This window comes from Callionymus lyra, chromosome 13 (genome assembly GCF_982586985.1).
Source record: "Callionymus lyra chromosome 13, fCalLyr1.hap1.1, whole genome shotgun sequence".
Taxonomy (NCBI): domain Eukaryota; kingdom Metazoa; phylum Chordata; class Actinopteri; order Syngnathiformes; family Callionymidae; genus Callionymus; species Callionymus lyra.
In genome coordinates, this window is record NC_141830.1 from 13170617 (window position 1) to 13457934 (window position 287318).

General features: G+C 38.9%; 18 protein-coding genes across 25 annotated transcripts; 9 read left to right on the forward strand and 9 right to left on the reverse strand.

The window, feature by feature from the left end:
- Positions 1 to 7445: 7445 nt before the first annotated feature.
- On the reverse strand, positions 7446 to 10232 carry LOC148067432 (uncharacterized). The gene is made up of 6 exons (XM_087806381.1): positions 10052 to 10232; positions 9802 to 9986; positions 9456 to 9712; positions 9065 to 9185; positions 7696 to 7831; positions 7446 to 7636 (listed from the first exon to the last, which is right to left on the reverse strand). The coding sequence occupies exons 1-6, from the start codon at positions 10230 to 10232 to the stop codon at positions 7446 to 7448; spliced, it is 1071 nt and encodes a 356-aa protein (XP_087662507.1).
- A 19288-nt stretch (positions 10233 to 29520) lies between these two features.
- Positions 29521 to 78769, forward strand: fynb (FYN proto-oncogene, Src family tyrosine kinase b). Of its 4 annotated transcripts, XM_087806543.1 has the most exons (14): positions 29521 to 29690; positions 40855 to 40923; positions 58301 to 58566; positions 63388 to 63484; positions 66586 to 66684; positions 68059 to 68162; positions 68272 to 68421; positions 71304 to 71468; positions 71666 to 71821; positions 73998 to 74177; positions 74328 to 74404; positions 75084 to 75237; positions 76105 to 76236; positions 77958 to 78769. In XM_087806543.1, the coding sequence occupies exons 3-14, from the start codon at positions 58311 to 58313 to the stop codon at positions 78164 to 78166; spliced, it is 1779 nt and encodes a 592-aa protein (XP_087662669.1). In that variant the 5' UTR covers positions 29521 to 29690; positions 40855 to 40923; positions 58301 to 58310; the 3' UTR covers positions 78167 to 78769. The 4 variants fall into 4 exon arrangements, with proteins under 4 accessions (XP_087662669.1, XP_087662665.1, XP_087662668.1 ...); XM_087806539.1 differs by lacking the exon at positions 71666 to 71821 and having other exon boundaries at positions 29551 to 29690; XM_087806542.1 differs by lacking the exon at positions 71304 to 71468 and having other exon boundaries at positions 29551 to 29690.
- A 1870-nt stretch (positions 78770 to 80639) lies between these two features.
- LOC148067434 (putative G protein-coupled receptor 139) lies at positions 80640 to 82481 on the forward strand. Its single transcript, XM_087806382.1, has 2 exons — positions 80640 to 80718; positions 81469 to 82481. The coding sequence occupies exons 1-2, from the start codon at positions 80640 to 80642 to the stop codon at positions 82479 to 82481; spliced, it is 1092 nt and encodes a 363-aa protein (XP_087662508.1).
- Positions 82482 to 83775: 1294 nt separating this feature from the next.
- On the forward strand, positions 83776 to 87074 carry LOC148067435 (uncharacterized). Of its 2 annotated transcripts, none has more exons than XM_087805633.1 (9): positions 83776 to 83881; positions 84128 to 84577; positions 85344 to 85482; positions 85567 to 85730; positions 85794 to 85882; positions 85948 to 86016; positions 86345 to 86449; positions 86505 to 86579; positions 86693 to 87074. In XM_087805633.1, the coding sequence occupies exons 2-9, from the start codon at positions 84148 to 84150 to the stop codon at positions 86837 to 86839; spliced, it is 1218 nt and encodes a 405-aa protein (XP_087661759.1). In that variant the 5' UTR covers positions 83776 to 83881; positions 84128 to 84147; the 3' UTR covers positions 86840 to 87074. The 2 variants fall into 2 exon arrangements, with proteins under 2 accessions (XP_087661759.1, XP_087661758.1); XM_087805632.1 differs by having other exon boundaries at positions 83878 to 84008.
- A 797-nt stretch (positions 87075 to 87871) lies between these two features.
- rev3l (REV3 like, DNA directed polymerase zeta catalytic subunit) lies at positions 87872 to 128561 on the forward strand. Its single transcript, XM_087806537.1, has 32 exons — positions 87872 to 88371; positions 101321 to 101510; positions 101582 to 101656; positions 101772 to 101932; positions 103807 to 103945; positions 104715 to 104809; positions 104885 to 104989; positions 105374 to 105458; positions 108004 to 108155; positions 108287 to 108409; positions 109166 to 109394; positions 109464 to 109606; positions 110648 to 114224; positions 115107 to 115912; positions 115976 to 116064; positions 116159 to 116281; positions 116506 to 116698; positions 116774 to 116885; positions 116956 to 117071; positions 118096 to 118214; positions 119066 to 119184; positions 120255 to 120396; positions 120480 to 120724; positions 120989 to 121097; positions 122543 to 122749; positions 122818 to 122927; positions 123107 to 123221; positions 124486 to 124623; positions 125643 to 125833; positions 126033 to 126279; positions 126897 to 127112; positions 127854 to 128561. The coding sequence occupies exons 1-32, from the start codon at positions 88233 to 88235 to the stop codon at positions 127992 to 127994; spliced, it is 8751 nt and encodes a 2916-aa protein (XP_087662663.1). The 5' UTR covers positions 87872 to 88232; the 3' UTR covers positions 127995 to 128561.
- A 119-nt stretch (positions 128562 to 128680) lies between these two features.
- Positions 128681 to 134389, reverse strand: slc60a2b (solute carrier family 60 member 2b). The gene is made up of 4 exons (XM_087806538.1): positions 133845 to 134389; positions 131201 to 131369; positions 131020 to 131136; positions 128681 to 130938 (listed from the first exon to the last, which is right to left on the reverse strand). The coding sequence occupies exons 1-4, from the start codon at positions 134103 to 134105 to the stop codon at positions 129698 to 129700; spliced, it is 1788 nt and encodes a 595-aa protein (XP_087662664.1). The 5' UTR covers positions 134106 to 134389; the 3' UTR covers positions 128681 to 129697.
- An 886-nt stretch (positions 134390 to 135275) lies between these two features.
- slc16a10 (solute carrier family 16 member 10) lies at positions 135276 to 155150 on the reverse strand. The gene is made up of 6 exons (XM_087805911.1): positions 154742 to 155150; positions 142634 to 142778; positions 141205 to 141634; positions 139661 to 139804; positions 139371 to 139599; positions 135276 to 138446 (listed from the first exon to the last, which is right to left on the reverse strand). The coding sequence occupies exons 1-6, from the start codon at positions 155043 to 155045 to the stop codon at positions 138220 to 138222; spliced, it is 1479 nt and encodes a 492-aa protein (XP_087662037.1). The 5' UTR covers positions 155046 to 155150; the 3' UTR covers positions 135276 to 138219.
- Positions 155151 to 156032: 882 nt separating this feature from the next.
- Positions 156033 to 160609, reverse strand: rpf2 (ribosome production factor 2 homolog). The gene is made up of 10 exons (XM_087805502.1): positions 160515 to 160609; positions 159771 to 159903; positions 159569 to 159606; positions 159026 to 159065; positions 158871 to 158952; positions 157533 to 157609; positions 157160 to 157259; positions 156994 to 157096; positions 156709 to 156853; positions 156033 to 156532 (listed from the first exon to the last, which is right to left on the reverse strand). The coding sequence occupies exons 1-10, from the start codon at positions 160535 to 160537 to the stop codon at positions 156347 to 156349; spliced, it is 927 nt and encodes a 308-aa protein (XP_087661628.1). The 5' UTR covers positions 160538 to 160609; the 3' UTR covers positions 156033 to 156346.
- Positions 160610 to 162840: 2231 nt separating this feature from the next.
- amd1 (adenosylmethionine decarboxylase 1) lies at positions 162841 to 168595 on the reverse strand. Of its 2 annotated transcripts, XM_087805863.1 has the most exons (9): positions 168276 to 168595; positions 165156 to 165242; positions 164809 to 164935; positions 164637 to 164739; positions 164466 to 164508; positions 164248 to 164392; positions 164073 to 164165; positions 163843 to 163998; positions 162841 to 163761 (listed from the first exon to the last, which is right to left on the reverse strand). In XM_087805863.1, exons 1-9 carry the CDS (start codon positions 168383 to 168385, stop codon positions 163618 to 163620), a joined length of 1008 nt encoding a protein of 335 aa, XP_087661989.1. In that variant the 5' UTR covers positions 168386 to 168595; the 3' UTR covers positions 162841 to 163617. The 2 variants fall into 2 exon arrangements, with proteins under 2 accessions (XP_087661989.1, XP_087661988.1); XM_087805862.1 differs by having other exon boundaries at positions 164637 to 164935.
- A 776-nt stretch (positions 168596 to 169371) lies between these two features.
- On the forward strand, positions 169372 to 204935 carry cdk19 (cyclin dependent kinase 19). Its single transcript, XM_087805857.1, has 13 exons — positions 169372 to 169656; positions 171594 to 171669; positions 185396 to 185506; positions 185697 to 185837; positions 195395 to 195452; positions 196277 to 196408; positions 197097 to 197240; positions 197812 to 197881; positions 197949 to 198021; positions 198173 to 198270; positions 198565 to 198643; positions 200513 to 200746; positions 201957 to 204935. Exons 1-13 carry the CDS (start codon positions 169529 to 169531, stop codon positions 202080 to 202082), a joined length of 1470 nt encoding a protein of 489 aa, XP_087661983.1. The 5' UTR covers positions 169372 to 169528; the 3' UTR covers positions 202083 to 204935.
- Positions 204936 to 217293: 12358 nt separating this feature from the next.
- tab2 (TGF-beta activated kinase 1 (MAP3K7) binding protein 2) lies at positions 217294 to 247203 on the forward strand. 3 transcript variants are annotated; one of them, XM_087805405.1, is made up of 7 exons: positions 217294 to 217902; positions 236722 to 236912; positions 237265 to 238909; positions 241660 to 241820; positions 243117 to 243210; positions 244179 to 244259; positions 244959 to 247203. In XM_087805405.1, exons 2-7 carry the CDS (start codon positions 236811 to 236813, stop codon positions 245105 to 245107), a joined length of 2232 nt encoding a protein of 743 aa, XP_087661531.1. In that variant the 5' UTR covers positions 217294 to 217902; positions 236722 to 236810; the 3' UTR covers positions 245108 to 247203. The 3 variants fall into 3 exon arrangements, with proteins under 3 accessions (XP_087661531.1, XP_087661529.1, XP_087661530.1); XM_087805403.1 differs by having other exon boundaries at positions 217297 to 217902; positions 236726 to 236912; positions 244179 to 244274; XM_087805404.1 differs by having other exon boundaries at positions 217297 to 217901; positions 244179 to 244274.
- A 1113-nt stretch (positions 247204 to 248316) lies between these two features.
- Positions 248317 to 255487, reverse strand: LOC148067443 (endoribonuclease ZC3H12A-like). The gene is made up of 6 exons (XM_087805106.1): positions 255190 to 255487; positions 251268 to 251627; positions 250523 to 250662; positions 249806 to 250040; positions 249617 to 249723; positions 248317 to 249403 (listed from the first exon to the last, which is right to left on the reverse strand). Exons 2-6 carry the CDS (start codon positions 251558 to 251560, stop codon positions 248592 to 248594), a joined length of 1587 nt encoding a protein of 528 aa, XP_087661232.1. The 5' UTR covers positions 251561 to 251627; positions 255190 to 255487; the 3' UTR covers positions 248317 to 248591.
- Positions 255488 to 259179: 3692 nt separating this feature from the next.
- Positions 259180 to 265224, reverse strand: ppil4 (peptidylprolyl isomerase (cyclophilin)-like 4). Its single transcript, XM_087805107.1, has 13 exons — positions 265140 to 265224; positions 264753 to 264820; positions 264534 to 264598; positions 263671 to 263788; positions 263450 to 263592; positions 263294 to 263390; positions 263073 to 263189; positions 262884 to 263008; positions 262242 to 262308; positions 262039 to 262150; positions 261421 to 261514; positions 261209 to 261341; positions 259180 to 259706 (listed from the first exon to the last, which is right to left on the reverse strand). The coding sequence occupies exons 1-13, from the start codon at positions 265207 to 265209 to the stop codon at positions 259530 to 259532; spliced, it is 1386 nt and encodes a 461-aa protein (XP_087661233.1). The 5' UTR covers positions 265210 to 265224; the 3' UTR covers positions 259180 to 259529.
- A 48-nt stretch (positions 265225 to 265272) lies between these two features.
- On the forward strand, positions 265273 to 268300 carry ginm1 (glycoprotein integral membrane 1). The gene is made up of 8 exons (XM_087805109.1): positions 265273 to 265408; positions 265617 to 265673; positions 265735 to 265834; positions 265912 to 266057; positions 266253 to 266412; positions 266492 to 266688; positions 266876 to 267039; positions 267114 to 268300. Exons 1-8 carry the CDS (start codon positions 265325 to 265327, stop codon positions 267214 to 267216), a joined length of 1011 nt encoding a protein of 336 aa, XP_087661235.1. The 5' UTR covers positions 265273 to 265324; the 3' UTR covers positions 267217 to 268300.
- Positions 268301 to 269231: 931 nt separating this feature from the next.
- katna1 (katanin p60 (ATPase containing) subunit A 1) lies at positions 269232 to 273497 on the reverse strand. Its single transcript, XM_087805017.1, has 11 exons — positions 273407 to 273497; positions 272313 to 272478; positions 272115 to 272248; positions 271641 to 271833; positions 271412 to 271527; positions 271244 to 271349; positions 271024 to 271182; positions 270839 to 270965; positions 270641 to 270775; positions 270409 to 270535; positions 269232 to 269737 (listed from the first exon to the last, which is right to left on the reverse strand). Exons 2-11 carry the CDS (start codon positions 272469 to 272471, stop codon positions 269539 to 269541), a joined length of 1455 nt encoding a protein of 484 aa, XP_087661143.1. The 5' UTR covers positions 272472 to 272478; positions 273407 to 273497; the 3' UTR covers positions 269232 to 269538.
- A 301-nt stretch (positions 273498 to 273798) lies between these two features.
- Positions 273799 to 279208, forward strand: LOC148067447 (ribosomal protein uL30-like). Its single transcript, XM_087805021.1, has 4 exons — positions 273799 to 273831; positions 277214 to 277319; positions 277409 to 277941; positions 278016 to 279208. The coding sequence occupies exons 1-3, from the start codon at positions 273818 to 273820 to the stop codon at positions 277574 to 277576; spliced, it is 288 nt and encodes a 95-aa protein (XP_087661147.1). The 5' UTR covers positions 273799 to 273817; the 3' UTR covers positions 277577 to 277941; positions 278016 to 279208.
- Positions 279209 to 280153: 945 nt separating this feature from the next.
- Positions 280154 to 284165, reverse strand: LOC148067448 (katanin p60 ATPase-containing subunit A1-like). Its single transcript, XM_087805019.1, has 11 exons — positions 284128 to 284165; positions 283033 to 283198; positions 282834 to 282967; positions 282360 to 282552; positions 282131 to 282246; positions 281963 to 282068; positions 281743 to 281901; positions 281558 to 281684; positions 281360 to 281494; positions 281128 to 281254; positions 280154 to 280454 (listed from the first exon to the last, which is right to left on the reverse strand). Exons 2-11 carry the CDS (start codon positions 283189 to 283191, stop codon positions 280256 to 280258), a joined length of 1455 nt encoding a protein of 484 aa, XP_087661145.1. The 5' UTR covers positions 283192 to 283198; positions 284128 to 284165; the 3' UTR covers positions 280154 to 280255.
- A 354-nt stretch (positions 284166 to 284519) lies between these two features.
- On the forward strand, positions 284520 to 287201 carry rpl7l1 (ribosomal protein L7-like 1). The gene is made up of 6 exons (XM_087805020.1): positions 284520 to 284555; positions 285389 to 285494; positions 285585 to 285748; positions 286242 to 286379; positions 286461 to 286570; positions 286687 to 287201. The coding sequence occupies exons 1-6, from the start codon at positions 284542 to 284544 to the stop codon at positions 286893 to 286895; spliced, it is 741 nt and encodes a 246-aa protein (XP_087661146.1). The 5' UTR covers positions 284520 to 284541; the 3' UTR covers positions 286896 to 287201.
- The last annotated feature ends 117 nt before the right edge of the window (positions 287202 to 287318 follow it).

The window sequence follows — 287318 nt, forward strand, 5'->3', positions numbered from 1 at the left end:
CTGCAGAGTCGAGACGTAAAAAGTCCCTCATAATACAGTCTGTGTGACGGTGAAGGACGTGTTGTTATGCTAATCCAACGGTGGTGAGTGATGAATATTGAAAGCCTGATCATCAGAATTTGTTGAATACAAAAAACGAATTGGACCATAAATAATTGATGAAAACCACCTGCAGATAGAACCCCTTGGTTGGTGAAGCTTAAAATATGTGTCATACGTGCTAGCAGCCGCTCTGTCCAGGGATGTAGAGTTACCTCTTACATTAGATTATTTCATCGCTGTTTTTATTGTATATATTAAATCCTTTTCTATGGGCTCGTAGGCTGCTAAGGTACCTTTATGTTACCAAGTAATCGTATTTCTGCTACATTGACAGGAGTACCAAGGCGAGAGGTATGATCTAAACGTTGAAATATAAACGGTCCCGGAGAAAAAATAATTTTGGCAAATGACAGTAGAGATGATCACAGCCTTTTAAACCTAAACTAGGAACCTACTGGTTCATATGAATGTTTGATTCAACAGATATTAACGTAATTTAATGGACTCAGCCTTGCTGGCGCCACAAGGGTCTGTATTCACCGGGCTCTCTGGAAGACTGTTTAAAACTACATATGTAATAGAGAAAGAGTGAGAAGATACTTGTAAATTACAGGTTACACAAAATTCAAACTTCACTCATTTTTTACTCACCATAAAGTCGACTCAGGGTTGGGATTATTTTCATAGTAATCTGTTCTTTTTTAGAGTTGTAGACAAACATTTTTGTTCCTTTTAAGGTAGCAACTGCCCAGGGACGAACTTCCTTCAAAGAGACGCTTAAAAACATCCATATACCTCCGTACTGCTCGTCTGTAATTTCCCTCTTGTACTGTAGATGAGAAGAATTTTTCTGAATAAAATTAAACAAGTCTATATTTTACGCTGGTTTGTGGCAGGCGTTAAAAGTCTAACACTAAAATTCGGAAGTACTCCTAGATGTCTTTTTTTCGATGAAGTTCGTCCCCGGGCCCTCAGTTGCTTCATTAAAATAAAAATACATTTTTTTATTTTAACTCTAAAAAGGAACAGATTACTTTGAAAATAATCCCAACCCTTAGTCGACTTGAGGGTGAGTAGAAAATGATTGAGTTTGAATTCTGGGTAAACTATCACTTTAATATGAAAAAGTTGAAGCAATGCTGGAAAAAACCCACTCAGTATTAGGTCTTTCATTTCTATTCTGTATTTCAACCTTCAAGCATATTTTTACTATTGATAAGAAACTGACAAACAAAACCATGCAGAATGTAGATGGAAAAAATGGTGTGATTCAATCTTTTATTTTCATCATGCTTGAGGGGTTTACGCTGAACAATGCACTTCGTTTTCCTCCCCCAGTTTAAAACATACACAATAAAATTGATTAGCCTGCAATTTTCTCTGGATGTGAGTATGCATGAGTCCATCTATATCAGGTGATGGATTACTTCTCACCCTACACAGCTGCCTTAAACATGCATTTTTATCTTTGTGTTACAGAATCTACTCTGTGTCGCCCGATAGAGAAGTACAAAAAGCTCTTGTTGTGTTGTTGTGACATTCATCTAACGTGTGAGTTTATTTGACTCAGTCGTCTCAACACGCTTTGAAAAAACACACCAAGCAAGAAGGCGTAACAATTTGATTCCCCACTGCTTCTCAACAAGGCGAGCACCACCTGCCTGTTGAAACTAATGTAAAACTCTAGTTTATGTTAAAAATCCTGTGAAGGTCAAAAAGTTAGCAGCTGTTGCTCAGTGTGGTCGGATGTTCGGCTGTCGCTTGGAGGTTAGGAAGCTATTTTTCACTGGTATTTCGTCTGGTATATATGGTTTTATATTTTAGGATCAACTTATGTAAAAAACCCAACCCTCCTGACTCACTCACATGTTTCTAATGTTCAAGTCTTCCTCTCCAAGATGCAGTAAGTCCCTTATCATGACCATGTTTTGAACTTTTTACGTAATAAAGTTCTCCCCCGTCTGAAATCTCAGCGAATGAGAGGTTACGAGAGCAGAGTCCATTATGACGTAATAGTAGTGACAAACCTTGATGTTTGACCAATCATAGCAGAGTAGGTGTGGTTATGGTAAACAAGATTTAATCTCCAGTAAAACAGTGTTTCCAGTGAAGTTTGATTTTTAGGTAAACGATCACTTTAACATAAAGGTTATGAATGCAAAAGAGTCACTTTGAGTAAAAATTCACATAATCTTTCACATAATAACTTCATCATAGTTGAAAACTACTACATAACATTATTTTTGTTGTAAAAAAAAATCAAGTAAATACTGTATATGCCTTTAAAGCTCCCACTGGCCAAAAAAAATACCCTGGTGGCCAAATTTGGCACCTTGGCCTTGGGTTTGTGCTATGAGATGATGGATATTTCTATAAAAAGCAGAAAGTCACAGATGGAAAAGGAAGTTCTTCTCAAACTATTCCTCTGCCCTGGATGTCATCTGTTATTGCAGCTTGAAACATCAGAGCACATGGTTGCACGAGGCTCCAGGAGCAGTGAGCAGCGTGAGGCCGGGCACTGCAGTCGGAGCAAGGGTGCCTCACGACAAGAAGAACCCCGACTCATTAAATTCATGTTTTTGCGGTTCCAGTCATTAAAACTGAGCCCCAAGGGAAACATCTCCCGCAGAATAATGCCTCTATTAAATGAACATGAATTTTTATATATATATATTTTCTATGGACAAAATGAAGGGAAGGTCACGTTTCCCAGAGGCTGCAAATTAAAGAACTTTCTGAAATTGGCTTTTTTTTTCTATTTTTAAACCTCAAGACACAAACTACATTTTGACTTTTCTAAGAGGATTCATAAGTTCCCTTTTTTTTACTGAACAGTTTTTTTTTCTCTTTGTAAAAAGCAGCAGCTTTGAGACATAAAGAGATGACTCACGAGATTCCCGATCATTTTTTTCTGCTCTTCCTTTCAGGCATCATTGAGGTTTCCATTGTTTTCAATCATTTTCTTTCCTTTTTTTTCCAATAACAATAATTCAGAAGTTAGAAGTCAAACCCAGTGATCAATACTGTCAATTCAATAAGTTAATAATTAATTATCTATATATTTCAATAGGTTTTTTGAATATTAATCCACTTTGATTTTGACAATATAAAATGACCAGATGAGTTTAACACTTGTGATTTAATGTAACAAACTTTGAAATTACATTAAGAAGAAATAAATTATGCACCAAATTTTGAAGTAACTGAAGTAACAATTCTAGATGGCCTAAAGATCCTTTGAAATATGGGTTTATTCAATTGGACTTTTTTGTTTTAAGGCTATAGTGGTAACTAACACCCAGTGATTGAACAATTGATCTGTAATATAAAAGAGATTAAAGTCGTTTGGCAAGAAAGTAGTTCTATTGGTCTGTGAAGGTTGTCTTTTATCTTCACTCTGTGATCTCTGAGAAACGACCAATCTGGCTCACACAGGAAGGCTATTCGTCTTTTAAATTGTATCTGGAGATGCAGCAGGATTGTCCAGCTCTCTGACCTCCAAACGCGTTTTTATCTATTTATTCTAGTTTCAGATTGTTATTTTTATGAAACGACAACAAGAGAAAAATCTTCCCCTTCTCTTGTTGCCCTTGTTTCCCACTCCACCTCAACACCACGCTCCCTAATTGAATCCCGATATCAGAGACCTGCTCCTGATTGAGTTACATTGTGTACTGACACTTTTGAGCTCATGCCCCTCTGAGCGGCAAGATCTTGTCAGCAGGGAGAACCTCTAACTGACAAAGCTGTGAACAACTGTGTGTGTGTGTGTGTGTGTGTGTGTGTGTGTGTGTGTGTGTGGGGGGGGGGTGTGTGTGTGTGTGTGTGTGTGTGTGTGTGTGTGTGTGTGTGTGTGTGTGTGTGTGTGTGTGTGTGTGTGTGTGTGTGTGTGTGTGTGTGTGTGTGTGTGTGTGTGTGTGTGTGTGTGTGTGTGTGTGTGTGGGAGGAGAAGATGTGAAGTCACTGGTGTCTAACCGGGAGGTGAAAGTGATAAAGCGGTTTCCTCGGCTCTTTTGAGGAAGGCTTGAAAATGTTGAGAGTAAACATTTGAGTCCAAGCAAACTATTTGAATATATATTTAAAATGCTCTGTCAATTCAGATTTAAAAGTTTTTTATGGGCACCTTACAAAACAGAGGGATAATGTTGTTATCTTGTGTATTTTTGCTGTAAAATGGTTATAAAAGTTGTGTTGCAGCATTGGAATTGTATAACTATTTTTGTCATTACTTATCTAATGTGATATGAAGAGAGCAGATAAGTGATTAATAAAGTTACTTGAGTATAAATAAAAAGTAGTGATGGTCTGATGAAGCTTCATGAATCAATGTCATGTGGTTAAGAGGTCAGTTGTTCAAAACAAAGGAAAAGAGCGCAGAGACCGCCATCTAGTGGACTCTGAAAATAATGACACTCCTTCATGAAGCTTCATCAGACCATCAATACCAGAAATGAAGGAAGGAAAGGAAAATCCTTGTGCTCTTATATTCAAGTACTATTAGAGAAGATCCAATAAAAGTAGATGTCATATTATTAGTATATTTCTGCGTTTATACCTGCTGATGCAAAGTTTCTTTTTGACCCGGTTAAAAAAAAAGAAAGTTACAGATACTCTATTGAAAACAGCAGAGGGATCAATAACGTTTATCCATCCATCCATCCATCCATCCATCCATCCATCCATCCATCCATCTATCTATGTATTTAAATCGCTAAAATAAATATATTTCCATGTGATTGTGTTGACAAATTGTGAGTTAATTTTCATTTGTGAAATTAGCTCGTTGGCAGAGCTGCTGATTCATTTGTTCTGGTTGCCTGGTTGGATTCATTCCAGCCTGATGCAGTTTCTCCGATAGATTGTGAACGTTACATGGGATTCTACCGAGCGCTCCGGTTACCTCACAAAATCCACATACAGGGTGTGGTTGATATAATCTGAACTAAATTAATAGCAGCAGATTTTGTATTTGGTTATGTATCAAGTTCCTTTGGAGGCTGGAAAAGGACTAGCGCACATGAACAAAATGGATTATCATTTAAAGATTTCACAAATAAACTTTTTTATTTTTATATTTTAATAAACTTGACAACATGACCCTGTGACGAAAAATGTCGGGATTCGAAAAAACGCAAGTGTGTGTCAGAAAAAAGAGGAAAGTGATGGACTGCAGTGATGACGTGTTCACATGTTGGTGCGAAAACCTCAGTCTGCAGGAATGTACCACTGAGCGCCCATTTTTCCGAGATGTGTCATGAGTTAGAAAAACTTTCACAGATTCACAAAATGTTTTAGTCTCACTCTTGGAATTAGAAGCGACAGGAAGCACAAGGTGACTTTCACACAAGAAATCGAACAAAAATTGATTTTTTTTGTGGAAGAGAAGCCAGTTTATTCGATATTCAGAAAAGCGCTGAAACTTTCTTTTGTTAAACAACCTTTAACGAATCAGCAGGAGCCGTGTGGATCGGACATACTATTTGTGGTCGATAACAATTGTCTGTAATGATGGGTGTCTCGTTTTAAACGCACAAAAATGGTTGAAATGCCTCTTGGCTGTGTACAGAGCTGCTGTCAGCAAATAAGGAGAGAAACGCTGCAGCCTGCATCAGAGCCTGGTTATTATATTGTCCTTTGTCCGTCTCTTGTAATAGCAGGTTTAATGCAGGTGGAAATTATGGCGATTATCTTCCCCTGCTGAAGAAGAAGATCCTGCTGGTTCTTTGTCAAAGTGGGGAGACTTAGAAGGGAGGTCCATGAGAGTCACCTTGACAGATACAGACTGCAAATCATCTGCCCACCCACTTCAACATGAGCAGCTGTCCCTTTCTTAACACCGTTTCTCCTGGAATCCTCCCAAATAAAGTCAATAAATACGAGTTTGCAGTTCTGCATATGATTCTCGTCAGGGAAGCTGTGTGTAGGTGTGTGTGTACCATCTGTTGTGCTATTTAATGGCTTATCCAAAATTAGTTTGTGTGTGTTTGAGACTGTAGATTTAAAAAGGGAAATAAACTAATATAATTCCCAAAGGGATGATGGAATGGAACAACCATCTGTCTATGTTGTCGGAATACATACAAGTCTTTCGCCTGGATCATCAACGTCTGATGTTACAGCAGAGGGACGTGGAAGTTAACTTTTGGGTTTTTTTTTTACCTTCTGTGCCTTAACTTGCTTCTACTCCTTCACTCATTGTTGTGGATGTTCTTCAGCCAAAGACTTCTACTCAACATCCACTTCTGGAGGCATCTATCTGACTGAAGAATCTCTTTCATAAAGGTTCCTACTTTTTTCAGTGTCGTGTTTTTTGTTCGCTTTTATTTAGGCATCAGTTCTTGGTTCCAGTCCGCTGTGTCAGCTCGTCCTTATTCCTATGCTAGTAAAGTTGACCTCAGTATTCATCCTGTGTAAAGCTGCACTCTAACACCTTGACGCCTACAGATGTTTTAGTGATGTTACTGTGGTTTGTAATGAACCATTTCGGAAGCAAAACATAGAAAAAGGCTTTGGGTTGGTATTTAAAACAATTAAAACATAGGTATTGATACTTTTACTTTAAAATATGTGCCCAAGATTCTCTATCTTTTCATTCAAAGGCTTAAAATAGTTAATTTCTATTAATTTTGACAATTAAAATAAGAAAACTTTCATAAATGAAATGCTAAAATTGGCAATAAATGATGTTTACTTCATGTTTTAAAAGGAATGGATTTTTTGGGGTAAAAAAAAAAGGTGACGTTACCGCTGTGTAATGAACCATTTTGGAAGCAAAACTTAAAAAAGGCTTTGGATTGGTATTTAAAACATAGGTATTGATACTTTCACTTTGAAAAATGTGCCCAAGATTCTCTATTTTTGTCATTAAAAGACTTAAAATAGTTAATTTCTATTAACTTTGACATTGAACATGTTCATAAATGAAATACTAAAATTAGCAATAATTAATGTGTACATCATGTTTTAAAAGGAATGGATTTTTTGGTAAAAAACAACTGGCAAATATTACCTGGAAAATAATAATAAAAGGGATTCACGCCTGAGGTGACTATGGAAAAAGGTTACCCTAAGTAGATCCATGCATATATTGCATGTCAAACAAACTGAACTCCGAGATCAGCGACTGATAAAACGGAGCAGAAGAGTTAACCTGATAAACATTAAGTAACTCTGAGTAGTTCCACAAAAAGATCCTATAATTCACTGGAGCACAAAAAATCATTGTTAAACAGATGTTTTAAAAATGATTGTGTTTGTGTTCAGACACATACCGAGCATAAAGCTTCTATAGTTTGCCTAACGTTATAAGTACAAACTACAGTCCTTGATTCTAATTTTGTGATTAAAACGAATATCTAGCAGCGTCGAATCAAACTTTCTGGTCACTGGACTTGGTCGTATTTTTAGGCCTGACAGAGCAGCTTCACACCGTAGAGGCTGCTTAAGCTCTTCCTCCGAAGCTCAGGAGGACTCGAGCACTTCAAAGCCTCTCGCGGTGACAGTGCAGCCTTGGTCTGTCGAATCCATCCAACAAAGGAACTGATGTTACAGTCGCACAACCACGGGTTGTCATGGAGATGCAACTTCTTCAGCTCTAAGAAAAGATCATTGGTGGAAATGAAAATAGCACTTTAGAGACTGAAAGGATCTCACGTGGTAGAAGAGCCAACGTCTTTCCCTCGATGGTCGTCAGTCGGTTTCCACTGAGGGCCAGTCGCGAGAGATTCGGGGTGTGTTTGAACAAGGCAGGAGACAGTCGTTCCAGTTCGTTGTTCCTCAGGTAGAGCTCCTGGTAAGAAACAGTAGCAGTGGCTGAATCATCAGGAACATGGGTTAAATTCACATTTAATACGATTTTAAGTGAGTTTGTAGAGATTAAATCAAGTTCTAATTCAACTGTGATTTGTGTATCGCTGGGATTCTTATATTGAGACGTTATTAACTGAGAAGCAGCAGTTGAAGGTGTGTTTGGAGTCACATTGTTTCTCTGGCTGCCTCAGGTTCCCCCAAATTTTCACCCTTGTGTTATCTCAGTATCAAATTAGAGATTAAATTAGAATTTGATTTAATCTCTGGATCAAGTTGAACGACCTCCCTCGTCTTCCATTGATACACATGCAGGGGTGGAGGTCGTTCACCTTCACCCAGAGACAACACAAGGGATACCACAAACACATTTGTTTTCAGGCCTTCGGGTTCACCTTGACCCTTAAATAAAACAATAGTTCACTGGTAAAATCTTGATGAGTGTAACTTGCTTCATGTGTCGCAATGTGTTGTTTGTGTCCACACTTGTGTTACGAACTTTCTGTCTTTGACCAATCACAACATATTGAACATTACTGAGATGACAATGTATGAATATCTTTCTGAGCAAATCAACATCCACAAAGCAGTTAAGATTATAGCTTAGTTGCTGATATACGATAAAGAGAATCACTACCTTAACTAATATAATGTGTAAAATGTATTTTTTGTACCTCCTTTTTTTGAGGTTTTTGACAAAACAACATACACTTTGAAAAATACAAACATTAAAAACACATCATAAAAGTAAGTATGTGTAAATAAATGTGTTGAAAAATTAAATAACTTGGATTTTTTTTTTAATTGTGTCTATATAAAGTCAGTTACATGTAACAAGCAAAAGCCTAAACTAAAACTAAACAGAAGACTGGTGGTGTCACTCTTTGTGGTGCAGAAGGAGCTCTGGTTCTTTCTTTCACATGAGTGTGTGTTGTGCAAACAGTTTGCGGAACATTTACACCACCTGCTGTTTCTATATAGGTAAAATAATTGCACGATAGTACAATTTTGTATCATGTATGAGTTCCAATGAGGGGCATTTGCACATGTTTTTCAAGTTTAAAATTAAGTGTTTGATTTACGCAGACACTGAGAATAATGCATCACTGAGTTGATTAAATAAAGGAGAGCAGAACAGCATGAGTCAGTAGGTGTGGACTTCCACCCCAGCTCTGCCACATCTTCGCTCACATCTCTGTAACCTCCAGTGAATTACCTGTAGCCGGCCAAGTCCATCAAAAGCTGTCGGGTTCAGCCCTGCAAGGAGGTTGTTATCAAGAACCAGCATCTCCAGAGAACGGAGAGGCTTGAGCGATCCAGCAGGAATGCTTTTCAGACTGTGAAGAGAGAGTAGATCTTTAAAACATGAGCCTGCTTGGAAGATACATTGAATTCAAGCTATTAAAACCGTATATTTGAATCACGCATAAAAACAAACAAAAACAATATTTTAAAATATGTAAAATCAATTAATTTAAATAGAAAATTGAAATAAATGTGTTGAATCACATTACAAGAAAGCATCCTACTATACACACACATGGCAAAACTACACAATTCAACGCATAAACAAACGCACAATCCTTCCAACCCAGAATTTGACGCACCTGTTGTTGTCCAGGTTGAGGAACATGAGCTGTCTGAGGCCAGAGAAGGCCTGAGGCGAGACACGTTGGATACGATTAAGCGAAAGATCCAAGACCTTCAGAGCGATCAGAGGTTTGAAGGCGTTGGGCGGAACCACCGTCAAGGCGTTTAGAGGAAGATCTAAATCCGACAGGTTCCTCATGCCAGCAAACATCTCGGGCTTGAGGGCTCCTATTTGGTTCTGACCCAGCATGAGGAAGCGAAGGTTCAGGAGGTCCTATAGATTAAAGATAGATGAGAAGTCACGTCATGATTTTTTCTTTTCACTCTCTGTAGCCAAGGAATCAGAGGATTATATCCCATTACCTGAAATCCCCTGGGTGGGAGGTTGGCGATGTGGTTGCCATAGAGATTAAGCAGCATCAGCGTCTTGGCAGAGGAAAAAGCCTGAGGGTGGATCGACCTGATCGCGTTATTTTCCAGGTTGATGGTTTCAATCTTTGGAAGGGATTTCAGACAATTGGCCCGGAGCTCCGTGATGCCGTTCTCACCTACAGTTGCAACAACACATTTGTTACCACGACACTATCCCCTGACAAATCAAGCGGGAACCCACCCAGTTTAATCATCCAGACATCCGAGGGAAGTTTGGTGGGAAAGACACGCAGCCCTTTTTTTTGACAATCAACCTCTGACCTGTCCGGGCCGGACTTTCTGGAGCATTTGCAGTCGCTGGGGCAGAAATCCACCGCAGCATGGACCGACAAGAGCATCACGAACAAAAGAACGTTTGCCATGTTGTCTGTGAAAGGAGAAGAATTTTTATATATTTTCTTTAGAGTTTTCTTCCTTATTTGTATTGTAGTTGTCTTTCTGAGGTTGATGGTGGGTTAAAAATCATCAGTCAGATTTATTCTTTTAGAAGAAAATCACTACTACAGTGCAAACATCCACCAAAAAAACAAACGTAGTACTACTAAGACAAAGTAATCAATAAACAATACACAATAAAAAAAATAAAGTCGAATCTTACTTTAAAAAAATATTTTTTTAATGCACTTTTGACACTTAAAATAAACAATAAAATCTAAGATTATTATTTTCGAAATAGCGTTTTTCTTGAAAATTGTGTTTTTTTTGTTGAAGAATGATATAAACACAATCTCACGGTGGAGATTAAAAATAATAAACATTACACTCACCTGAGCGAACTGTCATGTTCTTGGATTTTCTTTCTTTTAAAGGTAAACTTTATGTCCAATATATAAAACCTCACTCGCTGTGTGTTGCCTTCACCTCCTGGTTTTCATCTAAAAATCCTTTTGGTTCATTTTAGAGGTAAAAAAAAAAGAGATGGAAAACACCCACCTCGCTAAAAGCCACTCCACTATCAGAGCACTGGAGCTCTGTCACAAATAAGAACTTCTCCGGAATGAACCATCCACCACAGCAAACAGTGAAAGTGGAGTGTGAAACTCAAGGGATGAAATTTCCGCGATGTCACAGAGTCCAGTGAATTTTGGCAACCACAAATGATGGCAGCACTCCAGTAATGCAAGCCCAATATCAGAGCTGCCAGGCGTCACGCAATTGAACCCATTCTCACACCACCATCACACGTTTCCAACACTTATATGTACTCAATTAATTCTGTATTTGTTTTTTCATTGTTAAAAAGTTTGGTCGTTTGTGCTTAAATCTAACCACGTACGTCAACAACAGACTCACACAACCGTCGTACGTCAACAGGCTGAAGAGGATGGGTCTCAACTAAGGATGAGATGCTCAACAAATTATTGTCTTCTATTCTCTAAACAAAAAATCTTCTGTTCAAACCTTGAATGTTTTTGATTGAAAATAAATGTTTGTGAAAACTTCCTCCTCAATGTTGCATTGGTTTCTGCATAAATGTTCTTTATATCATAATATATCATATATACGTTTTTTTGTTTTTTTTTTAATTGTTGAAATAATGAAATAAACTTTTATCTTTAACATTTGTTTAAATAAAAATACTGAAAGTAGTACATGATGAAACATACAAAAATTGTATGTGTATGTATGTTGACCACACAACAATCAGGAAATATACACAAATTATGGGTAGATTAGACAACAAAAGAACCATACAATATACACAAATCATGTGTAGACAAGAACACACAACAATCACAATATACACAAATCATGTGTAGGCAAGAACACACAACAATCACAATATACACAAATCATGTGTAGGCAAGAACATTCAACAATCACACAATATACACAAATCATGTGTACACAAGAACACACAACAATCACACAATATACACAAATCATGTGTAGACAAGAACACACAACAATCACAATATACACAAATCATGTGTAGGCAAGAACATTCAACAATCACACAATAAACGTAAATTATTTGTAGACAAGAACACACAACAATCATACAATAAACAAAATCATGTTTAGACAAGAACATACAACAATCAGACAATATACACAACTCATGTGTAGACAAGAACACACAACAATCACACAATATACACAAATCATGTGTAGACAAGAACACACAACAATCACACAATAAACGCAAATTATTTGTAGACAAGAACACACAACAATCACACAATATACAGAAATAATCTTTAGACAAGACAACAAAACAAACTCACAATATACACAAATAATGTGTAGACAAAAACCACACAACAATCACACAATTAAAAAGAATAGCGTCAAGATAAGACCACACATGAATCACAACGTAACAAAACAAAACGTAACAAAACACAATGTAACAAAACACAGCGTAACAAAACACAACGTAAAAAAACACAGTGTGACGTGACACATCGTAACTTGACAAAACGTAATGAATCACAACGTAACAAAACAAAACATATACAAAAACTGTGTGTAGATAAGACCACACAGTAATTACACAATATACACAAATCATGTGTAGACAAGACCACACAACAATCACGCCATTTAGCAAATCATGTGTAAACAAGAACACACAATATACACAAATCATTTGTATACATAACAACCACACAATACACACACATCATGTATAGACATGACCACCCAACAATAACACTATATAAACAAATCATGTGTAGACAAGAACATACAACTATCACAAACCATGTGTATAACGAACATACAACAATCACCCAACTATCACAAATCATATGTAGACCGGAACACACAACATACGCAAATAATGTGCAGACAGGACCACACAACAATCACACTGTTGTCTTCTTCAGACTCACAAACCCAAGCATTGAGGGCAGCATGTAGAGGTATCTTGGTAGAGGAGGTCTGGGTGAAGGAGGGTCAAGTTCTCAGAGACACTGTAGACGAACAGAGACGACTGGACACTGGAGTGTGTAGTTAAGACAACTGACTGCTGCACCGTCAGTGTTTGTTCTCAGGTGTGATGTCAGCATCATCTTGGATGCAGTGACTTATTATAAGGGTTATGAAGCTACATTTTCACCTTTCATAGAAATGTCTTCCTGTGACAGAAACTTTTCAAATCGTGTTAATGAACACGGTCAGTGTGGCCTCATCCCTCGCCTTATGTCTCACACGCCAACAAATCATGAAAATAACAATAAAAAAAAAGATTTTTCAGATGGTCAACCTTTGAGCCTGAAAGTTCATCAGTATTGCTCTTTCTGTATTTACTCATGGTGAGTTCATTATGACCAGAACGATTACAAATATATCACAGTTACCATATAAAGTTGGGGGAAAAAACACAGTAGACTGTATTTATAATAGATTCTACAATTCAAAGCCCCAAAAACGTTGTGTTTCATTAGTTTTGTTTTGTTACGCTGTGTTTCATTATAATGTGTACGTTGTGTTTTGTTACGTTGTGTTTTGTTACGTTGTGTTTTGTTACGTTGTGTTTTGTTACGTTGTGTTTTGTTACATTGTGTTTTGTTACATTGTGTTTTGTTACGTTTTGTTTTGTTACGTTGTGATTCATTACGTTTGTCATGTTACACTGTGTCACGTCACACTGTGTTTTGTTACGCAGTGTTTTGTTACGCAGTGTGTTGGCACATTGTGTTTAGTTATACTGTGTTTCGTTACCTTGTTTATTGTTACTTTGCGTATCGTTACCTTGTGTTTTGTTACGTTGTGTTTTGTTACGTTGTTTTTCGTAACCTCATGTATCATTGCCTCATGTATCATTGCCTCGTGTATCATTACCTCGTGTATCATTACCTCGTGTATCATTACCTCGTGTATCATTACCTTGTGTATCATTACCTTGTGTATCATTACCTTGTGTATCATTACCTCATGTATCATTGCCTCATGTATCATTGCCTCGTGTATCATTACCTCGTGTATCATTACCTCGTGTATCATTACCTTGTGTATCATTACCTCGTGTATCATTACCTTGTGTATCATTACCTTGTGTATCATTACCTCATGTATCATTGCCTCATGTATCATTGCCTCGTGTATCATTACCTCGTGTATCATTACCTCGTGTATCATTACCTCGTGTATCATTACCTCGTGTATCATTACCTTGTGTATCATTACCTCGTGTATCATTACCTTGTGTATCATTACCTCGTGTATCATTACCTCATGTATCATTGCCTCGTGTATCATTACCTCGTGTATCATTACCTCGTGTATCATTACCTCGTGTATCATTACCTCGTGTATCATTACCTTGTGTATCATTACCTTGTGTATCATTACCTTGTGTATCATTACCTCATGTATCATTGCCTCGTGTATCATTACCTCGTGTATCATTACCTTGTGTATCATTACCTCGTGTATCATTACCTTGTGTATCATTACCTCATGTATCATTGCCTCGTGTATCATTACCTCGTGTATCATTACCTCGTGTATCATTACCTTGTGTATCATTACCTTGTGTATCATTACCTCATGTATCATTACCTCGTGTATCATTACCTTGTGTATCATTACCTTGTGTATCATTACCTCGTGTATCATTACCTTGTGTATCATTACCTCATGTATCATTGCCTCGTGTATCATTACCTCGTGTATCATTACCTCGTGTATCATTACCTTGTGTATCATTACCTTGTGTATCATTACCTTGTGTATCATTACCTTGTGTATCATTACCTCGTGTATCATTACCTCGTGTATCATTACCTCGTGTATCATTACCTCGTGTATCATTACCTCGTGTATCATTACCTTGTGTATCATTACCTTGTGTATCATTACCTTGTGTATCATTACCTCGTATATCATTACCTTGTGTATCATTACCTCGTGTATCATTACCTCGTGTATCATTACCTCGTGTATCATTACCTTGTGTATCATTACCTCATGTATCATTGCCTCGTGTATCATTACCTCGTGTATCATTACCTCGTGTATCATTACCTCGTGTATCATTACCTTGTGTATCATTACCTTGTGTATCATTGCCTCTTGTATCATTACCTCGTGTATCATTACCTTGTGTATCATTACCTCATGTATCATTGCCTCGTGTATCATTACCTCGTGTATCATTACCTCGTGTATCATTACCTTGTGTATCATTACCTCGTGTATCATTACCTTGTGTATCATTACCTTGTGTATCATTACCTCATGTATCATTGCCTCGTGTATCATTACCTCGTGTATCATTACCTCGTGTATCATTACCTTGTGTATCATTACCTCGTGTATCATTACCTTGTGTATCATTACCTTGTGTATCATTACCTCATGTATCATTGCCTCGTGTATCATTACCTCGTGTATCATTACCTCGTGTATCATTACCTTGTGTATCATTACCTCGTGTATCATTACCTTGTGTATCATTACCTTGTGTATCATTACCTCGTGTATCATTACCTTGTGTATCATTACCTCGTGTATCATTACCTCGTGTATCATTACCTCGTGTATCATTACCTTGTGTATCATTACCTCATGTATCATTGCCTCGTGTATCATTACCTCGTGTATCATTACCTCGTGTATCATTACCTTGTGTATCATTACCTTGTGTATCATTACCTTGTGTATCATTACCTCGTGTATCATTACCTTGTGTATCATTACCTTGTGTATCATTACCTTGTGTATCATTACCTTGTGTATCATTGCCTCGTGTATCATTACCTCGTGTATCATTACCTTGTGTATCATTACCTCGTGTATCATTACCTTGTGTATCATTACCTTGTGTATCATTACCTTGTGTATCATTACCTCGTGTATCATAACCTCGTGTATCATTACCTCGTGTATCATTACCTCGTGTATCATTACCTTGTGTATCATTACCTTGTGTATCATTACCTTGTGTATCATTACCTTGTGTATCATTACCTCGTGTATCATTACCTCGTGTATCATTACCTTGTGTATCATTACCTCGTGTATCATTACCTTGTGTATCATTACCTCGTGTATCATTACCTCGTGTATCATTACCTTGTGTATCATTACCTCGTGTATCATTACCTTGTGTATCATTACCTTGTGTATCATTACCTCGTGTATCATTACCTTGTGTATCATTACCTCGTGTATCATTACCTCGTGTATCATTACCTCGTGTATCATTACCTTGTGTATCATTACCTCATGTATCATTGCCTCGTGTATCATTACCTCGTGTATCATTACCTCGTGTATCATTACCTTGTGTATCATTACCTTGTGTATCATTACCTTGTGTATCATTACCTCGTGTATCATTACCTTGTGTATCATTACCTTGTGTATCATTACCTTGTGTATCATTACCTTGTGTATCATTGCCTCGTGTATCATTACCTCGTGTATCATTACCTTGTGTATCATTACCTCGTGTATCATTACCTCATGTATCATTGCCTCGTGTATCATTACCTCGTGTATCATTACCTCGTGTATCATTACCTTGTGTATCATTACCTCGTGTATCATTACCTTGTGTATCATTACCTTGTGTATCATTACCTCGTGTATCATTACCTTGTGTATCATTACCTCGTGTATCATTACCTCGTGTATCATTACCTCGTGTATCATTACCTTGTGTATCATTACCTCATGTATCATTGCCTCGTGTATCATTACCTCGTGTATCATTACCTCGTGTATCATTACCTTGTGTATCATTACCTTGTGTATCATTACCTTGTGTATCATTACCTCGTGTATCATTACCTTGTGTATCATTACCTTGTGTATCATTACCTTGTGTATCATTACCTTGTGTATCATTGCCTCGTGTATCATTACCTCGTGTATCATTACCTTGTGTATCATTACCTCGTGTATCATTACCTTGTGTATCATTACCTTGTGTATCATTACCTTGTGTATCATTACCTCGTGTATCATAACCTTGTGTATCATTACCTCGTGTATCATTACCTCGTGTATCATTACCTTGTGTATCATTACCTCGTGTATCATTACCTTGTGTATCATTACCTTGTGTATCATTACCTTGTGTATCATTACCTTGTGTATCATTACCTCGTGTATCATTACCTTGTGTATCATTACCTCGTGTATCATTACCTTGTGTATCATTACCTCGTGTATCATTACCTCGTGTATCATTACCTTGTGTATCATTACCTCGTGTATCATTACCTTGTGTATCATTACCTTGTGTATCATTACCTCGTGTATCATTACCTTGTGTATCATTACCTCGTGTATCATTACCTCGTGTATCATTACCTCGTGTATCATTACCTTGTGTATCATTACCTCATGTATCATTGCCTCGTGTATCATTACCTCGTGTATCATTACCTCGTGTATCATTACCTTGTGTATCATTACCTTGTGTATCATTACCTTGTGTATCATTACCTCGTGTATCATTACCTTGTGTATCATTACCTTGTGTATCATTACCTTGTGTATCATTACCTTGTGTATCATTGCCTCGTGTATCATTACCTCGTGTATCATTACCTTGTGTATCATTACCTCGTGTATCATTACCTTGTGTATCATTACCTTGTGTATCATTACCTTGTGTATCATTACCTCGTGTATCATAACCTTGTGTATTATTACCTTGTGTATCATTACCGTGTGTATCATTACCTTGTGTATCATTACCTTGTGTATCATTACCTTGTGTATCATTACCTCGTGTATCATTACCTTGTGTATCATTACCTTGTGTATCATTACCTTGTGTATCATTACCTTGTGTATCATTACCGTGTGTATCATTACCTTGTGTATCATTACCTTGTGTATCATTACCTTGTGTATACCTTGTGTATCATTGCCTCGTGTATCATTGCCTCGTGTATCATTGCCTCGTGTATCATTACCTCGTGTATCATTACCTTGTGTATCATTACCTTGTGTATCATTACCTTGTGTATCATTACCTTGTGTATCATAACCTTGTGTATCATAACCTCATGTATCATTACCTTGTGTATCATTACCTTGTGTATCATTACCTTGTGTATCATAACCTTGTGTATCATTACCTTGTGTATCATTACCTTGTGTATCATTACCTTGTGTGTAACAGAAGTAGTCTTGCTCCCTGGTATACTCAGGAAACACGTAAATTAAAACAGGTTTGTAGACGACTAGAGAAGAAATGGCGTTCATCAAAACATAATGAATTCTACCAGGACTGGCAGGATAAGTTAAAAATATACAAGGCATCTCTTCGGAAAGCCAGAGCCAGCTACTACTCATCACTTATAGAAGCAAATAAGAATAACCCCAAGTTCTTATTCAGTACTGTTGCCAGGCTGACACGGAGCCATCAGTCCATTGAGCAGTCCATCCCTCCTCATCTTAGTAGCAATGACTTTATGAAGTTTTTTAATGAAAAAATTGTAACTATTAGAGGAAAGATTCAAGACCTCCTAGATTCGTCTAATTCAACCAGTGCAGCCTCACCGGTCACAGACACTATGACTGATACATACTTTGACAAAGTCCACAACATGTCTTCTCGATCCTATTCCCACATGGCTACTTAAAGAACTGTTCCCCTTACTTAGCACTTTCATACTTGACATTATTAACCTGTCAATAACATCCGGCTATGTGCCTCAGATTTTTAAAGTTGCAGTAATAAAACCTCTGCTTAAAAAACCCACTCTCGATCCAGAGGTCCTCACTAACTACAGGCCTATCTCTAATCTAGTATTCATTTCAAAACTTCTGGAGAAAGTGGTAGCGAGTCAGCTCTGTGATTATCTCCAGGACAATGATCAATTTGAGGTGTTTCAGTCTGGTTTTAGGGAACACCACAGCACAGAGACCGCCCTGGTAAAAGTAAGTAACGACCTACTGATGGCCTCTGATCAGGGCCATGTTTCAGTTCTTGTTCTTCTAGATCTCAGTGCTGCATTTGACACTGTCGACCACCAAATCCTTCTACAGAGTCTAGAAAACCATTTAGGCATTCGTGGAACTGCTCTTAACTGGTTTAAATCTTACCTGTCGGATAGAACGCACTATGTACATGTCAACCACCTCTCATCGACACACACTAAGGTCAGCTATGGTGTCCCACAAGGTTCTGTTCTTGGTCCAATACTATTCACAATCTATATGCTCCCACTAGGGGACTTGATTAGAAGACACTCTATACATTTTCACTGTTATGCTGATGACACCCAACTTTACCTGTCCATGAAGCCAGATGAAAGAATTCAGCTAACACAATTACAGTACTGTATCACAGATATCAAGTCATGGATGACCAAAAACTTCCTCCTACTGAACTCGGAAAAGACTGAGGTTTTACTAGTTGGTCCGCAACATCTCAGACAATTATTAACTAATGATCTAGCTTTACAAAATGGACTTGCTCCTGCTACTAGCACCACTGTAAAGAATCTGGGTGTATGCTTTGACGAGGACTTATCATTTAACTCACACATAAAACAAATCTCACGGACAGCTTATTTCCACCTTCGTAACATTTCAAAAATTAGGCATTTCCTTCCTTTAGATGCTGCTGAGAAGCTCATCCATGCTTTTGTTACCTCCAGGCTGGACTATTGTAACTCTCTTCTGTCAGGCTGTTCTAAAAAGTCTCTCAGAACTCTTCAGCTCATTCAGAACTCTGCAGCTCGTGTCCTGACTAAGACTAAGAGGCGCTAACACATTTCCCCTGTACTGTCTTCCCTACATTGGCTTCCTGTAGAATTTAGAATACAATTTAAAATCCTTCTCCTAACCTATAAAGCCTTACATGGTCTAGCACCAACATACATTAAAGATTTAATCCAAACTTACCAACCCTCAAGGACCTTACGATCCCTAAACTCTGATCTACTAGTTATACCACAAATCTCTAAATGTAGATTCGGAGCCAGGGCCTTTAGTTTTCAAGCCCCTCTACTGTGGAACAAACTACCAGCTGTCCGGAGGGCAGACACCCTCTCTATGTTTAAAAATAATCTTAAAACCTTACTTTTCGATAAAGCCTATAATTAACTTGACTGTTTATCTCTAGCTGTCATAACTAACAAAACTGTTTATCTTAGCTGCTATAGGCTGAGAATGCTGGAGGAGTTTTAGTTTTAGTTTTAGACACCGAGCTCTGTATATCCTTCTTTTCTCGCCGGGGCCGTTCTGGCTTGGCCGGTTCGGGTGTGGGGGTCCGGCGGGTGGGGCCTGTGGGTGCCTTGGGCCTGGTGGTGGTCACCGCTGGTGCCGCGATGGCCCCGTGCGCCGGCAGGGGGGTGGCCCGCTCCCGGGGGGTTTTTGATGGTGCGTGGGGGCGGGTGCTGGCGGGGGTGGCTGGGGTGGTGGATGGGGGGTTGCGCTGGGGGTGGGTTGCTGGTCCCGCCGACAGGGTCGGGGGTGGGGCTGGGGCTGGCCGGGTGTTCTGGATGACCTTCCGGCCCCGATGGCTTCGCCTGGTCTGTGGTGGGGGGCCTGTCTTGGGGTGGGTGTCTGCTGCAGCGGTGGCCGTGGTCCTCTACCCGCCCTGTGTGGCATGTGCCGTGGTCGGGGGGTTTGTCGCCCTTGGACCTGGGGGTTCGTGGCCGGGCTGGTCGGTCTTTCGGGGGCTTCCCGGGTGGGTGGGGGCCGCATTGGGGGGTCGGCGGAGGCATTGGGCGGACCCATGTTACCGTAGTGACCATGTACCGCCCATGCAAGTGCTGCTGTCCCCCTGGGTGATGCATGGTGGGTGGGGGCGGTGGCTGGGGGTCAGTACGTGTGATGGGCGGGGCCTCGGCACCTTAGAGACCGTGGACTGCCCATCGAATACTGCTGGCCCCCCAAACTTCCCTCATGGGGAGGTGGGCTGCGGCTGTTGGGGACGGTCTACAGTTCAAAGACTGGGGGCCGTTCCCGGACGGCTGCGGCCCCATTGCCCCCGCCCTGCCCGCATAACCGTGGCTCCCCTGTGACCCGGGGGACCTGGGCCAGTGCCTGGCCATTGCTCCCCCGGGCTCATGCGGTGGCACTCAACCCGGCTACTGGCCGTGTCCGCAGGGTATTGGGGGGGGTTCCGCCGCCGCTGCTGTGGTGGGTCCCCATCTCCTTGACTCGGTCCCCTGCTATGGACTTGTTGGCAGCCTGACCGTCTGGGGGTCCTCCGTCGCCCGGCCTGGCCCCGGGGCCCTATCCCCTGACTGGTTCTTCTGGCTGCCCCGGTGCCTGCGCCTGGTGCCTCCCCCTCTCTGCTTCCTCGGTCGTCCTCGCCTGTGCTCGCCCTCTCGCGCCCCCGGTGGTGGTCTGCCTTCTCGCTGGTGTTTGGGGTCGGCTCTGGTGGTTATCTCGCCTGCCGGGTCCTGGTCTCCCGCGGGTTCCTGCCGCGGCTTGGGCCCCTGTGTCTGGATCTGCTGTGCTAGGTATGTGCCCTCTGGCCTGGCTATTTCATTTCATTACCTTGTGTATCATTACCTTGTGTATCATTACCTCGTGTATCATTACCTTGTGTATCATTACCTCGTGTATCATAACCTTGTGTATCATTACCTTGTGTATCATAACCTTGTATCACTACCTTGTGTATCATTACCTTGTGTATCATTACCTTGTGTATCATTACCTCGTGTATCATTACCTTGTGTATCATTACCTCGTGTATCATAACCTTGTGTATCATTACCTTGTGTATCATTACCTCGTGTATCATAACCTTGTGTATCATTACCTTGTGTATCATAACCTTGTATCACTACCTTGTGTATCATTACCTTGTGTATCATTACCTTGTGTATCATTACCTTGTGTATCATTACCTTGTGTATCATAACCTTGTATCATTACCTTGTGTATCATTACCTTGTGTATCATAACCTTGTGTATCATTACCTTGTGTATAATACCTTGTGTATCATTACCTTGTGTATCATTACCTTGTGTATCATTACCTTGTGTATCATAACCTTGTGTATCATTACCTTGTGTATCATTACCTTGTGTATCATTACCTTGTGTATCATTACCTTGTGTATCATAACCTTGTATCACTACTTTGTGTATCATTACCTTGTGTATCATTACCTTGTGTATCGTAACCTCGTGTATCGTAACCTCGTGTATTGTAACCTTGTGTTTCAATACATTTGTTTTGTTACATTTTGTGTGGTTTCCTTTTGCTTTCTTTTCTTTTTTTTCCATTATTTTTGGATTTCCTGACGACAGTAACACTTGCTTATTGGTCTGTGCAAAATTCTAGGCGGCGTAGGCATCATCAACTATGCATCTGTAAATTGCGAGTACAAAAACAACTGTCAGTTGTCTTTCAAAACATAGTTCAGTAAAAGAATGTTACATTTAAAACTACTCAGTCATGGCAACACTTCAAACTGCGCCTTGTTTTTTTAGAGTCTGCTGAAAACTAATTAAAAGTTCCATTCATCTGTATGCAAATAGGTTCCACGACCACAGAATGATGAAGTGTGAGTAATGAGAAAGGTAATTAAATACTAAGTACTGTGGCCACCAGACCTTGCTCTAAATAAAAAAAGACGCACTAAAAAAGTATTGAAATAGAAAATGTATTTGCTCAACTGAAATGTATCATGCTAGCTGATAGGATTAGCTGGTGAAATAAACCTGGAAAAAAATAGTTTGTTAAAATAGATCCACAGGGAATAGACCTTACTTCCTCACAAGTATTCCTGTTTTCAGTCCAATATTGCTAGAAAGACGGTCTTTTCAGGGTAATTCCATTTTATAAAGCCCTGAAAAATGTATTTTAATTGGATCAGACTGTCAACTACAGAAAATAATTTTGTCATTTTAACCAAGTTAATGCATGCAAAAGGTCCCTCATAAGTACCTTTTATATACTGTATATATATATATATATTTCCCAAATCGTCATTCAATTGATTATCAACATGGTGCCCTCAAAACTAACTTTAAAAGAATTGTTGATTTTTCTCTTTCTTTTTTTATCCTAATGTATCCCTAAACAACTGCTCTGTTTCTTTAAGTGACAACACAGACAGCCGATAAAACCCTTTCGAGGAGCCAAGGTCTCAAGTAGACAAGTTGATATGATGAGTTAGCTTTTTTGTTGAGGGAAAAAAACATCAAACAGTGTAAAGATCCTGCAGACAAGTTTTAACAGACCATGATGTGTTGATGAAGCTTCATGAAGCATTGTCATTACTTTCCACTAGAGTCCACTAGATGGCACACTTTTTTCCTTTGTTTTCTAATTAAAACATTTAGAACGAATGCAATCATTTTTGACTGAATGAATCATTTTTGACATGATGGCGCCACCTGCTGACCTCTTAATTACATGACACGGTTTCATGAAGCTTCATCAGAACATCACTACTAACAGCTCCAGGTGAGTTGTTGTAAAAGTAAACTCCGTCAGCGTCTTTTTTGGTTCGAATTCGTAGTGAAAATTTTGTGTGACACACCTCAGACCTCAGGATTATATTGGAAAGTAATATAGAGTTGAATAAGATTTGACATCCTTGGTAGGGAGACGGTAGAATGAAAACAATGCTCATGTTTTGACCTTTTTAAAGGATACCAGCCGACGGTTCCAGCATCCTCCTCGGTGGCAGTCACACCGATTGTTCCACAGGCACATCCATAGATTTGGCTGCATGTGGAATTGGGTCAAGACAGTAATTCCTTCTGAGAGAGGAGTGCAGAGGAGCTGCCAAAACATGTCACTCTCTATTACACAGCAATAAAAGGAGCGAGGCCTCAAAGGACGGAGATGCACTGACAGGGGCGGGAGGCAGAAACACAGAGAGGCGAGCCGACTGTAAGAAAACCAACATCGCAGAAGGGTGTAGATTTAGAGAGAGGAGAACAGGCCAGAGACGGAGTGGGAGGAATAAAACAGGATCAGAATCAAAGACGATACAGAGAAAGATTGACGAAGCATCGGAGATAAAGCAGCAGCACGTACGGCTGAGACAGAAAGCAAGAATGAATGGCGGGGGAGCAAATCTGAGCTCTGCAGTTTGGATTAAAGGAGCCGTGCTGGGAGGAAAAGGTATAGACAGCTGTGCTGACTGGTCGGATTCTTTGTCAAAGGGAGAAAGAAGCGCGTGAGACTTTATAAACTTGGCCGGCTCTCACAGATACAGGTGCTTTAGACCGGCTGTATTTATAACAGGGCCAGCTCCCTGCTAGACATTTGATTGGTTTAAAGTAAAGTAGCAGAAAGTTGTCAATACAACTTTTTCTCTTGGTTAAGACTTTACTTCACTGTTTTTTTTAGGCGAAGCTCTGAATGTTAGTGATGGTCTGATGAAGCTTCATGAAGCAGTGTCATTATTTCCAGAGTCCACTAGATGTCAGTCTTTGCACTATTTTGGTTATATTTGTTTTGAACAACTGTTCGAATGAAACATCACATCATTTTTAAAAATGAAATGAAAGTTCAACAGTGAAGCTCTTTCTGTATTTTCTCCCGGTGAGTTCATTATGAACAGAATGATTAGAAATAAATCACTGTTACCGTAAAACATTGTAGAGAAATAAGACAAGAAACCAAAACTACACATTGAGTGTTGACGATCAAACAACACAATGAAGAAAACCACAACAAACCACAAAATACTTCTGCAATAACATTAAAACAAAACAAAAATACATGAAATTGCATTGTGTAACATTGCAATGTAACATTATGATGTTTGTTGTGTTTTGTTACATTGTGTTTCGTCACGTTGTTTTCGTCAAGTTGTGTTTCGTTAGATTGTGTTTCATTAACGTTGTGTTGTGTTACATTGTGTTTCATTAGTGATGGTCTGATGAAGCTTCATGAAGCAGTGTGATTATTTTCAGAGTCCACTAGATGGCGGTCTCTGCAATATTTTCCTTTGTTTTGAACAACTGTTCTAGTGAAACATCACATCATTTTTAAACTGATGGCGCCACCTACTGACCTCTAAACAACATGACACTGCTTCATCAGACCATCACTACTGACCGTGTATTTTTATAATAATATATATAAGAGCTCTTGGCAAGATAATAGAAAATATGTCCAAGCCTTGTTCACATACATATATCCAGCTTGGGAAAAGCGCAGTGGTCAGTGGCTGGGGAAACCTCCATGCATGGAATGACTTTTATTGAATATTTATTTGTCACTCATAAAACCACGCACACTGTCCACATCAACAAGATTAATGTATCTGGGTGGTTTTCTGACATTGTTGTTCCAGCTCAGAAGCTTTTACTAAACACAAGGCACTTGTAAATCTCTGACCGATGGACGACAAACTAGCCCCGTACATTACAGATGGACATTTATTGCACTCAACAGGCTGGAGATAAACCGTAGAAAACACATTTAGACAAAGGTAATTTATTCAGAAATAGCACGCAGACGCGATGAATGACTGACTGAAGCCTCTCTGTAGTACCAATGTTGCTGCTTAGATTAATGCACCTGATCACCTTATAGAAGATCAGAGGTGGAAAAGGGTGAAGAAAGAAAAGCGTTAAACATTACTCTTTTGACTCGCTCACAAGTTTCAAATGTTGAAGTCTTCCTCTCCAAGATGCAGTAAGTCCCTCATCATGACCATGTTTTAATCTTAGTACTTTATAAAGTTCTCCCCAGTCAGAAATCTCGGCGAATGAAAGCTTACGGGAGCCGAGCCCATAGACATAATAATGGCTTCATTCCTCCTCCAGCCAACTGTAATCACGCCCTGCTTTGTTAATACAATGAGTCCCTTGAAGGTGGAAACTTCCAGGATTGATGACAATCAGTGACAAACCTTGGGGCTTGACCAATCACAGTAGAGTGGGTGTAGTTGTGGTAACCAAGATTAAATCTCTAGGGGAAAGATTTACTAAAAATACATTTTTCTTATAGTAGATATTTCAATGAAAAGAGAGTTTTGTACAAACAGACACCTACTGATGATACAATAGAGGTGCAAGATCAACTTAAGAGACACTTAAATCAGTACATTAGTTACCCTTATGAGAAGCACGGTGCGACATGACTTTTTTTCCCTCCTTCCTTTCATGAATCGTGTATTTTTAATGCCAACTTCCAAACTCCTGTATCTCAGTGGGTGTGAGACTGCAGTTGCTTTTGGTTGGCATGCATTCTCAATTGTCTGAAGCTTGTAAACAAATGCTCATGTGGCAGAACTGGGGACACAAGACTTGTTGTAATTCTTCCAACTCAGGAGCCATAAGAAACGTGTAATGTGTTAAAATGATTACAAATTCCAATCCATTTTTAATGGATTTCAATATTCAACATTTACTGTGTTGTTGAAGGAGCTGGGACAAGCTCCTGTCCCCGGCTATTATGTGTGTTGTGCAAGAGAGTTTTGGGGATGCTACTGCCGCCAATGAGCTCAATGTCCAACCATGTTTCAAATGCTAAAAAGGTAAATATTTACACAATGAAAAGGTTCAAGGCTTCTACAGTGGTACATTCTTTCCATGAGCTTCCATGTATAGTCGTTTTAGGATTAAAACCCCCAATATCTCAAATTTCATTGGTGATTATTTTAATTGAGTCTTGTTTTTGGAATAAAAAGTAGTAACATTCATATTTTGTGAGCATAATGTGATACATATATAGTTTGAAATTGTAGTTTTAGTCCAGAAGAAACGTTTCTGTAGCACATTTATGTGACATAACCCCTTCAGTGAAAAGAAACTCTAGAGTTTTACTGCCACCCTGATGGGAAAGAAATCGCTTTTGTAGTCAGGTAGCGATGAAACAGATGTTGAGTTGCCATCATGGCAAATAGGAGCAGTCGTTGGTTCAATACCAGCTGGTGGCTCAGTAACATCTCTTTGTTCGATGGCTCCCTTCTGGCAGATAACACACGTTATCAGTGCCTCCGTCAGCCTCGTTACCTCCAAGAACACAGATCCAGCAGAACTACATCAACATCGGTCATCGTGGTGTCGGTTTCCCTATGGATTAATGGCGCCATCTACTGTTATATTATGTGCACTTCTACTCCCAAAACTAGCTTTTAAAATATCTAGATAAGTGAAACTATCTTGGTGAAGTCCAATCATCACACTTTAATTGAGGTGTGGATTCGTATTTTCTCCTAATATATTGTTTAAAATTGTGATCTAAACACATTTCATGTGTATATAATTAAATCCAGTATTTTTTTGTATCCTGAACCAAAGATGTACTGGACATCACACATGCCTAATCTGCAGTGACATTCAAATATCTCTCTGTGGTGTAAATCATTGCTTTCACAAACTACAGATTTATTACATGAGCTTCACCAAAGGCCAGCTACAGCTGTGCAAGTATATGAGATCAACCTTGTCTCAAATTCAGTATATTGTGAATTTGTGACGAAATATATACATATATATTTTATATATATTCATAATCCTCAAGATGGAGAAAACCACAACTTTCTAGATTTAAGTAACATTTACGTCTTTGTTTATAGATCTCTAATAACATTAAAAACAAACATTTATTTTGTTAAAACTGTGGTAAATATACCCATTTACTCTCCTTTTTAAGGCTTACTTAAAACGTTCCACCTTCCCTTTAATCTCTCCTTTTCAAGCTCAAGGTGTATGTTCTTTAAGAACTACCATATAACCTTTACTTTTCATTTTTAATAAATCTTAACCTATTTGTGTAACTCTCGTATTTTAAGATATTGTCTTTTCTGTCATCATCAATATATACTAATTTTATTGAAATGTGATCTCTCTTTAATCGATTTTACAACATATATACTGCATTCAAGTCGTATATTTGCGACCTAAAAAGTAAATTGACAGCAATAAGATAATTATCTGAAGTTAATTTCTCGTTCTACCAAAAGTACAGAAACTGTAAAAAAGTCAGAATGTAGTGTACGTTTATTGTGAGGAAATATCCAGCTGAATTCATTTGAGCTCTGAAAAAGTGCAGTCCAAGTGCTGTGACTTGAGTGCAAAAAGTTAATTAAGAAGCTATCTCAGCTTCCCAAATTTCTGACTTCAAAGAGACACAGTTCCTCTTGTCAAAACCATTTTATTCCTCCTTATCTCTCTCTGAGTGTTCCCAGAGCTCGAACCTGAGTGTTTCTGAAGAAGCACATGCAGACTCTTCTTCTACTTTGTTTCTTTTTGAGTTATGTGTTATGCAAACATAAATACTTTTATTTCTTTTCATTGGATTCCAAAAATGAGTTTTACATCAAACGATACTGGTTTACATACCTCAGTGAATAACAGATGTAATGTAGAGGAGTTTAAATCCAACTAAGGTCATCAGTTTGGAAATATGCCAATAAACATTTACTAATTTCTGCTACTTTTTGTTGCTCATTATTTATTTGTATTAATAATATTATATACTTATATATGCTTACTTATATTTATACTTTAAAAAGCTTTAAAAACAATCTACTAGTAGTAGTAGTAGTAGTAGTAGTAGTAGTAGACATAATCGCAGTAGTAGATGTGATAGTAGTAGAGGTAGTAGTAGAAGTAAATGTAGAAGTAATAGTAGTAGAATTTGTAGTAGTAGTGGTAGAAGTAGAAGTAGAAGTAGAAGTAAAAGTAGAAGTAAAGGTAGAAGTAATAGTATTAGTTGTTTTAATATACATAGTAGTAGTAGTAGTAGTAGTAGCAGAAGTAGTAGTAGTAGTAGTAGTAGTAGTAGTAGTAGTAGTAGTAGTAGTAGTAGCAGAAGTAGTAGTAGTAGTAGTAGTAGTAGTAGAAGAAGTATAATTGGTAGTAATAGTAGTGGTACTGGAAGTAGTAGTAGTAGTAGAAGTAGTCTTAGAACATGTTTTCTGTTCCCAGTATGCATGTTTGAAAAACATATTGTGCTGGAAAGTAAATTAAAGGAAACATTCGAGTTCTTTATGATGCCATATGTTTTATTTATCTTAAGATAAGGAAAAAAATTGTTTTATTTTGTTTGTTATAGGTTCTTTAATCAACCTGGAGATGGCGCTATTTCTTCAAATAAAGATACAGTTATTCCAGCCGATTTAAAAAACTGTTCAATTATCTTTTTTTGGATGCATAAGTAAAATAGCATAAATGCAAAATATTAAAAATGTATCTTTGATAAAAATGCTACGCCATTTTCTAAATGCTTGTCCGAATCACCATTTATGCTTAAATTCCCTCAATAACTCACATTTTGCTCCTCATGCGTGTTTAAACACAACATATAAATATTATGTTTCCTAGAATCAGTTTGTCGAGGTCATGTTTACAAATGGACTGTCACGGCTGCCCCGCCCCTTCTCTTGCTACACTCTCCGCTGATTGGTCTAGATTACAGTCACTCAAGGCCGGTCGCGTTGTGTTGCCTTCCGTGTTTCTTAAGGTCCGTAGGATTTTTTTAATATTAGTGTAACCCATTTAAATGAACGCTCGCGAAAATACTGCGTTAATAACTTAATAATAATGTTAACTGTTCACACAACATTGTCTTAGTGTATGTGTTAGTTTAAAATATATCGACATGTCGGAAAGTAATGTTGAAGTAGCTTAATCCGCTATTCCACTTTTCTTCCGCTTTACTGATCTAAGGTTTTCTTTGCTTTTAATATTCTTGTAAATTAAATCATTCCAGAGGTTGAGATACATTTATTTCTTCCAAAAGTATTTAGTTTCGCTTTTATTTCCGCTCGGATCGGTTTCGGTGTTGTTATTTCCCACCGCCCGTGAAGTAGCCTGTAGTTCCACTGTGGCCCTGCAGCGCGGGCGCCATCACTCCGAGAGGTTCGAGTAGCAAGTCGACACACAACAGCCTCCGCCGCTGTCAAACAACATCCCCCAGAACTGGCCATGGACTATACCACCGTGGATCTATGAACGCGTGCTAACGGGTAAAGCAGCCTTTTCTCTCACGCTTCACTCGCGTTTCAGTCCAAACTCTGAATGAATTACTTTGATTTTTTCTTCTTCTTCTCTCCACGTATTTATGTTTGACGTCATCACTGCTACATCACTACTCTACTATGTTGACTGGGTGAGGCTTCTGTCGCAACCATCCATAGTTGAGGCGGGGTTTTTTTTACAAGAAGAGAAAAGGGAAACTAAACAGTAACTAGGAAAAAATGGCAGATAAAACGGTGTTGAATGTTGTGAGTTCCCAGTGTTCTTGTCGCATTGTGTTGTTTTTTATCAGCCCAACATTCTCCTCTTCCTCCTCCTCCGCATCAGCAGCCTCAGCACCAGTCGAGTCAAGGACACTCATGGCATCATCCTAACGTTTCTTAAAACCCTCTTGAGTTTGCTCAACTTCAAGTGCTTCATTCCATCACATCCATGACCAGGTAGACGCTTGTCAACCTGTCAGATCCACTGAAAAATGAATCATTTCATTTCATTTTTATCTGAAACTAATGAGGATTTACATGAAAACCTCATGACAGAAGGAAAATAATCACAATTCAATCATTAAAATGATCTTTAATCATCATTATTTGCTATTTTTGTAGGTAAAGCATATCAATAGACAGTTTGCCACCACAGTTAATAGTAATTCATTATAAAATAAACATTTCCATAGACAATGTTTAATATCTAAAAAAAAAAATTGTTAAAAATGATAATATTTGAATATTTGCATACTGCATCACAACTTTATGACTACGTTTGATCAATTTATAAAAACAAAGCTCTTTGTTATTGTTTTTTTGGTTATTGGTGAAGAATGTATTAATATTTATTACATTACTCTAAATAAAAACACAAAAAAAGAAGAAAAAAATGCCCACAAAAACAACACCCGATTAACATCACCATTAATCCATGAAAATCAAAGTTCGGTGCTGAAGCAATTCCGTCTTTTATTTATCTTTTAATTTGTATTGCTGTTGTTAGTTTTATTTGCCTGTAGTTATCATTGATAATCCAAAGCTACTCAAATGATGAACTATGATGTAAAAGTTTTTTTGTTTTTAAGTGAACTTTAGTCTTAAATTCTGCTCGGTTTTGCCCTTTTTTCGACCGAGCTGCAGGCCCAGAGTTCAAAGTGAAATCAGTTGCAGTATGTTAAAGTGGCTAAAATGTGTAATTAAATGTTGATTCAAAATGCAGCGAAAATCTTGAAAATCGACACCAATGAAGATGGCAGTGTTTAAGCTTTGCCATTAAACAGCCAGCTTGTTCGGTTAATCTTGAACAGAACTAGAACAGTGATACAGAAAGGAGGAAATTCAGTGAAAGACAGAATGATGGATGTTTTGTGCCTTAAAAAGAAATCAATCAATGAGCTGAAGGTGGACAAATGATGTGTTCATAAGCTTCACTCAAAGATGTTTCACGTTAAAATTGACCTTGAAGAATGAAAAGAAAAAAATATAAATATAAATATAAAAATGATATTAAGTTTAGACGTTTGTTTCCTGTTAAATAATGTCCAGTTTTGATTGATCCATTGATCCATTTTGTTGAGCTCACAAACCTTCTGATATTGTGCGTCTTCTTGCTGATCCTCAACAGGTAGATCCCTCTTTCAGAATAGTTCGTAAGTGATACTTGATCACCAAAGTGTGTCGTGTACAAGATGAATACAAAGGTCTCTGAGACTTAAATGCCATCAGATGTACCAGCAATTCACTTTAAAAGGTTTAATGAATGGGCATGATTGACATTTTCACAAACGCACTGTGATCTGTGAGTTCCAAAGCCTGTAACGTGCGCTGCCATTTAGACAGCCGTAAACAGCTTCTCAACCTTTTGCTTCTTGTTGAAAGGCTGCCAGATTTAATTCCCGGACTGTGGCGGGATCAGAGAGATGAGACTGTCGAACACACTCGTGAAACACTAAAGAAGAATTCCCAGGTGCCAACATACTGTGCGTCCCTGATGTTAATATTACACATTTAAAAATTGTTTCTTTGTGCGACAGTATAGTCATTCAAGATAAGAAAGGTCCATTATTTGACAGGATCCGAGGTGGGTTTCAATGGAAACTCTGTCATGCACGCGAGTTGAAGTAGAGCTGCTTATGCAGAGTGGGTGGTTCGCTCGTGCTGCACTGGAAACAGCTGAATGTCATCTATTGGTGAGGAGTGGGTGGATTTCATTGGCTCATCTGAACCCAAGCTCTGTTTGCATTCTGTCAGTACATGTGACCATGATTGAAAGGGATGCAAAATGACCATTTAGGGAAATGCCGTGCTCAAGGAAAAGGGGGGGTTAGGAAGATGGGATCCACCTTTGCTTGTCACGATCATTTGAATAAATGGCTGGTGTATGTATCCTGTTATATGCTAGTAATATGCTGGTCAATACATTCTCAGAGTCTAAATGACCTCCAGGTAATGAAGAAAATGTGACCTTGTGCGATGCATTTTTGAACAGCAAACCCTGGCCTCTGCAATCAATTCAAAAGAATAGACACCAGCCAGCCATCCATCCTGTCAGATCTGACCTTATTCTCGTGAAAACTGGCATTTTTGGTCCGTTTCATTTGACTTTGTTGAACTAACCCTTTAGTATACAGTTTGTACATCTACAACTTTATTGACCAGGTCCAGCTGAGTAGACCAGCCCACTACTAGTTAGCATTAAACCAATGTGCCACTTTTTTTCTGTGAATTAATTGTAAAATATTTCATTGGATCAGTCGGCTGTCTTTAAAAAAAATCTCTCGATTAAACCGGAAAAAAAGGTTCTGATTTCATCGACCCAGACAATTGTGTTCAGTTCATGAGAGTAAACTCAGGCACCTTGTTGAGTTAGTGGTCTTATCGTTTCATCATCATAACCTGCCTCCTAATACATTGAGAGAGGAGATCGTTGGCATCAGAAAAATGTAAATTTTTCCTTTAAGAGCCTTTGTGAAGAAAAATCATCCTTAAAATAACATGTTAATTGTTGAGTTTGTGTTACATTTTAACATCAAAATAAGAATTATTGAAATGTTTTTTCAAAATGCCCACATATAAGACTCGGATTTCTTCCAACACACAGGAAGCATGACTGAAACTTTGTCTGAAGACAAGATTTCGTGGCATAACCTCGTGAGAACAGCGGTTACGGTGACTCCAGGAGCCAAAACGCGTGAGAATCAGCTGTACCGCCTCCAGTAAATCCTTTAAGACGGCTCCAGTTGATGGCATGCATCTTCTGTGACCACTTAAATGTCAGCCCAGCTCGTATTTTCTCCCACAATTCTCACTTTATGGAGTCTAATATCCCGGCACACTTCAGACTACAGTGTTTAGCAAGCATCCATCAGGATGTTAACGTGCGAGTTCAAAGATGATCCATGGTTTCCACACACTGCCAAACAGCTGTGGACACTTTAAACAGCTTTGGTAACAAGTGGGAAGAATTGGCAGCATCCCAGCGGCACTCTCATCCTGTCCATACTGATCATACTTTGTGTAGCCTTCAAACCCTGTTACTCGGACAAATGCACAATAATAGACAATTTTATTGAAGAGTGAAGCAGATAAGACGGGGAATTAGTAGAATAAAAAAAATCTCTTTGAAAAGATTTGTTTCTCAGAAACGGGAGCGGCTCAGACACTGTGTTTTCTTAGAGAGACCTTGTGATATTAAGTGTTTTATTTACTGGGATTGTAATAACTGAGACAGGGGTCACCATCATGCTGCCCGTGGGCACCATGAAAGTGGCTCTTGGGCCTGTTCGGAAAGTATTTTGTGTTTAATAAATCATTTTATGAAGTTTGAAATCGTGGGTGATAACTGTTAAAAAAAACCAAGAACATCTTTGTTGAATATCGTCTAACTTTAAGGAGTATATTGTAAAGTTTGTAACCTTTGTTGCTTCCAAAATACTTCTGAATACTGTGTTTTGTTCAACTTATAATGGCCTTTTTCCATCGTCAAGCGATACCTACTGCTCTGAAGAGATCAGTCCAACAACATCTGCGTTCACGTGTGTCTAGTCCAGCTGCTCTTGAACGCCCCAAACCATCCAAATCTCTAATACACTTATCACACTTGTTTCTATTTTACGTGCAGTCTGAGTTTTCTGTGACGTCAACTCTTTTAACAAAGAAGGTATTGTTTCTAAAAAATAACTGCTGCTACATATCATGACAGCGTGATACCATGTCAGACGTTTGTTTTTTGCAGCCTGACCGAGACTAAATGTATTCCTCATGCTTTGTTAATGCAGTCTAATGTAAAGACTCTGCACGAGAGGCCCCCGGGTTGCGGCAGTTGCTGTATCGAGAGAGGAAATGCTGTCTGGAAGAGATGCTCACGTAAATGATCGTCTATGTTTACTTTAATCAGCCATAGTCGTTTTCATTGTGACCTTCATTTCCTGTCGGATTACATTCACACGCTAAAGGGAATTTCCTTTATCTCTGCTGTTGTTGTTTTTTTTTTTTATGAGCTTTCGTTACTTTATTTCCATTAAGCTCACAGTTTAATTAAGAATTATGTCAGTTCAACGTTGTACTCCACATACTATATTAAAGTTTGAATTACAGTGGTCCCTCGCTGTTACTGGTAATAATTTTTTACGTGTCAAACCTCGTAGATTGATTGTTAATATTAAATCCGTTGAAAATGTTTGGCCTTAAAAACAGGTTTTGATCTTTGGTTTAATTTATTAATATTGTATTTAATTTTTTTTATCTGCGAATGTTTGAAATTTGAGAGTATTTAAATTAGAGATAACTGAGAAAATGTAAATTAGTTAGGGGTTTTACGGCCTTAAAACATGTATGATAATTGTAAAACATAAAGCTGATTCCTTAGCCGATTTTGCCTATTGCGGGTTATTTGTAGAACGTATCCCCCACGATAAACGAGGAACCACTGTATTGAAGCGTACATCAAACCAAGAAAAAAGGTGGTTTCCTCAGTCTTGACGCTAATACGGAGGTATTCTTTAGTGTTTCCACACGCCTTGCATCACATATAAACGTTACGTACAACTGCAACATACAACATATTGTTTTTATCATAATACACTGACCTAAAAATGAGTCCAAACCAGAGGTCAGAAAAGCAGCCATTTATCTATCACTCATACGAAACCTGCTCTAAGCTTATTTTGTAAAACAATGTTGCTTTCACACATTTGTCTTTAGCAATAAACAGATGGTTTTTATACTGTTGCTTTCTTTTTCTTGGAAGCTACATCATATCCTGCTCATCACAGGTGTTTTTATAATGAGGAAACGGTGTCTATCTTCTGACCTCAACTAGCAGGTTGATTCTATCAATGCAACAATTCTATTTTAAATTTAAATTTCACAAACTTCAGGGCAACACAAAAATACATTTTTACAAGTTTAGTTTAGTCATAACATTTTTCTAACTTACTTTAAAATCTTGTTAAATGTTATTTCAAAGGTTAAATATATATTTAAACTGAGCTTTTAAGGCTTATGTTTGGACTCATTTTGGCTTTAAAACAAAGCTTAAAGTTAATATAAGTTTACATTTTTTGTAAAAATTTTGAGAAGCACTTTTCTTACAAACACTTTCACATTTGATTAAAGAAGTATTTGCTTATTTATTTGTTTTAAAAGCCAGAAAAAGTGTTATATCTTTAAAATAGACAATATATAGTTGTTCCTACAGTATCTCAATGTATCGCAATATATCGTATCGTCACACGTGTCGTGATATGTATCGTATCGTATCGAATCTTGCTAGTACACAGCCCTAGACAATAGCATACAGTCAACTCCAGCAGCTTTTAAAGCTGTGTTTGTTTATGCATAGTTAGGTTTCAATACAGATGGAAGTTTACAGTCATGTGGTCTGTAAATTCTGCAAATGCCAGAGTCGAGTACTCAGACAATACTACAAATATATCCTTTTTCTGATGGTATCACAATATATCGACTGCACTTTCAAACTGTTCTCAAGATTAAACTACACCATGTATGAATGGTCCTATATAACTTAAACAATTATTATTTATATTATCTTTTGAAAATGATTGTAGTTCATTGCCGAGGTGAGCAGTTTCTACTAAAATGTAGATTATTATTTATATTTCAAGTTTTCCTCAAAATATTAATTTTAAAATTTCTTTAAAAAATGTCTTGGAGAAGGAGGAAATGAGTGATGGAATATAAAATGTGACCTTTGCCATCAAAGCAAAATTCTTCATTGTTATACAAGCTAATAAAACTGTACTTTGTTTGAGAATGTTTTCATGTGTCACGTCTTGAGAACTCACGAGCTGGTGACTTGTAAATGGCACAGTTTTAACTGCTATATTCAATTGAAAGAAACGAATAATTGAATGAATAATTCATCATTTATGTGTTCGTAATAGTGGCCTGCATAACAACATGTTCGCATATAGGTGACGTATAGGAGACAAAGCTCTTTCTGTTCACACGATAATGTACCACAGATTTTTTCATGCATTATTAACATCATTTTCCATCCATGCCCACTGCCATTTCTATCTTACAAAGGCTGTATTCTGCAGCCGCGCCGGACTCGTGTTTTGCAGAGGATTTTGTGATATGCTTCAGTTTTAAATGAGAGTTTCATTCATGTGGTGGCAGTTAAATGAGCAGTTTGAAATCCACCGAGAAGCCCTTCCAAGGGTCTGTTAAAGCCGAGTCTCCTCAAATCAGCCGCCCGCCTGTCAGATGCACGGCGGAGGGTTGTTTTTCTGCACTGCTGATGCAGCTCCGAGATGCTGACAAAGTAGATGATTGCGTATGCAGGCTTTGAAGTCGTTTAGTACGCAGGACCAGAGACTTCCAGCAGGCTCCGGTAAAAGGCTCTGACGTTGCCCATGGGAAAGAAATAAAACCATGTTGGCACAGTCACCAGGATTCATCTTTTGGATTTGGTGTCACATGTTAATTGCCCTGACATCAGTTTTTTTTGTCTTTATTCATGGACCAAGTTATTTTTTTGGAAGCGGATGTCGACTCATTTTTCTGTTTTCAGAATAACTGATTCCTATTATAGTATAATATTATAATTGATTTTATACCAAATTAACTTACATTGGTCCTATTAATTGAGTTATTAGTAATATGAATAGTAGTGTTTACTGTGTACTTTTAAATAGGGTTGTGTATTGGCAAGAATCAAGATACAGGGACAACGATGTGATATATTGAAATATGTTGTATGTGATTTTTAAACAAAATATGTCCAAATATCAGCTTTTAAAGCTGATGGACTCGACTGTTTCCTCTTGTCCTCAGACATTGCCAGGATCTCGCAGGTTTTCTTTGTTCTTTTACGTACAGAGGACGTAATGACTGCCGCCATCTAGAGGCCAGAAGATTAACTGTAACAATAAAATAAATATTTGCATGTAAATTGTAAATAAATGAAAAAAAAACCCATATATTTATATATTTTAAACACAACTTATTGAAATATGAGCCATAAAGGAACTATGATAAAAAATAAAGTATGATTTGAAAGTCCCTTCCAAGAAATACAAATCTAAACAGTGCTGTTGAATATCGCTACAGTATCAAGAAAATAAATATCGCGATGAATCAATGTATCAAGTGAGAGTAAAGAATTTCATGTTAACTCACAGTTCTTTTGCCGCAGCCATCCCTTTGATATATAGATCTGTAAACCGGTCGGTAAACCTTACAGCCAATTGCCGGCAGATTGTCTTGGTCACGTGATGTACTTCTAGGTATTGAAACTTGGTGAAGCTTTGTTACGATACTCGATACTACCGAAGCATTTCGATTGGGGCCTCCAAATAACCGAAGTTCCATACCCAGCCCTAGTATTATGCAGCTTCCTCTATTTAGTCAGAACCTTTCAATGAAATATCACCAACTCTCTAATGCATACCGTTCTTCGCACATATAGCACTCCAGCAGTTTTAATTAAGAATATTGCTGCAGAATTCAGGATCATCAAACTGCAAGGTTGCGGCGAATCCTTGTAAAGGCTATAGCCTGCAGTCGTGTGCTTTCCAAATGCAGCTATTGCCCCACTTATCCATTTGAAAGCTGGCCCTGAGTTGAACTAGTGGGTAGCTGACGTCGGTTTTTATGTTAAATTATACAAAGCCTACTACGTGCCTGAATGCAGAGTCAAACAAGTTCATAACACGGACCTGATGTAGTGCTTTGATGATATGGCCTAAAAATAGAATCTTGTCATACTGTGTTACTTCTACCTTTACTTGCTTAATAGCTTTGGTGCAAACTTAACAAAAGGTACATTTTCTCAAAATTAAATCATCAGCAGTTACATAGGATCTGATTTTAATGAAGCAATAACTTTCTCAAAGGGATGTGATTTTTTTTGTACGGATGAATCCCAAACCATTTCTGTAACTTAGTGCTGTCAATACTTAACATTTTTTTTATTTAAAATTCTGACACCCATGTGCATTATGTTATTCACCACAAAAAATCCTAATTTGTGTTTACACCACGTTTCTGAATCTGACTCATTTTGTTTACAAAACACACAAACAAAAGTCCTATTAAGTCAGTTTATCATTTTTTCTTCCTGGAAACTTCATAAAGTCCTTTGAGCACTTTAATGATAATGGAAATTAATGCAAATGCCATCTCATACCAACTGCCATAAAGCACTAAAGTAGACCAACTGTGTTAATGTTTGATGAACATAACAGAAAAAGGAGATAACTATACATATGGTAACCTTTTAATGGATCTAGAAAATAAAAACTACCAGTCACATTGCAATACTTATATTCATTTTACTTTTTATTTATTCAAAAATCATCGTATGCATTACATTTAAGTGCATATCTGGAAGTGTGGGTGGTATTTGTTGTTTCAAAGCGTTGCCCCCGGATCAACGATATTCCTTTGAGAGCAAAAAGACGTAAAGCCTTGTTTTGTTTTCTTGATTCCTGGCTGCTCTTTATTCACACGGTGCTCCGGCCTCGTCGCCCACTGTCCCCGTCTGACAGCTCCGTGTCTGGCCTGTGCGGACCCTGCTGAGCGTCTGGCCGGCCCACCAGCCCACTCATCTGTCCTCGCAGCAGCTAGAACACTGAGCGCGTTTGTGCTTCTTCCGGTCATGTGTCAGCCTTGAATGACTTTACCCCGGAGCCCTTGAGCCATTACTTTTTATTGTGAAGCCCAGCGATAAAAAAAAAAAAAAAAAACAGGGATCGACTCTTCCTGCGGGTGCGAGCTTCAAACACTAAGAGCTCAGCCTGCTGCAAGTCTGTCGCCTCGACGCTCGTCGTCTGGCGTGAAGAGACTGAGACGGAAGCAGACATGTAGGGCGGCCAAGAGGCAATTTACTGATGCTAAAACAGACCTAAATCAAACGTTGGAACGGGTCAGCGAAAGTATTCGGAGACACACTTTTAATGGCTCAATTCCTAAAGTGGACCAGCTGTAACGTAGAGAAGCAGTTTTTACAACCGACCTTGAGAATCACTTCCTCTCTGCGGCTTATATATATGATACAGTATATAGGAGTATGAGAAAATGTATACACTTTTTTTTATAGTATATTTATTTTGCTGTATTTAATTTTTGGTTTATATTTTAATAAATCTGTATCCCCTATTCTCCATGATGTTTTCTGATTTTTTTGTCTACAGCAAATATTCACATAGTTTGGCCATTTTTTTGTTGCAATTAAACTTCTGGCCGATAGATGAAAGCAGTCATTACGTCTTCCGCAGCTAAAATAAAAATTTCATCCCGCAATATCCAGGAGATGACTGAGGATGAGAGGATACAGTCGACTCCAGAAGTTCTTAAAGCTGTTGTTTGGACATATTTTGTTTTTTAAAACAAATGAGAGCAGTTAAGACTTTGTGAGCAGTCATGTAGTCTGTAAAGAAAAAAGAGTCAAGTACTCAGACAATACTACGAATATATCCTTGTTCCTACAGTACTGCAATATCCTATCGTGTATCGTGCCATGGTATTGTGATATGTATCTTTTTGCCAACATTCTTTCCAATACACATCCCTATGTATAATAAATAATAAGCAAATATGTGTACAATTGAGCCCAATTTTACCCCAAATTCCCCTTTCTCTTTTCTATTTGCTCCCTTTTGCGATTAATCCTTTGAAGTCAGCAAGTTGTGACATTCCTTTGGAATAACAAATTCACCAAAGCAGGTTTAAATGGAAATACGTCGTTTTTAATAGTGTCTTAGTGGCAAAATGGATACAGTTTGTGTTCAGAGCATCGTTTCAGCTTTAATATAAGTTAAAGTAAGTGTTGAGGTTATGTAATATTTAATATGCCCTAGATACCTCACAAGAGCTGGCAGAGTCAAACCTAGGTAAGTCATTGTGACACGTGAATTAAAACTAGTAAGGGAGGTTTTGATGTCAAATCAGAAGCTAATGGGATCCAAGATTTTGGCAGGGGTGGCCTTATTTAATGGAGGGAAGCTGAACACGCCTGAACTCAGCATGAAGCTAAACCCATCATCAACCTTCTCCCCAAATGGTCCAGAAGTAATTTCCATGTCTTTCACAGTAACAACTTTGAAGATGGTGTGTGGCAGCTGCTGTGCAGTGGATCCGGGCTGTGGAGTTTCAATAGGTCTTATGATCGAAAGATATTGTATATTAAAAGTCATGTAGTCTATCCATCTGTGTATGTTTCCAACCCCTGATCAAATAATAACCTTATTTATGGACAATGACAGGGACTCAGCTTGTTGAATAAAGCTGAGGTGAGGAGTTTAACTACAACTGTCAATCTTTAAAATACAAATGTAATGCGTCTTCTTTTTCTTCTTCTATTCATCCTCATAATCCTTGTTTTGTTTTAATCTTTCTTGTTCTTCTTCTCCGTCCACTTGTCCTCATCCTATATCTTCTTTATATATCTTTATATATTCTCCTCTTGATATTCAGGAAATACCATCTTCTCTGTAACCTACAGCTAAGCTAAACGGCTAACAAACAAATTGAGTATAAATACAGAGAACTATATAATTTATTTTCAGCCTGAAAAGCAAAATCACTGGACAGATCTGCAACAATATACTTTTTTGAGAAAGCGTGTGGCACAAGTGGTTGAAATTCATGTTTTATTGAACGGCACGGTTGAATAATTGAATGACTCTCTCTGTCCCAGCAGGGCTTCTGTTTGGGCGACACACAAAGCAATGTGGAGGAAATAAAGATCCTGATACGCTGAAAACAAGAGGTACGACGGCTCACGCTCCTGTGGACTTGTGTTTACTCTCACATTTATGAGCACAAACACACCTGTGGATGAATTCACACGAGGTTGCTACACATGATACGTTCACTGCTCTCTTACATGCAGATTATAAATGCAGTATTTGTCTCATGTAGGGATGCACGATATTGGAAATATGTGCGATATTCAATATTGGTGTCTTAAAGTGCGATATCGATATTAATGCATGTGCAGCCGCAGGAAAGTGCGAGTGCTGTAGGGTAGTTCCAGGGGTTTAGAGAAAGAAAACAATGCGATATTACCCTTTAGTTGACGAAATGATCGGAGAAAAATATCACTTAGTCCCGCGGGACTTGTATCGGTTTGCGGCAAAACTGACAACAGAGAGGAGCCGCCGGCGCGTCACGATATCACCAAATCAATAATAAATTCCACTTCCTTGTACACGCACACATAACAGTTTATAAATGACCTGACGCAACTAAGCTAATTAGCATACAGCGAAGACGGACAGGTTTACACTTGTTTGGAAGTTTCCTGATCATATAAAAACAAAAAACTGAGACGAGATGAAAAGTACGTAAAATATATAGCAAAGAGGGTTGAAAGAGGTGAGTGACTCGATCACTCGTGTTTGAGTAGCGCTCATAAGTTAGACTTACTTCCCTGTATATACTGAGCCACGACAAGTCAATGTGCCGGCAAGACGTGTTGCCATAGCAACCGAGTCTAGCAAGCTGCGCTGCACAACTCACAGACAGACCGAGACGTAAACGACAACGAGACATAGAAGTACAAATTGACAACTTTAAAGAACGGAACACTGATTGGTCAAAGTGCGCATTTAATAAAGGCTTGATTTATACAATAAGAAATTATAAATTATCGCACATGTTTTCGATATGAATATCGCATATAAGCTTTATAACATCGTTTGGAAATATGGCTGATGAAAAGGTGATGAAATATAAGTGTTGTCAAGCCTAAAAAAAACTACTCGCTCGAAAATGAGTCGCTGGATTATGGGCTTTTCTAGTTTCTGACTTCATGCTGATGAAAGAAGACGAGTAATTTGCTAGTGAAGAATGTTTGCAATGCAATGCTACCGTTGGGTTAAAGAGCCTGACATCAGATGTGTTCTTCACAACTAGCAGCTGTGTGTATCACTGTTCATATCCCTTCAGCACGCTTTCACATTTCTTCGAATTCTCCCTTCTGGCTCAGTAATCCCATTGGAATTGTATAAATTCAAGTGTTGGTTGCTTTGAAAAAAATGTTTCTTTCATCTCTGTTTATGTCCAGCTGTGATCATAAAGACAAAGAAATAAAGTAAATTACCTACTACTAAGTTCAGCCTGCAGGGGATGATAAACAAATGAGAAGTTGGGTCAATAAAATCACAGGAAATACTGTCTAATTACTCACTACTGAGGGACCACAAGGGAAGCTTTCAAAGAAAGAAACGTACAAAAAGGTTCACACTGACAAAGTATTACAATAACTTATTTGTTAACAATAAAACTCTTGCCAGGTAGAAGTGAAAAAGAAAACAGATTAAAAAGTTAATCTCAGATGTAGTTAGCTTTATCCTGCTTTGTTATAGTGCCAGTATGTTTACTAGACAAAGTGTTAAACCGGCTTGAAACTAACTCATATCAATCATATCATCATACTGAAGAATCAACTCAGGCCGTCAAACTTGTTTATCGTTTTTTTATCATTTTATTGAGTTTATAGAATTTTATCCGATTTGCCCCCTGTTCTGGACCTCCCTCTCACCGGACATTTGCAACATTAACACACTGACTGTTTTTAAAACTCGCCTAAAGGCTCAACTTTTAAAACTCTGGCTTTTATACTTCACTGTATTGTAGTAGTTCCTTTAAAAAAAAAAAACAACGGTTGTTTTATAATCTGTCTGTATGGTGTCCTTGTGTTTTTTGAAAGGCGCCTTAGAACTAAAATGAATTATTATTATTATTAATTTAATGGTAATTTAACAAATAATCTTGCACAAAAGTCAGGAATTTAAATTCATAAATATATGGTATTACAAAAATTGATATTATAAAAATAAACGTGTGTAAATGATAATCCATGTTTAATTATATGTTCGTGGAGTAGAAGTAGTGGTGATAGAATACAGGGACTTTCAGGCACTATATGGTTAGTCCCAAATCTGCCTTCCTTGAATACAAATAGCTTTGCAGCTGGCACACAGCTATTGAGGAAAATACTTTTCAGTGGACTTCCCCTAAACACAAGGCTTTTCTACTAAACTGCTGAACATTTGCATTCAGTAAGTTGCCTTCATCGCAGCTGTGTTACTATTTCATTACGCATGCTCCACTTTCCTGCGTGGTTCTTTTATATTTGTAAATTACAGCTCGTGAAGGAGTCGAATCACACTTTACCACATGACTCAGCTCTTTAAGATGCAGCGTCTTGCTCACGTGGTTTGCCTCTCCGGGATGAACAAGAAGCTTTTCAGCGTGGAAGTAAGTCATCCTCTGCTGTAGGAAGGCAGGTCACAGTCTGGGTGGATGCCATTGTAGGCCGCTAGAAGAAGGAGTCACTGATTCCACTTCGATAGCTTCACACTCCTGTTCTCCTGCAGCCTTTCTATGAGCCTCTGCTGGTGATTATTCCGGGGATTAATATTCTATTCACAGTCACGAGACAAACACGTTCTTGTGTTTGCCTTTTGGTCTCATTGCAGTGCGACAGCACATAATTCAGCCTCTCCACCACCGCCTCCTCCCTGCATGTTATCTTCATCGTAATGAGGGCGCCATCCTGGGCTCCCCTGAAAAGTTAGCGTCGTGCTCAAACTGTGGCTTTTTTGGAGGGCTCTTCGCTCCCCCTAATGATATGGTTGCAGAGTGTGGGTGCTGCTACTGAACGTAGTTAAGCTGCAAGCCATTATATTGACACATGTGCTGGCTTTATTTGTAAATGCATCCTCAGTTATATAGTTGCAAAGATGGGTGTTCTCACAGAGGATGTGATGTCATAATGATATCTGTAAGTGTTAGTTTGTCATAATGAAACCTTGAACACGAACACCTTGCAGTGCATCTGCATCTTCCACTTTATTCAACTCATCAGTTATAATGTGCATTATATATACCGTAATGTAAATCAAGTGAGATTATTTGTATACAACTGCTAGCTTCTTTTGAACACATCGTGTTGTTGATATCGATCAGATACATCTGAAAATAGTGAAATATATTGATCAACTCAATGGAAAAGAAGACATGAATATTTAATTTAAAAAATGAAAGTCAAGTCATGAAAACAACAGCAAAAGTCATTTTTTGTGTAGCACAAAGTCGGTAATTTTCCTTTTTCTTTTGGCCAGATTTGCCCCATTTCTTTCTCTTCTTTATCTTTAGTGACAAAAGTGCTTTAGATTAAAATGATTAAAACCAGAAAAAATGGATTCCCTATTTATTTGAAGGCGTTTTTAATTAGTGTTAGTGGTAGTTTTTGTATTTGTGTAGACCAGTGTTTTTTACCATTTAAAATTGAAAACTGAGTGTTTAAGCTTTAATCAGAGCAGAAAACAAAATAAATACAACAACTAAAAGCTGTAGTTAATTAAAAAAAAAAATCTTTGTAGTTTTTTTAATGCAAGTATATTGAGCACCATACGGCTGAAAGGGGAAAACGTTGAACACAGACTTTTACTTTGCTGTTGTAAAAAGCGGAGGTGTGGAGTCACACGGGTGAAGCAACAGCAGGTGGATCTCTTTCTTGTTGTTTTGTTCACTTACTGCCCATCCTTTTGAGAGGTTAGACAGCCTTCTCATCAATAGCTGAACCGTCACATCTTCTGGTTTTATTCCCCCAATGCACTTATAATGAAGATTTGAATATAGAAGATGTTTAGTGCAGCCCTTTGACTGTATTTATGTGGCCCTCATGAGGCCAAAAATATAAATAACTACGATTTTATTTTTCGTCTTTTATTTCTTCTATTAATTTCTAGTCTCTAAATATTATTATAGGGTTTTTTGTTTTAGGACTTTTGTCTTCTGCTTCTTGAGTATTTATTGCTCCTCAAAAATATTAATGTGAATATAAAAAAAGGTTTGGAAAAATGTGCTTAATAAAATACAACAGTAATTGTAACATATTTAGTTTCATTTTATTACATGATTCAAACCTCCTTTTTTACATGTCTTCATCAGCATCACTCTCTTGGTCTCAGCTGTGGTTGTCTACACGTTGTTGATACAGCATGGTGTCTTGTACAGTCGATAATCACATTTTCCACCAGTCCTCCACATGTTGGAGCAGTTTCATTATAATGAGGGGATAAGGCAACAGGATGCGGCGAGGGGTTTGTGGCCATATGCCGACCCGGGTCCCGGCGGACTTAGCCGGCGGCTTAATGAGCAGCCCTTTAGGAATTACAGTCGTTTCAACTTCGGTGTTTTGACGGCTGCGCGCACGATTTACAGCCACTGACGTGTGGAGCAGGACGGACACCCATAGGGACTCTAACCAGTCATCTTGATATTAACACAGCAGTAAACTTGGACGGTCGGTTCTCCTTAGGACACTTTTCAACAATAAACCCAAACGGAAATAGCTTTGATTTTACACTTCCTCTTTTCTCATATAATTCAGCTGACTTTTTTCAATTTCAACCCCTACCTCCTTCATCACAACTACCCCTCTAGTGTAAGTCGAAAGGGATCAGAGACTTTCATGTTTCTTAAATTGGCAAAGTTCTTGCTTAAGCCCTTTTTTTATCATCCTGCTAGTGTTAAGAGGACCGATCACCACTCGCTTCCAGATCTAGTTTACCCCTTAGCCGTGAACCCAAACTAGGGGTCTGTATTGGCAAGAATCTGGCAATACAGGGGAAAAGATATGATACATTGAGATACTGCAGTAACAACAATATATTTGGTGTTGCAGAATTTACAGACCTGCATAACTCTTGACAAAGTTGTAACTGCTTTCATTTGTTTTGAAATCTAAATATGCACCAAAAGCTGCTGGTGTCAACTGTATCCTCTCATCCTCAGTCCTCTCTGGGTTTTTCAAGATCACATTGTTCTGGAGCTGCGGAGGATGTAATGGCTGCTGCCATCTAGAGGCTGAAGGACATCTATATATACATTTATATTTGCATGGTACTTAATAGTAAATAAGTAAAGAACGATTGTCTTTTGTGGTCTTTTAGGCTTTAAAAACTATGATTATAATAATATAAATAATATCACGATATATTTCCAGTTATAGATATATGAATGAACCATGAATAAACATCCCAATTCTGCGCAGACATAAAAAAAAGGAATCATCTGTGCACACTAGTTAGGAAATCATTAGAAAACGTTGGGGAACAGAATGTAGGGCACGACCTGACACGCTGACATCGATACTATCGAGAACATCAGTTTGTTAATCTCTCTCATACAGTGAAAGCAGCCGTGATGGAGGATGTAAACAGGTCATCCACTAATCCAGGAGGGAGTAACATCATTTCCTCAGAATCAGTAAGATAGATTGATAGCACTGGGAGAGCACTGAGACAGTGCATACCCCCTCCAAAGAGCCAAGATTAAAACTACAATTTTACAAACTATAGACCACAAATCATGTTACCTTGTGCTTTAAAATGGTCTAACTTTAAAACCTTATAAACATGCATGACCAGCATCAAATCTTCCAGACCATTCAGAAACACACTGGTACAGATAGTCACACACCTGAAATACACACTCCTCAGTGGCCTGTGTGTCTGGAGTCTGTCACACACTGACACACAAAAACAACAGATGTGCCTTTGCTTTCAGGGCACGTGTGAACCCGTGTGGACAGATGAAGTGATGTCACACTCACTCCCATTATTTTCACAGCTCTTGACTCACCCTGGCTACTGTGTCATTTCCTCCTTTCGCCACCAGCCTGGTTGTGATGGCGGAGCGTGGACCGATAGTGCTCACTGTTCTCAGGAATGTGGTAACCTAGCAACCACAGCAGGGAGTTTCACCGTGGTTTGGATGGCATGGATAGACCGGCGGTTTTCATACGTGTAGCGTTGGCAAAGCTACCTCAAAATGGTAATATATTATTTATTACTCACCACTCTCAATTCAGGAATCAGTTAAATTACAATAAAACAGACATTAATTGTAATAAATTACTGCTACTAACTAACTTTGTATTACTTTTGCATTAATTTCACAAAAATATTGTTTTGGTGTTTCAGCACAATACACTTGAATTATTCTTACAACTATGATGATTACATTTTTCTCTTTATTGTTAATTTTTGATAATTCATGTGTCAATTATTGTTAATTATTAAGTATTATTATTTAAAATTAGATACAAATTGTTTATTTTTGTATGTTCTTTTAATAATAAAAGTCCTCGAAACATACCCATGTGTCAGGCAATAGACAAGCTGTTGTGCTATATGCAATTTGTCGTCATAATCCTACACATGAATGTCAAAATACAGTTTTACTTGCACGTTTTATGAGGGAAAAGCTTTCAGCAGGGCAGTCTATTATGGGCTTGTACATGAGCCCTGGGTGTGGTTTAGTTTGACAAATAAATTTTTTTTAATGTCATTTTTTTTTTTAATTGTGCATTGTTGAAATTTCTGAGAATCAAATAAATCATTCTCTTATTGAACTATTGTTTGAAACAATTGCAATGCAAAAGTATTCGTGAGGTAAAGACACACAGTTGGAATCATACCAATAATAAGCATAATCGGTGCTTCCTGAGTTTTGGTTTTCGGCCTTTGTTACCTGATTTTCTGTTTCATCATTCCAATCATTTTATTTATTGTGCTTCCCCAATAATAATATAAAGCTCTGTGGCAGCTGACGCAAAAGAAGACCTGTGGTACCTCTATGGTCTGCTACTTCCTGCTCTGACAGGAAGTGAGAGTCTTTTACAGGAGGTCTTGATGTGGTTCCATGTTTTTAACATGGATGTTCAACTATATACTGTAACATTCAAAAATAAATGTCTTCACATATTTATGAGTTGTATTGGGAAGTGCAGAAACATATATATGTGTAATCTTGAATAACCAACACTGTTTTTTTTCTGTATCATGTTTTTTCTGAACTGAAGTTTCCAAAAAGGAAACTGCTGTCGCGTCAAGAAGCTGTGGCTCATCTGGAGTTCAGAGTGAAGTCTACATGTGGCTGATAAAACATGTATGTGTCGTGACGAGAAAAACATCACCGTTTGATTTGAGGACAGCAGTTCAAAGAAGGATGGAACCTTGGAGGAGAATGAGGGACGACAAGAACATGATACGTGTCCTAGTACCTACTCAAACCATGGCCCCGTGTGACTCTAGCCCAGTTACATTTGAGTCAGTCTCAAAGAAGGGGGGGAAGTATCCAGGCCCTATTTATAGTGAACGTTCAGCTAGAGAAAGACACATTGTCAGCGAAACTGCCCACATGCGAATGGAAGAAGTGAGTCCTATAACGGAATCTTAAAAACCCTGCAGCTTGTTTTGTTCTTACAGATGCAAGTTGAAACTTCATCAAGGGCGTCGTTCACCACTTCCTGCCGTCGTATATACCAAACCGTCTTCTGCTGCAACTTAAACTATATTTGCAGATGAAGTGAAGCAATCGTTTAACCCTCGTAAAACAGGGGGATAGCCAAGAAAAGTAAATGAAAAAATATATAATTTTACACATGATTTTCAAGTGTAAAATAATGGAATAAAACTAAAAAGAAGACAACTCAATTTGAGTATTAAGGGGCTTTTCTCAAGTTGACAGCACAGATATGTCTGTATAAAGCTGAAGTAATGCTTCAAAACTACAGTGCATGTGAACAACATAACAATAAAAAAGCTCTGCTTATATCCACATGTCCCTCTCCATAATAAATAGAGCGTCGATTGTAATCCTGTCAATCATAGGAAACTTGGCGGGGCCTTATGTGGCGTACTTGTGTCAGGGTTGTTTAATGTCATCGAAAGCAACAAAACACAATGGCTTGAGGAAGTAAAGCAGTGTGACAGAGATCACAATATGGTTTCATTATCCTTCAAATACTGCTCATACCAACTCGGTAAAAGTTGAAAAAGAAAAACTTGAAATGCTCATTGCGTTGGCTGAGGTCAGTGTAACAACATCAATGGCTGCTTTTTGTGTTCTGATGTACTACTTCTTACAGTCCTGCATTAGGATTGCAATTTTAGAAGTATAAATCAAAGTTCAAATATATTTTAAAGTCCATTTTAAATCCTAGATTTTTGTTTGTTTATTCATCTTTTCTTTATCGTTATCATCTTGTCCCAAATTTGACTGTGCTTTTCCAATTCTTTATATTTCTGTATTGTACATACTAGCTCCCTATAGATCCCTATTATTTCCTTCATTTAAAAATATTTTCCTAAATCGTATAAATATGCTTCTGGGTCTATCTTATCTGAATCTTCCATTGTCATGCTGCATATCAGTGGTCCAGGCCAGGCCAGGGTGTCGTATTCTGAAGAAAAAGACGTGACTTTCTCCAAAGTAGTATTCGATATTTGACATGTCAAGACCGTTTTCTGTCAATTTATCTATATAATAAGTAGTGAAGAAAAGAATAACAAACTCTTTGGGATCATCTTGTGGCAGAGAAACCAGGCCAGATTTACTGCTGACTCATCGAGATGATACTTACCATTAAGTTTAGCTGGTCGTAATATTTAATTTTTTGCTGTTATTGAACCGTGGTGCAGAAGAGGTTGAGGACCATCGCTGTAGATAACCTGGTTCTAAGAGTTGGCGTAACCCCTCCCACACACTGTGCCTGTGTTTTTATGAATAATTAAAGCAGGAATTGATGGCGCTAGAGTTGACTGCCAAGAATATATTTAATGCATGTGAGAGAGCATTTTTTCCATCTGTGAACAAATGCGTAACCCTTATTGGCGTAGACCTCACCAGCTTACAGGAAAATATCACACTTGTCAGGACTGCTCAAAGGGAACATTGCCTTCCTTGGTGTCCTCATTGATGAATGTTCTCAATGATGGTTCCATTTTTAATCTTCTTTCAGTGTTTGCCAGTTTCTCTCACCATTCCTTTCACTCCTTCATTCTGCACCACGCTCTACATCTACTCTTGGTACAGAAAGAGTTTCTACTCTTTCTTGCAGCTATGTTGTGTTTTGGGCTGATGATTTTCCAGAAATGCTACTTTCCTAAAGAAACTTTCCCAAGAGCTCCTCAAAGGAACATCCATCCATCTGTCCTGCAGGCCAGAAACCCTTGAGTTGTATCTAACCTTCTCTTCATTTTATCGATAAAGTTACCTCCAAGGTTACATGCATATAGCCCTGCAAGACTGCACAAGGATAAGTGCCGAGCAGATGATCTCGACAAGGACCCTGAGGGATAAGCTCTCATGGATCATGAACATTTTTTCAGACAAATCATCTTTTTGAAACTATTAAGAGAAACTTTTATAACGTTGCGACCTCAGACTACGACCTGGCATCAACCCCACTCTCATGTCTAAATGCCAAGCTTGCATGAAAAGAGCGACCCTGTTGACAAGCACTATAATCTGGTGTGACAGCACGCAGGGCAGGCCAAGGCCAGGCATTAATGCCGCGCTCTGAGAAACTGCATAGCCTCGCTAATCGCATACGCTCGGGCCTATGACCTCTGACTGCTCCAACTCTTGGTGAGGCCAGTGTCTGTTTTGTTCTTCACGAGTTTGTGGCGTCGATCCATGCTGCGGATGAATTCGGGGTCGTCTGTGACGATGGAATTACGTGCTCTGTGCAACGAAGTAATGGGGTACTTTTTGTGCACAAAACCATTGCCTTTTGTCTCGGGTCTTTTTATAGAGATAAACCAGTGATTCCCAACCACTCTGCCGCGGCACATAAGTACACTACTGACAAATCATTAGGTGTGCCCTGTAGAATTGTCATATTCCCTTGGAATGGTTCCCTTTTCTTTAGGTGCCAATTCCGACTCAATCCGATATCCAATATGCCGGCTGTAACTGAAAGGTTCCTGCACCAGCTTTGAGTATACACTGCGCCTGGAGCAATGAGTTGGTTGATGTTGACGACACAAAAATCCCACAGTGCATGCGTCAGGTTAGTTAAATAGAACGATGGTAACAGCAGGAATCGGCTCTAAACTTTGTTGATTTAGTTATTTATTGTATTCTTAAAACGTTTCTGGCAAAATGTATTCGTTGTCTGCAATTCTTCACTGTAAAAAATGTTTAGACAAGAAAAGGATATTGTGAATTGACTTATGGATGACTGAGAAAAGAGAAATACCATTAGGTTTGGTTTATACAATTCTTCAGGGAATGTAAACTGAATATTTAGACAAAACTTAGTTGGTACATAGATAGTGCACATATTTATTTTTACTATATATTGCATTTTGTGTTTTGATGGGCAAAAAAAGAATGACTGTATCATCTGGTATTACTGCCACAATGATAATTTTAAGTCTTGAAAATCCTCTGAGAACATACTCCACTGTGTTAAGTACATAAATCTTGTGTTCGATAATAGGAGGATTTCACTCAACAGTCAGCACTGCTCTCTCTGAGACTGCCATACCACAGCATTAACTCATTGTGTGATGTCATACTTTGGCATCGGCCACTTTATGCTTCATTACTGGCTCATCCGTCAGCTGAGTGGCAAACATCCAGTTATTCCAGGCAGGTGCTCAGCAAACTCTGCTTGTTTCCAGCACTTTCTCTTCAGTAGTTTGACGGCACGAAAACAGACTGTGTCTAGAAAGAGATCTTGAGCCAGACGGTTGGCTCAAGATCAAGGTAGACACATATTTATGCTGATGACTTATCAAGATTCCAGTTTTTTCAGATAAGTAACATACAATGTTAACAATCATACAGAGACTCCATAGATATATCCTAAGTCATTCCCGAGTACTTGACTCTGGTGTGGCAGAATTTATATTCCGCATGCCTCTTGACAAAGTTGTTACCGGTCTAACATTTGTTTTGAAACCAAAATATGTCCCAACATCGGCTCTTAAAGTTGCTGAAGTCGATTGTATCCTCTCGTCCTCAGTCATCTCGCATCTGACAATTTCATTGTTCCTGTAGCCAGGAGAACATAATGTCTGAAAGCCCCCAAAATATATATAAATCAAGCAAGTTTTTTGCCAAAAAACAACAAAAAAAAAACACATCTATATAGTGCTGTTGAATAAAGATGAATGATGATATCAAAGATATTGATCGAGTTTCACACCCCTAGAGGAGGAAAACTGATTTTGAAGTAAGTAACCAGAGATTAGACACAATATCATATCAGATTCTTAAGTCCGTTTACAGACAGTTTAGTCGATCCTCGACTGAAAAGAAAAAAAAAGTCAGGCCAATCTTAGAGTAACAACATTCAATCTCTCAGGCCAGGTAAAGTTCTCCTCTGTGACCAGCTAAACAGGTTTAGGTTAGGTTAGGTTTATAATTCTAAAGTAGTTTAAAAAGTCTGAAACTTAAGAGGACATAGGGCAATATGTAGCTGGTGTTCAGTCTTGAAGGACCCGTGCTAACATCTGGACTCTTGCATGAAACTTATTCATTGATTATTTGAAACTGGCTGAATCTCATGTTTTAAATTGCTCCACATAAACAGTTTAAGAATGATGGCTTGTCTCTATTTTGTTTTTTGTCTCTTTAGCTGATACTAGCCGTTAGAATCTGTTCTAACGGACACAATCTGTTATAATGTTAAACTTGATTAAACAGGCCTCTGGGCATCAATCCAGCAAATGTCAACTCTGCAATCCTGTTACCGAATGAAGGATTTTCAATTAGAACCAGTCGTTTAGTAATCTGATTGTCTGATTTATCTCTGTTTGCCATCACACTTGCCTGATAAAGGCCAAGATCAACGCTTACTGCTGACTTTAAAACACATGTTTTCCTATTGAGAGCCAACTTTCTGGCAGTCATTTTTAGTAAAGATTTGTCATCAGTGATGATATGTCAATTTTATTTGGAATTTCACTTAAAATATTCAATCAGGGTTTGAGAATTATCTCTGTCTGTGTGTAAATAACATGCATATTTGGTTGCAAGATATTTAGTTGCAGTCTAGGGCCCTGCAGCGCAGAGCAATTGTCAAGTAGCGATTTATATTGTCTATTAAAACATGGAGTGTAACACATAATTCTCATTTGTCTATCAAGGGAAAGTTATTCGTCGATGTATCTTTAAGATTCTGTCACCAATTCGTCAATCAGTTCTTTGCTTTTGAAAAATAACTGAGAAACTGGCAATACTTCCATGTAACACACACATTACTTTGGAGTCCCAGAGAATTTTGTCACAAAAAGTAGCACCTAAAACTAAGAAAAAGTAATGAAGAAAATCCCAGGGGAAATTCCATGTCAATCATCCTCCTTGTTTTTAAATTATCTTTAGAATATAATTCTTATTTGCATCTGTTGTGTATTTTTTGACATAAATCCTTGGCTTGTTTTGATTCATCCTAGCTATAGGTCCTTGTGGAAAACCTTAAAATGTATGAATACAAATCAAATTATATCTTATTAAGCAATAAAAACCTTTAACTACTAATAATACTAAAAAAATAATACAAGAATCATGTTCCTAATATTGACTACCGGTTATAATACTAGTGTTGGAAATTGAGCACTGCATGATTTTTAACCAAAGAAAGCGAGAGTGCTGAGTGGAGAGGTTCACCCTCAAGCTGCACCAGGTCCACGTGCCATCCCGGGTGAATAATTCATGTGAAGGATGTGCAGGGCTGGAGGTCTTTCATGGCGGTCGGCGGGGTTGGTGTGCCGTTGATGAAGTGTTGTTCAGGTGGCTTCGGCTGATTGGATACAAGGCGGTAGCACCTATGGGATGTTCGTCCATCGACGCCGTCTCTAAAGGGCTGAGGTTAACCACAGGAAGATCTCAGGAAAATCTTTCAATTTGTTGGTTGAGGAATGAATTGAAGGGTTGCATTGAATGTCGTCTTTAGAAACGCTTTTCATAATGTCGGTCTTTTCAGCAGGAGCTCAGACATGGTCAGAATTTATATTATTTATCTTCATTTCATTTAGAATAACGTTGAATAAAAAAAGTGGCTTTACAGGAGCTTTAAGTGGAATTCCACCATCTTCAAATTCATTAATTACATTTTAAAACCTTTATTTTTATTGCAGTTCTTCACATATTGTTTTCAGGAAAGGTTAAAGTCAAGGTCATTTAGACATTCTGAACCTACTCTACTGAATATATTAAGGAAAGTACTTGATTTGTACCCCTGCCAAGGAGGTTTTTATAATAATCTGCATTTATCAGTCTGGCAATAACATGAGTTACTCCACACTTTCAGAAAATTTGGATAATACAACAGAAGAGATAATTTTTAAGTCTTTTATAGTTCTGTCGGGTTTTAGGAAGGTTTCATCATTCACTTCTATGGCTTGTTGCTGCACATGCTTTTGCGTTCCTTAATTCATTCTTTCATTTTTTGTCACTTATTCCATAAAAAGGGTTGCGGGAAGCTATCCCAGCTTCTTTGGCCGAGAGGTGGGGGACACCCTGGACAGGACACCAGTCTGTTGCTGGGCACACAAAAACACACTCATACCTATGTACAATTTTCCTAAGTTCCCTATCAACCTCTGTATGTTTTTTTAATGAGGTAGGAAACCGGAGTGCCCGGAGTAAACCCACATAACAAGGGGAGAAAATCCAAATTCCACACAGATAGGCCGCAAATTGCCTCCTCCCAAACAGGAAGTGAACCTGCAACCTTCTTGCTATGAATGAAAAAATGTCTATCAGCGCCAGTTTTCTTGTGACTGTGGTTTTTGTATGGCGTGTTTACTTTTGAGGTGCACGGCCAGGACACGCGAGAGGCGTCACTCTGATTTATTTATAGAAGCTATACATTAATTTATGATTGGATGGATGAACATGATGCCGGGCTCATTAATTCTCCCACAAAACCTCATTCAAAAACTCAGTTCAGAATATGATGGTAACAAGAAATCCTCTAACAACGTTGTTCCTCGGAGGCCCATGGGTTCTGCTATCACTCTGGTGTCAGTCTGCTCTGCTTAGAATAGTTTCTGACTGTCATTATGTCAGTTTCTTCTCAGCAACTGCTTGTTTAGTAATTATCTCGGTGTAGAAGGAATGCACTTGTCAATTTGAGACTCTTCAAGAGTCTACTTTTATTTCCAGTCTGTGTATTTGCTTCTGCTCTTCCTCTTCTCCTTGCATTAACTTGGGGATAATACAAGAAAAGACGAGGAACGGAGAATTTATAGCACAATTGATTGATTGACAGAATACCAAATTTCAAAATAAGACGGATAAAAAAAAACGTATATTATATCGGTAAATGTATGTTAGTCGCAAAAAATAGGAAAAAAATATGTTGCAATTTAGGATTTGAGGATCAAAAAGAAAGAAAAAGTGAACCAGAGAAGCTTACGTCTATTTAAATAAGTTATATTTAGAGTTATACTGTTTAATAATACTTTCTTATTAAAATAATTCGAAAAAATATCTTACTGTGACCTAATGTGACACTTATCTGTATTAAAAAAAGTCCTTATATTGTGTCAAATATAATAAAACTGGTGGAAGAACAGTATACATAATAATATGGACTAAAGAGTCCATTTTTAACTGTTTATCTCTCAGAGGGAAAACCTCTGTGCTATAAATAGACTTAATTTTCCAACGTTTACAATGTGCAGTCTGTAATCTAGGACTTTAATTCAAACCATGTGCAAAAACGGCAACATTCCTCCACCACGGCAGCAAGTCTCGATAAGTGAGTCGTTTGTTTTTTGAGGGTATATTTATCTCTTTACTGACACACGGCCAGATTGCGATGGATGGGCAACATTCAATCTGAGGAACAAGGATAACGTGTTGCATTTATTGCATTCTTGCACGCGATAAACAATCTTCACCTGGTTTTAGTTTCTGTGTTCAATGATAAAAACCCTCTTGTTTGATTTCTTTTGGACTCTGAAAGTTCCTGTGTAAGCAATAGCAGAATTCAATTCTTTCACAAGCACTTTGTCATTTATTGAACTATTGAATTAATTGTTTCAGACCATATGGGACCAAACTCAAATAGAACATGAACCAAAAAAATGTGTTGGACGTTGAGTGTCACACTCAGGTTGTTTGTTTTCTAGAGCTAGATGTCAAGGGAGTTAAGGTTTGAGGTTCGAGGCCACTTTCCTGGAAGGAAAAACCGCTCTGTCATGTCAAGGTTGAGATCAAGTAATCTACAAAGACTTCCTTAGGCCTTGACAATGGAAGTGAAAGTATAAGTTCTATATTACCGGTGGAGAAACACTGGTATGTTAATTACTGTTGACAGTATGAACAGAAGCCAAAAGGATAAAGATTCCCTGTCGTTGTGGAGGCACAAGAACACAGACTTTATGTCTTCTTGGTGCATCATTATGATGTCTTCTATAGGGCTGTGTATTGGCAAGAATCTGGCGATACGAATCACAGTAAAGTGGAAAGAATACGTTTTATTGTGATACTATATTAACTACGATTAAAATTATATGTATATGGTTTAAAAACCACAAAAATCTATACACTGCTATAGAATTTCGATACAGTTTTGTGGGGAAAAAAAACCCCACTTCTAATTAATAACTTAATTAATAACTTCTAATTGATTTTTTTAAGGGCTGGTAAAAAACACAATTGTAGAAATTACATTAATTACAAGAGTCCTGCATGCCTCCCTCTATTAGGGATGTCACAATTACTGATATAAGATGTTTTCTTTATTTTGAATTTCTTTTGAAGCCAAAATTTCCTCAATGCTGACTTAAAGTGATAATTTTTTTTAAATTGGATCATCTTGTCGCAGCAACGGGACGTTTGATTGACACGCGTGTCCACCAGCATAGTCATATTTGACGTCATTCAGAACACATTGTCAAATAATCGTCATTCCTGCTCATTATAATGATTTATCAACTGTAAGGGAAATTGTTAAAACCATTTCAGTTTGCTTGATAACTCAATACAAAGTCCAGGAGGAAGCATTTTTTTTTTTGTTTTTTTTTAAACTCCTTATAATGGTGTGATGAACTGAATTGTCTTCTACCGCCATAACCTAAAAATAATCCTACTTGTTGAAGATGAATGTGGGAATCCAATATCGGGTCAGTCGTATATCACACTAACATAAACACCGTCTTCATATGCATCTGCTGGAAGCAGCACTTCCTGCTCTCACTTTTCCTGGAGCACATTCTGAGCATAACAGTTTTGAGCGGCGTCCAGACACGTGGGAGGCAGGTGAAGTGTCGGTCTGTGATGGCTCCGCAGCATGATAGAGGCGGCAGCATCCAGCAGCAACCCTGCCCCCCCCACCAGCCATCAGCCTGACGATCCACGGGGGGGGATGTTGACACCTTGTTTGTGTGAGTCAGTCGGGGACCAAACAGGGTGTAGAAAAGGCCTCAGCATTCCAGGCTTAAAATAAAATAAAAAAAACAGTTGGTTAGAATGGAAACAGTAAAAATGTTTTGGATCCTTCCGCTGTTTTTTTATTCTATGTATAAGGTAGTTGAGTTATAATTGGACTAACCTACACTAACATGTATTGCTAATTGGTTATTTGTCGTGCAGCAGAATAGTGATCTTATCAGGACTTGTTACAACTGTATGAAAGTAGATCATTGTCATTAGAATATTGAATAATTGGGGAATTTAAATTGTTTTTCATTCAATAATTGATTTAAATAATGTATATTGAAAACTTAAATGTGTAGTTTTTTTAATGATTTAATTAATGAAATCTAATATTTTTGAAAGAAAAGGATTTTTCACATTTATATATATTTAATGCCCATTCATTTATTTTCAAAATTCCTACCCACAAGCCTGTCCCAGTTACTTCGGGCGTAAGGCAGGGGACACCCTGAACAGGACTCCAGTTTTTTTCACAGGGCACACAAACACACACAACCATTCACACGCACACACTCATACCTACCCACGATTCCACCAAGTTCTCAATCTACCTCTGTATGTTTTGGGACTGTGGGAGGAAAACGGAGTTCCCCGAGTAAAAGCCAGCAACACGGGGAGAAGATACAAACTTCACACAGGAAGTTCACAAGTTGAATTTAATTATTTAAAAATGTATTTCAATGCTTGAGTGTTACTTTTAACCATTCAATATTTTGATGATGCTGTTCTACTTCCATACATCAGGGGACATTTATCTAGTAATTATCAGCTACTGATGATATGAATAAATAACCAATACCTGCAAATATATTTGTACATATCCAGTGACTCTTTGGTCAACAAAAGCATGACTTTGCTAACTGTGGCTCCTACTTTGTCCCCCACAGACCTTAGATAATGGGCTGTGTGCAATGCAAAGACAAGGAAGCAACTAAACTCACCGATGACCGGGACACCAGCATCTCCCATGGAGCAGCAGCAGCAGCCTACCGTTACGGGGTGGACCCCACGCCGCAGCACTATCCCAACTTCGGGGTCGCAGCCATCCCCAACTACAACAACTTCCACGCGCCAGTTGGGCAGGGGATGGCCGTCTTCGGCGGAGTCAGCACTTCTTCTCACACGGGGACCCTGAGGACACGCGGAGGGACAGGTAAAGTAAATCAGTTCAGATTATCGGATGTAAAGTCGAAGAAAAAAAACGTCTTTTTTCAGTTATTAGACTATTGTCGTCTGCTTTTGTCATTTTTTTGTATTTATTGCACCGCAAAAAGCTATAAGGGAATATAAAAAAAGGTGCTTTTATATATGTTTTAAATAGGGGGTTCTATACAATACCATTAATATAACATAATTGTATGGCTTGATTTAATACTTGTTTTTAATACTTTTATATTTTTGCTTCATGGCCCACAGCCATTGTATACAAGTTAATTGCCCACCACTTTAAAACCATGTGACCAAGGAGCAGGCATAATTGTTTTTCATAAACTCTACTTCACACCACAGTTGCAACCAAGAATTAAAGGCTTGTCGCAAAAAAAAAAAAAAAAATCTGTGGACCATACAGAACTATGAAAACAGGCCAAGATTTCAGAGAAAACTGGTCGAAATAACAAGTAAACAGTCTTACTTCTATACTGATACTGATAAATATCATTATAACAATGTTCATATTTTACCCTCTTGGTTAGGGATGGGTCACTAATTGTTCTCAGGGGTCACATTAAAAACTGTGGGAGCGAAGAGCACAAATTTAATGAGAAGACAAAAATGGGAAAAGTGGAAAAAGAAATATAAGATCAAATAAACTGTGCCACTAATTTATTTATCAACCATAGAATTTTTTATAGAAAATTAAATATATATGATCTCAATATAAATTCACCTTATTCTAAGGGGAAATATAATAATAATAAAGGAAAATAGTCCTAAAGAAAGAACTTAAAACAAGCTGTATTTAAGGTTAATACAATAATAATCACCAAATCTTTCACTATAATCCTGCATTTTTCTCACTGATCAGTTCTACTCCGACATCATGAGGGCCCGCGTGTGGCCCCTGGGCCTGCTCTAGGTTCATTATGATTTGTGTGTTTTGTGGTTAAAACATGAGAGCCTGAAGAAAGGGACTTCCCAATTCAAAACAGCTTTACACAACCACACCTCTCACTGTGAATAGTTCACCGCCTGACTGGTGATGAAGGTCACACGTCCACTTTCCATCTCTAGCCCGTGGAGAAAGTCCGGCAGGTCGAGCCGCACATTGTTTAGGAAGCAGGTTTTCCTTCTCAGGATTTCCTTTATGCCTGAGTGTGGGCAGCCGCTGCAGAGGAACTCAGCATTTCCACTCAGCCGCGCTCCTGTCTGGCAGTGTGTGGATTAATTTCTGCTCTGTATAATCCCAAATCCACATAGTGGCAGTGGAGCGGTGATGGCTTTAGCTTTTTTTTTTCTTAATTTTCTACTGGTGGCTGAGTTTAGGAAATAAGCTGTCATTTTCCTCTTATAACCCCGGCGGTAACACGTCAGCAGGTTTGCCTTCCAGTCACAGATCAGCTTGACGATCACACGTTTTATTGATCATCGGTTTTGCTGATGTAAGAGCCTGGAATGGATCCTCGCCGCACGTCCACAGCCTTGTATAACAAATACAAGACCATTAAAAACTGGTCGATGCTGCCGGTTACACTTTCGGTCGAACAAATGGAACATTTGGGTGTTAAAAAAGAAAACCTTTCTGCCATAAGCTGTGACTTGTGATCACATGAATATCAGATGCTCATTTTATCTGGAGCCCAAATCAACAGAAGCCTCTCACTGTTTTTAGGAGTTAATAGTGTATTTTTTAAAAGATGCTTGTTAAACAAATACATGTATAAGGGTTGAACAAATTTTGGGGGGAAAATCTAACTGGGATTAAATTTGTTTTACCAATATTGTGATTGTTATCCAGTATTTGATTTGCATTTTATTTTAAGAATCAACATATAATACACCTGGTTTATGACAAATAACTATAAATATAACAATATTTAGAGTGCTTCAATTTAAATAATTAGTTAAAAAAAAAAAAAGAATGTTTGTGCTAGAACCAAAGGAATATGTACACCATATTTTTTATTTTAAAATATTTCAAAGACACTTCGTCTAAAAGACTCAAAGCCATTTTAAACGTGCATTCTATTAAATCACAATGTTTATGCTGATTTTTTTTTTTAAATTTAAGAATTTAAGTCGGGGTTAAAAGGTGTTTTTTACAAAATTTTCAAACTGTTAAATAATAAATTATTGTACAGTAACATTAATCAAATATAAAAAGATAAAGGTCAGACAGTCAAAAGGTATACTTTTTATACATAGAAATTACTAATTATCTTCTCATAGTCCTTTAAAAACTTCAAACTATACCACGACTCTAATGATACGTTGTGCTTTTACCTCAAGCTGGACATCAATGGCTATTCATAGAACTGAAGACTTTTATACAACTTTTCTTTCATCTTCCTCTTTTCCTCCTCGAAACAGATCATTTATTCATTAATTTATTTCCTTTACTGCAAATCATAAAAAAATATATATATATATATATATCGAATATGGATCAAAGAGATGAAGGTAAAACATTGGAAAGACACCAAAGTTGCATTGAACTCCTCTCAGGCCTTAATAGGGTTGTGACATTGAAGGGAATTTAAAAAGAAAAGTCTTACCTCAGTCAGCACTGAGTACATTTTAAGGATTAGCGACAATGATTCGGGGGCAGATAACTCTCGGGGGGAAGAAGGTGATTTTAAGTTCTCTGTGCAAAGGTTATTATGTCGTCCTGACTAAACCCTTGAGCCAAAGTAAAACCCTGCTTTCATATTCTCCTCTAGATCCCTGACCTGACTCCTATATTTTAGGCCATTTTCCGCTCCCTGTGTTTGGAATGAATAATACAAACAAAATAACCACCTCGCCCTTGGGATGAATAAATCACATTGAAATGGTTTTTTGGTTGTTGGTGGTGAAGCGAGGCATGATGGGGAAAGAAAATAACGATGAAAGTTTTATCCCTTTTATCTGTTCAGGATTTGTCAAGTTGCTTTTACGGCAGTTTTTTTCCCCCTGATATGTGTCGACCCCAGAGGTTTGGAAGAACCGATCTGATGACACAAGACTCCTCTTAGTGAAAACTAAAGTCTTCTTTGACCCAAGGTCTGGTTTTATTGCAACCTACAGTTTTATTTATATGAAGAACAAGCTCTCCTCAACAAGCTCATTTTATAAGGACATAAAATAATGTATATTCCACAGTACACATTGGAATCCAGTAGGATCTGGAATCATACTAGTAGAGATTGGAATTCCAATATTCAGATCCCAATACAGAAGTATGATTCCAATCTCTCCTAGTAGAGATTGGAATCATACTTTGACAAATATTTACCTGTAATACATGTAATATTACCTGTACCCTGTTACTCTTATTGGAAGTATACGTCAAAGTACAGATTGGAATCCAGTAGAATCTGGAATCCCACAGATTGGAATTAGTAGGATTGGAATCCTACTACTGAAATGGGATCTGAATATTGGAATTCCAATCTGTGCTTGGAGGATTCCAGATTCTACTAGTGAATTCCAATCTCGACTAGGAGAGATTGGAATCCTACTACTGTATTGGGATCTGAATATTGGAATTCCAATCTTTCCTAGGACAAATTGGAATTCTACCAGGACAATCTTCAATTCTAATAGTAGAAATTTAGATGACATCAAAGTAATCAAACCCTAACCCATATCAATATGAAGATCTCAGGTCAGTAGCAGGATTCCAATCTGTACTAGTAGGATTCCAGATCCAACTGGATTCCTATCTGTACTATGACATATACATTGTTTTGGCCCATTGCGTGATTTACAGTGTTTGACACCACTTACCTTCGTATATCAAAGTTCCTCTTGAACTATTACTTACTACTATTAATTATTAATTATTAAGATTATTAAGATTCTTCTCGGTTCATTATCTGCTCAGACTGACATTTATGTTCTTAGACTTAGCACTTTTTTACCTCTTTCACTTTAGACTTAGTTAACCCTTGTGTTATCTAAGGGTCAAGGTGACCCAAAGGCCCAAAGACAAAATATAATTGTTCGTCTTTGTGTTTCTTTTTGGGTCATGATGAACAACCTCCCTGGCTTCCATAAGTACATTCGTATTCAGGCCTTCGAGTGACCTTGACCATGAGATAACACAAGGGTTTATAGTCAAGGAGATTGACCTCAGGTGATTATAATCCAGTGCAAGTAGTATCATGTGTGGATGTGTTGCTAATATTGTGGTTGTGAAAAATGTGTTTAAATCAAATGATTTCCTATTACTGCTTTTTAGCAAAGTTTGTGCAAGTTCAGCCTGATCCAGGAATTAGTGGGTCACCAGCATCTGGCTTGAAAGAGGGAGGGTTAATGGAATTGAGTTTGGGCGAAGTTGCTTTATCAAAGTTTTTAACTCCGACATTCTCCACACTTAACTTCTCTGACTGCACTTTTGGAAGAGATGTTTTGTAGAACAGTAGCAATGACCTTTTTGCTGGAAGCTTTCAGCTTAATAAATTGAGGTTCCTCCAGACGCAGAGACTTTGACACCACTGCAGAAAACTGGAAGAAAAAAGAGGAATAAAAGTTTCAAAACACATTTGAAAAATCACGCAGGATGACACCGAGAGCTTTCATCTAATCCAATACGGGTTAAAAATTCAGAGATTATATTAATCTGTACGTTTTAGATCCATAATATGATACAGATATTTAAAAAAGCAAGTATGTAGAGAATAGAATGTCAGGGTTTGGCATCTACATGTGAAAAAAAAAAAGAAATTCTGGAAGAATAAGACTTTAAACAGGAGGTTTTTTCCCACCATCTTTGAGTTTACTGACAACATGTATAAAGCTAAAGACATGCTATCTAACCTACTTCTCTTTGCAGGGGTCACCCTCTTTGTGGCACTTTATGATTACGAGGCGCGAACAGAAGACGACCTCAGCTTCAGGAAAGGAGAGAGATTCCAGATCATCAACAGCACGTGAGTCAACAACTCCTATAGATTCTTCCAGATCCAGGTATGTATTCAGAAAGAGCTCTGCCTTTCAGCGCTTCGTTTTCACTCCCAGCAGTCCAGCAGCGCCTAAAATAAACTTGAAATCTATAAAAATCATCTTCAGTTACGACCGACCTGGCCAGGCCCGATGCTGAATTATGCCTCGAGTGAGCCAGAGTTTGGCAGCTTCTTTTACAGGCTTCTAAGAAAAGGCTGTTTCTTAGACGGAGCGCAAGTTTATTTCAAGTTCACACAGGGTGGAGTGTGGCGTCCACAAGCAGAGGAGAGAGTGGTGTTCCTTCCTTTGAACAGGAAATTCCACCCTGTCAGCCCAACTCTCTTGACCATCTACCATGTGTGCAGAAGAATAGGAACAAAGTCTTCTTTTATTTATTTTTAATTGAATCAAGACACTGAATTGAATAAGACACGTTCTTTCTCATCCAATTAGATGATTTAACGGATCATTCAAGATTCAAGGATGAATCTTTTGATCATATATTGATATTCCAGAGCAGAATCGCACAAGAGAATAGGGTTGATTTATAGTTTTTAATGAGATTCATCCTTCTGTCTTCTCTCTCTCTCACATACATAAGCACAACTCATACTTCCAATGGGTCTTGCTGAGACAGACATACATCATCTGTGAGAAAATAATCCAGGACTGGTTCAGCTATGTTTCCGCAAGAAAATATATAATGTTCAGTGAAAAGTATGAAAAAGCGTCAGAAGGAATTTGTGCTCTACTTTCTGCTGCTTTTCATTTTTTCATCTTGTTGATCAGATAAAAATTGTTTGGCTTTAGTTGGAAAATTGACCAAAATATTCTATGATTCTAATTGTGTTGCTGTATAACTTTTTAATTTCGCAACAAACAAATAAATAGAATTGAAATCAGAGAATGTTTAAGATAATAAACGAAAGTGAGCTTTATCAACAATAAAAAAAGAGTGAGTACACATACTTTAAATTTAATAAAAAGTACATATTTGTCCTGAATTTATCAATATCATTTGGTAGTTTTTTAGTAAAGTTGTAATTTTGTTTTTTTCTTTCCCTTCACCTCATCAGAATAAATAAGGGATAAGATTGTATCCTCGCTACACTGTCCTGTTTTAAACTCTTGCCTCAGAAATATCTGAGCTGCACTTTAAAGTTTGTGATCTGAAAAACTAATGAGCAGCCTCGACATCTAAGAGAGTCCTCTCACTTTTTAGAAGTCTTGACTGATCAGAGTCCGCCCACAGCTTTCTGTTTGAATCCAATCATTTCTCCCACCCACAGTGACCCCTGCTGTCCAACTATCGGTACAGACAATCTACATCAGATCATTGTCCTGTTTCCTACAGTAGATACAAGCTTCCATTCATCTGTGGAGCTTTTATAATGAAACATGGCTTGTGTATAAGGAGAAACACTTTGTTCAGACACATCTTTGATTATTCTGAGCTCTACACGGACACATAATCTGCTCATCCATCCCCGACTACCTTCTGTCCCTGCGTGACTCCCTCTGAGCAGTTCCACACCATCAAAAGTCCCGTTCAGTCAGCGGGAATAAAGACCCGAAGACACGTTAAACATGCATGGAAGAGAGGAGGCTGGTGGAGCTGAAGGGAACGGAGGGATGGTCTCATCAGATCAGTGGGGGGTGAAGAGAGAGGCACAGAACCACTGAGACACCACTAGCAGAACTAATGGCAATATGGGGCGTCCTGGAAGAGAGATGGTCCGATCTTTCTCCACTTTCATGCCCTTTTAGTCAGAAATAAGCGATTATATTAGGCAGTGTAGGGAGTAACACTCTGTTAGGTAATGTGTTATTAAGTAGGGGTGTGAGAAAATATCGATATAACCATATATCGCAATATTTTTCCCCAATACTGTATCAATATTAAATAGCACTATATCGCTTGTTTTTTTCGATACAGTTTTATTTCTTATTTTTAAGTATTGAGTGACTAAATATATTGTCTTAAAATAAAAATGAGCTCACTTAGTAGTACACCATTATTTTTAATTTCGAGGACACAGGTTCATATCTGGTCTCCGCATTTTAATTGAAAGTTTTTTTTAATCTTTTTTATTTATCAACAGTGTCTTTGTGTGTATTTATTAATGAATAGAAAGTGTTTCTGATGTCCTGGTGCAGAGCACAGGTTGTTAATAGTTTTCCCTAAATGTTTAAAATCATTGGTTTATTTTGTTTATTATATTGCATAGTATATGTTTGCACTTCTATACAAGGGCCGTAATAAACATTATTATTATTCATCATTAGGTGTCAAAGTGTGGATTTCTACATGAAATTAAAAACGTTTAGACCACTTGTTTCAACTGCACACTCTTTGATAAATATTACTTACTTTTTCACGTCACACTGGCATCAGACTGTACTTTTTTATGCAGTATTTGGTTGTAATCTGTAATACACCCTCCTTGATTAAGATGTATTTATTTGTATTTGTAACTTAAAGTCACTCAGTTATTTTTGAAATTACTAATTTAACGTAACTTGCCCAACACTTTTAATTATTGATGGTCTGATGAAGCTTCATGAAACAGTGTCATGTTGTTTAGAGGTCAGTAGGTGGCGCCATCCATTAAAAAATGATGATGTTTCATTAGAACAATTGTTGAAAACAAATGAAAATAGTGCAAAGACCGCCATCTAGTGGACACTGGAAAATAATGACACTGTTTCATGAAGCTTCAGACCCCACCAGACCATCACTGCTGTTAATAGGTCATAACAGAGGGAAAGTGAACGGGTGAACGTGTTTTTCTTTGCTCCAGAACACGTTTTTGAAGTGGAAATACCATTTAGAAGCTGTTCAGTTGTTTCATTTTCAGACACTATTTCAAATGACTTGATTGATGATTTGATGTGTTGATCTTCTTCATCCTGGCTCACTTTGTTTCCACACATCTTTATTTAAGGGGTGACTCTAAGGTTAAAGAAACTCTCTCTGTGTACTTTATTAAAGACTACAGACTGGAGCTTCGCTTTGATGTGTTCAGCAGGCTTGTAGCAGATCATTTGGAATTAGTCGTTTTTAATGTTATTTGTTGGCTCTTCCCAGCGAGGGCGACTGGTGGGACGCTCGCTCGCTCACCACCGGTGGAAGCGGATACATCCCCAGTAATTACGTGGCTCCGGTCGACTCCATCCAGGCCGAAGAGTAAGTGTGTTCGTGAGCTCGTGGGTCTCTGATGCTCTCGCAGAAGACTCTGTGGGTTTTTTAATCCGAAAACCTTCTTTGAAGCAGTTCATCATAGCCAGATGTGGCAGATGTGTACAGTTAGTGGAGTGAAAACGACGGGAGGAAGCCAGTTAGACGTTTATTCCGCCTGTCAAAAATAAAACAGTCAAAGATGTCAAATTTGGAAACTCCTAAAACACAAGAGGTCACGACATCCAACTTTAATTACACACATAAGTACATTTAAGACGACTTGGAAAAAGAAATACGTTTTTAATTAACTTTAGCATTTTTCTTTTCTATGTACGTTTTTTTTTTCTTATCATTGACCTAATCGTTATTTCAACTCTTTAACGAACCAGTTAAAGCAATAATGCAGGCAAATAGAGCGAATGACAGTATAGAGTCAGCTTAATAGACAACATTATTTTAAATGTAATTCTTGACTACAGGAGGGTCATTTTAAATAATCAGGATTTTTATTGTAAAGTGTGTGAGCCACACACATGAATGAACAAATTCATAATTTAGCTTCATTTGAACATCACTACCCATTAACTTGAAGCCTTAAATAATATATGACTTAACGATTATAATAATTAATAAATAAAAATGCATTAAAATATATTGGTAAATGGGAAAAAATAAACCATGAAACCACTGAGATGAAATACCTCTGACAAGTATTCTGCATGATTCCTGCTCTATATTAATTCTTTAAATGCATGTCAAAGATGCTTTATTAGTGCTTTATATCGTTTGAATTGTTATTTCAATTATAGTCTAATTCATATGAGCTATTTGCAAATCCTTCAAAAGATTTAAGGATCCAGATGATAACTTACAACCACCAAAAAGATTTAAATCGTTATTTTTTAGGTTAGAGAAAATAAACACCTTCCAATAAAAATGATTATTTTAAATGTATTTTGTTAGACACATATCTTTTTTTTTAGGTAATGAGGGCAGGTATATGAAGGGTACGTATTTAATTCAAAATGGACATATTTAAACAAAGGTTTAAGGGTAAAAGAGAGTAAATCTTAAGTGAATTTTCACTCCAAAGTCAGTTAATATTTCCCTATGTATTCCTTAATAAACTAAACTGACGCATAAAAAAATAAATCAAGTTAAATATTGATGGTTGTAAAAGGTGATTAATCTACATAATTTAGTGAAAATGTGTTTCAATTGAAAGTGTTATCTTGTAACATAAAACAGTGAACTCTGCTGAAATACAATGGTGTGTGTTTTGTGCGTCACACATGTTCATGTTTGGTTGTAAGTTCGTGGGTAGAATAAATGGATGGACATGTTATTTCCTTCAACACCTCTTCTTTATTCTAATTGCAGCTGGTACTTCGGTAAACTGGGCAGGAAGGATGCAGAGCGACAGCTGCTGTCCACTGGCAACCCTCGGGGCACTTACCTCATCCGTGAGAGTGAAACCACAAAGGGTACGATCTTTACAGTCGCTCTCTCTCTGTGAGTGACGGTCCTGTCACTGATGTTTACATCATCTATAGAATTTATTTTCCTCTTGAACGTTCCAATCCCTCCTCACAGGTGCCTTCTCCTTGTCCATACGGGACTGGGACGATGTCAAAGGTGACCATGTGAAGCATTATAAGATCCGAAAACTGGACAGCGGCGGCTACTACATCACCACCAGAGCGCAGTTTGAAACCCTGCAGCAGTTGGTTCAGCACTACTCAGGTACTGAAGTGTGGATTTGTTTAGAGCACATGATGATTATATGAAATGTTATAGCCACTTCAAAACTAAAAAGGTAAATATTAGGGCTGGGTATGTTGGCTAGATTTCTTATAGCGATTTGATTTTGATCAATAAGGTTCTGAATCCTTTATTTCAATTAGATTCAGAATCTGCTCTTAAAGTTTTTATGTATTTTTAACTGCGTATTGTTCTGTCGTTTAAGCACCTTGTGGCCCAGCCCTGTAAAAGGCGCTACAAATAAATCTTACTTACTTACTCGAATATTGAAAATGGATTAATTTTGTTTCAATGGACTCTATTTTTCTCCTCAGTTTAAACAACCGTTCTACTTAATGCATGCTCTGCCCTCTACAGGCTGTCGCTACAGGTTGCCTCGGTAGGTGTTGCATTGCGATAGCCTGTAGACGGCAGAGCACACGTTCGTAGACACAACTATAACTAGGGTTTTTTTTGTTTTTGTAAAATAAATCCCCCCTAAAAAAGACAAAACCTTATTGTCTGAAAGGGTTTTCTGTTAATATATTAAATTTCACACTTTCAAACATCCTGGAAATAATAATTGAAATTATAAAATGATATTTAAATCATTTTTTTATTTACCCAGCCCTACGAAGTATATCAATTTACGATGCATATTCTTGATGTACTGTTACATTTGCTCGGATTCATTTTACTGCCTCTCTGTCTCCCTGGCTTCCTCTCAACAGGATGTTTCTTTCCCGTCACGCTCCAGTTGGTGCATCGACATATCTACGTGGATGTTTTAGCTCAAAAATCAACACCATGGATTTTCTCTGAGCGTGTCATGGAACATTAATCACCCTCTTTTCTCTAGATGGTGTTGGGAGCGGAAAACGTCTTTCGCTAACAATCTTTCCTTTCAGGGCTTTTTTTGCGAAAAAGCCACTTGCTTCACTTGCTCTGTTTGCTTCGATTCTCTTTTCAGAGTTTAGAACGTTGTTTTAAAAAGTCGTCGACAAACTTTTTTTAATGATCTTTAGTGGAAGTTCTATAAGAAGTTATTTCAAAATACACAAATAATTGATTTTTATCTTACAGTTAATTATCAAAAAGACGAGTTAAGCAATAAAGGTAAAAAACTATTTAACTGATATACACAAAAATTATATACACAATTTCACACTTTTTTATTAATTATCTCTAAATATATATATATATATATATATATATATATATATATTATATAACGTCTTTGTTTTAATATATTTTCTGTTTTAATTTTTCTTTTATCTAAATGAACTGAAAGAAGAATCCAAAACGTTTCTGTTTTCTTTTTATCTTTTCCTTTGAACTGATAAACTCAGGCTATCGTGAAGTAACTGATATGGAAAATGTAACTGACAGAACATTTTGATCAATTCTTTCTTCATGAAATCTAAACAAATCCAGGTGACCTGTATATAATTGTAGTCTCAAATACAGTTTAAGTGTGTTTATCATCACATCTTTGTTTGGACACAGTTTGACGCCGTGTCAGTATTCATCCATTAGATGGCGCTGGATTGATCCTTCATACGCGACAAGGCACTAGAAGAGTTATTTTACAACCACAAAAACATTGGAGCATAAAGGTTTGCGGTGGCTATTGATCGATCATGTAAGCTGCTGCACCTCCATGAGTGTGTTTTTTATGTCCGCAAACACTCCACCTATCGACTGGTTTTATGAGCAAAAACCTAAGCTGTAGATTTGACGGTGGAGTCGCGAGTTAAATCGCTCGGACTGCACCATCATCAGCCCTTTATCACATGTCGACCGCGTAGTGCAAACATATTATCGCGATGAGTGATGAAACCAGTTCGAACGCAACACCGGCCCGATCAAGGCAAAGGCAAACACGAGGGCCACGTAAAACGTAGGATGTTTGATTTGACGGCCAGAGTGTCATCAGCTAAAGTGGCGAGCTCGTCGAAATGGAAAACACTTTCGTTGCACTCTGCAGTTACGTGTCGCTAACGCCCGCGGTTGCATCACAACCGACTCTGAATGGAAAGTTCCCAGAAGAGGGTTGGCGGGTGTCTTTACTTTAAGTCATCATCGTAAAGCGCGTCGGTCGTGTGTTTGCTCTTTACGACGAGGAGGCTTGTGTTTCACCGGGATGTACTCGCCATCCACGACCGAGACTTAGCAACAAGTGGAACGTTACCCTGGGATGACTTCTGCAGAGCTCAGCGGAGTTAGCGAGGGTTGTGTCTGCGGCTTTTAACTTTAGAAATAAGTGTTCAAATAAACGTAAATGTGTTTTATTGCCGATTTTGTCATGGCTGAGTTCACTCAGAGGGAGCGAGATGTCAGGAAGTGTGTATAAATTGATCAAGAAATTTAGTAATAAGGTAAAGTTTTTTTCATTTAGGAAACTAGTTAGTCGGTCTCACTATAAAGTCAGTCACACATGCTACAGCAGCAATTTTTTTTTAAAGGAAACCTGGATATTTTACTGCAATTTGCAAGAGAACAGAAAAATATATTTGTTGGAGTGAAAGTTTGTTAATGTAGCTATTAGTAATATTTAAAGAGCATCATCTCTTCATTTCATTCTAGAGTTCTCGTTTTCTACATTGAAAAAAACTGTATATTTTTATTATCTAAAACGGACAAAAACAAAATTAAAATGAACTATATTTACCAAAATTCAAATCCTACAAGGTAAATAATATCAGTAGAATCTTAAACACTTGTAGGAAGATGAAATGATTTCCATCCTCACTCAGTCATCGGTTGTTTGTTTCTAAGTGACCTTCTCCACTCGCTCTCGTCCTCCTCTTGACCTCCTCCAGCTTCCGTAACTGTTGCTCTTTCTCTGCCCCCCTTTTGTTTTTTCTGCCTCGCCGGGGGTTCAGAGCGAGCTGCAGGCCTTTGCTGTCGCTTGGTGGTCCCGTGCCACAAGGGGATGCCCCGTCTGGCCGACCTGTCGGTCAAAACCAAAGACGTGTGGGAGATCCCGCGGGAGTCGCTGCAGCTCATCAAACGTCTGGGGAACGGGCAATTTGGGGAGGTTTGGATGGGTACGGAATCGAAAACCGCCGCCGGGAGCGACGAGGAGGCGTGATGGAGGTCGCTCAGAGCCAGCAGAGACACCAGAGTCATGAGAAATATTGTGAGACTTTAAGGTCTTCAGGTGACTCTGCCCTCTGGAGGTGGCCTCGTCATACGTCCTCACTGCATGTGTAGTTAACTGTTCCTCACCTTCCCTCCCATGTAGAGCATGCCGATGGTTTGTGCTTTAACTTAACGGGCGAGTGTTTGAACTACCTCCCCGACACCGTGGGCTTGAGTCACGATGCCTGGGAGATCAGCAGAAACACACTTGATTTGGAAGTAAAGCTGGGGACGGGATGTTTTGCCGAAGTGTTCTATGGTAAGAAAAATAAAATGTCACCAGAGCAACAGTAGGGTAACATTATTCTACACCTTTTATACACTGTGGCCTCAATTCTCAGATTCCAAAAAACTCAATTTAAGACTTAATCTGAGCAGCTGGACTTGGTTTTCGGTCCTTAAGTCCAGATGCCCTTGAGCTGACCTCCTTGGATGGTGCTCAGAGCGTGTGATCTTTCCAGCTCCGGGCACAGCTTTAAACCCTTAAGAGGTGATTTTTTTCAAATCGTGTTTTCCTCCATGTGGAAGATTGGAAAACATCAGGGGCCTCATGTTCAGAGAAGTTTGTGGATTTTTCTACTAAAAACAGTCCAACACCCAAATCCAGAAAATGGTGCACATACAGAAATATTCAGATACAAACATTTTCCTTTGTTCATCACAATCAACGTGGAATTGATCGCAGACTTGTTCGTCCCTTTAAAAAACCTTTGAATAATCGTACAGAAAACTCCCAGTTATTTATTTTGTATTATATTATTCAAGACTTGTCGCACTTTTAGGACTTTTATGGATGTTTTCTCTTCTTTTATTTATCCTTTTTGGTTAGGATTTCCCCCCTTAAAATGAGTCAAATGTACATGAAAGTAACTGCATAACGTGGCATCTCAAGAAATTTGATTTCATACATCTGAATTAAAGTCGTATAGAAGTTATATACTTCCAAAAAACGTTGGTTTGAAGCCATACAAGTCAGGGATGAATCCATTTCTGTGATCTAGATGCTGATCCTCATCACTGTCTTTGTCTGATCACCAATCCTTTAACTAGTGATGGTCTGATAAATCTTCATGAAGCAGTGTCGTTATTTTCAGAGCCCACTAGATGGCGGTCTCTGCACTATTTTCCTTTGTTTCGAACCATTCTAATGAAACATTACATCATTTTTAAACTGATAGCGCCACCTACTGACCTCTAAACAACATGACACTGTTTTATGAAGCTTCATGATCACTAGTTTTAATTTTCATGAAATCCCTTTTGCAACCATTTAAAAAATAAATAAACCTAAATTTAACTTTGATTTAATTAAATTAGTAAGTAATTGTATGTGCCTAACCATTAAAAACACATTCATAAGACATTAGATTGCATTTATCTGAGATCTATTATGTTTTGTAATCATTTATAACGATGTCTATAAAACATAATGTAACTACGACGACTTAAAGAGCCTTAAGTTATGTGACGTATGCATCGTCATGTCTTAAGAATGTGGTCGTCATTCACAACATGTAAAGATGGAGTCCCTGATGCTGAGAAACAAATTGAATCAACATCAGCTCATGAATCTTGTTCTGATGAACCATCTGCGACATTTCAATATTCGGTCAAATCCCTTACAATTAACTTCCTGGAGATTTGGGAATATCGATCTTTTCCCCGCAGCAGCTGCTTCAGTCCAGCGTCCAAGATGGTCTGAGCAGTTGTTTTGTTTTTTTTCACGAGCGCTCTGTGATTTATGAGCCGCTGCTTTAGTCGACCAACATTCAGGTCTCACACTCCTGCAGCTGGCGCTCGGCCACAAATAGATTTCGTTAATCATCCCTTGCTGTTGTGTCGTGGATTCTAATACTGGCCTTAAAAGACCCCCCTCACCCGCCCCCCTGTTAACCTGGTCATGTGTGCGTCACCACTAGGGATGGGTATTGTTTCGGCATAACTATAATAGCTATAGTATTTCTACATTTTTTATTTAATTCAATTTATAAATATTTTCTTACAGTTGTGCTTTCAAAGACTTTGTTGGATTCTTCAGAATTAGTTTGGGGATATTTAGTGCCATTTAAACTGACTGAAAGTATTATTTTTGGAGTTTACTTTGTACTACTAAACTTATTATTGATCTGGAAATATTTTTTTTTTCTTTTGAATCAGAATTTATTTGATATTTATTCAGTATTTTGTGGAGGTTAAATTGTGTTTAAGGGGGTTTTCCTGGCAAATGCAGGAAGATATTCTTACTTCTCTCATTTTAAATGTGAAGAAATTGAAGAAATTTAAAACAAAATGAAGCAGATAAATCTTAAAGTCAGAGCCAGAAGAATCGATACCCATCCCTTAATCACCACAACCCTCCTGCATGATCTAACCGTTTTTTTTCCCGTTGATCGGAAAACCCTCATCTAACGTCTTTCAAAATGATTCCAACAAAGGCACGTGGAACGGAACCACCAAAGTGGCGGTGAAGACGCTGAAGCCTGGAACCATGTCCCCCGAGTCCTTCCTGGAGGAGGCTCAGATCATGAAGAAGCTCAGACACGACAAGCTGGTCCAGCTCTACGCCGTCGTCTCCGAGGAGCCCATCTACATCGTCACGGAGTACATGGGCAAAGGTAGCATCATTGTTTTTTTTTTGTTTTTTTTAACCGAGCCTGAGCTATTTTGTATGTGAGAGGTTGTCTGGACTGGTCTTCTTTCCAGGGTGTCCCCCATCTCGCTATCCAACCCCCGCGTCAACTTTATTTTTTATGTCTTTGTTTTAGGAAGTCTTTTGGACTTTTTGAAAGACGGAGAAGGACGAGCGCTGAAGCTGCCAAATCTTGTGGACATGGCAGCACAGGTACGACGTTTGAGCTTGAGATCAATCTATTAAAAGAATAATAATAATAAAAAATCGATGAATAAAGGATTTGTAAAACACAATTAACATGAGTAGAAACCGAAAAACATAAACTTATTTAATAAATATATTTTACATTTCAATTAAAAACTTTTGAAATTTAATCTGGAACAGCACTGAGATGACTTATACCTCTGCCAAGGAGCTTAGTTCATATGACTACAAGAAAAAAAAAAGAACAATCAATTATAAAAATTATATATATATATTATATCAAAATAGACATTCCAGGAATTTAACCTTTACCCAAAAAGTGTCTTAATAAACGTAGTCCTCAGTGAACTTTGTCAATTTCCGATGAACAATCAGTACGCATTTTGTCAATACAGTCACAGAAATGTATTTAGTAAAGTGATTTAAACATATGCTCTGTTTTATAAGGTGTTATTACTGGGTTAAAATAAGTAAATAATAAAACATTTCTGAATCCAGATGGTACCACAGATAACCACCGAAACTGAATTAGAAGGAAATCATCATTTTTGAGTTATTTAACTATAGAAACATTTGCAGTTATAAACGTATTCTCAACTAAATCTGTTGAAGACAAAACACGTTGACGAAATCGTGACTAATCGTGGTTTGAGGAGTTGATGCAGCTGCTCTCTCTCGCCTGTAGGTGGCAGCAGGGATGGCCTACATCGAGCGCATGAACTACATCCACAGAGACCTGCGGTCGGCCAACATCCTGGTCGGAGACAACCTGGTCTGCAAGATCGCGGACTTCGGTCTGGCTCGACTCATCGAGGACAACGAGTACACGGCTCGACAAGGTGACGCCATCGTTAGACACACTCCTAGAACAGGATAGTTGAAGTGTCTTTAAATATGTAGTGTACTTTTCAAAATAGATAGATAAACTTTTATTTACCGACTAGAAAACTATTAAGTAGATTGCTTGTGGCCTAAGGTTTCGGGTTCAATCCCCGCAGGTTAGAATGTAAGCATCAAATGTAAAATAAATCAGGAATTTGAAGGAAATAATTGAGACAATAATTTGATATTGTGGAGATTTACTCACAACAAAAGACACAAAGAGAAAATGAATGTTAATCCAAACATAGCTTACGCAACAATCAATATAGCAATTAGTCTAGAATTAGCTTAGCAACTTAGCAAGTCCAATTTAGCAATTAGCCTAATATTAGTTTAGCAATTTAGTAAATCCAAGTTAGCATTTAGCTTAGCATTATTTACTATTCTTAATACAAAATAAAGTTTGTGCTTCAATCACTAACATATTTACCCTCAAAGTGTGCTTCAGCATTAGCATGCTATTTAGCATGTAGCAGCTCATTTTTAAATTTGTATTCTTACCTTTTTATTTTTCCTCACTTCTCATCATTTTTACTTCCTTCCCCCCTTTCCCTTTTGTTTTATTTTATTTCACTTTTTTTTACAAAGTTAAAGCCTTTTCAGTGTTTTTTATTAATGGTAAAATATATACACTGAGAAAAAAGATTGTCATAAGAAAAACTGTGATTCAGAATAAAGTATGACATTCGCATTGAAATTATAGCAACACATACAGTTACTAAGACAGAATGACATTATAATTAATGAGACATTAAATGAAAGAAAATTATGAAAATTCAAAACAAATCAAAGTTAAATTTGGTGTTTTTAATCGTCTCCTGCAGGAGCCAAATTCCCCATCAAGTGGACGGCCCCGGAGGCGGCGCTGTACGGGAAGTTCACCATCAAGTCGGACGTCTGGTCGTTTGGCATCTTGCTCACAGAGCTGGTCACCAAAGGTCGAGTGCCTTATCCAGGTGAGCGTTGTTACTGACATGAGGTCAGCCATCTGAATATATAGAGTTTTCGGGCTTTTGATCGGCCGATACATATTTACAGTAAAAACGCCAGCCAGTGCGGTGACGACAGCGTAAACGAAACTTCCTGTCAAAACCTGAGTCGGCCTTTCTCACTGCTGCCGTGACGACCAGCTGTGTGTTGTTTATGCGAAGGAAAGACTCTTTGACGCTCGAGTAGCTGCGCTTTCCAGGGCTGCGTAAAGAGATAAGCGAGATTTAATTAGTGCGAGTCGCCCGAGGGACGACCTGAGATACCGAGAGAGGAGATGCCGAGCGCTGAGGCGGAGATCCTGGCTGGGAGGACACATGTTGGTCCAGATGTTTGGACGAGCCGGTAGTGTTTTTAGTCTCCTGTAGATTCTGCACAGCTTGTGGCGCAGAAGAGAGTTGCTACTTTAGCTTAGTTAGCGTAGCTAAACATGGCAATAGAGCTTTGGAATAAAGTTTTCTTCTTCGGTAAAATGAGCTAAGATTTGTTAGTCATTGGTTTATGTTAGTCATTTGTTTTCCACACGAACATTTCTAATTGTTCACCATGTAAAACTTCCTGTAAACATGTATATATTTTTGCCGTAAATGACAACAAAAATGTATTTTGTTTTGTGTCGCGCTTTCAGTTTGACAATCATAGATCTCAGATTTCTTCTCGAGGACATGGACTACGATCCCACAAAATAGCTTGAAAATATAATGAATAATAATGAATAATAAAATACCATTTTAGCGTCATGTGAGATTTTCAAAGAATGACGCTTGTTATGAAGGTTGAGGACATTATTCTCATAAATAATTTAAATCAACATAAAAAAAGGCAAAAAATTAGTTTGAATCTCACTCCTTTTTATTTCCTGAAACTTGTCAGCCCTGACATTGACAGTGTGCGCACGTCAATGGTTACTGAATAAGCATCGAAGCTTATCTTTCACAAATAAATCCAAATGTAGCCAAAGAAATAAATCTATTCATAGGAAAAGGAATGTTACAAAACTGCTTTAAAAGTCAATCTAGATGTTTCCTTTTTTACAGGAAATTTTTCTATTTTTCTATTAAATGTAAATGTTTTAGGTGGTTGAATGATTGACATTAGCACCGGTTCTTCATCACGCCCATTATCATAAACTGTTTTAGACAAGCTCCTTCCCAGGTGCAAAACAAATAGACTCAAGGACCAATTTATTCCTCGGGCTATTAAATTGTACAATTCTGAGTTTGGGGGCAGGAGTGGAGTAAAAGTATAATGATGTTCTATTCTATGTTAATCTTTGTATCCTTTGTCTTTGTTATTTTTCTTTGATCTATGTTCTTTATCATTATCTTTAGGCTTAGATTGTATCATCTTGTTATTTCTCTTTACTTCTCTTTGTTCTTGTTCTTATTTTATTTTGATATTTTCTTATGAAAAATTGCTGTATTTGCTGTGGATAATTTGGAAAAAAAAAACAATTTCAATCAATATCAATAAAGTTCTACCTTCCTACCTAAACATTGTCATTACTTAGTAATGGGTCTGTTTTGAAAAATAGAACGGAACGTATACATTTAAAGTAAAGTATAATACGTGAATTTACAACAATTATAAGTAACAAAAAAGTTGATTTGATAGTTAAAGATTTATCAGCTTCGACTTTAAATGTCGAGCCTCTCATAATAAGCTGTATAAATGTTGATCCTGTGTCCAGGCATGAACAACCGGGAGGTCCTGGAGCAGGTGGAGAGGGGCTACAGGATGCCGTGCCCCCAGGACTGCCCGATCTCCCTGCACGAGCTCATGCTGCAGTGCTGGAAGAGAGACGCCGAGGAGCGACCCACCTTCGAGTACCTGCAGGCCTTCTTGGAAGACTACTTCACAGCCACCGAGCCTCAGTACCAGCCCGGGGACAACCTCTAAACCTCCTTCCTGCTCCTCTCCCTCACACCCCCAGGGGCTCATCTGGGGCAGGAAAACAAAAACAAAAAAAAACTCTTTTGAATTTAGAAATCTGTACAGTTTAAGCTTCTTCACCACCTGCTGTGAAGACGTGAAGGAGGAAGAGGAGGGATGTGGTGGTGCATTCAAATACCTGTATTCAATGTAAATAAGAAAAAAGGCTTGTTTTAATTTCCCTGTTTCAGTTTGAGATTTTTATTTTTTTTTCCCTGCACAAGAATAATAATAATAATGCAGAAGAAGCCGAGCAACCGGAGCAGGCGTCTTTTATTTTTCATTCCTCCCCGAGTCATGATCACTCTTTTTTTATTTTGTCGCTGTAACCAGGGTGTGTACATGACTTCCTCCTCCCTGGTTCGAGCTAGAGCTTAAATCAGGAAAGAACTTGGCTGACATTTTACTGACAATAGTCGTGTATGTCTTGTTTGACCTCGAAAGACTTGAGATCACATTCCTCTTTTCATCTCATCCGCCATTTTATTTTTTAACCTGTTTTTTTTTTGAGGGGGGGGGGTCACTGCTTTGCTGTTTGGAATTCAGAAACAATAAATATTTTACACTCTTTCCAAGATACTTCATTTGTATCTATAATTGCTCTAGTTCATAGTCGCACACAGGGATAAGAACTTTTTGATGGTTTGAAGTAGAAAAGCACTGAGACGGCGCACACCTCCTCCAAAGGCCTAAATTCATGTGAGTGTATACAAACCAGAGGTAGAACAAGTTAGATTCACTCACTTAATTAACTTTTGCTCCTTTTAATCCCTGCGTTATCTCTCGATCAAGGTGACCCGAAAGGCCCGGGAACAAATGTGTTTGTGGTATCCCTTGTGTTGTCTCTGGGTCAAGGTGAATGACCTCCCTGGCTTCCATGAATACATATGCAGTGGCTCCAGAACACCAGGGACAACCCAAGGGACACACAGGGGTTGAGTAAAGATGGAGGATGATCCTGGTGCCTACAGGTGGTTTTGATGTTCCCGGGAACTGAGACTGGATCTCATGGCGGCGACAGGAAGCTAGAAGCGTCTCTTCCTGTTCCATAAATAAAAGTTCTCTTACTATGTCAGTGTATTTGTTGTAAACACCACTGTGGTAAAACAGCTATGAAGATGATATTTTAATGTTTGTTTATCATTTTCTAAATATTGTTATGGCTACACAATGGTGTGGTGGTCCTCAGTACCTGTAGTGGTAGTATATGTATATGACTGTATATACAGGAAACTTGTTTTTCATCCGACCTCTTCCTCTAAGCATCTGGGAAAGGTTCCAGCAACAAGAAACCCAGATAAGGGAATAGTTGGTAGAAATAGGGTGGGTATATATATATATATATCTATTTATATATATAATGTATCCTCTCATCCTTAGTCATCACCGGGATCTCGCTGGATTTTATTGTTCTTTTAGCTGATAAGAATGTAACTACTGCTGCCATTTGGTGGACGGAAGTTTAATTTTTATTTATTTTTTAAACAAATACTGCAATATTTGTATGGTAATTGAAAATTTAAAAAAATATATTACACACATGTTATTGAAATATAAACCACAATTGAAGTATGATTAGAATAAAATATTATTTTAGCCCAAGCCCAAAAGATTTTCTCGATACAGTGCCGTTGAATATCAGTGTATCGATATTTCCTTACACCCCTAGTTGAAATTGAATGAAAATCTTAAAGAGATAGTTCACCTAAAATTCATATTCTGCCCATTTTCTATTCACCCGCATGTTGACTAAGGGTTGGGATTGTTTTCAGAGTAATTCGCTATAGAAGCTAAGGTTCATCTTCGTCCAAAAAATAAGTTTAAAAACATCCAAATACCTCCATACTGCTCGCCTGTAACGTCCATTTTGTATTGAAGCCTTGAAAGTTTGTTTATAGCAGATTACTCTAAAAATACTCCCAACCCTCGGTCGACAGGGAGAAGTAAATGAGTGAAATAAGAATTTGGGTGAACAATCCCTTTAATACTTCTGTTTCTAAGTAATTGAGTTTTCATGATACGGTGTGGTTATTATCAAAGGCCACTTGATGGCGCTCTCTATTCTGTAATCTTCGATGTGTTATCGTTGGACTGAAGCACCTGGTGATGCTGGAAATGATTCCACTGTGTCATGAAACATCAACCCATCCCTAGTGGATGCTGCAGGTACTGACGGAGGAAGGAACTCGACAGGTGCGTAAGGATGTTTACTTTCGCTAGCATTAGGTTTATTCGTTTATTTTCTGGGTGAGTAAAGTGAGTTTGTGTTAAAGTCTTGTGTAAAAACGCCTGTTCACACACGTGAATCCACTCTGAGCAGGTGAGTCCGACACAACGTATGAGAGTCCTCATCCCTCCTTCCCTCCTTCCTCTCTCCTCCAGCAGCATCTGTCCGTCAGCTCTATCCATCATGTGAGGTGTCGCCCTCAGACCAGGAACCATGGAGGGAGCTCAGGTCAGCGTCCTCATCACCGTCCAGAAGATCTACTACCCACTGCTGTGTGTTCTGGGGATTCCAGGTGAGACTATTTTTTTCATCGTTCGTACTGATGGTCGTGGATTTTTTTGACAGTTGTCGATGTGATCTGAAATCTAAAACACTCAAAATATATAAATCTTAAGTGTTATAATGTGTTAATATTCCACTTACTTTACTCAAATATTAAAAGGTTTTACTGACATCATTTAATTCAACTTTCATCCCATTTGTGTTTATTTTTATTTCTTATAAATAACTTGTTTATCTATTTTTATATGTATTATTAGCAGCTCTAACTAATCAATACATTTGGATAAACACAAAGTGATAATAAAAGTATTTAGAAATTCAAAAGAAAAACATATGTTTAAATGAAAATGATTGTTTTTTTCTACATTTATTGCAGAATTCTGTCTGTTTCGCATATTTTTGTTATTAAATCTGTCAATATTTATATTTGATGTGTAACTTTTTTAAATACTCGTTTTTTAAGGTTAGATTGTGGTTTTTAATTGGTAACAGATTCTTGTTGCTTCTGTGAAAAGTATTTCTCCACTTTCATTGCACAGCATTATTTTAAACAATGTGTTGAACATGTTTGCTTTTTTTATAAAGTCTGAGTTACTGAGCAAAAAAAAAGTTTATTTCATTTTCCATCAGTGCTACGTGCATCTTTTTTTCAGACTGATCTACCGCCCCCGTGTGGCAGGAAATATACTAGCATCCTTTAAAAAACTGGCTACTTTAAATCCTGCTTTTATAGACTGTATTTGTGTTTCTGTCCCATCAGCAAACCTCTTCACCTTCTACATGATCTGCGTCCGTAAGTGCGGGATGTCCGACACGGCCATCATTTACCTGAGCTGCCTGGCCATCGTGGACACCTTCTACCTGGTGTGGGTGATCCTCATCGACCTGACCCTCACCTTCTGGCTGCGGCAGCCCTTCTGGCACGCCCACCCGTGGTGCAGCATCCTGGGCTTCCTCCAGTACGGCTCCCTCTACAGCTCCTCCTGGATCGTGGTGGTGTTCACCATCGAGCGCTACCTGGCCCTGCGCAGCACCGCCTCCAAGCAGGCCGAGGCCCGGGTCACAAAGCTGACCTGCGTGGCCATCGTCCTGGTGTCCCACCTGGTCTCCCTGCCCCTGGGCTGGATCAACGTGGTCATGCCGACCGACTTCGTGGTGGGCGGCGAGAACGTGACCCTGCCCAGGTGCCGGTATCGCTCGGCGACGTACTCCACGGTGATCGTGTGGATCACCACCTTCTTCTCCGGGGGGATCCCCATCGTGCTGGTCATGGTCTTCAACTACCTCATCGGGTTCAACCTGTGTCGCGCCAGCAACCTCTTCACCAAAGAAGACCGGCGGGTCATCCACGGACGCAGCACCCGGGGGATGCTGAAGAGGACCCTCCTGCTGTTGGGGACCATATCGGTTTCCTTCGTGGTGCTGAGTCTGCCGCGGTTCGTCACCTACTGCATCCTGAGGACCAAGTACAACACGGAGAACTTCAACAGGAACGACTACAGCATCCCCATCAACGTGGCGGGCGACCTCGCCAACATGCTGCAGAACCTCAACTCCACCACCAACTTCCTCTTGTACTGCATGGTCAGCAGGAGGTTTCGGACAGAGATCGTGAAGGCGCTGACCTGTAGGGAGAAGACGCAGGACATGGGATCCATCCTGACCCGAACTACCATGAAGGTCTTCTCCATAGCCGTCCATGAGACGCCGTCCAGTAGCTCCCTGACTGTGGAGCCAGCAGACAATCAACAGAGCCGTCAGAAACCAGAGTAATACACTAAATATGTTCCTTTGTTCCCTTTAAATACTGTTTTTATATTTAAATTCTTCAATTAAAAACATGAGAAAATGTTGTTTTTATCTTTTTTTTCAGAATGAGACACATTTTAGTCCATCAAACAACCCTTGCATTTTAAACCAATAATAAAAGATCAGCTATGAAGTTTTATAGTCTAAAGTTTAATAATAATAACTTCATTCATTACAAGAGAAAATGTGTATTTTCAGCTGTTCCTATTTTCAAGACAAGTTAGCAACTACAGCTAATAATTAGCCATGTGGCTAGCTTAGTGCAAACAAGCTCTAAATGAAAATAAATACATAGTTTAATTGTGTACAGGGTTTTATACTTAAGCTAATTCCTTATTAATAAATATAAATATAGCCAATAAAGCAAGCAAGTTCCTGTTTTCAAGACAAGTTAGCAGCTACAGCTAATCATTAGCCATGTGGCTAGCTTAGTGCAAATAAGCTCTAAATTAAAAATAAATACATAGTTTAATTGTGTACAGGGTTTTATACTTAAGCTAATTCCTTATTAATAAATATAAATATAGCCAATAAAGCAAGCAAGTTCCTGTTTTCAAGACAAGTTAGCAACTACAGCTAATCATTAGCCATGTGGCTAGCTTAGTGCAAATAAGCTCTAAATTAAAAATAAATACATAGTTTAATTTTGTACAGGGTTTTATACTTAAGCTAATTCCTTATTAATAAATATAAATATAGCCAATAAAGCAAGCAAGTTCCTGTTTTCAAGACAAGTTAGCAACTACAGCTAATCATTAGCCATGTGGCTAGCTTAGTGCAAATAAGCTCTAAATTAAAAATAAATACATAGTTTAATTGTGTACAGGGTTTTATACTAAAGCAAATTCTGTATTTACAAATATAAATGAAGCCGTTAAAGCAAGCTAGTTGCTAACAGTGAAGGAGAAGGTTAACATAACTAGTTTAACCCTGTATATTAAGGGAAGCTAATAGATCAATTAAAGATGAATCTTATTTTCTTCATGTTATATTAATAATTTACTTTTTTTTTTTTTAAAGGAGTAAATTTAAAACTCGTGTTTTTGTTGCCGTATAAAGATAATATATCGACGCTTCTTTACACAATAAAATGTACAACTGGTGCATAACTTAATTTACTTAAAATACACTTTTAAACACAGTGTGAACCGTTCATGATGCAGTTTAAAGTGCACAGGTGCACAGGTGAATGAGCTCAGGTGAATGAGCTCAGGTATGTGGGTCAGCTGATCGAGGGAGGACTTCATACCTTGGAATGTTTTGCATAACAACTTTGGAAAGAAAAAAAAAATTGTGGGATTACTTCCTGGTTCAGTCCAAACCGGTTTGAGTCCAGACAAGTCGATACAACAGCAGAGCAGCGGGTATGTGTTTGTATCTACTTGTTTCTCTGTGGTTCCTCGATAAAGACTCTGTGGTCTAGTTTAGATTAGAGATTATGTTCTCAACCTTTGTTCCACGTCTGTAATGAGTCAAACGCTTTTATATCAGGTTAGTGACTTTTGTGTTACTTCTGAGCTCAGTGTTTGCGACGATCATAACTTTTTCTTCAGTACTAAGTGGTTCCTCTGAAGATCTTCAACTCACTCTGGATTTTTTTTTTCCCCCAGACTCGACCCGAGGTCACGAAATGGATCATCTAGGTCCCTGTCCTCATCCCAGTGTTCCCGTGGAGGTGGACGAGAGGATCAGTCCGACCAGTTTTCAATGGGCTTCGTGTCAACGATGCATCATGGAGTCGAGGGCGGGTAGAGATCCAGTGCAGCATGGAAGTGCCGTTGAGGTCCGTTTCAAAGACCTTTCATGGGATCCCCGGTGTGATCCTGGACGTTTGAGCGGCGACCCATGGTCTCAGCCCCAGAATTATGTCTATGGTCCCCACTGTGACGGCAGAGCGCTGCGACCTCAGGCGGATGAATCTGTGTTTCCTCACACGAGCGGCGCCTCGAACCCACCTGATGGTGAAGAGGAGAGTCTGGATCGACCGTTCTCGCTGATCTCCGTTGACCTTCCACACCCGAACCCCTCTCTGTACGCAGCAGCCTGCAGCCCAGTTCTCAGTAAGTAGTACTCATACATCCTCACAGATTTGAGTTGAGTAGTACCAATAGTTGACCCCAGACCGGTCTCTCGTTGGGTGGAACTACCAGAGATAAGAGGCATATAAAAAAAAAGGTTGGCTTTGAACTTATCTAGGAAATTGTTCTGGAAGCACTTTTATAACATGTATTCCGTATGAATAATTTACGTTTATTTCATTTCATGGTCAAAAAGTATTACTTAAGATATCACATAGTTGTGTCCACAGTTATGGGCTGTAATCGCTTCTCTATCTTTTTTTATTTTTGTGGGAATAATTACAAGAATTAAATGATCACGAACCCAATTCTGAAATACATAGGAAGTTGATGCAAAGACTTCAAGGTCAGTGTGATATTGGTATCTCTTTCTGGTCCTCATGAAAAATATACATAAAATATACATTTGTTTCTGTGCATCTTTCAGCAAATGTTGGATGGATTGATATTGATATCTGGAGTTAAGTCTGGATTTGAAAAGGTTAAGAAAGAATTATGACTTTAAAACTAAGTCATCTTTTATTTGACTGAATGGACAAAAAATGTTTTTAACATTTGTTCCATACAATGTTTCAGAGAAGGTTGCCTCTGGCTTTGAAAAACTGGAAGTGTCAGGCTCACATTAGTTAGAATTTTTCCAGGTTCCAGTTTAATACAGGTCCGAGTCTTGGTAAAAAAAAAAAACAGTTTTTGCTAATTTTTGAATGGGCTGCCCTTATGTGACTTATACATATTATGGTCCATGCAGACCCTCATCCAGTGCACCGGGGTTTTCAAAGAAGGTCTGAGTTTCACATGCCAGCAACTCAACACCAACAAGATCATCCATATTATCCTGACGACTCCAGGATTCCACAGCAGACGCCTCAACCGTACCCTCAGCCTCGGTAACAGCAACGTTTCTGATTCTTCACATCATGAAGAAGTCAATAATGCTGCCACACATTCTGCTACACATATGACTTGTTAAGGTTCCTGCACCACAACAAGATGCCTTTTAAAAACGCTCCCCATCAAGTCAAGTCATCGGCGGTGGAGGTGATGCAGGAAAGGGGCGTCGGCCTCTCCATGAATCCACACGCAGGACCAATCACGAGAGAGACCAGGAAGACCATCAGCCTCCCAGAAGAGGCCAGTAAGTGTTTTCTCAGACAAACAAAAAAAAGGAATAAATAAGAGTGTTTTTTTATGGTGGCAGGGATTGTTTTCATCACATACTCTTCGGACACGGCAGCAGAAATGGTTCCTTTCACTAAATTCCTGAGCGACCAAGGATTCAAACCAGAGGTGAGATCCTGCATGTGGTTCATTACAAAAATATATATTTCTTCGACGTCTGACTTGTTTGGCAGAGCGACATGTTCGATTCTCCCATTCGACGGATGGGGATCAGCAAATGGATGGATCGCTTTTTGAATGACGTGAGAAAATTAACTTTTACACTATCATATAAACAGGTGATATTTTATTTAAAATCAGTTTTAAGACACATGTTTTGATGTTACTTTTTTGTTTAAACCCCATAAGCATGTCAAGTCACATGTTATGCTTTCTAAATGAAAAATATAATAATAAGTAGCAGTTAATGTGTTTAAATAATTCAAATATTCTTATTCATTTCTGTCCTTTTGTCTTCATCCAGCACACACACACTTTGAGTGCAATATCCAAGCAGTTTTTCCAGGATTGCATATTCATTTGTATTAAAGATTTTCTAAATTATCTACCTTTTTTCTTTTTCTTCCCCAGAAATCGGTCCTGATCCTCGTGGTCGTCAGTCCCGGGTACAAGCAGGACGTGGAGGGAATCAACGTCGACGAGCACGCCCTGCTCACCAAGTACATCCACAACCAGGTGACGTCAAGAAGAATCTCTGTTTAACTGATTCACTCAAACATTTCATCCTCAGATCCAGAACGAGTTCATCCAGCAAGGTTGCACAAACTTCCGTCTCGTGCCTGTTTTATTCCCAAACGCCACCAAGGTAAAATAAATAATCATTTAAATGGGATTAAATAAATAGATAATGCTTGTTAAAGTTTATTTCTGGATTGCTGGAAAGTGTCAATATATATTTTTTAAATCATTCTGTCACAGAGACACGTTCCAAACTGGCTGCAGAACACCAGGATCTACAGTTGGCCCCGGGACACTCAAGACCTGCTGCTGCGCCTGCTGAGAGAGGAACGTTACATCCTCCCCCAGAGAGGGGGAGACCTGACCCTCACTGTCCGCCCTCTCTGAGTATTTTGTGGACCAAAAAAAGTTGATCCCAAGAATTTCCATTTTCCTACCATTGGTCTTTTTTTGTGACCTCAGAACAATAAAAGTGTGTATCTGAATGAATGGAAATCATTCAGTCACCTCTTGATAGTTGTAATGAAGACATTTTTATTTGTTCAGGCTTTTCCTTGATTTTCTGGAACTCTTGTGTTGTTCTCAGTTTTATCTTGACCTTTAAAGTATATACTTTATTGAGTATTGTTTTGATTGTTTAAGCGCTTTGTGACCCTGGTCTGGAAAAGCGCTCTATAAATACAAATGACTTACTTACTTACATACTCTAACTCGTGTGATACTGTCTATTGGCCAGCAGGTGGCAGTATTGTTTAAAAAGAAACAAGTAAAGCACAAACGCCACATATGGAAATGAACAGAAATTGTGAGACGATTAATAAAAGAAAAGTCATTGACATGCAAAAGACGTTCTTTGCAAACAACTGTACCCTCATAAAACGGTTTTTAAATCAATAGATGTAATCTAAAAAATAATAATAATAGTAATAATTTGAGTGATAATAATATTTGGACCCCCTAATTTAATTGAATCATGTAACTGCTTTTGTAACCCCTTTTTCAAAGTAAAAGCAGAATACAACACAGGCAATACAGGATTGAGAGAGAGAGAGAGAGAGAGAGAGAGAGAGAGAGAGAGAGAGAGAGAGAGAGAGAGAGAGAGAGATGACTAAATTCAAGATTGTTTTATGCATAGCTTTCAAAACCAAGCATTAAAATATTGTTTTTTGGTTAAGTTATCGGAATTCAAATATAAACTGTATGTAAAAAAAAAAAGTTTTAAAAATAAAATGTGAAATTAGTGAACTTTTTAATAAACCAATGATTTAATTTGATTATTAAAAAAAAAAGGCAATGCTTAAAAAACTAAAAGTTTATATTTAAAGTCGACATGTGGCTTTTATTTTGAAGTCGTCGCCGGATGTCCTCGTGTTATGGGGGGGTTCGCTCGCTGGCTTCCCTTCTTCAGCTAACGCGGACTAGCCTGATATGGAAGCAGAACCGAGCCGCGGCTGCTCGGGGGTTCCGAGGCGTGATTTCCACAGATAACGCCATATCCCGGAAGACCCCGGCGCACGTCTTCCTGTCCTCCAGAGAACAGCACCAGGAGTGTCGGGGCAGAAGCCGCGGGACTGTCACGGTGACAACAACCACCAGATGGACGCCGGGACCAGAAGACTTGTCCGCCGTCGAGCGTAGCTGGACTCCAGAGTCGGACTGCGGCACGAGCTTTTTCCCTTTGGTCTCGGTTCCGAGGGTTGACAGCGTGTCCAGCGACTGTTAAAAACACTTCTCCTCCCCTGGACCGTACTGTTGTCTTTTTGGACCCGACGAGAGCGTCATGTTTTCGGTGCGGATCGTCACCGCGGACTACTACCTGGCGGTCCCGGTCCAGGACCTGGACGTCCGCTACTCCGAGTTCAGGGAGACCGCGGTGAAGAAAGTTCCGGTGGTTCGGATCTTTGGAGTGACGCCCGCAGGTCAGTCATGTGTGTTTACTTCCCCACGCTGGGCGTTATTACGGTAATATTGGGAGTGAAAAAAAATTCGATTTGTGTTTAAACGCAATGAGATCCAGTCGGTTCTGATCTGGCGCTTTTTTTTTTCTTCCCTCAGCGGAAGCTCGTCTTGTGTTTGTATCCGCTCAGAGAAAACCCCCTTAACTAAGATTTCACTTTTCTTTTTTTTTTTAAAATGCGCTTTTATTTGACGTAAACAACCTGCAGGCTCGACACACGTCACCTGTCAGGTCGTAGTTCAGGGTCAAAATACCTGGTGAAAAAATGTCTCAATGTTGACTTGATTTTTTTTTTTTTCCTGGACCTGGGAAGGAAAGCCTGGGCGCCTTCACTCATTGTCATGGAAACCACCGTGCACGAGCGCACATGCGTGTGGTAGATCTGTGCAGCATGTTCAAACAAAAGGCTTGGACGAGAAGAAAAAAAAATGTCACTTCTGTCTTATGTATGGACCTCAACAGAACATTTTGTGCAGATCCAAACTGAACCAGGGACATGTCAATCTCCCTACATTTAAAAAAAACAATAGTCTTATCACAACAATGGCTCTTTTCATTTACATTTTCTTTAGAACCTCAGACATTCTTTCTGGTTTCTCTTGTTGACAATGATCTGCAGGAGCTCCCGGTGAGGATTATGGGATTTGGTGCTGAGGAATGAAGGACAGTCGTCCAGGGTTAAGGTGTCATGTCTGGGTTTTTTAGGGGCTGTGTTGTGTGTGTTATACCTGCATGGTTGTGGGCAGCCATCGCACACACATACACACACACACACACACACACACACTGCGGTAGAATCATGTCTGTGCATGAATGCAGGGGGAACAATTTATCACCGAACGACAGAAGAGGATTCAACACAAAGGGAGTTGTCGATCTGAGTTGATAATAAATCTGAATAAAAACATCAATGCCAGGTTTTTTTCCCCTCATTTCCTCTCAGGTTTACTGATCTGATGGATTCAAATACATGTTTGGGGTGTTGTCGCCTCAAATGCTGTCACTAATTATAATCTGTTGCAATATGTATATATAATTTCATATTTTTTACCTCTGACAACACTTAAACCTATGATGAAAATGTACATTTTCATATTACTTTTTTCTTCACATACAGTTTGATATTGTAATTCCAATAATTCACTTAATACACTAATATTTTAACAACTATCCTCTGAGTAAAAACCCTTAAAATCTATTTCTAGGATGAATTTCAAGCGTACTTTTCATGCGACTTTCCCTTAAGTGACATCTGTATCTAATTTATCATAAACCTCTTATCTTGGAGTCGATCCCGAATGACGACTTCTTCACTTGGCAACACAAAGTCGTTCTCGATGTTGTCATCAAATTGTTGCTTCTTTCTTGGACCTAAGCTCGTAAAAAGAAGATGTTTCTATTTATTTCTTTGCGGTTTGAGTAACAGACCATAATGTTTGGGCGACGTTTTTTCTTGTCTCTTCTTTTGTCTTAAGGGTGGAGTCTTAGTGTGATTAGCTGTGTTTGTGTGTGTGTTCTTTTATCTCATCAGATTGTTTATCCTGGTGGCTGCAGTGTCTGTTCAGAGCCATGTGGTTCTGGCTCCGGTCCTCGTGGTCCTTGTCCTTTCCCGACCTAAGGCGTGCTCGCGTCTACCAATCAGCCCGGTGTAATCCGATGCCTTGCTTCCTGCTTTTCTTCACTCTTTTGTTTGCATCCAGAAGAGTGGTCAGCCTGCACATGATCCAGCACTGCTGCATACCTGCCTCTGAGGAAAAAAGGGAGGAAAATAAAACGAATGCTATTGTTGTCACGATCAGCACCGGGTTTTATAAATCATCTGCTTCGAAACTGTCCGAGGTCGTGACGGAAATATATCTTGCAACGCTTCTTTAACCTTTTAAGGTTTGACGGCGTCCACGAGCTGTGGAGCCCTCGCTCCTATTTTAGTGTCTTCGCTTCAACTGTTTACTCAGCGTTTCAGATAAGACCAGGAGAAAGAGGAGGGCATGACTGATCGAGGGGCGAGCCAAACCAGGGGCCTCCTCCTACCCCCCCCCCACACACTGCCCCCCAGGTTGAGCTCTCTTCAGGGGGAACCCCTTAATGCCATCTGAAGGAATTCCTTCAGTTCCGTGAATGGGATAATGTGGTGTTTCAAAAGAGTCTCCTGGCTCATTAGGTAGAGGGGTCATTGTGCTCCTCACTGTTTACTCTCCACCTCTTCTATCTGCTTCAGCGGTTCAATTATAAACTGCTGCCCCCTCTTTATTCTACGTCCTGTGTAGAACCGGCTCGTCCTGATGTGGACCCGGAGGATCTCAAGAGTGGCTCTAACTTGTTACGTCTGATCTTTTTTCCCCGGTTTGGGCTCGGTCCATTTCCTCCTTTTATGAATTTCTTCACGTTTGTTTTCTTTCATCTTTTAGATCTCAAAGAGGTTATTCAAGTGAAGATGTGTGCAGGCTCAGCAACATTCACTCATTAATGTGATTATTACTGTTAAGTCTGAGTGTTTAGAGATGTAGCGTTCAACCCTCACAGAAAGAGGAACACTCCTGGGCACTAATCCTAATCCTGTGACATTTTGGCCCCCCAAATTTGAGGCCCAGCTTCTTGTTCAAGATGAAAATCATTGAGGGATGGAGCTCCTGTTTCACTTGAAAACAACCCTCATTCCCGCTGTGAAGCAAAGGCCGACAATCTGAATAGAAACGTGGTTGTTCCTGTTAAAATAAGAAGCGTACCCCTCACTGAAACATATGTTGGTAGCTCCCATTTAACAAACATGTTTTTATCCTTTATTTTACTTTGAAATCCCTCAATTTATTTTTGCATTCAGTGTCTTAGACTTGACCTACTGTGGTGTCAAACTACACTCATGTTGTACGTGTCTCAATTACAACTTTTCCATTTCATTTTATTGTAAGTGTGCTGTCTCACTCTCACCGACTCTGAGTCAGTTGTAGTTGCAGCACGGGTTCATTGTGTAAAACTAAGGAGAATGCTAAGAAACGTACATTAATGTCGGGTTAACATAACAAGCCCCCAAACATAACCGAAACTAGCGCTCTGATAAGACAAACACAATTTACAGTTGTTGTAAAGTTATCATACTAATCTAGTATGAACACAAACTATAAATAAAGTCTAAACATACCGACGATGCTTTCTGCGCGACATGAAACAAGATCGCTGCTCGTTGCAGCATGTAAACAAGAACTAGAAGTTTGAACTTGACTAATTAAGAGGCACCTACGGGTCGCGGCGAGGGACAATTCCCCAAGGCGAACAAAACTCAAAACACTCAACATATATGCAACAAAGGGAAGGAACATGACAGCAATGCTGTGTCTCAAATCGCATACTAGCATACTCAAAGTTAGTATTTTTAGTGTGTAAGTGAGTCTCAATTCTTAGTATGCGAAATTTAGTGCGCCATGCACTAAATTGACGTACTAAAATGCCCACAAAACTGAGTATGGTTCGATGGACACTATCTACCCTAAACAGCCGCCATCTTAGTGACGTTGTAAACGGAAGTTACGTCATATATAAATGCATATATATGCATATACTTACAGGTGTATTTTCCGCAGCAGTAGGAGGATAAACACGTCTTCAGTGCTGATACCAGCTTAAATATCTCGTGAATATTTCGATTCTCATATTTTTTCTTTATTTCTTTTTCCAAACTTGCAAAACGTGCTGCCAGCAGGTGTCGCTAGTGTTCCTAGAGCTGGTTGAAATCATCGTTAAATAGAAGTAGAAGAAGAAGCTGGAGAATTTGCGTACTAGTTAGTATGTACACTATCCTGATGCATACTAACTTCTAGTATACTAAGAGAAGTATGCGATTTGAGACACAGCACAAGTGTGTACTATTAATTCCTATGACTTTGCCAAAAATGTCACTAGTTATTTTGTAAATATTAGTTTTTTTTAACTGTATATAAATCAAAGCAACAACCAAAGTGCATTTAGTGACTGAAATGTGCTATGAATCAAACAAATAATGTAATGTGAAGAAAATAATGTTGGGGGCCACACATTGTGCTTATTAACTAAAGTTTCTATTCATTTATTTTTCTTTAAGGATTAAGAAATACGGTGCAGGTCTTGTACGAAGTCTGTCTGAAGAAGTCTATAGTCCAAGTCATAGAAACCTTCCCCGTACTTGAGCTCCATGCAAGTGGTAGAAATAAGAGATGTCATGTCAAGATCTTTATTTCTTTTATTTTACTTTAAAGATGTTTATCTCCACCCACCCCCCCCCCCCTCCCCCCCATAGCAAAACTATCATCTTGAAAATGAACCATCCGTTTTACAACCAGGCTCAGAGCGAGATTCATTGTCATCTGTACAAAAAAAGGACTCCTTTGTTGGCACGTGGTGTCGGGTCAATCCAGGCTCTCCACTCTGTGTCGGTCCCTTCCCCGGGTTCTGGGCTATTGTGGTCACCGAGCAACAGAGAAGGGGAGTTGGTATTTTATGCTGAGACTCCCCACCTTGTGCTCCCCCGAGGCCCTTTTGCACTGCTGCAGGAAAACTCTGCAGTGCTTTCCGAAATGATTAAGAGCTTGTTTTGAAGGCATTAAAGAACTTTGCAGGCGAAGGGAAGCTCCAACGGGAGCTGGAGTGGAAGGAACGCTTTGATCCTAGGATGCATTCAGAGATGTGTTTGAATGCTTTAGAAATGAATTGAAAAAAACACTTAAAAAGTAAAGTGGAATGGCGCGTAAACTCCAACGACCTAAATGAATAGTTGCCTAGAGGTAAAGCGATGATGGTCATAATTTTATGCGTTTATTTATCATGATTATGTCATCGGATTTTTGCAGAGTCGTCGGCTTGTGTTGACGTTTTTTTGTGGTAGACACGCTGCATCTTGATTCAAAACTCTGCAGCGAGAATTCTGAGCCGCTCAAGTAGAAGAACTCACATTTCTCCGGTCCTTAAAACTCTTCACTGGCTTCCAGTTTCTTTCAGGATCAACTTTAAAATTCTGGTTCTAACTTTCAGATCTATTCATGGTCAGACTCCTCCTTACATCACTGATCTGATCCAGCCTTACACCCCAGCTCGGGCTCTGAGGTCTGTGGATCAGAATCTACTGATGGTTCCTGAACACGGTTCAGGACCAGAGGAGAGAAATCCTTCCAGACTGTTGCTCCTAAGCTTTGGAACGATCTTCCTCTCTCTTTGCGCTTGATGGATCTACTGACTCCTTCAAGAAACATCTTAAAACATTTCTATTTGTTCAGGCTTTTCCTTGATTTTCTAGAACTCCTGTTGCGTTATCAGTTTTATCTTGACCTTTAAAGTATATACTTTATTGAATATTGTTTTGATTGTTTAAGCGCTTTGTGACCCTGGTCTGGAAAAGCGCTATACAAATAAAAATTACTTACTTACTTACTATCTATACTGTGTCTTTATTGTAGCATTTGCCGTCAATGGTTGGGCTGTAGCACAGCCTGGGGTCAACAAATGTGTGGGTCAAAGAGAGGGACAGGATTTCAACTACGCTGTTAATCATTTGCTGTAACGGTCAATACAATTTCCCCCCAAAAAGCCAGAGTGATTTAAGCTTTGCTCTTATAGTTTTCTCACGATGAAAAGCCTTCCGTTTCATTCGAGGCAGTTTTAAGCAGGAGCGTCTTTTTAATCAATCTTTAATTCAATTGCAGTGGGACGTCGGTTCTTGGGCTTATTAAAAATGGGAGAGGGGGGGGAGGGGATATTCTAGAGTCCCGGGTCTAAAAATAGCTTTGGTTTGTCTGCATGCATGTTTTCATGCAGACAAGCGTGTCGAGTGGATGCCTAACGTAACATCGGGATCCTGTCTCTATTTTTAGAAGACACTGTCACTGCTTTAAAAACACACTCTCTCTCAGCAGCTGTCTCACATCTGTATTCATGCCCATGCGTCGCCGATGTCCAGCTGCAATTTAGTGAGCATGTATAGCTGCCCCAGTGATGGATTTAAAGTGGAGGGGAGGAGGGGGAGCGAGGACGGGGAGGGAGGGACTAGAAGGACCGATGCACCAGCCACGGCCGCCGCCGCCGCCGACCGAGCCTCGTGATGTGCGCTGGAGAGCCAGACATGCTGTGAATATCAAGTTTGATCAGAGCTGTGAAAAGGAGGGCAGCCAGTGCTCAGAAGTCTGCCTTGTTGTCTGCCGAGATTGTTCCCACTGATCGCGTCCAGGAGACATTTTCTGCCCAATTCTGCGTTTGGTTAAGGTTTCCATTCCCTCGACTGTATGATGGTATTGTCGTTTCATTTTAATCAACCTTGACAATGTCACAGATTGAAGCCTCCAGAGACTCTGCGGTCGCTGAGGCTGAACAAATGTACAAAAGCCTCGTCCAAAAGCATCAATCGATGGCATGTGTTGTACATTTTAGTGTAAACTAAAGAAACACATTTTCTAAGTGTGGCTCTATTTTACACCACCGTATATGTTGGTTAAAAGTTGATTTTATTGGAGCTCTACTTTTTCTTTACTTTATGCCTCAAAGTTTTTACAAGCACACATGCAGGCGAACATAAAACGGATTAAACCGAGTCCAAGCAAACCACAGCGAGTTTACATTATCCAGAATTAAAGCACATTTTACTGTAGAGAATTAAAACTGATCTGAGTATTTGATGAATATTGTTTGCTCTCATAATATATTGAATAACATGCAGCCGTTGTTGCTTATTAATGCATGGTATTGTGACTTACAACAGTCCGAAATTGTTGCAGTTTCAACGTAAATAGATTTTATTAGGGCCTCAGTCAGCTGCTGCTTTCATTTAAGGCAGTAAAACCAGGTGACTTGTTCACCAGTGCCGCCGGTCTCACCGTGGGAAAGCAGCGTTCTGTTCTGACACACGCACATATCAACCGTTGTAATTCTCTCCAAATAATCTTGTTGTGGATTCGTGTCAGCATTGACTTCAAATTTCCCTTTACATGTTAATCTCTGCGGAAACTTGAACAGATTATGTGACGACAAACTGCTGTGACCTGTTCTACACACTGTTGAAGAGCGGCAGGTATCGCTTCGATCCATCAATGAATCGGGATTAATCTGGCATTGTTTTTGTCGTCTCGAGATGAATATTTCCCTCTGAAGAAACATGTGTGTTTGTGTCTGCTCACATGCTGGGTTTGTTAGGACTTCCTCACACTGGTGACAGTTTGGTTCCCTCTGTTATCCAGCTTTCATCGCTGCCGATTTTACATTTCTCTCCACATTCCTTAGTTCCTCTCAGCATACTGTTTGAGTTGTGAGTCTACTGTTCCTCCCAGAAGACTGTTTCCTTTCACAGCGTCTCCTTCTCTTGCCCCGACAGACAAGTAGATGTACAGAGAGCTATTGTTGACAAGCAGACCAAGCTGAACCTTTGACCTCTTTCTAATGGTCTTATTGGAATTCCAGGTGTTTCTCCAACATATAGAAATCCTGCCAGTCAAACGAAAAGTTCACAGCAGATATGACGACAGTCCAAAACTCTCCTCAAAATTAAAGATCTTCCCTGCTCCTTCATTTGTATACAACACTACTGCGTCTGTTTAGCTCCTCCCTCTTTTCTCATGGTTTCTGAAGGGATCTCAATCGTGCACGTGAGCGTGCATGTCCCGGCCCGGCCCCTCGTCCTTCCCCCGGCAATGCTTGGCCTATATGGTCGGCTTGTGATGCTCTCCATATTTATGTGTGAAGTCCTGGAAAAGAGAGCGAGATTCCTTTTTCTTTTTTTTTTCCCTCTGCAAGCCTTCAACGAGAAGTTCAGTCAAGGTGAACATCCTGGTTCAATGAGTGCTTCTAGCCACTCCTCTCTCAGGCTGGCTGCTCCATCCTCCCTTTTCTTCTGTTGATTCCTTTAGATACTTTTTTTTTCTCTTCTGTGATGTACTTTCTTTTAATTGTGATGTTTGTTAAAGGGGTAATATCACCACTGCTTTACTGTCAACTTTTACTTAAATAATCGAATGTTTTTTGCATCTTTTCTGTATCTTTTCCAAGAAAACACGCCTGGCCTGTGTGTCACAAAGAATACATTCAAACGGTATTATATTAAACTCGAACATGATGGAAACATTGACATTTAGTGTTGTTGTTTCGACTATTGTAACAGTCACTCTTTAGCACACATCTAAATGTCATTTCCTTTCTTTCATTTGATAAACATTTTATTTAAACATGTTCAATATAAATTGAAATATGGACAAATGATTATTCAAAGAAATATTTGATTGACAGGAAATACTTCCAAAAAGGAAAAATAAGAATTTATTTAAACGCTAATAACTAAGCTTGTATTGGTAATCAATATTTTAAAATATTCTTTTAGGAAGTACAAAGTTAAGTTGTTAGTGAGTATATAGATTTCTATATGATCAGTTTCATAGTTTTGAGGGCCACCTAAATACAATTTAAGGTCAAAGATATGGCCCTTGAGCTGCACTTTTCCCAGTCCTGTGTCAGTGTTTGTTTTTTTTAAATATTATTTAAGCATTTTTCTTACTCTATGCAATTAAAAAACAAGTTAAAAAAAAATCTAATTTTAATAATAAATATTCCTCTATGTCTCTATTTATGTTGATAAAGGCTTCAGAAGGTTTTGAATTTCTCTCCACGCTGTTGATTTTTAATTAATACCAACCTCGTCTCTTCTCCTCCCTCCAGCGTCGTTCTTTATTAAACTGCCTCGCTCTTGTAAACTAAAACAGATGACGTCGCCGCACAGTCTGGTCTTCTTGTCCCTCTTTCTTTAGCGTCAGGGATGGCGTGGTGCTCTGAGAATAATGACATTGTGACGACCATCACAACTGAAAGGATCGTAAGATCATGTGAGGTAGAATTCACTGGTTCTTGTCTTTCCACTGGTTTGTGTAGTCGAGGGTCCAGAATGCCCAAGTGCGAAGTGTCGTATCATGATGATGATAATGGGTGGAATCTTGAGGTTCTAGCAGGACAACAGTAGCCAGGTTCAGGTGAATAAAACTGCAAAAGAATGCATCTACCAAGAACCATCGGGATATTATGTCTCCTGATTTAGACCATAACACAACCACTCGCTTGCAAAATAAAAGTTTTTTTTGGGAACACATGGACAAGACTTTTCATGGCCAGTGTCGACATACAGTTACAGACATACAAAAAAAGTTTCCTGGTCGACTCATTTTCAGCAAATAATGTCATGTTTTTGAGAAATTCCCAGGCTCCTATGATGACAAACAGCTGCCTGACTTTGACCCGATGGTGTTTCGGACTAACGGCAGGAAAAAAGAGGAAGCTAGGGAAAGGAGTCATTTGGCACACGGGCAGTCCTCCGACTAGTCACTCCTCCCCTCGTAGATAAAGTCAGTCCGTAGCCAAAGTCCTGCACACCGGGGTGGCCTCATTCACAAATCCTCCGACAGGAAGGTCAACAGGAAACCGCACATGTGCTCGGAGAGTGCAGCGAGAAATAATCCTCAGATTTCTGCCAGCGATCACAGAAACAAAGAGCCAAAGCAACACATTACATTCATGGCTTATTCTCATTCTTAATAGAGTAGTAGTGTTTTGACCCGTCAAACCTGTGGGTCTTTTAGCACATGACACACTCTGAACAATATCATGGTGTGTATCTCAATTATTATTTTGAAATGGAGCAAAGGTGAAGGATCAGTACTCCATAAGAACAACGGTTTATTTTATTGGAAAATTACAGCTCATTTTTGGACTTAACGAAATCCTCTCGAGGTCCAGATTAAACCCACATTTGACATGTTTGGGTTGAGGTTGACTCGCTGTTATGAATGCAGAAGGTACATGTGAACAAAAGAAGGTATACTATATACTCTGAAAAAGAAAACACTGTTTATTGTAGCCGCTCCTTTGAAAATACACTATGTTTACGTTTTCCTTTTTCTCCTTTTGTTCAATCCTGATATCTCCCTATCATTATCTTTTTTTACCCATTTTCTTTCCATTTTATTCAGCAGCACACACTCCCTTCATCTACTAAAGCGTTTGCTTAGCTGGCTGCCTAGCAACTGCAGCAAGAGTTGGTCTTGGCTGCTTCTGCTTTGCAATTTCTGGGAGGTAGAAAGATGAGTGCCATGGAGTACTGGGAGACTGACACGTGCACCCCTTAATAATGGAGTCTTTATGTTCCATATCCATGTTATACACGTTTTTATCGTTAAAAATGAAAGTATAAATACCATTTACTACAGTTCTTGGAATGTATGGCCGTCACTATTGGTCATGCAGAGACAAACTGTCACATATTTTTGTAAAGTGAAATTCTAGATTAGTGTATATCAGCCTTCTTTTATAAATGCCATGTTTTTTTAAACTGATTCGGTCCGTTTTATTTCACTGTCGGTGGTAACGTTGCAGCTGGTTTCTTACACATCTTCCTTTGTTTCAACCTGGCCTCGATCTAAGTGCTTCTGAATGGAAACGTGCTTCGTCTTTTGGTGCCAAGTTTCAATACCCATGTGAGCAAAACTTGATAATGTTTGGATTTCCTTAAAGAAAAACTAATAAATTCATTGAACATCACGTTTAACTGTGTTTCTTTTCACTTGAAATTATTTTATCTGTAAGAAAACGGCTTGTAGTGGAAATTTACTAAGGCTGAACAATTCCACAAGAGATTTTTTTTTACCATTTTCTTTATTTTTGGAAATAATCTTATAAAATGAAAACGAAAATAGTAATGCTCCAGAATCGGTAACAAAGTAAAGCGAATGGTCGATTCCTAATTTAAACAGACTTAATAAAAGCCAAAGTAAAAAATGAGTTTCTTGTCAGTTTCAGCTTTTATTTATAAACCGTCAGTGGTTTGCAGCAAAAGGTCAGGACACATCAATGTATCACTGATGTTGGTGAAGTTTGGTGAAAATAAAACATGTGTATTTTCTTCATAAACGAAAGAACAGTTTGGATTGGACGAAGTGTTTGCAGTGTGTGATGCAATGATGTACAGAAAGTGTTCTATTGAGGGCAACACCGTTACGTAGCGGCTCATTGTCTTTCATCACAACATGTCTCTCGTCTTCTATCGTCCAACCCCCTCCACCCCTCCACCCCGTCACCGCTCATTTGGCTTCTGGCCTCATATCTCGGCTCCAACATTCCGCCCCGGTTCACTGTTGGCTCACTGACAAGCTGCACCGGGGTCGCTGTCTCCCTCCATCAATGAGCACACTTCCAGTCAGGGTTGTGCGTAGAGAGGGCATGTGCGGACAAGTCTGGGCGACGCTGCCCGACACCGCCTCCCCCCGTCTGAACTGCTTGGATTTTAAGCAATCCTTTTCTTTCAAAGCGAGTGCAGTGGCCACTCGGAAGCATCAAAAGGCAACAAAAGAAAGAGGGTAAAACATTTCCAGCAGAGTTCACCTCACTTGACACCAGAGCATCTCCGTCCAACGGTGATGATGTCACACAGGGACTGCTATGAATACTGTATCTCGCCCGTTCTGCACCGACTGACCTCACTTTACCTCCTAATCCTCCGGCATCTGCATCGACGCTCAACCTTCCTGCGTCTCTATTTCGTTATTTAGCTAATGGACCACTTTAACACGGTGTGTCCGTCATGAATCAAAACATGACAGGCTTTTTGACGCACTCATCCGTCTGACTCGTACACTGCGTCTCAACCTAACCTGTCACAGAGTTTAATCGTTTAATAACTGGATTTTCACAGAAATGTTTTCTTTGTTTGTTCAGTGAGGACTCTTTACTTCTTGTGTCTGGTGTTATTTATTCCTCTGGCATGAGGATGATGTAATACAAAAACTGCACTTTGTCTTTGAATGTAGTTTTTGAAATGAAATCATAAATGTCCTGGTTTATCCGACAGTTGTTTACAGCAACGTCAAATACTGATATTGACATTTAAATTGTGTTGCATGAATGAATTTCGAGCCGACATTATTTTCCATACATAGATCTCTGATCAACTTTTTCAGCTGCAGATTTTTTTTCTCATTGAAAGGGGTTGGATGTTGTGAAACTACAAGATGGTAGTATTGTTCTACACTGTGATTAGTGGGTTGAAATTACAATAATAATAATCATGGTGCTGAGCGAAAATTGCCTCCACAACGAAATACAGATACCTGGTATAGACTGGGTTTTCTGTGTTCTGGGTTGACTTTGGTTGGTTCTTCAAATCAGTGTTTCTCAATTGTTCCGCCTCCCACCATCTTCCTTTAGTTATAGATGGGTTAAGACCCAAATCAACAGTATTTTTAAACAGTTGACAACATGTTTTTGACAGAGAAAACATTCAGTTTGTACCTTACATATATCAAAATATAATTTAAGGAACTGGTAATTAGCTACAGCTTTTTTTTTATGCTTTTTGAGTCACATTTAAAAACTGGCTCATCCACTGTGACTCTTGTTTGATAGTTTCCATATTTTGTAGTTCCCTTTAAAAATATATATTTGTCTTACTGTTGTCTTTTTTATTTTTGTTCATAAATCTTTCGGTTTGGTGTCCTTGTGTGTTTTCAAAGGCGCCTTATAAATAATTATTTTATTTTTCAAATTTTTGTAGACAAAATCACTTTTAGGTAAAATATTATTTGTTAAATAAGGTTGACTTATGAAGCTTCATGAAGCAGTGTCGTGTTGTTTAGAGGTCAGTAGGGGGCGCCATGAGTTTAAAAATGATGTGATGTTTCATTAGAACATTTGTTTAAAAACAAAGGGAAATAGTGCAGAGACCGCCATCTAGTGGACTCTGACAATAATGACACTGCTTCATGAAGCTTCATCAGACCATCACTAGTTTTGGGGTCCTGACCGACCATTTGAGAACCACTGGTTTAATCTTTACCTCGAGGATTATTTTAGTAAAAACCTCCTTTTTGTTAAATCTGTTTCTTAATGGATAACAATATAATAATTGTTTAAAATCTCATTTGCAGGCCAGAAAACATGTCTCCACCTCCATGGCGTGTTTCCCTACATTTATGTTCCCTACGACGGCCACGACCCGCAGCCGGAGCGCCACATGCGTCAGGTGGCCTTCAGCATCGACCGAGCGCTCAACGTGGCCATGGGGAATCCTTCATCCAATGTCCAGCACATCTTTAAGGTGGTGCTCGTCTCTGGCATGTAAGTCCAACCCAACCGATCGGATCCTGAACGTCACCATTTGTGTTGATGCATCCGTCGATCTCTCCCAGGCCTTTCTATGGTTACCACTGCAAGGAGAAGCACTTTATGAAGATCTACCTGTACAATCCTCAGATGGTCAAAAGGTGAGTCACTTTCAAAGAAGTGTGTTTACCATCCAACATCACCAAAATAATCATCCATTTAAGCCAGAAATGCTTGTATTATCTGAATCAGTCGTTCTGTATTTGTCTCTTGTAGGGTTTGTGAACTGTTGCAGAGCGGAGCTGTGATGAACAAGAGTTACCAGCCCCACGAGGGCCACATCCCCTACCTGCTGCAGCTCTTTATCGACTACAACCTTTACGGCATGAACATGATCAACCTGGGAGCAATCAAGTTCCGCAAGAGTCACAACAAAGGTAAAGGACGAGGCTTTCATTCAGGATCGTTGCTCGTTTTTCCGGGGGCTACTTTGGTGTAGCATCGGTCCCAATGTAACTCTTACTAAATGATTATTTTTGCATTATATTATTGTTATATTGCATGATACACTTACCCCTATTATTGCCACCAAGGGTGCAGTTTTCAGTTTTCGAGACAACTTGAACTTCTCTTGGCTTCTCTAAGCATACAATTGTTTTCAAGATCCCACCAGAACTTCTATGTAGAACCAAATGAACGTCTATCGTTTTAAGGTCATTAAAACATAAAATCAAGATCATAAAAAGTGTAACATTCCTTTGGAACCATTTCTTTGTGGAGAAGAGTTGATTTAATTGTGTGTAATGGACATCATATGCCAAACACTCATGCTTTCACACGCCCACTTTGTTCCATTCTTCCTCCACTTAATCCCATATCAAAGACCTTTTTATTCAGGCTTTCCTTTCAGAAAAGTTAAAACAGGTGTTGCGGCGTTTCACTGCTTTGTTGAGAGTAAATCTGGAGCCCCCTTTCCAGTGATTGCATCAGAGCTGAAGTGGATGAAACGAAGGAGTCTCTCTTTTGTTGGAGGAGAGTCAAGCATGAGGTTTAAAATAAAAAAATGGACTTTAATAAAAGTCTTGGGTGGATTTTCCTGCCCAGAATAGTCCAACTCTTTGAATGATGTAAGATTCATGTCAGGTCTATTTATAGTGAGGTGTGGAAAAAGGGGTGGACATAATCTAAGATTACCAGTGAGATTTGGACAAAAGGTTGCTTTTTTTCTATAAGGAATTCGAGATTTTGAGCCTAAGAAATACAAGAATGTTTTTTCTGGACCATGATTTAGTCGGATTTTGGCTGTAACTCCAGCATAACACAGACCTAATGTTGCTTCAGTTGGATCCTATTCCCCGCTTTGGATGATGTATTTATCGTTTTAATGTTATTATCCTGGTTATTTTGAAATGTTGTTTGCTTTACCTGACGGTGAATCTTATAGTTATTGCTGTTTTTATTGTACAGAACTTTTTTTTAATTTTTTTTATCTTGGTTTGCTTGTAGGTGCTTCATAAATACCATTGAGATGATATCAAACTATATCTTCAGTCGACAAGTCATTTAAGATGTGACCCACACTACCAATACATTTTCATTGTCTACGTTTATGGGCTGTTAAAAGCACGTCCACCACATCTACTGCTAATCCCATAAAGCACTGCAACATCTCGGGTCATTAAAATAGCTTTGTTAAAGTCATAGTTGACTCAAAATTCAAACTTAATCAAATTTATTTTATACTCATCCTAACGTTGATTTATGGTTGGGATTTTTTTTACTTTTTTTCTTTTTTTACTTTTTAGAGTTATAGGCGAAAATGTATGTTTATTTTAATGTAGCAACTGTAACTCGGTTGACTTCGTCTTCATCCTCGTCCAAAACGAAACAAAACATCCAAATACCTCCATATTGCTCGTCTGTAACACCTACCTTGTATTAAACCCTTGACATGAGGAATTGTTCCGGAAATAAATGAAACAAGTCTGTATTTTAAGTTTGTTTTTAGCTTGACGTTTAAATAATAATAAGCTATATAAACAGGAAGTACTGAGGAGCACCGTGGAAGTATTTGGATGTTTTTAAGTGTAATTTTCTAGGAAGATGAAGACGAAGACATTAAAATGAACAAACATTTTTGTCTATAACTCTAAAAAGGAACAGATTACTCTGAAAATAATCCCAAACCCTTAGCCCACATGAGGGTGAGTAGAAAATGAGTTTGAATTTTAATAAAATATCTATTTAAATCTTAATAAGATTTTACATTTCCAGTAATATGACTATGAAAGTTGTGTTTGTGCTCGTGCAGATGATGCCTCAGCAGCCCCCAACCAACAGAACCAGCAGCACCACAACCTCAGCCCACTCAAGACCCCGTCTACCTCCAAGCTCAACGACAGCACCCTGGGTGGCACATTCATCCGCTGGGAGGAGAATTCCATTCCCTGGTGAGAAAGCTTCATTATTCGTCAGACGTCTTTGATTCATGATTCGGTCCAAAACAAGCACATTTTTTCCAGCCACAAAGCAGCTTCATATTATATAACCAGTTGTGTCTCTTAGTTTGAGTTCTCATTTTGAACTTTATCTACAGTAAATACAGCTTTACTATGTGGAAAATGGTTTGTATAATTGAAACGTTTTTATTTGTGCAGAATTGTCCCTGATTTTCTGGGACTCCTCTGTTTGTCTTATGTCTCCTGGCCTTTTATAGTATATATTTTAACTGTTTATTGTTTATGATTGTTATTGCGCTTTGTGACCCTGGTCTAGAAAGCCGCTTTACAAATAACCATTACTTACTAACTTTTCCTTCTTATAATGCAAAATATAAATATGCCAAAATAATTTAAGTTGCATTTTTTAACACTAACTCTTTAGGAAAAGCCATTATTACACCTTCTTTACATCAGATTGACAGGAATGTCAACGGTGCATTCAACAACGTGGAGCAAATCTGATAGAAATATCAACTAAATACACGTATAATAAACAGAAAATTAGGTTTTTTTGTATAGCTAGAAAGGAAACATTATTAAGTGACACTTACAGAATATTGAGACTTTTTGTGGCGTTTTCAATTTATTTTCTGTGATTATTTCTCGATCATCCCGGCTTGTCCCAACTGTCTCCGAAACCCCTTTGTGTAACTCTGTATTTGTGTGAATGGTTCGCTCGATGTGTTCTGACAACGGTGTCGTCGTGTTCCGTCTGCAGCTCTCTGGTCCTGGACGATGTGGAGAAGCGAAGCACGTGTGAGCTTGAGGTCGACGCCGTCGCTGTCGACGTCCTCAACCGTCTGGAGATTGAGAGTAAGTCAACAAGGAGATGAAAGAGTAAAAGTGTTGTTTTTTATTACTAAATGTGTTTCTAATGTTTATCTTCAGATCAACTTGGCAGGAATCCTGGTCTTCAGGGTATTTGGGAAGACGAGAAGCAGAGGAGGAGAGAGCGGGACCAGCCTTCCCAGATAGAAACGCCAGAATCTCAAGGTGAATGTTGTGATGTTGAATTATAGATCATGGGTCGACCTGGTGGATAGAAACAACATTATTTATTAAACTCATTTTCATCGGTTCGTATTTATACTGGTTTGATGAGACAAGACTTTCTTAATTTGGTGAAACCAGAACAATTTGTGCTGCAATTTCACATTTTACTGCCAATTTTTTTTTTTTTTTTATCTCCTGAGCTGTTCCCATAAAATAACATCTGCTATGAAAGTCAGGATGATTTAATTAACTCGTTCATTTCATGTGGAGCCACAACTGAGCGGTTTTGTGTTAAAAAAGCTTCATTTTTGAACCACAGTTTCACTTCAATTAAGTGTTTGATGTTTTGATGTTTTGTTTGAAAATGATTTCTCTCTTTTCCAGAGCGAGAGTTTGTCGTTTCAACCGAGAGTGAGAAAATCTTCATGAAGAGATTCAAGGAATTGCTGAAGGAAAATGAGTTCGACCTGTGAGTTGTTTTAGTTTTTTTTCCCAAACACAATATGGAGTTTAAGTTGAAGGTCTGAGAGAATAATTCACATCTTCTCACTCTATTGCATGTGAGAATTGAAACTTGGAAACTGAGGTCAATGAGTTGACGCACTCGTCGGTTCTACTCCCTCCATGTACAGTGGAAAGTATTTCCTGTTATAAATAAGTACATTTGGCACGAGCGCCGTGTGCTTCTGCATCACATCCAGATGGCTTCGATTCATAACATCACATATCAGACAGGAACGGGGGTGAAGGGAGAGAAGGCAGTAACTTGCGGCCGTGTTGGCTTTACTAATGAACCCACATACTGAGTCGCTGTTCCTTTGTGGAATCTGGCAAGAACTTTTGACACTTGGAAAAGGAAATAAATATCTATCAGGTTTAGCTCAACAGCTGCGCCTGTTTAACATTAGCTTAGTTTGTGTTTAATCGTAAGTTATCAGCAAGAATTCTCTCGCGTCTCATTGTTAGTCAGTTTCAATACATGCTCGATCCATAGAATGACAAAGAAAAAGGTATTTAGTTGTGATACTGCAAGAAAACTACATTTCTAGATGAACAATAATCCATTTTGATAGATGTGATGGTTTCATGTCGGAGTTCAACAAAATTTTAAAGCGTCAGTCTTTGTTATGAATCTATTGACAACTTGAACCTAAAAAAAATGAATTTGGTACAATTTTTTGACTGCTTTTTATATTTATAGTCACGCAAACATTTTTAATTTTGTTAAAACATGTTTATTGATCATGTAGTAACTCCTGTGTGTATTGTGTGACTAACGGACAGAAAATAAAACATGTAAAAGTGTAGATAAAAGCTATTTAATAACCATTTTTTTCCTACCTTAATATGTGTACTAACCTTTAGTTGTACCAGGTGCTAAGAGAAGAAATGAAAGAAACTGCGGCTATAATTATTTTCTCTACAACAGTATGAAGCTACAGCGAGTGAAAGTTGTTATTAATTAACACCTATCCGTGGCATAATCACGTCCTGAATATTAAAAGTCGACGTCGGTGTGAGAGCAGGGGTGTGGCTCATGTCTGCAGTATTCTCTCGACGTCTGGCAGCTTCCATCCCTCGTCGCCGCTCCAGCCGTTAATGAGCGACTAATGAAGAGACGAGCAGACAGTCGCACGTGTCCTCTGACTCTCCGGAGCATCCAGCGTCCCAGCAGACGGGAATCTGAGCGACAATGAAGCTGCAGGAAAACCTCACTTCAATTTTTTTTTACCACTTCAAAGGCAGCATTAAAGTCACAATCAACGTCTCCAACCATTACTTTCTGACTTTTGATTTGCTCTCACTTGAAGTTCTGAGAGCAGCTCTTTAGATTTGGATTTCATTCCTCCATGGATTGTAATGGCCAAGACCAGGCTTTTTTTTTGCTTTTTTTTTTTCTCCAAATGTTTCTCGGCGATGTGCTAAAAAAATGGTTCCATTCGAGGCGACTGTCTGCCTGCGTCTCATTTCAATATTTAAGAGTCACTAAGTGAGAAGTTGCTAGGCGATGCAGAGCAGCAGCTTGAGTCAGAGCGCAGCGGGCACCTCGTAGCTGAGGGCGGTCTGGACGCTTGCAAAACCCACTTGGCTCTCTGCCCATTTCCATTCATATTTTCGCTCCCACACACACACACACACACACACAGACACACACACACGGCAATTGTACCCACACACACACCACAAAAACAAACTTGGGTTATTCTAGTACATGCATTTGGAGCTTCCTGTATATTGTCACAATATAAAATAAAATGCGTAATAATAAGGTTGTTTTCTTTAAAAAACAGTTTCCTGAAATGGACATGTCCGTGCTATCAGTATTTTGAATGATTTGATTTAAGCATCAATAATTTTATGTATAAAAAAGATTAATAACAATATTTGTTGTTGTTGGTATTTTTCAAAAAATGTATCAAAAAACAACAAATGCAACCTTTCAGTCCACAAATTAAATGTAATTATAAAAAAAATAATAGTTCAATTCTTATAAAAGAACCCATTTCAATTAAATTAACCAATCAAATAACTCTTCTCTCCCAAAACAAATGTGTTTGTGGTATCCCTTGTGTTGTCTCTGGGTCAAGGTGAACAACCTCCATCACTGTTTGTGTATTTATATGGGAGCCTGGTGGGTCGTTCACCTTGACCCAGAGACAACACAAGGGATACCACAAACCATTTTTTGTTTTTCTGGGTCACCTTGACCCAGAGATGACACAAGGGATACCACAAACACATTTGTTTTTCAGCCTCTGGGTCACCTTGACCCAGAGACAACACAAGGGTTAAATGTTAATTTCAGCCATTTGATATTCTGATGGCACTGATTTCAAATATTTTTACTTCAGTACTCTTCGAATTCAAATGTGATTTCTCTGTAGAATCAAACACTGTACCCTGAAATGGACATTTTACATTTCTTCATGCGGGGGATCTTGTGCTGTGTGGAATTATAATGGCAATAAAAAAAGTTTGGCACATAAATTAACAGCAACATGTTCTACTCTCAGGACGCCGGCTTCATCTGCAGGTGAAGGAGGCGACGCGGAGGAGCAGGAGGATGTGGCCGACGAGCTGACTCTACATTCTAACCTCTCGCTCCTGGACGAGCTGCCGTGCACCCCTGCTTCTGCCGTGGAGACGCACCAAGACTCTCAAGCAGGTAATTTCTCTCTGGTTAAAAATAATCACTTGGTAACCGAATGCGTCGACACATGAACTCTGTTGATGGCAAACGTCTTCTCTAGATGGTGCAGATGGTAACTGTGTCTCTGTGGCGATTCTCTTCTCCAGGCTCTGTGACGTCTAAAATAAAAGAAGACGCCGTTATTGATGAGGAGGCAATTTTGAGTCTTCTGGAGAACAGTCAGACCTTCTTGCAGCCCTCGCAGACGTCCAGCCACTCGCCTCTGTTGGGTAAGGAGGAGCTCATGGTCATATTAGACTATTAGAGACTATATTAGAATCCTGTTCATCTTTGTTTGAGCTGTAAGTTGCTGCTCACCTGGCTTCTGATGGGAAAACAATGAGAGGTTATAACAAAGTTGACGTTTTTAATCTTTCATTTTATTTATGCTCAGAAGTAGAAATATACATTAAAACTGAAAACATTCTGACAGATGAGAAATTTATATTATCATTTCTATTATATTATATTTATATTTAATTTTTCTAGATACGTCTATACCAGAATAATTCCATTCACATATTCAATAGATCAACTATAAATTGTCTCAGAGCTTTATATTGTTAGTTTAAATCATGTATCCTTTTAATTAAACTTTTTTGTGCCATTAAGGGTCTGCAGAATGGCTGCCTTGGTGCTTGGTTCTGTTTTTCTATTGCTTATTTAGTGTGTTATCTTATTTCATTCTTTTGTTCTGTACAGACTCCACAAAAATCCCATGTTGTGTTAATAAAACCGGCAATTCAAGTTTCTTATTCTGATTATATCATAGTATCTTGTTTGTCTTTAGCTCTTTTATGATTTATACTGATATATGAGTATATTCAAGTGAAGTATTCAAGTACTAAAATACAGCTTGGGGTCGGGCCTATTGAAAATGTTTAACCACATGTAGCTGGATGTTTTGGATGCTGGCTGTCACTCTCCTGAAGTTGTTGAAGGTTTCATTGATAAGTACAAGCCTGAATGTTTTGTTTTTCGTGTAGACGGAAGCCAAGACCAGGCCATCATCGATTTGCTGGTGGGCCTGCAGGACGATGATTTTTGCAGACGGCCTCTCGGGCAGCTCTCCCAGTCTCAGTCAAGTGCCAGGAGCTACCAGTGCAACAGCGATGAAGAGGAGGAGAGGCCAGAGTTGGACAAGGAGGAGGCGGAGCTGAGTGTTGTGATGTCACAGCACTGGGACGTGGAGGCCCCTGAGAGCTCCTCGAGAAGGTAAGTGACGTGATAAACCGTGGACGGTGACGACGTGCTCCGTGTGACCATCTCTCCTGTCGTCTGCAGGCAGTCTGTGAAGGAGGCTGCGGACTGCTTCAGCGACGAACAGCAGGATTCCTCTGATGAAGAGATGGACTGGAGCGGAAATAATTCACTGTTTGCTAATCTATCCATCCCTCAGTTTGACGGCGCTGCAGACGAGAGCAGCGGTGAGTCATCCCGTGCTAGGAGGGACTGACACTTGAGTCTTGATACCACCTACTTCATCTGCCTTGAAAATCAATTTCCAACAATGAGTGGCCCAAAGTACGATATGGGTCGTCAGGATCTAAATGAAGTCTTTCAGTTTCACCTTTCTGTAGTTTCATCTACTTACCAAGTTCACGATTTATTCTTCCAAAGCCACAAGACCAGTGTAGATGTCAACTAATGTGTTAATTTAAGTATGTCTTAAATAGATCTTGGACTCTATTGTACTTATCAGTATAACTTTTATTTATTGACATAATGTTTGTAAGCTCCGCCCACTGAAAATGTTGAGTTTTTCTGCAGATAAAACCTTAATTTACCATAACCACACCCACTCTGCTGTGATCGGTGAAGCATTAGGGTTTGCTACCGCGTGTCATCAATTCCAGAGGGACTTGTTGTATAAACAAAGCATGGTGTGATTACAGCTGGATGGAGGAGGAGTGAAGCCATCATTATGTCGTAATGGACTCCGCTTTCTTAACCTTTCGTTCGCCAAGATTTCGGACGGGTTGACATTAGTTTAAGTTTAAGTACAACTGTTATAAACTTAATCACATTTTTTGACTAGAACTAACTTTGCTGGACTGAGGATGTCACTAAATGTAGCTCTATTTGGCCAGATACGTGTCTTCATCTTAAATTAGGGCAGATATTTAATTTCTGTGTAGTTGTGATTTACTTGTATATCATTATTTATGTTATTTATGTTGGTTTTAAGATTTATAGTGGTGGTTCAAATCCAGGTTCATTCAATTGAAAGCTCAAATTGACCAGTGTTGACTGGAGGCATAAAAAAAAGGAAGATACACCAATATATCGGATAAATAAATCGTCAATATAATGTCTATTTTCAATTAGAAGAATAAAGTTATATCTCTCAATACTGTGATATTGTCCTTGAGGTGATATTCCTGCCAATACTCGCCCTTGTGTTGACCAAATCTTTATATTCATTCTCATTTGCGTTAAATGTGACTTCTTTCTTTTCTTGTCTCTAGATTCATCTCTGACCGACAGTGGCTCAAGAACTCAGTCTTCTCTCATTTTAACGGAAAAGATCATCATGAAAAGAAATCCGTTCCCTGGAGACACAGTCCACCTGGAGCCCTCGTCCTCGGCAAAGATCCTTCTGGAGTGCAAGCACCCAGATCCTAGGAAAGACACGGAACAGCCTCTGGACAAGCACTTTCAGTCGAAAAGCAGTCAGGACGGCAGCAGCGAATGTTCAACAGGTTTCAAAGTGAATAAAGAAATTCCTTACATTCCTCCGGTCAAACACCCAATCCCTTGCGAGATTTCCAGCCACCCGGAAGCATCGCCCATCTGCAGAGACACGGAGGATATTCAACCACTTTTCACCTACGACAAGAAGGCTTCTATTGCCTTAGGTGATGCCGACATTCAAAGTTTCTCCTTTAATAACAGTTTTGTCACCAAAAACCGGAAGAAGTATGGCAGCGTGAAGAATGTAGAAACCAATTGTTTGTCCATCCTGCAGAACCACAGGACTTTTTCTCTCTGTTACTCTGAGTTGAGGAACTGTTCAGCGGAGATGGAGCTCAGCCAAAAAGCCAGCAAAAGTCCCATCATGAGGAACATTTCCTCAGCCCCTGCAGCCATAGAGGAGGACGTCTTTCTTGACCCTCAGAAGGAGAAAATGGGTGAGGGAAGCGAGGAGGAAGATGTTGGTGAACTCAAAATCAGGTACGAAGACTATCAGGAAAACAAGACTGAGCGAACTATTGTAGCCCAACAGGAAGCACACTACAAGTTTTTCCCCAGCGTGATCCTCTCCAACTGCCTCAGTCGGAAAAAAACGAGTTGTAAAAAGCCTTTGGAAACTTGTCCAAAGCTGGAGCAGCCGCAGCTGCGCAGGTCCAAGTTGAAATGCAAAAAAAGGTTGGGCATGGTAGGCCCGAGAAAGACTGCGTTAGAAGACGACCCTGTAGACCAAATGGACAGCACCAGCTTCACACCAGCCACATCGCCATCGTCGGTTGATACTGAAATGTCTTCTGAGATCAAACAAGAGCGCGAGCCTGTCACAATTACAGATGACACAGTCCAAGAAATGCCCCTTGCAGATTTTGAGCCAAAAAGTGAAGCCACACCTGTAGACATCCAGACAAACCCGTCTCCAGATCCGCCAGAGATCAGCTCCAGCGGAGCTGAAGACAAAACGGAAGAAACTACAGAAAGTGTATCCTCATGTGCAAAGCCCTCAACACTCCCAGGTAGCAAATACACCTTGAGGACCAAGCGGAAAAGGATCCGGCATGGCGAGGAGGACGAGGAATCGGATGCCACCCATTCAAAAAACTCAACTGGTGAAAGAAAAGATAGAAACCCTCTCAATTCACAGGAACAGAAATTTCAGAAAAAGCGAAAGAAGGAACCGCCTATTATCATAAAGTATATCATTATAAACCGGTTTAAAGGGCAGAAAAATATGTTGGTGAGGATGGCGAAGATAAACGCAGCCGAGAAACGAGTATCGCTTACAGAAGAGAAAATGCAACACTACAACAAGATGGCCCCTCTTAAAGATTTTTGGCCCAAGGTGCGTGACTCCAGTACGCCCGAGTCTCCCGTTCAAGAGCCAAAGCCCAGAAAATACACTAAAAGAAGAGCCAAGCTTAATTTCAAGAAATATACCTCTTCCAAACCTCAAGGTCCCAACTTGGAGGGTACCGGAATGGTTAGGGGTTGTGGCAGAGGTTCCAAAAGACCCTCCCTCCCTCCACCTCGAGCGTGTTACTGTGACCTGGCTGAAGACCATGAAACAGAATACTCTGATGTTCTGGTTGAGCTGGGTTATCTATCGGACAGATCACTGAGCCCCATAGACTCCACTCCCCCACGCTGTTGGTCTCCTAGTGACCCCCCTGAGAGCTCGGAACAACTAATAAATCCCCTGAGCGACCCATGTCTAGGTGCGTCGCATCAAAACCTAAAGGCCAAAGGATCAAGAAGTAAAACATCGAAATCAAACAATTTTACAAAGAAAGGAAAAGAAAGAAAGCATGCTCACAAGCCTCCAGTGGAAACGACACCAGTGCTAAAGAAAGTTGCTATTCCAAGGCAGAGAAGGAAAAAGGTGAATACAGAAACCAACAATGGCACGAAAACGAAAAAGTATCGCAAAAAGAAAGAAGAAGGCAATACATTGGATAAGGACACATCAGTGCTTCTTTTTCCAGAAGATGGGTTGCCTTCGTCAGAAGAATTCTTCCCCTTTCAGCAGCCTCTCAGCTCAGATAGCAGTAGCAGTCCTAATAAAAACCTTTTGCAAGATTCACCAGTAGCTCAGGCCTCGGAACCAAAGCACGAAGACCTTGAAACCTCCATCATGGAGGTGAACCGTACCCCATCCCCTCCAGTGCAGTTGAATCAGAAAGGTTGCCAAACTGTTCCTCTAAAGCAAGAGACCTCTGCAGAGCCTAGCCAAGCGACTCCTCATTTATCTAGCCAGCTTGCCGATGACTCTAAAAGAAGTGTAGCTGACTCTCCAAAGAACGGTGAGATCGCCAGGTTGTCCGACCCCCCATGTAGTTTGGAGGTCCTGAAGAAGCTTCTAGAGAAAAGGCAGAAAAACCTTTCTCAAAAAGCAGATGGTCCATCTGTTGCTGTAGCTCAGGCGGCCAAACTCTTAGCTGTGAAACCCCTTAAATCTCGAAAACCTGCGTCAGCGACACCGCGCAGGCCCAGAGCACCCAAACCTTCCACGCCGAAGGAGAAAAAGCCCAGAAGCCGTAAGAACAATGTGAGCAGTGCCAAGCCAGGTCAGAGTGTCCAACAGGATCCCAACTTGTCGGATGATTGTCTCCGCTTCCATTCAGACCCAGACCTTGATGATTGTAATTTCATTGAAGACAGTCTGTCCCCGGACAACCAGCACAACTATTCCTTTGATATCAATGATATCGATCAGACCGAGTTCTCCAGCTCGTACGCCAGCAATCAGTTTGTGTTGACGGATAAGAATTTGCCCGTTAAGTTTCTCAGCGACATCAACCAGGAAGGTTTACCAACTCAGGAACTCAAGAATCATGGTGGACGAGAGGAGCCTCCGAAAGAAACGGTCAGCCCTGATCTCTACGACCGACCCGACAATGTAGATTCCAAACCAAACAACCTGACGTTCCTGGATTCTGATCGATTCAAAAACAGAGATTGGGGCTGCTCCTTCGGTAAGAGTCTCAGCCCCTTTCAGGACTTTCACTGTGAAGGGAAAGAGCTACTCTTCTCAGTCTTCGATCCTGTCCTGCCCTTACCGCTCAGCTCCGTGTCTTACGTGAGCCACGAAGGCTCGCCAACGGGCGACATTCTGGAAGGCATCGATGCTCTCACGTCCACCACTCCAAGCAGCTCTCCTCGGTCTATCAGTTCCCTGTCTCAGGTGAGGACCAGCCAGCTACTGAGAGGACCAGGATGTGGCATCCACGTTCTCAAGCCACTCATGTCGCCTCCAAGCAGGGAGGAGATCCTCAACTCTCTCTTGGACCTGGAGATATCCGAGACGACCTTCCAGGAGCCATTCTGCAGTGACCCATCCGATGCACCTGGGAAGCCAATGTGAGCATATAAGATGAACTAGTTGAAGTGAATCACTTTGATTAATCAAAATACAAGTTATAAGAGGATGTTGACAAATGTCTTGTCAGCTACAGTTTTTGTTTAATCAAAACCAAAGAAATTATAGTTATTGAATCATCAATTAAAACCTGAGTGTAAATATTTAATGATGGGACAAGAACCAGTTTCATCTTGGTGGTGATTCAAACTACCATCTGGATCTACCAATTAATTGAAGTTTCAACAAGTGTCTGTGGCCAAGAATGAGCTTCTGGACAAACAGTCACAACTCTTATCACCATCTCATTTTTCACTTGTTTAAATTAATATTTATTTAGCAACATCTATTTGAACATGAAGGATCAAAAATTGCATACGAGTTGCCATCACTCTAAACAACCAACTCGGTAACAATTACCTTAAGAGCACTCATAATGCTTTGCCGCCCAGCCAACAAATCAAACACTTTTGACATAGCAGCATGGATGTAGAATTTAAATTCAGCATTGTACCAGTCAATCAGCTGTGACTTCATAGAGCAGTGTGTAGCAAAGGAGTTGTTTTATTGGCACCATAAGTAAAGTGGGTGCGGCATTAAGTTCTTTGATGCGTCGAGTTTAACTGCTGTTTAAATATATGACTTAGTTTTATAAGTATAAACAAAGACAAGGAAATGTATTGTTTCTGGTTGCATTTTGCTATAATGTAATTAAATATGTAGTTCTGTGTGCAAAAAAAAAAAGGATCCACAATACAGCTGAAGGAGAACCGTAATATGGCGAGGGAACACTCAATATTAAGTGTTTATTTTAAGTTGTTAGTCTTTCTTTTTTTTTTAAAGTTTAATATGATTTTGATATTTTTCCTTCATGTTTCCTTCAGGGAGGTGGGAGGCAGGAAGCTAACTGTTAAAACAAAGCTGGTGAAGGAGCTACCGGAGTTTACTGGAGAGCTCTCTTTAGATGGCCTGCATTTGTGGAAGACGGCCTTCGCCGCGATGACCCACCCGGCCATTACATCTGCACCAACGTCCGTGAGAGCAGAGATCTCTGAGGCCTGCGAGCAGGAGGCAAAGCATGACCCCTCCTCACTCAACGACAAGAAAGTCATCCTCCTGCCGTGCAAAAATCCACCCAGCAGAGACCGGATACTTCTGTGGTTGGAGGCCAAGAAGCAGTACGAGATCTTAACCAGCAAAAGCAGAGGAGAACTTCTGAAGAGAGACGTGGTCGAGGAGGGTTTTGACTCTGCTGTGAAGAATGACCGTCTCGTAAGCGCCAGAGATCAGCGGAGAAAGAGACGCAGCCTTTCCTTGGTCATACCTCGCCTGAACATGGTAGACCCTCTGAGAACATCCAGCGCCGTCAGCCCAGTGCTGGAGAAGGACGACCTGGAGCAGAAGGAAGGCGATCCCTCTCCAGAGTCTCCCGAACTCCCTACCTGGCAACAGTCTACTATGAGTGACGCATCAGCAGCAGCGATGCTCAGCCCAAATAGATGCGAGGACTCTCCATCGTCGCCCCAAAACTCCCCTAATGGGGAACATCTAAGTCCGAATTTTCTTCAAGCTTGCAAAAAGAAGGAAGAGGCGATAAGCCCGGACCCTCTTCACAGCACTCCGTTTATAACGAGGCAGCAAAGAAGAAAGGAAGATCTGGAGCCAGTGTGCAGCACCCCAATATCTCAGGGTGAGTACAGGCATGTTGTTCAGTCGGGGACTCTCAAGGTTAACCTCTTTTATTGGTTGGTAGATGACCAAGTTTCTCAGAGACTCCAGCAGAGGAGGAGGAGAAGTCAAGCAGAGCCGCTGAGGAGAACGTTACTGACCACACAGATGAAGGTCTGAGTGCTTACCTCGTATAAACTACTAGTTTCTGCCCTAAATCTGATGTTAACATGAAAGTGTTTCTCATTCTCTTTATGCTTTTGCACAGAATCAGTTTGCTTCACATGTCCCAAAGAAAGAGAACTCTCAGATAGAAGGTCCCAGCATTGCCAACTCTTACGGCTTCAAAATCAGCATGCAGAACCTGCAGGAGGCTAAAGCTCTGCACGAGGTGAGCTGTCAATCATATTTGAGGTCAGGTTTTTTTTCTTAAGACAGGACAAGTCTGGTTCTTTTTCAAGAAATCTGAAGACCTGTTTGATAATTTTCTCACTTTCAACCTTATGTTATGTGATTTTTGAGATGAGGTGTAACTATGTTGTCCACCATAGATGCATGAAGTATCTACATCTATACGATAAGACAAACTCCATGTTGCTGTTGTCTGTCCTTCAGGTCCAGCATCTTACGCTCATGGGTATGGAGCTTCATGCAAGAACCAGACGTGACCTGGAACCCGACCCCGAGTTCGACCCCATATGTGCCTTATTCTACTGCCTCAGCTCGGATGCTCCTTTGCCAAACGTGGACGCTTGTCAGCTGACTGGAGCGATCGTGGTGGACGAACAGCACCAGAGCAGTGATGAAGGTCTGCTCCGTACGCTGGTCAAGAGTGGTGCAGTTTGGATTTATGGCTGCTGGATGACATGATTTCTCTTTCAAGGTGACAGAGGGAAAAGTCCGCTGCTGGTCAGATCGGGCGTCTCGGGATTGCAGGTGACTTATGCAGCTGATGAGAAGAAGATGTTTGAGGAGCTGGTGGCGCTGATGAGAAGGTCTGAGCAGCACACGCCCTACAAGTCACGTCTGTTATTCTTGTCATCACCTGTGTTTCTCCGTTTGAAGGTTCGATCCGGATATTCTTTTTGGGTACGAGATCCAGATGCACTCGTGGGGTTACCTCCTCCAGCGCTCTAAAGTCCTGGGTGTCGACCTCTGTCAGCAGCTTTCACGAGTCCCAGGTATGAGGAGCTTTAAAGATGCTTCACAAATCCCTTCTAGCCCTAGAGTCGTCACTCTCTGTGGTGCATTTTACTGATATTCTGTCATTGCATTTAACTATATTGCCAATGCTAAAACTATTACTCCAAGAGGCTTCGTAGTATTTCTCCCTGCAGCTATGAAGTATTACTACCAGAGGCTTCTTAGTATTACTCCCAGAGGCTTTGTAGTATTTCTCCCCGAGGCTCCGTAGTATTACTACCAGAGGCTGCGCAGTATTACTCCCAGATAAATTGTATTATTATTTCCCGCGGATCTATAGTATTACCTTAAAGGCTCCGTAGTATTTCTCACAACGGCTCCAAAGTATTACTCCCAGAGGCTTTGTACTATTACTCCCTACGGCTCTGTAGTATTACTCCTCGAGGCTCTGTAGTATTACTCCCTACGGCTCTGTAGTGTTTCTCACAACAGCTCTGTAGTATTTCTCACAACAGCTCTGTAGTATTTCTCACAACAGCACTGTAGTATTCCTTACAACAGCTCTGTAGTATTTCTTACAACGGCTCTGTAGAATTACTCACAGAGGCTCTATAGTATTACTCATCAAGGCTTCGTAGTGTTACTCCCTAAGGCTCTGTAATATTACTCCTCAAGGCTCTGTAATAGTACTCCTAGAAGTTCTGTAGTATTACTCCCTGAGGCTCCTTTCAATGGAGAATTACTACAAAGCCACACTGCCCTTAATGCTCATTATAATCTGGTGAGCCTTATAGTCCAAGAAATACTTTAAATAAGTATTCATCATTTAAACTAATACAGATTAAATTCTGAATGTTACTGTTTAAACTGCAGGACCTGAGTTCTGTTTCTCAAAGATAATCCAGGTCAAGAGACGGAACAGGTTTTCTTCTTCCACCCGAGCGTTCCAGCATCAGTGTCTGTTTTTGTATTCATGTTGTGTGAGAAGACCACGTGAATGAAAAGCCGGCGGCGTCTCCCGCCCTCGCTCTGATGGTGCGTCTGCTCCGTGTGTGTCCTCAGGTGACTCCAGAGAGAACCGCTTCGCATCAGAGAGGGACGAGTACGGATCCGACACCATGACGGAGATCAACTTCATCGGTCGTATCACGCTCAACCTGTGGAGGGTGATGAAGACTGAGGCAGGTGTTCCAGCATGACCTTGTCTGCCACTGATGACTCACTGGCTGTTTCACTTCCCTGTGCTGTCGTGTGCGAGGTTTTCTACCCGTTTTCTTCAAAGAAAATCAACCTTTTCTAGTCAAATATCATATTTGCCACATAGATAAAGATCAGAATGTCGGGGTGTCAGTCTACAGTTTATTAATTCATCTTTCAAGAAGCTAGAATATTAGAATTGTTTAACCTAAATTTCAAGATGCTACTTTTATGGGGGAAAATTTTCATCGGATTTCTGAGCCAAGAATAAGACGACAAATATCACAATACTAGTAAAATGTAGCTAATAAATTGTTTTTGCAGCTAGTTTCACGATCATTTATAACTTTTTAAGAGTTGAATAGATTTTTTTAATTTTTTATTTAAGATGGTTGTATTTTGTTATTTGCTTTATGAGAAGCACAAACTTAATGAACACGTATATATATATATATAGATATTTATTGAATATATATTGAATTATTTTCATGGTGGCCTATATTTCAGTGCGTCCGTATCGATCTGGCAAGTGTATTGATTACCTTTGGCCTCTCAGGACAATGTCATGCGTGGACTGCATACTCAATGTTCTCTGGTTTTGCATTAAACACAAAAGGCTGAAATCTTTATTCCCTTCGGTCTAATCTGTCTTTGCTTCTGAGGCATTGCAGCAGTTTTATAGTCCGGAACATTTCTTAATCTTCATCAATCATGGTTCGTTCCATCCAAAGGATGTCCATCCCGTTTTGTCTCCGGAATTCTTGTTTGTTTTATTTTTAGACTCTTCTGTCAGGAGGTCTGACGCTGATCCAACCTGTCACTCTCGTCCCCTCAGGTGACTCTGAACAACTACAGTTTTGAGAACGTGGCCTTCCATGTGCTGCATCAGCGCTTCCCGCTCTACAGTCGACGGACTCTCTCGGACTGGTTCGACCACAAGACTGACCTCTACAGGTGGGTTTGAAGCGCGTTGCCATTTTGTTTTACAAGGTCCTGTGAGATGAGCTCCTTGGCAGAGGTATGCACAGGCTCTGTGCTTTACTCGTAGATATCTTGTGTATTGGCAAGACTCGGACGTATCACGATACAGGAGAAAATATATGATGTTGTCAGGACAACGATATATTCAGTGGTGATGGTCTGATAAAGCTTTATGAAGCAGTGTCATATTGTTTAGAGGTCAGTAGGTGGCGCCATCAGTTTAAAAATAATGTGATGTTTCATTAGAACAGTTGTTCAAAACATAGGAAAATAGTGCAGAGGCCGCCATCTAGTGGACTCTGAAAAAATTATTATTAGCTATAACCTCTACATTTTTCGAGCTAAAACTGTATTTTATTTAAATTTCAGTATAAAACCACGAAAACATTTGATTTGAGAGCGATTCTTACGCTAAACTTGACGGTTCTTATATTTACCAATATAACACTATTTATATTTCAATGATAATAAACGTTGTTCTTTTTTACGTAAATCTAGCCAATCACGAAAGGCACCACACAATATCAACCAATCAGAAGCAACATAAGGCGAGTCTATCGATTAAAGTGTTTACTACTCACACAGACAGTTATCGCTAAACTTCACGGTTTATCTCAAATTGCCATTGAGAAGGAAATAAACTTCCGGCTTTCAAATTAAGAGCGCCATCGCAACGTTCCTTCTGCTTTGTAATCCTTTATTATCATCACGGTCATACTCGGCACTGTTTAAATCAATGTTTGAACCTTTTTTTTTTATTATTTAATAAATAGTTTGACGTATCTATTGATTGTTTAAAACTTATTTACCTTTAGATTGTCTGCCAACAAATACAATCGTAGGTTTGAGATTAAAATTGATTAAAAATCAATAATTATCTCAAGTTACGATCAATGACTGTCATAGATTTCTTCTGGAAGATGTAAACTATTCACTCAAAAATATCATAACATGCATCAAGTATTTTCAAATGTGAGACCAAGAGTCTTCGGTACCATGTGTGTAGCAGTGTCTTGGTGAGTGAATAATGGACTGGTGTTCAGGTGGAAGATGGTGGACCACTACGTGAGTCGGGTGCGGGGCAGCATGCAGCTCCTGCAGCAGAACGACATCGTCGGCAGAACCAGCGAGCTGGCTCGAGTCTTCGGGATCCAGTTCTATCACGTGCTGACTCGGGGCTCGCAGGTCAGATGGAGAATCCAAGACGTCTCCGAAACACTCCGTCCATGTGGGTCTGACGTTTAAAAACGACAATCATGTTTCCTCAGTACCGTGTGGAGTCCATGATGTTGCGCGTCGCCAAGCCGCTCAATTACATCCCTGTGACGCCCAGTGTCCAGCAGAGGGCCCAGCAGAGGGCGCCGCAGTGCCTCCCTCTCATCATGGAACCCGAGTCGCGGTTCTACAGCAACTCCGTGGTCGTCCTGGACTTCCAGTCTCTCTACCCGTCCATCGTCATCGCCTACAACTACTGTTACTCCACCTGTCTGGGTCACGTGGACAGCCTGGGAACGTAAGAACCTCCTCAGTGCTGCTGCTGGATCAGCCACGTGAGAGAATGTGTTCACAGCTCAGTGCAGGGAGAATTGCAAGTGGAAATATTTTTGCTATTTCTTCAGAGGGATTACTCTTGTTGCATAGCAACAGTCGGGGGGGCGGAGAGGGGGAAACGAGACTTTACCTCCATGACTGCATGATGAGGGGGAAGCTGCATGTTTCTGTTTTGCTGATCCTTCCATCGTCTGGTTCTGCTTCATTTTTTTTGTCTCCCTCTCAGGACGGACGAGTTCAAGTTCGGCTGCACCTCCTTACGCGTTCCTCCAGACCTCCTCTACCAGCTCCGGAATGACATCACGGTGTCGCCCAACGGCATCGCCTTCGTGAAGGTACGAAGACCTCAGATTCTCAACCGTCTCGGCTCGTGCTCCAGCTTTACGAGCGTGAACACCAGACACATCTGCAGAACACCTCCCTCCTCACCCTCAGCTCTGCCTCCCCTCAGTTATCCCTTTAATTCACTCCCCGGAGCTCGCGTACACATTACATAATGCAGCCTCACAATCAACACGTCTCAAATGAGGTTGTTATGAGTCGGAGCCGCTCAGTTGACACGACTGTAGGTCCTCTTAGGAAAGTGTAAGTGAAGCGTCTGTGTCAACATGTTCATTTGTGGTGTGTATTGGCAAGAATCTGGCGATACGTATCACGATACACGTGCAAACGATACGATATATTTATGATACTGTAGGAACAAGGTTATATTTGTAGTATTGTCGAGTACTTGACTCTGGTGTTCCAGAATTTACAGACCACATTAATTTGTTTTAAAAACTAAAATATGTCCAAAAAGCATCTTAAAAAGCTGCTGGAGTCGACTGGAGTCGACTGTATCCTCTCGTCCCCAGTCATCGTAAATACAAATACAAACTATATTGATGTGTAAACCGTAGTAGAGCAATGATAAAGACATGATTTGAAAGGCCCAAAAAGTTGTTTTTTTTCCCAAATTAATACAGTACTTGTAAGTAGTGATGGTTTGATGAAGCTCCATGAAGCAGTGTCAAGTTGTTTAGAGGTCAGTAGGTGGCGCTATCAGTTTAAAAATGAAGTGATGTTTCATTAGAAGTGAGTTGTTCAAAACGAAGGAAAATGGTGCAGAGACCGCCATCTAGTGGACTCTGAAAATAATGACACTGCTTCATCAGACCATCACTACTGGTAAGTATCAATGTCACAATACACAAGTAAGTAAGTAATTTATATTTATAGAGGGTGACAAAGTGCTTTAACAATAAAAAAAAATACTATATATAAATATATACTAAAAAGATCAAGCTAACACAGAGAAAAACACAGGTGTCCCAGAAAGTAGGAAGATAATTCCAAAGCTTAGGATCAACAGCCTGGAAGGATTTCTCTCTTCTGGTCCTGAACCGTGTTCAGGAACCATCAGTAGAATAATAGAGTAAGGAGGAGTCTGACCATGAATAGATCTGAAAGTAAGAACCAGAATTTTAAAATTGATCCTGAAAGAAACTAGAAGCCAGTGAAGAGTTTTAAGGTTCGCAGAAATGTGAGTTCTTCTACTAGAGCGGGTCAGAATTCTCGCTGCAGAGTTTTGTATTAACTGCAGGGGAGACACCTAGTACAAGTACCCACTTAGTTTCTTACACCCTGAATAAAGACTCTTGTTGTGTCAGACACTCACAAAAGTGACAAATGATGTTGTTAAAAGAAAAAGTGTGAGAGTTTGTTGTCAATTAAACCATCTCTGAAAATTTAGGGGAAAAAAGATTTTTTATTACTTTACTTGAATCACTCTTTCTTCCAGGCCTCGGTGCGGAAGGGAGTGGTTCCCAGCATGCTGGAGGAGATCCTGAACACCAGGATCATGGTGAAACAATCCATGAAGACCTACAAGCAGGACAAGGCTCTGACGAGGCTGCTTCACGCTCGCCAACTGGGACTCAAACTCATCGCCAACGTCACCTTCGGCTACACGGCGGCCAACTACTCCGGGAGGATGCCCAGCGTGGAGGTGCGAGTCGTCACCGGGTTCGCGGTGGAATGTTCTGGGGGGAGTGTAATGTTTGTCGCTGCGCTCAGGTCGGCGACAGCATCGTCCACAAGGCCCGAGAGACGCTGGAGCGAGCCATCAAGATGGTCAACGACACCAAGAAGTGGGGCGCACGGGTCGTGTACGGAGACACGGACAGGTGAGCGGCGTCAGATCTTGACGAACAAAGTGTGAGTCGAAGATGTGAAGTCGGAGAGAGTCTGTTAGCGGATGGAGGAGATTATTATCGGCTTGTTTTGTTGAGAAGAACATCATGAACCTCTTCAACATTTTGTGTGTGTGTGTGTGTGTGTGTCTTTTTGTGTGTGTGTTCCGCAGCTTGTTTGTTCTCTTGAAAGGAGCGACTAAGGAGCAGGCCTTCAAGATCGGCAACGAGATTGCCGAAGCTGTGACGGCAACCAACCCGAAGCCAGTCAAGCTGAAGTTTGAGAAGGTTTGCATCCAAACGTTTAGTCTCTTTCCCGCTATGTCAATTTTTTAAAGCTATAATCTGGCACGAGCAAAAGGTCATGTATATTCTCTCCTGTCACATGAATACTTATTAATGTGTATTTTTAATCATAGAAATGTGCATATTACAAATAATGTCATCTTCAAAATAAATGAAAGTTTGCGAGGCGGTACATTTCACCTGCAGCTAGCGCTGTTAGCCGCTAGGTGAGCTAGCATTTGTTCGCTTGGAAAAGTCCTTCAGTTGGAAAAGTTGTAACAATTTCTATCCATCATGTGTTACGAGGTTCTGAGATGGAATTTAATGAGTTTATTTAATGACCAAAAATGTAAGTAAATAAATTAAAATTTATGTTATGGGAAGTTTCCTGCTTCCGGCTCCTCCTCACATCAGTGATCTGATCCAGACTTACACCCCAGCTCAGGCTCTGAGGTCTGTGGATCAGAATCTACTGATGGTTCCTGAACACGGTTCAGGACCAGAGGAGAGAAATCCTTCCAGACTGTTGCTCCTAAGCTTTGGAACAATCTCTGTGTTTGATGATCTACTGACTCCTTCAAGAAACATCTTAAGACGTTTTTATTTGTTCAGGCTTTTCCTTGATTTTCTGGAACTCCTGTGTTGTTCTCAGTATTATATTGACCTTTAAAGTATATGTTTTATTGAATATTGTTTTAATTATTTAAGCGCTTTGTGACCCTGGCCTGGAAAAGCGCTATAGAAATAAAAATTACTTACTTACTTACTTACTGTGTAGCAACTGAAAGTGTCCGGGTCACTTCCTCCTTGATGACATCACATCCTGCAGTTGTAAATGGAATTTCCAAATATTTTTTATATGATTGAACGAAACTTCAAAGTTTTTTTTTCCTACCACACCTGCAACTTTTACCTTTGTCGGTCTAATCATTTTTCAAGATTCTGTCCCATTTGGTCACTTCCTGTTCCTAACGCTCTATGATTGGCTGACGTGCTGGTGTTAGCTTTTTATTTATCATCGCATCGAAGAGGTTTATAGGAAGTGAAGCCTGGAAAATTATTTGATGGATAAAGATTGTCTTTTGTAAAGTGTGGTTAAAAGAAATTCCCTCAAATTGTTGGATCAAGGGTTAGAAACATTCTCCTCACAACTGTTACTTATGTAATCTACCACAGTTTGAGTGACACCTATTAAGAAAACGGTGTCTTTGCAAAAGTGTGACGGGCATCAGTCATGATGTGAATCAAATGTTCTGATGCGTCTCAGGTGTACCTGCCCTGCGTGCTGCAGACGAAGAAGCGATACGTGGGCTACATGTACGAGAGTCTGGACCAGAAGGAGCCGGTGTTCGACGCCAAAGGCATCGAGACTGTGCGGCGTGACGGCTGCCCTGCTGTTTCCAAGGTAACGGCAACACTCGTCTCTTCTCTGCACTCTCTCTGGTTCACTCGCTCACACCGTCTGGGTCAGAGAGGTGGTGCTGTGAGTCCAGACAGAGACGACTCCATCAGTGGTTCATCAAGTGGATCAGATGTTGAATGGCTTGATTGAAAGTTAAAATGTCGACATTTTTATTTTACTCTTAGTTGAAATGTCGCTTTTATTTTGAGCTTTGATGTTTTTTTGAACAATTTAATTAATTTATATAAGTACATTTTGTTTTTTAAATAATTGTATTTAAGTTATCAATATTGACAAAATAATTTAATTTATTTTTAACTCTTAGAGTTTGATATTTTAATTCCCAAATACATTTTTAATTAAATTAAATATAAAAATAGGTATAATTGTGCTTCCATGATCAGCCAAAGGTTCAATAATATGTAGTGGCACTAGTATATTATACACTTTTGTAATGCATTAAAAAGGTATTACATCAAAAATATGTTATTAAGAACATTTATTTTTTAATTATAGGGTTTTTAATATCTAACTCCATTTAAAAAAAATCATTAAATTCTTTAAAACGAATTTAACCTTTCAATATAGAAATTATTGAATTAAAACAAATACAATCTTTCAATATATAGATTATTTAATTAAATTATTCAATAAAAACAAATACAATCTTTCAATATATAATTTATTGAATTAAAACAAATAGAATCTTTCAATATATAAATTATTTAATTAAATTATTTAAAAAAAACAAATACAATATTTCAATTTAGAAATTATTTAATTAAATTGTTCAATAAAACTAATAAAAATCTTTCAATATATAAATTATTTAATAAAATTATTCAACCAAAAAAAAAATCTTTAAAATAGAAATTATTAAATTAAATAATTAAAATAAAATATTTCAATATAGAAACGATTTAATTCTATTATTCAATAAAAAAATATGCTTGAAAAATTCAAAAAGTGATTCTGATGAACTTCCATAGATTCCTCCTTAAATCTCCCAAACGTCTCCTCAGATCCTGGAACGCTCCATCAAGCTCCTCTTTGAGACGCGTGACATCAGCCAGGTGAAGCAGTACGTGCAGCGTCAGTGCGTGAAGGTCCTGGAGGGCGGGGCCAGCATGCAGGACCTCACCTTCGCCAAAGAGTACCGCGGCAGCAGCTCGTACCGACCCGGCGCCTGCATCCCCGCCCTGGAGCTCACCAGGTACATGAAGACACGCCGGCTACTGTACTCGGGAATCCAATTACTGCGACCCCACGGTCGTGTGTGTACACTCCCTGACTCTGTTGCCTAGCAACAAGGCGTCGTAATGGATGTGGTAGATGAGATTCCAGCAGCGTGTGCGAGAGAAAAAAATGTTCGCCGCCTCCACGTTGAACGCTGCGTCTCTGAACCTTGGCAGGCGCATGATGGCGTACGACCGGCGTCTGGAGCCACGGGTGGGCGAGCGGGTGCCGTACGTGATCGTGTACGGCGTGCCGGGCGTGCCCCTCATCCAGCTGGTGCGGCGCCCCCTGGAGGCGCTGCAGGACCCCGGCCTGCGCCTCAACGCCACCTACTACATCACCAAGCAGATCCTGCCGCCGCTGGCGCGCCTGTTCCAGCTGATCGGCGTGGACGTGCTCGGCTGGTACCAGGAGCTGCCCCGGGTGAGATCCGCTCGTGGACCATGTGGTCGAACTAACACCCAGACATTTAGGCTTTGATGTATGTAGAACTCTAGGACTTTAAGGAACATCTTAAGACGTTTTTATTTGTTCAGGCTTTTCCTTGATTTTCTGGAACTCCTGTTGTGTTATCAGTTTTATCTTGACCTTTAAAGTATATACTTTATTGAGTATTGTTTAAGCGCTTTGTGACCCTGGTCTGGAAATGCACTATATAAATAAAAATTACTTACTTACTATGAGTGGAGATGGAACAGTACCCGTACTCGTGGATTCATCTCACTTTTCATTTTGTTTTTGATTTATTGTTTGAATTAAAAAAACTACTTTAATGTACAAGACTCTTCATTTTATTCTGATTCATTCGATAAATGCATTGATTTATTAAAAACAACTGATAATAAAATCTCTCTTAATGTTTTTAATGAGAATCACAAGTGTCACGTGGTTTCCTGTGAGCAGGGAGAACAAAAGGGAAAGTGTTGATGAGCTTTGAGCATAGATCACATACGCCCCCTGCTGGTCAAGCTGCGGTAGCGCTAAACATGCAAAAAATCGAATCATCTTCATCATCCGTTTATTTTTTTTTCTTGTCTCAGATCCAGAAGTCGTCCTGCTCTGCCGGACCAGGAGGCGACGAGACGGGCAGGAAGGGAACCATCTCCCAGTACTTCACGACGCTCCACTGCCCCGTGTGCGATGAGCTCACTCAGCTCGGGGTGTGTTCGCGCTGCCGGGCCGAACCCCAGCGCGTGGCCGTGACGCTGCACCAGGACATGAGGCGCTGGGAGAGTCGGCAGGAGCAGCTTCTGAAGGTGCAAGGACCAGCTCTCTGACGCCACCTTCTGTTTTAGTTAGAGGCTGGAGACAATATCCATACACCGATATATATATATGTCCATATTTTTATTTTGAAATCATATTTATTTTTATCATAGTTATTTTATAGTTCAGATCTCGATAATCATAAATAATAATTATGTTGTTGTTTTAAAATATAAATTTCATTTAGATTCAACATGCAAATATTCAAAGCGTTTGTTCATTCTTGTGTTGCCATTAAACTCCTGACCACTAGATGGCAGCAGTCATTACGACCTAAGATCAATGAAATCCTGCACGATTCCAACGATGACTGAGAACAAGAGGATACAGTTGACTCCAGCAGTTTTCAAACAAATTAAGTCGTGTGGTCTGTAAATTCTGCAGCACCAGAGTCAAGTACTCGACAATACTACACATATATATTTGCTTCATGAAGCAGTGTCATGTTGGTTAGAGGTCAGGAGGTGGCGCCATCACTTTAAAAATGATTTTCATTTGAACAGTTGTTCAAAACAAAGTAAAATAGGGCAGAGACCGCCATCTAGTGGACTCTGAAAATAATGACACTGCTTCATGAAGCTTCATCAGACCATCACTACTTATCTCCAGTAAATTCACTTCCTATAAAGAACCACGTTCAGGTCTCAGAATACTTGGTAGAACCAGAACCAGAACCAGAACCTGCTTTCTGACTCTTTGGATTCACACGTCTCTCCGGGTTTTGTCTCCAGATTTGTCGGAACTGCAGCGGCTGCGCGGAGCGTCAGGTTCCCTGCGTGTCCCTGGACTGTCCGGTTCTGTACAAGCTGTCCCAGGTCAACAGACAGCTGGCCAAGGCCCCGTACCTGCGTCAGCTGCTGGAGCAGTTCTGATGGGGGCCCGGGTCGTGACCCCGCTCCTTGTCTGTCTCTGTGTGTGTGTGTGTGTGTGTGTGACCTCCATCGTTGTGTATTCGTCTGAATGGTGCTTCGACTGAACCGGCCCCCGGTTCTTCACCTGTGTCGTTACTGTGTTTGTTCTGGCTCTGCAGGTCCCTAAAGGGCTCGTGTCTGATCTCATTGGCTGCCGTGCTCCCATCACTACATCAGGAACTCTACATTTCATGTTGTAAATATTCCGTCTGTCTCCCCCGTCGACGTCACGGATGCAATCCAACCTTTTTTTCACGTGTCTTTGGTTTGGAAGGATGTTTGGAGTTTGACACTAAAGACGGTGAGGACTGGAGCTGGAACTTGGGACTGATGCAATACTTTGTGATAATTTAAGACTTTGGACGCTCGTGTGTTTTATGCTGTTCCATCACAAAAAAAAGAAAAAGGAGATTCAAACTTTGGTTTTTCTCGACATCTGTGTAAAGAATGTAAAAAAAAAATGTTGAAGACGATCGTTGTTTTTATTGCTGTGGTGCAACTTTGAGATATTAAAACTGTTCCAATTGACTGGTTTAATGTCGACAATGGATCACAGTGATGACGTCACGTTACACAACCGGAAGTTAAATCGCTGACATCCTTTTTTTTAGCTACACTCGAGTGCAACATTTTTTTAACCTGTAAACCAGGCTGTACACATGTCTCGCCAGCAGAGGGCGTTAGTATAACACGTGAAACGGCAAACATTCAATCACAGCGTTCACGTTTAGAAAAAAAAAAGTTAAGGTAAACAGGAAGTGTCTGCAAAATATCTTCTCTGGGATTGACGAGGATTGTCATCAGAGTGAGATGACAACAGAGTCCACTTTTGTTAGATTCTTATCAAAAAATAACTTTTAGAATCTATCAGGTTACTAAAAAGCTCCATGAGTATTTAAATTTTATTTTGAAAACCGGAAACGTAACCCATTGCCAATTTCACTTGTTTGTTTGAGGATCTTTAAAACAATTTGGTCCCTTTTTTGTCGCAGAATTGGTGTGAATTTAAAGCACCGTTTTTGTGATTAAACTTAACATGTGTTAGCTTAAGTTGTTATCAGAAGCTAATAACAGTATTAACCGACATTAACATTGTAGCTGCTGGACTGAAATTTACATTTAATAATGATTATTTATCAAGAGTTCCTGGTTTGTTTTATCATTACTTAATTTGAGGAAAATATAAAACTTATATTGATAATATGTCAATTGACATTATGCAATTATTGTGTAAGCTAATAAAACATTTTTCTGCACAACATAAGGCAACAACTTCCAGGTCAGAACAGAGAGAGAAAGGTCACTTTGAGCTTGTTTTTTAAACTACCAAAATCCAACATGGCGGTAATGCTAGCTTAATGCTAGCCATTAACATTGATTTCAAATCTCAACACACATGGTGTGGACGACAGAGACGTTTACGATGAGCTCACACACGGGACATGAACCGTCTGGTGTTTCTGCAGTCGATGTACGAAGCTAAACATTCCAAAGGTTGTGGTTTGTATTTAACATACAACGATAAAATCAAGAGAAAAAGTCACGTAAAAAGTTCTTCCAAACGATGTAAAATTGCTTTGGATTTTCTGTATTCAAGGGACGTCGTCAACGGTTACGGTTTTTTTAGTTTCAAAATAACATTTAAACGGCGGCGGATGACAGGTTCAGTCGTTCTTCTCTCGGTCCAGCGCGAGTTTGCGGCGAGGAGAGTCTGAGAAGGAAACCATCGGCTGCACCAGCTGTGTGTCGGCCGGAGGCGACTGGACTTCGGGGGGAGACGCCGACGACTTGTTGGGCGAACTGATGGGACTCACCGCGTCGTCCATTTCGATGACCTCAAAGTCTGCGTCGTTCCACTGGTCGGCCTCGTTCCCCTCCTCCTCCTCCTCCTCCTCTTCCTCTTCGTCGTCATTGGCTCCAGAATCCAGCAGCGCCTGACGATACTCGCTGTCGTCGGCGTCGCGTCGGCTCCTGACGGGGGTCTTGAGGCTCAGGCCCCCCGGGGCGGCCAACTTGTACATGACGGGGAAGAGGATGGAGGTGAAGGTGGCGCACAGCAGCGAGAGCTGCATGAGCAGCGGCTGGTCGTGGATCCTCCCCAGCAGGAAGCCCAGGAAGGCGGGCAGGACCATCTCGCCGACCCCGGCTCCCACCACGAAGGCCGCCGCCGTGCGTCCCGTCACCGTGGTGTACTGCTCCAGCCAGGAGATGCCGCTGGGGAAGACGGTCGCCAAGGAGGCGCCGTAGACGCCCGTGAAGGCCCAGATCACGGCTTTCTCCCGGCTGAACAGGCAGAGCAGCGTGGTGGAGACGGTGGAGGTGACCAGGCTCAGCAGGATCATGGTGCCCGGGTACATGCAGGTGGCGAAGAAGATGGAGAGCCCTCGGAAGATGGCGAACGTGGCCCAGAACAACGAGTTGAGTCCGGCGGCTTGAGTCTCGTCCATGCCGGCTTCTTTCCCGAAGGTGAAGATGAAGGATCCGTACGCCACCTCGGAGCCCACGTAGGCGAAGAAGAAGAAGAAGAGCAGCACGACCAGCGCCGTGTGATGTTTGGCCAGCAGGGGCTTGGAGGGCGAGGAGCGGGCGGGGTCGCGGGAAGAGGTTCCTCGCAGCCACATGACGAAGAACTGCAGCGAGACGACGAAGATGAAGACGCCGATCACCACGTACGCCCACATGGACTTGAGGTCGCCGCCCCGCATGTAGCGGACGGTCATGTGGTCGGCGGGTCTCAGCGCCGACGAGTTGCCGAGCAGACTGGCGTTGACGTCGAGGGCCGACCCGAACAGAAGCTTGGCGATGATGGGCGAGACGAAGCCTCCGACCGCGAAGCTGAAGTGCAGCGCCTGCATGTAGGGTCCGGCCCGGTCGCCCCACGTTTTCAGGATCAGCACGTTCCCGCCTGCAGGAGTGACGGCAGGTTAAGAGGAAACTACTGCCTGCCAAACTACTCTAGAGGTTTGTGGAAACACAAAGATCGTACCGGTGTCCAGGACCCCCATTGAGACCCCGATGGTGGACATGAGAGCGGTCAGCACCAGAGCCTGCTGGCAGAAGGGTATAGCACACGTTCCCAACGCCGTGATGGCCAACGACAGCCCTGTGCGGAGAGCAAAGGCGTTAGAAGAAGGTTGAAGCAGAGATGACCTTTGACCCTCACTGACCTAGCAGCAGGTGGGGGTTCATGCAGTCGAACAGCATCCCCCCGACCAGCGACCCGCCGATGTACCCTCCTGACCGGCCCACGAAGATGTAGGAGATGTTGCTGATGTCCTTCTTCACGTTGAGGGCCAAGTCCCCAAACGTGGGACCCAGAACCGAGATGCTCATCCCCTGGAACACAGGAGCGAGGAACACGTTCAGACTCAAGACCGTTTGAGACAAAAAGTCAGGTTTTTGATTTCCTCAGAGTCTCATCTAAGCATCTCGGAACAAAAGCTGCTTGATGGTCAAGTTTGACGAGTCGTTGAGGACATGAAGCTGCAGCGACTCGAACTTTAAACACAGAATAAAAGAAGTCTTGGGGAAATTAATTGTTTTTTAAAGAATGACTCATTAAAAACTAACCCTAACCCTAAACAATTCTGTAATTTGAAAAAGGTTAAGTTGAGTTACTATGGTATAAACAACAAAACATTTTAACTAGATACAGTATATTATTCTAGATCAGTGATTGCACCCTGGTGGGTCGCGAAGGTATTGCAAGTGGGCCGCAAAATAGTTTCCAAAAATTGTATAATTTTTTTGAGGGTGGATGTAATTATATAAAAATACGTATAATAATGTTTTAAATGTTAAAACTCGTTAAGTTTAAAAGCATATTAAACATTTTCAAATATTCTTTACATTATATTGTTTTTTCTTCGAGTATGTGGTAACATGTTACAGTGACTGTGGAGCTTCCAAGATGTTTCTCCTTTTATTGATTTCAGTCCTTTATGTTCAATCTTCAATAAAAAAAAGTGCTCTGAGAACGCATTATAATGCGTATTTATGGGGTCAGAGGTCAGCCGCAAAGGTTTTTGAGACTTAAAAGTGGGCTTTTGTGGTTTGAAAAGGTTGGGGACCACTGTTCTATGTAATACACTGAATAGGGTTTTTGCTCTTTTGTGTGTGAAAAAGTTTAAAATAAATAAATAAAAACACAAGGAATTCCGAGTAAAATTCTTCAATTCATTCAAAATAAAAAGTTTTAAAAACAAACAAAGTGGGAAAAAGATGTTTTGTGTGTTTAATGTTACCAAAGTAGGTAAGAAAAGTCAACAGGAAAAAAAAAGCTGGTAATGAAAAAGTTAAAAAAAAACTAAAATGGTTTAGCTGCTAATGAAGTTAGGAAACAACAAATCCCCCAGAAAAAGTCTTTTAATATTGATTTTATGTCAGAGTGGTGGAAAAATGCTCAACAGCCAGTAAGACTAAAACATAATGGCTGCTTTTCCCGGATTAGATTTAGCGCTACGATCTTCTTTGGAGTGCTCTTAAGAACGCTGTGAAAGAAGGAAGTGTTTCCCCAGAGTCGCTCGTAGCTCAAGAAGATCTTTCACTAAGAAGGAAATGTAATACCCACTTAACAGCCTTCTTAGCGACATGAAGAGTGATCAACGTTTAAATTCTCCACTTTTACAAATAATGACCAATGAAGATAAAGAACAAGAAGTGTGTTTGGAACAAATAATCAAGTGTAACACACACACATTTTTATACCTGGTGGAAACGTAACGTAAGAGTTGTTGACAGTGTATATTTGAAGAGGCGTGTAAGTATACAGAAGGTGTATTTGACTTGAGGGCTACGATGATGTGCACAGTTAACATTTACCGACGTCCCTCTGAGATGTAGATCTTGCTCTTCTCGTTCGTCAGGTCCAGCGAGGGCACGAGCAGACGAATGAATGAATGAAACACATCTTGATTGACAAGAACGCGCGCGAGGAAGGAGGTCAGACTGGTCCGATATGTTTGCCACATAGCGAAGCAGATAACAGACGATCCACCGAGGTCACATGTGAGGTCACAATGTTTATTTGGCTACGACACGTGGATATTCAACACCAATTTATCGATTTAAAGATAAGAATATATATATATATATATATATATATATATATATATATATACACATGGAGTCTACTGACTCCTTCAAGAAACATCTTAAGACGTTTCTATTTGTTCAGGCTTTTCCTTGATTTTCTGGAACTCCTGTTGTGTTATCAGTTTTATCTTACCCTTTAAAGTATATACTTTATTGAATATTGTTTTGATTGTTTAAGCGCTTTGTGACCCTGGTCTGGAAAAGCGCTATACAAATAAAAATTACTTACTTACTTACATCTATATATATTTTTTTTTTTTTTTGGTTTTCAAATCATATTACATTTTTGTCATAGTTATTTGACGGTTTACATTTCAATTAAGTGTGTAAAATAAATATACTATAACTATAACTTGTCAAACTTGTAGTCAAGCTTCTTATTCAACCTTCTGAACCGGTTCTCAGGTTCAATACATCCTTGATAGTTTATATACCGTGTGGCTCATTGCATCAGGGCTTTATTGCAGGAATTATGGTTCTGTTGACCTAAAATAAACACGAGGAGAAATCAATCTTTAACTACGATAAGATGTGAATCTGAACTTTGTGCGTGTTTTTTTTTCATGATGAGAACGACTTGTTCTGGCTCCAAATATTACAAAACTTATATTGTCTTGTTAACATTGTCGAATGTTGAACTATTTAAAAAATAAATAAGAATATTTCCATTCAGAATAGTGTTTGTGTAAATGGTTAGTTAATGGGTGGTTTCCTCACCAGCCCCAGGAAGGACGCGCACAGCACCAGAGTGACCATCCAGCGACCGCAGCTTCCGCCCTCGCCTCGGACCCCCACCACCGCCTCCTCCATCTCCTCGCAGCCGGGTTTCGCTCTCCTCTTGGCGGCCTTCAGGACGCTCTTCAGCCCGCTCCCCGTCGCGTCCTGTCGCTTGTCAAACAGCGTGTCCTCCTCCTGCTCCTCGTCCTCCAGGCTGGCGAAGCGAACCTGCTTCTTCTTCCTGGCGGAGGACGACGCCATAGCTCGTCGAAATGAGCGGGTCGTGGGACAGCTCGCTGGCCGCCTGAGAGGACGCTCTCCCGGGGCAGCAGGTTCAGGTGAAGCCGCTCATGGTGGAAACAGCTGGTTGACGGAGGCAGAGACGTCACGGAGGCGCGTGTCAAATGTATTCCTTCTTTCTTCACCCCATTCCAACAGTTTGAATCCAGTTATTTTAGAGAAAACATTATTCTGAGTCTCTTTAACATCATTTTTAAATTAAATTAATCAACTAAATAGATGAAATAAATGGAATCACACGCTCACTTCCGTGTTGCCGAATGGCCTCCTTTGATAGGTCAGCTTCCGACCACGTGATCAATCTAGACGTCACGTACGCTGTACTGTTTTTATTTGTATTTATTTTATTAATCATTTTAATTAATATTATTTTTAAAATAATGTTGCTCACAACCATGGACAGTATCAGTGGACTTTGTTGTCTTATAATAGTCCATTTGAATCTAAGTGAAACAGGTGTGTACGTGACTAGTATATATTTAGTGAAATATATATTATTTTATTAAGTGAAATGTATAAAATCATTATTATTGACCTGCAATCTAGCAAGAACGACACATATCCAACCAATCTCTTGTTGTTCGTGTGTTTCCGTTGAATGTCTAAGAAAGCCTCGATATTAAAGAGTTTTTTTGTTTTTTTTTAATATAAACACTTCCCTCTAGTGTTTGAAAGCAAGGACTGCAGTTTCAGATCGTCGTACTTTAAATCCCCAAAACTTTTTCTGTTTAAAAAAAATAAAATGGTGACATTGTATATTTCTAATTTGTTGGGATGTTATCTTTGTAACCTAAATATAGATGTTGTTATTGAAGAAAGAGAAAGTTATTTGAAAATTAAATGTATATGTCATTCTCCAAAGTAAATAAAATACAATTTAATAAAATGGTATTCAAAAAGATGTTGAAGGGAGTAAATAAATATCCATACAATTCTACATTGAAATGATTTAAAATTTATACATTTTAAAATAATTAAAGAATAAAAAAGGAGAAAAATAACGAGGGGTCAACATACTACATGGAGTTAAAATCATTTAAATAAAGCCCACATTATTTCTTTAAGAAAAAAAAAGTGAGAGTCAAATAATTGTTCTCAGAAGTCTGGACAACACAAGAGTATTAAAGTAACTTTGATGCGATAATCATCTTTATTCTGTTTCACCAACACGGCAACACAGTCGTGCCTCGCTGGCGTCCACCAGACTTCCTAAAGTCCAGTTTTGAATTCAAACACGAGTCCGAAGGCAAAGATTGTCGACACAAATGAAAAAAGATCACTCCAGGAAAACACAACTGTGTGCAGAAAAAAGGCAACTATGAGAAAACTCACTATTAAAAAGTAATCAAAATGTAAACCAAAAACAACACCTACAAGTTCTAAATTATAACAATTATAATTAAAATATGAGAATTCATAACCACGGGATGGAACAAAATTTGGCTGAATTCTCATATTTCAACATACAGTTACATTTTCTTTATCGTTGAAACAATAACTCAATATTTCTTATAATGATACAAAGACAGTCAAACTCAAATAAAAGGATATAATAAAAGGATAAGTATTTATAAATATCAACACATTAAATCTAAATATGGAAATAACCAATTGACAAAAAGAAAATGGTATTTCATGCCATGCATGAGACATTTTAAAAATGTGTGTCAAATAAGTAAAACATCACTTTTCATACAGAGACATAAAAATGATTGGCAAAAAGAAAACAAAATCTTCATAACATTGAAGACAAAGACATATTAATGCAATGATGGTTTCCTAAACTAAACATCACACAGCTGGTTTTAACGTTTTCTTTTAGCTATTTTCACACAAGCTTTCAATCCAGACTCACATTTATTCTTAGTTCTGTAAAAATGTATCTGACTTCACTGATGAAAAAGTTACTTTGCTGATGTGTTAACATCCCTTTCAAAGTTTTTTTTTGATGTGTTTCATGTCAATTTTATTGCAAGTGAAATGTGTTTTAAGATAGCTAGCTGCTAGCTTGACAGGAACGCGTGGACAAGGCTAACTAGCATACGATCGCGTGAAAACCATTTCCATATACTCTGATAACCAGCTCTTTCATGAGTTTGTCTAAATCACACACAAAAAATCATGATACATTGTTACATTCTTAAAAGATTAAAATATTTCGACATAGCAAGCGTTCAAGCAACAAAAGCTTCAGGATATCTGTTATGTCTACAATTCCAGTCATAATAGTGAAATGTAGTGAAAGGAGAAAACTTTGACTCAAGCTCAGGTTGTGTTATGTTGGATTTGAGCGCTAACTAGCTTGGTATAGCAATTATAAGCTAAAATATAATAAGCATTCAAGCTAAGTGAGCATTTTTGTTTGGTACTAGCTGAAAATATTGTTTAAATTCATTTTCAAATCTGTGAAAAAACAATGCAACAAAGGAGGTAAGTTGTTTTTTTAACAAACAAAATGATTGCTTAGAGAAAACAGCTTGGAATAAAACAAGCCAATTTCGACTCAATGCTAGAAAGTATCTTAAGTACACACTTAATAACATTTACATTAGAGATATTTGAAAGCTTCAAGAACCAAAATTGAAATTTCCTTCTTATGGAATTTTTAAAAAATCACTTGACAGAGTAAATAAGTGTTGTAGTATCCATGGCATGTGCTTTGGTAAATCATCAAAACAACAAACAAAATAAAGTACTTGGACAATATTTTACATTCACCTTTCACTGGAGAATCGATCTATCTATCTATCTATCCATCTATCCATCTATCCATCTATCTATCTATCCATCTATCCATCTATCCATCTATCCATCTATCCATCCATCCATCTATCCATCTATCCATCTATCCATCTATCCATCCATCCATCTATCCATCTATCCATCTATCCATCCATCTATCCATCTATCCATCTATCATCCATCTATCCATCTATCCATCTATCATCCATCCATCCATCTATCCATCTATCCATCTATCCATCATCCCTTCACTTCTACTCTACCATGATAACGGCACTGGTCGACCTAAACAACGGTAACCAAAACAGAACGGACATAATATGAATGTTCTCTCTTGGCAAAGCTCCTCAAAATAATTAAGCCCCAAAATAATACTCGCAGAACACAACCCAGACAACGTCTGTTTCCACTGAAACACAATTAAAGTGCTTTTTGTCAAAATTAAAAAAAAAAAGTATTAACGTAAACTTTTTTCTTAAAGCTCTTTTTTTTTCTTTTTTTTTTAAATCAAATGTTTTGGACAAACTGTGTTTTTTTTCATTCTTTAAGCATCTTTCTTTGATAAACACATCCTCACTACTTTCTGCTCGTCAATGTGCTGTTTTGCTTTGAGAGATGATTTGGCAAAAGTAACACTTCTCTGTGCTTCATATGGTGTCACGGGTAGGATGGTGCCCGCATTATGTTGGATCCGAACCAAAGGTCAAGATTGTTTATCCGACCGATGGTGTGAGATGATCGCGTGACTGAAGGCTCCATGAAAGAGAAGAAAGGACGGAGTTCAGTGATGGACGGTCACGTAATGACAAGGTATTTTCACTCCGTGATCTCAACCTTAAACAGATTGCACAAAAAAAATCAATAGTTTTTCAAGGATTCTCTTGGTTCTGAGGTCCAGGCAACGTTCCCTGAGTGGAGGGAGCGTCCACCAGTGGTGAAGACGAGCAGGAACTGGTGTGAATCTCCAGCTCAACAAAAAAGGCACAAACGTGTCGCACAACTTCGCACTATTTCTCGAGGCAGCAGTGAAAGCTGATGTGGTTTTCCTGCTCCCGTCACAGAGCTGCTGGTTCTGGAGAATGTCGATGTTTCCAGAGGATCCAAGATCCCTTTTCGATGTCCTCACTACAAACTGCATAAAACATATTTTCCTGAAATTTCAAGTGTTGCCGTCCGTGCTGCGAGATAAGATTTAACATTCAGGTTCATCTCAAGACTGTTTTTTTTAAAACACTTTGGTATTTTCCTCCCACTGAAGACAGTGGTTACGCCAAATGTCCTCATGGCCCGGGTTGGACCCGGATTGTCTCTTTCACGCTGTCCAGCGGGGACACTAGAGGACCGACTCGCCGTTCTTGGGTGACTTCAAGTCGACCCGAGGATTCTCCAGCATGTTCTGGTTGACGCCCGGCTCGGCCTTCAGAGCCGCAGCCTTCTCCCTCCTCTTGCGTCTGGCCTCCACCCACGGGATCAGGCACAGCAGAGCCCCGCCCACCATCGGAGGGATCCCTGCCAGGTAGAAAGCCACGTCGTAGCTGCCCAGTCGGTCCCTGAGGAAGCCTGTGGCGGGAGAGCATTTTTTACACTTTATCACTTTCATTAAAGCTACTGACAGTATAAATGTATAAACAGTAACTCGTGTAATTAACTCTGAGCTCTTGAACGACAATTGAAAACATTTGATTTGGTTTTGAAGGCAGAACAAGAGCATTTTAATGGCGGGCATTGATGACAGGAGAAGTTACTAAATGCATGCAGCGATAGCAATGAGTTCACTGAGAGGGAGTGAGACAAACCGCAGTGTTGAAGTGTAAGTGTTTGAAGAAATGTTCGTTGAGTAAGAAACTGAGTCATGAAGTGATATTATTGAAGTCCAAGGGCAAATTGGAGGCCTTTTTTCTTTTTTTTCCATTTCTGAATCTCACTCTAACATCTAACATCTATCTATCTAACATCTCAAGACACTTTCATTTATGCAGGTTTTCTTTGATTTTCTTGAACTCCTGTGTTGGTCTCGCTGTTATCTTGACCTTTTAAGTATATATTTTATTGAGTATTGTTTTGATTGTTTAAGCGCTTTGTGACCCTGGTCTGGAAAAGGTTATATAAATATAAATGACTTACTTACTAACTATCAAAAAAGGAATATCACTGGCAGTTTTAGTTCGGGGAGTGTTTCAAGTCCTACCACACCAGCTGACAAATTAAAACTGATACTGTGTGTGAATAATAGAGTAACATTTTGTATCAGTTAATGTGTTGAATGCACCATCCATTTAATATATATATATATATATATACATATATACATATGTATATACACACAGTATATAACCCACATGTATCTGTTGCTTCTATTAATTTCAATGACTCTGACAAGGCTCACTAACTGCTCTGAAAGGATCTTTTAAATAAAATGTAATACTCATATTATGTTTTAATACTTCTAGTGCTGAAAGGGAGAATCATTCCCTCAGTGTTTACCTGCGATCGGGGGTCCAACCACCATCGGCACGGACATCAGGCCCAGAAGGAAACCGATAGCCTGTGAAACGTCATTGGCGCCGACCAGTTCGAAGGCGATGGGCGCCATGAGGCAGATGAAGCAGCCGTCAAAAATACCCATCAGCAGGCAAACGGCGATCAGTCCTCCGAAGATGTTGCACAGAGGAATCATCTGAGACATCAGGCCGATGACGAGGAAGGAGGCCACCTGGAGGAGGAGGATGAAGGTGAAGGGGCCGAAACGATGACCAGGCCACGCAGCATCTTACCTGCAGGTACACCTTGTTGACCCCCTTCACGTAATCCGCCACCACGCCGAAGATGAGACGGCCCACAAAGGACGTGATGCCGATGCACATGAGCAGCACTTCTTTGTTGGCGTCCTTGCCAAAACGCTCCTCCACGTACGTCATCTGTGGTGATTGAAATGAAAGTCAAATGTCAGGATTATTGTAGATATTAATGAAGTTATTATTATCATTATCTGCTGTTGCTGATACTGACAAGTCATTATTGAAGGCTACTAGAAGGCATCTTTAGCCCTGAACCAATATTTAAGAATAGCGCCACCTACTGATCTCTGAAAATGACTTCATAAAATGAAACACCATTATCTTATCTCACCATGAAATCTCATCAGCCCAATCACTACTGAGAGGAAAGTCAAAGTCCAAACAACACGCTCACTGTTTTCAAACTGTGGGAGAGACGCAGCTGATCTCTAGGGGGCGCAGTCTCAGTAGCAGACACTCGAGAAGTGTTAAGACAACAGCGCTGATCCAGGACCAGGAGTCAATGTTTTGTCTGCTCAAACAAACACATCACCTTCTGAGCTTTGACCACTAGGATTTCAACCCCAACATGTTTTTGTCAAAGTCCGCACAGAAGCTACACAAACATGTCATGAACGAAAGAAGATCAACAGATGGAAAAAATCCTGCAAAATAAAACGTCCGGGAATCAATTTGAGTCCCTTCTTAACTTTCACTGAACTCACACCTTTGTGGTAATATTTTTGGTATAAAATGTTCCTTTTTTTCACTTGATATGGACAAACAAAAACACGGCGGTAGAATGTCAGAGGAGCGTCTGACCAGTAGAGGGCGGTAGTATCACTAAGTGCTGCCATCATCACGTCAGAAAGTACAAACATTGGTCATGTCGAAACGATTCTTACATCATTTTACCCACTATAAAGCAACATGTTTTCAAGTAAACAAAAACATTTTCTATTTAATAATAATAATATCTAAAAGTTGATGACTGAGGATGAGAGGATACAGTCAATCCGGCAGCTTTTAAAGCTGATGTTTGGACAAATGAAAGCAGTTACGACTTAATCAGTCATGAAGTCTGTTCTGTGGCAATACTAAATATATATTATTGTCACTACAGTATCGCTTTATATTGTATTGTTGCCCCTGTATCGTGATACATATCGTATTGCCAGATTCTTGCCAATACGTTTAAAACACTTTTCTCTCGCGACATACTCTGCAGTTATTGCATCATCCAGCGCATCATCAATTTTTTTTTAGCGACATACTCTGCAGTTATTGCATCATCCAGCGCATCATCCATTTTTTTTAGCGACATACTCTGCAGTTATTGCAACTTAAATAACTGACAAACTGCATGTATTGAATATATTTAGTTGATCTAAAAATAATTGAGTGAAACTAACATCAAAATATTGTTTTAACCATTCAATGTTAGTCAAATAAAACTTTCTCCGTTTCTAGTTTCTTAATTTCATCAACGTTTCTTCTCCTTCAAAATAACTATTTTCTATCATGGATGAAGTCACACTCACCAGATGAACATAAGGCACAAAGTAGCCGTAAAGTGCTGCAGGTATTCCAAAGGCCCATATGCGATACCCCAAGGATTTCCAGATGTTGATGTTGAAGATCTTGTTCAGAGGAGGACAGACTCGGCCCGAGCGGGACTCTTTGGGTTTGGTCGGCAGCAGCGGCTTGTAGGTGAAGCCGGCCAGCATCAGCACGAACATGAGGACGCACAGCACGCGCATGGTGTTCTGGCGACCCACGTTCTTCAGCAGGTGCGACAGCACGAAGGGAAGCGTGATGGTGAAGACGCTGCTGCCGGCCGTCACGATGCCGTTGACCAGACCCAGGCGCTTGTTGAAGTAGTGGCCCAGGATGACCAGGCTCGGCTGGTAGGCGAACGAGCACCCGCAGGCGAACACGATGCCGTAGGTGAAGTACATAGGTCCGAGAGTGCTGCACAAAAAAAAACAAAAGACAACTTAAAAGTCAAGATTATATCCTGACTATTGAATAAAGAAATTCATTTTATTATGGATCACTCTTATAATTGAAAGTAATTTTGACAACATCCTTATTAATGATAATCTGCTGAGTCAGTTCCTCGTCAGTCACTCAAAACTTTGCACCTACAATGTGAGCTTTATGATCCGCTACTGCTGAGCATGCTTCCCTTTTACAACCGTCATAAAAGGATCTGGTGTCTGCGGGCGCTACAGAATAATGAGCATCGTTAAATGTTACTTTAATACCATTAATAAAAACTTACAACTAGAATCATGATCGCTTCACAGACAAAGAAAATATCAGAAGTAGTTCATGTTTTCAAACTGTAAGAGTTTTTGATTCACTCATTATAGTCGTGTTACACTTTTAATTTGGTTGTAAACTTAGGTTGGGTAGAACTTTATGGATCCCTCAGGAGGTCTCCTTCGGGAAATTGTTTTTTTCCAATTATCCACAGCAAATACAGCAATTTTTCATAAAAAATAATCAAAATAAAATAAGAACAAGAACAAAGAGAAATAAAGAGAAAGAACAAGATGATACAATCTAAGTCTAATGATAAAGATAAAGAACATAACTAACAAAACTTGACTGAAACACGAACGTTAAAGACTATCGTTACTTTGAATAAAATCATTTTTTTTAAACAAAAGTTAAGTCAGCAATATATAGTGATGGGTTCATGAATTGTATTGACTTAGCAGATCAGAGCCTGAGGCTATGATAAATAAATTATAATACAAAAAAATAATATAAAATGGTAAAAAAAATCTTGATTATTTTTTCTTTGTGTGTGACCCCGTAAGAAAATAAAAATGCCTCGCAGACTTGAACCAACCCTCAGACTGTGGTTAAGGACCACTACTATACAGGATATGACTAAGTATGACTAAATAACGACATCACATGCTTTTTAACTTGTGCAATCACACAAAAATGTATGCTTACGTGACAAAAGAGCTGGCCAGCAGGCCTATCAAGCCCACGGCCGCCCCGCCCACGGCCGTCACTCGGCAGCCCAGGATATCGGTGACCACGCTGACGATGGGAGAGCAGAAGAAGATCATGCCCATGGAGAGCGAGCCCACCCAGGCTGAAAGAGCAGACAGGAAAGTGTCAAAAACAAGACGTCACCATGAGAGGAAACAAAAAGCCGTTGGTCACGTAAACAAACGTAAATCTTACTGGGATGTTTACAATTGCATTGTGATGTTAAGAATCATGATAAGTCTTTCCTGTGCCTGTGAGTGATGATGATATCACACAGGAAGAATGAATCTAGACACAGGAAGGAGTGATGAGGATAAACCGACTCACAGGTCCAAACACCACAGAGATCGCCATTATTGATTGAACATTGTTATGTTCAAGTTTATTCTCTGAAGTGCAGTAAATCCATGGTGCAAAATGTAGCTAAAAACATCTGGTATTTTTTTTATTTTCTGTGATTTTTACATTTGTTCTGTGCTCCCTTTTATATTTAATCTTGTTCAAAAACCTTTCTTAGAGTAACTATTTTTTTTAAATCAATTTTATCTTGATTTAAAATCATTTAAATGTATGTAAATTGAGGTTTTATATCAAATATGCCATCATTTTCTCACCCATGCTCAATGATTTAAATGTTTTAAATTTATTTTAAAAAAAAGGATCAAGTACAAAAATGCTCAAAATTTAGTCATTATTTTCCTCACTCTAGCGAGAACAATTTTCTGTAAAATCACCAGCTTTGAAATAGAGGTGGGTCATTGGACAGTTTTCTGCTTACAAATGTGTTTTAAGGGGTTGAAGAGCACAATAACAGTGACAGGAAACATTTTATTGTCACCTGCTTGCTCAGCACTGTCTTGATAATCTAAATCAACTAGTCAGCCGCTCGGCAGATAAGATATATTTCTCCGTGCGAGACCTTGTGAAAAACCATGAGGTGAAGTCAGGATGTACTTGTAGACGAGCGAGTGTGCAGAGAGAAAAACACCTTTGACAAGTGACAGATGTTTTTCTCCTCTGAACAAAGGTTGAGAGTATCCTGTGAGAAAGACGTACAGCAGCTGGAGCCAAAATGTTTTTTGCTGTCGCTGTTCGGCTTGAGAAAGACGAGAGCAGCGGATCAGATGACGACAGTGTTGTTTCTGTATTTTCCTAATTCGTTTTTTTAAACTCTTGGAATTTAAAAACAGTGACAGTGTCACCATAATAAAGGGATTGTTCAATTCAGACCAAACAATAAAAATAAAACGTTGGTCTGAGATGACATTTCTTCGAGTTCCAGATAAAGTTTAGATTGTTACCGCTGCTAAGGAGGTCATGTCATGTTTATAAAACTAAAAAAAAGAGATTCAGTCAAATGTTCAGGAAATGCTGATAGTGGAGTTCCATCTGGATTTGGGGAAGTTTGTCTTCCTTTTGAAATCCTTGTGTATGATGCCACTACTTGGTGGTCTACAGTAGTCCCAAATCCTCTGGTTTTCAGCTTCAGTTGTAGAGGTGGATTTATTGAGTGGATTTGATTTTATGCCATTTTTATAAAGTCATGTTAAATTGAGCTGCTTGGCAGGGGTATTAGCTGTCAGTGCTGTTCTCGTTAAAACGTCTTGCAAGGATACATTTACTCATTGATAGTAACTATATTTCTGGAAGAATGCAAAACTCTTGTCTATTGTCAACAGTTAGTAAAAGTCCCTTAATGCACTGCAAAAGTTTAAGCTGATACACGACTAAACCACTTGTTCTGAGACACCTGTGTTGTTCTCGGTGTTATCTTGATCTTTTAAGTATATATTTTATTAAGTTTTGTTTTGATTTTTTAAGCCCTTTGTGATCCTGATCTGGAAAAGCGCTCTATAAATACAACTTACTTACTTACTTACTTGAACAAGACTTAGATAGTGTTCCACGGTTCTGAACCAGAACAAATGTGTGTTGCTACAAAGTGCACCAAATGGTTTCCTGACAGCTCCACTTCAGCGTGTGAATCGGTCATCGGACATTTGAAGCAGGTGGTTGGCAAGTTATTTATTAACCACAGTCAACAAGTGGAGCAGTTCTTACTGGACGTGGAAAAGCAAACCTCAGGTTCAACACAGAATGATCTCATCTTTACCTTCTATACATCTGTCCATGCTACAAGATCTGAGTCTGTAGTATCATTGGATCAAACGCTCCTTAACATTTATTTTATTTTTTCACATTATTAAACCACATGATGCGAAGCCAAAAAAACAACAAGGACATGCACAACATAAGTCAATATTGTGTTGAGAAATAATAATAGTAAGTAAGTAAGTAAGTAAGAAAGTAAGAATAAGTAAGAATTTGTAAAGCGCCTTTATAGACTAGGCTCACGAAGCACTTTAACAATCAAAACAATACACAGTTGTAATACTGCATCTACTGTATATTCAACAGGACTGTATTGATTAAATGATTGGCTTTCAAAACATATTTTATTTCTAAATTAGTTCTTTATGGTAATATATTTTAAATCTGTATAGATTTTCTATCAACAGTCATTTTTGTGTTGCATTATACTTCAAGACACTATTTGGCAGGAGTCATTACGTCCCCGCAGGTTGAGCAACAGTGAAATCCAAGAAGACCCAAGAGATGACTGAGGATGAGAGGATACAGTCAATCCGGCAGCTCTTAAAGCTGATGTTTGGACAAATGAAAGCAGTTACAACTTAATCAGTCATGAAGTCTGTTCTGTGGCAATACTGAATATATATTATTGTCACTACAGTATCGCTTTATATTGTATTGTTGCCCCTGTATCGTGATACATATGGTACTGCCAGATTCTTGCCAAAACGTTTAAAACACTTTTCTCTCGCGACATACTCTGCAGTTATTGCATCATCCAGCTCATTCTCGACAGAGCAGTTCTATAACAGACTCCGCTCTGGAATTATTAATCTGCCACTTTCATGTCTCTTCATATTCCCCCCTGAAGGGATTACTTAGAATTCCAATATCAATATTGGCAGGTAGAGCTTGAAATGGCATATGTATGTGTGTGGGTTTGGAGACTTGTTTTGTTGCATGGCCCCAAAGGTTAAAGCACATCCATAACTTCTATCATCTTTTGAGATATAATTCTGACTTCCCCTCCATGGAAGCTGCAGTCACATTCCATGTATACTTTCAATCCAGCAACCTCCTGTCGCATTCATTGTGCAACTTATATTTAAAAGAAACACTATTAAGAAGCACTGTCCATTTGATTTTTAAAAACATTTTTAACAAGAACTTCTATTGGTTTTGAATGATAACCATGTCTCAGTCTAATCATGACTTTTAAACAAATATTTGGAAGAGTCAAGAAATAAAAAGCCTGATTCAGATTGATTTTCCTAAAAGTTCCCTAATGTACTGCAGCAACAAAAGCTCTTATAACAGAATACTAATTCTCATACAAAATACATCCTTCAATAATGAAATAAGGATTCATTATTGAGATGGCATGAGGAAAAGACTGAGAGAATAAACACATCTATAAGTTGAACAGATAAAAATAATTTGGAGAACGATATGTTACAAATGCCTTTCCCTCGCATTTGAGGCCATATCTTGAATCTAAAGACACATAACAACCAGAGCAGAACCTTCAGCACCACAATCCATCTTACAACAGCTGGAAAGCATTTAGTCTGGAGTCCACTAGGGACGAACTAGTACACATAATTTTTCACATCTGGCCACTCAAAGCAGGAAGTGGAATCTGATCCAAGACACAGCAAAAAAAGGGGACATGCCACACCTGCTACAAATATGCTTATTTATAACTTGTGAGATAAAGAAGCCAAAGAACATGCGAGTTAAAATGTAAGCAGAACATATGGAAAGTATTAAAGGGGAGGTTTACTGAAGAGAAGCTCAGGGTGGTGATGCTGGCCGAGCCTTGATTGGAGGAACTAGAACCCTCCCACGATGACAAACGCTCCTTCTACGTCAGACTAAATGAATTCTCGTTGATTTATTGTTTAACGTCTGTGTTGAACTTATGCTTCATTACATTATGGTTGGTCTGGTGCAGAGAAACAAGCTCTTTCATCCAAAGACAACACATCGTTTCCAGCATGTAGAGTTGTATTACCTTAAGAATGTTGAATGTGTATTTCTTGCACAACCCTTTAAATACATAGCACTTATACAAACAAGTCTATAAATTTGAAATAAATCCTTATTTCAAATAACGTTTGACTAGTTTTCTCTTTAATACTGTCCAATATGTGGCTAGTTAATACAATGAGGACAATATTTTTCTATTAAGCTTAATGTGTTACTGTTAAGGTGAAACTGTGAAAGTAGTTGTCAAAGTTAGAGCCCAGTCAAGCTCAAACTATTTCACAACCATTTCAGAGAAGTATTGAAAGGCTCACAAGGTTAAGATCAATGCAAGTTTTTCATTGAATCAATAAAAAAAAAAAAAAGGTTTTACTATGTGTTGTTGATTTTTAAAAAGTAAACAAAAAACATTTTAGTAAATCATTATTTAGAGAAATGCCATAGAAATTCAAAGCCCAATCTTTTAACCGTTTAGCTTCATCGTAGTACTTATAAAAAAAAAAAATAGGATTATAACTTGATGTTTTGATGATCTAACCAAACACAAGAAGCCGCCTAAACCTGTCAATCAATCACCGTGACATCCCCCCCTTAAATCGGGGCTTTGTTGAAAGTTCCACCCCATGAGGTAATGGCCTGATGATGACTGTCATGTACAGGAGGACACAAGATTGGCCCGTCAGCTGCCTATGAAGCCCTGCTGTGTCCTCGACCTATTTACCCTTTAGATTTTATCTCTCCACAACCTTCAACCAAACACTCGTCATGTGCCAACATCAAACGCTCTGTCAATCATTGAACTGTTTCTGTGTGTGTATGTTTTAAGCATCTATGCTTACCCCCGTCAGCATCCCTTTTATTCCTATTGCATTAACGTAATTAAAAGGATTCCAGTGAAAAGCATCACCTTTTTTCTCAAGCAAATTAAAGTCAAAGAAAATTGTGGCTCACAAAAGTTAAGGGTTGACTTTTTTTTATACTGATGATATATACATATTCAGACTAAAATGGCTGCCTTGTTGCTGGCTTCTGTTTTTGTTTCTATTTCTTGTTTTGTGTGTTATTTTATTTCATTCTTAATTCTGTACTGTAACCACAAAAAAAATCTATGTTGCTATTACTTAAAGCTTTTGTTTTTCACATGTTTATTGTCTGCAAAAATATTAGGGTCAAAGGTTGTTTAACACATCCACAAACTTAACACAGAAGGTTCCATGGAAGGGATGCTACAGAATAAAAGTATACAAGATATTTAACTGTCATCTAGAAATAAAAAACAAGGAATAATGCCGCTTTTATAGGCGTCGGTTAATATGTAGTAAAGATTACAACTGTAATGAAAACACCTGAGTCATGATCACACATTTGGACTTTCAAACTCCAGCTCCATCTAATGGCATTATAGACAAATAAAAACATCCTCGGACAGCATGGCGGACCACGAGCAAGCCAACAAAAATATTTTCCCGTTTCAACCTGGAGTCAAGTGTTTCAGTCGTACATCTAGATGTGTAATATTAGAAGCGTGAAAATACAGCTTGAGGAAAGATCATCTCCTTGTTAAGTGTGCGTCTGCTGTGCTTCAAAAAGACTGGCTAACCACAGCTAGTGTTGCGAGAGGCCCACGAATAGCCTCATGTTGCATTCCCATTGGGAGGGAGCCATGCTCCACACATGTGTGATGGTCAACGACTCTGTGGGCTGGACGTCCCCGCCCCTACACAACAAACCATCATTGGCTAACCATGACTCCCAGTTAACTGCATTCATGTTCATTATCTTTGGCTCGCAAGAAGAATGTGTTGCCAAACATGGATTTGGGTGAATGTTTGTATATAAACCCACGTAGGCATTTGTGATGAAACAAGGCGGATCAATAGTGGAAAAAATTGAGCAAATGAGCCTAGAATTCTGAATTTGTCTGTTGATGTCATTCAATATTCTCAGTCACAGCCGTTCAGTCAGTCCAAAAGATGCATGTAGCTAGAGCTCCGGAATGAACAGAACATTGAGAAAAAAAATGTAAAAGCGTTTGCAAAAACTTGGATAGAATTCTAAATATGGAAAATATATCCTTCATCCAGCTTGTACTAGAGAATTGAAAAAGCTTAAGACTATAGTTATTGTGGTTTTTGTTTTATCCAGATTGAGGTTCAAAGAAAAACCTAGTTAGAATTAATGTTTTCTCTTCAAAGCAGCTCAGACAAGTTTGATCGTTGAAGCGGATTCATGTTGCAACACGCTTCAAGATATGTGTTCTCACCACAAAATAGCACAAAAACTTTGTGTCAAGTGTTGAACCCCCACAAATACACAAAGGATATTCTGTAAATCATTGTAAAGAGTGTGTGAATCTTCGTATAGAGATGACTGGGATTCAGTTAAGGGTTCTTGGGAGTGGAATTACAGAGAGCTGAGGGGAAGCTGCTGCGCTAAGATAACTGTTGACGTTTGAAAGTCAGGACATGGGGTTTAGTTCCTCTTTACAAACAGAACAAGTGTCTCAGGACCACACTGGGAAACACAACACCAAACACACACATGTTCCTCTGTAGATAATTACTGACTATGAAGAAAAGAGAATGAAAAGTAGCATTATTTTTATGCTGAGAAAGCCCGACAGTAGAGCAAGAATGCTTATATGTATCTTGTTATAAATCCTATACCTGTTGTTTATTTAGATCAACTTGCCAATTAAAATATTGTTTATGATAATCTAATAAAAATGGAGCTCAAATCTAATAAACTTCATTTCCAATAATTACACCTCATTGATCTGTATACCTATCTTTAGATCAGTTTACAAAGATATACATAATTACAATTACAATACAATTCATAATGTGATGCATTTTTTTATCCTTCACACAAACGTACAATAAAAAATGTAACTCGCCAAACCTCCAAAAACATCTGCTAGTCTTTCTTTTTTTTTTGCAGAGCTTTGTGTGCACTTGTATTGCACTTTTTGTGAAGCAGAACTAAAAACCACAACTAGACTTATAGCCTCAACACGGGCCTCATACACACAAAGAACCACGTTTACCCATTATATTGTCATTATCTGAGTCTTGAAATCATTTGATGAAGTTGCTATTTTTATTGTAGCTCCGTATAGTGAGTGGTACCCAACATAGTATTTTAATGTTTGGTCATTTATTATCTTTCACTTATTTCATAGTTGCGATTGAAATAAAACATAAGCAACATTTAAGCAAAATTAAAACTTTTTTTTTTGAGAAAAACATATAAAAATGTACCAGTTTATTCATCGTCAACAGCCTATAGTTCAGTTCAAAGTTTACATTTAAAAAATGAAGCCAGTTCCAGGGCCATCATAGAAGTGTTTAAACCATCATAGTCATTATGTCCCTTTGTGTGATAATAACTTCGTCCTCACTGTTGACAAGAAATCTGTAGGCAAATACTCCAGGGATATTTTGGTAGACCAGTGTTTGCAGTCTGGTGGGTAAAGGGAATACTTTGGCCACTTGGGAAATTCTTTGTGGCAAGGAAGGATGTTTACGCCGTCAATGTGGCACTAAATGTGTGGTTTAACACCCGAGTAAGAAATGAGCCACAAACAGGAAATGGGTTGTTATGTTATATTTTGTTGTTGGACAGTTTGGCTAATGCTTTTATTTTAAAAGCCACAAATATTTATTCTGGTCAGAAACTAGAAAAGCAGTAAGCCAAGGAGATACTTTCCCACAACTTCCCATTACAAAATAGGCTGTTTGATCGAGAAGCCAACCCTGTGGTAGTAAACACCAGGGATTCAAACACTGGGAAACCATCCCAAAATATAATGTAAGGTAAAACTTTATTGATCCCTCAGGAGGTCTCCTTTGGGAAATAGTTTTTTTCCAATAGCCACAGAAAATACAGCAATTTTTCATAAAAAATAAATCAAAATAAAATAATAATTTCTTGCCCCTGAATGATTCAAATAATTTCCACTGAAACACCACGTCATTAAAAACACCCTTTGCCTTACAGGCCGTTATTCTCCGTATGAGTAAGTAAGTAAGAAATGTATATTTATAGAGCTCTTTTCTAGAGTAGTCACAAATGAATTGCCAACTTTTTATCTGATTAACTGATTTGTCAAAAGCTCTATATCGAGACCGACCACTTCTAAAAAGTTTAAAAGGAAAATACGTTTAATTGTACAATAGTAGTATTAGGTTAGGTAGAACTTTATTGATCCCTCAGGAGGTCTCCTTCGGGAAATTGTTTTTTTTTCCAAATTATCCACAGCAAATACAGCAATTTTTCATAAAAAATAATCAAAATAAAATAAGAACAACAACAAAAAGAAATAAAGAGAAAGAACAAGATGATACAATCTAAGGCTAAAGATAAAGAACAAAGATCAAAGAAAAAGGATACAAAGACTAACATAGAACAGAACATTCAGATACTTTCCCTCCACTCCTGCCCCCGAACTCAGAATTGTACAATGTTCGTTAATATACAATTAAACATTTCGTCCCTACAGTCACCCAAAGTTGATGTATTTGTAAAGGATACAGTCGACTCCAGCGACTTTCTAAAGTTGATGTTTCGACATATTTCAAAACAAATGAAAGCAGTAACGACTTTGTCAAGAGTCATGTGGTCTGTAAATTCTGCAACACCAGAGTCAATACACAACATATTATGTAATACATCTGATATATAAAACAAAACCTTGATCAAAATTTAAAAAAGTGATATTGCTACAGCCTTGCTCTACAATAAGAAGTGAATTGGCTTCGTAACTAATAGCTACAAGTTATTCAAAGTGTAGTAGACACTTCTTTTGTCTGGATACAAACGTGAACACTGAAGGAGTGACGTGATGATTTACAAAGTTTAGGAAATTGTTGTGCTGTCTTCCTGGAAGGTGAAGAGTACAGTTGTGTTGCTGCTATCTTTCATAAACATATGTATCAAATGTCTGTTACGAACTGTGCTACACAAACATGTGATTAACACTCACAAAGAATGAACAATTCTTCAGCATCACACAATATCTCCTTCACGTGAAATATTAGAAAGTAGACATTTGTGTAAGGTGAGTGTGGAATTCCTATTGCAACTCATCAATCAATAGTTTTGCTCAAAAGCGTTCCGTTCTAATCCCATCAAGAACCTAGAGGGACGGATGGACTTTACGCCCACAGACACCATTGAGAAATCTCAATGTAGATAAGAACCCATCTAGCGAAACTACCAGGGTAAACTCTCTATCTTGGTGTGGATTGTCTGAGAAAAACGAATCAATCAAACGTGTGACAACAGACCTTTTGCTAACGGAAACAACACATTGATGACGCGGCGAGTGTCTGAGACATTTGCTGGAGGAACAACAGCTGAAAGACAGCTGGATATGTTGCTGGTTTCACTCCAGATTAGAGCAGAAGAGTGGAAACAGGTGATGAGGTTTATCTCTCCACCTCACACAGTAGTTTTACACAAAATTTGAACTAGACTTATGTGGACATTATAGGCTAAAATGAAAAAAAAGAGCAGCTGTTCAAAAGTGTTTTTGGTGGACAATCGAAAATGTATCAGCTCTTGAATTAGTAAGTAAGTAAGTAAAGGTTATTTGTAAAGCGCCTTTCTAGACCAGGGCCACAAAGCTTTAACAATCAAAAACAATACACAGTTAAAATTTAAAAGATCAAGACGCATAAGACAAACACAGTCCCAGAAAATCAGAGAAAAGCCTGCACGAATAAAAATGTCTTTAAAATTGATCCTAAAAGAAACTGGTAGCCAGTGAGGAGTTTTAAGGATCGGGGAAATGTGAGTTCTTCTACTAGAGAGAGTTTTGTATTGACTGCAGGCGAGACAGCTCCTTCTTGTTTGGACAAGATATTAAAGAAACATGGGCTATTTGTTTTTCTTCTTTGCATCACACATTCAAATTACTAATAGTTTTGTCAATAGTCAAAACATGTTCAATGTCTAAGTTGGGTATTCGATTTTTTACCAAAATTTGTCGACATTTAGAACGCATGTAGCTCAAATTCTTATATTAAATAGAAGTAGTCTGTTGTTTTCTGGTCTGTCATCAGTGAGCGGAGAAGCAGATGGAGTGCACTAATGCTCCTCCCATGATGCAACACTAATAAACTCAGGTACTCATTCATTCCTCGTGTTATTAGATTGTTTAATTCTGAGTTTGGGGGCAGGAGTGAAGAGAAAAGAGGATGATATTCTTTGTATCCTTTGTCTTATTTTCTTTTTTTTATTGATCTACATTCTTTATCTTTAGACTTTGATTTCATAATCTTGCACTTTCCTTTTATAGAAACGTTGTTCTTTTTCTTTTATGATCTATCGTCTGTGTAGTTTAGGAATCATTTCATGTGTAACAATATAATTACCATGTCGTTACATACCAACGTGTAAGAATTTATGTTTATTGTTCTTTAGAAGTTGTTTTTTAGCTGTATAGCTCAGAGTTTAGATTTAAGTTTATCCAATCTAATCTAAAGTTCACTTTTCAGTTTCTTGTTTCAACCGAGATCCATGCAAGCGTTGAAATGAAAGGAAAGTTCAACGAGGAGTTTGTCTTCACTAAACAGAACATCAACAGCAGAATGAGGATAAGATGTTGAATATACATGGACAAAATGAACAGCTTCTGTGAATTGTTCAATTTCTCGTTGGTTTAACGCTGAGGATTTCACAACAGAAAACGGTAGATGATTAATCCCAGAGGTTCAGAACTTTGGGCCTCTGATATGAAAACACAACATGGCGGCAACACTTATATTGTGTTTTAACAGAGTACCTCAGAAACTGTAGCGCTGTTACTTGTCACCGTTAAAAAGATCCAGGCGTGCGTAATCTAATGATGTCACCTGGAAGTTATTCAGGGGTTTTTTTCAGCAGTTCCAAGAAACACAAGATGAATAGATTACAAACACACTCTGGCTAAGGAATGATCCTCTTCATTCAAATTCACAATTATCCATGTATATTATCTAGCCTGTCCTTTATAACCATGGTTCCGGTCCCAAGTATGTTGCTTTGAATTCCGGTGTCGAAAAAAAACACAACTAACTCTGCTTATGAGGCAGACTTTTATTTTTCTTTTATAGCATTTTTTTTTAATAATAATGCTTTAATATGTGTGTTTTAGTGTTGAATGAATGGGACCTAAATGTTGAACTCACTTACAAAAACTTTTGTAAAACTGTAAAGAACATTTTTTACCAGTATAATACCAAGGTATTCATAATTAAAGTAAATGTGTGTACAAGCACACTTTTACTCTTTTTTTTTACTGATGTAATCTTGAGTTAAATAGTGACACTGGTTGCATCATCATAGTTGTAAAGTTGATATCAATTTCTAAAGGACATGAAAACTTACCTTGTAAAACAGAAAGAGCAAAGAAATAGTGTAATTAAGTAAGTAAGTAATTTTTATTTGTATAGCGCTTTTCCAGACCAGGGTCACAAAGCGCTTAAACAATCAAAACAATATTCAATAAAATATATACTTTAAAGGTCAAGATAAAACTGAGAACACAACAGGAGTTCCAGAAAATCAAGGAAAATTCTGAACAAATAAAAACGTCTTAAGATGTTTCTTGAGTGTTCCTTGTGATTGAATCATGGTCTCATGAACAAATTAGCATTAGCATTCTGTAGCATAACATAGATACTTATTAAACAAAATAAAACCTTTTAAGTTTACATTTTTTAATCATCTTGAATAATTTTGCAAACGTGTGCTTTATTGACTCAAAATTATGTAAGTGACTAAATTTATAGAAAGTCTTTATTTCTGTAAACTTACTAAACACCACATGCTAGCTGTTATTAGCTGTGTTGCTACATTCATTCATACAGTAAGTCAAACACACACACGTGTATTTGGTATATTTTCATTCCTCCTCAGACATTAAAACTTAAATTTAAATGCTGAATCTAAACTTAAATTCACCGGCAGGTATCTTCATGAAGTTCCCGCCCAAAAAAGACTCACCTGTCTTGAAGCGGAGGTCCTTGTCGTCCTCGGAGCCGAACTCCCTCAGGAGGTGCAGGAACAGGATCCCGTAGGCGTTCTGGATGCCGAACACCGAGCCGTTGCACCACATGGAGGCCAGCATGACCACCCAGCCCCAGCCTCCCTCCGGGTGCACGAACGGCACCTCCTTCTCCGGCTCCTTGGCGTCACCGTCCACCTTCTTCTCCTCCTCCAACACCACCGCCGGAGGAGGAGAAAGAGGTGCGCTCACCTCCTCCTGGACCGCGGCGCCCCCCTCTGACATGTCGCCCCCTTCTGTCATCCTGGTGCGTTCAAGGACCAGGACCCGAGGAATAAAGTGCTGACGGCGGAAGGTTAAAGTTAGACAGAGGTGGTGATGCGCGGCTCAGTGCTTGGATCCTTTCACCTTTCGCTGCACTGTCGCTTAAAGGCTCGCGCTGGCGGTATATAAATAGCGCAGCAATAAAAGGCGGGGCTTGGACCAGAGGTCGCAGCTGATTGGTCGATGACGTCCGCGTTACATTCATCGAAGGATAGTGAAATACAAGATGTATTATGTAAATGAAAAAAAGAGACGTGTGTGATTCACGATGGTTGTATATATTAATTTTCTTTTTTAACCTTGCGTGTCCCAGCTACCTGGGGCGGGAGCCTGTCATATACATATACACACGCACTCTATATCTTTAGACTTAGATTGTATCATCTTGTTCTTTCTCTTTATTTCTCTTTGTTCTTCTTATTTTATTTTGATTATTTTTTATGAAAAATTGCTGTATTTGCTGTGGATAATTTGGAAAAAAAAAAACAATTTCCCGAAGGAGACCTCCTGAGGGATCAATAAAGTTCTACCTAACCTAATACTACTATTGTACAATTAAACGTATTTTCCTTTTAAACTTTTTAGAAGTGGTCGGTCTCGATATAAAGCTTTGACAAATCAGTTATTTTAGGATAAAAAGTTGGCAATTCATAAGGTCCCTAATTTGTGACTTCTCTAGAAAAGAGCTCTATAAATATAAATTTCTTACTTACTTACTCATACGGAAAATAACGGCCTGTAAGGGAAAGGGTGTTTTTAATGACGTGGTGTTTCAGTGGAAATGCATTGAATCATTCTGGGGCAAGAAATAAAGAAATAATTATACTTCTAAGTTAAACTAGAAATAGCAGAACACATTTGTACCAGTAATGATGACTAAGTGATTTAAATTAGTTTTCATTTTTGCCAAAACATGTTTATTTATTCACAGTTAATTTGTTAATAAAATATGAAACATGACACCGATTCATTAAGATAAAAAATATTTTATTGCCAAACAAAAGTACAACAGGGGGTTTGTCGACAAAACCTTTACCTCCATTCTACACCAGCTTGTTTGCAAACCCCAGTGGAAGTTTGTAACGGCATCCAAGTATCACATGATCTGCACGTGGGATAAGAGAAAACGTTTGCCTTCCAGCCTCACACTCACACGACATAATAACATGTTGATGATTATGAATGTCTGTTGGCGCGAAGCAAGGATGAGATTCTTCAGATAAAAGGTCACTGATGCACGTAGATTCTAGAGGAGGGTCCCCCCGTCGCACGTGCACACTTCAAGCCTCTACTTTCGTCACTTTGGCCGGCTGTTCGTCTGGCTGGTCGGACACCACCTCTCCCCTCCTCTTCCTCAACCCCTTCATCTTCCTCGTCCGAAGCTTGGTCAGATCCTGCTTCTCCATGTGAACCCGGCCGAACTTCGTGCCAAAGGCGTCGTGTGATACGTTCTTCTTCTTTTTGGGCTGCGGGAAAAAAAAGGGAAGAGAAGATTGACGACTCGACAGTTTATGATACTCAACCTTTAAAACGCTGCCAATGTTGACGGAAAACTTCTTCTTGAGATATTGTGTTGGTTAAAGTAGGGGGTTGAGTGCGCCCTGAAACTTTTCTGACCAACAATTTGCAGTAAAAAATGTACCTTCAGGGCCTTGGGCTGTCTGTGTGCCAACTTGTACAAGTCCTCTGAGGCCAGGTGTGATCTTCTGATGACAAAGTCAAATGAAGGTCCGATTTCTTCCAGCTCGATGCGTGGTGTCCTACATCCAGACTTTTTTAACAGCGTCCTGCAAATACATCCCTTCTCAGTTTGTTTTTTGTAAAGCACACCTTGACCGTACCAAATTAAACACAACTTTAACCATCGATACATTGATATAAAGCTCAATACTTTGTTTTAAAACACATTGATACGCTCACTCAATACCTGTAGCTGCGCATGTATATCTTCCCATCCAGGGCAGTGAAGTGCAGAATATGTTCCAGACCGGCCAGACGCACAGCAGACACGGTCGGCCCTCTGAAAAAGTCTTCAGACAAGAGAAACATGGTCAACATGAGCAGGTGGTGGAAGAAGCGTCATCCTGACGTACCAACGAGGACGCTCTTGAGCCGCTTGTGCTCATTGTCTAGATCAAACGCTTCACCGGCAAACACGAGCATTGGTTTGGTACCCTCTGGGAACTTGCCCCCCTGGAAGGAATACAAACAAAGATCAAATATCCCTCGAGCTGAGAGAGGCAAACATCCAAGTACAAGAAGCATAAACACTTCCACCATTACGCAGATGAATTGAAACATTGACCCAAATATGTTTTTCCACATCATTAGAACAAACATGAGGTGGTTCTAGTGATGCTGGGATGTTGACTAGGTGTTGATATAGTAAATGAGTCACATGGAACCCAGCCCTGAATCATGTTGCTTTAAGAACAATAGTTCATGCTGGAAAATCCGAGATGTTACCTTAATGTCACTCAGGGAGACGGAATTTTCGATCCCAAGTTCTATCATGTCAAGCACGTGAAAGTCAAAGAGTCGACCTGTGAACAAAAAGCAATGATTAGCAATGATTTAACTTGACAATCTTGGTCAAGGTATTCAGGTAGTAGTTGATTGTGTTAATTATTGATCGACTATATGAGGATATATAACCTTAGGAAAGTAGAAAAATGTCCATCACTGCAATTTCCTCTATCGTTTATAAATTAAAGCAAATGTATCTAGTGGTTTCACAAGAAACAACAATTTGGTACCAATTCAGTACAAACATGCAAAAAGTACAGCTTGTTTCTGCACCATCAGTACCGAGTACACATGTCATTTGTTGACGGACACAATGAAGACAGTACACCTGTGTACACACTACACACTGAGGTGTCATCACTGAAAAGAACCTCCGTCGTCTTCAAAACAATGGCTTCTGCTATTTTCGAGGGAAAACAATACACTTCGTCTTATTGATAAATTACGGAGTCACATTTGGAAATACTTTTGATTCAAGGCTCAAAAATATGGCGCAACTATTAATCCTCAAAAACCAAGTCAGGATATCTTTTAAGTGTTTGGCGAAGTTTGAAGAGTTCAAGGTGAACACAATTAACGTGCACGTACTACAAAAGGTGCACGTTTCCCATTCTTTACATCGATGGTTGACTTTATGTGACGGATCCGGTCACGTAATGTAACATAATGAGATACTTCTTGAGAGTTGCTGAGCTCATTTTACTTAAAACAAATCTTCACATGTCCTTCATCCTTCACAGTATCGGTTGGATGACACCGACCAGAACCAAGAGAGTCTCACGCTGCAGTCAAGAGTCAAATAAGTTTTTGAAAGGCAAAGAAAAATGAGCCACATTCAGATAAAGATAAAATGTTGTTTAGTGCATTTTCTGAGTTTTTTTTAAAATGTTTTCTTTCTATACTTGAATTGCTCATCGCCACCGTTTGAATGTTTAGTAACTTCTGTTTGTTAGTTTTAAATTAATGAGACAAATGTTTAGGTTTTTTATTCTGCTTGAAAATTGCTCAACACCAATTTAATTTGAAGTACTTTCTGGTTCAGTTAATTATTTGCACATAAGAAATGGTATCATAGTTTAAAAAGATAGTACTTGTATTGGTATCCACTACTGAAATTTGGAAATAATAACGTAAATTCCCCAAAAAATGGGGTTGAAAATTAATCAGTTTGTTTACAAGTAAACCTCGTAAATCTATATCCTGATATGGAAATCGTACATATTGGGTTAAAAACTTTATTGTATATATATATACAGTATATTAACCGGGGGTGTTTACCAAATATGAGATTGTTGGGCCGCTTCTTGTTGTGGGAGCCGAACAGAAAGAGGGAGCAATCTGTTTTCTTTGAGAAGAATTCCTGGAAAAACAAGCAAAGTACAAGTCAGTAAAATGTATTGTGAAGCCGTCGTAAAGTCTTTGTGTGAACCAACCAGTGAAGTGGAGTCCTCAAATGGCCGGGTGATGTTTTTCCTAGAAAATAAAAGAGAACATGGAGTTTATAAGTGTCTTTTACTTTCTGAGTCAAATTGACAACTACATAATACATTTTTGATGCTAAACAGAAACATCTAATGTATCTTCTGAATTTTCTGATTTTAATGTAAAAACAAAACAAGTAGCCCTCGATGAGTACAAGAAGAACTTACAATTTATTTACAAGGTAAAATATTTACTCCACATACTAGACGGTATCGTCAACACAGTCTTTGTTGAAATGAAAGAAAATGTAGAAAAAAAACAAACGTGTACTAGTTTGCAGCATTGTTCTATCAATCAACCAATCAATCATTCAATCATTATATATAGAAATTAAGACATGCTTTAATTTTTTTTATATTTATAAATAAATCAGTATATCTTGGTGATGTGTACATTTATTTAAGTATGCTGGGAATTAAATAATTTGCCCATATGAAAATGTACATTTTTCTTCTCACTCATGAAATATTATATTAAAGTCAAAGGGTACTTACTTCTTGTACAGCACAGCATTTGGTTTCTTGAGAGAATACTGAAAAAAGACATTGAGTTATTGTACAGTGTTTTTTCTATTCATTCATATTTTTTAAGCAGTACTGCGATACTTTTTATCTGTTGACATATCTAGAAGCTTACAACGTTGTCAAAGAATAAAAAGACAGGCAGCTAATCAATAAATTAAAAAAAGCAACTTACGATGTCTTTCAGAGCCTGTGTGACAGTTTGACTGGTGTTCCCTCCCTTCATGATCATGGTACTCTTGCCATCTTCACTCAGTTTAGGAGCTCTGCTCTCCAAGAAACGCTTTGCACGTCTTGTCTTTGGTTTTCTGAAGAAGAAAACAATGTTAATCTTTATTTCTCTTTGTTCTTGTTCTTATTTTATTTTGATTTATGAATAATTGCTGTATTGCTGTGGCTAATTGGAAAAAAAACGATTTCCCGAAGGAGACCTCCTGAGGGATCAATAAAGTTCTACCTAACCTAATACACGTAAAAAATACGAGTACTAGTAGTAACAGTTGTAATACGTAGTACCTGGCATTGGTCCTTGTAACTTAACTTAAAATGAAAAAAAAAACACTCGTATGTATCCATAATATTCAAATCAAATAACATGCATGCATGCATGTATATATATATATATATATATATATATACAAACACACATTTAGAAAAAAAGACGACGTGACAATAATCTTGAATTAAAACAGGAGATTAATTAACCATTTGGATGACTTCAAATCTATGTTTGGATCATCATTATTGGTCCTGCATAGTGTTGTCATTTAAAATACATTTTTAAATGGAACAAATGTGAAAATTAAACTGGCAGCAGTTTTACTGACGAGATGATTTTACCAACAGCTGGGAATGAAGGCCGAAACAAAACATGCTTTTTAAACGCATAATTTACGAATAAACACGACGAGAAACTTACATTATATCGTCGGACTGCGTCATTTTTGTGATTTTCTCGGTGATTCCAACTCACGTTGCTCCACCACCATGTGAGGATTCAGACCGGAAGACAACACGATTCTTTTCTTCTTCGTTGCGCATGACGTACGTTCATACTGCCACCTAGCGGCAGCGTAACAACACGGTGCATTTTCTATCTATATACTGTTTATCGACATACAGTATATATAGTATTTAAAGGACTCAAGTACATTTTGATATTTTTCAAAGGTTTAAACCTCAGGGAGCATATAAGTAAAAGTAAATTCGTGGAAATGTTTAAATTTGCAACTTCGCTTCGTAATAGAGTGAAAGATTCAGTGGATCAAATAAATAATAATATAAATAGTGTTTTGTTAATAGTGGACACGGAGTAAAATGTAACATAAATGAATTCAAACACACTGACACGTAACTGTTGAACGTTTTATTTAAAATATTGCTGTTTAGCTCTTGCACAAAGTTTTACACTAGATGGCAGCAGACACTATAATATTTCAAATTGACTATTTAAAGAGGGGTATCTTCTCTTTTTTTTAATGCTCGTGGTTGGCATATACTACATCACAAATGAGAATAAATAGTAAATATATCAGGGAAAGGGGGGGATCTGGACTTCCCCTGAGTGCTGGTTTTCAAACTCAAAGCATACGTTTTCTACAGACCAGTTAATCTGGTTTGAGTGATATAGAAATGAAGTAACTTTGTTGTTAAATGGAAGAGTGAATAAGAAAATACTGTGAATAAAATAATATAGAGAGCAAAATACTGTACAGAGTATAGAGGATTCCCATGAGCATTGATCCTTATCGTCCAGTCTAGGTAAGAACGTGTAAATATTTGCACTCCTCCAGCAGCTCCCATCTATGGAATGTTTTTACTTTAGGTAGATCGACATAGATTTAAGATGTAGAGGTTTCATGTAGCAAGATGTGTTTTTGTGTTAAAGATATAAACCTTGATCGAAACTTTAATTATTCTAAAAGACAAGTTTGTAAATTCTCTGGTTTATTTTAGAGTGAATCCTTGATGTAATGTTTAACGGCAGTGAAAATGGGCTTTTGCAAACAAACTTTAATAGAAAAAATCATAAGAATAATCAGGCAAAGAATTTTGCACATATAAGCAGTTTATTTCAGCATTAAGCTCTGAGCACAGATATTTTTTAGCACATCTTGACCATTCATGAACAGCAAAAGAATTTAAACTGCAAAGTTCCTCCTTCTTCCAGTTACTGCATCCTCTTCCACACAGATGAGCTTCTGAACCATTTTAAACAGACAATGAAGACAAAAACAAGGATTGGTCCTCGGCAAAAATACAAATGCTCTGTAAAAGTATCGCGTTCACTGTAAATAAAAAATAGTCATGACCTATCAAAAGTGTTCAGACTGGTCCAAACGTAGCTGGCTTTAAATGTCAGATCAAAAAAAAAAAAAAAAAAAAGCAACAAAAGTTTGAAATGCGTTCCCTCAGGCATGAGTAGATTATTCAAGAACATGGATGGGTCCTCGAAATAATGTCATCACTCCAAATAAAGCCTACAAAGAAGGGAAGCTACTCATTCCTCAGAGTACACACTCCATTGAAGGTTTGAAGACAGAAGTGCACATGTGATAAATAATTTACCTGTGTTAGAACTGAGTGAAATCAGGGCCCCAAGCCTCAGCAGGGATGTTCAGTCATCACTTCATTCATTGATAGAAAAGGAGGTGAAGAAGCAGAGACTTACGGGGACCAGAGCGTCACTACACTGTCAAGCAGCACTTCACAAAGTAGTTACATGCACCAGTGTCAGAGGATCTCTCTGCTGCCTGGACAAAGGGCCATTGATGGGAACACAATAGACAACTAAAAACCACGGCGGTCGCTCAATTCGTTGTAAAAAAAAGATTCTGGGCAGCAGAAACTTATTAAAATGACCTTTTTTTTTTTTTTGCAGTAGCAAAGTGTGGAATGATCCGGGGTTCCCCCTGGCATGCTCAGACTGGTGGGCCTCTATTGTGCATTTACTGGTTTTTCAGTGTATGGGGCGGAAAGGGGCAGAGTGCATGGATATTATATGAGGAAAAAGGAAAATGCTTTGCCTTACTAAGCAGAAAAAGTCTGATTCATTATTTAGACCCCCATTCAGCAGCGGCTCAGTTCTGGGCCAGTGGACGGTCAGACTGGCGATGCCTGCAGGGATGGAACAAAGACTGGTCAGCCAACTCTCCAGGAGTTATACATTCAGCTAAAAATATTAATAAAGCCAGCAGTTCTCTAGAGACGTCTACATTCAGATTTTGAGGGGCTGGAAAAGGGGGTTTGCCTGGGTTTACATTCAGCCAAAAAAATGTCCATCTCTGAGAATCATGAATGTGACCAGAACCAGAAGCTTCATATAGAAGTAGCACACTTTAGAGAACACAAAAATAAAAAAAAATGTATAGACAAGTTATTTAGACAAATTGTTCGAATCAAACACTAGAAAACTTTATAGATTTGATGTCAATTCATCAACTTTTCTTGTTAAAAATTACAAAATTTTGTGTCATTAATCACCAATTATGTCATCTTGTACTTTCTTTTTATAGAAACTTTGTTCCTACTTTTATGAATTATCTGTATTGCTGCGTGTGCAAACAATTTAATCAAAAAATGTATCTAAATGCAGCTTTTAGAAGATAGAAAAACAACTTTAAAGAGGCCGACGGGTCGGAGCATGTCAGGGTCCCGGTCTAGTGCGGTCGGAAGCCTTGTCTGTGGGGGATGAGAGGGGAGACTTGAAGGAAGGGCCGGTTGTACTGGCCACAGGTGTGCAAACAGAGCGAGTTTAATTCTTCGACATGCACTTCAAGATCACGGCAAGAGTGAGCTAGGATACCGGAACAGAGGAAAGAGCTTTCATGCAGATGTTCTAAGTCACAGATACAACAATGCAAACAACTCAAACTGGAGGATAAACCAGGGCCCCCGCCGCATCTCGGAGAACGTGGACAGCAGATAAGGGAGGGTCGAGGGATGCTTTCTAACGTGGGGTGGCTACAAGAGCAGGGCCCTGCAGAGCCACCTTTTTTACGCCTCCTTCTCATCCTCAACTCTCAGCTCGTCTGGTTCTGCTGGCAGTTCTTGGAGTAGCTTGTAAAGACAAAATTGTAATCGTTGAATTGAGCCAGCTGGCGGTCCACGCGCTTGTAGCCGTCAAGCTTCTGGGCAGAAGAAAAGACAGAGCGACACTTTGAGCTCTGCAGGAGGAGAGGAAAACTATATTAGAGGGAGAGACTTTCAAACGACACTGGAAAAAAAAAAAAAAAAAGGACACATGCCTGATTGACAAACAGCGTAGTCACAAATTTCCCTGGCTTGAACACCTCGACAATCTTCCGAACAAGGTCGTCGTATGATGTCTGGGACAGGTTGGTTTCAAAACTGACGTAGGAGAACTCTGGCTCTGGGGTGATGTGGATAGTCCAGTAAGTTCCCTGTAGAGACGAACAAGGGTTTACATGGGAGGATTAATAACTGGACACTCGCATTATCCAGACGAGCAACTTACGTCAGTCTTCATTCCATTCATCGAGTATCCACACGGGTTGAACATGGTGGCGTCGATCACAGAACCTGGTATCAGGTCACGAATTCCACTCATCTGTTGAAAGAATGAAGCGAGGGCGAAAAGTCAACCAGGAGCGTTCATGAGAATTCCATCTAAAAAGAATCTAAGCGCTTACACGAGTGACATCACTTGCAGAAACACCATCTTTCATATAGAACTGGTCCATAATGGCTGGTTCAAGATCACTCATCAGAACTTCCAGCGTCTGATCCGCATGCTTGTTTTCCCAGTACTCAGGCAAGTCCAGAGTAAACAGGTACCTAATGAGAACACACTGGGATTAAAACCACATTTAAACATCAGGCAATCTTAGGCTTCGAAAAGCCTGCTCACCAGCAGTCAGAGTTCAAACGTCCCATACAGTAGGCAGCACCATCTGGAACCACAGTTTATGAGACCATTAGACTTCCACTCAGTAATTTAGTTTGATGTATAACCTTATAAATCCCAACAAAAAATATTTGGAACCACATATTAAAAAAAAAAAATATGATCTTGACATACTTGGGAAAATCTGGCCAAGAAAGTCCACTTCCTCTTGGAAGTTACGATGAGGGAACTCTTGATGAGTTGGCTTCATAAAGTTCTTGCGGGAGTAGAAGAAGTTCTGTAAAAAAACAAAAAATATGAATAACAGGACAATGGCGGGGATAAAGTGAGGTGTAAAGGTCGTTACCTCGATGGCATCAAAACCGCAGTACTCCCTGGCTAGTTCCAGCAGAGGCACCAGTGCTTGCAGTAAGAGGGTGGTTCCACATGTCTTCAAAATGAAACGTCTCTTGGAGACAAACATGCTACTCTCACTGTGAATCAAAAAAAGACAGGTAAGTATTTAACATGCAACACAGTTCATCACTTTACTGTAGATAGACTAGAGACTACGCAACACTAATGAACTCGGGTTCCGTCCGGTCAAGGAGGTTCACATGCCATTTATGGCAACAGGACTTAGACATGACTATCGTCTAATCCTGGCTGGCGTCTAATCACAGGAAATTAGAGTGTCGAGGATCCAACTCCTACCTGAGTATATAAGCTTCCTGCTTGTCAGTCTTTGTCACACTTATGATCAAACAATGCACATTCTCCAAAAGTTTGTCCCACTCAAACCTGAAAGAAAAAAGAGAAAAACGATAAATGTCTGCTTTAGAACCGTCGCAAAACAAATGAAAAATACACAATATTCTACATAAGAATGAAATAAAGATTGCACTGACAAGCTAAATGAATTGATGGATGATGTTGCAGCATTTTCAGACATTAGCAACATGAATTTGTGCACAGATTTGACAGACCTTCCATCTCACAATTCAACATTGCATACCATTGTAGATTCCCAGTAGATGTGAAAGAGACAAAGGATTCATTGTAAAGCCAGAGAGTCACCATATGGTTCTTCCAAGGTAGTACCCGAGTCTGAGCAAGGCATCTTTCTTACGATAAACATCTTGTTTTCCTTCTCGTTGCCCAATTGGTAATTACTGAGGAATCCATGCAATGATGATGTGATTAGAAGACGTTATTCATCATACATTTATTCATTATTAAGTTAGTGCCGAAGTCAAAATTATTGTAGCTATTAAGGTCGACCAGTGCTTCAGATTAGATGATAAAATTCTTGTCCAGACCATCATCGCATACAGGTTTATGCTTCAGTACTTTACTTGGTCAGTCACCAAGGGCAACGATAATCCTTCTCCAGATTACATTCCATGCCGTGATAATATTCAAAGTACTTCAAATCTTTAAAAAAGTAAGCATAATACAGGAAGTAGACCAAGATACACAATTCAGGGGATAACGTTTCCATTTTTTTTTTAAATCCATCCCAATGCTTCATGTGAAATGGACGAGTCCCTGACACAAGTTAACTGAAACCACGTGTTCGTTTGTTTCAATGAGCAGCATTACTGGTCCAGAACATTACTGGTCCAGAACTAATCGTTTCCCAAAGACATTTGGTTCAAGATTGCTACCATAGTTGGTGATCAAACAGTTCCCGTGACAATCATTGAGGGGGTAAAATATATAAATAAGATTTTTTGCGGGTCTAAAAGACAGCGATTCAAAACTGTGAGCGCGCTGCAGTCGTAGTGCTTCATACCAGAGCAAGGTTACAGGAGACTCGGGTCAGCTCTCATTTCAGTGTGAAATTAGCACCATGTGCTATTTTGGGAGCTTCAGCAGGATCCCATTTTCCTCAGTGCAATCTCCAAGAAAAGAACCAGATTAGACCAGCAGATAACACTATAGTGGTCGTCCATGTTTGATGACACAATTACACGCTTATATTAGGAGAGAATACTAGACTCTCGCTGGGCGACAGATTTGGAAGCTTCCAAAACTTGACAAACTCGTAAACCCAGCTCTTGTGAATCCATCATCAGATCCAACTGATAACAGACGTCAAGGACACATTGATGGTTTCACTCCATTTGTGAATGAGGTTCTCTCTGAAGTTGGTCAATATCCAAACCGTCTTATCCACTGGCAGTGGCGACTGAGCTCTTAATCAGGCCCGGTGACTAAAAAACTCCCAACTTAAGTTCCACCTCAACCAGTCTAGTCTCCTCCATTTGTTCACACACGTCTGCTTCCAGTTCATCGAGTAGAAAATGTGAGGTATGCGAGAAGCCGTCTGGTGGCGAGTAAAATATTGACAGGTTTCCAACAGTGAGAATTTATGACAGGCAGGAGAGGGGGGGGGGGGGAGGATGGATGATGGTTGCACCCAGCTGTTGTCATTGTAAATCATTATCCACTTGCACATGTCCAGTTTGTGCTGACCTCGAAGCTTAATTCATCAGAATCTATCTGGCCTTGCGTCGGTCCAAATGTACAAGTCAAAAAACACAAAGGACCGGATAAAAATAACCAGTTGTATGTACTCCAGATCATGGAGAACTTCTGCGAACTCTAAACTAACAAAGCCTATTAAGGAGAAGTTCAGTCTGATGCTGGCTGCAGGAAACCTTCTTCCTACTTCAGGTTCCTATACATTTCCCTTTGGATCCAGTCGTTCTTTTACATGCACTCCTGCAAATGGCAGTTGAGAAACCTTTTAACCAATCAGAATAACTGGGTGGGGAATCACGGCATGGCTGGAAAACGTGACCGGAACCACTTGTAGATTTTACACTATATATGCATTAAATCTTAACATGCAAATAAATATATATTCCTTGATGCTTTACACCGTGTTAAAGTAAACGTGTCATGTCATAAACTCGTTACAATTCTGACAGATCACATTGTTATTTTTTTGTTTTTATTTCACGCTTTAAACGCTGCATTAATAAAGAAAGACAAAGACTTTTTATGGGATCTTTAATAAAAGGCGCAGCATTTCTTTCTAACCCAGAGGTCGATCCCTGGGTTCCTGACAACTGGAGTAACACGCGGTGACGACAGACGACCACATGCTTCTGTCCTGGTCTAGGCCCACTGGGTTTAAGGGTGACGCAGGCGAATAGATGGATGACAGAAGACACTTTTAGAAACAAATCGAACCGCTTTCTATCCTTCAGTTCGCAGGATTTGTAGAAATTAAGCCGGAGTTCAACCGTCTGCCAGTCAAAAAAAACGAGAAAATCCCGCCAGAATGTAAGGTAAATAAAATGGAGAGAAAAAAAACGACATTGAATTAAAGATCACGGGTTAAGAACTTGATTTATTTGTCGTAAAAAAGGGAGAACATGGATTCTGAAAACAAACACCTTAGAATTATTAGCTTTAGCTATGAAGGAGTTGCTAATATTGTCAAACCGTGACATAAAATTCGAACCAAAAAAAAAACCGTAACCTCCAACAAAAATGGACAAAATGGTCAATGTCGCGTCGGAAAAGGTCGTCAGGAGAACCCTGAGAATGAATGACTCAGCTGGCGAATTCAACTCTTGAGGGGGGTGGCCATTTTCCAGTGACGGTGTTAGCTAGGTCGATGCTAGGTGGCTATGTTGGATGAATTAAACACAATAATGTCACCGAGAACATGGCGCTGCTACAACAGTGACAAGTCTAAGTGACGCGCACGACATCACGGCTGAAGAAACCACACATTAACGGAGAACCGAGACCAGCCATATGGCTTGTTGTTCGACCCCGGACTTGACACCTGATATATATATATATACGGCCACAAACCTTGGGATGGTTCGAAGGTCCCCGGTCCCTTTGGTCTCGTCCTGCCGAGAGAACCAGACCTCCAGCAACTTCTCGGTCCCCTCGAAGAAATGTGCACTGTTATCTTCCATGATGAGACAACAGACGCCCAACAAAAAGATCGCTTTAAACGTTGCCAGATGAAATAATCCTTCCTCGATCTGAAACAACTTAATGGAAGTGCTGTCCTTTTAAAACAGTCCAGGTGTTATTTTTTTTTAGTCTTGAGTTGCCGTCTTCCCTTTTTCAGAGAATACCGTTAGCTAATGCTAGCTAATGTCGCCAGCCATACTGCGTACAGCTCTGACTGGTAGGCGTGCGCGAGCGCTTTTATATACGCTTCTGCGACGCCTTGGCCAATAGGGAGGAAGCGTGTGGTCACGTGACATGAGAGCCCAGGGTAAATACGCATTTGACGTACAACTAAAAAGCTTTCTTTGGGGATCACGTGCTTACAATTATTATTGTAACTTTAGTTTAGATCTGTAGACTGTAGAATTCCATAATAACATAAATAGTGCATAACCGTTTAAATACAATATAAAAATAATAAACAATAAATGAGCATCGACAGAGACTAATAGTCGTGTTTATACTTCATACCTCATGTCACATATTGAGTAACATAATAAGTCATAATAATACATCTTCAAATTTGTATCACAATGATCATTTTCTGTTTGATCAAGATTCTGTTAAAAAGGGAATAATATATTTTGACTCCATTATACTCGTAAATAAATAAGACAAATTAAACATGAGTATTACGATGGATTTATAAGCAATTGGCGTGTATTACAAGTGTTATTTATTGACAAAAAAAATAAATAATTTATGGATTTAAAAAAGATAGTATGTTATAAATGTTGTCATTACTTTACGATTGCATCGTTTTTCAAAGCATGTCGTCTCAACCGCCAATGCCTGCATTTTTGAAGAACGTTCACGGGTACGCAAAGTGCAACAAACCGCAGAGAGAAACGCGGGTTGTAGTTCCACACAGCGGACGCCTCTGTTCACCTCCACGGAGGCGCCTGCGCACCAGGACTACACTACCCAGCGTTCCTTTCGCGCCAATTAGAAACGTCAACGAGCCAGTGAACATTAAGCGGAGCAGACCAAAATCCCAAACAAGGAAATGGTGGGGGAATAAAACCACCCGATTATTTAATTAATGCATGTAATAATTAATATTTTATTTTTATTGTAAATTAAGACGTATTTATGGGTTAAAAATGGATTACGACTTCAAAACAAAGCTGGCCGCCGAGCGGGAGCGAGTAGAGGATCTGTTCGAATATGAAGGTTGCAAAGTGGGTCGCGGTACCTACGGACACGTTTATAAAGCTAAGCGCAAAGACGGGTAAGACGACCGTGGACGCCGTTGTTTACATTGACGATCGTTCGCACGATGCATTTTTCCGAAGCCACACTTGGGCTTTGTGTTGAATGGGGCGCTAGATTTGAACCTCCCTGAAGCCACCGTGTGCGTGTGTGTTTTTGTTTTCATGAACGCACGCGCTCGCTCGCGGCCCCTCGCCTTCCCTCCAACACTAACAACAACACGACGGTATATTATTTGTCAGCTGTTCCTCATCGACGAGGCGGTTAAACAGTCACACGTAAAACAAAAAAAACGTCGCGCGATCGTTGGAATAATCTCCTCCATTTTCACTGTCAAACAGACTCTTAAGTATTATTGACGTGATCGCCGTCAGTCATGTGACAAAACACACGAGGTCTGTGTTGCTGAGATATATCTTCCCACGGCCGGGCTGTCATGACAACTGTTTTAGCTCTATCAGCCAAATTGGCAAAAATCCCAAAATGATAATAATACTTGGCAGAAGAAACTTTACTTATCGTGGGTATAGTCCAGTTATTCCCACTTTAAGATGTATTTGTTCACGTTTCAACAATTTTCTCATATTATTTCCATGGATATGAACTTCTCACAGCATCCCATAATGTCTAGTAATCTTTCTGGTAACTACATCCTTCCCCCTCCATTATTGGACGTATTGAGCAAATTGAGTTATTTGGCATTATTAGATATGGTCGACTGGTGATTGAGAGGCCAGTGCTTGACCTCTGGTTCACCTCTGTCACCGTGTTGATGCTTCGCTTCTAGAACAAAGGTCTACAACCTTTACTATAATAAAAGACCCAATAATCTCCCCACTGAACTTATTTGATAGATAGATAGATAGATAGATAGATAGATAGATAGATAGATAGATAGATAGATAGATAGATAGATAGATAGATAAAGAACACAAATCAAAGAAAAATAACAAAGACAAGATTAACATCATTTAGTAATATATACCAATGTAAAATTGTGTTCCATCATGTAAGTAAGTAATTTTTATTTGCATAGCGCTTTTCCAGACCAGGGTCACAAAGCGCTTAAACAATACTCAATAAAGTATATACTTTAAAGGTCAAGATAAAACTGATAACACAACGGGAGTTCCAGAAAATCAAGGAAAAGCCTGAACAAATAAAAACGTCTTAAGATGATAAGACCCAATAATCTCCCCACTGAATTAATTTGATAGATAGATCGATAGATAGATTGATAGATAGATAAAGAACACAAATCAAAGTAAATAACAAAGACAAGATTATCACCATTAAGTAATATATACAAATATAAAATTGTGTTCCATCATGTCCCTTAATTAAACTATAATCAATTTGATCATGAACTTAACACCAAGATGTTGTCTTCTTTTACAAGTGTCTTATTATTCAATGTCTCGGTTGATCAATATTAAAACATTGTGTATCTGTACACATGATCCGTATACATGGTTCTCTTCACATTTTTAGATCATTACCATCACAATAAGTCGATGAACGCCCCCTAATTATTCCACATTTGTCTGTGATTCAAAGAAGACTGGAGTGGGTTTGATCTCAGCACGAGAGGATGTTGTGTGAGCTTCTCAAACTGCGACTGAATACAACCGTTAGAAAGCATGTTTGATTTTTGTTTTATCTTAAATTCACATGTTAAAGTTGCCATCAGACTCCACAACAAGAACACACCAAGATAACTATTTAACTGCACCTCTTGTTATTTATGTAAATATGATTGTGTATATATTATATAGCGCAGATTTATCTTTTATTCTATTTAGATTTTCTTTCTCGTTTTTATTTCTGGGTGTTTTTATTTCTCTTGCTGTTGTTAAACCGAATTTCCCCTCGCGGGACTAATAAAGGTTTTCTGATTCTGATTCTGATTCTAAAGACGATGCAAAGGTCAATACAAGTTTTGCTTTTACTCTGCAGGGTGGATGAGAAAGAGTATGCACTAAAACAGATCGAAGGCACCGGAATATCGATGTCTGCCTGCAGAGAAATCGCTGTGAGTACATGTTTCTGATGGATGCAGTTATATAATATTATAATAATAATATTAAAGAAATAATGGTTAACTATTCTGTGGTGGCTCGGAACCAGTACCGATCTCATTCTGATCACTTTCAAAATAGTCACTTAATCCTCACTTTTCTTTTGTGTTTTACACAAAGTGTTCAGACTGTGACCTTCCTTGACACATTTAGTTCAAGGCCAGATTTAAGGAGAGGTAGGAAAGAATGTCGTCTCTGACAGGTCGCTTTGGTGTTATGCAAGCCACTGGTGTCCACTGACATAGATTGAAGGCTACTAATATCACCCGCATTTGGATCCTGCTTTAAGTAATATTGTATTATAGTTGCTTAAGTTTCATTATTCTACTCATAAGTAAACAATTCAATTGTGCTGTGTCTCAAATCGCATACTTCTTAGTATACTAGAAGTTAGTATGCATCAGGATAGTGTACATACTAACTAGTAAGCAGATTATCCACAGATAGTACGTCTCAAATCAAACACTGCTGCTACACACTAACCGGAATTAACAGCTTCTTCTTCTACTTCTATTTAACAATGTTTCAACCAGCTGTTTGAACACTATCGACACCTGCTGGCAGCACGTTTTGCAAGTGTGGAAAAATAAATTAAAAAAAAAGTATTCGGCCCCCTTGAACCTTTCAACATTTCGCCACATTTCAGGCTTCAAACATAAAGATATAAAATTTTAATTATTTGTCATGAATCAACAACAAGTGGGACACAATCGTGAAGTGGAACGAAATTTATTGGATAATTTAAACTTTTTTAACAAATAAAAAACTGAAAAGTGGGGCGTGCAATATTATTCGGCCCCTTTACTTTCAGTGCAGCAAACTCACTCCAGAAGTTCAGTGAGGATCTTTGAATGATCCAATGTTGTCCTAAATGACTGATGATGATAAATAGAATGCACCTGTGTGTAATCAAGTCTCCGTATAAATGCACCTGCTCTTTGATAGTCTCAGGGTTCTGTTTAAAGCGCAGAGAGAACCATGAAGACAAAGGAACACACCAGGCAGGTCCGAGATACTGTTGTGGAGAAGTTTAAAGCCGGATTTGGATAGGAAAAGATTTCCCAAGCTTTAAACATCTCAAGGAGCACTGTGCAAGCAATTATATTGAAATGGAAGGAGTATCAGACCACTGCAAATCTACCAAGACCCGGCCGTCCCTCCAAACTTTCATCTCAAACAAGGAGAAGACTGATCAGAGATGCAGCCAAGAGGCCCATGATCACTCTGGATGAACTGCAGATAACTACAGCTGAGGTGGGAGAGTCTGTCCATAGGACAACAATCAGTGGTGCACTGCACAAATCTGGCCTTTATGGAAGAGTGGCAAGAAGAAAGCCATTTCTCAAAGATATCCATAAAAAGTCTTGTTTAAAGTTTGCCACAAGCCACCTGGGAGACACACCAAACATGTGGAAGAAGGTGCTCTGGTCAGATGAAACCAAAATCGAACTTTTTGGCCACAATGCAAAACGATATGTTTGGCGTAAAAGCAACACAGCTCATCACCCTGAACACACCATCCCCACTGTCAAACATGGTGGTGGCAGCATCATGGTTTGTGCCTGCGTTTCTTCAGCAGGGACAGGGAAGATGGCTAAAATTGATGGGAAGATGGATGGAGCCAAATACAGGACCATTCTGGAAGAAAACCTGTTGGAGTCTGCAAAAGACCTGAGACTGGGACGGAGATTTATCTTCCAACAGGACAATGATCCAAAACATAAAGCCAAATCTACAATGGAATGGTTCACAAATAGACGTATCCAGGTGTTAGAATGGCCAAGTCAAAGTCCAGACCTGAATCCAATCGAGAATCTGTGGAAAGAGCTGAAGACTGCTGTTTGCAAGGAAGAATGGGCAAGAATTCCAGTCTCTCGATGTGCAAAACTGATAGAGACATACCCCAAGCGACTTGCAGCTGTAATTGCAGCAAAAGGTGGCCCTACAAAGTATTAGCGCAAGGGGGCCGAATAATATTGCACGCCCCACTTTTCAGTTTTTTATTTGTTAAAAAAGTTTAAATTATCCAATAAATTTCGTTCCACTTCACGATTGTGTCCCACTTGTTGTTGATTCATGACAAAAAATTAAAGATTTTATATCTTTATGTTTGAAGCCTGAAATGTGGCGAAATGTTGAAAGGTTCAAGGGGGCCGAATACTTTCGCAAGGCACTGTATATATATATATGACGTAACTTCTGTTTAAAACGTCATTAAGATGGCGGTCGTTTAGGGTGGTTAGTGTCCATCGAACCATACTCAGTTTTGTGGGCGTTTTATTACGTCAATTTAGTGTGCATGGCGCACTAAATTTCCCATACTAAGAATTGAGATGCACTTACGCACTAAAAATACTAACTTTGAGTACGCAAGTATGCGATTTGAGACACAGCATTGGTTTCTCTTGCCATTTCTAGATGCTACTTGTGATCCTGAGATGTTGAGTCTATACGAACAAGAGGGTTGAAATCAGTGATAAGAACTAGACAACGTAAGAGTCATTGGGTGTTGAAACAACTGGTTTTAGAAAGTGGCCGCAGGTGGGAAACGTCTTTGAAACCCTGGTTCGGTAACAACAGAAGAGTGACGTCAACACCTACTACTACGTCATTGTACATCAAGCCCAGAAACGATTGATCACAATAGTTCTTGAGACATTTTTGTCATGACGACAATACCCTTCATGTGTGCCAGGGGTGTGTCATTCCATTGCACATGTTTTGCTTTTTCACAACACATTTGGGTCACGACATTAAAATTCTTATTAATTTCCGCTGCAATGAAAATATCAGGGTTTGTGGTGTTAATTTTCTCCTGCATTCTTTTCCAGAATAATCAAATCAGACCATGACAGTCTTTCCCTGAGGCGAGCAGACAATAGAACAGCTGTTGTGTTTTGAGCCTTTGCATTTTTTATACTGAATGAACGGCAATAATGAACATTTGCACTCGATCCTACAGCTAAATTTACATCAGGGGTCACCGACTTTTTCTAATAAGGCTTGAACCCGTTGAACTCTCACTTCAGGAGCAACAAATGTCACATGGTTTATAATGTTTTATGGATGCTAAAAATGTGTTGGTTAATAGCTATAATCGTGTTGTAAATGTTCTATAAAAAATGAAAAACGATCTCACTAATATCAAAAAAGGTCAAATCAATCATCATAAGAGTATTCATTCACTCTTTTCTTTTTCAACAGGCCTCTAAATTAACATCAGGGCTGGATAAAAGCACATGTTCTTGGATAACTGAACCACGCCTGGTGGGCTCCTTGTTTTATGAAAAATCTCTATTAAGGTCCAACTGGATACTGTCAAAAGAGCTTTCTTTAACAAAAAAAAACATAATAGAGAATAAATAAAATAAATGTGAACATATTAAGGTAAGGGAGACAGAGATAACTAGTTTATGCTTTGTGATAAAACTTCACTCACATTGTGATGAAACTACTGGAATCGACAAGAATGAGTAACTTAATTTGAAAGCTTGGTTATGGGAACCTTCTAGTAACAAGCAATAACTTTCCTCAAGGAATAAAAAGCTAATATATTAAGCAGAACTGTATGGGAAAAATTGCAGCCAAGTCTTGAAGAAACAACTTGATAAGCACAGAGATGGCGCAAACCTCTGCCAAGGGAAAGAGCATAAAAATAGGTAGCATCTAAACCACTGCTAGTAACTGTTGCCGCTCTCCAGTACTCCTTGTGTCTCTGTGTGTCTTCAATACATTTAAAATAACGACACATTTTGTCACCATAGTCACATGACAGTTGGTTTGTATTCAAAATTTTCACATTTCTTCCCTTCAGTCCTGCCATACAAGTCACCTAACCTTCAAAATGCTAACAGAACCTCAATACATAAAGATGTATTTGAATGTTTTGGTTGGAAAAAGGTCAACACTCACCGAAAATAGTCTCCTTGGCAGAGGTAGTTATGTAGAAGCTATTTTTATCGAAGTATAATTTTGAAATCAGGCTTAAGACAATCCCGATGATGTGATCCTTGATGTGTTGGTTTCCTAGTTTCGTACCAAAGTTCATAAAACCAACACGGGTCAATGAGTCAGCATTTGTCTGAATTGTGTGACATCAAGCATGTTTCCATGTGCCATCAAAAAGGACAACAATGACGGCCATTCTCACAGTTCATCTTGTTTTCCATCTCTATTCACCCACTGAAACTTTTTCTCCATCATCATGTGGTGCCGGTGTTGCAAATCAGTCAGGGAAGATTCCTGATAAGACCCGATCAGTGTGAAAGCAGGTCTGATTACATCAGGGCATTTAGATGGGCCTGTATTTCCTCTGCTTATTTTTTAAATACATTAGTCACGCTTACAAGTCGCTGCTGCTGCTTTGATGTAAATACAGCAAATGTTTCCGTCGTATGAAAGTTATTCTGGTCACATTTTGGGAGTTTTTTTTGTGGGAGTAAACGTGAAACATATATATTGTATGGATCTGAAGAATCATGTTGGTCAGAACAGGATGAATGAAATATTGAATTAGTGTGAAGTGCAGCTGGGATTGTATACAGGATTCATTTAAACATACAATTTTTGTGTTATCAGTTTTATCTTGCCCTTAAAAGTATATACTTTATTGAATATTGTTTGATTGTTTAAGCGCTTTGTGACCCTGGTCTAGAAAAGCACTATACAAATAAAAATGACTTACTTACTTACTTACAATTTCCTAGGCTTGGTTTGACCTACATACTGAATATTTCTCAGGTTAACTGCGGGAAACAGTTAACTATACACTGCTATCGTACCATGTTGGTTAAGAAATTCACTTAGTTATTCAACAGGCTGTCTAGTATGTTTGTTATTTTAAGCTTTTTCTCGTATTCATTCTCTTCAGACACTAGATTTTCTTTTAATCAGACCTTCAGAATACAGTAAATACTGTATTCCTGTGTCCTTCATGTTTGCAACACTTGATCCTTCCTATTAAGTCAAGTGAACTTATTCTTATTGCGTGTTATTATCCTGCACTTCATGGAGCAGAATATCTTGGCGAAGTAACTGGCAAGTGTGGGATATGATAGAGAGAGGCTTGACACTTGAAACTCCACATTCTCACTGAGAGTTTTCGTGACATTTCATGTTGTTGTTTTTTTTTCAATCACTGATCTCATGCTTTTTAACAAACAAGTTGTTTGACAGGAGGGACACATTAAGGATATAGCAGTTGTGTGTCAACACAAAAGCGTTCAGATTTAAGGGCTCAGGGTGAAAAAATGTGAAGAAGAAAACAGGTTGTTTAGTTGTGGTGAACCAAAGACTGGAGGCCGAAGTGGAAACAGATGTTGTCTCTGCTCAAAAGGCTCTAGAAAGAGTTATTGTGTCACAGTTGCGAAATGTCTATCTTATGGTTTTATCTTTTATATGTTATTTAAATGCTCGGTTTTGTCAGTGACGCTGTCCCTAAGACAGGCGGGTGGAATGCTTCGCACTCTTCCTACAGAATAGCTCTGCTTGTTTCTAGTAGAAAACGCAGCCACAAGCAACTGGTTGAATAGAGAACTTGCCCAACAGAACAAAGGATTCTTTGTGCTTCAAAAACCACCTCACTTTAGCGAACCGAGCAGCTCAGCCTGTGACATGCTGCTCACTGGACGCAGGCCGTCTGTTTGGGCTGCAAAGTGTTTGGGATTTTTTTGCTACTTAATAGTCATGTTCTTTTTTTTTTTTTTTTTTTCCGTATTCCTTGCATATAATAAGTTTTAAAATCATTAGGAAAGTGAGCCATTTTTTTGGTCATTTTAAGCATAAAGAGAATCTTCACACAAAGATCAAGTTTCTTCGATGTTTTGAAGAATTAATTAAACATATTTTACCTATAAATGTTTTCAATTGTATCTTTTAAACGTCACTTTAAATGTAATTTTCTAAGTTGTGCTATTCATGTGCTAGCTCATGTATTGCATGTTTTGTAGTCTTGCCTCAACAAGCGGATGCCTTTTGAGTTATTTCAAATTTAACTTCAGCTTCACTGTAAGATCTTGCTAACCGCCAGCTATTGTTGTAGAATCTACAACTTTATTTTCCCTTAAATCTATCTTATTTTTGGTTTCCCGAGCTAAGCTGAACAACCACAGTGGGTCATGAGTTGGTCGGTTCCAACTAATCACAAATCTAAAGATTAAATCCCGTTATATGAGCACATTATTAGTTTTACATTTAGATTTAACGATACAAGTTAAAAACTAGGCACTTCTTCCAAACCTTTAAATAAACACCTGCCGATAGTTTGACCGTCTAAATCGCAATATTTCTTTGGACTACTGTCATTCATAAAAGGCTCACGGCACATAAGGATTCAATTTATGGCGACAGCTGGTGCCAGTTTTAAGCAGTTGTCATGTTCGCAAACATGTCGATCTGATGTAACAGCAGGTTTATTTCGAAATAGATACAAAAAACTAATAGAAGCCTCTTTGTAGAGTTTTTTTTAACAATGCAAATAAAGAGGCTTCTAAATCAATATTGCATTCATTTCATGCACAATTAAGTCAATTGGAAGTATCGCAGAGCGGACAGAGATCTGATTCAAGGCGGTTTAACGGGCGTGAAAAACGGGCAAGAGATATCAATCTAGCCCCCCTTTAACGTTAAAAACAGGAACCGTGTTGTGCACTCGGATTTCTCTGCGGTTAAGAACAGCAAATCAGAATGACCTCCTCCCTGTTTTCTTTTTTTTTGCAGTGTCCACGACACACATACGTCACTCCAGGTCTCTCTTATCTCTCTGGCAAAACTGTCGTCACTCACCTGTCGATTGTCGTACGGACGGTTTAGAAAGGAAACCTTTAGCTGTTCTTATTTGGCTCATTCAATGAAAGTATCGTCCACTAATTTTTTTTAAAAAAAAAACATAATGTACACAAATTGCATCATATGTTCAACTTAATATGTTTTCAATAATTATGTTCAATTTATTTTCACATTTTTTACTCGTATCTTACTTGGTCATTTATATTGCATGTTGTTTCTGTCGCTCTAATGCTAGGTTTTTGATGACTTTATATTTAATAAAATAAATCTTATCTACGGCATTTTTTCATTTCCTGAGTACTTTTGGTTTGGATTCCTGTCCTTTTTTGTGTCCTGGTTAGGCAAGTGTATTCTAGCGTGCCAAGCGCTCTGCAAACACCAGCATATTTTCGTTGCATTTGAGGAGGGTTGCCGGTAAAACGCTTCAACCGGAGGTTGCTAGGTGTCCGATAAGTCGCGCAGACATTTGCATAGGACCACTTATAGCACTTCGTCCATTTGTGAATATGCACAAGAAATGGAGGTCCTGCGATAATTTGGGTCGCATCTGTTTCTGATCTGGTTTGCTATTGTATAACTTGTGCACCCTTGATGCAGAAGCTTGTGGATTGTCAGTAATACGGTCCAGTCAGCAGTTTGAGAATGGCTGCTGCTGTGCAGAATGCTCTGGGTTGCCAGTGCCACTCTGTTTGTTCTGGAGGGGAAGTCTTGCCCGGCAGACAGAGCTCGAGTGTTCATCTCTAACCAGAGGCGGGCAGAGCATCCTGCCAGATTTATTGACCGACTGTTTTCCAGCTGCATCAGAGGAGGCAATAATCGGTTTCAGAAGTAGGACAATCCAAGGCTGTGTTGGTTTTAAAATGCTCTTTTACTCCATAATAATTCATTTTAATGACTTAATCCATTTAAACAAAACATTAGGGACAAAGGAAGGCGATCTGGTAGAAGCCCAGAGCTCGTCTTTATCAATGAATCCGAGATAACTTGACGTCTCAGGATGCCTCCCAGCTGAGGTGGTGAACCCACACTCGACAGTAGGATATGTTGTGGATAATGTTCTAGATATTGACCTTGGGAAGCTTCAAGAAGAGCTCAGAGATCTTTCTAAGAATAGAAGTAAAAATAAAAAAGATTATGCCTTCAGTACTATGCAATATGTTTTTCATTTTTTATTGAATAAAATGAGTATTTCTTATAACAAATGTCTAACATTTTATTTCTATTACAAAGACATTTCTTCATAGAATTACATTAGCTAAATTCCTGAGCTGACCATCACATTTCCAGATAATTTGACGTGTTCTTTTAGCTACTTTCTTTTGTAAACATGTCCATTTTGAGGTAAACAACAATGTTACAATGTAACACACCGTAACACATATAGATATTTTCATCTGTAGAATATAAATTGTATAAAATCGAATTCAGAATCAAAATAAGAAAACCTTTATTTCTAAAGCAGGAGTTTGTTGTGGTGGCATTATAGAATATAAAAAAAGGAAATAAGACAAATGGAAGGGATTCATAAAATACAATAAATTAAAATAAAATAAGAGACATTACAATAAAAAATTCACATAAATAAATGATTAATTAAAAAAAAAAATACATTTAATTAAACAATAATCATGATCCCGACAGCAATTCACTGACAAAGCTGTAATTCATCCATAATTAAAGTAAGGACATTTTCTGTACAAGAATGTTTTTTTAGTAAATATATGTATCACGACTCAAATGGATTGAATCCAATATAGTGTGATAAAAATAGTAAACTTTGCTTTTATACTTTTACTAAAACCATTAAACTTCATGTGGACATTATTATTCAGTGGAAAATGACACGTAAAATATTATCAAAATAAATGTATAAAAAAAAAATTTTTGAATGGGTTCATAATTTTAATGTTGTAAATCTGACTTCTGTTCTAGATGTTTCACTTCTTTCTTCTGGTGGAAGAGTTTTTTTTTTAGCTTTCATTAAAGTCATGACAGAGATTTTCAGGGTATTAAGACTTTTGTATTTTCTGAAGTCTCATCTGGAGTTTAAAAAGCAAGCTTCAAACTATTAAATGATTATCATCGTCCTGTACAAGAGCCTCTTACCATGTTTACTTCAGCCGCTCGAGACTGTTTATTTATTCTTGTTTCTCACTCAAATAGAATTGACCAACGTTGTTGTTATGAAAGCTTTCTTGTGTGTTTTTAATGTTGCTTAGACACAATGTGAAAGTTTTGTTTTTCACCTTAAAATATGTTTTTGATCCTTCTATTTATTACTTTAGATTTTTTATTTGCCTTTCATAAAGTCATGTCGGCCTCCCGTGATGATCCACGAGCTGAAGAAAAATTGGAGTTGCAACTAGGCTGTTTTAAATTGGTTTCCTGGCTTAGTCGTTGCAATTGGATTCTGTCCAGTGATTTCTTTGTCTCTAGGCCTTAAACAAAAACACGACCCATTTAGCCCGACCAAAGAACAAACAGCCTGTTCTTTTCTTCCTACTGCGTTAGTATTTCTGCCCTCAGTGATTCGTCTGCAAGTATTCTTGCTTAATAAGCCTTTCAACACATAATAGCCTGACCCGTCCATTCACAGCACGCCGTCCGTCGGGACACTTGTTGTAGAGTGACCCAAATAGTGCAGGAAAGTACATCACAAGACCAGTGCACGTGGAAATAGTGCTCACTAATGTTGGGGCAACCGAGAGGTGGCGTAGGATTATGTCTGACAGGGAAGGAGTATTTGAAAGAGAACATATTTGCTTCATGCGAAGCTTCTTCCTGTACTCTTATCTTTGCAGATACACAATGTCTGAAGTGAAATTCTCAACATTCCTTGTCGTCATTAGAAACTGACCTGTGTGAAAAAAAACGTGTTGTCACAAGTCGACTTTCTCGACTTTAAGTTGCCCCTCTGGTTCTACCAAAACAACCTTCCAGCTTGGTAAGATTTTTCTAGTCAAAATCATGAAACTTTCATAGTCCCCGATGAACAAAAACATGTCTCCAACTTTGAGCGAGTGGATGTTTGAAGCGATTCTTTAAAAGGTGTCTGAATCCACAAGTCAAAAGAATGATTCCGTGTTATGTTCCTTGTGGTTTGTAGAGGGTGTTGTCAGCTATGCTCCCTGAGTTCATTTGTAATGGGTGATAATGTCATTTTAATGACTCTTCTGCTGGTTTTATTGTGTAGTTCTTTCATAGGCAACGATAACAGCGTAATAAAGTATCATTACCATCAATTATATTTCAAGTAGAACGACATACCTAAACCTTTAGGTTGCCATCTTGTCCTTTACCTGACTTTAAATGACATCAGCTACAACATAAGTGTCGTCAAGTGCCATATTAAACCCGCCAATTTAATTTAACGTCATCCATAAGTTATTTTAATATATACTCTTAAAATTAAACACATCGCCCTTAAAATCCGGATCTCCCACAAAGCATCGGTGCATATAGTGACTGTCCAATATCCTTCCTGTTTGATGAGATGAACATTTTTCCAGTTCAAATCAAGATATTTTTAAAGTTCCTGATGAACAAAAACATGTCTCCAACTTTTACGGAGTTGATGATTGAAGCGATTCTGTAAATTATGTCTGAATCTAAAAGTCAAAACAAGCCGTCTGATTCCGTGTAGTTTTATCGTTTAGTCCTTTCATAGGCAACGATAACAACATAATAAAGTATAATTACCATGAACTATATTTCAGGATCCTCATAGAACGACATACCAAAACCTTGAGGTTGCCATTGTATCTTGTACTTTACCTGACTTTAAATGACATCAGTGACAACGCAAGTGTCGTCATAAGTGGCTTAATTAGATCCACCAATTTAATTTTATGTGTTGCATAAGAAATTAGGAAAGTGATGTCACAACACAATCTCGACTCTTGTAATCATTGCATTTTTGCCTCTCCTTTGGACTATTGTAACAGTTTATTTTTGTGTCTAAACAAGAAGGAGCTGTGTCGTCTGCAGTAAATACAAAACTCTGCAGCGAGAATTCTGACTCGCTCTAGTAGAAGAACTCACATTTCCCCGATCCTTAAAACTCTTCACTGGCTGCCAGTTCCTTTCAGGATCAACTTTAAAATTCTGGTTCTTACTTTCAGATCTATTTATGGTCAGACTCCTCCTTACATCACTGATCTGATCCAGCCTTACACCCCAGCTCGGGCTCTGAGGTCTGTGGATCAGAATCTACTGATGGTTCTTTAACACGGTTCTGGACCAGAGGAGAGAAAGACATTTCTATTTGTGCAGGCTTTTCACTGATTTTCTGGGACTCCTGTGTTTGTCTTATGTGTTTTGATCTTTGAAAGTATATATTTTAACTGTGTATTGTTTGTGATTTTTAAAGCTCTTTGTGACCCTGGTCTAGAAAGGCGCTTTACAAATGACTATTACTTACTTACTTGCTTACTATATAGTCATAAAATAAATACATCTGGATTTCCTACAAAGCATCGATGCATATAGGGACCTACAAATATCTCTTTACAAAACAACAACATAACAAATGGTGCTGGGAGGGTGCGCCATGATGGGCAACTTATGTTATTTTGTAGGGGTTTTTTTCTATCTTGAGTTATGAGCCGAAGTCAGAGGTGAAAGATATATATTTACGCCAAAATTAGAATCCTTTTATGGCATTCTGATGTAGATCTGGTCTGTGTGTTTATGTCATTACTTTCCTTCGGCAAAGACGCATTAATGCAGTGAACATGTTTGTATATCACCTGTGATCAGCGCAGGAAGGTGTGCTAGAGGTGTATTTCCAGTTTAGCCATGTTGACGCCTCCCTTTTAGTCACAAGGTAGATTTCGCCTTACGTTGAAGGTTTAGGCCATGATTTTTTGACCCAGTTTCCAGGCTCACTGCAAGTCTTACGGTCGTGCATTGGGTCGGTTTCGTTTCATTTTTAGTGAGGCCGAGCAGTGTCCGCTTCAGACGCATTGTAAACCAAACCGTGGGAAGGGGGAAAAAAAAAACACCTTGACCAGGATTTGTGTCACTGCGGTTGTTGAAATTGGAGTTGTTGCGTGACCTGGTTGTGAGACTGGTTAAGTATTTCCTCAAAGATAGCTGCAGTGTCCTTGAATTATTTAGAGCGTTTGAGAATATGTAAGGCGAGACATCACCATTCTGGTGTTTTTTTTCCAGAATTTCACTGGAGGCGCTCGTGTAGAAATGTGTCGCTTTGACTGAAATACAGAAGAATATTCTCATAACATTTCTACACGCTTGAACTAACATAGAGAAGAACATTGTGTTATCACTAGTGAACAACAGCACTAAGAGTTTTCCTCAAACATCGAGTAGAAGAAGTGATTTCTGTTTTTTTAATGCAACACTTTATTTACTTTATTTTCATGTAACAGTTGTTGGATTTTCTGTTCCAATCTAAAGTTGACTATGACATCACCAACGGTGCAAATCAATAATCCACAGCAGCAGCAGCAACAAAATGGCCGCACAGCAGGTGAGGATAAGTTAGTGTCGCTGTCGTGCAAATGAATAATTGACAAAGCGGAAAACGAGGAGGGGCCGTCGGCGCTCGAGCCCTCCTGAGTGCTTCACCCCTGACATGCCGGAAGAGACGGATTGATCGATTATGGATCGACAGCGAGCGGCCGAACTAAGACGTTTGTAAAAGAGAAAAAGCGAGGGATCGCGTCGTGTCGACTGTGCAGATGTTTCACCACGAGCGTCTGGAAGCTGAAGGCTGTCTGATCGAAAAAAGAGACACAATCTGTCAAATTCTTTCCTCTGGTTCTTTGAAGCTTAAAATCTCGTATCGATTCGATGTAGATTTTTTTTTTTGTAGTAGTAGAGATGCTTTTGTTCACAGATCATATCACATACCCTAAAAGTGGAGAGAGTCATAAAGTCTGTCTTTGTTGCTGGATGTCGATGGAACGAATGGGGAACGTCACAGTCACAGCTGTCAATCACTTATGACATAGCAACGTAGATGTAGAATTGAAATAGTTTCTTGATAGAGCAGTGTAGAGAGGCATCATGGGGGTTTACTGTACTTTACTTGTGGTTTACTGATCTTTACTTTCCGTTGTTGGCACTGTAAGTAAGGTGGTTCAGCTTGATGGATCTACTGACTCCTTCAAGAAACATCTTAAGACGTTTTTATTCATTCAGGCTTTTCCTTGATTTTCTGGAATTCCTGTTATGTTATCAGTTTTATCTTGACCTTTAAAGTATATACTTTATTGAATGTTGTTTTGATTGTTTAAGCGCTTTGTGACCCTGGTCTGGAAAAGCGCTATACAAATAAAAATTACTTACTTACTTACTTACTTACTTACCTCCCAGTGTTTATGTTGAAGAAGTTCAAATGAATCACCGATTCAGTAACAGTTTGACCAAAGACAAGGTTCCAGTCTGCAGCTTGCTACAATGTATTTAAATATGAAGGACTGAATACAAGACAATATCAAATTTGCCAGACAGCAAAACTTGCTGTGAAGGTTCTTGTTCATCCAGGTCATGGTTGTCCAAGTGACTCAACTGGACTATCTAGAGTCGTACGTCTCATCCGAGGAGTTTCTTCTTATGTTGATTTTATTAGAATAAAAAAAAGATGAAATTATTATTCTTTTTAATAACCTAAACCACTGGTAATGGGGCTGCAGCAAGTTTTATGGCTAATAATAATGTAAATTTATATTTTTTTAAAATCCAGATAATCTCACAATGAATGAATAATGACCAAAGTAAGGTTATATAAGTGTTAGAATTAATTCACTAACACAGATGATCAACATGATTATCTGATGATAAAATTGTGTTGCCTTCTTTATTGTTTTCATACATACGACCAGTGTATTCAACTTTCTAATAATCCTGACTTGTTTTGTTGTCTTGCAGCTGTTACGAGAGTTGAAACATACAAACGTGATCGCCCTGCAGAAAGTGTTCCTGTCCCACAGTGACCGAAAGGTGTGGCTCCTCTTCGACTACGCCGAGCACGACCTCTGGGTGAGTCGAGGTGTTTTAAGAGAACACAACAATGTGAGGAAATCTGTGTATCAGAATGAAACATGTTGCAAAGGGAATTCAGGAGCTCAATAAAAAAATATATACTCCTCAAGGGAAAATGGTGTAACAATGGAAGAATATTGAACAAAAGTCATTTAGATATAGAAAGTTAAGGCTCTTTGCTTCACAGCATATCATCAAGTTCCATCGCGCCTCCAAAGCCAACAAGAAACCCATGCAGCTGCCACGAGGAATGGTGAAGTCGCTCCTCTATCAGATCCTGGACGGCATCCATTACCTCCATGCCAACTGGGTTCTGCACAGAGATCTGGTGAGCTGCCGTCTTTACGTCATCGCCCCAGTTGAGAAAGTGACAGATTACAAAACATGCTTCTTATTCCAGCGCTATTCCATCGACCAAAAAGTTTTTGATTTATTTTTAAAGGACATATTATGGTCAAGAGTTTATGTGGAGCCTCTTTTCTTTGCAAAAGAATCAACAATGAACAATGGAATCAATCACTATTATAATTATCATGAGTTTCTCTAAAAGTTATTATATAGTAGTACACATTTTTGCATTGTTAACATACATTTACAATCATAGAATTTTCAGAATATATTAAATGTAATAAACCAATGTTCAACAATAATCAAACATTTTACAAGTTGAATTAATTTTCAACTGTAGTTAAACCATTTACAAATAATAATCAAACATTTTAAACTGTAAACAAATGTTTTTTTACTATAATCAAACAATTATCAACTATAATTAAATAATTTAGACTGTAATCAAACAATTTTCAACTGTTATCAAACTACTTTAAACTATAACCAAACAATTTTCAACTGTAATCAAACTATTCTAAACTATAATCAAAACAATTTTCAACAATGATCAAATAATTTTTAACTGTATTAAAAAAAAATGTAACTTTAATCAAACCATTTTCAACTGTCATCAAATATTTTTCAACTGTAATCAAACCATTTTCATCTATAATGAAACAATTTTAAACTATAATCAAATAATTTTCAACTACTGTTATAACGAAACAATTTTCAACAGTAATCAAACCATTTCAACTATAATCAAACAATTTTCGACTCTTATCAAACTATTTTAAAATATAACCAAACAATTTTCAACTATAATCAAACCATATTCAACTGTTATCAAACCATTTTCAACTGTTATCAAACTATTTTAAACTATAACCAAACAATTTTCAACTATAATCAAACCATTTTCCACTGTAACAGCACATTAATCCAGTTTATCCACTGATCTGCTCTCCCGACAGCATGATTTCAGTGAACAACTCTGTAAATGGTTTGTCCTGCACACGGTTTTACAGTCGTACTCGCTCCGTGATTCGACAGCCAAAGAACTGTTATTATTTCTCCGCAGGTGGTGTTTTGCCTGTTTGAGGTGTAATGTCTGCGAGATAATCGCTACTGTAAGTTTGATATCAGAAGGTCATTGTGACGTTGTTTCAGTCGGCTGGTTCCTGTGAGAGTATCCGAGCCTCACTTTTCCCACACTGGTCCAGCAGGACAGAGTTGATTCTCACTGGTCTGGAGTCAGACCGGAGACGGAGCACAGGGACGGCAAGAGGGCTGCATTCAATATGTTTTATTTTGACAGGAAATGGTAAATTAGTCAGTTCGAAGATAAGAAAACTGTCAAAAAAAAGGTTGCGTACTTATCAGTGTATCAAGTTGTGTAACCATTGTTAAATAATAAGCCATTTGAAACCCAGAATAAAAAGCAGATTAAGATCATATCTGGGTAAATTGTGTGTCAGTTGCATCATGGAGCCTCATTTCTGACGCTTGCTCATGAAAACGGTGACCCCTAAGAACAATATCAATGGACCGAAGAGTAAATATTGACAGAGAATATTCATTAGCTTGTGTGTTCACAAGACCGCAGCTTGACAGTCAAGTTTTACAGCAATAAACTCAAGGCTGGTTAATTATTTGGTCAAGATGTTTATTTTCTCTAACCATAATCAAACAAGAACGGCGTGAACATGTATTCATATCACTGATGATTGTAGTTTAGTGCGACTTAACTGCTCAACCTTGTTGTTGGACCCAAAAAAACCCCCACCTCTTTCCATTGAAACGCTTCTGTTGACATGTTCACGCTTCTTCCCTGAACATGTGCCGTGCAGCATTTTATGTTCGTTGTGATTGCGTAACATCGCCACACACAGGCCTGGCATGTGTGCTACATTATTTTTAGCAGGTCCTTGTTGACGGCTCGGATCTATCTTTAGGTTTGGAAGGGAGAAGAAAAAATGTTCAGCACTTTCTAATTAACCATATGTTAAAATATTACACGTATATTTTAAGGATCGTTTGTGTATAAAAAACAACTCTTAACATCATTTTCTCTACTTAAATCTTAGTCATTATTTTATTGTTGATTTGTTAATACGCTTATTGTCTTTTAGCACAATGGTCAATATTTAACGGATATGTATGATCCCAGAAATATATAAGTACTTTGTTTACCGGTTCCCGGGATCATCGCTCTGCAGTTCACCGGAGTCCACTTCTCTTTATCGACTCTTACATAATCCTGGTGATCCTGGATGGCGGCCGGACATCACGTTATGTAAAGCAGCAGGGATCAGGGTTACCTTCTGATCCGTCCGTCAGTGGCATTAACGGTGTCCACTTACAGGCTTTGTGTCCGAAGTGATGTCGCCGTGGGGTCGCCTGTAAAAAACGCAAGTCATCGGAATCGAGTTTATTTCGTCGGAGCGCTTGACCGATGATCAAATGATTACGGTTTAGTTGTGTTCGGGATCTGGATTTAATAATTCCTAATATGCGCTGCAGCTGTAAAAGAAATTGACTCCATGAAACACACTGTACAATCAAATCCCTAAAATAACATAACACTGTGTTTTTGTTGTTGTGTTATTGTTTACACTACAATGCCAGAATTTAATCGTCATATAAGGACTCCATAAGGCAAATCTAGGCAGTGTTGCCCGGGGCCGAGGAACGGCCCTTTGACTATATTGAGGTGGCCCTTGTGAGGTCAAAGATCATGTAAAAACTAACAATATTCTTTTGTTTTTATTTCAATAATTCATTTATAATCTCCAAACGTGACTATAGGGTTTTTTGTTTTTAGGTCTTTTGTCTTTATTGTTTGTATTTATTGGCCCTCAAATTAAAATTGTAATGGTATCTGGGAAAAATACACTTTTGCATGATATTTAAAAATAAATAAAAGGTATATAAAAATAATTATTTTAGCGTATTAAGCTTGATTTAATAATTTCTCACTTCTTTTTTGAGTTCTAAATTTGTGTTCGCCATTTAAATTTATATTGAAAAGACTTACCCGTGAGAAAATGTTACATGTGTAATCTTGAATCTTGAATTGGAAGTTGTTTTATTTACGTGATATGTTTGTTGTGGCCCTCAGCAGAGGCATGCTCTGTCTTAGTGCTTTTAGGGTTGTTGTTAATCATTTAAAAAATGTCATCATTGTGTCAGTTGTAAACCAGAGCTAAGTTGAAGATCAAAAATGCACGGAAGTGATTTGTTATGGTATACAGGCAGTACAGTGTATTAAAGAAGATGTTATCGATTTAAATCAGAAATGGGTAATGCAAGTTGTACTGCTGTATTTTTTTCTGACAGTCATAGTCTTGATCAAGGTTGGTGAAAAAGTTTAACCTCTGGAATTATTTGTTTTATGCCGTGACAGAATGAGATACTTTAATGACGTTATAGTGGTCATTTGAAATGTTAAAGGTGTGGTCTTAATACAAACAACGTTCTCTGTGTGTACTTCTACTGCTGTATTGTCACAACATCGATGCGTTGGTGTAAGTGTTTATCTACTAACACTGGTGGACGTGAGCTGTGGTGTGAACCATCGTCTGACTGTGAAAGGAATGCAGGGTCATTTTGGACAGGAATTTGAAATGCTCCAGTTTTCCAGGAGAAAAAAAAAAGCACTCCTTAGTAGAACTGTTCCCCTCATGTTCCCTCCTCCCAGGTTCAGACTTCACAAAGGTTCAGGCTCAAACAGTTGTGTGGCTGTACATTGAGGAAAACTCCTTGAGAGTGCACCTGTTAGCAGTAGGACTGTAAGAAAATATCTATATAGGGATACATTGCGATATTATTAGTCCCGATACTGTATCGATATTTTATTAATATTATTTTTTAACCTTTGAAATAACGTTTTATTTGAATTCAAAGTTATTTTATGGTTTATATTTCAATAGTATGTGTATGAAAAGACAACAATTGACACAAACGGCGTTTATTTACTGGTGTGCTGCAATTAAACCTCCGGCCACTAGTTGGCAACATATGTCTCTTCCTCCGTGCCAAAGTAAGGAAGGATACTCCAGACTCCAGCAGCTTTTAAAGCTGATGTTGCGACTCATTTTAAAACAAAGTTAAAGAATAAAACACTGACAGATACTGGATATTGCTTGTTGCTCCAGGTTGTTTAAGACTTTTAATTCACTTCATTGTTTATTGTTAATATATTTCTGTTCATATTTTGAGAAGCACTTTCACATTTGATAAGAGAAAGTATTTGCTCATTTATTTGCTGTAAAAGCCAGTTTGTTTCTTTAAAAGGAACCACATATCGTTGTTCCTACAGTATCGCAATATATCGCAATATATCGTATCATCGCACATGTGTCGTGATACGTAGCGTGTCGCCAGATTCTTGCCAATACACAGCCACAGTAAGCGGCCATTAAGGCTCTCCTAAATTCAATCCTACCTTCATTATCCCTTGGCGTCGAGCAGATTTCCTACTATTACAGAGTTATTGTGCCAGCGACACACAGCGACTCTTAACACAAAAGAGAACATTTCCTACAGTCTACTTCCTTTTTGGAGGGATGTTGACTTTCACTGTCTATAACAATAATAACACTGTTGGACTTATTTATTAAGTTGTGAATAAACCAGCACAGGGTAACTCAACACGGTGATGGCGTAGAGAATGTGGGTGGATCACATGACATTAAAAAAAGAGGTTAGAATGTTATCATGGATCCAGTCACTTGAATTATACCAGGGGCAGCCAATGAGATGACTTTCTTAGCACTGACTCACAGTAAAGTATGTATTCTCTCCTGATGACGGATTTTATTCTGTTTATTGATACTACACGGCTTTTCCTTGATTTTCTGGAACTTCTGTGTTGTTCTCAGTATTATCTTGATCTTTAAAGTATATACTTTTTTGAGTATTGTTTTGATTGTTAAAGCGCTTTGTGACCCTGGTCTGGAAAAGCGCTATATAAATAAATCTTACTTACTTACTTACTTACTTACTTACATCCAATATTTGTCCGCTTAATTTTTTTGAACTTTGAACTTCGTTTTGTTGTTACTTTGGCACGGAAGAAATGACGAATGTTGCCAACTAGTGGTTTGAGGTTTCATTGCAGCACACAAATAAATAAACACTGGGAATATTTGAGTGTTAATTGTACAATAAAAAATCAAATGATTATCTGTTATATCTGTATACACACACTATCAAAATATAAACCATAAAATAACTATGAATTAAAATAAAATGCTATTTCAAATGTAATTCTTATATTACATTCGAAACAACATTTATTTTAATTTATTATAAATACAGTGCTATTGAATATCGATACAGTATCGTGAATGAAAATATTGCGATTTATTTTCTTAAACCCCTAATAGTTAGTGTCTCATTAGTGCAATATTGGCTCGTGCGGTTATGCCAGGTACATCAACATACATTGTACATAAGGTAAAAGTATTCTCAATAATTCAAAGGGTTCATATTTCTGTAGAAGCTATAACATTTGGTTGTTTTCTTATCCGGTGAAAGATCATTGCAACCCCTTTTCTTGAGTAGTTTTCAGGGGCTTTGTTTGGCTCAACTTTTACAAAAAACATACAGAAAATAGAGCAAAAAAATATTTTCGTCTGGGCTTGCCTTCCGAACCGAGGGTGGTATGTACAGTTTGATGGTGATCCAGGATGAATTATGAGAGAAGTCATGAATCCTACCTTCATTATCCCTTGGGGTCTAGCAGACAAGATTGTTTCTTGGTGTTTTAATCTTGATCTTTATCTCTTTATTCTCATAATAATTGAACATTTTTGAGAGAGGTTGTTTGAGGTAGAGAGAAAACATTAACATTAATCAAACATCCCTAAACCAGGGGAGTTTGAAATACACTTAACTCAGCCTTTTTTCTTTGTATATTTTTTTTATTTTGACCTTTTAGCCACATCTACCTGAAGCAACTTGCAGTGTCAACTTAACATGAAAATCATTTTTATAAAGAAACCATCAGAGTACGATAAAGCATTTGGTTAAATTTTGGCATTTTGCAAGATAATAAAGGCAACAATAGAAGTAAGCCAACGACTGAGACACGGGGATTTTTTTTATTTTTTATTCCAGGAATACTCGCAGTAAAAATACATAAAATGTAATCAAACACACATGGTCTTTCCCATCGCGAATCCCTTGAGAAATGAAAAGAAAATACACACCCTACAAAAGCTGCGGTCGCCAGGGTTTATATTTAGTGATTTCTTAATGACCAGAGTTGACCATAAGAAAATGTTTCTGGGAAACAGAGTGAGTGGAATCACATTGATATTACACTCACCTTCCACGTGCAGCATCTGTGTGCGTCTATAAGCAGCCACGGGGATTTTTTTTTAAGGAAGAATTTGAAACTTGATAGTTCTGGATTCGATTCCCAGCCATTTCACCACAGTCTCCATTCACTCGGCGTGTCCATGTTGTTGATAAATCCACTGAGTCATAATTATTCAGAATTAGTTCCTTATCTTTCAACTTCCTAGGAAAGATTTCCTAATCATTTTACACCCCCCGAAGAGCAGAAAATCCATAACAGATCCCCAACCGGATGAAGATCCGTGAGAGAACTGAAGTGCCATTGTGTTGGCATTTTATAGCGAGGATTTCCCGCCTGTTGGGGCGACAAATGCTTCTCTAATGCAGGTGACGAGAAGGTCTCGGGCCAACAGAAACGTGCCGTGAGCCTTCATTTCAAAGTCCCCGTTGAGATGCTAGCTTCTGGCAAGGACAAAGTCACATTTCGCCGTCTGACCGCGGGGAAAAGTGTTGGTCGACTTCAGGGTTGTTACATAATCGTGTGCTCGTGTCGCACGGTATCAGCGGAGTCCATATGCTCTTTGCATTGCGCCGCAGCACGGCTCCCATCCCCCCCACGTGTCCATCCATTCTTTTACTTCCCCCTGTCCCACCGACCAACACCACCCAGCACTACGCCCCCTCTCTCTCCGTTGTTATGTAACCGGCTCATTGCCTTGCATGGCGAGCTGAGTCAAGATGCTGATCCAGCAGCTCCGCGGACCCCTGGGCTGGACTAATAGTCCGATCCAGGGGGGGTCGGGGGGGGATTCTTGGAATGATCAATGACTGCGGTGTTATGACATTGCAGCAATGAACCTTATGACAGTTTGCTGCTCTTTACCTGTTTATAGAAGCAATGCATTTGAATGTCGACTGAATTAGAGATATTTTTACATCCATATCTTCTGTTTCTTTTCTTTCTAATGGCCTCGTTGTCTTATTTTTCTTCTTTTTAAGTTCTACAACATTTAATCAATAATCAATTCGACCCTACACGCATCATATTGATTATGATAATATAAAGCATTTTAATAATAGTAATGGAACAGTATTGAATGTGGGAGAAGGCCTGTTTGATGGATGGATGGATGGATAGTAGGAGTGTGAGAAAATGTTCATACGATGATATATTGAGATGCTATATGGATATTCAAAATCATATTTTTATCTACTTCGTTAATGTTTTATATTTCAATAAAGTGTATGTAAAATTAAAAAAAAGAAAAAATTACAATTAACATGCTATTATCATGTTTAATTTGTTATGTTGCAATTCAACTTCCAGCCGTTAGGTGGCAGCAGACGTTTTTCTCAGCCGCTAGCGTGAGGAACATTGATACACGCGAAAACCCTGGCTGTGACTGGGGACAAGAGGATGCAGTCGACTCCAGCAGCTGTTGATGTTGACGTTTTGGTTTAAAAACAAATGACCTAATTTAATCTAGTTTATTTATAAATAAACCTAATGTTCCTGAAGGAGATCTCTTAAGGGATTAATAAAGTCTATCTATTCTAATCTATATTAAAGCAGTTACGACTTCGTCAAGAGTCATGCTCGTCTGTAAATTCTGCAACAAGTGAGTCAAGTACTCGGACGATACTACAAATATGTTGTTGCTCCTACAGTATCGCAATATATACCGTATTATTGCCCCTGTATCGTGATACGCTTCGTATCACCAGATTATTGCCAATAAACACCCCCAATAGATAGATATAACTTTATTGATTCATTGGGAAAACTCCTCTGGGAAATTATTAAAAAGCACTTTCACATCAAGGATCTTATTTAACATCACCTCATAAAAAAACAAACATTTAATTGTTATAAATTGTATTAACTCGCAGCAAGAAAACACAAAAAAGCTTCCATTATTAGCATTTGAACTCATGACTTTGAGGTTTCACGTCTATCAACGAAGTGTTTGGGGAATTTAGCTCTGCAGCATTCCTTGAATCTTAACTCCACCCGTTTTAGTATCGGATCAACAATTTCACCAAACGTAAACACATACAGCCGTGTATGTATGTAACTCAACTGACGATCGGATAAAGATCTAAGTATGGCCTTCAGCATGGACACATCTGGGTTCGATAGTTCAGACATTTAATTCAATATATTTAGGTAAATGTTAGAACACATCCGGAGGCGAATGAAAATTGTGCAGATCACGTCTACTCTCGTCTTCGTGCTTAAAGTAGACGGAGGGTCCCGCTGTGGGTGTGAAACGATAACTCTCTGGTGCTGTTTCTATAGCAACGAAATGTGTTTGTCAGTTGGATCCGTGTCCGCCGAGAGCAAGAGTTCACATTTGCAAACTGTTTTAATGACAACAGAATCTCTTCTTTTTTTTGTACCGCAGAAATTGTCGTCGTCGTCATGTGAGTCAATGAGTCATGATGAACTTTCTTCATATCGTTTTAGCAAAGAAATAACAGATAATGGATGAGCTGAGTGAGTTTTAAATTCTTAATCAATCATTCTCATAATTCTTTTTGGGGATTTCTTTTGGTTTCAATGTAAGTTGAAAAGCCACTGTTGCTTCCCTGAAGCTAACAAATATTTTTAAGCATATATTGCACCTAAACTTTTAGTGACATGACAAGATAAGAAAAAGATGGAAGACTTGCTTGTTCAACCGGCGACGGGAAATACAAACACAAGACAGTGTTTAAAGTAGTTTGCAGCTCTGTTTGTATTAGAGTTTTTACTTTATGTAGCTCTCTGTTTTTCTTCACTTAGAAGGATGATATGTTCCTTCATTTCATTCCATTGTAAAGTTCTATATTTCATTAAACATACAATTGTATGCTGTCAATTTCCAATGAAGGCTGTTTAAAAAAAACAAACACATTATTTCTTATTATTTTTTAAGTGGCCTTTAACCATTTTACTTCTTGAAAACTATGCAAAATAAATCCCAGTTTATCTAAGGTATGTTTCAGGGTTTTTCATGAGTGTTTGAATGAAGCAAATTGTTCATCAAAGCGGAGGAATCGATTTTGGCTTCTCTTGTTTTTCTTTTTTTCTTCACTTTATTTAGAATTTTGTGTCTGTTTTCCTTCAGGAAAATCAAATTCTTTCTTCATTTGACATTTGAAATATGCTGTTCTCTATCAAACCAGATGTGAATATATTGAGTTTTTTCCAATTTAATCTTGTTGTTCGTGCTACAGTTTTTAACTATTTGACTCTTTTGTGCACAGAAACCAGCCAACATCCTGGTGATGGGAGAAGGAGCAGAGAGAGGACGAGTTAAAATCGGTAACTTTACTTTTAAAATTACCCTTAACATCTAAAAAAAAAGCCTGTTCAGGAAGTTTGACCTGATTGACGGCTACTAACACCTCATGTGTCACAAACGGATGGCGGTCTCACATCAGTAATATTACATAAGTCAGCTGGTCTCAAGGTCTTCTGGAGGGTCACACTGCTCCACAAGACTTTATTTTTAAACACACCAGTGCTGAAGCTGTTGTTACCGTTCATCAGAACTGAACCTCGTGACCCCGGCTGGTGCTGTTTAGCATATAATAAGGTACTTCAGATTATGGTAACGTTTTTGTAGTGTTGTTGTTGTTGTTTTAGATTATCTTTTACATAGTATTTTATCAATTAAAAAACATATAAAACACAATAAAATATACAAAACAGGAAACAGTTTGCACGTCTTCTGTTGTCAACCGATACATCAATGCTGGTATGTAGGTACAGATGAAATTAAATCAAACTCTAAATTGAGGTTTTAAGGGTAATTTCACTGCATATAAATGAACAAAATGACAAACTTTGTAAATGTGGTGAAGACAGTATTTACTTCTGAGAAGACGTTAATTCACCACTAAAGGTAATAATAACGTTTTGAAGTCCGGGAGGAGTTGGAAGACGTAGATGCCGAGATGAAAATCTAGATTAAACAAACGAATAAATGTCCATATTTTTATCCATTAAGTTTGTGGCTCTTAAATTGCCAAAAAACCCTTCCAAAAAATCAAAAGAGAACCCCCTCTTATAGCAAAACACTTGAGCAGTTTGGACCTATTGAACTTTAAAGAAGGCTGTCCAACTGTAGTTTCTTTCTGCTGCAGCTGACATGGGATTCGCCCGGCTCTTTAACTCGCCACTAAAGCCCCTGGCGGACCTTGACCCAGTGGTGGTGACCTTCTGGTATAGAGCTCCTGAGCTGCTGCTGGGGGCGCGACACTACACGAAAGCTATCGGTGAGTCACGGAACAGACGTGTAGAGATAAAGGAAGGACTTTAGAGATCAGACATGTTGGCTTTTTATCGAGCGTTTTTTTAGTCACCGTACTATAATACTATAGTTCTCTTAGTTGATATACTATCACCATATTCGTTTATATATTGAAAATGTGTCTGTGAACAGTATATAATGTTATACAAATTGAGTTTAACTGAGTTTGGTGGTTAGTTGGTCGATAGATATATCTGTTAATATACTCTTTAAAATAATTATCTTTAAATAAATTATCCTGGTAATCAACTTTTCAAAGTTATAATTGAAGATTCTCAATCTGTTGGGATCTGTTTTTCTTTTCTCCAATATAGTCTTACTTGAACTTGAGACAACTTTGTTATGATAAGATTAAATAAAATTGAATTGATTGAAATTGTATTTTGGAATTCCAATCTGTACTTGTACAGATAGGATTCCAGTTTCTACTTGTGAATTCCAATTTATACTAGTACAGATTGGAATTCTATTACTGTATTGGGATCTGAATATTGGAATCTGTCTAGGACAAATGGGAATTCTACCGGGACAATCTCCAATTCTAATAAGATCAATTATATCAATTAATATTAAGCAGCAGGATTCCAATCTGTACTAGTAAAATGTGTCTATATATAAACACTGAGTTGTGCCTGTGCGTTTGTGTCGAGCAGATATCTGGGCCATCGGCTGCATTTTCGCAGAGCTGCTCACATCGGAGCCCATCTTCCACTGCCGCCAAGAAGACATCAAGACCAGTAACCCCTTCCACCACGACCAGCTGGACCGGATATTCAGCGTGATGGGGTTCCCAGCAGGTCTGTTCTGGCTCGTGGAACTTGAGTCGTGTGCGCCTCGAAGAGCCCTCGGGCAGAGGAGAGGTGTCACTCAAGATTCCTTCTCGCTTGAGTCACCGATCACTTCTAAATGTGTAGACGATTGACTTCACACCTGTCACTAATTCTTCATTACACACCTCTTCCGGCTTCTAAGGAGGTGTTGGTGTGTTGTTCGGTTTGATCAGTTTTTCAAACTGGTTCTTTTTAGAAGAAAATTGCTCTTGTACAAATCAGTGCTGTAACCCCTGTGTTATCTTAAGGTCAAGGTGATCCGGTGTCTCAAAAACAAAATGAGTTTGTGTTATCCCTGTGTCAAGGGTTAACCTTGACACAGGGATAACACAAGGGTTAAGTATAAATATCACAAGAATTCTCCAAAAACGTTGTTCTTTCTTTGTTAAAATAAAATGGATATTTTTTAACTTTTTGACAACTTTGAACATGTTTCCAATTGTAGAAATGTTCTTTATATTTCAGGCCTGTGTTTGTGAGACGGTATAAGAAACTTCTGTGTTTTATTAACAAATTAAAAAATGTTTCTACTGCACAGATAAAGACTGGGAAGACATTCGGAAAATGCCGGAATACCCAACACTGCAGAAAGATTTCCGGAGGACGACGTGGGTTATCACATCAACATGATTATGTAGTCAAAATAAAACTTATTTTTTCCTGTTCCTCCCTCAGGTATGCAAACAGCAGCCTCGTAAAATACATGGAGAAGCACAAAGTCAAACCGGACAGCAAGGTTTTTCTATTGGTAGGTTCTATTGGTTGTTTAGACAGAGCTGTGAACCTTTGACCGTCCCCCAGATCTTGATGTTGCCATCTGTGTCACACCTACTCCCACCAAAGTGGCATGAGATGCTTTAGAAAGTGTTAAATAAATCTTTCACTCGCTCTTCACCCAGCTCCAGAAGCTCCTCACGATGGACCCCACCAAGAGAATCACTTCAGAGCAGGCTCTCCAGGACCCCTACTTTCTTGAGGAGCCGCTGCCCACCACGGAGTGAGTTATAGTTATTTTTATTATTGATAAAAAGTGTGTTAATGGAATAGTGGATCATGTAAACAATGTTCAGCTGTTAGGGGTCATCACTATATTGTTACATTTCAAGGGGTAAATTTACCAAACCTGACTTTTAAATAGTTTATTTATTATTTTAGTTACACTTTAAAGTACTTCTTCTTCACCTTACTGTCTGTTTGTTTTCCAAAAGATATGCAGGTTGCAATCTTTTCGTACCTCAGATATCTGTCATCAGTAATATGGGTCACAGAGTTTATTTTTCTTGGCTTGCAGTGTGTTTGCCGGTTGCCAGATCCCGTACCCAAAACGAGAATTTCTCAATGAAGATGAGCCAGAGGAGAAAACGGAAAAGGTAATTATAGATGTGATTATATCATTTAGAATGTTCTGTATTGTATTATTACTTTTGGTTCATGTTTCGTTATTATTTATCTTAAAGCTGCAATGTGTGAAATACAAAACAATATGTTTGGCTCCTGCCAGTGTTAGAACAGTGCAACTACAATGTCATGAACACTTTGCTTTGTTGCCAAATACCACATGTGTATTTATTTATGTAATTTTAAAAAGCCTCTCAGTTTTTTAGCTTTATAAAAACAAGCAAGTCAAACAGCATAAGATAAATCAATAGATGAATCACCCCAGGTCATTCTATGCTGCTAAATAAATTGAAAATATGTAAATGTAATGTATTTAAAATCTATACAGGTAGGCTGAAGTAAAAAAAATAGATAACAGGTGTTCAAACTGGGAGAGCCGGATGACTCATGTTTGCTCAGGGAGTTGTCTCACAGACGCACAAAATGTCCAGGGAGCGCACATTCTTTTCCTCACATATTTCACAATAATTGTGTCTCATGAATTTTCGCATCTTCCCGATAAATCGCCGCTAATTAAAGTATGTGAAATGAAAACACCTCCTGCTCAGTCCAACACGACTCAGAAGCTAGTTACGCTCAGAAAACTAAAACGTTAAATAGGATTAAAATGATTAGATATGTCACTGATAAAGTGAATGATAAATTAATTGGTGAAATTGTAAACTAAAAAATTATATTAAAAACAGATCCTACTGGATTACTACTAGTACTAGCACAGAATTCCAATCTGTACTAGTAATTCCAATCTAAGTACAGATTGGAATTCCAAAATACAATTTCAATCAATTCAATTTAATTTAATTTAATCTTATCATAACGAAGTTGTCTCAAGTTTAAGTAAGACTATAAATGAACCTTAGCCTTGCTGATATATTTCTAAAGAAATGTATATAGAGTGGATACAATTTCGTAACCTATTTCATTTCCCTTCAAATGTAGCATGAATGCTATATTAGCTATTTAGCCCTAGCTAGCACTAGCTAGCACATTTTCGGACATTTAGATGGTTATTTGCTCTTAGGACTCGTCTTTAGAACATTCACAAAGACATCTAATGTAAATCATTTTTGCAAAACCAAATGAATAAATTATTCATTTAACAAATAAGTTATTAATAAATAATGAAAAATACAATAATTAGCCAAGAAACTAGCCTCTAGCCTGTGCTGTCCTTTCTAAGAAGTTGGTTATGAAAGTGTTATAAAGTTATCCATATCAAACATTGTATTCATGATGGGTTTTTTTTGGTTTTTTTACATTTCTAAAAATGTAATGTTTTTGTTTTCCACTTGTTATTTCCAGTAAATTTGCCAAATGGATGCAAATTGGGATTAAGTTGATGGGCTGGTAAAACACCGAGAGAGAATGCAAGACCGATTCAGGATTTGATAAGTCGTTAATTAAACCACCATTGATTAAAGTCTCCGTGACGGCCTTTTAGTCCGGGAGGAAGTTGGAGCACAGTTCTGAGAATCTGCTCGCAGCTGCCTCCCAAAAAAAAAAAAAAGCCACCTTATCTGAGCATTGGCCCGACCCGAGGTCAACCATGGCTCCGAGCACTTGGCTGAGTTCTCAAAATCCAATTGCTTTGATTTGTGAAGCAGATTTTTTCAATAAATCGTATTATCATGCTTATAGATGCAGCAGTGAACAAAACAAAGTTTTGATTCATCTGCTTTTATTCATTTCCTGAAATAATACGCGAGACGAATCACATTCTTCCTCTTCATGCTGGTAAATTAGGTCACAAATAATACAAAAAAAAAGGAAGAGGAAATGCATGGATAAAAATAGAGCAGAGTTGAATCATTAAATGATTTAAAATATGTCCGTGTTTGCAGACTCAACAGCACCAGCAGACGACGGGGCAGAATCAGGCCCAGAACCAGCAACAGAACACAGCCCAACAGGCCCAATCACAGCAGAGCTCGGCACAGACCAACGGTACCGGGGCCTCGGGGGCCAACACAGGCAGTGGGTTACAACACAGCCAAGACCAGGGCCCGCCGAACAAGAAACCTCGGATCGGGTCTGGAAACTCCTTGGGCACCGGCGTCCTACAGTCCGAGTACCAGGTGAGTTGACCAATGAAATGTGGTCGTCACGAAGCAAACAAAAGCCAAATTTACAATTAATACTTTGATCCAAAAAATGTATATACTTTTATCTGAAGTTTCTCTTAAATGTCCTACGTGTAGAACTTACCAGTTTTTCGGAATGTTCTGCAACAAATCTAGTTAGCATGACTATGACTATGACTGAAACTAATATATGAGAAAGATTTTAAAAATAAAAACTAGTAAAAGTGAAAAGGTCAAATTCCTTCAGATGGCTTCAGCAGATGCTAGTAAAATATGTTTCCATTAGATATTACATATGTATTACATACAAAATGAAAAAACGTGCCAAGATCCTTTGAGAAGTATTAATGATTATTAAACCTTAAGTCGTTATATATTTATTATATATTTTTATAATATTTATAATATCTTTATATACTTTTATGTATTAATATAATTTAAACAAAACTTACTTCATATTAGATGTTTAAATAGATGGATAGATAGATATAGATATATTTTCATTGATATTGCGAGGCCAACTTTCAACACACCTACTGCGACACTTGGATTACAACTCAACATTCCTCATCGGCCTTGTAAGGAAACTGATAGTAAATAGTTTTCTCTTCATTGGCGCCGTGCACATATCTGCAGCCAGAACCTTATCAGGCTAGCAAGGGTAACACTGCCCGGTGAGCTCAGTGTGATAAGGGTGAAGACTCTCACCACAGAGAGGCGATCAAAAGCCTTGTGTCACAATATTGGACATAGAGCTATAAATAGCTGGATGAGTGAGTGTGTGTGTAGCTGTGCCCATTGGTGCCCTACTTACCCCGTGGCACCTCCTCTTTATTGATTATTTCCCTCATGATTTATTGATGAGACATTTTAAGTTAGAGTTTCAGTCGTATTTTCTCTTATTTACCTCTTTTAAAATTGTGGCCTGTTCACGTCAATCGCTTGATAGGTTGTTTTTGTGTAGCTCAACTATAGCAAACATTTATTTACTCAATAATAATATTATTATAACTGAAATATTAGTCATTTTTCTTCCAACTCTTGGACCTTTCTGTCGAAACGCTTATTTGTTTTAATGAAACACTGCCGCCACGTGGCAGAGGAGGGCGTTGCCACGGCCAACGAATTTTCACAGTCGTATAGAAATGCATTTAAAGCACAGTTTAAACATGTGTCAATCGTGTTGTTTCTGTTTCCTCCGCAGCACTCCGGCTCCCGCCTCGGTTACCAAAGCAGCGTCCAAGGTTCCACTCAACCCCAGAGCACCTTGGGATACACGTCGTCTTCTCAACAGAGCTCGCAGTATTCCCACCAGACTCACCGTTACTGAGGCGCCCGTGGAGTCTCCTCTCCGGCTTTTTCCTTTCAGCCTCACAAAAAACTTCTGCCTGCTCCGGCCGGTGACTTTAATGTAAGATAAATGTGGAGGAATCCACGGCACTTAAGCAGGAATCATTGCAGCTCTCTATATATGAACACATATTTATATATATATATATATATATATAAATATATATAGCACCTTTTTTCTAACCCACTCTAGCTCTCAGCAGGATAGTTGATGTCACTGTACATATGACACCTAGTAGTCGGAGCAGCCCTTTATCTCGGAGCGTCAGTTTCCACCTTCGATATCACGAGTCACACAATCCTCCGCCGAGGAATAATGCAGGGAAAACATTCTCGTCGTTCCGTTTCTATATATATATCTGATCCCAGACTTCTGGATGCATCGCGCAGGAACTGCTCACTGACTTTGTAACGGCTCTGGTTTGTAAAACGGTGGATCTGTTCCTACAGCTGACACCGGGACGTTGGTGATAACAATGAGGTGCAAATGTGCGCATTCATGTCCATGGCAGCTACGAGTGGCGCCGCCCGACGTCAGTGTGTGTTGTTTTATGTTGTTGTTTTTTTTTACACCTGTGTGCACGTGTTTGTTTTCAAGCATGTCGATAGAATTGCACTGACGGATACCAGATCAGGAACATGACATGTACAGAGGACACTAAACTGCTCTCCTGTCAGTGACTTGATGGTAAAAATGATTCATTCATTTTGTTCTTTTATTGCCAAAACACTTTTAACTACACTCCGGGTGTTAGAAACCTGTTGCAATGTTTGCTTGAGGGTCATTTTCCTGTTTTATAATCCAGGAAACTTCAAAAAATCCCCTTAATACTTCAGCCGCGGTGACAACGAAAGCAATTGCCGTCTCTAACCCACTGCCGTAAAGCAGTTTGGGATTATCGTTAATAAATAATAGCCAGAGAATTCTCTGCCGCAAATAACTCACAGAAATGACTGAAATAATAATTCTATATCAAATGTTGCTTAAGGATGCTTTAACAAGCATTATGACCACCTGCTTAATGTTGGGTTGGAATTCAAGATGGCTGCCACCGTATAGGGGGCACTTTGTATGACCGGTGTCGGTCTCAACAGTATCAACCAGGCGGTCATAATGTTTTATAGGACTTTTTAATCCATCGTGTCATATTTTATTCCAAAGTCTCTCTAACTTCCTTCTAGAATTATATGACGTGTTGCTCAAATGTAATATTCTTGTCCTGATCCAATGACGTGGTTTGTTGACCTTCTGTTGTGTTCAGTGATGGTTTGGATTTTTCATGCAATCAAAGCCTTTTTACAAGAAAGATAAAATCATGTTTGGGTTCCGACCTCAGAAAGCACTCGGAGATCTTGACACGCCTTTAACTGGCTCACGGATCCAGAGGGTGATTTAGAACCTCACCAAATTCAATGACGTGTTCCTTGTCAACTTTTATATCATTAAAATCCATCACAAGATTATTTAAGGAAACGACACAGGCTATTAATAAACTGCTGCAGTGCATTATGCGATCCATAGTATAAGTTGTACATAATGAAATCAACCATAAATTATTAATTGTTAACCAAAAAAAGCAACAAAGCTTCAGCAGACAAGAGTTTACATCTATAGTCTCTGGCTCGGATCAAACGTTTCTTAACCCCTTGTGTCGTCTCCGGGTCACCTTGACCCGGAGACGACACCAATATGCAGCATCAACATGATTTCAACGACTAAAATGTAATGAGGATTCTATGCAAGACCATTCCAGAACAGAACGGACAGAGCTTCTGTTTGACAGAAACCCCAGACTGTACAGCTGCAGCATTTCAAAAGTGTTCGCTTCCATTAATTGTTGTGTAGAAGCTTGTGTACAATCATATTTATTGTCTCCCTCCATCTGTCCTCTGCCTTAACTATAGAAAAGGGACCTCAGTCTGGATGACATCTCTGCTGGTGTGAGTGTCTTCACGCCTCTTCCATGCCTCGGTTTTGTCTTTCACACTCGAGGTGTGATTCTCTCACATGAATGCAGATGATCCACGTTTTCATGTGTGTGGATGGTGCCTTTTTTTCAAGTTGTGTTTTCTTTTTTGGCTCTTTTTTCCATGACTATTGTAGCATATTGTTATCACGCGATGTGGAAGTCAGCAGCTAAACTATACGTGTACATTTGTGTATATAGAGAGTCATTTCATTCTGTGGCAACTGCAAAACTATCACTTTCTCTCGTGCGATGCTGTCGATGATGGACATTTACTCTCCAGGTGTTGACTTTTAATGCACTGTTTTTGCTCTAATATTTTATGGTGGTTTTTTTTTTAATGGTGTTTTTTTAATATATATATATATGTTTTGGCTCTAGACACTAAAGAGATATAGTGAAGATGTGTGCGCTGTACAGGAAGACACACATACTGTATTATTAGAACACGTCTGTATAGAACTCTCTGCACCTCACATTTCTGCTATTTTTGATAGTATTGCATGTGCCTGTCTCTCTATTTTTTTCAACAACTTTTGTCTCGACACAGACGCTCCACCTGCAGATCTGACAAGGTTTGGCCTCAAAAGCAGTTTTTCTTAAGGAAAAAGAGTTATAATGTGGTTTTACACAAGATTAAATTGGGCTTTTCTTAAATCTGATTCGCTGTATCAGCAGGATTATCTGCAGGTGGGCGCGTCTGTTTGAATATATCTATATTGTGTGTGAATGCATGTACACATGCATCATTTCTTTTGTATATTTTCAGTGTACACGAGGCCTAAATGTTTCGTCCTTTCATAGCATTTCTATTATAGTATATAAGCAGTGATAACTATGGAAAATAAAAACATTTATTCAACTGCTTTGAGAAAACGTTTCCTGATCCTTCTGTACAAATGACTGTTACACGAGAAAAGGTATTTATTTTATATCCTCGATTTAGAATTAAAAACTGTTTTTTTTGTCTCACTTCTCAATAACAAGGCCTAGTTTTTATTATTAACCACTAGATGCCGCTAAATTGTAACTTGTGGAAAAGAAACATCGGTGCACGATCAGTGAGTTCGGTCCACGCATGCGTGAGATGGAACCATTTTAGAAACGTCACTGTTTTGTTTTTTTTGTTTTTTTTGTCTTGTCAATTTACATCAAAGAATCAAATAATATGTTGTTTTTTTTAATGTTTAATTATATATTTGTACTTTTAATCTCACTTTACAAACTCAATTTAATCATATATTTATCGACTTCAAGATATTAAAATGTAATTTAGATCCTGAACAAGTGCTAAATTTTTTTTGTTTTTTTTAAGATCGCGAAAAATTGATAATAATGCAGATTTATTTATTGATATTTATTTTTACTGTCTGAAAGGGGTTAAATATTCATTGGCCATTTTTTCCCAAAGCTCCTCCTGCTCTTCCGGCTCAATACTGAGGTGATAATAACTGTTGACTCCACCCGGCACCACTAATATCAATATTTAACATGAAATTAAGTTATATTGAATGTGAGAGTTCCAAATAGTTCAGAATTATACTTTGCAATATCTTTATTTTCTTTTTTTAATTCCACTATTTTAACAGTTTACCTTTTGTCTACAGGGTCTTCAAGCAATCCGGCTTGTGTGGAGTTTCTAAATTCTCCCCATGCCTGCATGGGTTTACTCCAGGTACTCAGTTTCCTCCCAAGAACACAGAGAGGTCAATTGAGTACTCACTCACTTTTTCTTCAGCCCTACTTTCACAACAGTGCACAGGAAGTGGGCTCTGAGGAAATGTTGGTGCCCACCCCAGATCCAGGACCAGGCACCAGGAGAAGATATCACATTCCCACTCGTCTTGTGATCCTCGAGGAGTCAAACCTGTGCCTACATGACAACTCCTCTTTTACTACACGTCATAAACATGACACGGGTTCATTAATCACCCACTTTTTCAGAAGTCTGCAGGCCTTCAAGCACCAGGCAGGGACTCGGAAAAAAATTGAAAACTTGTCACTCAACAGGAAGTGACTGAGCGTTCGAGAGGAGGACGTCTCAACATTCCGAAGGATGCGTCAAGAATAATCCTCGCATTCTCGCCGCGGCCGCGTGGTTTGACGAGTGAAACCAGCGCAGACAAGCTGAGACTTGGCAGCGGCTGCAGCGGTTCTGGCTCAGGCCGGCGATGAGCCACTCGGTGTTACTGCCTCCACTTGACTGGATTTACGACCTGCAGGGACCGAGTGGGATTCTGTGAACATACGTTCCGGGACATACAATTCCTTCCGGGATACAAGCGGGGCACACTTTCAGATTGCGTGTCAAAGGTCAGCTGCCACGTGAACCGAAGCGATTGTTGTCTTCGTCTATATGACGATGCCGTGTCAGCGGCTTCATGTACGGTCCTGCAGCCTAAAGAACATGACCCGACTTGAAGTGATCACATGACGGACGGCTGAGAAAGTGCTGAGCATCGCTGAGGAAAACATAATAAATTGTAGATCCAACAGTCCCGGTCGGAAATGTACGCCTTCTCCAGACTTCACTGACGTGTTCCTGACCCTCCCTCTCTGGTCCTGTCTTCACAAACTCATTTGAGAGTTTGATCAAATTATGAAAAAGAAGCTTCAGGTGTCAAACTCAAGGCCCGTCAGGTCATCTGGTCTGTCGATGTTTGGCTCTAAATCAAAGTAAATGAATGTTCATGTTGCTATAATCACATCAGAGAGTACTTTCTACAGTTATTACATCCAAGGGAAACTCTAGGGCGGACTATGGATGGATGGATGGATGGATGGATGGATAGATGATGGATGGATGGATGGATGGATGGATGGTTGATAGATGGATAGATGAATAGGTGGATGGATAGATGGTTGATAGATGGATGACGGATGGATAGATTAATAGGTGGATGGATGGATGGATGGATGGATGGATGGATGGATGGATGGATGGATGGATAGATAGATGGTTGATAGATGGATGGTTGATAGATGGATGGTTGATAGATGGATAGATGAATGGATGTATGGATAGATAGATGGTTGATAGATGGATAGATGAATAGGTGGATGGATAGATGGTTGATAGATGGATGACGGATGGATAGATTAATAGATAGGTGGATGGATGGATGGATGGATGGATGGATGGATGGATGGATGGATGGATGGATGGATGGATGGATAGATAGATGATGGATGATGGATGGAGGGATGGATGGATAGATAATGGATGGATGGATGGATAGATAGATGGATCGATGGATGATAGATAGATTAATAGATGGATTGATGGATGGATAGATGGATGGATGGATGGATAGGTAGATAGATAGATAGATAGATAGATAGATAGATAGATAGATAGATAGATAGATAGATAGATAGATAGATAGATAGATGGATGGATGGATAGATGGTTGATAGATGGATGGATGGATGGATGATAGATAGATGGATGACGGATGGATAGATAGATGAATGGATGGATGGATGGATGGATTATTAGATCAACAGAGGGATGGATGGATGGGTAAATGAATAGATAGATAGATAAATAGATAGATAGATGGATTAATAAATGGATGGATGGATGGTATTCAGATGTATTTTAAATGAATGTCAGGAATCGACAGGAAGTATGAATCTAATATTGTCTTTGGTCACTGGATTCATCTTTTTAGCTTCAGTCCAAAGATTCGAATTCAATGGAAGGAATCCTTCCAAGGAGGAATGATAGACTATATATATATATATATACACACACACAGACACACACACACACAACTCCATACTACTCAGTTGATTAACTCTTAAAGTCTGAACTAAATTTCACGAGTCAAGGTAAAAAGTGCTGAGTAATGATTGTGAGTTGTTGTTAGCGGTCAGCACTGTACCAGCCTCCATTACTGTCCGTTGGCCGTCTCACCGCCCGGTGGGATTTCGGACGGATGTCTCACTGTCTCCTCCTACACACCATGAAGGGGAGTGTGTCTGGGAGTGTGCGGTCGTCAGGGTGTGTGTGTGTACGCTTTCAACTATATCCAGTGAAGGAGAAACTTGATATAAATACAGTATTAAATATTGTGTATACCTTAGCCCCCCGTGTGTTGTGTACTGAATGTTCTCATTTGAAAATGTATAGTTAGCGTCAGGTAGTAAGAGCAAGGTGTGCTTAAAATAATGACATTTAAAATACTTTGAATGCTACTTTGAGTATTTAAAACGTTAAGAAGAAAATGATCAAATCAAATGAATGATTAAGTCTCAGTGATATAATTAAATTGAATAAATGGGAATATTTGAGTATAAAAAAAAAGCTGAAAAGCAAACATTACACATTTTTTTGTAACCCTTGTGTTATCTCTGGGTCAAGGTGACCCAAAAGGCTCGAAAAAACAACGTGTTTGAGGTAGAGACAACACAAGGGATACCACAAACACATTTATTTCCATGTACATTTAGCGAGAAACGTAAGTAAATAAAAGTTGATATTCATGAGAGCAAAGACATGGGAATTAAATGATTAATCTAACAGTAATTATCTTGATTAAATGTTGTTTTTTTTAAAGATATATCTTGTTTTATAATACAAATAGTATATGTAGGCTTATGTTAAATGTGGGAAAACTACCAGAGAAAGGAGATGCAACCAGTTGGACGCGGTTCGGACGAGTGAGCAGAAATAATTTGATGTCAAATCGTGAAATGAATCTTGATCTGACTGAAGGAGTCGTCGAGTCGGTCTGACCTTCAGGAGAGCAGACCTGGACCTCTGCCACGTCAGCGTCGACTCCAGCGCAGCTTCCATCACAACAGATGATCCTCATTCATTACAATTCTCTCTTTCTGTGGAGCTGCAGTTGTGTCTCTGTGTGTGTGTGTGCATTCATCAGTTTGTGTATCGTTTCTATTCTGCAGCAGGACATCGACCCCAAGCATACAGTCAATGACCCCCACAGAGCCCTGGTCTCGACATCATGGAGTCTGTCTGGGATTACATGAAGAGACTTCAGAAACATCTACAGAAGATCTGTGGTTAGTTCTCCAAGATCTTTGGAACAACCTAGCAGACGAGTTCCTTCAAAAACTGTGTGCAAGTGAACCTGGAAGAACTGATGCTGTTTTGAAGGCACAGGTCTCACCAAATATTGATTTGATTGACATTTCTCTTCTGTTCATTCACTGCACTTTTGCACAGTAGTGTATGTGCTTGTGTCTGTATGTGCATGTGTGTACAGGTGTGTGTTTGTGTGTGTGTGTGTATATACGTGTATGTGCATGTGTGTATAGATGTGTGTTTGTGTGTGTGAGTATATATTTGTGTATGTGCATGTGTGTATAGGTGTGTGTTTTTGTGTGTGAGTGTATATATGTGTATGTGCATGTGTGTGTTTGTGTGTTGGGGTGTATATATGTGTACGTGCATGTGTGTATAGGTGTGTGTTTTTGTGTGTGAGTGTATATATGTGTATAGGTGTGTATTTGTGTGTGGGGTTGCATGTATGTTTCTGTGTTTCTGTGCATGTGTGTATAGGTGTGTGTTATTGTGTGTGAGTGTATATATGTGTATAGGTGTGTGTTTGTGTGTGGGGTTGCATGTATGTTTCTGTGTTTCTGTGCATGTAAGCATACATGTGTATATGTGTATGTGTTTTAATGTACTCTTGTGTGTGTGCATTTACAATTGTGTGCATTTCTGTGCATATCTGAGTGCGTGCAAATGCATTTGTGTGTGTGTGTGTATGTGCTTATGTTTGTCTTCATGTGGGTGTAGGTGTACAGTGTGTTAATGTGAGAGTTAGTGTGAGCCAAACATTTTCTCTCTCCTGTGAGATGCTCATGAAAGAGAATCTTGAGCTGACGTTGACTACTCTGATGTCTTTTTTGAAGGTCGTTGACCTCTTCAGAAGTTCGTCTGCTCGGCTCTGGAGAAGCTTACGTGGGATCCACCGATAAGAAGAAGAAGAAGAAGAAGAAGAAGAAGACAGAGGAAACTAACGAGTGAGTTGAATCTGCTGACCCCCGACAAGCTGCCTCAGACCGTGAGAAACAGGCCTCTTTCCACGCCAGAGATGTGGGCGGACGACCTTGTTTCGCCGACAAGTCCGTCCGCAGAGAGCAGCAGGTTTTTAGCTCTTTGTCTCACAATGTTGTTGTGCGTCGTCCTCCGTCTGAGACGAGAAGACAGAGCAGCTCAGATCACTCTCACCGCTCTCAACATTTAAAAAGACAAATGATCGCCAAGATAAGATAACAGACAGGCTTTGTTTGTGTTTATAAGTAAGTAAGTAAGTAATTTTTATTTATATAGCGCTTTTCCAGACCAGGGTCACAAAGGTTATTTCTTTAAAAACATGAAAAAAAAAAATAATAATAAATAACCTTTACTTATTATATTAAGTAAGTAAGTAAGTAAGTAAGTAATATTTATTTATATAGCGCTTTTCCAGACCAGGGTCACAAAGCGCTTTAACAATCAAAACAATACTCAAAAAAGTATATACTTTAAAGATCAAGATAATTTTCAACCAGATAATAAATATTAATAAATAAATTGAAAAGATCAAATTGTTCAATTATATGTATCACAATTAGTAATAGCAAAATAAAAGCTAAATATTTAAATTAAGCAAAAAGAATAAGTATTTTGTTAACTCGTCCATATTTAATGAATCCACACTAACATTTAAAACTAATACTTTAAAGGGCACCTTATGTGTTGATTTTAGTGTGTCTTAAATTGTTCTAGGACTTCTATTTTACTCATAAGTATGTTTCTTTTTGCACAAAACTCTCATTTAATAAAGATATTTACATTAGAAAATATGATTAAGCCCCGCCCACTTAAAATGCGCTGTTTTGACTGAGAGGAAGTCTCGTCCAAGCAACCACACCCACTCTGCCCTGATTGGTCACAAAAACACGAGTTGCATTCAAGGACTTACGTAAATTTTCAAACTCAGCCCTGAAACTCCCGTTTTGTACATTAAAAATGAATAATAAAAATAAGATTTGCTACTTATTTTACACATTAAAACATTATAACTCTCACCATGTTTACATAAATATTTATTTTGTTTCAAGATTAACATGTAGGTACTTAACTGATTTATGGCTTCTAGGGGAGGACATTTGCACCAGTGTGATGTCAGAATGTATAATTTAAACCTTAATCTCATTTGGCGAGATTTCCGACGGGAGAGAACTTTATTAAATAATAACTTCAAAACGGAGCAACGTCATGATGAATGACCTCCTGCATTTTGAAGAGGACGACTTGAATATTTACAACATGTGAATACGAGAGTTGGGTTTTCACATTAGGTGCCCTTTAAGAGAAAGATATGTGTTTTCTAATTCACCGAAAATGGAAAAAATAGTCAAACTTAATTAATTAAAACTGTGAATTGATAATTGTATGTCCGTTTGAGGATTTCAAATGTAAATTACATTATATTCAAATATAAATATACAACAAATGTTTAAAATGAAAAGGGTATCAGTCTGAGTCACTAGTGGATGACTGTAAAAAGGATCAAATATAAGACAATTGTTTAAGTGTTTTTATATTTTGGAGCATTATTGTGAGTCATAAATAAGAACAGTGCGCATAAATGTTGGGAAATTCTGCTGACTCACGAGACCACTCGTGGACCTCCACCAGCTCTGTGTGTATCAAGTCTTTGTTGAAGTGCTAAATGCTGTTTGGAGAGAAGAAGAGGCTCCTCTGTGTTCTGAAGGGGATTTCACAGTCATTTCTGACTCCGGGGGTCACCGCTCCCGCCAGATAACGGGCGTCCACAACTTGTGTTCGCGTGAGACGACAAATGTTTCCACCAAAGAAGAACAAATGTCTCGTCTCTTTAATTCTGTCACGTGACGGCGGCGCTGGTTCTGTGAGCGGGTTCATGCAGCCGTCGATGACGCCGGAACACCTGTTTGAGGCGTCAGGGTGAAAAAGTGGGAGTAGAAGTTGTGAGTTCTTACTGTGTCATGATCCTCTGCTGCCACTGGAGTCCTGTCCCAGAACAACCCCAGGTTGACTTCCCCATTCACAACAACATGAACTTGTGGAGAGACCCCGATAATATCTGAGTCTCTCACAGATGTCAACCTATATGTGAATAAAAACACACTTCAACAAGTGTTCACAATGTCATGAGCATTTACCCGCTTAAACAATCTAGTAGAAGTACTTTTACTCAGATTTAACGTAGCTATAAGTAGATTAACTCGCCTTACAATCAAGAATAAGTACTTTTACTCTGATTCAACTTAGCTACAAGTAGATTTACTCACATAAATAAATATTACTTACTTACTTACTACAAGTAGATTTACTCACCTAACAATAAAGTAGAAGTACTTTTACTCTGATTCAACTTAGCTACAAGTAGATTTACTCGCCTAACAATCAAGTAGAAGTACTTTTACTCTGATTCAACTTAGCTACAAGTAGATTTACTCGCCTAACAATCAAGTAGAAGTACTTTTACTCTGATTCAACTTAGTTACAAGTAGCTTTACTCGCCTTACAATCAACTCCTCACTTGGGGGGAGGAGGTTGCTTGGGGCTGGAGTCGGAGGGGAAGGAGTCTGACACTTCCACCTCTACAGTGGATTAACAACATTCTGACACTTTCATTTGCAATAACGTAAAGTCAAGTAAAGTTTATTTTATTTATTTCTATTTTGTTTATACTGTTGTTATATTCAGTTACTGTTTTGTTATTTAATGCTATCGTCCTCTTCTGTGTGCTTTTTGGTTTTTCTCTATTCCTTCTGTGCTACTGGAGAACAGAAATTTCCCTGAGTGTCATCTCAAAGGCATCAATAAAGTGCAGTCTAAGTCTAAGTCTAAGTCTAAGTAGAAGTACTTTTACTCTGATTCAACTAAGCTAGAAGTAGCTTTACTTGCCTTACAATCAAGTAGAAGTACTTTTACTCTGATTCAATTTAGCTACAAGTAGATTTACTGGCCTTACAATCAAGTAGAAGTACTTTTACTCTGATTCAACTTATCTACAAATATATGTACTGGCCTTACAATCAAGTATAAGTACTTTTATTCTGATTCAACTAAGCTAAAAGTAGCTTTACTCACCTTACAATCTAGTAGAAGTACTTTTAATTTAACTTAGCTATAAGTAGATTTACTCGCCTTACAATCTAGTAGAAGTACTAACTTAGCTATAAGTAGATTTACTGGCCTTACAATCAAGTAGAAGTACTTTTATTCTGATTCAACTAAGCTAAAAGTAGCTTTACTCACCTTACAATCTAGTAGAAGTACTTTTAATTTAACTTAGCTATAAGTAGATTTACTCGCCTTACAATCTATTAGAAGTACTAACTTAGCTATAAGTAGATTTACTGGCCTTACAATCAAGTAGAAGTACTTTTTCTCTGATTCAACTTAGCTATAAGTAGATTTACTCGGCTTACATTCAAGTAGAAGTTATTTTACTCTGATTAAACTTAGCTATAAGTAGTTTACTTGCCATACGATCAAGTAGAAGTACTTTTACTCTGATTCAACTTAGCTACAAATAGATTTACTGGCCTTACAATCTAGTAGAAGTACTTTACTCTGATTCAACTTAGCTACAAGTAGATTTGCTTGCCTTACAATCGAGTAGAAGTACTTTTACTCTGATTCAACTTAGCTAAAAATAGATGTACTCGCCTTACAATCAAGTAGAAGTACAATTACTCTGATTCAATTTACTACAAATAGAACTACTCACCTTACAATCAAGAAGAAGTACTTTTACTCTGATTCAACTTAGCTACAAATAGATGTACCTGCCTTACAATCAAGTAGAAGTACTTTTACTCTGATTCAATTTAGCTACAAATAGATGTACTCGCCTTAAAATCATGTAGAAGTACTTTTACTCTGATTCAACTTAGATACAAATAAATGTACTCGCCTTACAATAATGTAGAAGTACTTTTACTCTGATTCAACTTAGCTACAAGTAGATTTACTGGCCTTACAATCTAGTAGAAGTACTTTTACTCTGATTCAACTTAGCTATAAGTAGATTTACTGGCCTTACAATCAAGTAGAAGTACTTTTACTCTGATTCAATTTAGCAACAAGTAGATTTTCTTGCCTTACAATCGATTAGAAGTACTTTTACTCTGATTCAACTTAGCTACAAATAGATGTACTCGCCTTACAATCAAGTAGAAGTACAATTACTCTGATTCAATTTACTACAAATATAACTACTCACCTTAAAATCAAGAAGAAGTACTTTTACTCTGATTCAACTTAGCTACAAATAGATGTACTGGCCTTACAATCAAGTAGAAGTACTTTTACTCTGATTCAACTTAGCTACAAATAGATTTACTCCCCTTACAATCGAGTATAAGTACTTTTAATTTTATTTAACTTTGCTATACGTAGATTTACTCCCCTCAAAATAAAGTAGAAGTACTTTTACTCTGATTTAACCTAGAAACAAGTAGATTTACTGGCCTTACAATCGAGTAGAAGTACTTTTACTCTGATTCAATTTACTACAAATAGAACTACTCACCTTACAATCAAGAAGAAGTACTTTTACTCTGATTAAACTTAGCTACAAATAGATGTACTCACCTTACAATCAAGTAGAAGTACAATTACTCTGATTCAATTTACTACAAATAGAACTACTCACCTTACAATCAAGTAGAAGTACTTTTACTCTGATTCAACTTAGCTACAAAGAGATTTGCTCACCTTACAAATCTAGTAGAAGTACTTTTACTCTGATTCAACTTGGCTACAAATAGATGTACTCGCCTTACAATCATGCAGAAGTACTTTTACTCTGATTCAAATTAGCCTCAAAGAGATTTGCTCACCTTGCAATCAAGTAGAAGTACTTTTACTCTGATTCAACTTAGCTACAAATACATTTACTCGCCTTTCATCAAGTAGAAATACTTTTACTCTGATTCAACTTATGTACAAATACATTTACTCGCCTTTCATCAAGTAGAAGTACATTTACTCTGATTCAACTTAGGTACAAATACATTTACTCGCCTTTCATCAAGTAGAAGTAATTTTACTCTGATTCAGCTTAGGTACAAGTACAGCATTCATGGTTAATATACTTCTATGACCATGTTCTTAGTACCTTTGAATTTCGGCGACCTCCTCCAGGTCGTGGCTCAAGATTCTCCTCTTGGGCTCAAGTTCTGTTGACCCCTAACTAACAAACATGACCCTGAGGCTGAGATCAAGGTCATGAAGACAAGTTTAAAAACTGGTCAAACAATAGAGCCCAAAAATACATGTTTGAGAAAGATCTACGACATCTGATGTTCATGGACTTTTCCTTTTTTTATTTAATAAACAATGTGCCTGATTATGACCACACTATGAAGTGTAGTATTAGTGTAGTCAAACGTTAGTATAACCTAATACACAGTAAAGGTATTTGGATGATAAAATAATTACTCACTTCAGATATAGAGAAGAAAGGTTATTTAGCTCACAGCAAAATGCAGTCCATGTCAAGACCACAGTGGTCAAGCTATGTGTGTTTTGGAAGCTACCAAGGTTCTGTCCAAATATAGACGCTCACCTTATAGACCTGCCACCCAACACTGCAGCGCTGAAAGAAGAAGACGCCCCGTCATCTCATCCACTGCCGGCATGTCAGCAGCTTCCATCAAGGTTTTATGAATCCACTTCATCACTTAGCTTTGTATTTAGAATCAAATTGTTACAATATTAATGTGCACAGTAATGTTTACACGTTATTTAATATGAAAATAGCTTTAAATAGCTTTAGAATCCTAATCTTAAAATACATGTCAAACTCAATACTAAATTGGGCTTATTATTTTTATTTGAATTTTCGTTTTTAAGGGATTTTTATGACTCTGAAAATGTTAAAAATAAATCTTGAATTAACTTTTTTTCATGTTATTTTTTTTTTTTACATAGTTTGTCATCAAAAATGGTTTGTTTAATTCAATTTCAATGGTTTAGATTATCAGATATGCAGTTCAAGATATTTTTCTCTTCTTACTATAAATGTATGAATTTTTCTCATCATGTTAAGGATATTAACTTCAACCCCTCTTTCTTTTGGCTTGAAGGGTCAAGAGGACACTGAGGAGTAGACTCTACACTGTGTTAACTTTCCTTCTTTTTTAAAAAAAAATCTGGATGTAATTGCATTCAATATTTTGCAAGTAGAGTTAAATTATCAGTTATATAATAATATAAAGAATAATATTCTAAGGCAATGATTTTTAATAAAAAACGAATTTATCTCCCAAAAATAGGCATACATTGCCAGTTATAGCCAGCTAAATAAATATGAAAGGCACTGTGATTGACCTGGATTGAATTTTTACAACTGACCCACTCAAGTAGAAGAACTCACATTTCTCCGATCCTTAAAACTCTTCACTGGCTTCCAGTTTCTTTCAGGATCAACTTTAGATCCTTTAGATACTTTCAGATCTATTCATGGTCAGGCTCCTCCTTACATCAGTGATCTGATCCAGCCTTACACCGCAGCTCGGGCTCTGAGGTCTGTGGATCAGAATCTACTGATGGTTCCTCACACACAGTTCAGGACCAGAGGAGAGAAATCCTTCCAGGCTGTTGCTCCTAAGCTTTGGAACGATCTTCCTCTCTCTTGATGGATCTACTGACTCCTTCAAGAAACATCTTAAGACCTTTTTATTTGTTCAGGCTTTTCCTTGATTTTCTGGAACTCCTGTTGTGTTATCAGTTTTATCTTGACCTTAAAGTATATACTTTATTGAATATTGTTTTGATTGTTTAAGCGCTTTGTGACCCTGGTCTGGAAAAGCGCTATACAAATAAAAATTACTTACTTACTTACTATAGATTAATGGATGGATTAACAGATGGATGGATGGATGGATGGATGGATGGATGGATGGATGGATGGATGGATGGATGGATGGATTGATAGATGGTTGATGGATGGATGGATAGATTGATAGATGGTTGATGGATGGATGGATAATGTATGGATGGATGATAGATAGATTAATGGATAGATGGATGGTATTCGGATGTATTTCAAATGAATGTCAGGATCAACAGGAAGTTTGAATCTAATATTGCGCTTTGTGACCCTGGTCTAGAAAAGCGCTATACAAATAAAAATTACTTATTTACTTACTTACAATCCCACAGAAAAAGAAAACTCTAAATCCAGGTACCTTTGATTTAGCCTTCTTGCTCTGAGGGTCATGTAGTAACCACTTTATTACTTATATCATGATAATAATAATGTATAATTCTCGATTTAGTAACACGTGTTTTCTAATGAACCATTATGAGAGAACCAGCAACTCTTCTGTGCATTTAAAAAAAAAAAAAAGTGTGTATTCTTTGCTGTCATCTTCCCTCACCTCCCTCCTCAGCACCTTTTTGGAAAACTTTTAGAAAAGTCTTTCCTCTCGCGATAACAGCTGCAGCCGCCATATTCTGTCACAGTATTTTGATTCGTATGTGCTGGAAGTGAGGAAAAAGAGAAAAGTGGGGAGGGGGGGGCGAAGAAGCCGACCTGTCAAAAAGATAGCCCCGTGTCTGTGACAAAAAAAGGCCCGAGGATCGCGGTCTCTCTCTCTCTCTCTCGCTCTCTCGCTCTCTCTCGCCTAGACCTCTATTTCCAGGCCACGTAAGGCTTCGGAGGCCTCGGTGAAGCGGACTCTTCGTGTGGCGGGGAGTCGCTGCTCGAGTCTCGGCTTCATCTCTCGCAGCCACTCGGCCCTACCGGAGGATCCGGCGGCGGCGGCGGTCTCGGGTGTTCAGAAGGCGGCCCGGGGAGCGGCGGCGACGGGAAGGTAAAAGCTTAAAACACCCCTTTTTTTTCTTCTTCTAGTTCACTTTGAAACCGAAACGTCTTTTTTTTTTAAACTGTGGCTGTGTTTGTTCAGGAAAAATGGAGACAAGAAAAAGTTTTCACTAAAAGTTTTTGTCCACAGCTAATCGGCTAGCTCTGGGTTAGCTTGAGTTTGAAAGCTCTGCAAAGACGGCAAATAACCGGATAATAAAGTTAAAAACAATAACTAAACATTAGCGTACGAACCTCTTGAGTAAAGTTCGAGTGACTTTTCACATTTAAAGTCATTTTATCTAGAGTTTAAAGTGACAGACGCTACATGTTTTGTAGCCTGTGTTAGGCTAGTTTTTCCATTGAGTTTAAACGTCCGAACAGTAGTCGTGGATGGAAACGTTATATCACTAAAATATTTGCCAGGCATGGTAATGAAACTTGAATAAGCAAAGACCACTTGCTAACTTCACATCTCTTTGGTGTCTTAAGTTTAATTTTTTCGAACAGCAAAAGTGCCACTTTTAAAACTACACGAATCTGTTGAGCTGATATAAAAACTGTATTATTGCCTTTGGTTCATTGTTTTTATCCTACAGTTGTGTTTCTGAGGTTCAACTGTGACTTTTCCTCAAATGAATAGAAGCAGACAAAAGCTCTTGTGGTGGATATTTGTGTCACTTGAGGGTGTTTGACAGATGAGGGATCAGATGTTTGTGATTCGTGGAAGTTGTGCTTGACACAGATAACAACCATATCTCAGTCCGGTGCTGTTGTTGAGACAACATCACAAACCCTGAGACAACCTGACATTATCTGATGGTGAAGGGTTTTCTTTTTCGAGTAATGCTTTCAAGACACCGAAAACCGGAAGACGCAGGTTGCAACAGTTGACCTATTTACTCAAGCTTTGTTGTTGTGCCGTGTGATAGTCATAGTGTTGTTCTGTGAGTGTTCAAGGATTTCTCCGGCATGTCAGCACGTATGCAGTGACATTTTTTTGTATATCGTGTTCTATTCCTCTTTTATTAACTCCATTAGTTTGTATATTGTTGACCAACCTATGCAAGTTTTTGGGAATTGTTTTAGGGCTCAGTCTAATCATGATAAAAAAATAAATAAATCAAGAATTTCTAAATAAATATCAATATGTTGTTGTTTGAATTATTATGTATTTTATGTGCTTTATGTTACATCGTTAAATCTGTAAAATAAAAATCAATAAAAAAGTAAAAAAAATGTCGTGAATATGTTACAGTTAACCTACTTACTTCTACTACATTTTGCAAAAACTAGTCAGAATTTGGTGTAGTTAACAAAATTACCACTTACATTTTCTACCCTGATACACACAGTTTAATAGGGTTAAACTATGTTGATGTTTTTTCAGTAATTACCTCTCTATTCAAATATATTTAGCTTACCTGTAGAAAAAAAATCTTAATTCAATTTTTTAACTAACAACTGTTTTGCAGACAAAAAGTTTTTTCAGTAATTACCTCTCTATTCAAATATATTTAGCTTACCTGTAAAAAAAAAATCTGAATTCAATTTTTAACTGACTACATTTTATGGCATTTCATTTTTGAAAAAACAACAATTTGTTGAAGAAAAAACCCTTAACTTGCAAATAATTTGGTAAACACAGCTTTTTTTGTTGTTGTCATTCAATGGTTTTTACAAGCCAGGCTTCTGGTTTTACCCTCTTCCTCTGATCTCTTGCTCTTTAATCTGTGCTCAGCTGTTCAGAGACATTTGGAGTTTATTGACCACTCTCTGAAACATCACTGCTCCGTCTTCCTCAAGAGTCAAACCAGGAACCCATCACGGCTATAATCCTATCATTCATTGCATGATTTTTGCTTTTCTTTATATGTAGTCAACATTGTACCTCCTGACCAATAAGCTGCCATGACCAACTGTTTATAGGTGCAGACCTCTAACTTAAACCATGTGTGCATTTAGCTAGCCCAATATGTTGCTAGGAGGTCTTGCTGGTTTGCTAGTCTGTAGAGACTTTGCAACAATTGCTCTGAGCATCTGCGATGGGTCCTTAATCGGGATTTCATAAAGGATCAAGCAGTCATGCATGTGGCATGTTGCTAATTTACTGTGTTTTGGTCTTATGTAGTGTACGCTACCAGGATACATTGTACACTGTAAGTAGGTACACGGTTCACGTCTGAGTATTCATTCATATGGACAATAGAAAGACGAATATCACGAATAATATGATCACAAAAACCTGTTCGAAACCTTGTATTATAATTGACAATATGCTGTAGCTAACCAACGGGTCGTGTATTTTAAGAGGTATTATTCGAGGTGAAATTATTCCAAGCAAGTTTATTTGGATGTAGGACAGAAACGCTTGTTGTTGTTCGTGCTGTGTCCGAGAAACAATATTAGCTCCTGGTTCCAGGTCCGTGTCGGCGTCGCTTCTCCGTTAATGTTTCCGCGTCAACTTGAGAGAATGTTCTATCAACATGGCTTTTTTTTTTTACTGTACTTGAGCTGTCAGGTAGAAAACAAAGATTGCTCGAGGCTCCATCATTTGATGCCAACTTCTGCACGGTTTAGAAGAAGACTGTGCTTTTTAACCCTCCCCCACTGCAGGAAGAGAGGCTCTCATTGGAGCCCCCTCCCCCGTCCAGCTCCCCTGACTTCTCCGCTTTAAATGGAGTCCTACATTAGACATGGTGCTCTCTGTCCTGCTCGGTTCAAAGGTTACATCGCCTGCATCTTTGCTGACTTTTGCAAAGTTCACCACCAGTCCTGCTGTGTGCAACATGACTAATAACGGCAATCATTTAACAGGAACATTCATTACAAGCATCGTTTAATAAATTATATCACATTTTTTTATTGGTTGTGTTGTAAACAAAACCGGATTTTTTTTTTGTGGTGTCGGCACAGAATAAAAGAATGAAATTATATAACACACAAAATAAGCAATAGAAAAACAGAACCAATGTTTTTACCAGGTGGTTACTTTTATCATTTGGTGCTGTTATTATCATATAGTTTTTACGTCCTCCAAAACTGTGATACTACGCTTCTATTTTATTTTTTCTTAGTTATATATGGCTATTATTGTTAGGCTTCAAATTCGGTTCCATTTATTGTTAAAAAAAAGGCAATAAAACTGGATCTTGATAATATAAAGGCAACTGCTTGTTCTACATTGTGATGTTATGTCATTTTATTTGATCATACATCTACAGTTTTCAGAAAATTAATTTACTTGTATAACACTTAAAGAGGACGTAAACTATCCATAATGATGAAAGGGGATAAAATAACTCTTACTCATAACTAGTTTGAGAGTATTGCTGGCACAATTTTCAGCAAACTTGGAACATAATTTATAAATATCTGCTTAAAGTCACATTAGATCAATCATAAGACTGCTCAGAAGGTTTATAACTGCAGGGATTAGATTAAAAATGAAAAATAGAAACGGTCAAAAGTTGTTTTTATTCAACATTAACTATAGTTTTCATTATTTAATCATTATATAGTCTATGATTGTTTTTCTTTCAGTGTCATTGAAATGTTTTTCTGTAGTATTTCTCAACAACGCTCTTCCTGGTTGTTACGCACACACAGCCACTAAAAGACTTTGGTTCTCGGATAAAGGCAGTTTATGTTTTGTGATTCACATTCATGGGGGTGGAGAATTTACCACATTTTTATGGTGCCGTCTCATCCTGCTTCTGCTTTTTTAATTTAAGCTGTTCACTATAGAGTGTTGCATAGATTTTTATATTTGTTGTACTATTTTAAATCTTGCACCTGGAAGATACATGGAAGTGGAACAAACTGCTCAGTGTGAAATACATTTATAACGGGAAAGTTGTTTTTTCAAATGGTTCTGGATGTTGTTAATTAAGCAAAGAAGTGCAAGTTGATGGTAAATTGCTCGGCACATTAAGTAAAATACAGCAAATTTGATGATTCAAAGAATGCAAGACAAAATGGAAATCTTCTATTGCCTGATATTGTTACTTCTTACACAGAGAAATTATGACTTTATCTTGGCCTCTGTGGCAGTGTAACTGCAATAATTACTTTCTCGGGTAAATAGTACACCATTTACTAGAGTTGTCAGAATACCAAAATCCCACTAGTCGATACCAACATCAAGAATTTTTTTTTTATGCGTTTTGATATCGTGGACGTCTGTAATGAGTGTTACTAAAGTGTCTTGCTTGATCAAATAACAGAGCGTGTGTTTGTGACACAAGTCATAGCAAACTGAAATTCACTGACCTTGAACTCTCTAAACAAGTCAGGATGTCTATCAAGTGTTTGTTGGTCCAACGTGTTTCCCCCTTTGGTTTCCAAACTTCAGAGACACGTTTGAAGGTTTTTGAGGGTTAATAGTTGCTCCACATCATTCCGCCTCAAATCTAGAGTATTTTCAAATGCGACTTTGACTGACAATTGAAAAATAAGAAGTGTCTTGTTTCACTTGAATTAGCAGAAGCTGTTGTTTTGAAGATGGCAGAAGGTCTTCTTCGGCGCTCACAGAGCACGTATGCCTAGACTGTCCTCTGACGGTTCCAACAAAAACTTGTGTATTTACGGTACCAAAACAACCCTATATCTCATTATTTTTTGCTTGATTCGGTTCTTGTGACATCCCTACTATACACCAGTCCTATAAGTGCTGCCCGAGGACCACATGCCTTTTAACTGGACTTATGTGGCCCCCATTCGGTTAGAGTTAAAACTATTCATTTATCAATTTTTTCCTTCCTTTCATTTGTCTTTTTTTCATATCTCTGGACCATCAAAGTGAATTGAAAAACCTTATTTGAACAAGTTTATCTGTATAATCATCACATATTTTGTTCATAGTTCCTTTATTGATGCACTGCAATGTATATACAATTAAATAATATACAATTAAATAACTTTACCTTTTTTAAGTTTTCTTTTATCGTTTATCATTGAGAAAAAACAGTTTTGCCATCATATTTAGGCCTTTGTTCATAGTCACATGGTAACCACTATAATATTAATTTGATTCGATATTAATTAATTGGCCACCTATGCTATAAACTGTATAATACAGTCGGTAACCAAATGTTTAGGTGTTGCTGATAATCCACTAATGTACTAAAGAACCTCTTTAACTGAACTTCCTGTTTACTTACCAAACACACATTTCTTTAAGATGTTTTTTTTTGTTCAAGGATAATCTGCATGGATATTTCATTTATTAGAGATAAAACAGTGATTTGATAACTGATTCTCTAACACTTCACAGTGGACTGAGGCTCAAAATTGTAAAAGAAAGTTTGCTATTCAAGACATAACAACAGTTTTCTGCTTTTAAACAGAAGCCGCTGCGGCTGCTAGCAGAAAAGCAATCTAAAATTACCACTGTAGCTTCTCTTTGGTCCAAATACTGTTCATGTCAAATGATGCCCCCGAGTCAACAAGAAGAAAAGGACGATTCAGCAAATCTCAGAGCTTCTGCCAGAGAACTCAAAAGAATGCAGCCATTGCAAAAGATACAGACACGTTGTTATAGTTTCTGTGTGTGCATGTTACAGTAAAATGTTCAAGACGGCTACTGAGTTCAATGAATAAATGCCTTTTATCTAACCCAGATAAGGTTGCTGACTAAGTGCCGTAGTACTCGGGCTGTGTGAAGTATGAATTTGTAGCTTCAAATAGCTTTTTAAATTATAGGAACTCTTGCATTACCCATAATGACAGTGTGAACACGGTTCAAGGTTAATGAATCCCCTTGCACTTGTAAATCAAGCACTAACAAAGCAGATTAATTAAAGATTAGCTCCTCTTGCTAATGAAGTGTTTCTTAAGTTTCCGTTACAGAGGTCGGTCTGTGAAACGGGATAGTAGCAGAACCATCAATTAAGTGAATATAGTGGAGTTCCACGGCCAGCTCCCTTTGGATGTAGCATTTAAACTAATTGGAACCAGAAATCCAACAGGCATGTTTCTAGAGACGGCATTGCATTTATTCAGACACTTTATAAGTAAACTGTAAAAGTAGAATTTTAATTTCCATTATTTTTTTCCCTTTGGTGTTTCATTAGTTGAGATGCCTATTGGCATTCATTTAAATTGTCAATATAAATTACTGTTGATAAACATTAAGAAAATGAGGTTAGCTGTGATGTGTATATAATGTATACAGCAAATTTTTCTGAATGGCCAGATTTACAACATTGAGGGATTCATTCAAATTGAATGCCGCATTAATGACCCCTCAACCGTTTGCATCACTGACTCATCTCGTATCTGAACTTCTCTTCTTATTTTAACACACATCCCTTCAATTAAAGTATCTCTACATGGATTTAATATTTGGTGCATTTGACATAAGACATCTATATGCTTTAAGATGAATTTAAAGAGATTCTAAAATGATTGTCACTTTTTAGTTCTGTCAGAAAACGCAGCTTTGTTTTAAGCAATATAACATTTTGGCAAATTTGCACTGAGCACATAGAAGATGTTGTTTTTTAAGTATTCCACTGGTGCTGCTGCTGATATTTAAATCTTTAATTTTTGCTGCTTTAAAATGTATCATTTATTTTCTCACGGGGATTTAACTTAATCGGACAGATCTTACCAATGTTGAGGATATAAACTCTTCTTGGTGACAAACCTCGTGCCTGTTTGAGCAGAAGGCATGAAACCCAAAGTGAAAGGTAAAACGTGTTCTGGCTTTCTTTAATCCAGCTGCAATTCTCTCCATATGTGGCAAGCTTTTTTTTAAAAGACATAATTACACCTCGCTGCTGTAGTAATGTTTGAGTAACGAGTGGTTGTGTTGGCTAACAAAGAGGAAACTTGTTCATTGCAGTATACAGTAAACAAGGGATGTGAAGACATGATGTTAACACTTTTGTGTAGCGGATGAAATATTCTCCTTTTCTCCCCCTTCTACAGACCTTGCATGAATCTCAATTAAAATAATAATGTTTGGCTTGTGACCCAGTGATTCTATAAATTGTTAATAGTACTTAATATTACTGTAAAAGCTGTAAAAGGAGTATATAATTTTATTTAACTTTATCAAGGAATTAGCTTTAAGTGTAGCTCAACCATTATTGTTATTATGAACAAAGAGTGCGTTACAAAACACTGAACTTTGAATCATTTGTCTTCGCACACATGAAACCCACACACATCCTAATCCACTGTACATGAAACCCGCATACTCACATGTTCTACATTATATTTGCTTTAAGTGTGTACATTAAGTGTTTAAGGTTTTAATCAAAAGAATATGCTGGATTTTCTTTTTGTTGTTTCAGGCCAAGTTGAAGTTAAGGTGCCTTTTTAAAAGGCAAAAACAAAAACACATGACAGACACTAAACATGCCCCGCAACTGAGCAAGTACTAATGTATGTACTGTAGTGCGCTTTTGTCGTTGTCTAGTGTTACAACAAATGTCAAGCATACATTTGTAAACTAGTGCAGTGGGTCCTGGTTCTGTCCAGTCATCTGCAGAGTTCCGTGTTCATTCTTAATATTTCATTGTTTGCTTACCTGGCGTCAGACCTTCGAAGCCAGCCAGAGTTGTTGACATAGCCTCTCCTGGATAAATATTAAACATTCTTATGTTGAATCGGCTCAATGATAATCCATACTTTTATCTCCACAGAGAATTGTGATGCCAGGCATATTACGAATGACGAACATTCTTAACATTTGACTAATGTCTGTTATTGTTATTGTTGCTATAACTTCCTTTTAACCGTTCAGTTATATTATGAGTTTAGTTTGAGTCACTTTGTCTAGATTTAAGTTCTCCATTAATTGAATGCATAGAACTTGTCACATGGATACCCTTTTTTAAGGTTTAGTCTAATTGAAGTTTGCTAAAAATGAATTGTAAGTTGTGACCTAGTGAGCTAATACTGGTTTAAGTTGTCCTGCCTACTACACAACCCTACTTTGGGATATCAGGTGAAAAAGTACAAAATATAATTATGTGGTTTTAAAATTGTAATTAAAAGGTTTTCAAATTCACCTTTCACTATTTATTTAGTTTTTATTTAATTAATGTTTGATAACATTCAGCTTGATTTTTAATATTTGATAGACTTCAATTTTTTTTCTTGTCTTCTGGTAATAAACAGGTTTTCAGTGTAGTATTTTACTTGTTTTAGTTAATTTTACAACTTTGCTGCTGAACATCATAAAGATGTCTGGATTATGCTCTAATTCAATTGAATTGTCCGCGATCCATCATCTTCAGTTTTTGAAATATCTCTGAATGAAAGGACAGTTACATTTTTAAGGAACTTTATGTTCAATTCATCTCAGCTCTGCCACTTTTATTGGCCTTTTTCCCCCTTTATCCATGTTCTAGTGACACCTTTTCCCCTGTGGATTTCTGACCCCTCTGACCCTGCACAGAAAGTATCCATTTGGTGTCATACAGGGACTGCTCTGTCCTTCATCATCTCTCCAAAGGCCTGCACACAGTCTTTCATCTCTCAGCTTTTTGCTCTTGGTAATGATGGGGAAACACTTTGATCTGGCCTTCTATCAGTAACAGTCCAGGTCTTTGGCTCTCATGCTCCCTCTCTGTCTCTGAAAACATATTGTCAGGGTGTGGTGGACAACCAGTCCACCCGGCTGAAAAGTTCCTGTTTGTTGTGGTTAAGCTCTGCCAAGGGCAACTGCTTGTGTGGGTCATAATGAAATTCTTGTAGCAGTAGTGGTCTTTTAAATCACATCCTAGAATGACCCATGTTTTTGTCAAACATTTGCACACTCTTGAGTTTAAACACCTCATTTGACCGATTTGAAGGATGCCGTCTCAAAGAGTGAGTGGTGGCACAGAGAACACATCACAGCTGAGACTCATTCATGGGCCGGATCCACACACAAACTGTCTCTTTATAAATGGAAGTGAGGTTTTTTTTCCTCTTGTGTAGAAATCTTTTAACTTGTGATCCATATACATTTCTATGCAGAGATAGAAAAGGGACTTGTTAAGACAAAACTAACTGCAAATCATTCCTATCCAGGAGAAATTGATTAAAAGAAAAGTTGTATTATTGAGTACTTCGTCCTATAGAAAAGCACTCTCCAACATTTTTGGATGTAAATGTTGGTTTATAACTAGTATTATTATTATTAAGTATATACTGGCAACATAGTTTACTTGTGTACCAACTTTCATCAATGGCTTCATTATTGCAAAATTGCTGTTCTGGCAAGAAGAAGGGCAGAAAACTCACAAAAAGGCAGGTTTGGATATGCTACTTCGTTGGCTACTCGGGTTACTAACATTCAAATTTGAACTAAAATGGAAATACCTTGGCAGGCTGATATTAAAAGTTTCTGGCAAAGGTGAGTGAGAATGTTTTTTCTCCACCCAACTACTAATAAAGAGGCACTGCTTCACCATTGCCATTTTACTCGCATAAAACCTGTTTCACAATAACTGTGAAATTGCTTCTTACTCGATGCAACACAAACAGTTAACATAAGGTAGGAGTTGTTGTCAAAGGCTGCTCATAGGGTTTTCAGATTATTAATTCCATCCTTTCCTGCCTTTGTGCCATTCTAAATACAGACATATATACATCACAACCCAATGTACTGCACATGTTTGCAGAGGTTAAACTGACAAAATTTTTCTTTGGATTATCCTTTAAATAGCATAATGGCAGCAGCAGAGTAACGATAGAAAAACAAATGAAAAATTTGCCTATTATTAAAAGAGGTGGATCTGAAGTCTTGTTGGTTTAAATGTCAAGTAACGCTTTAAAACTTTAATTTTACTTACCTTAGGCAGATTACTGATCTGTATTATACACCTTGCTTTTTAGACAGCAAACATGGCTGCAGGTCTGTATTTCACTGAAAGTTAAATTATATTTTTATTATCATAAAAACAACAAAACCAACCAACAAGGTGAATTGTTAAAAAAAATTGCTTTTATAGTTATCTGCTATAACACTAATACATTTTGTTTTTATATTGTGAAAGTGAAGTTGAAAGCTGTGTAATTATAAAGTTTATATCAAAAGTTATTGGTGTTAAAATATCAGTTCGTCAATTTATGTTAAGTAGATCCTTTTAGCATGACTTGAATGTTTCAAGATGTTTTTTTTTATGCTGAATGGCATCTAAGCAGCAGAAGAGTCACGTGACTTGGCTGCTATTTGTCTTTTGGTTGGCCTCAAGGTGGGGAATGATACTCTGAACAGCTGCTGGAAGCATTTCCGGCTGAGGGCTAGCTTTGTTGCCAAGCACATGGAAGACCACGGGTGCAGAGAAGCAGATGAGCATCCATAATTTAAACTTTTTTATCCATTAATATAAACATCAGCCTCATCTTTGACAGACATTTTCTCATACGATTGTGCAAAATGAAGTATAATTTTATGCCGTGATTAGAGGAGCATTCAATAGCATGTCAATAAAATAACTAGACTTTAAGGTAACTTTTTAAGTGTAAAAATACTTACCAGAAACCATGGTCCACCGATAAAGAGTAGTAAAACATCTCAGTTTTGCAGTGTGACCTGAAACCCAGCATTGGAGTGAACTGGTGGAATGGGCTGACCGAACACAGAACCGCTGCTAATGTCCCGCTGTCTCTGGGCCTCAACGAGCATGATGACATACAGTAGGTGCGTTTTATAAGGCATCAAAGGGCGAAGATTTGGCCACTGCATACTTGGCATGTCATCGCTAAGCGCCTCAGAGCAAGTCATCTCATTGTGTTCAATTGGCCGTGTTGAGAGACGCCGCTGCCACCCAGGCCTGTAGTTGCTGTCAACTAAAGGCTCAACATGTTGGCTCTCAGTCCAGCGCTGTTTTATGAGGAAAATACTGGCGTTGGCATCCATGTAAGCTGTGAAAATGGGGTTACTGTGAGGTACATCCTATACACAATGGCTATAGTTGTATAGCCATATTGAAAGACCGATTACCTGGGTGCCAGGTTGCAAAGATTACATTTTCATTGGTTGCCATGTTAACCTTTTAATCGATACTGAAGTGTGCTTTCTGGTGTCTCAGCAAGATGGGCCTGGAAAGGCTTGAAAGATAAGGGACGAAGTGGCATGTTTACCAGCCACCTGGTTACTATTCAGTCAATCGTGTTGATGTTTAAATTGTTTTTTTCTTTACGGTATACAAATAAAAAAAAAATGTAACCACTCATATTCTGGAAATATGTCACGTTAGCGTGAATTGCTACAAAAAGTTTAATGATTTGATATTGATTTTTACTGGCCAAGTATATTCGTCTTGTTAATGGTTGTCAGGGTATTAACTGTATGCAATTGTCTTTATGGTATGTGTTTTGCTGCCCATCCTGGCCAGGTCTCTCTTGCAAAAGAGATTTTAATCTCAATGAGACTAACCTGAATAAATAAAGGGTAAATAAAGTGAAATGAATGGTTTCCCATCGTTCACAATGGGAAATCAAGTCTCTTTTTTGCATTTGTTTTAAAATATTTTGTTTGATCTTTGAAGTTTACTGCATCTTGTGTGGGACATTGTTATCTCAAAAATGTGTTGGTGTGATACTTCCTCTTGAGGCATGGCTTTGGAATGGGATTAATGTAAACTATGCTTGGTATTTTTTGCTCTGTATTTTGTTATCTCAAAGTGGGGTGAATTAAAAAAAGATATTGCTTCCTGCTTGTCTTTTTCACTGTTTTTAGGTTGTAAATACTTCATCATGATCATGAGGCAACCAAGGTTCTAGCTTATTAGGGTGCAAGCACAAGTCAGGTTCAGCATCTCAGATCAATGGTCCTTTTTTGAAAAAATAGTTCTGCAAAGCTAATGTTTTAAAGATAATTTGGAATCCATAGAAGATGATAATTCCATTCATCTCTTGTACCACTGTTTGTGGTTCTCCCCAATATATTGTGGTGTGTGGAACATGAACCAGCTGTGCTTTGAGGATCTGAAATTGTACTTCATGAAAAATGCTCTTGACGTGTTTTTGTAACAAGAACGAAATGACACATGTCTCGATTTTGAAATTTGCAACGCTTATTACAAGTTTTCTGTGGAAATTGAGAGACGCATAACTCACGTCATGTGAGTGAATTAATACCTATAGCCTATACACAACATGTATCAAATTCGGACAGAAATATTTTACTAAAATGTTGATCAGATGATAGCTTTATGTATTTTCTGATGCGAGTGAGGAAAGTTTGGTGGGTTAGGTTGGGCTATTAAAGTGTCAAGAGTCTCACTCAAAATGCAGGGTAGGATTTATTTATTCTTAAATTTGCATCCACAGGCACACAAGACCAGAATAAAACAACCCAAATACCAGTAAAAGCTATGCATAAAATGTTTTTTTTTTACCATTGGTAAGTGACTCATCACTGTGATCCTTTACCTACTAGTAATCGCCCTTTAAAAAAATGTATTTGGGCATTTTCTGCTGATATCTTTTCTGTTCAGCACATGGAGTCTTCTCTCTGAATAATATAGACCTCTGTCAATGTCTTTTTTGTCTTTTTGTATTATTATGTCAACTTGTGTATAAATAGGACACTGGCTGCAGGGATGCCTAAGCTAACAGCTAACCAGACCTACAAGCTATCTTTCATGCGAGGTACTCTGCTGTGTTGAACTTATAGATTATTCCATACTTGCTCTTCGCAAGCATTTGTTGGGGCTTGTCAACCGGCAATTAATGTTCCCAAAATGCTGGCAAAAAAACAGCATTGCTGTTGAGCGTAGAAACCGTCATGCCAGACGCTTGTTTTTTCCCCTTTAGCGTTTGCATCTCTGGAGAGAAGATCTGCTCCCACCCTCTTTTCTTTAATTCAGATAAACGCTAAATATTCCAAACAAAAAGATTAGTGGTTTTGGATAAGACACTTAAAGTCTGTGAGGGTTTCTATTTTGGTCTTGACATATAATGCCTGAGGAAAGAGAAGCAGGGTTTGCAGGGACTGTTTTCTTATATAGGTGCAATGTTGTAGTTTACATTACAATGTAATGTACTATTCCATCCAAACACCAAAGCAAAATATTAAAAATTCTACGCTGCCAATATTTCTAGATGCATATCTTTTTTGTCTCGTTGTTATCTCTGTCATTCCACAGAATTTGTGCTTTTTTAACTAAATATAAAAAATGCAGGTCGCCATGACATCGAAAGAGTCCCTCATGCTTGTTTCATTACTGGCAGCTCAGTGGTTTTAAACAAGCTTCTTGTGCGATCCTGTTTGTGTGCAGTTTAGACTTTTATCCGCTGAGACTTTGTGGATAAATTTGAATATAATTGTTTATTCATGCACAGTTTTTGTTTTTGCCTGTAAAGACTGAATTGGCTTTGGTTTCACTTAGATTTGAGACAACTTTGCTAAAACTATTGTTGTTGTTTTCAGATTTCACATGTAACAAATTAAATGTCAATACAATTGATATAGCTGTTTTTATTCTTGCAATCTCTCTGTAAATAGTCTTATTTTATTGTCTAATATTTTATTTTGTTTATATTTTAGTTAAAATGTATTTAAACTTTCCTTTAAAAAATATTGTTTATGGTATTTTAAGTATAACAAGTTATATTAAATCTAAAATAAAGTAATGGCTAGTGTGTTGTCTGTCAGCAACATTTGTAGTTTTACAGTTTAACCCTGACCTCATTAGGGACACATAAAAACAAATGGCCACGTGCAACCCATCGGCTACACTGTGCCCAGGGAGTTAAACAAGAAGATGAACCGGGATGTTCCCATTTATTAACAGGATGTTGCCTGGAACATATCAGTCTTCAACCAGCCCCAACACGAGTTAAGTAATGATGCATCTTGGGGCTGAACTCCAGTACTAGTTAAGTTGCTCTGCAGAAGCGGTTTTTGGAGATATTTTTCAATCCATTCTGTGCTAAATCTTCTGTTATCATCGTCGGTGAGAGGGTCTAGCATTATTATAACATTATTACTTACCCTAAAAAGAAGATTGTGTTCCGGATAAACTAAACTAAAGTCTTCACAGCTCTTTGATAACTCAGTCATTATTTATGGGTAAATGGGTCAAAAGTGGGTCAGAATGGCTTGAAGGGCTAAATCTGGCCAGTGGGCCATAAGTTGAAAAGCCGTTCTCTACCCAATGTCTGAGCTTTAAACTCTGATATAACAAGATCAATAATTTGTCTTTTGTCAGCAATACCACAGATCTGCATAAACTTAACAACAAATCGGTACAAATGTATAAACATTGGTTTTAAGGTTTTAAATTAAAATTCCTGCAGCCATTGTCCAGCTTTCTTCACTTATTTACTTCACAAAGATAACTGGTATTTAAAGAATAGTTATCATTAGTATCATATGCTAATGATTAAGTGATTGATAGTGGAATGAGAGATCAATAAAAAGGTGATTATGTCTCAGTAAAAGTGTCTCGCTTGCAAACGGCAACAGGTGAAGAAGGGAGTCAGGCTTTGTGATCGAAGGCACACATTTGTTGTAAGAAGCTGCTGAGCTCATCATGTTGTTGCCCACAGAAATTTAGTGTTGGAAGGAAGGGGGAGGAGAGGAAGACAAAAGTAGGAGGGGAGGCTGGAGTCTGCTTGTACTTGAACGTGCACACAGAATAACAAGCTGCTGCAAGTGACAGCTAAACCTACCCTTGTGAATGTGCTCTCGCTGCCCTCCCTGGATCCTGCACTGACACAACTAACAAGCTAGCATTAGCCCTTATGTACTGTGTTTGTACAAAACACAAACATTGCATTGACTGCGCAGGAGGGAGGTGCTCCTATGTGATTCCTAGACCTCCCAGTTTTCCCAACTTTCCTCTGGGAGGAGTTGGTCGACCTGGGGAACTGGTGCCCTTGCCTGCTTCCAATCAACAACCAGCTGCAGGCTGCGGTGCTGAAGAATTTTTGATTTCCTGCACACACACACCCACAACCACTACATACACACACACACACACACACACCTACACACACACAAACTCCTGTTTTCAAAGTGGGCAACTGAAAACTGAGCAGACTTTCTCTCACAGAGGATCCCGACTCTCTGTGCACACTGAGGCACGTTTGAGTACAATTTGGGTTCTTCAAATAAAATGAGGTTTGCTCTGTTCTGGAGATGTTTCCTGAAACAAAAGAACTCCCTCACACTGTTTGAAGCTCTGTGCAACCTTTTTTAGATCTGTAGTCTTACCTATATTCTGCTTGTTTTTCCAGCACAGGCCGTAGTGTTTTTGCTCAGTGGAGAAACGATTGTGTCGTTTTGACCTGCTTCAAGTTTCCATTGATGACACGGTCGCAGTTTATCTTGTGGTTTATGTTATTTGGACTTTAATAAGGTGGGAAAACACTTTGATTTCATTTGTGATCGCTCTAAAAGCTCTTTTGTTAAGACTTTTCTTTTACGTTAAGTTTCCAGGATTTCTACTAGATCATCTCAAGACGTTCAGTCCTTTGCATAACAACACATTGGACATTAAGGAATCAGAATAATTTCAATTCCTGACTTCCATATATTTAAGTTAACTGTCAATTAACTTAAACATATACTGTACTTCCTGTACTTCTAAAGATAGTCATCTAAATTTTTACGACTTAACAAGTCATTTTCTAGCTTCAAAATGAAAGAATACTGAAATAAAAGGTTTATAAATATAAGCATATGTATATAAGGTTTATCTAAAGGTGCTTTACAAATAACATTTACTTGCTTACTTACTATCTATCAATAAAGTTGTGGTTAATTTATTTGACGTAGAAAACCATTTTTAGTCTTAAAATCATATTCTATTCTTAGATTTTTGTTTCAAACATGAAAATCGGACTATATATTTTTGGGGGCTTTTGTAGTCATGACATTGTCAGCCAGTATTAAAGGCTGTTCAACTAGTGTTACAAGAATTCACCCACAATACTGATGCTGCTGTTACCTTTATTTGTTCTTTGGAATACATTATAAGTGTGCATCGATCAACAAGTGTCTGTCGTACAATTGTCATAGTTGTTGATGCCACACACTGTCATTGCTTTTTTTATTGTGAATACTGTGTACTGTACTTGTGTTTTTGTTCATTTGAAAAGTATTTTATGTTGGCACAACAAATATTAAGAAATACTAATTAGTATGTTAAATTAGTTTAATGATTTGTTGACCGATGCTAGGTCACGTCTAGTTCAGGCTTATGTTTTCAGGAGCCCAGTCAGCTGCTTTCTGTTCATTCCCAGACTGAACACGGTGTCCCTCGACCAAAACTGGTTCTCAGACTCCTGTCCTTGATAATAAAACAACATTTGTCAAACAGAGCTTACAGTAAATTCATCCGAACAGTTATTTATTCATCTCTCCAGAGTCTCCTAACAGCTGTCAAAGAGAGTCATCTTCACCATTTTAACCATTTAAAGATTCATTCTGAAATAAGTCACTCGTTTCCATTACTTAAATATGTTTTGTACAGCTAATTAGTTAGCTAGTACATTTTTGTGCATTAAGAAATTATTTTAAAGTTTTAATCAAACTTATAAAAGAAAACTTTTTGAGACACTTGACGCATGTGCAGAAGAATCTAGTCTTGGTTCTCGTGGTCCGACTGCTGACTTGCTGGGGCTTGTCATAATTTTCCGTTAATCAATCAGAACATCAGTCTGAAGTCAAGCCATGGGTGGTGATAGTAAAACAACTTGTTGTACAGTACTACTGAATCTACTATTCAAATGACTTGTTTATTCATTTTGTCTGTAGTTTTCGCGTCATAATAATTCGGGACAGAGTGTGTTGTGCTGATACTCAAAACAAAGTGACATCTGGACCAAACCGGTTCCATAATGGTTATGTTGCAGCAGCAGGAAATTTTTCTTTTTAAAGTATCATATTATGAATAATATTACAATAAACATATTGGCTGGTAGTGATACTTTGGTTATTCTGTGTCCATATAATAAATAATACATAAAGTATTTCACAGTGTTGATGTAGACTCGCACAAAAGCGGCTTCTCTGGAGGACTGGGTCTGATGCCAGAACCCCTCTCATCCACTGCCAATTAGTGGCTGTTATTTATTTAAACCAGCCTGACTGAGTCACAGCAGTCCGGAGCTGCAGTGTTGCATCTCTAAGCTGCTGAAGACATTTGTGCTCAAAGCTCACTGGACCATTCCAGGCATTTAAGCAATCTTTTTTTTTTTTGCAGAAAAACTGCTTAACCATTTTAAGATATTTGCAGCCAGTACAGCCTTTTTTCTTTGCAACCTCAGTTGTTATACAGCTTTTTTTGTTGACTGTTGGTCCACATGTATGCCTGTTTTAATTGGACCAGACGCTCTAAGGTGCTTTTGCTCCTTCAGGGTGAATGAGGCCATTGAATAAGCGGGGAAGGTCCAGAAACAAGTGGGCCGCTGTGGTTCAATGCTTTGGCACTCCACGCAAAATAAGCTTTTTTCTTCTGGCAGGTTCTGTTCAACTCGTGGGGAGATTGAAGACTTCTTACATCCTCTTTTTTATTGTTTTACTCTATGACATACATATAATATAATAAATATGGATAATATAATAAACATACTTGATTAGTTCTACAGCCAGTTTCTCGCCAGCCAAGTTGTTGACTTTCTTATATTTGGAAAATGCTTTTAAAATGTGTTGAGAGGTGTTTTCTGTCAGTTGAATTATGTCATAAATATTCTTCCATAACAAACTACTGCTTACCAACAGCTCAATTTCACCTGTTCGCTGTCTAGTATCTTCATGGTATGTACAGTATCTAAGCCAATTAGAAACTATGCTTATTTTAATCACCTTTATATAATCTAACAACGGCCAATGGATTAGGTAATCCTGGTTTCACTGGTAATGTCATCTGATTTGGCTGCCGTTTTTATTTGGTTCTAAAATTGAGTCCTTAGGTCTTTTTTTTTTTTTTTCCCAATGCATATGTAACTCTTGCTATCTTGATACTTTTGTAAAAACCTCTATTTATTTCTCTGTTATTTCTGTAATTTAATACATTGTGTGTCGTTTAACTTGATAAAGAACCTTTTCACATGAATTTTGATAGTTATTCATTAAAGAGTAAAAATTTGGAGAGATTACCAAAACAGTTGCAAAATTTGTCTTTATTTTAGCCATCGCTGTCGACAAGGTCTAACTCCTCCTTATGTTGTCAATGCCAGACTGATATTTTCAATAAAGACCCTTGTACAAGTACTAAACGGACACAGGGCAGATAAACACTTTTACACACAACAGTTTTACAGTTCTTGGTGACTGAACTGTTGTTGTTAAATGCCAGTGGGTTCAACATATTCAGTTATTTACCTCTGATCTAGATGTGTCTCAATGTTTTGAAAGGAATATCTTTCTGGCCCACAGGAAGCTGTTTTGAAAGATTGTGGTTTGACTAAACCTGTGGTTATCCAAAGACGTGACTGTGTACAATTGCACTTGAAATGCTCATGACTATTTGCTTTCCCAAGCATTCCTCCTTGTGTTTTTGGACCCCTGGCGTCGTGGCCTCGTGATAATGAAAGTAAATTGGCACCTTTCTGCTTTTTCGGAGCCACGCAGTACTGATGATAGTTGCTAGAACACAAATTGCTTAACAAAAATGCTCAACAGAGCACAAAAATAGCACAAAATTAAAACCGTTACATGTGCCTCAAATAAGAACAGCCTTCTTTAAATTTTTGTCACCAGATATTTTGAACAAGATCACCAACACTGAGCACCGAAAGCATGGTTGGGAGTCTTATTTGGAGAGTAATTAAAATTGACCCGGTTTCCTTCATCCACTTAAAATAACACAGAAACTTGAAGCTGTCAAGACTATCTTTTGAAAGATACTAAAAATAACTTTTTCTGTTTCAGGAAGATGTTCAAGATGATTGCCGTCTTCTGCCACGACTGACCCTGCGGCGTCTAACCAGAACAAGCGGTCCAAATCTGGCATCATACGAATGGCCCAGGGAAGCCAGAGAATTGACATTCAGGTTTTGCATGTCCTGCGCAAAAAGTTTCCTGAAGTCCCAGACGGTGTCGTCTCCCAGTGTGTTCTGCAGGTGAGCTGTTGTGAAACCTTATGGCAAACAAACAAAAACTCTTCATCTTACGCTGCAGACTTACACATTTCTTTGGTGATCAGACGTGTCAAAATATTTTCTTCCAGTGCAATGATTTTTTTATCATATGTATGTGGTAACCCCTTATTACATTTAATTGATTTATAAATGAGCAAGTATGTTTTTGGGAGATTCCAAAAACAAAACTGGCCTTTTTTTTAAAGTTTTTATTTTAGATTTTGAGAAAAGAGTCCTTAAAACTAAATGTAAGACATTTACACTCGATATCTCCTAACTGTTTGGAATTCTTTCTGTAACCGATTTGTTTATTTGTTTATTCTGTCCGTTTCAGAACAATAACAATTTGGACGCCTGCTGTGAATACTTGTCCCAGGTCAGCCCAGGTTACCTCTACAGCGAAGAAGGACATACAAGCTTTTCTGACGACACCAGCAATTCCAGGCTTCGTAATCACATGACACAGCTGAACCTAGGCCTGCAGTCTCAGAATGTGCACGTTGCCCCGGCGCGGGACGGCCTGAGGATGAACGGTAGCAGGACTTTGGCTCATAGCCTTAGTGACGGGCCCCTCCAGACTGGTCAGGCCCCAAAAAGTGACTTCTTTCAGCAGGAGCCCCAGTCAGCTCCTGTACAAGTGCCTTCAAGTCTCAATGTGTTTGGTGTAATGGAGCCCACACGTAAACCGCAACCTCCACAACACCTTGGACTTTACCCACTGGGTCATAAAGGAGCAGCGATGGGGTCTCAGCACACACCTCGCTTCAACCCCATAACAGTGACACTAGCTCCTCATATCCAGTCAGGACGCAACACCCCTACTTCTTTGCACATACATGGTGGAACGCAGTCGGGTCTGAACAGTCCACAAGGAAACTCTATCTACATCAGGCCCTACGTTAGCCAGTGTGGTACGACCCGACAGAGCCAGCAGCAAGGAGGCAGGGCCCAGTACAGTCCCACCTCCCAGCCCCAGCAGCAGATCTATCAGATCTCCCATCCTTCCTGGCCAGGTGCCCAGCAGGCCTCCTCCTCACATACCTCACAGCACCAGAGCCAGGGCCACCAGACCTCGCACGTCTACATGCCGATCAGCTCACCCACAAACTCCCAGGCACCCTCTTTCCTTCCTACTGGAAGCCAGGCCTCGTCCTCCGGTGTCTCATCCTGCTCCTCATCCTCCTCCTCGTCTGTAATGCCCACCTCCCTTTCGACCATCAGCCAGTACAACATCTCCACCGGCCCACGGAAGAACCAGATAGAGATCAAACTTGAATCTCCGCAAAGGAGCAACAACTCCACGGCGACCGCTGTGCTACGAACAGGCAGCGGGTCACGTTCCTCGTCCACCTCCTCATCCTGCCCTTCTTCTTCCTCTGCAGCTGTTCCCACCACCCCTCTCTCCATCGGAGGCCCGGGTCTCAACCTAAGCCAGCCGACTGTTTTCATCTCTGCCAGCCCTCCCACCGCTGCTACCGCCCCCTCCGAAGATGCTGTCATGGCGTCGGCTGGCTCTCGCCCCCATCCCAAGTTTTTCATTTCCGCTAATGCTTCTGGTGACGACGGTGTGGGTAGGAACCCTCACACATTCTTCATCTCAGCAAACCCCTCTTTGCCCTCGGGAGCCAGGAACCTCGGGGGACAGGTGAGCATGGGCCCCGCCTACATCCACCACCATCCTCCCAAGTCCCGCGCCTTGATGGGTGGAGGTACGGCGTCATCTCCACGTGTGGTCGTGACTCAGCCCAACACCAAATACACTTTTAAAATCACTGTGTCCCCCAATAAGCCCCCAGCGGTGTCCCCGGGGGTTGTTTCCCCAACGTTTGAGCCCAACAATCTCCTCAGCCTTCCGCAAGACCATCACTTTGTGGAGCCAGAGCCGCTACATCTCTCGGACCCGCTGTCACAACATAGGGAGCGGCAAAGCGAGCCTCGAAGACTCAGTATGGGCTCAGATGATGCTGCGTACACACAAGGTGAGTCATTGATTTACCACTTGAAACATTTTCCAGCTGTTCATCAGCCACCGCAGTGGACTTTAGTCTGCCGCACTGTAGGTCGTTGCTCATTGGTCAGATGAGAGAACACAGATGTCTATCCTGGTAGAACTAATACAATTGTTAGAGTATTAGAATATTGATTTTGCGAATTATTTGACTGGATAATTTGAATTAACTTTCTCATTCCTTTTGAGTTGAAATATCACTTTGCGAGACAAATTAGAAGATATTCATACATTATCATAATGTGTGAAGTGTATAAATCATGCTTAAATGACTTGACTTTTTCCATCTAAATAGCTGTATGCTCGCAGATGAGCTAGCATTAGCATGCTTTGGTACTATTTAATCACTTTGTTGTCCAATCAATATTTCCTCAAACACAACAGGGTTTTGCAAAATTTGTTTTGTCTTTTAGACAATGCAAAACCGACCCAATGTACTCTCTACTTACTTACTGTTTGATATGCTGAACTTCGGATGGTAGATTACCTTGTTTACCAGCTCTAACCCCAGAATTTATAAATGAAATTAAATGAGAAAGAAATACAAACACTGAAAAAGTCCCCGCAGAGTTCGGAGAGAACATCTTGTTCTCCCCAGACATCATCCACACTGAAATAAAAGGCGAACGAATGTCAAACTCAAGGTCTCCTGACGCACTTATATGTTTCAAATGTTGTCCAAGATGCAGTAAGTTCCTCATCATGACCATGTTTTTAAGTTTATTCCTTTAAAAAGTTCTCCCTGTCTCGGCAAACAAGAAGTTACGGGAGCTGAGTCCAACATGACGCAGTAATAGTCTTCATTACTCCTCCAGCCAGCTGTAATCATGCCCCGCTTTGTTTATATAATGAGTCCCTTGGAGGTGGAGACTTTCCAGATTGATGACGTGGTGACAAACACTGATGATTGACCAAGCACAGCAGAGTGGGAATGGTTATGCTAAACAAGATTTAATCTACAGAAAAACAAACAGTTCCAATTAAGACACACTTAAATTAACACATTAGTTGCCCTTTAAACACATTGATTTAAAAAAATAAAATTAGTATCATTTGCAAGGTAGTTGAATTAGTTTTAGTTTAAATTTGCATTGGTGAACTGTGCTAAAATGATCAAAAACATGTCAAAGTCTATGTAAGCGTAGAAAAAAGGAAACACCAAAAATGTCATAAATATGAAGGGAAATAATTACTTTACTATGTATGATCATTGTACTGTGTATATAGTATTAAGAAACTGTATTTAGCTTTTAATTTATTATTCACCAGTTTATATTGTTGTATTGTTTCATATGGTTTACCAATATGCCATCATTACATATAATTAAACCATTATGGATAGTTAAGATGTATTTTACGTTTGAGAACAGCCACTAATTTACAGTTAAGTGTCTCTGTGTCTTTTGTTTAGACAATGCTAGTAGCAGAACAGCAAACTTTCTTCAATAGTGCAGAAGCTTGTTTTTCTCCATTAAAAAATAAATAACAGTAAACAGTGTTTTCTTCTTGCAGCAGGCCTAGAACCTTTTTCCACTGCCTTCTGCCAAAAAGGCAATTTTACTTTAAAGTGTGCAGCAGGACTCAAAAGTCCCCGTCCACACTGACTTGAGTGTCTCGGTCATGACACGTCCTCGCTGTCAGGGTTGATCCCCAGCAGGTAGATGGACGTAAAGGTGACTCGTCCGCTCCGGTGACGCCGCTGTGACTCGTCCACATTAAATGCTGTTTGCTCCGACAGTCTCGGAGAACAGCAGAGTCTGCGGTGTGAGTCAAACGTGTCAGAGCACACAAGTGTTTCCTTTTTTGGGCTTTTGACTGTTTTACATTTGAGTCACTGGCTGTGGCTCTTCACAACCGACAGGGGCTTCACTCTGGATTTTCTTTCCTCCCATTTCCTCTACTGTAACCAAACATTGTCAGTAGTTATCCAGGGAAATGTATTTTAAGTTATTTCGTTTTTACGACAAGTTTTTCTCGCTTTTTTATGAATTTAAATCAATGTAACAGTTGAGCCAAAAAGCGGGCTTGTTGTTAATACTACAACGTATTCTCGCAGATTAACCTGCAAATAGTTGTTGTCTTCTTTATAGTCGATGCATAATTGATCACAACTTATCCCCAGTACAGTCATCCCTGAGGTTCTCAAAACAGGATGAGTCAAGTGAAGTGAGTCTGTCATGTATATATGGAATAAACAGCTGCAGGGTTTGGTGTAAATCTTTATTATTGAGTTCAGATTTCTGAGATGACAGTTCAGATAGAAGATCTGTGTTAAGAAAACAGATGTCAGTTTGGCTGCAGGTTATTCTGGCAGAAGATCAAATGTTTGTTTTTGTTACACGACGCATAGATGCTGTCATTCTGTCGGCGGATTCCACTGTAACTTGACATGTTCTTCTGTAAAGAGAACCTGGGTGCGCACAGGATGTGTCGAAACCATCAACACTAAAGAATTCAGAAAAATGGCCTTGAAGAGATGCTAAGTGGAGTTTCAGTTGCCCGTAGTTTGCCCAAAGCTGTAAGGTACATTTAGAAGTCTGACGTAGATATCCTGACAAAGTGTTTTCCTACATCTTTGTCTCTTAAAACGGGGAACACAAAACCTCTGGGGAAAGTTCCTCTTAAGCCTCAAAAATTGAAGGATTGTTTCGTGTAGTCCTTGCAGGCCTCATCCTCCACAAATTCTAAAATCATATATTTTTTTCATGTCGTGTCGTCCAGCGTTGTTGGTGCATCAGAAGGCTCGCATGGACCGACTGTGGCACGAGCTGGACCTGAAGAAGAAGAAGCTGGAGAAACTAAAAGAGGAAGTCAACGAGATGGAGAACGACCTGACCAGGAGGCGACTGGAGAGATCCAACTCTGCCTCCCAAATTCCATCTGTAAGTTAATCGCAGTTGCTGTGTTATCAAGTGAAGCCATGCACACAAGCTCCCAGACCGACGATGATGAGGAGATGAAATAACCTGCAAATCAATCGTCGTCTTACTGTTTGGGTTGAACTTTGGGGTCCTGTTGATTTTGGTGTCGTTTTTCCTAAAGCTTGGGTTGAGTTCAGAGGAAAACATTTTTTTTTTTTTTTCGCTTGATGTTTTTGTTGCTGCTGTGTTGAAGTCTTTCAGGGGTCATTAAAAGTTCTTTATGTTGAACAGCTGTTTTGGACGCATCTGTCGGGAAACATAGACGAGCAGCTGTGAAGTGGTAATTGGCTGCTGCTTTCATTTGTCGGACGTGTCAACAAAATAAAAGTGGGAGGATGGATACTTTTTGTTTGTTTTTTCAACACATTTTAGGCACAAAGATGAGGAAAATGTATCATCTTTTGAAAGCTTCCCGATTGTGCTTATATTTCTTGTTTTTTATTTGAATTTTGTTTTAGTCATGTACAGAAAAACCTTTTTTTTAAGATGAGTGCTTGTCAGAGCAGAAAAGAAGCATTTTACTTCAGCATATCTGTAAACATTGATTCCCTTTGGTAGTCATGCAACGGCTATTGAAGTCCTTACTACAACCAAGGCCACGTTTAAACTGAGCGTTGCGATTTCTAGTGTATCTGCCAAGTCCATCTTTTTGATCTAAAGACTCGACAAGCTCTTGGTTGACTCCTAAAGAAGGATGTGGTTAAATGTTTTTAGCGTAATTGTAATGAGAGCCCAAAACGATCCACGGAAGCTAAAATTGTGTATTAGTCTTGCCAGCGTCGGAAACCAGATTAACATTAAATTAGTGTTTTAAAAACGCAAAAAATATTAATGGCTCTAATATAGAGTAGCAACGTTAATATATGAATAATGATGTAATTTCTGTTGTATAGTTATGATATAGATTTGAAATTAGAAATGCATTGTACAGTACCAAATATTTCTCTTTTCAGTAGTTCATAACATAGTGTTTCAAGCTAAACTGTAACCTAGCATTGCCTTTTTTTTGGTTTGCTATATTTGACGGGGAAAGCATATGTTAAAATATCTTATTTTATTCAATTTATGCATTTAAGGCTGAAATATCAGATGCGTACATTGTGAATTTTAGGACATTTTGAGTAAATAAAAAACTTTTGTTCTGACAATTGGCCAAATTGATTGTGTAGAAATGTTGTATTTTACATGTTACCTCTAGTCACAGCTTGTTTTTTGCCTTCAGGGTTTGATTTACTGTTTAAAACACTTGTTTTGTAGATCGAGGAGATGAAGCAGCTACGCAGCAAAAATCGGTTACTGCAAATCGACATCGACTGCCTCACGAAAGAAATCGATCTGCTTCAAACCAGAGGTAGGTTCCTGTGATTCCACCGATGATGATGATGATGTTACTGAGTGATATCAGAAGGTCTGGCACTGATCTCGTCCTCTGGCACGGTGACCAGCTGCCTCCATTGTGATGTGAACCACCAGTGTTTCCTGAATTACATCCTGTTGCTGGCCGGTTCTGCTGGATTTATTGCTCTCCTGGCAACACTTCACTGCTGACACTTGTGTGCCACCAGTTCTACTGATAAATAAAATAAAAAAAACTCCTGCTGATGCCATCAAATATAGTTTAACTTTTATTTTCCAAATTGAAGGGAATGGAAAAACTAAATAGAATAGAATAGAATAGAAACTCTTTATTCATCCCCAGAGGGGAAACAGACTTTTACAACAGCATAGTTGAGAAAAAAAAAAAAATCATCAGATCAAAACTTTAAATTAAATATAACTAAAAGTCAAATTATGTATATTCACTATCAGAAAGACCTGTGTATTTTTTAATTTATGTTTTAAACAAATTCAAGGTAGTAATTTGGATTATTATTTTATTATTATGGGACTTTCAATTGCTGAAAAGAGAGGCAATTATGTAAGTAATTCTTATTAGATATGTATAAAATATGGTTTAAATGTAATTAAAATCAAGACATATTTGGAGGAAACTAGCCACAGCTCTTGGTTTGTCAATGTGTTTCTCTTTTATTGTGTGATATCTGAAGAAGATCCATCCCATTTCCATCAGTGTTTCCAGACCTTTTTGATGGTTAATTTCCTAAAAATCATTCGGAAGTGCCCAAAAGCACTAAAGCAAAGATAAACCGCAGCAGCTTATTAACACAAAGACACAGGAAGTGACTCAGCAGAAAACCCTCGCTTGGAAAAGGTCAAAACCTGTGATTTAACAACTGCATGTTTGTCACTGTCCGATCCAAAGCTTCTCTAATCTTTTGTTTCCCTTTTTCTGTTATTAATCAACGTGTTTGTTCGAAGGACCACATTTCAATCCCAGCGCCATCCATAATTTCTACGACAACATCGGCTTCCTTGGTCCCAGCCCGCCCAAACCCAAAGGTACTTTACCTGGCGGTTAGTTACGAAAACGGTGTTCGACACACCTTCATTTCCTGCCATTCTAAAAAGTGGACAAATATTACTCTTTTCCTCTCTGCTTTATTGTTGCACATCTGAGCCGAACGACAAGATCATGATGTGAAACATCCATTCAGGGTCCAATGATCACCTCATGATCACCTGCAGTTTGTCATGGCAAACCCAGTTTTAGTTAAATAAAAGCCTCTAGCGTGCAGGTTGTGTATGTTGCCATGGTAACAGAGTCAGAGTTGACCTGCTTCTGGAAAAGGAAAAGTGAGTTATCACTCATTTCTGTGAACAAAAAAAAAGTTTTTGATCAACTTCTCTGATAAAAACAACAAAAATAACTGTAAAATATTTGAAATATATTACAATAAGCCTTCATTTGAATGATGTTCTTGACCTCTGTGTGGCCAAACAACCTAAAAGTTTACCCACCCCACGTTCTAGATGATGCCAGGCCTGTATGTGGCGCTGCAGAAACAACAAGACGAGGTTGATCAGTCTTTTTGAGTGAAACACAGGCCGATGATGATGATGATGTCGTGAAGTCAGCAATTTGTGTGTGATAAAGAATTTGCAAACATGTATCCACGCATCATTTCTTAGAGTTCTAAAGCTGAAAAATGTGATATAAAAAAATGTTATTTTCATTCCTTCATCTCCTCTTCATCCCAGAGTCGACGGCCGCGGAGAGCAAGAGCGTCAAGGCCGTCCCCGACCAGGAGGAGGACGAGGGGACGCAGTGGAGCTGCACCGCCTGCACCTTCCTCAACCATCCCGCCCTCAACCGCTGTGAACAGTGCGAGTTCCCGCGACACTTCTGAGCCAGCGAGGCCCTCCTCCACTCACCGCCGCGCTAGAATAGAAAAGGGATCTTCGTTTTCTTTCTTTCCTGGGACAGGGTGTGGTCCACGACGCGGCCCCTAACCCCCTTCTCTGAGGTGTGTGGAAATATCTATGGTGTTTACAGGACGTTTCCCTCGAAAGGGCGTGCTGGACGGCACGTGTCCGCCTCCCCGGGATTACCTCGCTGCTCCCACTTAACAGTATTATCAGTGTGGTCCTGCGGTGTGACGGTGCCGAGTTGGACTCTTTTCTTCTTCTGGTGGAACAGACGACACGGCTCGCCCCAAAGGGAAAACTAACGGACTACTTGTGGCAGTTTGTTTGCTGTTTTTGCGACGACGTCAAAAGTGCCTCTTCCTTCTCCCCTTCCCCTCGTTCTCTCCCTCTGTCCAGTCATGTGTTAACACAAATAAGATTGCATGCGTTGTGTACAGTATGTGGAGGCAGAAACTCCCCTGAGCTTTTTACTGTACATATTTAGAAAGTGCCTCCTTCCTCACACTATGAATCTCTTTGTATTTTCCTGTAAGTATAGCTTTATAGACTTATTAACGCCTTTTTTGTTCCCTTTTTTTTTTTTTTTTTTTCCAAAAGAATATGCGCCCCCACTTCCCTCTTGTTGAGCCCTCCCGCCCTCAGGTCCTGCAAGAGTTGAAGCCTTGTAGGAGGAGAGGGGCAGCAGAGAAAAGATAATAAACCCTCGCAGTCATCGTGAAGCTACTTCTGCCCGGTCCGCTCACAATCAGCAGCGTGAACGCTGACGGAGCAGTTTTTTCTTCCGCCCAACATGTCAGGAAACTCTGGGAAGTGTCGGAAACATACACACAAACTGCCATCTTTTATCTGACAACTGGAATGTAGGATTTTACATTATTAAGACAATAAGGAAGACTCCAGTTCCTGATCGGGCAAAAATACAGTTGTATAAACACAAAACTTTTGTTATGCTTACACTAGAGTTCTTAAGCTTTAATCTCCTCAAAAAGCTGTTACCGATAATGTTATTAACCAAGCTAACCAAAGTCAAGACCACACCCCAAATTATTTTAGTAAAATTCTCAAACAAGATGAGTTTGTTGAAGAGCTTATCCATAATCATAACTTAAACATGTGTGAGTTCTTATTGTAATCAATACAATTATATACAAATGAAAATACTGTATATACCATATTGAGGTGAGAATAGATATGTTAGATTCATGATTATTCGAGTGCAGTTGTAAGATTTTTAAACATTTGAAATGATGAATAAAACGTTTTGTAACTGTCAAAAGTATTAAGGTGTAAAGTTAAATAATATTTTAGGAAGTTGAGTTTTAAGAGTTACACTTGTAATTTATTGTTTTCCCACTCTTGGTTGTAGACAAACCAATATTTTATAAGTGTCCAACTAAACAACACTATGTTAAAAATATTGTTGTAAAGTTTCATGTGTTCTGACAAAAGTTTTGTGTTTATACATATTTTTTTATTGTTTTGCACCTCAAATAGTTCATCGTTTCCAAGGTACCAAAGATCAACTGAACTTCTGCCTAAAGGTTACATGTCATTCGCGAGACAGGTCAAAGGTCAAAAGAGAATCCAGTGCCTGGGCAAATATAAGCACAAAAAAAGAGTTTGTATATTTCCATTTGGTGGTCATCAAACTTTTATGTTTACTGTTTTCTGGCGTGGTGACTTTTTCCTCTTATTTTCCCACATTTGTAAAAAAAAAAAAAAAGAAAAAAGTTACGAAAAAAAAACCTTGCCAAGCATTTGTGTCTGAAATTTATATAAATCTTTAAAGCGCAGGTTTTATAACCAGAATTTTACTTCTCTTTCCCTTCAGAAGATGAATTATTGTCTCTGATGCACCAAGTTTTACTTTCCTTTTCCAGCCCAAAGGGAATCGAGTTTTCAAGCGTTTGTCTGCACCGTGGCGTGAAGAGACAGAGATTAATGTTAGATTTAAAAATGGAAAAAGAATAATAATTTGGATATATAAAGTGTCTTTTCGATTTCATCTGGGAAAACTGTCTTTGTAACAGATAAGTTATTTGTAAAAATAAAAATAAAAAAATCTATTCAGAATTTTGTGAGCTCTGATTTGTACACTAGAGGGCGGCAGATACCACGTTTCTCTTGCTGATGATGTGGTTTGGTTTTACAAAATGTACTTTTGTTTACTGTCTGAAATAATGGTATGGTTTTGGTTCACTTGTAGAGTTAACTTTTGTCTGCGCATTAATTAGTTGTGTGTTGTGTTGTGTATCATTCTTGGTTAAAACAGTTTTTGCTGCTTGGACGAGGATCAGCGCCTCCAGGACTTGCAGCTCAAGTTGCAAACCTTTCAAAGTATCTGCTGACAGGTCTAACGCACCAGCACTCGAACATGAGTATAAGGAAAATAAAAACACATTTCTTCCCTGATCCTAATATTCAACGCATTTCTTTTTTCTGCAGAACAGGTTTGTGGTCCTGACTGTGCCAAGAAGCTTCTATCAGGTCAGGACTAGTCCAGTATGTTTTACCTGTTTGGCCACTAGGAGGCGACAAAAGCTTGTCTGCGGTTATAGTTTGATAAGTGAGGTGTAATTATTGTCTGATTAAAATCAATAACATTTTTTAATGGACATATCTCTCATAATTTGTCATTGCAGAATCTGGTATTTTATTCGATATATTTAATTCGTTTATTTTATTAATTTCTGCACGTTTATATTGTGATGATTTTCTACTTATTTAATTTAAATGTATCATGTTTATCAGGTTACAATACTATTGTAAACAAGTTTATACTTAAAACCAAAAGGCAGGGAGACAAGTTTGGTTATTACTCATGTCCCTCTTTTAAATTAGTCTCTTGATGGTTTAATTATGTTTTTCGAGTTATTTATGTTGTTGTCCATGTTTTTTGATAGTTCTTTATTTTCTGATAGTTTTTATTTTTCCATCAATGTTGTTTTTGTTTCAGTATTGTTTTAAAGTTGTGCATAAGTGCAGCAGTATGTTGCAAGTAAGTAATGTCTTCATCAGGTATAATGCAGTAATGTCACGGCTACAATAATGTATTTGGAAGAGATGCACGTGTATATATGTTTTACTTACTTCTACATCTGTTTATTATTATATAAAATACCAGGTTGGTAATAATTGATAGAGCATTCGCAGCTTTTGGTTTGGTTGACAAAGAGAAAAAACACAATAGTTTCAACGGTTAAAATTTTACTGGTGCAAAGACACAAGCCTTCAGGGTCTAAAAACATTCTTTACAGAAGTACACAATAACAACTCCTCACTTTGAGGCAACTTGAAAAACAAGACATGCTGCTCGGGCTCGTGCTGAAAGCAGCACATTGCAGCTCTAACTAGCGTTCAGTCTGTCAGCTTCTAATGCTAAACGTGAGAAACCTGGATCAGGAGCGAGAGGAAGAATTTGTAGTTTGGACTCTCAGTCCGAAGAGAACTCTAGCTAGACTCGGTCTAGAAGGCACTGTGGCTGTTTCTCTGTCTTTGGATGAGAGAGACCAGTTTGTTGACATCGGACACATGGGGGTACGCGTTCATGACGTGCTCCACGATGGCTTGAGGGAACAGAGTGCCCAGTTGGATCCTCAGGCCATGCTGGTGGTCACCGTCTGAAGGATCTCCCTGTGACCATCTGTCTCTAGGAAGACTCTGGGTGTGTCTGAAGCTCTCATCGGAGAAGAAAGATTGATTCTGGTGCGGAAGCATAGCTGGACACGAGTCCCACGACTGACGTATAGCTGACCCCATGCAGGGGTTTTGACCCCATCTGCAGTTTATGCAGGGGGACGGTTGACTGTGACCTGGAAAGTAGCATCTGGTCCTCTGTTCGTGTCCACCGCAGAGGTACGGGAGGGAGAAGTCTTCCTGACCGTAGCTGGCCACCCCGCTGCTGCAGCTGTGGGGAAGACTCTCCACGAGGAACGCTGATTCCTGGATGTTGAGTCTGGACAAGCTGCCCTCTAGGGAGCCGAACGCCTCGTCCACATCCGGACTTGGACAGAAAAGACGTTCAGGACTGTGCGTTAACCTGGGGCTGCTGTCTCTCTTGTAGAGGTCTTCTGTGTTCAGTGGCGGGGGTGTGGTGGAGGAGGTGAAGGTCAGCTCTGGGGGGTACGCTGGAGTATAGTCGGGGGCGTCCTGCAGGCTGGTCTTGGGGGAAAAGATCCTGGCCCGGTCTCTCAGCTCATCTGCCACAGACATCTGTAACTGGTTGGTCCGCTCCGGGTGGTAGAACTTGCACTTGACCCCATAGGTGCACTTTTTACCTGGAAGACGGAACAAGTCTGATCATGAAGGTCTCTTATCAGTTCCTCTCTGGAGGATCTTGTTTCTAGTGTTTATTATCCAAGATTAGAACTTCCTAGTTGTTTATTTTACACAGTTAAAATGTCTGATTGTATCCATTGCACTAGAGGAACTGCTTTGGTTCCTCTTTATTCCAGAACAAATACAGCGATGAGTTATTGTTGTTAAATTACCGTATGGACAGTGCTGCATCTTGTTGTCTGTCGCCTTCGACTTCTTCCTGAGAAAGTCACCAATGTTTGGACCGTTTCTGCCCAAAGGGTCATCCGGGGGCATGAACCTGAAACGACACATCTTAAGTTAAAAAAAAAGACAAAAAAAAAACGTCTAAATCCATTTCCGGGCCCTTCCTGGTATCTTACTTGTCGTTGACAAACGTGTACATGAGAAGCCGCTCCTCGATGAACTTCTTCCACTGGGAGTTCTCCGTCTGTAGATCGCGGTAGTTGTCGTTGGAGACGATGATGCCGTCCGAATCGAAGGCCAGCTTGACGATGTATCGGTCGTCGTAACACACCACGCGTTTGCCGTTGACGCAGCGCGAGGGGGTGTAGACCAGAATCTTCCGCTGCTCCAGCTCGTGGAGAACATGTTGATCTGCGGGTACAAGTGTAACTTCATCACAGTGGGAACACTCAGACTTCATCTGTACTTCGAGTGTAAAACCAAAAGCTGCCAAACAGGATAAGATAATTTAAACGCCCCGGGATGGTTAAAAAAAATATGGCTCTATTTCCTGGTTGAACCAAAGATAATGTTACCTCCTGTTTGATCGATGACCGAAGCCTTTTATCTCAGACAATAGGTGTGTGAGAAAATGCATGAGTGATGCCAGTATAGAGCAAGAAGGAAGTAACGTTTAAGTGCCGTCAATATGAAGGCTTTTATTATAGCCATATCTCAAAACGGGGGTTTGTCACAGGATTAGTTTTTTAGGCGGTTTACTTCCTGTGGCAGCCCTTGATGGGAAAGCCAAGGAAAAGGAATAACTGCTAATTTTTTACTGTCAATTTCTGCACAAATGTTTTCCTGGTCTATGATAAGTAAAAAGAAAACATTGAACTTCAGCGGATAAATACCTGTGATCGGGGCTTCAGGCCGTGGCTGCTCTTTTCTCCACAGGGGGATGAAGACGGTTATGTCTCGCAGGCCCTTGTCCCAGAACCAGTCGACCGCCAGCTGAAGGCCCTGGCAGGAAAACACCTTCTTGTCGCCATGACTACGGAGAGGCGCAGAAGTAACAGTCGGTTAAAAAAAAAAAGACAACTTCTTCTTTTTTCTGTGTTGAACGCACACATCTGTTTGTTTTGGGGAAGTAAAAAAAAAAAAGTTAAGATGAAACCTCATGACAGGAAACAAACTCTGACTAATGTTACACATGACTCAAGTTTAACTGTCGTGACGACCCACTACCAGAAACGCTTCATCGAGTTTCTTTTTACTCCGACCACAAAGAACGCTAAGATTTGCTGCTTAAAATTGTGTGATTGAATTAGACAAGAGTATTGTTTTGTCATTTAACTGCTTGTAGCCCTGGTCTGTGAAAGACACTGTACAAATTAAGTGTAATTGCTTAAACCTGCTCTTGAGAGACAGAATTTGGGTCATTGAGACAAATGCAGTTCGATCATAATGGATAAAGATGAAAACAAAATTGAGGTCAACACCTGTTTTTGTTTTCTTGTGTTAGCTTATCTATTGTTTGTTCTCTTCCTTCTCTTCCCACACGTGTTTCACCTCCTTGTTAGGTCGCGCACCATGACGACAGTTCAGACTCAAAAGGCCATGTTTGATGTAGACCACGAATGAAGTGTGATGACCCACCTCATGGCCACGTTGCTGCCGTCGATGACCACGCTTCTGAAGCAGGAGACCGGCTCCGTGGCCGGCGCCGGTCTGGGCTGGCTGGGGACGGAGCTGCAGCCTCGAGACACCAGCTTAGGACTGTTGTTGGGGATCCTGTTTGTTTGGATCTGGCAGGTCTTGATCAGCTCCTCCAGGATGTCGTTGGTCTGGGCGTCTTGGTGGAGACTCTCCAGCACCCGCACGATGTCCCCGTGTGAATAACCCAGCTTCAGGAAGCGTTCCACTTTGGCATGCTGGTGGTGCCGATTCATTACGACCCTCGTCTACTGTCCGGGAAAAGACCTCCTTTTGAATTGGTTGTGTTTCCAGAGTGACAGCCTGTGGTGAGAACATATGGTTAAACACTTCTCTCACCTTCTCCACTCGTACATTCCTGCTGTGAGAGAACACACGTCCGCACAAGAAACTCACTTCACCCCAAGATTAGAGGCTCACGGTTCACCATTGCCAGTGAGGCATCCTTGTTACTCATCTATGCTCCTTCAGCAACCGAAGCACTTTCCTCTGAGTTACACATTCACACACACACACTGGTGGGAGTAGGCTGTGATGCAGCTCGACCATCGGGAGCCATCAGGGTCAAATGTCTTGCTCAGGGACACGATCTCATCCAGAGCTTGAATTGAACCGGAAACCTCTGAGGCCACGAGCAAAACCCCTGTAGCGTCTGAGCTATGACGCTCCTTGGTGTTGTAACCCCTGGTGAGGTTAGCACGCCACTTCATTGGGTCTCTAAGTAGCAACCCCAAAACAATGTCCAATGAACATTGGAAACACATTTTGCAACGACACTTAAGGATTAAATAATCCTTCAAAGCTGACTCAGATCCAGATGGAACCACAGAATCAAATGACTTAATCTATTGTTCGTGTATCAATGGCTCCTGCATTGTTAAACTCAATTTAAAGGAGTATTTTGTGGGAAGCTGTGACTTGACAGGTGCACACGCTCCTTAATCACAACACAGCACACAGTGGTTTAAAAAAGTTTCCACTCCAAACCATCAAAAAGAGGAAGCAGCGATTCCAGTTTCACCGACGTTATTAAAACACAAAGCAGACGTCGGTTGAACTTAAGCACCTTTAAAGGTGCAGTTGACTGTATGGAAAGAGTCCAGAACAGGAGATCCCACAGATGACTCACCAGGGTCAGAGACTATTTTGAAAACACGACGTCACATCTGTGACATCAGACGATCAAGCATGAAAGATCAGGTTCTATTTGTGTCATGGAATCTAAAACCAGAACTACATTGTTCCTCCAACATACCAGACAAGTTTGGACTCAAGTCAAGGAAAGCAGTGCTATTGACACCGTCTTTGAAGCTTCAAGTGTCTGTTATGTCACGTACGAGGAGACACGTCATCACTTAAAGGTACAGGTGCACCCAGTAAAACTTCCTGAAGGAGGATCAGTCATGTTCTTGAGAGTAAAATATATGGAGTTTAATTAAACCTTATTGTTACTTACTTATGCGAAGTGCAAAGTTTGGCAGGAATTATTTAGTCTAAGTCTTTAGTCTCTCACATGTTTCAAATATTGACGTCTTCTTCTCCAAGATACAGTAAGTTCCTCATCATGACCATGTTTTGAAGTTACTACTTTATAAAGTTCTTCCCCGTCTGAAATCTCAGCGAACGAGAGGTTACGAGAGCAGAGTCCATCATGACGTAATAATGCAAGCCAGATGTAATCACTTCCCGCTTTGTTTATACAGCGAGTCCATTGGAGGCGAAGACTTCCGGGATTGCTGACACGTAGTGACAAACCTTGATGTTTGACCAATCACAGCAGAGTGGGTGTGGTTATGGTAAACGAGATTTAATCTCCAGAAAAACTAAGTGTTTTCAGTGGGCGGGGCTTAAGTATATATTTTAATCTAAATATCTTTATTAAGAGAGAGTTTTGTACAAACAGACAAATACTGATGAGTACAATAGAGTCCAACATCTATTTAAGACACACTTGGATCAACATATTTAAACTTTAACTGATCACATATAAATGTTTCTGTCAGCTACTAGCTAGCTAGCAAGTATTTTATACTTTTTTAATGATTCACTAATGGTTACACTTTTTATACAAGTGTGTTTAAATGTTTGTTTTAAATACCTTATTTTCAATTTAATCCTTCATTAGTTGAGCACAAATTTCTATCATGTTTTGTACATGGTACTTAAATGTATACAAATCTTCAATAATGTGCAATAACTACCATTTCTGATATTCACACGTACATTTTTATTTTAGCCATATTATCAAAGTCACATTAGTCAAGCTCATGGCCTATGTTTCCATGGCAACCTAGAAAGATGTCAGTATGTACGGTAAAATAAGGAACATAGATTAGGGACGAAGGATGTCAACAAGACTTTAACTAAGAATAAAAAGACACTCGTACTTCCTGAGATGTGTACAATGGGTCGCGATCCTTTGCAAAAATGTGTTTTTGATTTTATTTTGAAATAAATTGAAGTGAATGGGCTGTAAAACAAAGATTATGAGAGACGACCAGCAGAACAAACCTGCTGGATAAGTAGAAACTCATCGAAGAATTTTGAGTTGAAAGACCAACAGTTTGTTTGCTTTTAAATTAAACTTCTGACCTAAAGCCTTAACTCATGAAAAGTTACTTAAACCTTTTCTCTTTCATTATACTTCGAAATATCAAATGTGGATGAAATGTTGATAAGAGTATCTTCCTTTGAACCCAGTGACCTGAGTTGAAATACAAAGTGTGAAGCATATTTTCATGAAAAAACTCAAAATATATTTCTATTAAAATAATTTTAAGTTCAGACACTATAGCCATTCACACGTGTTTAATCTGCTGTTGAACTGTGAGCTTGGACTACTTTTAAACGCGTTAATAGCAAGATACACGCATTTAAGACCAGTATTATGTCGGCATTATATTCACCGACCGACCTTCGGATAAATACAGTTAAAATTAATTGTATTGTAGTTTTTGTTTCACTCATTTTCCCCAGTTTACAGGTTTTAATTGTTTAATTAAACTTGACATAAACAAGCATATTGGCATGTCAAGAGCCACAAGCTGATTTTACTTCGGAGAAAATACCATCTTTACCATGTGATTGGTCAAACATTGAGGTTTGTCACTGCGTGTCATCAATCCCAAAAATCCCCATCTCCGGGGGACTCGTTTTATAAACAAAGCGGGGCCTGATTACAGCCGGCTGGAGGAGGAGTGAAGCCGTTATTAAGTCATAATGGACTCCGCTCTTGTAACATTTCGTTCGCCAAGATTTCAGATGGGAAAAAACTAAAGTAATTCAATACTTCAAAACAAACTGTTGATGGTCCTCAATGGGGCGTGAACCCCCCGAGTTTGATTGACACATAACACTATCCAATCACTTGCAACATGGCACTTAAATGAATGGATGATATCAAGATACTGTCTACTCACACGTGTGTTTTAAATATGTGAAGAGTATTTTAAGTAATATAGGATTAAAACATGTTTACAGTACATCAAAAGTTATATTCCAGAAGTTGTGGAAGTGAAAACTGAGCGACAAGAAACTCTTTGTGCTGCATTTCTGTGATGGTGTTCATTTCAGCCAAAGAAAAAAAGTGTTTCAAGTAATTTTCTCTCCGGTTAAGAAACTAAAAAAAACAGGTTAACTGAGGTCTGGATGAAGACACACACAGATACACAACCTCACTAGACCACCATGGAATGACCTATTAGTATAGAATCGTTACATTACATTAAGAAATACAAACAAAGCACTATTTAAACATCAACACATTAACAACAGCTGTAACTACTCATTTCATCTTAAATGCTCCTTCATTGAAGTACTCTTAAGTGAGTAATACACAACCTGTCAACACACAATCCAGACTTACACGTCGAGCGTCGATCCGAACAGGTCCAGTCGTGGTGAGAAGTGAGCCGGTGTGCGAGTGTGAAGCCGCCTTTTTTTTGTGTGTCAGAGGAGGAAGAGCAAGTTGCTGCTGAGAACTCTAGACAGGAAGAGAACGACTGCGTGAATTTACAATCACTTCCTCGTCAGCGACCTGAAGGGAGTTTATTCCTTCTTTTCTTTTTTTTTCTTTCTGAACCCGGTTCTTCCTGGTGTGTTGAAGTAAAGGCTGAGTGGACTTTTGACAGGCTGCCAGGGTTCTGTTTGTTTTGTTTAGAACGTATCAGTTAAAGGGAATCGGGGACTTTTCAGAAGAATCAAAAATATTTGTTCACGTCCTTCGAAGGAAGTGCATGTGATCGAACCTCACCTTTGCTGACTCACCGCCGGCATCATGTCGTCAACATTGTACACTTTAGTAACTAATACTCGGCGTGAATCAGCGTTTTCTTGTCCCGGTCGTACCCGTGAGTCAGAGAGATTTTTTCCGCGCGACGCTCGGTGACGTCGTTTACATTAAACAGTACATTTACATTAAATTCGTGCTCTGGGTGAATATGTTCTTCTTTGAAATGATAAATTACTTTATTAACATAAAAAGTTATGTACGTTTTAAAATAACAGAATTATTGTGAAAACTTTTCTTGTTTTCTTCAAAAATCAATATAGGATTTATTTGGGTTTCTTTGAAAAACACTATATTACACTGAAATACCATGTTTTTCTGTTCACTTAGTGTTGCAGTTAAAAATATATTGTTTTAACTGTTTTTATCTATTGTTAATTAAGATTATTCTCATATAATTAAAGATAAAACCTTTTTTAAACTGCTATTTTGGTCGCAGAAAAACATTGAGGTTTGTCACTGCGCGTCATCAATCCCAGAAATCTCCACCTCCGGGGGACTCATTTTATAAACAAAACACACTATATTATACTCAAATACCATGTTTTTCTGTTTTCTGTTCACTTAGTGTTGCAGTTAAAAATATTTATCTTGTTTTAACTGTTTTTATCTAGTGTTAAGTAAGATTACTCTCATATAATTAAAGATAAAACTTTTTTTAAACTGCTATTTTGGTCGCAGAAAAACATTGAGGTTTGTCACTGCGCGTCATCAATCCCAGAAATCTCCACCTCCGGGGGACTCATTTTATAAACAAAAAACACTATATTACACAGAAACAATGTTTTGTGTTTTCTGTTCACTTAGTGTTTCAGTTAAAAATATATATCTTGTTTTAACTGTTTTTATCTAGTGTTAAGTAAGATTACTCTCATATAATTAAAGATAAAACTTTTTTTAAACTGCTATTTTGGTCGCAGAAAAACATTTAGGTTTGTCACTGCGCGTCATCAATCCCAGAAATCTCCACCTCCGGGGGACTCATTTTATAAACAAAAAACGCTATATTACACAGAAACAATGTTTTGTGTTTTCTGTTCACTTAGTGTTTCAGTTAAAAATATATATATATATTGTTTTAACTGTTTTTATCTAGTGTTAAGTAAGATTATTATCATATAATTAAAGATAAAAACTTTTTTTAAACTGCTATTTTGGTCGCAGAAAAACATTAAGGTTTGTCACTGCGCGTCATCAATCCCAGAAATCTCCACCTCCGGGGGGCTCATTTTATAAACAAAGAGGGGCCTGATTACAGCAGTCTGGAGGAGGATTGAAGCCGTTATTAAGTCATAATAGAGTCCGCTCTTGTAACATTTCGTTCGCCGAGATTTCAGACGGGGGGAAAACTAAAGTAATTCAATACTTATGTATCAATACCCTGAGTTTGATTGACACATAACACTATCCAATCACTTGCAACATGGCACTTAAATGAATGGATGATATTATAAGAATGAAGCCATTATAAAGTCATAATGGACTCCGCTCTTGTAACATCTCGTTCAGAAAAATAATTAATTCAAGTTCATATTTAATGGTTTATATCAAAAGATGTTTTGACCCTTTTTAAAAACATTCTGCCGCATTTTTACATTTGGAGATCACAAAAAGGAGTTTGGTAGAATGACCTCATTGAACTGTGTTTAAATAGCAAATATATGAAATAAAAATGGCAAACCCTTTCACAGTTACCGACAAATGCATGTAATATAGAAGTAATTTCAAGCAAAAATATAATTTTCATCTGATTTATGCATGTAACATATTAGCACTTTAGCATCATCATGTAGCGCTTGATGAAGTTAAAGAAGTAAAGAAGTAACGAAGTTTAAAAAAAAGCTAATTCTTCAGCCAGAAAAGGAAAAAAACAGGGTAAAACTAGTGTGTTGTGTTTGAAGCAGGAAAGTCGGTGACTTGAAGAACATATCAGTTAGCATGTTATTAGCATGTTTGCAATTAACTGAGCTCTCGTGACACGGATGAAAACATGCCAGCAGGTTTGTATAAGTTTTCAAAGTGTTCAACAGTTGCTCTTCTTTTAACTTCCAGGCTCTTATATTTAGACTTTATCGCTGTCAATCGGCCAAAATAAAACATGTTTTCATCGAAACTTAACGTAAAAAGTCAATACGTTCTAAAAAGAACAGAATTATTGTGAAAACTTTTCTTGTTTTCTATAAAAATCATTATAGGATTTATTTGGATTTCTTTTAAAAACACTATAACAGACCGAAATACCATGTTTTTTATTTTTGTTCATTTATAATGATCACATTTTGTAACTTTGTGTTATCACAAAAACCTAATGTTATTTTTAATTAAATTATTATTGAGACTAAATTACAAAATGTAATTACATTGTATTAATTCACATAATTGAAAATGTTTTAGATAAACTTTATTAATTGTGGTTAAATTGTTTCTATATACCAACCATTTTTTATTACTTTGAAACATTAACAAAAAAAACATGCAATCCAGTTACAATATATATATTTAGATAAAGTTTATTGATCCGTCTGGAGATCTCTTTCGGGAAATTGTCAAGCAGAGAAAGATAATATTTAATTGTGTCTATTAATAAGAATCAGTAACTTTTATTTCCAGTGTTGAACAATAGGAGCTTTTGTGTTGCACAGAATAAAAGAACGCAATAATATTGATATTTTTTCATTATATTAAATCATAGATCGTCATTTAACTCCATTGAAAATGTGGTTTAAAAATACTTAAACGTGGTCTCGTCGTATAAAATAATCTGGAGAAAACTTGCTTGAAGAGTTGAGGTTGAAGTGGAGGAAGTGGTCGAGCGATCAATGATCTCCATATGGTTTGTAAATGTGTAACTGTAGGAATGTGAGGTGAGGAACCTGCGTCCACGTGAGTCTGAGATGATTTTCATTCACAAAGATGTGAAGCTGAGCGAAGCGTGTGGACAGGAGGGGAAGAAAGTCACGAGCGGATCGTGTTCACGCTCGTGCTTCACTGCAGCCTTTTCAAAGCTGAGACGACCTTCGGTCAAACGTGATCCAGTCGAGTCAGAGCTGGTTATTTTTTATTCTGTACTGACGCCACAAAACAACCCTATGTTGTGGTGACAACTGGAAACAAAAGTGGTTATTGTCATGAAAACGTGTCTTGATTCCTGCTCTTAAATGATTCTCTTATGAGATGTTTTATATTTTTACACACGGATGGATCTCAGCATCAAAAGCATTGATCACCACTTTTAATAAACCTGTTGTTAACGATTAACATTCATAGTTTTTGATTAAAATGGTCCATTTTATCTGCAATTATTTATTTGAGTTAGTCCCTCTTTTACCCTTTCCTTTCTACTGTTCAATATTTATCATTCTTGAAAATATGTTTTGATAAATGTTAATAAATCAACTTTATAGAATGTGTTGGGCATTAAATAACATGCTTTTGATGACACATTACGATGTTCATTTTACTTTATTTTTAAATTAAAACCTTGTTTTCAACTTCTTTTACTTTGAAAAACCTGGTAATTGTTTTAGTTCAAATAATGCTCGTGACTTCAAAACACGTACAACATGATTTTCTTCAATAGTTCAAAAGTTTAATCCCTTAATATTGACAGCAGGTGACATAGTTACAAGTATTTCAAATAATCAAAGTGATGCCAAGAAACGGGTCGACCGGGTTTGCTGTGATCATGTGACTGGTGCTGGTTCATCTTTCATCAGAACTTTGATGTTCCACTGATAGAACGATAACAGCTTCAGGATGGAGGAGGCACCAGATTCTTCCACTGATATTATGTTTAAAAAGTACGTCTCGGACATGATTCGAGTCAAACGACGAGCGTTTCAAGAGAGAAAGTCTGTCCTTATTGGTTCAAATCATTTTTAAGCCGAGTCATGATTGAAAAACATCCCCTTTGACCCTCATCTGTATCTACTCCGATCTTTGTCTTTGGACTTTCTGGGCGAGCGACTCCGACTTCTCTCCCTGTAGCTCTTGTCTCGCCCGTCTCTCCCGTGTTTGGAGGACGACTTGTGTTTGTGGTCTCTGGACCGGGACCGGGATCTTGAGCGCCTCCTGTCTCTCCGGCCGTCGCTCTCCTAGAAGATTCAAGGAGAGAAGACGTCAGTCCTCAGGTTCAAGTGTGGACCTCTATCAGGAGAGGGGGTTGACAAGTGGAAAGTCCAGCTTGAGAAGTGCTGCCGAGTACAAGCTGTAACATGCATGCGTTTGTAAAGAACCAGACGGGAATACAAGATAATAGAAAAAAAGAAAAATAAGTCGCTTTTTCCCTCCTTTTAGTTCCTCCTTGTATAGAAGTGAAGCCTATCTGCTGGGATCTGTTTTTCCTTAATCAACTGTAGTCTTACTTCGACTGTATAGTGTCTTGAGATAACTTTGTTATGATAAGACACTTTAAATAAAATTTAATCTGTTATTCTAATAGTACACAAACAGCTCTAGCTTACATTGAAAAAAGAAACACGTATTTTTGGCAACAGTGTTTCTGCAGTGTTGGTCGTGTACACACTTTATATTTCCCAGAAATACTTTCATTTACTGCTGTAAAGTAGTTTTATCAGATTGACATTTGTATCCTTGTTGTTGTATGATTCACGCGAGGATTTCTAAACAATATTCAATTGTATTCCTTTATCCTACTTTGACCATATTAAGGCTATTTTTTCCATTCATCCCTCGCACACGACTCCACACCTGGTGAGACGTGACTTTAACTGTAGAACAAAGTGTAAAAGTGACGTCGTGTAACACGAGAATCCCTCTGACGGCTTTGTCAACACCGAAGATAAAAACAATCTGACGCACGAGGTCGGATCTCACCAAACGGCTCGATTCCGTGACGTATTGGAAAAGTGCTCGACGGAAGTGATTCTGTCGCCTCTGAGCAATCGATCCATAGTTTCTGTGTTTTTATTGTCATTAAATTCACTTTAAGTGTTTATAAAGCTCTGAAGGGCATGAACGTCATTTTTCTATTACTTTGCTATTGAAACAATCGGTGACTCAAGGGGAATAAAACTTTGTTTTATTCAAATTATGTTGTTTTATTGTCAGTTAAAAAATTATTTTGTGTGAACTTGTCCTCAAACCGTTTCCTCATTAAAACTAAAACGGCTTTTAATTAACGTAACAGTTGGATTTTTAACGTTTCCCGTCGAGTTATTGATTCACTGTTTGGGCAACAGATTTTATTACAATCATCTGAACTTCTCAAGTATATTTAAAAGGCAAATTAAATGTGAACATTTGAAAATGTATATTAACAAAGCTTAATTATAAATGAGTTAAAACAACAAAAAAATGAATCATGAAACAACCATTTTTTTGGTGAATTCCAAACAAAGACATGAGATAATAAGCCTCAAATCCCAAGTTTAGTCAAGAGAAGACAAACAACATTAAATATGATTTTAAAAAAGGATTTCATAAGTGTTTTAAAATAGTTTTAGCACACTGACTGCTAGCAATGTGACTATATAGCATTAGGATTGACATGCAACATGGTTTAATATACATTATTTATGGTCCAGCCTCGTCTCTGCCTCCATCACCCATTCATTCTGCAGCTGCAGTGACTCACCTTCTGCTTTCTGGACTTCCTGCTGTCGTCCTCCCAGTGCTGATGATGCTTCTTCTCTTTGTGTTTCTTCTCAGAATGTCCGCGGTCGTCGTCGTCCTCTTCCTCCTCGTCCAGCAGCAGGTCGTATTTGGAACTTCAGAGAGTGAAGGAAAGACCCTTTTTTTTTTTCGCGGCCACTGTTTACAACTCAAGTTTGAGCTGGCGAAGGATACTCTTTGGGTTTGAGCGGTTCTTTCAGCGCCAGCTTGGACCGCTTCTCCAAGTCGTTCTCATAGGCCTTGAAGTCCTCTTTGGTGTATTTACCACCTGAGAGACAAAAGGAAGGGAAAAAGGATCATTTTAGTGTCAGGCTTTCAATTGACTCGCATCACTAGCGCATCAACAGATCCACCGAGAACCAAATATTTCAAGAACAGTTGAGAAGGAAAACTCAAGAACTTCATTTTCATTGGACGTCTGCACGACAACGGTCAAACGTTTTGCAGGCCATTTGTGCAGAAAAATGACTTATCATTAACAGCATAGTTAATGACAAAACTACAATAAATCCATTTTAATATTGTCAGGTTTCGCGTAAGTACAAGAGAGAGTATTATGCGAGATGTTGTACTGATCTGAAAAGTTTACAGCGTGTCCGGCCCGACTCGTAGGACCTGAAGTTCAGATAGAATGTCGCTGCGCCATGTTTCGCGTTAACACAAAACTTCCCACAAATATTTCACTGATAGTAACAATTACGTTGAGCTACGTGATCACATGTGTAAGGGAAGCACTTATTCACAAGAACCTACAACTAATCTGAGCTGCAGGACTTTTTTTGTTTCCAATACCTTTTCCTTTCCACCTGATCTTCGCCACCGACTGACTGAAGTCCACGTGAATCCTTCGATCGTCAATGAGGACGTTGTCCATTTTGAAATAGGCCTTTTCACAGTCTTCTTGCTATTGAGACGAGAAAGGGAAGAAGCAGCCATCAGAAAAATAAATGGGTTAATTTTTACATCGGGGGTCTAATTTCATGGGCGTGTCTCACCTTCTCAAATTCGATAAAGGCGTAGCAGAGGGAGTCTCCGCTCTTCCAGTCCCTGATGATCTCACAGCTTCAAACAAAAAGAAGTTGATCGGTCAGGAGTCGTGGATCCCTGCAGCTCATGCAGGATTACATGTTTGGCAACATTCTAACTCAAACTTCAAAATCAAAAAAGTTATTTTTTCCAAACTACCAAAAGAGTCTTAAAGAAGAAACGCCCGCTTATTTTCAAGAAGTCTTCAGAGGAGGGTCAGGGCTGGACTCGAAGTAATTTTTTATCCAGAATGAACAATTAAATAACATAACAGGTTGTTGAGAAGGCTGTCGCACCAAAAGACATGAAGAAGTAAAGAAATGTCTGGATGATGGGGAAAGAACATAAAGATCATATCTTTATTGTACATGCCATTTTAAGTAGTGAATTTTTGTGTATCTCTAATGTGATATTTATATTTTAACTGGTAATTCATTTCCAGTAAAAAGGCCAATTGAGGAAAAATGATAACTTGTTAAACCAATATAATTGAGTTTATATTTGGGTGAGAAAGTGATACTTTCATGTTGTCACAAATATACTTGTACGTAAAGGTGGAGCTCTGGTTATAATAGTAATAGAAAATGGTACAAATTGTAGCTTTTCGTCACCTCTTGATGTGTCCAAAGCGGGAGAAGATGATCTCCAGGTCCTCATCCGTGGTGACCGGGTTGAGTTTGCACACGAACAGCACGTTCTCCGGAGGCTTCATGTCTGCATCAGGAAGGTCGCCCACCTGAGGGGGAACACGGTTGAGAACTCTTGCTTGAAAACAAGTGCCAGTGGATCATTTTCCTCACCATCTCCAGCAGAATAGCCTGAGTCTTGGCTTCCTTTTCCTTCAATCTCTCCTCAAGCTCTTCCGCAGCTTTACCTTCTGTGTCGTCGATGACTTCATCAGCGCCGATCCTGCCGCTCTGAATGAGAAACAAACATTAACTGAAGTTGAACTACTAAAAAAACTGAAGTCAATCACAGAGATTATTCAGAATGTTTTCAAAAAGCCTGACAATCAACGTACATCCAGTTGTTCTCTGGTAGGCTCGGGCGATCGATCGGGGATCGGCAGGTCAGGTGGGTCGTCAAATGGATCATCCAGAATAACGGTGTGATTTATCCTGAGATTTAAAAATATTTAGATGGTTTTCAATATTCAATTCCGACCAGACACACTCACCGGATGTCTTGAAACGGAACAAAATCAGTGTCAACGAATGCCTCGTTGATTTTAGCCAGGATGTCCAGGCCTTCAGACACCTCTCCGAACACGGTGTGGACCCCATCCAGGTAGTTCAGGTTTTCCCCACAGGTTATTAGGAACTAAAAACAAAAAAAAAATGGCCCAACTTAGCAACAATATTTGACACCGGATGTAAACAGAAAAAACCTTCGTCTGACCTGCGACCCGTGCTGTCCGTTACCGTTGTTCACCATGGATAGTGTTCCCCGTTTTTTGTGTTTGATGCGTGGGAGTTTCTCTGCATCGAAGTAGCGAGCCTGGTCACCATATAGTTTGCTAAAGAGAGAATGTTCAGAATGACATGGAAGTTCAGTCAGAGAAACATAAAAGAAAGTAAGTATTTTTTATTTATATAGCGCTTTTCCAGACCAGGGTCACAAAGCGCTTAAACAATCAAAACAATATTCAATAAAGTACATACTTTAAAGGTCAAGATAAAACTGATAACACAACAGGAGTTCCAGAAAATCAAGGAAAAGCCTGAAAAAATAAAAACGTCTTAAGATGTTTCTTAAAGGAGTCAGTAGATCCATCAAGAGAGAGGAAGATCGTTCCAAAGCTTAGGATAAACAGTCTGGAAGGATTTCTCTCCTCTGGTCTTGAACCGTGTGCGAGGAACCATCAGTAGATTCTGATCCACAGACCTCAGAGCCCGAGCTGGGGTTTAAGTCTGGATCAGATCAGTGATGTAAGGAGGAGCCTGACTATGAATAGCTCTGAAAGTAAGAACCAGAATTTTAAAATTGATCCTGAAAGAAACTGGAAGACAGTTAAGAGTTTTAAGGATCGGAGAAATGTGAGTTCTTCTACTTGAGCGGGGCAGAATTCTCGCTGCAGAGTTCAGAATCAACCGCAGGCGAGACAGATCCTTCTTGTTTAGACACGAAAATAAACTGTTGCAGTAGTCCAGGCGAGAAGACACAAACGCATGGATTACAAGCTCCAGATCATGTTGTGACAACATTTTACTAAGTTTAGAGATTTTAAGGTTAAAGATTTAAAGGTGACGAAGATTACCGACCTGAAGACGGACTCTCCACCCCGTCCGGTCCCAGTGGGGTCTCCAGTCTGCATGATGAAATCTCTCTGAAGGCGAAAATATATTATAAATAAAATGCCATTGCTGTATAGAAAGTAAGCAAAAAAAATAAATGTATTATATTCTGTCGCCACCCTCAGGTGGTGTTCGTAACTGCGCCCTTCGACCATCTGTCTGTCATAGTCACGTCAGAAGTGTTACCTGGACATTGTGGACGAGGCAGAAGTTGTAGTACTTTATCTTGCATAGTTTCAGAAAGTTCTGCGAAGCTGAAATAAAAGATGAAAGTCAGTGGAGGAGAAACACGACAACTCTGAATATACTCACGTTTAACACTTCTACTGCTATGTTTTGAGGAATCATAGTTTCATGTCATCTAAAAAGTAATACACCTGTTAAAATACTTGTAGTTTTAAGGTAATATTCAATAGTCATTTCACAATAAAGAGCCAGTAAGAGGGTGAGCTTCACGATGCTAACAATAGCAATAGCTGTTGATGCAACCCTGGTGGTTTGTTTTATTTCCTCAAAACTGTCGTGTATTCGTCATATTATCAGGTTACACATGTAACTATGGACACAACTCACTTTTAGGTCTTTCTTCTGTAAACAAATCGACAACGATGTCGCCCAGAGTCGTTTCAAGAAGCACCGCCATGCCGACCGCTGTGCTCTCGCGAGACGACGCTTGTCGCACATGCGCACCGACGTTCTTGAGTTTGTTTACGTCCTAGCTACTGTGCAGCTTAAGCTAGGCTAGCTGGAAGAAAGAAATGGCAGATCTACGACTTTGTGTGTTATTCCTGTTCATTGGTGCGAACCAATGCACGGACGCGTCGCACAAACAACATTTCACGGTGAGGTTCATTGTTGAGAAGGTTTAGTATCTCGCTAAAGGCATCACAATAGAAATGCTTGTGTATGTTAGCACAGACGGTTAGCCATGTCCATCGATTCAAAACTCCCTTATTTTATCATAAATATATATATTTTTTCAATGATTTCAGCGTCATGCACCTTCTCAAAATAGTTTCAATAACCCAACTTGTTATGTTTTACTCGTAGGAGAATATTCTGATCAACGTGACAGCCAGGACACTGACAGACTCCAACAACTTGCAGGTAAGTGTCTTGTCTTCACTGGTCATTGTTGCAGATTTATTTAATGTTAAAACCATTTCAGATCAATTTTAATGTATCAGTCGGTGAAGAACAATTTATGATCAACGATGTCCCAATTGAGCTGTCTGGTGTAGCACGATTAAACTGCCAAGCTGTTCTGTGTAAGTATTTGTTTCTTTGTAATACATTCAGTCTATGGATCTAACTCTGCTGAACTTTAATGTAATTTTCTCTCCAGTGGAAAACGTCAATGGCAGCAAAGAATTTGAACCTGGCTATGTAGTATCAACTGTCACCCGAGTCATGCTGAGCCAGTATTCAGTCTCGGCTGAAGTGATGGCTCTTCGGGTGCTCAGTGAGGTGATCGAGCTGGACGACCAGAAGGTAAAGTTGGCAAGTTTACTGCAATAAAGCCGGTGGTTGAGGGGATAGAAAATAGATGAAGTCAAATGTTTTATATCGAGCAGCTCGTCCTCAGTATCAAGCTGTAGTGAATGAATTAGTGAATGAGTTATTGATACAAAGGAAAGTGCGCCTTACTGTAAAGCTATGGTTTGACTTTTGCTTTGTGTGGTTCAGGTGCAACAGCCTGATATGTGTGAGGTGAAAATCCTGATCAGTCCAGACTACCAAAAACTGGCCCAGTACACCAACATCTACCCATTCAGACACAGTGACCTCTTTAGTCTGCCCAGAGAAAATGATGTCGTTGTTACTGATCCACCCACCAGGAAAAAAGGTACTTTTGCATCCTACATTTTAAATTGTGTAACTCATGAAAAAACACTGTTATATCTTTCTGTTGTCGTATACTTCAGAGGATCAGATGATGTCACAGACCACCAGTGACTACCCACTGGAACAGACGGACACCACACAAGAAGAGGTTGCAGCTCCAGGTAAACTCCCAGAGACACCTCTGCGTATGGACCCAGATATTCTGTACGACGAGGATTTTGACGAAGCAAGTCAAGAGGATCAGATGAAGGGAAAGGAATTCAACTCGCCATACTCGGTAAGTTGTCTGCTACCAAAGTGAGGCAGGTTAAAGATGTGCCTCACCGTGACTGTTTAAGTTATTATGTTTTAACTAGAAAGTAACCTTTTAATTTATATTGATGAAAAATATGAAGTTAATAAGAAATTCTTAAGTATTTTACACAGAAGTTTAACGTCTGTCCTCCATGTCAACTTCTCCTCAGGCTGTGTGTCAGTGGGTCGAAGAAGCGAGGGAGCGTTTGAAACGCTTCTGCTACGAGTCGCTGCCTCTGTTCTTCCTGGTCATGTGGGTGGTCGTGATCGGCGTCGCCGGATCTGCTGTCATCGTGAAAATACTGGACATCGTCTTTCCTTCTTGTGAACAGAAGTGAGCGAAGGGCAGGGGGACGTTTGAGGGCCGCTGACCCTTTGACCTCGAGTTAACATCGTTGTCATTCACAGGAACATTCTCCAACTAAACTCCATCACCCTCGTACCGGAGGAAGAGAAGCACATTCTGCTGGAAAATGTACAGCTTGAGCCAGAGGAGGATAAGACACCGTGAATATATTTGAATTTGCACTTTAAGTTTTTGTCTTCTGCTTATTTCTGTGATCCTTTCTTTTTCAAGCTAAGCACATGATTCTGTTTTCCCAGACGGTGAAGGTCCTTTTATTATGGTTAACATCTGAACAATAGCAATATTTTTCAGGATCAATAGAGTCATAAACTGTTTGTAATCAAGTTTAAACCACAGACTTAGTCTTTAATTCAATATTGGAAAAAAACTAGGCAATAATTCTCCATTAAAAACACTTTCTGTTGTAGAAATCTGACTCTAAAATACCAAAGATTTCTCTTAAGAACATGAATTACTAATCTATTACTTTACTATTACATTTTCTAAATTGTGTCTATTTTTGAAAGAAAGCAGGATTTGCATATGTAAAAAGTATAATGTCACCAATCACTAAAGTAGTACATGTACAACCTGAAATGAATGTAATTAAAAGAGCCCCAAAAATCACTCAAAACACTTAAAAACATGGAACCCCCCATTGCACAACAACTTCATATTTGTGTGTAAATGTAAAGGAATGAATCATTCACGAGAAGATTCAGGAATAAGACTTTTGAGTAGAAGATCCACATCGTCTCGACTGAGAAAACTGCACTGAAACGTGCCCTAATGTTAATATTTGAGTTGATAAATGAAACATGTTAAAATGTCGGTCACCGCTTCGAAAAGAAACAACACTTGCCTTGTTTTCTCACAGTGCCTGTGTGAATGTGTGCGTGTGTCCAGTTACCTAGTGCAGTAGAGCGGACGTTGCACTCTAAATTACCGCGAGAAATACTGTAGATTGTTACATACCTGAGGTTTTTATTTTGTTCACCACTGTGGGACCAAGCGGTCGACATTTTCACGCCGCAGTTTGGCTCGCAGCATGATTCAAAGTGCATGTGTATTCTAGGAAGAGACAAAACAGCAGCATGCACTCAGAACATGCCGCTCCTCAATCAGTGAGTAATTTGAGAAGTATTGGCTGAGGAGCTCTACGTGCATTTTACTTTCATCACGGATGCATCGGTGACGGCTGGACTGTGTTTGTGTGTGAAATAATGCATATTAAAGTCTTTTCGTCTGAGCCGCGTCTCTCTCTGCGTCTAATTTGTCTGTTTTGCATGAAGGTTAAAAGTCGGTGAGTCGGAGAATAGTTACTCAAATCTGCATCCTAAATATCGGCGTAGTGTTATTAATACAATTTAGGTAAAAAACAAGTGTAATTTTTGCATTAATCTCCTGAACAGCATCGTAGCTGCGAGAGCCAAACTTATGTGTAGTTTCAGGATCTTTTTTCTTTAAGTAACTATATTTATTACAACGATTAAAACAGACATACGTCAACATATGAGATTTACATAAATATTTATAGCACATTAAGTTTTCAGAATTGTAAACATTTGTAACTAGAATATATATTTGAAAATTCCAAAAACCAAATAATATTTTACTTAAGGTACAAATACACTAAAAAAATTAGACGGTGAGTCCAACAGAACCTCCTGCAAACAACCACATAGAATCACAATGGAATTTTAGTTCTAATTTTTTACACTTGAATAACAAATGCATTTATTCAAACCCACCAACCTACTTGCCCAGTGCATTCACTTCTGGTTATGTTTATATCCATAACGTTCCCATCATTCTTTCTCTATACAATGATATTTTAGTCTCAATTGTTAAGTGAGAATCTCCATCATCTCTGTGGCTTCAACAGTGTTCACTGCCTCACTTAACCTGTCGTAGGTTTTAACCAATGCTTTACCTTGTAGACCTTAATTCAGCTAAAGGCAAGTCTTTAATATGTGTGTGTGTGTGTGTGTGTAATTCATAAACTCTCTGCTTGTGCGGCTGTTTTTTCATGCACTCCAACATTCCAAAAATCAGACCGGCTTGTTGAGGAGTTTGACTGTCGACTCCCTCGCTTTGAAATTATATGACTTGGTTTCAGACTCCGGTGGAGAACGGAAATCATTTTTTGAAATGACTCACAAGTGAACCATAGACAGAAGTAAGCATAAGGCGAACCTTTCAGCAACACCACAAGAAATATGTATTTAATGAAAATGTGATACATTTGAAGCAACAAAAGGTTTCATATAAAATTATCGCTCCTTAAAGAGGCAACAAGGAATTTCCAGAAGAGCCGCACGAGGATTCTTTTCCCGTATTTTAAAGTTGATTATGTGTCGCATGTGATTGACGTCTTAGTGTTTTCGTCGAGTCTTGATCCCTCGTCAACCTACAAACATCTGCACAAGGAGTCGATGGAGATGGAGTTCAAGTGCACTTGGTGAGAGGGTGGAACGGAACGTCACCTCAGCAGGAGCCAAACTCTTCGATCCACTTCTCGTACTTCTCCAGGTCGGACTTGGACACGGACTTGGACACTTTTTTCAGTGCGGACTCGAAGTCCTCCATGGTGGTCGGCATGTGCATCTCGTCCCGGGAAATATTCCGGATCTCCTCTGGGGTCAGTCCTTCGATTCTCCTCCTCATGGCCATCAGAGAGGCGTCCCTGCAGCGAGAGAGTAAGGATTCCATGACACGTTCAAGGAGGGACAGACAGTGGCCACACATAGGAGTGTGAGAAAATATTCACAATATAATATCGATGTTTCTTTAACAATTCTGCATTAATGTTTAATAGCACAATACCGATTTTATTTTTTTTAATTGCCGTCAAACGCATTTTTGTGCTGAAATCAGACTTCTGGCTGTTGATCCTGGCAATTACTGAGGATGAGAGGATACAGTGGACACCAGCACCAAAATATGTCCAAACATCAGCTTTAAAAGCAGCTGTTTGGACATATTTTGGTTTGAAAACAAAATCCATTACAACTTCCAAAAGGGTTCAACGTGGTCTGGAAATTCACCAGAGTCAAGCACTTGACAATACTACAGACATATCGTAGTTCCTACAGGATTGTAATATATCGCAGCATATAGGTATTATGATTGCCCCTGTATCTTGATGCATATTGCCATCTAGCGACCGAAAGTTTAATTGCAACACAAAAATGAACAATAAAGTCTATCCATCCATCTAAATGCCATCAATGTTTGCGTGTTAATTGTATATGAAATACATTTACAATTCTGGAGAACATCGACAGCGTTGTAGATATCGTGATCTCGAAGTGCATCATTATTTTACCGCCCCGGTAGTGAAGAACGATCACTTGCCTGCACACATTGGTGATGTCGGCTCCCGAGTAACCCTCCATCTGCTCTGCAATTTTATCCAACTTCACATCACCGGCAACTTCCAGCTCCTTCAGGTTGATCCTGAGCAGCTCCACGCGCCCGACAGCTGCAAACACACACAACTGTCACTGTCCAGTAAAGTCATGTACACAAGGTTCTGCTCGCGATTCAGTCATTTTGATTTGAAGTTGCGATTTTATTAGGCCAGTACTGGAAGGTAGAGGGATGTAGATCCTCTTCTCCAGTCGTCGTCTCAGAGCCTCGTCGATGTCCCAGGGGAAGTTGGTAGCAGCCAGGACCATCACCATTTTCGAGGGGTCGTCGTTTTCAGATGCTCCACCGACACCTGATGAGGAGAATGTTCATGGTTATAAAGGAAGTGTTGAGACGTTCATCTCCTGCTCGTTACCGTCCATCTGCACCAGCAGCTCCGCCTTGACCCGCCGACTGGCTTCATGCTCCTCGGATGTTCCTCTGCGGCTGCACATGGAGTCGATCTCATCGATGAAGATGGTGGTGGGAGCGTAAAAACGTGCCTGTCGCGTTGAGACGTTAGGATTATTCAAGGAATTAAACAGTCGTGTCTTCGCTCACCATTTCAAACAGCAGGCGGACCAACTTTTCAGACTCTCCCCGATATTTGGACGTGAGCGTGGAAGAAGATACGTTGAAGAAAGTGGTCCTGCATTCCGTAGCCACGGCTTTGGCCAAGAGCGTCTTGCCCGTTCCGGGCGGTCCGACCATGAGGACTCCCTGACCACCGGAGAGCAGATCTGAGCATCGATTCGAGAAACGAGGCGCGTTAATAAAATACCTTCCACGGTCTCCGGATCCCTTTGAAGAACGCCGGCATCCACATGGGCAACACAACGGCTTCTTTCAGGAGCTTTTTGGCATCTTCCAAGTCGGCTATGTCGTCCCTTAAAAAGATTTGTCATTATAATGGGTCACACTTCAACTAGACGTGCTTCGGAGCAACAACCATTTGATATTTGGGTTCTGAGAGATGATGTCTCGCTCCAGAGCTTCCACCAGGTCCTTGTCACATCCGCTCCCGTCAAACTTTTTCACTTCTTTGTCCTGAGAGTCTCCTTTGCTCTGAAAGAAACCAGCACGACAACATGAGCTTAACTAATGTATACGAAGAAGACAACAAGTGGATCCACAATGTTGTTGAATAATAAACTGTGAAAGTCTTTTTAAAACATTACCTTTTCTTCTTTCGCTTTACCAGCTGAATCTTTGGCTTCCTTCTTGTCTTTGCCCTTAGGAGGTTTACTTTTGTCCCTGTCGCTCCGGCGGGGGGAATGTCTCTGCTGGCTCCTCACCTCACTGACTCGATTGTTTGATGGTTTAAAGTCTTTATACGGGTTTGATGAACGTCTGACCGGACCAGGAGAAAGTCTACAGAGAAACATACAAAGACTGTATTTTAATTTCTGTCAAGTTTTTTTCGATCACTTTTAGAAGAACTGTTTACAAACACACGGGTGTTGAACACAAACAAGTTAAAAGAAGAAATCTTCTGGCGAAACAAGCCGGTAGTTGTAGTTGACTAATCTCAATCATAAGACCCCCGAGGATTACTGTTGACAGGGGAGGAATGCACACACACCACGGTCAACGTTGCAAGCAAGAGGTGACATTTACAAAGTCAATGACCACAAGGACAGAAAGACTCTTACTTCTGTTCCACATGCACAGGCCTGATTTCAAAAACATCAGGAGGCTTCACGGGCGTCTTGTCAAATTGAAAGTTCTCCAGGGTCGACATGATCTCCTCCACCTGTCCGTTCTCTTCGCTGATTTCTTTGCATAACTGATCAAAGATTTGTGGCGATCAGATCAGAGGGAGAAGAAATCATTTTTTTGTAAATACTTACCTGTTGCCATTTTGTCTGGAAGTTACTGTCACGTGTTGTCAAATTTCTCTGTATTTGTTCCAGAACTCCTTTGTACAAAACATTGGCCGAGCTGTAGTTTCCTAGCAGGGCGTGTTCACGGGCCATCTTCAGGTTTTCACTGATCTCCCGTAAACTCATGTTTGCGCTGCAAACAGGCCAAATGTCAGGTTTATTCATGTAAAAAAAAAGAAGGTATTTTTGGTAAAAGTAGCGATATTCTAATAAATAAAGTAACTGAAATGTGATATTAAAATATCCTAGAATGGCTGCCTTAGTGCTTGATTCTTTTTTTCTATTGCTAATTTTGTGATTCATCTTATTTCCTTCTTTTATTCTGTGGTGCGAACTAAATATTTTGTGTTTAAAACACTTGCAATGGATTCTAAATCGTCTTCATAGTTTTACTAAACACAAAATGTATTACTTCAATAACTTACTAGACTTCAAGATCCAAAACTTGTTGTTAAGAGCATTTATTTTGGTGAAAACCTACAAGAAAAAGACTTACTAACAACTAACCTGTGAGTTATAAATACAAATAAATGATTTCCATTAACCGTATTCTAACCACATGTACTAGAAAACTGTTGTATTTAGACAAACTCTTGTAAGCTTTTGAACGACTTGCTCAATGAGTAAATGAGGTGGAAAAGTAGTAAAAAACACTTTCGCAAGAACCAATTTATTTTTAAGGAGCAACGATTCTAACTGCATCACTGACTAACAAACACAATAGCAAACATGTGCGTTATGTATCTGTAAAGCGAGTGTACAATAGTCAAACATATGTAAACATTTGAACATTAAAGATGAAAATAAATACAAATTGGGGACACGAAACTATTATTTAGGTATTAATATTAGCTAAATGTCGAAGAAAGAAACCCATTTTAGACTTTTGAGAGATAAGTTGTCAACTTCTACTCCAACAAACTCCACGTTACATTTCTACAACGATATCTGTTCGCTTCCTTTATCCTTCGTCGCGTTTCTACTTGTCAGGTTTAAACTTTAGGCGAAAAGTCAGCACGAATGTGAGCAAAATAAAGCATTTGAAAGAGATTCCACTTAACTGTTGATGGCAGACGTGCTGTGAGTTCAAGCAGCCGCTGTTCACTTCCGCTGTTTAAATAAAACGTTTTTTTTTCTTCAGGAAACACCTTTATATAAAAATGGAAAAAAATATTTTCGGCAAAAACATTTTCAAACTTTTGAACGTATACACTTTATTTAACGGCGCAACGAGTTTATGCCATTAATTAAATTAAAAACAAACACTTCGGCATTAAAATGTTTTTTTGTTTTTTTTCCAATTCAATACCTTTATTTTAATTTAATTCATAAATAATATTTAAAATAACGATGTGATGTTTATCATCAATCTAGAGGTTTAAAATTCGAATTACCAAAAGTTTATTTTATAGCTCAACCGTGTCGCATTTGGTTGACGTCATCTTCCTGTGCCGTTTTCCTGAAGTCTCACCATGGCGGAAGAACAGTATGTGAATTTGTTTATCTTTTTTCATCCTGAACCATCCTTTGTCTTGTTATATATATTTGGGTATTTGACAACTTTATACAATCATCAAGTCTATAACGAAGACATATCTAATGAGATTTACTCGATTGAAGTTGTTTAAAGGGACAAAGTAGTGATGGGTCGATGAGGCGTCATGAAACGTTTCAACACATAGCAACACTGTATTGATACTGTGTCGATACTGTGTCACTGAATACTGACATCTGCTGGACATTAAAAATCCCTACAGGCAACCTATGAACCGACTCAACTCACTGATTTTAAGACCTAGTATATACAATAATATAATCCAAGTCATTGTATTTCATATAGTATTATTTCATATCTTCATTTAAATAAGATAGCTTTTTATCTTTTTTAGATACAGTCAATAAAAAATGTGAATATGTATCATAACATGGACATCTAAGAGAACGTGTTGGGAATAAGGATGCTTGTGGACTGTTTTTGTTGTTTTTTTACCCATTTTTATTCAAAAAAATTAGTTTTTCCAAAGTGCTGTATTTCAGTCTGTTTCGCTTCTTCGTGATCATATCTCCGGCTTTCGAAAAGACCCGCTCAGAGGGCACAGAGGAGGCTGGAGTGCATAGGAACTGCAGTGAAAGCTGGAATAGGGTGGGGAAGGTGGTTCTTTGATGGTCCCAGTATTCTAAGGGGTCCTGGGTCCTAGGGACATTTCCCTCTGCCAGGTACCTTTGGACCTCTTGTATTGCATCTGCAGTATAATTTTTTGTCTGCCTTCCCACTTCCATGTCCAGATGTTTCCAAAGGTCATCTTAAAAACAACAAACATGCATTTTATTACATGATTTCAAACAACAACAACAAACAAATAATGCTTAATAAATGCCTGAAGTGGGTGCAGACAGCTGTTCTGCAGATGGTCCTGGAAGGGGCTCATTTGTGCGTCCGATCACTGACGCACATTCAGAACGCAGCCGAATGATGGCCTCGTTCAATTTTGTTGAACTACGGAACCCGAGTGATTTAAATCTGGGGTCAAGAAGTGTTGCTATGGTCAACACACTTAATGACTCCAGATTGGAAGCAGTGTCTGTGACTCGACGCTTCAGGTGTTCATGGAGGTGTTTGGCTGCCTGTGTGTGCAAGGTTGAAGCACTATGCTCTAGTGCAACGTAGAGCATTTTCATCATCGGGATGACCTTTGACCCTGACACTCGCCTCTCCTCAGACAACTCCACTGTGGCTTGATGGAAAGGAGCAAGCACAATAAGTGTTTCTCCTATGATGTTAAACTCATCAGCTGTAAGTGGAGTCAAATCTGTTTTAAGAGAGGCCAGAGATACCCACACTGACTCCTTCTCATCATTTAGCCTTGACAGCATTTCATATGTGCTGTTCCAGCGTGTTGCCACCTCATTGATGAGTTTCAGGGTTGGTCGTCCCATCTGCTGCTGCACTTGAGCAAGCTTCTCCTTAGCTGTAGTGCTTGATCTAAAGTATGTGACAATGTGCCTAGCTCTGTGTCTGATGGATGCAAGTGTGGGGATCTGGTCACATGATTTTCTAACTACTAAATTAAGACTATGTGCAATGCAAATTGAGTGTCGAATTTGGAGCTGTCTAGTGGATCCAATCATGTTTGGTGCTGCGTCTGTCACAAAACACTTTACTTTATTAGTTATGGCCCAGTCCGCCATCATGCCCCTTTTGCCCTGGGCCAAATTGTCTGCAGTGTGACTTTGTTGAAAGTATTGCACTCCCAACACAGATGTACACAACTGCAAATTAGCATTTATGTAGTGACAGGTAAGAGCCAAGTAAGCTTCCATGTTTACAGATGTCCACATGTCAGCCGTTATACTCACTGACACAGCTTGCTGTACTTCCAATTTCACTCGTTCCCGTTCCTCCTCATATTTTTTAGCCAGCATTATTTTGATGGTCTGAAAATAACACCAAATTAAACCAAAAGCAAATCAACATATTTAATTTATATATTAAATAAATTGGATATATACACTACAACTTTAGATAATTTCAACACAAACCTTTCTGGTTGGCAAAACATATGATGGCTCAAGAACCTGCACCAGATCCCTGAACCCTTCACTCTCCACAATGCTGAGGGGCTGGCAGTCCTTGACAATGAAGTTCAGCAGAGCCTCATCCAGCATCTGCTTCCTGGTAGCTTGATGGTTAAAAATGAGATAAAGAAGAAAGGAATTAATTATGAAAAAAAGAAACTCAGTAAATTGTAGAATGGCTGTATACCTGAGTTTATCCTGGGTGTCTCTTGAACTTCATTCTCATGCCTGGCCCTATAATGCCTCAGCATTGAGGAGGTGGACTTGTTAAAATACGACAATTCTGTCGTACATATGCGACATTTAACCTGCAGAAAATAATAGGAATAGTAAACTAAGAATCATTTTGAAATTATTTTTAGTTCCAATAGATCAAGTGGAAACTTTGAGAAAACAGGATGAAACGACAAGGAAATGAACACAAATACCTTATTTTCCGATATATGATCGAAATATTCCCACACGGGCGAAATCTTTTTTTTTGCTGGAGGCTGCTCCATAATCTCTCACGACAGCAATTTTGAAATAAGTCTTCGTCAAAGTGAGGCGACTCTGTTGGCAGCATCATCTCGTTGACCGTCGGTGTTGCCGGATCCATCACTAGGACTTAGTTTCACATGGATCTGCTCATGTCTCGTGTCGCCTTTTAGGACAAAATGGATTTACACGTGTTTGTGTTTTTTTGTCTTTATATATTTTTAGTGTTCCGGTGAACCCCAGTGAGGTGTTTTGGTGGATTTAAACTGGGCTTCTGAACTAATGTTGACGTTTGCATACACGTAGTTAAGAGTGTAAGGATCAGACTTAAAAGCGTTTACACTTAATAATACTTGATGTTTCCTGCAGGACTCATGGAAAATATGTTTACATTGAGTTTCACCTTCAAGGGATTTATTTCTTGCTTTTTAATTTTTCCTTAATAGTCAGAATTAGTCATTTTAGGTGTATTTCGGACTCCGTACGTTTGTAGAATGGTTAAATTGTTAAAACAATATAAAAAATATAAGACTGACTTAAGAATTGAACCAACTCCCTTTTTTTGTTTGTTTCTGCTTCTTTAATAAAGCGTCCATTTTGACAAGTTATTGCAGGTCATAGAAACCATAGAAACTCTTTTGTAAAATAAGCAAAGAAACAAGTTAGATTAATAGTTTGCCATGTCTGTTCGGTCCCTTTTTATGTTACATGTCGGGTCAAAATGGAACAAATAAAATGCACTCTTCAGCACAGTCAACAATAAGCAGAACCTGATGATGGTTTGTGTTTTCAATCATTTGTTCTTTTCTTCTCAGACCAAAAAAGATCAAGTTGGTGCCCGAGTACCTCTTGAAAAAGAGAAAGGCGTACCAGGCTATAAAGGCAACGGAAGCCAAACGCGCTCTGCTAGAAAGGAGAAAGGTAAGCGATTTGTTTCGTTATTTTCTTCTTCCTCCTTCCACACATCAAACTATGAAATGACTAACCATGTTATTGATTTCTAACTTCAGGTCTCCAAAGGTAAACCGTTGAAGTTCAAGCGCCTGGAAGAGTTCCTGAGGGAGAGCCATCAGAGGCATCGAGATGAAACTCGCATCAAGAGAGCCAGACTCCGACCAGCGCTGCCTCTTCCTCCGGCCAAGAACAAGCTGATCTTCGCCGTCCGCATCAGGAAGTGAGTCAGAAGGACAATCGGATCAAATGATTGCGACCGGAGCTGGTCCAACTCTGGAGAGCTCATGGTCAAGCTCCTCCTTACATCGCTGATCTGATCCAGCCTTACACCCCAGCTCGGGCTCTGAGGTCTGTGGATCAGAATCTACTGATGGTTCCTCACACACGGTTCAGGACCAGAGGAGAGAAACTGTGTGCGTGGAACTGCTGTGTGTCAGTGGGTCGAAGAAGCGAGGGAGCGTTTGAAACGCTTCTGCTACGAGTCGCTGCCTCTGTTCTTCCTGGTCATGTGGGTGGTCGTGATCGGCGTCGCCGGATCTGCTGTCATCGTGAAAATACTGGACATCGTCTTTCCTTCTTGTGAACAGAAGTGAGCAAAGGGCAGGGGGACGTTTGAGGGCCGCTGACCCTTTGACCTCGAGTTAACATCGTTGTCATTCACAGGAACATTCTCCAACTAAACTCCATCACCCTCGTACCGGAGGAAGAGAAGCACATTCTGCTGGAAAATGTACAGCTTGAGCCAGAGGAGGATAAGACACCGTGAATATATTTGAATTTGCACTTTAAGTTTTTGTCTTCTGCTTATTTCTGTGATCCTTTCTTTTTTAAGCTAAGCACATGATTCTGTTTTCCAAGATGGTGAAGGTCCTTTAATTATGGTTAACATCTGAACAATAGCAATATTTTTCAGGATCAATAAAGAGTCATAAACTGTTTGTAATGAAGTTTAAACCACAGACTTAGTCTTTAATTAAATATTGGGAAAAAAAACTAGGCAATAATTCTCCATTAAAAACACTTACTGTTGTAGAAATCTGACTCTAAAATACCAAAGATTTCTCTTAAGAACATGAATTACTAATCTATTACTTTACTATTACATTTTCTAAATTGTGTCTATTTTTGAAAGAAAGCAGGATTTGCATATGTAAAAAGTATAATGTCACCAATCACTAAAGTAGTACATGTACAACCTGAAATGAATGTAATTAAAAGAGCCCCAAAAATCACTCAAAACACTTAAAAACATGGAACCCCCCCATTGCACAACAACTTCATATTTGTGTGTAAATGTAAAGGAATGAATCATTCACGAGAAGATTCAGGAATAAGACTTTTGAGCAGAAGATCCACATCGTCTCGACTGAGAAAACTGCACTGAAACGTGCCCTAATGTTAATATTTGAGTTGATAAATGAAACATGTTAAAATGTCGGTCACCGCTTCGAAAAGAAACAACACTTGCCTTGTTTTCTCACAGTGCCTGTGTGAATGTGTGCGTGTGTCCAGTTACCTAGTGCAGTAGAGCGGACGTTGCACTCTAAATTACCGCGAGAAATACTGTAGATTGTTACATACCTGAGGTTTTTATTTTGTTCACCACTGTGGGACCAAGCGGTCGACATTTTCACGCCGCAGTTTGGCTCGCAGCATGATTCAAAGTGCATGTGTATTCTAGGAAGAGACAAAACAGCAGCATGCACTCAGAACATGCCGCTCCTCAATCAGTGAGTAATTTGAGAAGTATTGGCTGAGGAGCTCTATGTGCATTTTACTTTCATCACGGATGCATCGGTGACGGCTGGACTGTGTTTGTGTGTGAAATAATGCATATTAAAGTCTTTTCGTCTGAGCCGTGTCTCTCTCTGCGTCTAATTTGTCTGTTTTGCATGAAGGTTAAAAGTCGGTGAGTCGGAGGATAGTTACTCAAATCTGCATTTTAAATATCGGCGTAGTGTTATTAATACAATTTAGGTAAAAAACAAGTGTAATTTTTGCATTAATCTCCTGAACAGCATCGTAGCTGCGAGAGCCAAACTTATGTGCAGTTTCAGGATCTTTTTTCTTTAAGTAACTATATTTATTACAACGATTAAAACAGACATACGTCAACATATGAGATTTACATAAATATTTATAGAACATTACGTTTTCAGAATTGTAAACATTTGTAACTAGAATATATATTTGAAAATTCCAAAAACCAAATAATATTTCTACTTAAGGTACAAATAATACACTAAAAAAATTAGACGGTGAGTCCAACAGAACCTCCTGCAAACAACCACATAGAATCACGATGGAATTTTAGTTCTAATTTTTTACACTTGAATAACAAATGCATTTATTCAAACCCACCAACCTACTTGCCCAGTGCATTCACTTCTGGTTATGTTTATATCCATAACATTCCCATCATTCTTTCTCTATACAATGATATTTTAATCTCAATTGTTAAGTGAGAATCTCCATCTCTGTGGCTTCAACAGTGTTCACTGCCTCACTTAACCTGTCGTAGGTTTTAACCAATGCTTTACCTTGTAGACCTTAATTCAGCTAAAGGCAAGTCTTTAATATGTGTGTGTGTGTGTAATTCATAACTCTCTCTGCTTGTGCGGCTGTTTTTTCATGCACTCCAACATTCCAAAAATCAGACCGGCTTGTTGAGGAGTTTGACTGTCGACTCCCTCGCTTTGAAATTATATGACTTGGTTTCAGACTCCGGTGGAGAACGGAAATCATTTTTTGGAATGTCTCACAAGTGAACCATAGACAGAAGTAAGCATAAGGCGAACCTTTCAGCAACACCACAAGAAATATGTATTTAATGAAAATATACATTTGAAGCAACAAAAGGTTTCATATAAAATTATCGCGAGAGGGTGGAACGGAACGTCTCCTCAGCAGGAGCCAAACTCTTCGATCCACTTCTCGTACTTCTCCAGGTCGGACTTGGACACGGACTTGGACACTTTTTTCAGTGCGGACTCGAAGTCCTCCATGGTGGTCGGCATGTGCATCTCGTCCCGGGAAATATTCCGGATCTCCTCTGGGGTCAGTCCTTCGATTCTCCTCCTCATGGCCATCAGAGAGGCGTCCCTGCAGCGAGAGAGTAAGGATTCCATGACACGTTCAAGGAGGGACAGACAGTGGCCACACATAGGAGTGTGAGAAAATATTCGCAATATAATATCGATATTTCTTTAACAATTCTGTATTGATGTTTAATAGCACAATACCGATTTTATTTTTTTTAATTGCCGTCAAACGCATTTTTGTGCTGAAATCAGACTTCTGGCTGTTGATCCTGGCAATTACTGAGGATGAGAGGATACAGTGGACACCAGCACCAAAATATGTCCAAACATCAGCTTTAAAAGCAGCAGTTTGGACATATTTTGGTTTGAAAACAAAATCCATTACAACTTCCAAAAGGGTTCAACGTGGTCTGGAAATTCACCAGAGTCAAGCACTTGACAGTACTACAGACATATCGTAGTTCCTACAGGATTGTAATATATATCGCAGTATATAGGTAGTATGATTGCCCCTGTATCTTGATGCATATTGCCATCTAGCGACCGAAAGTTTAATTGCAACACAAAAATGAACAATAAAGTCTATCCATCCATCTAAATGCCATCAATGTTTGCGTGTTAATTGTATATGAAATACATTTACAATTCTGGAGAACATCGACAGCGTTGTAGATATCGTGATCTCGAAGTGCATCATTATTTTACCGCCCCGGTAGTGAAGAACGATCACTTGCCTGCACACATTGGTGATGTCGGCTCCCGAGTAACCCTCCATCTGCTCTGCAATTTTATCCAACTTCACATCACCGGCAACTTCCAGCTCCTTCAGGTTGATCCTGAGCAGCTCCACGCGCCCGACAGCTGCAAACACACACAACTGTCACTGTCCAGTAAAGTCATGTACACAAGGTTCTGCTCGCGATTCAGTCATTTTGATTTGAAGTTGCGATTTTATTAGGCCAGTACTGGAAGGTAGAGGGATGTAGATCCTCTTCTCCAGTCGTCGTCTCAGAGCCTCGTCGATGTCCCAGGGGAAGTTGGTAGCAGCCAGGACCATCACCATTTTCGAGGGGTCGTCGTTTTCAGATGCTCCACCGACACCTGATGAGGAGAATGTTCATGGTTATAAAGGAAGTGTTGAGACGTTCATCTCCTGCTCGTTACCGTCCATCTGCACCAGCAGCTCCGCCTTGACCCGCCGACTGGCTTCATGCTCCTCTGATGTTCCTCTGCGGCTGCACATGGAGTCGATCTCATCGATGAAGATGGTGGTGGGAGCGTAAAAACGTGCCTGTCGAGTTGAGACGTTAGGATTATTCAAGGAATTAAACAGTCGTGTCTTCGCTCACCATTTCAAACAGCAGGCGGACCAACTTTTCAGACTCTCCCCGATATTTGGACGTGAGCGTGGAAGAAGATACGTTGAAGAAAGTGGTCCTGCATTCCGTAGCCACGGCTTTGGCCAAGAGCGTCTTGCCCGTTCCGGGCGGTCCGACCATGAGGACTCCCTGACCACCGGAGAGCAGATCTGAGCATCGATTCGAGAAACGAGGCGCGTTAATAAAATACCTTCCACGGTCTCCGGATCCCTTTGAAGAACGCCGGCATCCACATGGGCAACACAACGGCTTCTTTCAGGAGCTTTTTGGCATCTTCCAAGTCGGCTATGTCGTCCCTTAAAAAGATTTGTCATTATAATGGGTCACACTTCAACTAGACGTGCTTCGGAGCAACAACCATTTGATATTTGGGTTCTGAGAGATGATGTCTCGCTCCAGAGCTTCCACCAGGTCCTTGTCACATCCGCTCCCATCAAACTTTTTCACTTCTTTGTCCTGAGAGTCTCCTTTGCTCTGAAAGAAACCAGCACGACAACATGAGCTTAACTAATGTATACGAAGAAGACAACAAGTGGATCCACAATGTTGTTGAATAATAAACTGTAAAAGTCTTTTTCAAACATTACCTTTTCTTCTTTCGCTTTACCAGCTGAATCTTTGGCTTCCTTCTTGTCTTTGCCCTTAGGAGGTTTACTTTTGTCCCTGTCGCGCCGGCGGGGGGAATGTCTCTGCTGGCTCCTCACCTCACTGACTCGATTGTTTGATGGTTTAAAGTCTTTATACGGGTTTGATGAACGTCTGACCGGACCAGGAGAAAGTCTACAGAGAAACATACAAAGACTGTATTTTAATTTCTGTCAAGTTTTTTTCGATCACTTTTAGAAGAACCGTTTACAAACACACGGGTGTTGAACACAAACAAGTTAAAAGAAGAAATCTTCTGGCGAAACAAGCCGGTAGTTGTAGTTGACTAATCTTAATCATAAGACCCCCGAGGATTACTGTTGACAGGGGAGGAATGCACACACACCACGGTCAACGTTGCAAGCAAGAGGTGACATTTACAAAGTCAATGACCACAAGGACAGAAAGACTCTTACTTCTGTTCCACATGCACAGGCCTGATTTCAAAAACATCAGGAGGCTTCACGGGCGTCTTGTCAAATTGAAAGTTCTCCAGGGTCGACATGATCTCCTCCACCTGTCCGTTCTCTTTGCTGATTTCTTTGCATAACTGATCAAAGATTTGTGGCGATCAGATCAGAGGGAGAAGAAATCAATTTTTTTGTAAATACTTACCTGTTGCCATTTTGTCTGGAAGTTACTGTCACATGTTGTCAAATTTCTCTGTATTTGTTCCAGAACTCCTTTGTACAAAACATTGGCCGAGCTGTAGTTTCCTAGCAGGGCGTGTTCACGGGCCATCTTCAGGTTTTCACTGATCTCCCGTAAACTCATGTTTGCGCTGCAAACAGGCCAAATGTCAGGTTTATTCATGTAAAAAAAAAAGAAGGTATTTTTGGTAAAAGTAGCGATATTCTAATAAATAAAGTAACTGAAATGTGATATTAAAATATCCTAGAATGGCTGCCTTAGTGCTCGATTCTTTTTTTCTATTGCTAATTTTGTGATTCATCTTATTTCCTTCTTTTATTCTGTGGTGCGAACAAAATATTTTGTGTTAAAAACACTGGCAATGGATTCTAAATCGTCTTCATAGTTTTACTAAACACAAAATGTATTACTTCAATAACTTACTAGACTTCAAGATCCAAAACTTGTTGTTAAGAGCATTTATTTTGGTGAAAACCTACAAGAAAAATACTTGCTAACAACTAACCTGTGAGTTATAAATACAAATAAATGATTTCCATTAACCGTATTCTAACCACGTGTACTAGAAAACTATTGTATTTAGACAAACTCTTGTAAGCTTTTGAACGACTTGCTCAATGAGTAAATGAGGTGGAAAAGTAGTAAAAAACACTTTCGCAAGAACCAATTTATTTTTAAGGAGCAACGATTCTAACTGCATCACTGACTAACAAACACAATAGCAAACATGTGCGTTATGTATCTGTAAAGCGAGTGTACAATAGTCAAACATATGTAAACATTTGAACATTAAAGATGAAAATAAATACAAATTGGGGACACGAAACTATTATTTAGGTATTAATATTAGCTAAATGTCGAAGAAAGAAACCCATTTTAGACTTTTGAGAGATAAGTTGTCAACTTCTACTCCAACAAACTCCACGTTACATTTCTACAACGATATCTGTTCGCTTCCTTTATCCTTCGTCGCGTTTCTACTTGTCAGGTTTAAACTTTAGGCGAAAAGTCAGCACGAATGTGAGCAAAATAAAGCATTTGAAAGAGATTCCACTTAACTGTTGATGGCAGACGTGCTGTGAGTTCAAGCAGCCGCTGTTCACTTCCGCTGTTTAAATAAAACGTTTTTTTTTCTTCAGGAAACACCTTTATATAAAAATGGAAAAAAATATTTTCGGCAAAAACATTTTCAAACTTTTGAACGTATACACTTTATTTAACGGCGCAACGAGTTTATGGCATTAATTAAATTAAAAACAAACACTTCGGCATTAAAATTATTTTTTTTTGTTTTTTTTCCAATTCAATACCTTTATTTAAATTTAATTCATAAATAATATTTATGATAACGATGTGATGTTTATCATCAATCTAGAGGTTTAAAATTCGAATTACCAAAAGTTTATTTTATAGCTCAACCGTGTCGCATTTGGTTGACGTCATCTTCCTGTGCCGTTTTCCTGAAGTCTCACCATGGCGGAAGAACAGTATGTGAATTTGTTTATCTTTTTTCATCCTGAACCATCCTTTGTCTTGTTATATATATTTGGGTATTTGACAACTTTATACAATCATCAAGTCTTTAACGAAGACATATCTAATGAGATTTACTCGATTGAAGTTGTTTAAAGGGACTTAGTTTCACATGGATCTGCTCATGTCTCGTGTCGCCTTTTAGGACAAAATGGATTTACACGTGTTTGTGTTTTTTTGTCTTTATATATTTTTAGTGTTCCGGTGAACCCCAGTGAGGTGTTTTGGTGGATTTAAACTGGGCTTCTGAACTAATGTTGACGTTTGCATACACGTAGTTAAGAGTGTAAGGATCAGACTTAAAAGCGTTTACACTTAATAATACTTGATGTTTCCTGCAGGACTCATGGAAAATATGTTTACATTGAGTTTCACCTTCAAGGGATTTATTTCTTGCTTTTTAATTTTTCCTTAATAGTCAGAATTAGTCATTTTAGGTGTATTTCGGACTCCGTACGTTTGTAGAATGGTTAAATTGTTAAAACAATATAAAAAATATAAGACTGACTTAAGAATTGAACCAACTCCCTTTTTTTGTTTGTTTCTGCTTCTTTAATAAAGCGTCCATTTTGACAAGTTATTGCAGGTCATAGAAACCATAGAAACTCTTTTGTAAAATAAGCAAGAAACAAGTTAGATTAATAGTTTGCCATGTCTGTTCGGTCCCTTTTTATGTTGCATGTCGGGTCAAAATGGAACAAATAAAATGCACTCTTCAGCACAGTCAACAATAAGCAGAACCTGATGATGGTTTGTGTTTTCAATCATTTGTTCTTTTTCTTCTCAGACCAAAAAAGATCAAGTTGGTGCCCGAGTACCTCTTGAAAAAGAGAAAGGCGTACCAGGCTATAAAGGCAACGGAAGCCAAACGCGCTCTGCTAGAAAGGAGAAAGGTAAGCGATTTGTTTTGTTTTTTTTCTTCTTCCTCCTTCCACACATCAAACTATGAAATGACTAACCATGTTATTGATTTCTAACTTCAGGTCTCCAAAGGTAAACCGTTGAAGTTCAAGCGCCTGGAAGAGTTCCTGAGGGAGAGCCATCAGAGGCATCGAGATGAAACTCGCATCAAGAGAGCCAGACTCCGACCAGCGCTGCCTCTTCCTCCGGCCAAGAACAAGCTGATCTTCGCCGTCCGCATCAGGAAGTGAGTCAGAAGGACAATCGGATCAAATGATTGCGACCGGAGCTGGTCCAACTCTGGAGAGCTCATGGTCAAGCTCCTCCTTACATCGCTGATCTGATCCAGCCTTACACCCCAGCTCGGGCTCTGAGGTCTGTGGATCAGAATCTACTGATGGTTCCTCACACACGGTTCAGGACCAGAGGAGAGAAATCTTTCCAGGCTGTTGCTCCTAAGCTTTGGAACAATCTTCTCTGTGTTTGATGATCTACTGACTCTTTTAAGAAACATCTTAAGACATTCTTACTTGTTCAGGCTTTTCCTTGATTTTTCTAGAACTCCTGTGATGTTCTCAGTGTTATCTTGACCTTTTAAAGTATATACTTTATTGAATTTTGTTTTGTTTGTTTAAGCGCTTTGTGACCTTGGTCTGGAAAAGCGCTATATAAATACAAATTACTTACTTTCATCCCATATGAATGAGTCTTGGGTCACTTAATAAATCCATCTCCCGCAGGATCAAGGGCGTCTGCAACAAGGTGATGAAGGTGATCCATAACTTCAGGCTGAAGAAGATCTTCAGTGGTTCTTTCATTGAGGTCAACAAACGTTCAATAGCAGACCTGAGGATCGTGGAGCCCTACGTGGCTTGGGGGTGAGTGGCTGCTGAAAGAATCGGGACATTTTAATAGCAATTTTTTTTAATAACTTTTCTTTCTATTCGTTTCCTCGCCAGATTTCCTAACTTGAAGTCCGTCCGTGAGCTCATTCTGAAAAGGGGTCAGACCAACATAGGAGGGAAGGATGTCGCTCTCACGGACAACACCTTCATTGAGAAGCACATTGGTGAGTCTTCACACACATGTCTGACAGAGAGAATAATTGATTTAAAAAGCACTTTATCATTCAAGTACATGATACCTTTTTTTCCCCATGATTGAGTCTTTTGTTTCCTCTCTCAGGCAAACATGGTATCATCTGTTTGGAGGACTTGATTCACGAAATCTACTCCGTCGGCGAATCCTTCAGCCACGCAAACGAGTTCCTGTTGCCTTTCAAGCTGTCGGTGGCGCGTCATGCTTCCAGAGACAAAGTCGGACTTCTGAAGGATCTGGGTAAAACCGGAGCCCGCGGTACCGACATAAACTCCATCATCAGACAACTGAACTGAGCGCAGACGCCGCAACAAAAAACACTCTTGGCAGCGACATCAAGGAGCGACAAATGTTTTTACATTCAAGTCCGCTGGTCCAGAAGGACGTGTGTTGACGGTGTCATAGCTGCTGTGGCCCCTAACACAGCTGCTGTGGCCCCTAACACTATATTTGCTTTGTGCTGGTTCGTCCTGATTGTTCACCAGTCGTTCAGTGTTGACAGGAATCTGCATTGTAAATAACTTATTTTACAGCAAAAACAAATTAATTTTGTAAAGTAAAAAGCCTGCAATAAAAATCATGTTTCAAACCCTTGAAGTAAATGTTTCCAGATCATTGACTAAATGCAAAACTCGGTTATTTTCAAGGTTTAATTTTCCTGTGGTGTGTGAAGATGGGGGAGTAATGACACGTTCATGACACTGGCTTCAAGTCACTTC

Coding starts and splice junctions, on each gene's coding strand:
- LOC148067432 (XM_087806381.1), bottom strand. CDS start 10,232: ATGGCAAACGTTCTTTTGTTCGTGATGCTCTTGTCGGTCCATGCTGCG. Junction 9,987..10,051: donor TGTCTGGATGATTAAACTGG/GTGGGTTCCCGC, acceptor TTGCAACTGTAG/GTGAGAACGGCATCACGGAG. Junction 9,713..9,801: donor TCCCACCCAGGGGATTTCAG/GTAATGGGATAT, acceptor TTTAATCTATAG/GACCTCCTGAACCTTCGCTT.
- fynb (XM_087806543.1), top strand. CDS start 58,311: ATGGGCTGTGTGCAATGCAAAGACAAGGAAGCAACTAAACTCACCGAT. Junction 74,405..75,083: donor TTGTGGACATGGCAGCACAG/GTACGACGTTTG, acceptor TCTCGCCTGTAG/GTGGCAGCAGGGATGGCCTA. Junction 76,237..77,957: donor AGGTCGAGTGCCTTATCCAG/GTGAGCGTTGTT, acceptor TCCTGTGTCCAG/GCATGAACAACCGGGAGGTC.
- LOC148067434 (XM_087806382.1), top strand. CDS start 80,640: ATGGAGGGAGCTCAGGTCAGCGTCCTCATCACCGTCCAGAAGATCTAC. Junction 80,719..81,468: donor GTGTGTTCTGGGGATTCCAG/GTGAGACTATTT, acceptor CTGTCCCATCAG/CAAACCTCTTCACCTTCTAC.
- LOC148067435 (XM_087805633.1), top strand. CDS start 84,148: ATGGATCATCTAGGTCCCTGTCCTCATCCCAGTGTTCCCGTGGAGGTG. Junction 86,450..86,504: donor CCAAGTACATCCACAACCAG/GTGACGTCAAGA, acceptor TTTCATCCTCAG/ATCCAGAACGAGTTCATCCA. Junction 86,580..86,692: donor TATTCCCAAACGCCACCAAG/GTAAAATAAATA, acceptor ATTCTGTCACAG/AGACACGTTCCAAACTGGCT.
- rev3l (XM_087806537.1), top strand. CDS start 88,233: ATGTTTTCGGTGCGGATCGTCACCGCGGACTACTACCTGGCGGTCCCG. Junction 103,946..104,714: donor GAGGAGAATTCCATTCCCTG/GTGAGAAAGCTT, acceptor TTCCGTCTGCAG/CTCTCTGGTCCTGGACGATG. Junction 109,607..110,647: donor CGCTGCAGACGAGAGCAGCG/GTGAGTCATCCC, acceptor TCTTGTCTCTAG/ATTCATCTCTGACCGACAGT.
- slc60a2b (XM_087806538.1), bottom strand. CDS start 134,105: ATGGCGTCGTCCTCCGCCAGGAAGAAGAAGCAGGTTCGCTTCGCCAGC. Junction 131,137..131,200: donor GAACCCCCACCTGCTGCTAG/GTCAGTGAGGGT, acceptor CTCTCCGCACAG/GGCTGTCGTTGGCCATCACG. Junction 130,939..131,019: donor AATGGGGGTCCTGGACACCG/GTACGATCTTTG, acceptor TCACTCCTGCAG/GCGGGAACGTGCTGATCCTG.
- slc16a10 (XM_087805911.1), bottom strand. CDS start 155,045: ATGACAGAAGGGGGCGACATGTCAGAGGGGGGCGCCGCGGTCCAGGAG. Junction 141,635..142,633: donor CTGGCCAGCTCTTTTGTCAC/GTAAGCATACAT, acceptor TTTTTTGTGCAG/CACTCTCGGACCTATGTACT. Junction 139,805..141,204: donor TTGTGCCTTATGTTCATCTG/GTGAGTGTGACT, acceptor CAATCACCACAG/ATGACGTACGTGGAGGAGCG.
- rpf2 (XM_087805502.1), bottom strand. CDS start 160,537: ATGACGCAGTCCGACGATATAAT. Junction 159,607..159,770: donor CACAGGCTCTGAAAGACATC/GTAAGTTGCTTT, acceptor GTCTTTTTTCAG/TATTCTCTCAAGAAACCAAA. Junction 158,953..159,025: donor TTGAGGACTCCACTTCACTG/GTTGGTTCACAC, acceptor TTGTTTTTCCAG/GAATTCTTCTCAAAGAAAAC.
- amd1 (XM_087805862.1), bottom strand. CDS start 168,385: ATGGAAGATAACAGTGCACATTTCTTCGAGGGGACCGAGAAGTTGCTG. Junction 164,393..164,465: donor CGTTTGAACTCTGACTGCTG/GTGAGCAGGCTT, acceptor TGTTCTCATTAG/GTACCTGTTTACTCTGGACT. Junction 164,166..164,247: donor CTGCAAGTGATGTCACTCGT/GTAAGCGCTTAG, acceptor TTCTTTCAACAG/ATGAGTGGAATTCGTGACCT.
- cdk19 (XM_087805857.1), top strand. CDS start 169,529: ATGGATTACGACTTCAAAACAAAGCTGGCCGCCGAGCGGGAGCGAGTA. Junction 197,882..197,948: donor AAAGATTTCCGGAGGACGAC/GTGGGTTATCAC, acceptor TTCCTCCCTCAG/GTATGCAAACAGCAGCCTCG. Junction 200,747..201,956: donor TCCTACAGTCCGAGTACCAG/GTGAGTTGACCA, acceptor TTTCCTCCGCAG/CACTCCGGCTCCCGCCTCGG.
- tab2 (XM_087805403.1), top strand. CDS start 236,811: ATGGCCCAGGGAAGCCAGAGAATTGACATTCAGGTTTTGCATGTCCTG. Junction 238,910..241,659: donor TGATGCTGCGTACACACAAG/GTGAGTCATTGA, acceptor CGTGTCGTCCAG/CGTTGTTGGTGCATCAGAAG. Junction 243,211..244,178: donor CGATCTGCTTCAAACCAGAG/GTAGGTTCCTGT, acceptor GTTTGTTCGAAG/GACCACATTTCAATCCCAGC.
- LOC148067443 (XM_087805106.1), bottom strand. CDS start 251,560: ATGAATCGGCACCACCAGCATGCCAAAGTGGAACGCTTCCTGAAGCTG. Junction 250,663..251,267: donor GGCAGCAACGTGGCCATGAG/GTGGGTCATCAC, acceptor GCCTCTCCGTAG/TCATGGCGACAAGAAGGTGT. Junction 249,404..249,616: donor GATGCAGCACTGTCCATACG/GTAATTTAACAA, acceptor TCCGTCTTCCAG/GTAAAAAGTGCACCTATGGG.
- ppil4 (XM_087805107.1), bottom strand. CDS start 265,209: ATGGCGGTGCTTCTTGAAACGACTCTGGGCGACATCGTTGTCGATTTG. Junction 263,593..263,670: donor ACGGACAGCACGGGTCGCAG/GTCAGACGAAGG, acceptor TTTTGTTTTTAG/TTCCTAATAACCTGTGGGGA. Junction 263,009..263,072: donor AGGCTATTCTGCTGGAGATG/GTGAGGAAAATG, acceptor GTTCCCCCTCAG/GTGGGCGACCTTCCTGATGC.
- ginm1 (XM_087805109.1), top strand. CDS start 265,325: ATGGCAGATCTACGACTTTGTGTGTTATTCCTGTTCATTGGTGCGAAC. Junction 265,835..265,911: donor AAACTGCCAAGCTGTTCTGT/GTAAGTATTTGT, acceptor TTTTCTCTCCAG/TGGAAAACGTCAATGGCAGC. Junction 266,058..266,252: donor TCGAGCTGGACGACCAGAAG/GTAAAGTTGGCA, acceptor TGTGTGGTTCAG/GTGCAACAGCCTGATATGTG.
- katna1 (XM_087805017.1), bottom strand. CDS start 272,471: ATGAGTTTACGGGAGATCAGTGAAAACCTGAAGATGGCCCGTGAACAC. Junction 271,350..271,411: donor CAGAACCCAAATATCAAATG/GTTGTTGCTCCG, acceptor AATCTTTTTAAG/GGACGACATAGCCGACTTGG. Junction 270,536..270,640: donor CTACATCCCTCTACCTTCCA/GTACTGGCCTAA, acceptor GTGTGTTTGCAG/CTGTCGGGCGCGTGGAGCTG.
- LOC148067447 (XM_087805021.1), top strand. Junction 277,320..277,408: donor CTCTGCTAGAAAGGAGAAAG/GTAAGCGATTTG, acceptor TTCTAACTTCAG/GTCTCCAAAGGTAAACCGTT.
- LOC148067448 (XM_087805019.1), bottom strand. CDS start 283,191: ATGAGTTTACGGGAGATCAGTGAAAACCTGAAGATGGCCCGTGAACAC. Junction 282,553..282,833: donor CCTGTGCATGTGGAACAGAA/GTAAGAGTCTTT, acceptor GTTTCTCTGTAG/ACTTTCTCCTGGTCCGGTCA. Junction 281,902..281,962: donor GGATCCGGAGACCGTGGAAG/GTATTTTATTAA, acceptor TCCGGTGGTCAG/GGAGTCCTCATGGTCGGACC.
- rpl7l1 (XM_087805020.1), top strand. Junction 286,380..286,460: donor GAGCCCTACGTGGCTTGGGG/GTGAGTGGCTGC, acceptor TTTCCTCGCCAG/ATTTCCTAACTTGAAGTCCG. Junction 286,571..286,686: donor CTTCATTGAGAAGCACATTG/GTGAGTCTTCAC, acceptor TTCCTCTCTCAG/GCAAACATGGTATCATCTGT.